This window comes from Poeciliopsis prolifica, unplaced genomic scaffold, assembly GCF_027474105.1.
Source record: "Poeciliopsis prolifica strain line A6 unplaced genomic scaffold, Auburn_PproV2 SCAFFOLD017, whole genome shotgun sequence".
Classification (NCBI taxonomy): Eukaryota; Metazoa; Chordata; class Actinopteri; order Cyprinodontiformes; family Poeciliidae; genus Poeciliopsis; species Poeciliopsis prolifica.
The window spans coordinates 4,612,007-4,900,364 of NW_026562392.1; the positions used below are offsets into that span (position 1 = coordinate 4,612,007).

Here is a 288,358-nt window from a genome sequence, read left to right on the forward strand (position 1 = left end):
GTAGGACACATGTCAGTCTGGAAATCTCCCATGTCCATTTAGAGCGCTAACATTTTTCACAGGTGGCTTGGCTACTCATTTGTAGAAGTTCACAATTTAACCGAGAGACGTTATGGCAACAGAGCTAAAAACCCGACAAACTGAAATCCCAGAGTGAACTCGGACCACAGTGCTCTGCCAAAAAATACTAATTTTATTTACAACTGAAGCATAAAGGACTCGTCTCTCAAGAATTAAATATTTCTCAACACACACAGTCGTTTTAGGCCATACGAAGCGGAGGAATGTCCCTTGGAGCACATTGGGCGGAATAACCAGCGAATTATGCGTAACGCGACAAATACGAAACACATTTACCGGGGAAGGTTGGAATTTTGTGATGCAAGAAAATACAACGGAAGATGCAAATCGGAAAGCAGTCGCCCCCGAAACTAAACAAATGGCATCTGGTCAGCAACATTATTGTTGTGCACCGCTTTCCTGGTTTGTGTTAACGAGCACGAAGCCCATCGAGACGAGCAAAACACACTGTTGGTCAGAGAAGGACGCAAGAAATCCTGGCACAGAGATCCACATGTCCAGTTGGAGATTGCCGTATGTTGACAAATATTAGTATTGAAATTCACAAATCGGACCTTTATGTGCTCCCAACTATTTGCCGTTGAATCTTCTGACCTTTTTTGAGGCTCTTCTGTGTGACGCAATTCCAACTCATTGGTAGAGAATTTGCAGAGGACTGTTCATACATTGTCTTCATAAATCGTATCTAAAATATTCAAAACAAAATACAGCTTCATATATATCGAGGCATAATGGTACTTGAGATGCTATTATGTCTGCCATTGGCTGGTATTTGAAAAGCGATCAATCCTTGAGCATTAATTGGCTGAATCCCCAAAAGGAGAAACAATGATTAGCATCAAGGTTAGCTTCTGCTAATATGAATTCCACTGTCCATATTAATGCATATTAAGGTACATTTGGTGTTTGAACCATTGAATTAGGCAGTCGCACGTGATTTTAAAGTGGGTTTGGGTTTTCATTAATTTTAGCTATTTGCATGTGGTTGGGTTGCCTAAAGCCAACGAAGGCCAGAGTTCACTGTAATAGTGGCAAAAGAAAGCCATAAGAATTCAATTCAACTCGATACAAGTTTATTTATTCAAGTATAGCACAGGAACTCAGGTTACATGATAAAAACAAGCAACAGTTGTTAACTAGCCATAGGCTGACTTACAAACACAGACCCTGGTTGGACATTAAAAGAAGCAAAAATTAGAAATTAGAAAGCGAGGTGCACCCACACACACACACACACACACACACACACATGTTGAACTACTGGAACTATTAACTGTCAGGTTCTGGATTGTTTTAAGCTGTTTTGGGATTTGATTTATTGAGTCTAGTTTCATTATTATTATTCTGTGTTCTTTAGTCTTTTTCTTGGATTAGATCAGCCTGTTTCTGTTTTACCTTAGTTCGGTTCTTCTTAGTGACCTTCTTGTCTCTAGATGCTCTTAGATACACATCATGATGTTAACTGCAAATAAATGAAAACTCATATTAGAGAAAATACCTTGTGCACACACTATGTGGCATCATCTCCATGGTTACAACAAGGTAGGGGCAGAATCATGCTGTGTGGAGTCTTTTCCTTTGATCAATGGTTAGTGGTCACGTCTGTAATCCGATTCAGCCTCCAAAGCGTAGAAGGCGGCTGAGAGGCGCAGATGTTCACAAAACTCAGATTTAAGCCAACAGGTGAACAAACCTTAAATTTCCAACGTTCATTATTCCCGCAACATTCCAAAGCCGGATTTACAAGCGCAATTCTGGCTGAAACTAGAGGCCATAAAAAAAGAAGAAGAAAAAAATCACAAATTTGGCAAAACGAGTCAAAGAAACCAGCCCCGAGCTGCCCGTTTAGTTCCAAGCTTGACAAGAATCGACGAGCTGAAGCGACGCTTACGTCTGTGTGCCAGTCTTAAAATTCCAACACATTCAGTCTGTCGAAAAAGATAAAAGAGACGCATGTGTTTGAGCGAAAGGACTCGGGAAGCGAATCCTTCTGCCAAATCCATTTTCACTTCCAACTTGTTAAAATTCCGATGTTTGGTCAAGAGGCCTTTGCTAGCTTACATCTTTAGAGCGCTGGGCGCCCGCTTTACTGCGTCTTTCCAGCGCTCTGCAGCTGCGTATTCCCAGTTATCCTGTAAGCGGCGGGCTGTAAGTGCCACGCCGACTTTGCCGATAGTAAACTCCGACAGGAAACGTCCCTCTGCAGCGCTCATTTGAAATAAAAGTAATGTGGCAGCTTAATGATCTCAGAGGGGCCAACGGGGAGAGGCACACGACCTGTTTTTGTCCCAATAATGGAACTAATGATCTTGTTTTTGTTTCTTCTTCTTCTTGTGATATTTACTAAATCACCTCAGCTTGGTCCAAGCGACGTTTGCTGTACATCCAAGCTGAGTCTGGCATCGTGTCAATCAGATGGAGTGGCAGAGAGATTGTTTTTTCTGTTTGTTTGTTTGTCTTTTTTTTTTTTGTGGACATCTGCTGCTGATTACGAGTTAATGAACGATTCACAGATGTCATCCTCTGGGGCCAGACTGTCACTGCTCCAGACAGGAGGGGGATTAGACCTAAAGTCTCACCGAGAGGAACACTAAAACTTAGTTTTATTAAGCAGGCGGCCACCAAGGCACACATTAAAGCATCCAGAAAGAGGGAAGGAAAAAAAAAAAAAAAGAAAAAAGCTAAGAAAAGCCAGATTTATTCTGCACATTCAGGTGAACAGACATCCACGTCTTGATTCGCCTTTTTTCTTTTCATTTTTACTTCCACCTTGATTGCTTGTTTGGGTCTTTTTTGCTGTTGTTTTTTTCTCGCCATCGCGCGACGGCGTGATGAACGGAGTCGACCCCGTGTCACGCGCACATCACAAGGAGCGGTGGTGAAACCACGTCTGTGCCTGCCGCCTCCGAGCGCGCTCCCGATGTGTTTGTGCTGAAATGCGGTCGGGTGGCTGAGACTGAAGCTCCCTTTTAATCTGACAAGAGAGCATTTTCATTAGTTCTGTTGGGTCCTATTATTAAAGCCGGCTTCAAAGGCCCGACAAGTGAAACCACCAACAGGAAATGGCCCAGTGGGCTTCAAACTGTATAGATCAGTCAGTGATAGCAACGTGTGCGTTTTTTTGTTGTTTTTTTTTTTGTATTTATTTATTTTTAAAGCGGTCTGGTACAAAATTGCCTGTATTGCAAGTTCTGTATTTTGCACAAAATTCATGCACAGTACCTTGCAAAACTACATCTACCCCTTAAATGTTTTTGCACCACAGACTTCATCATATTTTAAAGAGGTTTTATAAGATAGACCAACACAAACTAATGCATAATTGAGAAGCAGAACTGAATTTAAATGTTGCTTGAAAATAAGAAATCAACAGGTGCAGCAGCGCCTTTACTTTTATAAACCCAAGAGGAAATTTAGTGCAATCACTTTGGAAGTCAGTAATCATTGTTGATTCAGTTATTTTTGGTACAAATCTGTTCTGTGAAGACCTCAGAGGTTCATTAGAGAACGACAGGGAACAAACAGCATCACAAAGAATTTAAAAAATACCGCGTACATTACAGGTCAACTAGAGAACAGAGTAGAATGGAATAGAAACAACCTTTGTTGTCCCGCAAAAAGGGACAGTTAGGTGGAACAGCAGCAACACATACAGTTCTGGAAAAAGCTAAAATTTGTATTTATTTGGAGAAAATGAGAAATGGTCAAAATCGTAAAAATAAATAAATAAATAAAAGATGCAGTGCTTTCAGACCTCAAATAATGCCAAAAATCCCCCAAACCCCAGTTCATATTCATTTAGATGTTTTAACATCAGGAAGAGTTCAGAAATTAATATTTGGGGGAATAACCAGGAGGTTTTCAACAGGGTTCAGTGCAGTGGGTTCTTCATTTTTTCCAGAACTTAAAAAAATTTATAAAAAGTGCTGTGCATATATATATATATATATATATATATATATATATATATATATATATATATATATATATATATATATATATATATGATAAGAAATAAGACTAACAACAGCAATACTAAAAAGAAAATCCTATACCAGACTATAACAGATGTGTGCATGCGTATCAAACATGGAATAACACCGACTATTTACAAAACAGAACATCAGTGCAGCTAAAAAAAATTCTGCAAAAATAGCAGAAATGTTATTTAATTAGTTTTATGTATATGTATACATACACATGACAACTATATTGATGTGGAAATTATAGATTTGAAATGTATATCACAAATGTTGGACATCTCAGGGAGCAACGTTCAAGCCGATGTCTGAAGATGAAAAGACAGAGACGCCCCTGGAACTGTACCGGGACATTCCCCAAAACATATTGGCTGGGTGTGAGAAGAACATTGACTGGAGGAGCAGCCAAGAGGCCCATGATGAGAGCTGCAGATATCCACAGCTGAGCTGGGAGATGCTGTTGACAGGAAAACATTTAGTCATGCTCTCCAAGAACCTGGCTTTTATGGAAGAGTGGCAAGAAGAAAGCAGTTGTTAAAAGAATGGCTTTAAGACGTCCATGTAGCTTCCTGGAAGCCATGCAAACTGACCAAAGGAAACGTGGAAAAGGTGGCTAACAATGTACCAGCGAGAACAGCATTGAGAAGAGAGGCTGCTCAAAGTCGAGGAGAAGTTCGATGGAACGTAAAATTGGGCAATAGAGGAAGAAGATCTGTTGGAGGAGGCAATTGATTTGAGACTGGGGTGCAGGATTATCATCCAGAACGACAACCAGAGCTAGAATGGAGTAATTGGGATCAAACCAAAGACCAAACTGAGTATCTGTGGCAAAACTGGTGTTCGCTGATGCTCATCGATCAAACTGGAGCTATCTGGAAAAGAAGGATCGGTAAAACTTTCCTGTCTCTGGATGTGGAACGCCGGTAGACGTTCCCTCTATGTCCAAGCGGCAGCAAAACGGTGGTTCTGGATTCGAGTCAGGTAGAGTCGGACACAAAGAGATAGAGAACCTTCCCTCCCAGTTCCCGTTTATGTGCTACTTTGTGTCGGTCTGCCGCATAAAACTTCCAATAAAACACACTAAAATTTGTGGCTTTAACATGACATAAAAGTTAACAAGTTGAAGGAATACTTCTGTATGGCTGCATACGGCGGCCCTAAAAACGGCGCGCATATGTGGGACTTATGACACATAAGTTCCGACGCAGAGCGGCAGAAATGGAACTTATGACACTGGGCTGGGCAAGCCACGACTGCCGTGGATAAAAACTATTGTAATAATGTTATTTTTTAATAACTGTATAATAAGCCATCACTTGCCCTTAGAGTTGATGGAAATGTGGAATCAATAACTTTTTATATGGCTCAGACATCGCATTTTGCCATGACAGCTACAAGAAGTGGTGTCAGCAGAGTCGTGGATCTGAACATTTCCAACTGCTTTGCCATATGTTAGAAATCATGGTGTGTACAACCTTGCTAAATGGTGGCAATAATGAGTGGCTGTTATTGCCAGAGTCGTTCCTAATTGCAAGTATGCGATCCGACTGCCAGTGCAGGATTTGGGAGTTGCATTTGGAGTTGCTATGTAACAAGCGTAATCCCTTAAACAAACACGGCCTTCAATAAACGTTGATTGCGTGTGACAGTTATTTGCGTTGCTGCAGAACTATTCGAAAAAGGAAATTGTAAAAACAAGCGGCGAGCTGCTAAGCCTGTTAAGTTGCTAATTTGATGCTTGCAGCCCGGGCACCTCCTGCCACACCTGCGGGACAGAGGATGCGGATTTTGGACACTTTGCACGTTAATGCCAGCAGACGGCTTTTTGACACATACGAAGTGCATGTGCACAATTACTTTTGTTGTAAATCCGGAACGAGAACTGGGGGAATAATGAAAGATCCGTAATGAGTCAGTGTATACAATCCAGTTGGGATCCATTTGAACAGGTGCAGAGGTGGGTTGTGGAAACTTTTTAATTTTTTTCCATTTTATTCTATTTTCGTTACCGTCAAGCCTCGGAACAGACGGCTCCTTCTATACCGGCCTTGTGCGACGTTTCCTAAGGGCGTAGTTTGAACTTTAATTTTTTTTTTTCTGCAGAGCTTATTTAACTCCACGTTCCACCGGAATACCTGGCTTTTTCTCCCGCTCTGGGATCCAAACACAACACAAGGCCATTGTCCCTGTTTGCTTGAGGGGGAATACAACGGAGGGGCAGCTCGGTTATTCCACTCAGGATGTGATACGAACGGGGGGCTTTACGACGCGCATGAACCGAATCACACTGCCTACCTTGAACACATTACGGAAACGGGCAAATATTTCCTCTTACTGCTGCTTTGAGAGCCATACACGCGGCCGTTATATTGGCCCGGTGTGCCAGCTGGTGAGGACAAATCCACAAGGATTCCTGTTTCCCTCTCCTGACTCTCTGGCAGCCCCGCTCCATTCATTCTGTTTTTATATATGTGCCCACTGCCTGGTAGCTGTGCTACTTACTACCGGTTTCAGGGGAGAATTAATCAAAAGCAGGTCTTATTAAAGTATATTAAGGCCGGTCGAATTAGATGTTATGTGCTCCATAAGGGCCCAGAAGGATTGTACGCGAGCCATGGTTGACACTTGTGGCTTCTACGAGTCAGGATATTGTTGCTGTGTAGTGGAGCAGTGTTGGTTCCAGGGGGGCCAATTCACTTGAGCCAAATGTTGCATTGTGGGTAAGTAGATTTTAAGTGGGTATGAATACAGTAGGGGGTAAAAGGAGGGCTTCATAGTCCAGGAATGTTTATCCCCCAACCAGGCCTTCATTCAGGGCGAGATTATGCAGCAGCATGCCTCCTGTGCAACCTTTGCCTCCATGTGGAGGGTCTGTTGGAGAAACATACGTCCGTACATATCCACATGTACGTAAACAGTCGTTACCTTCGTAATGAGAAGCCAGGTCTTATTGCCCCCTCAAGGCACGGCGAGGAGGAGGGAGAGCAGCCACTGCAGAGGGCTGTTGTACCTAAGTATCTCAGAGGAGCTAGGAGGAAGCGGCGGATGCATCATAGACATCATCTTCCTCCACACCGCACATTTAATTGTATCGTCCGTGGGTTGTGGAAAAGCGTCGGATCGGCCCGGTCGAATGGAATGGCTTGTTGCCGTTTGCTGCGGAACTCTGGTTTCTGCTGTTGCCGGTCCTAAGTGTAGAAAACGATGACTAAGCTGTAAAAATATTGCAAATAAACCTTTCTTTTCTTTCATCGATCAAGGAGTCTATAGGGCGAGTGCTCGATCTCTAAATCTTGACTTCCTCGGTCTTAGTTCATCTTTCAAATAAAATAATTCTCCAGTTGGGCGAGGGAAGAACGGTGAGTTCGTCTCTGTCAAAAACCAAGTATGAGAAAACTATCAGAAAGTTTCCTTTTTACCAACCAAAACATCAAGAAGGAGTGGACCTCTGCAAGTGCACCTGGCCCCCCTGCGGTCAGCTGTTGTATGGGTTAAACTTACCTCTATGCAAAGCCAGACTGGACCAGGTTGTAGTGTCATATTTTGATTGAATGTAAACGAGTCTGGGTAACGCTAACAGATTTTTGATCCTATTTAGAATTAATTGGAACAAACTGTTGTCTTTTTCATTTGAAAATGGCAAACTTAAACAAACCAATTTAAGTAATTGGTAATCGGCCAAATGGTTACAAGCATTTTGGGGGGCTGCAGTGGCCCCGGGCGTAAGCACAATACACATAACAAGGCCTTAGCTATGTATCCTATGAGGTAGGCTGATTTCTTTTAACATATGAGCTTAATCTGTCTAAGTATTCATTTTAATTTATTAAAATAATACGCAATCAGTTCAAACAACAACAAAAAAAAAGAAAAACTTGGGACTTGCTCCTGTGTCATCCTCCTCCAGTTCAGACAGTCACCAGCTTTCCAACCGGAGAGGACAAACTGTCGTGCAGACGAACGCGTCACACTTCATCTCCACAGAGGTTTCCACAAAAACACCCAGTCGCTTTTTCCTCTCTTCTTTTCTTCTACTTGTTTGCCCTTCTGCCTCTGTAAAATTCCTGTTTACCACGAAGGTATTTTAGTTTGTTCTTTAAAACACCAGCCGGAGCATTTATGGAGCTACTGTAGTGCAGCGCGCTGATGAACAGGCCCCTAATTGCTGCCTGCTCTGCTCTGCATCTCCTCCGCGTGTATGTGGGTATGAATGAGAAGACAAAACCGCACAGTCTGTGTGTGTGTGAGGGAGAGAGAGGAAGCCGACCAAGAACCCTCTGCATTCATTTACTATCTCCTTGTGTGGTTTGGCAGCAGGCGCTTGCTGGTAAAGAGGGGGGGGGGCATGGCGGGGTGTGTGCAACGGGCATCTGTCTGGACGCGAGGCAGGCCTGGCACGCCACGCCGCTCCCCCGCGAGGCCCGGCATGAGGGTGGGATCAGAGCAGAAAGCCTCGCTCGGCTCCAGACAGCCAGTCTGTGCACGTGCGCGGATGCTAGCAAATGCGCATTTTTGCATGCATGTGCACTTCTGCGAGCGCAGGGGCAATTAAAGTAAAAACCACACAAGCTTAACCAGCAACCAAAGGTTGGCTATTGTTCCGCCTGTCACTTCAAAACGCGTTGACCTCTCCGTACGGAGTCTCACCATTCATCACTCTGTCACACGGCTTGTCCGAGTCTGTGTGTTCCCTAATCATGTCCTTTTTTTTTTTTTCTGTGTGTGTGCAAATTTTACACCAGGCTGTTTATTTGACCTCTGTGGTTGTTAGAGCTGTGAGGAGCGATCAAGCCAAGCTGAAAGCAACACAATAATATCCACACCGCCGTGGCAGCTCGCCATACCTCCCTGTTCTCTGCTGGATAATAAGTGAACCGCCACGAAGCCGAGCTCGGTTTGCACTTGGACAGCACAACTCCCTTGGAAGATAATATTTTTGCTGGAAGTATTGTTTGTTGGACGCCAACACAGGATATTATCTCCTAAACAGCACCAGCAATGGAAATCGTGCGACTGGGCTGAAGTTCTGAGGCCTTCCGCGCTCAAATCCGCTCGTGAAAGTTAAGACATTCAAGGCAAATGATTAACAAAAGCACACAATGTATAGAGAGTTTAGCTTTTTATTTTTTCGCCGTTTTCCACGGCAATTTCTTTCTCCGCACTCGACGGCGAGCGGAAAGCGACGTGGCGTCCGAACCCACGGACGTGTTCGCTGACGTCGCCGGTTTAATTGAAGACAACAGGAATAAATATCAGTGGCAACAGCTGCAAAAAAATCTGAGCGCAGCGGAATTTCAGTCGCAGCACAACCCACAGACATCAGCGAGGCAGCAGCCGCAGCAGAACCGGCATCTGACGGGACCGGGGTAGTGGTTTCCCCTTATGTCGTACGGCATCTGCGTGAAGACACAGGAGAGATGAGTCCAGGTGTTTGCCAATGGCGGATCCTTGAACGCAGCACAATGCGTAAAACGCAGGCGAAAAAGAACAGAGTTTGGGTTGAAACGAGCCGTCAGATCGGGAGCTCTCACAATTATGAAATTATAGATTTTTCATCAGTATGAGGTTTAGTTATTCAGTAACTTTCTCTACACCAAACCAAGTATCTTTGGTCTAGTGGTCTAGTATCCTAGTACATTTGAAATAAGCCACCACTGGCTAATGGTTAGCTTTTCAGCAAGAAGGAGAAGCTTGTTTTAAGTCAGTAGTTTCTTAACAATGATGAAAAAGTACTTGTTCCCATTGGCTGATTATTTCACTCATAGCAAGGGGAAAATATCTTGTACTTTTTCATCAATATTAAGGATTTACTGACTTATGACGAGCTTCCATTTCTTGCTGAAAAATTTCTTCTGACTCAGGTTTGTTTTATTTCAAGTGTACTTAGAAATTTGCACCAGAAACTAGACTAAAAACATTTGGTGAAAGTTAATGGGTCGCAAAGTTTTTTTTAGATTTTAAACAAAATAATGAAAATAAGCTTAATTTAGAAAGGGACGATGTTCAGCTCAAACATAACAGTCACTGTTTGATGCACTCTACTGGATTCTAACACAAGCTAACTCGCATCAGATGGGAAAACTGCTGGGTTTTTAAAATGTATTTTAGTATTATTATTAATAATATCATTAATGAGAATTTAAACAGGGCTTTTCTGATGCATATTGTGCTGCCGTGTGTGTCAGTGGCCCAGTGCAGGGAACACAGATTTGATCTAGTTATTTCACATCTGGGTACTTTTTAATTTTATTTTTAAATCTTCATTAGTATCCACACCATCGCCTCCATTTGGCTTTACTGCAGGTTTAAGAATAAAAACTGAACACCTGCCAAAGCCATCAAAACAATTTGATGAGAAGAACGAGTTTGTTCACGGGTGGGAAACAAGTTGAGGAAAAATTCATGCATTTTACTGACGGAATTAAAATTGTGCTTTGATTTGGATTTTATGAAACAGAATCACATTTTCAAAATTTGTACAAACCAACTGTATTTTTTTTTATTATATGCATAGCTATGGAAAAAAATAAGAGGCCACTTAAAATGATCAGTTTCTTTGATTTTACTCTCCATAGGTATAGTAAGAACAAAGTGAATATTGTTATTTAATTCTATGAACTACTGACAACATGTCTGAAATTCCAAGCAAAAATTTAGCAAATGAGAAATGGTTAAAATAATGCAAAGGAAACAAATTCATATTCATTTAGAAACAACAACACTTCTCATGGCTATTTCAGTGTTTTGGATGATAGTGTAGATGCTGACTTTTGGGGAAATAAGAAAAAATGAAAACGAGAGAAAAACACTACTGGTACTCTAAAAAATGTTTTGGAGTACTGCAGCGTGGATCTTAGTTCTTTCCCAAACATTTTCTTAAAATCTCCATCTTGTCTTGTTCTTTTACACCCAAACAGCTCAACATACCATCCACATTTCTGTTGACTCTTGTGTTTCGCTAGTGACGCTCAACTCCTCCTCCAGCAGCTCATTGTGAAGCACGCTTAACAGCACAAAATTACTCTGGGAAAAAAAAATTAACAACAACAACAACAACAGAAAAATAGAACAAAGGAAACGCAGAAATGTGCAAAATGCATTATGGTTCTTGGCTCTTACTGTCAAAAACAGCAGGGCAGAGATCTTCTGAAAGTAAATGAAGGCGAGTAAAATCACAGCGAGTCTGACACCGAATGTCCTCATTCTCTGAACAGGTTACCTATTAACTGTCATCCACACAGTCAGACTGTTTGGACAGTCTTTTTTTTTTTCCTTCTCGTCACGATGCGTCGATTTGAGTTGCCAGTAGAGAGTGGCCGTATTTATACTCAGGTGGGGGAAACGTTGCATCGCGACTGGAACGGCAATTTGAAATAGGAGTGCGTGTCATTCCAGTCACAGTGGCTGGAAAGTCCTGTCGCTGTGTTTTCACTCTAAACAAGAACAAGATATCTCCCAGGATGCTATGCTTTGTGCATCTGAAGAATGCAGAAAAAATATATTCTTAAAAATGTAACATTTTTTATTTTTAGATTACCCTGAAGAAGGCAGGACAAAAGCACTTTTCGAAAGCTTTGATTTACTACAAAATGGATTTGATTCTTGAGAGCTTAGCTCTGTTCAATTTTGACTCTGTGCACCGTGATTACGTTTGAGTGACCAACTTGCGTAGCAGCAGCCAGCTGACTGAGTGAGCATCCACAGGATGCGGTTTGCTCTGAGGTGGACTGGCAACATAAAACCAGTAGCAACACCATGTGCCATGTTTTAAGATCTGATACATACATTGTTTGCGTCCTCTGTGTGGAATTAAGCTTATAAGAAAAGCAGGATGCTGTTAATAAATGTAGAAATCTGTTGTGGTATCAGTAGGTTATTTGAAGCACTTTCTGTTACTCACAGGTAACATTTCTGATCTTATGCAACAAGCAAAACTGTTTTGGTCACTGGGTTCGGTGTAGTGACCCGATGCCACCTCTGAACTTTGTACGATCAACAAACCGCCCAGAAATCGGCTCTGTGGCTTTCTGTCTGCAAAAAAAGGGGATTGTAGTAATGTCTCCATCAAGTAAAATAAAAAATGACCCCGGGTTTGGCTCTTTGTGAAAGGTTTGCTTTTATTTTTCACAGTTCTTACAAAATTTCTGATGGTCTTCGATTATCTTTCAGTACTTACCTGGTTTCTCTTTAGCTCCTCCTTCTCTGTATAGTTATTTACAGAAGATATTTTAAATCAGAGCTCATGATGCACCGAAAAGGTTACAGTCATGATGTTAATTTGTGTGTGTGTGTGTGTGTGTGTGTGTGTCCGTACTACATGCAGATGATCATTTTCACAATATTTACTAATAGCACTTTTTTTTGGCAGTCCTCCTGTTACCTTTTAGAGTAGGAGTGTTTTAATTTGGGTAACATCAAAAATCAGAATATCTTTAAAGATCCGGTTGTGCCAGAATGTATTGGTAAAACCTATTAAACTGTTAAAATATGTATAAATAGCTGTCCCTTCAGAATTTTGTGATTGTTTTTGTGGCTTAATGTATGATGTTAAGTGTATATTTTTTATTACTTGCTGTGTCAATATACTATAAATTGACATCAAGTGATTCCTGTAAAATCAAAAAATCTGGGGATTTTGTGTGAATTTTGGGGACTTGTGAAAAACTGGTGGACTTGATGATGTAATTTGGAGTATTGATGGCCACATAAAAAGCTTGTGGGGAGCCAGATTTGACACATGTGTTTCACAGGTGTGAATAAAGCTTTGGTTAGGTTTGGGAATAGACAAGTAATGGTCAGGGAACATTTCTAAATTAGGCAGAATTACAGTTACTAAAATGAATGGAAGTCAATGCAAAGTTCTAATTTTGCATAAAAGTACAAGGGTGTGTGTGTGTGTGTGTGCGTGCGTGCGTGCATGTGTGTGTGTGTGTGTGTGTGTGTGTGTACACTTATTTAGCTATTCTCTTTCTGGCATTGTAAAATCCAAAAAAAGATTCAAATAGGTGTAACGGTAACTATAGGTAGGCGACTGACTTAGTTTTTGGTGAATCTGGGAATTTTCCAAAACAAAAATAATTTATACAAACTTGAAGGCAACCATTCCCGTTACATGTTCCTGTGCCTCACATTTACCACACTGTAACTGTGGAAATTGTATCAAACTTCTACGCTATTCTGTTGTATTGTAGATTATTTGAACGCTACAGTTTTGAAGTCAGCTTTCAGCTGCTCACACCACATGAAGATTAGTTATATTTTTTAATTTTCACCTTCTAGTTTAGTCATGACTTTCATTATGCTCAAAATGTTTCCCCACTAAGCTTCTATGCACACTTAGTACACAAATAGATCAGATTCCATAATGAATTCAGAAAAAAATGAGCCTGTGTGTGTAAAATCTGTATGCATATAAGCTAATGCATGTTATGTTATATATGTCATAAACCCATCTCTGCTTATAAACCTATTAATTGTCCAGATTTTCCTTCAACATACAAGATTGGTGAGAACCAAATTCATTTGCTCTAGTCAGTCACTAAATCTGTTCATATTTAACAAAGAATTTGGACAAAAATATAAAGAAATGTATCATCACACTTGAAACAGAACAGAAAGTGCTGAATGAAAACGTGTTCAGTTCAATACAGTTTATTTATGCAGCTTCAGTTCACAACACATTTAATCTTGAGGCACTTTGCAGAGAGAGAGGGAGAAAAAAACAGAAGTAAGTTATGTGAGGGCTGACGCCAGACTCCTCAGAACTTGCAGCAGGTGCCGCAGCCGCTCTCGTTGGGGCAGCAGTCGCAGCAGAAACGGCAGCGACGGTGGCGTCTGCGGCGGCGCATGTGGACCGAGTTGTACGGCATCTGAGGGGGAACGCGAGTAAGATGTTCATTCATCTACCTCCTTATTAGTTTGTGTGTGTGTGTGTACTATATATATACATGTATATATATATATAAAGTAACGATCGGTAGGTTTTTTCATCCCGGTGGTTACCACATACCCTATGCCCCAGCCGAGGGGGATTAACATGGGAACAAGTCCAAGCATGATTTTCCTGTGCAACTCTCACTCTATAAAAAACGGTCTTGATCTGGCTGATCCTTTCAGATTCAGTCATTTAAGCATCAGAACCTCTTTTGATCTATTGTGATGTAAATAATGTCATCTATGACCTCATCACTGGACTTCTGGCGCAACATCTTGCTTCTGATCGTTTCCATAGCAACGATCAGATCAGTTCTGCATAACTCAAGCTGACATAAATACTTCAATAAAAAGTAATACATTTTAATTTATTTAACATGAGGTTAATATATTTGTATTTGATTAAATTTGTGCATTTGGTCTTATGCTATTTATCCACCATTATTTTTAATTATTATTCATTTATCATGATTAGTCATGTATTATTCATTACACAGTGCTAGGAACACTGTGTAATGAATACAACTTTAAAACGATGACACGTCAGTTTACATTTTAATACTGCGGCGAGCCGCCGACATGATTCAGGTTAGAACCGGGTCAAACAAATGAAACTCATTTTGACACTTTAAATGCACTTTATATATATATAAATATATATACAGTTTTATATATTTATTTTTATATAAATATATATATCTGTATATGTGTGTGTGTGTGTGTGTGTGTGATGTCACTCTGTCATTTCCAAATCAGACATGCTTTTATTTTGAAATATCTCATCGAGTCAGACAGCTTACGTTCCAGGATTCCTCCGGTGTGTCGTGATCTGCCACGAGTGAGCCGTCATCAGTCGGCACCTCGAGACCCTGTCGAGATGCTTCATTTTAATAACCCCATGAAGGCGAATAAATGGATAAATGTACCTGTAGATGAAGCTCTCACCTCATTGACAGGGACAGCATTGTTCTCATGAACACAGAGAAAAGTGAGCAGGAGGGAAACGATGGCCGCAACAGCGATCGTCTTCATGATGCAGAGAGTGGGACGGATGCAGATGTAATAGATTTGCTTCTGATCTTGAATTCTCTCTATTGATGGAGTGTGAGGAAAGTGCTCCTATTTATATTCACAGGGATGCAGCTGTAACCCGGGAATTCCCCACAGTGGGATATTTGGGATAGAAATGGGACATTTTGAAATATTTGCAGATTTAGTTTGTGAAATCTGTCAGTTTTTGTCATTTTTCCAGTCTTAAGCAACACACAGCAACAAGCCTGCAGCTCAGTCTGCACTGATAATATATGTATTAGTGTCCACCTACTTAAAATAAGCCATGGCTTTCCTCCACAAACCTTTCAGTTTCTCATTTTCCTTTGACTGGACAGGAGAGAAAAGTCAGAAATTGAACAATCCCAAACATCCTGACCCGCTGAGAAACTCCCTCACAGAAGCCAAGTCAGGTGTGTGATGTTGCTCCAGCTCAATAAACAGCAGAGTCAGCAGCTTTGATGCTTTATGATAAAAGATTTGCTTCACTGATAAAATGTATTATTTTTCTGCTTAAACATCGTCTCTACTGCCTTCTCGCGCATGCGTTCGTCATCATCAAGGTAGGCGTTATTGTCCACAGACGTTGGCACAAAAACAAACAATGAGAAAGACTTAATGACTGGAAATGATAGATGTTACTTTTGATGAGAGCTGCAGAAAATTATAGCCTGATTAAACTGGCTTTAATTGGTGCAGGTCTTTGTGGGTAAGTGTCTTCTGTTTCAGATTTTTTTAGACTACCATACAAACTTACGTAACATTTAAGTCCAGAGTTTGACTAGGCCGCTCTAGCACCTTTGTTTTAATCTACGTTTTGAGTCGGACTCTTTGCAGTTGGGCTGTGCTTGAGCTGAAGATTTTCAGGAACAAACTGCCTACATATTTGCTACTGAGAATTCATTTCCATTTGAAGTTGAGTTGTGGTCTATGAGTATTTGTACATTTGAATCGAACAGACTCACTCTGGCCTTTATGTCAGTCTGATGATTGAATGTGAGAAATCAGCTGGTATTTATACTGGAGCGGCTGTTGCGCAACCACTGACAGTATTTACTGCAGCAACTTTGTGGGTTTTTTCCCCCCCAGCGTTCAATGACAGGAAGTGGGCAGAAGGCAGGAAAATGTTTTCTGGATGTTCTTACCTGTAAACCGAGTTTTTTCCTTTTTTCTTTTTTACACATTTCTTCAAAAAGCGGAAGTAAGAAAATAAAACGCCTGTGATTTGTTATCTTTGAAAATGACACGATAAATACGACCCGTTTCCCGCTAAGCGTCCATTTCCAGCCCAGAAGTTTTCATTTGTCCATGGTGGTTGTTGTTTTGGAGGATGAAAGTGGTGCGACTGAGAACGTTCTAATCCGAGGGAGAACAGCCTGTTCGCTTAGCCGCATGGCGTTCAGGGAGGGAGTCAGTTTCTCTATTTCTGATGATGACTGACAGCTTCAAAACATTTGTGAGCTTAAGGCGCATGATTGGACCTGTTTTTGTTTTTTTTTTGTGGCCAAAGTGAAATTGGTCCACAATGTTCTGATGATATTGCGGTGTTGAAGTGCAGACTGAGAAAACCCAAACATCAGTCAAAGTATTTAGGCTACACGATAAATATTTAACCAGATTTAGCAAATACTAATGTGTGAAATGTGCATGAAAATCCATTCTATGTTGAATATTATATAATATTATACATAAGTCATATATATATATATATATATATATATATATATATATATATATATATAAATATATATATATATATATATATATTTTTTTTCCAACAAGGAAAAATAAAAAAATAAAACAACCTCCCTGTAAATACTGTCACTAACAATGTAGCAAAAAATATGTTAAAAATTAAAATTTAAACCATACAAAAACCAATGTCAAGATTTCAGTATTCCTGGACCTCAAAAATAAAATAAAATAAAATAAAATAATAAAAGATTTTCCAGGTTTTATGAAATCTATTTTCAGAGCCCCTCATCACGTAAAAGTGATGGTAGTTTCATGAATTTGTCTTGAAATTTTACAAACAAGTAAATCAGCAATTTTTTAAAATGATGTAAAGTTACAAATTTTGGTATTTAATTATTGTTTTTAAGCTCTGCTTGTTGGTGGTGTTTCAGTATAAAGATATCAAATTAAACTAATTATTTATGAAAGATTTTCTGTTTTTTCTGTACCGCATTGGAACAGTATGTATTCATTTCTGTAGGTTTTCTTTTTGGCAACCGCAAAGACTCCCCCTTATTCAAACTTCATGTTCTTAGTGTGAAAGACACAATTATCTTCTCTTTTAATTATGTTGTATCATTAATCCTTATAAATAGCATAGGACTTATTATACTACCTTTGGGAGTACCATTTTCAACTTGATATTTTGAACTTATTTCCCCACCTATTTTTACTCTAATATTTCTTTCAGTTAAAAATGTTTTTGACTCTATCTTTTATATATTTTACTCCTTATACATATTTGTTTTATTTTAATCAACAGTCATTCTTTCCATAACGTGTCATGGAGTAATGTTTAAAATGCTAGGTTCATTTAAATGTAGCGCACAGTAATGGTTTGAAGGATACTATGCCAAATATTTTTTATAACAGGTTTCATGATTAGACTTGATTATGGGCAAGAAATTGCTAGGAAATAGAGAAAGAAAAAGTAATGCTCATAACGGTTATGAGACAGTATATTTTACCTGTCTGGCAGCGACTGGAGGTTCATCAGTGAAATTAACTCTTCTTCCCACAGAAAGTCAACTTCCCAAGAAACTGGACTTAAAAAACATCATCAATGAATTTGCTATAAGTACGATTAGGCACACATGCCATGCCATGTTGATATCGCAGGTCACTTCCCGTTCAGACTTGTTGGAATAATGTATTTAGTTCCCATGGATTCTTTTTTTTTTTTTTCAGACTACAGGAAAAGAAGCTTTCTCAGTGAACTTCTATGGAAATTAATCGAGAAAGCGGCAGATGAGCCAACTGCATCTCGTCAGAGAAATCTTCAGAGAAGGAGACCGGAAAGTTTTACTTTTGCTTTCAAGAAACACAGGAGACTTAAACGTGGCTGTCCTGTCAGAGATGATTGTAGAGGTGAGTGAAAGGATTTTCCGAAGTATCACTCGAGATGAATTCCACGTTGCTTTTGGACTGAATTTAACTGAATTACTGCATGTCCTTCTGGATTACCCAGAAGGACATGCAGTAACTGTGAAAAAATTGAAGCATCATCTGGAGAATCCTGTTCCTCCAAAGAAAATGTTTGTATCTACAAAAATAAAGATTAGAAAGACTCTGAACCTGAGTCGGGATCAGCCTCCGACGCGGAACTGAACTCTGACTCGGGGCCGACGTCTGGGACAGCACCGACCTGAGTCTGGACCGTCCTCCGAGTCGGAAGTGTATTCGGAATTGGTACCTGGACCGGCTTCTGAGTCTCTCAGAGTCGGGACCAGCCTCCAACGAGGGAGTGGCCTCTGACTCAGGACCGACGTCTGAGACTGCACCGACCTTTGAGACAGGAACGTCCTGTGAGTCGGAATCGTATTGAGAGTTGGTACCTATATTTGAGTGAGGACCGGCCTCTGAGTCCCTCCGAGTCGAGACTGGCCTAGTCGGGAACGGCCTCTGAGTCGGGAACAGCCTCTGAGTCAAGACCTGCCTCTAGGTCAGCACAGGCCTGCAGGTCACTCAGAGTCGGGACCGGCCTCTGAATCAGGACTGGCCCCAACTCCCTCTGAGTCGGGACTGCCTTCCGAGACGGCACCGTCCGCCGAGTCAGGACCGGCCTCCGACTCGGGACCGGCCGACTCGGGATGACCTCCAAGTCCCTCTGACTTGGGACCAACGTCTGAGACGAGTCAGGACCAACGTTTGAGTGGTCCTGACCTCTGAGCCGGACTCAGACCTCTGAGCCGGACTCAGACCTCTGAGCCGGACTCAGACCTCTGAGCCGGACTCAGAGGTCAGGATCCTCAGAGTCGGAATCGTATTCAGAGTTGGTGCCTGTGTCCGAGTGGGGACCGGCTTCTGATTCCCTCAGAGTCGGGACCGTCCAAGTCCCTCTGACTCAGGACCAGCCTCCGACTCGGGACCAGCCTCCGACTCGGGATGATGTCCAAGTCCCTCTGACTTGGGACAGACATCTGAGACGGCACTGACCGCTGAATCAGGACCGACATCTGAGTGGTCCTGACCTCTGAGCCGGACTCAGAGGTCAGGGTCCTCAGAGTCGGAATCGTATTCAGAGTTGGTGCCTGTGTCCGAGTGGGGACCGGCTTCTGATTCCCTCAGAGTCGGGACCGTCCTCAGAGTCGGGACCGACCTCAGAGTCGGGACCGTCCTCAGAGTCGGGACCGACCTCAGAGTCGGGACCGTCCTCAGAGTCGGGACCGACCTCAGAGTCGGGACCGTCCTCAGAGTCAGGACCGTCCTCAGAGTCGGGACCGGCCTCCGACGAAGGACTGGGCTCTGACTCGGGACCGACGTCTGAGACAGCACCGACCTTTGAGTCGGGACCGTCCTCTGAGTCGGAATTGTATTCGGAGTTGGTACCTTTATCCGAAAGAGGACCGGCCTCTGAGTCCCTCCGAGTCGAGATCAGCCTCTGAGTCGGGACGGCCTCCAAGTCCCTCTGAGTCGGGACCTGTCCCTGAGTAAGGGGCAGAGTGACCACAAAGCTGATTTGTTGGATTCTGCGAAAAATTCCACAAGTCTAAAAAGGATATCCCACCCAATTCAAAAAGAATGTATCTATGTGGTCCCAGCATGCATCTTCCAACATGGACATTGACCCAGGCATGATCTGGACAACCCAAAGATCCAACATGAGAACCAGTTGGACTGACAGGAAGCCGGAGGAGAGAGATGGGGGAGGATTTCACTGCAGCGACGCCGACACCAGGAAGAGGAAAAGAGGAGCGAAAAGAGACGTTCAAGATAAGTGACATACAGATTGCCTCTGCAACAAAGACTGCTTGCTACTAACCCTGTTCACATTTAGAAATTCTTTCAAGAGAAAAATTTAGTTTTGTGCTCCTGTTATCTCTGAGTCCTGAACAGAAAGACCAATATTAAAGATCTTTTCAGGGTCCATGAGCCATACATTGAGAAACTGTGAAGGGAAACTGCAATCACTTTAGTTCTGCAAGGAATTAACAAAATTATGCCATTGAAATATAACAAGTAAAATGATAGAGAACATTTTAAGCAAAACTATGGTTTTGAAATAAAAGTAAAAAAAATAAAAAATCAAAAATGTGAACCGTTGCAGACACAGACAGTAAATACAATGTTATCAATGAGAGTTACAAAGTGATACAATATAAAATACCAGCGTCCCTTGACTCAACATTTTTAAAGATTTTGTTTTCTCTTTCCTTCCAAATATTTTTTAGTGTTGAGAATTAAAGATCCTTGCTACTGCAGTGTTTATTATATTTTGGTGTGCTATATAATATTTAGTTGCATTTAAATTGAACAGAAGAAAATTTCTATAAAATACAGCTGTGATAAATTTGAATTTAGAGAGGTCAAAAGACCTTTTGTTGTCCAGGATCTATTATTTATAAAAAAAATTAATGAAGCGCTTAAGCAGAAACTCCATCAATTGGTTGCTGTAATTATAAATTACATTGAGATCTCTTTTGTATTACACATAGTTTAAACCTTAAAACAGGATTCTGTTCATTAGAGTTGGAGTCAAACATTAATACATGTTGGTAAAAGAAAATGTAAACTATTTGAAGCTTCAGTAAATTTGTGTATATCTTACATAAAATGAGGACTGACAGTAAATGTTTGACTTCAACATCTGCTTTGTTTTGGAACACACACGGCGGGTTGGGCTGTCTCTCTCTCAGCTCAGCTGAACTGTCATGTGTGAGACCGAAAGATGGAGAAAGAATTCTATCTTTGTGAGACACCCAGTTAGTTTTTATGAAAAAAAGCAGTCCGAACAACTCCTTCCCATTCGGGAACCGTGTTACGTATCGGAAAACCGTCTAATGCATATGAGAGGGCTATTTCCGATGGTATGGCAATTCATATATGTAGCTCACTCACAGTAATAGCAGGGCTGAGAGAAAAATGGTGTGCGTTGAGCTCTCAAATCTTTCAGAAAAGTATGAAAATGAATGGCTCAGAGCGTCAGTTACCCTGGTGCATGATTTCTCTCTGAAGTACCTTGAGAAAAAACTGTAAACCCTAGCAAAATTTTGAAAACATTTTACCGGAGCAGGCATGCGTATCAATGTCATATCCGTGTTTGATACCGATAGGGTGATATTTGTGGGCGTGACGGCAATTCCAAAATGGTTTCGGGGTCAAAAATCTACTTCATTCCTCACTCTGAGTGAGGAATTTCCGTCGTTTTTCACTTTTTACGTCACCATGATAACTCCGAATCCCACTAAAAGTAATAGCTCCCTTCTTGGCATCGAGCCGAACGTTTGATACCATGTGGGTGTGCCGCAGCAGTACGAGCCGCATTAACGGTGATGGAAGAAAAATAAAGATATAAATAAAGAGACATCCTATTGTGTGTAGGATAGATGCCTGCCATGCATTGCTATGGGCGGGCACCTATTAATACCTTAACTGATTAATATTAACACATAATTTGATGACTATATCCTCACTAATTTACTGTAGTTCTTGTATACTCTATTTACCCAAAATTCTGCTAAGGGTGAAATAGTCTTTTTTTTTTTTTGCGTTTTTTAATGTGTGTCTGTGATTTCTGTCATTCAAAAACTTGGCACTCTAAAATGTTTCCAAATGGGAATCGATTCCATGGATAAAAACATGACAAAAACATGTTGAATCCACCACCATCTTTAAAGACACACAGAAGATTGGGGAAGTTTGATAACATTTATTGTGAGGAAAAAAACATTCAACCCATTAGACAAATTAACTAAGCAGAACTAATATCCATTTCTGCCCAAGCCTATTTTTTTTCTACACATCTCTGCTCAGTTATAATATCATTTGTTTTCAGATAAAATTGTAATATCAGCTCCTGTCAAACACCTTGTAAAAATGTTCTATCAGGTTGAAAACTTGTGCAATAAGTATGCTGTGCTGCTTTTGATCTTTTCCATGTTTTGCTCCGGCGGCAGCAGGACGGCTTCAGAACTTGCAGCAGGTTCCACAGCCAACCATGTTGGGGCAGCAGCCGCAGCAGAAACGGCAGCGACGAGGACGGCGCCGACGACTGCGCAGCAGGACTGATTCATACGGCGTCTGCAGGACACAAGGAAAGGGCTTTATTAACATCCTCACATCTCCCTTCCTTGGGCCACAAATGAATTAATAAGAAAAATCCCTTCATAAATACTCCATTCATTCATTCGTCCATTCATCCAGTTGACCCTTACATCTATTGAGTCCTCTGGCATATCTTGATCCAAATCGAGTACGCCATAGTCAGTCGGCAGCTCCACCACATCAGAGCTCTGTTAAACAGTTCATTCAGTACATTTAGAATCAACATGGTAACATTTCAACGGCATAAGGTTCAGATGAAGCTCTCACCTCAGCAGCTGGAACAGTGTCGCTCTCCTGGACACAGATGAACGCGACAACGAGGGCCACGGTGACGACGGCGATGGGAAACGTCTTCATCTTGACTGGGTGAAGGGCTTAAAATCTGAAGGATTTGTTCTGAGCTTGATATCAGCTCTTTATTCCTCCTGCCTGATAACAGGACGTAGGAAAGTTGCTGGTATTTCTACCCACCAGAGCAGCTGTTGCATCACAACCAGGAACACGTTATGGGATCAGCTCGGCATTTCCCACTGCGGGGGAGAGATAAGCACCATGCAGAAAGTCTGAATGTTACATTTCAACTTTGAATTAGCTCAAAATAACAGAATGTTATTCCTTCGTTGTTTTATAGATTTAGCATAAAGAGTTCTTTATATGACTTACTTCTAAAAGGCAGAAGTGGATCCGCTAAATGTTGAGAAATCTGAGCCACAGTTGAGACAGTTTGTACGTTTAGACTCTGCTTACAGTAAATGAGTCAGTTCACAGGTTCTGTAGGTCAGAAAAGCATTCTTCTAGATGTTGCATAAATTTTATTCTGCATGAGACGCAGCGTACCGCGTCTGCTGATGATGTAACCTTCAGGGTTTTTGTCTGACTGACACACACACACACAAATGTAATGAAAGTTCTTGCATAGGCAATACTATGGAATGTGCAGGTGTTTGCTAAAGCGATTTATTATTAATGGGATTAACAGCTTATCACGTTAACCTGGAATAGTAACAATAAAACAAGAAACAGATCTGATAGGGAACGGGTCAGGTAAGCTGAGCTGACATTGAACAGAAACTGGGATCAATAGGAGAAACAGTGATCTAAGAACACTAAGAAACCAAACACAAGGACAAAAACAACTAAATGAGTAGTACTAAGTAATGAGTCAGGAAGAAAATCAAGTTCTAGATACTAACACTAGAACTTGACAGGAGTGACGAAGAGAAACATAAAAACAGTTGAATCTTAAGAATAAACTACAAAACTAGACAGAAGGAAAAACAAACTTGCATGTCTAAACTTATGACTCCAATTGAAATAAAGCAGAAATGAGAATAATCAAAACAAACACACTAAACGAAATAAGCTATTCAGAAAAGGGAACTCCCTTACAAACTGGCAACATAGACCCAACAAGAAGATCTACTATGGCAGAAGCTGTAAAACCAATGAAAATGTATTTTTTTAAATCACAAGCCAAAAAACCTCCACAAACACTCACGAGTCACTTTGGTAATTCATCTTCCTTTTACTTGTGTCAAAAGGGTACAATGAGACACATTTTGCTTGTGTGATAAATATGTTTTCTTGTCTGAGAGTAGTGGAACAGAAAAAAAAGAAAAAAGAAAGGAGAGAGATATTGCGCAACTGCAGAAAACCCAGCATCGTCTGTTTCAGTGCAGCCGCTGCGCTGCAAAATAGATACGTTATTATCAGCACACAGTGTTCTATGTGATGACATTTGCTGGGATTCACCTTGTTTTTCTTAAGAAATGAAGAAATCTGTTCTACAAGTAGCTAATTATGCTATTTGTTAGAAAAAGAATAATTTACCCGTCTTTTGTAGACTTGCTTTTCTGTGTTTTCTCCATGTTTAGAAAACAAACTCCAGTCCTTTCACATTTTCATATGTGAGTTATACATTCACTCATTTAGGGTGACAATTCTTCCAAGCGAGAGCTGGCTGCTTTTAAAAATGTCTAAATCCAAGGCAACAAAATCAAAGATGTGATTGTGTCATTTTGTGCTTTTCAAAATTTTGTTGAATGGAAATATTGTGAAATCTCAATTCGTTAAGAGTTGAACACTTTGTACAGTTCGACCCATCCACACAGAGCATCTTATCAGGCTTACACATTTTGTCTCAGCTGGAGTCGGTTCAGCGCTTTGAAATGCTGACTTTACTTCCTGCATAAACATAATCTTTTCTGCCGGGTTTCAATGTCCTTCTGATTTTAACAATGCAAGTTTTGACACCCTCTACAATTGCAGTTAGAGAAAAGATATAATTAGTTATTAGTTCAGTGTAACCAAAAGTTTCTCAAATAATGTTTCTGCTACCTTGTTGAATCAGTCGGACAAAGAATCGTCCAGGTTCGGGGCCGGTTTGGCTGATTGTTTCAGCATTCTTTACAGACACATCTTCCGCAACATCTGAAAATCCTGACTTCGTGTCATGCTGTTGCTTGACTCTTGCAAAAACAACTTAAGGATGTGAATGAGCAAACAACAGGAGATTCCTACCAGAGAAGTTGCGGGCACCGAAGCTGTTTATGGAACCAGTTAATTGTCGAGTATCAGTGGCGTTCAGGTGGAATGAATGTGACGTGGACTTTAGGTCGCATTTGAATGGGATACGTATCGGATATGTAAGTTGCCTTGTATTGGATTCTATTTAGAGGCACCTGAGTGAAGGAAAATAATTACTTGTGCACAACTCTCCATTTAAAATATTTTTTTAAAACCTGCTTCATAGCTATGTGTTGTTCTGCATCTGTCTTTTTGCGCAGGGCAGTTGCACAAACGCTTTGTGACGTCTCTTATCAATCTCCCACCGATTTAGCGGTCCATAAGAGGAGCTGAAAAGAGAAAAGTCTACCCTCCTTGGAAGACCTCTGAACTTTGAGGATATCAAGTTGACGACCTTTAGTTTTGTTTAAAAAGTACTGAAAAATCTAATTGAGCATGACTATAAGATAAATAACATTTTGTTAATTTGCAAAAAGACAGTCATAAATTTTACTAAATAGATGCAAAATGTTATGGGAATTACAGCTACAGTGGAATGCAATAGACAGCAGTAAATATGCAGATATGTAGTTTGGGTAAAAACACACTTAGGTTTCTATAGGTTTAAGTATTAATAATTGAATTACGTTCAAAAGCAACCACTAAACTCCTGATGGTGTGCTGCAGTATCTGGTATAAAAGCATATTTTCAAGAGGTTTTATTTTTGCACCTTAGCAACAACTTAGCAAAGCCAAACATGAAGAAACACACAAGACAAAATGTATCGAGGGGCAACATTTATTATGACAAAAAAATATCACACCTCTGCTCAAATTATCACCGTCTGCAGCGATTTTTATTTTGCAGGACATGTCTGCATGTTTTCTCAAGCAAAATGGATGAAAAGATGAAATCCACTCACATCCTTCAAAAAGTAATGCAATATTCAACTACATATAAATAAGCAAATGTAGAGAAGTGATTTTTTTTGTTTGTTTGTTTTTTTTTTTTATGTAGTTGAAGTTTTCTTCTGGCTTCTCAGAATCTGCAGCAGATGCCACAGCCTCTCATCCCGGGGCAGCAGCCGCAGCAGAAACGGCAGCGGCGGCGGCGGCGCATTTGGAGTGAGTTGTATGGCATCTGTGTAGGGACATAAAAGAAATGTCATTTAAAAGAATAAATCAGTTTAAAATCCGATGCCATTTCAAATATGGCATACTTTTTTGTCTCTGTTTGCTCGGTAACCCGACATTCCACGACCTATTCAACAACGCACCTCCCAACTACTATCGTTACAAATGAGAAATTCACAAACAAAGCTATGTCTATATATAAAATGCAGCTGTAAGGCCAATAAATGCAAATTTTAAAATATATATATTTATAAGATGTTTATAGACCTCATTTTCAGCATGTTCAACATGTTTAAAATGAAGAAAAAAATCATACTTCGAAAAACAAAAAACAGAACCTTTGCAATAATTTGGCTTCTAGATCTGTTGAGGGTTTATATATCTATAGTCAGACTGATGGTAATTTCTTCAGCTTACCTTCCAGGAGTCCTCTGGGTTGTCTTCACCAGCAGCAACTGGGCTGCCATTGGTCAATCCGTCCATCAGTTCAGCTCCCTGTAAGAGTTTTGTTAATGTACACCAAACGTCATCAGTAATACAAACTATAAATCAGTGTCAATTTATAGTTTGCATTACTATAAATACAAACTATAAATCTGACCTCAATCACCAGGTCAGCAGAGCTCTCCTGGACCCCAATGACTGTCACCAAGACAGCCACAGCAATGGCAAGAGTGAAAGCATTCATTTTCAGAGAGTCGTTTTCCGGCTGGAGCTTCAGAAAGCCAAGTTGAGTTGCTTCGATCTCGATGTCTGAATGTGAGCAGAGTGCTGGTATTTATACTAACTCAGGTATCTGTTGCAACGTAGGTTGGCAGAGCAGAAGGGAAGTATTTCAAAAACATTTGCGAAGGTGAATAGTTCAAAAGTTTCAATTCATTTAAAAAAACAAGAAAAAAAACAGAGCAGTGAGTTTGGAAATGTTGCTGTTTTCTTCCATCTTTAAAGCAACGTGCAGCAGAAGTAACAACTGAGCAGAAATCTTTTGAACTCTGGACCTGCTGTGAAAAGTTTGTAGTTGAGGATTTGTGGTTTAGTTAAAATGAGGATAAAAACAAGTGTAATTCCACCTTAAGTTTTGCACTTTCCTCCCCCCCGCAAATATGTGAACTTCACTGAAGTTGTCTGAAGTCAAAAATGATGAAACCAACCAAAACCATACTTCAGCAAAGAGCTGTGTTGGCTCAGGATGTTTGCTTTTATGGAACCGGTAATTTCACTTTTTATTTTAATGTTTTACTTTTTGCCCTACGCAAATTTGTTTCCTCTGAATAATTCCATTTCAAATATAAAGTACCTTCTTGTCTTAATTTGCTCAGTAACTGTACTTTCCACGGCCTATTTTCAGCCATTTCACAGATGGCTGAAAAAAAAAAAAAAAAAAATTTAAATTATGATTTGCCACCTTCTCATAAACAGATGCATCCGCCATGCACTAACACTTTGAGTGAGGTTTACGTTCCTCATTTTTAACTGCGCTGCAAAATAGTTAAAGCTCAGGTGACTTGATGAAGAGAATCGGTGAACATTAGTTTTCTAGTCTTACCCAACTGACTAGTTTTGCTGCATACGCAGCAAAACTAGTCAGAACAATACTTTTGTTCATGATCTGAAGAGCTGTTTCATAAGCTAAATTCAGCATTTTAAAAAATTTTAATATCCTGGATCTTCATGATGCTGATGGTTCATTAATGTTCTGCAATTAAATACAAGCCTTTTCAGATTTGCATTTTTAAATGCTAACCATGTTAGCATATTTTTTTTTTCGCCTCTTTATTTTTGTCTGTCATATGCAACATATTGCAGCTTGTACTGTGACAAAAAGTGTGAAAAATGTCAAGGGGTGCATTTATATTGAACAGATCAACTTAATAATTAGCGGCTTTCAGTTTTACAGCGATTTAACTGCAAACGCAAACCAAATAAAAACATAAGTGCATATATAAATTTAAAGAGATGATAAAAAACAAGAAACTTGTGTGTACATTGTTATATAACTCCGCTCGTTTTATTGTTAGAGGAATAAAAACCTCTAAGTTTGAAGAGAAACGCTGTTGAAAAACGTAACCGTTCTTTTGACACATTTCTGTTGTTGCTGTCACGTAGAAAGAAATATCAAGTTGCCTCAGCAAACCATGTTAGTGATGAAATAACAGACACTCAGCTCAGTTTAAACGTTTTTAACATTGAGCAATAAAACAGCCAAAAACAAACTGACATCAAAATCACATTTTGACCTCTGACTCCACCTGTCCAAATCCCCCGAAACGCAGATGTTTCTTATTCTCATATTTATTCATAATTTATATATAAACCAAACTGGCAACTTAGTTGTGCGGTTTATTTTATAACATGTTAGAGGTAAGGACTCAGGTCTCCTTATTGTGATTGGCCGCTGCACCACAGGGCCCCCTGCAAACTTTAAGGTCTCTAGTAGGAATCCATCACTTAGTTTAGCACGGTTCTGCTAATCAAGTGGAGTATGATCAGGCATGTGGACATTTAAAACTTCCCCCCAACATGATTTAGAGATTTAGAGAAGTTTAGAGTGTAAATATGCTGATTGTTTTTTAAATTGAACTGCGTCTGGATATGGATTATTAGATGAACAACGCCATGTCAGCAAAACCATCCTACTTTCCATTAAAGCAAGATGAGATAGCTTAATGTTGCCTGAATAAAATCCTACTATTGCAATAGCAGGATCTTTGTTATCCTGCAACATTATCTACTTCTGAAGTTCTGCATGGTGGCGTAGGGTCAAAACTTTGACTAGACAGTTCGGTCACATCTAAATTTCCAGGAGCTTTTGAAAACTTTCAAACTGCAAAGGCACTTTTTGGTAAAACAACAGCCGTGTATCTGCAGCAGAGCAGCGCTTAAATCCTCTTGAGACTTTCAGTTTCCTTCTAGACATGAGAAAATCGCGTGCCCATATGCCGCACCAAGTCATAATTGGTTTATTCTGTATTCCTGGTTTCCCCCCCCCCCCCCCCCCCCCGCCTGGCACTTAACACGGCAGTCACATTGACACAATGCTGGGAACTCTGCCAAAACATGTGTAACGCAGGAAGAAAATCTAATGCAGGGGCAATGTAATTAGTCCAATAAATGTTTTTTTTTCCTTGGATGTATTAGAAACAAAGCGGGGTTTATCATGACGTGCGGAGGTTTTTAATGGGAGCGGATCGTGTCCTCGGCGTGGAGTCAGAGGGCACCTTTTCGGTGGCAATTAAATAATTTAACAAGGGCGAATGCAGCACTCACGATGTGTTTACAGTTATTAGAACAGACAATCAGACCGGTGCTAGATTCGGCTACGGGAATAGAAAAATGTGTAACTGTATTAATGACCACAGACCAGAAAATGACTTTAAACTGCCGGCTTATTATTTGTTGAAAAGAAAAGAAACAACAATATTACAAACAGTTGACATACACACTGTCTCCTTCAGAATATTTCATTTAATCCCTATTTGAAATTTAAGCCTAATGTTAGGTGTTTTTAGAGTTGTATTTCTTCCAGCTTTGCATATTTAAGAACCAGCAAAATAACTCAAAATCAGTCAGAAATGGATTTAAAAACGTGAATACAAATCTCGCGACAAATACTCAATCGGAATTGGGAGCGGGCTTTGGCTGGGCCATTCCGACAAACATTTGCTCATATGCAGTCGCAGCTCTTTTCCAGCCTGTACACATGATGCTGCCACCGCCATGTTTCATCAAGGGAATGGTGCGTTCAGGGTGATATGCGGGGCTGGTTTTTCGCCAATACGTAGAGTTTCACTTGTAAGCCAAAAAAGTTCTGCCTTGGCCTCATCTGAATGGAACTGCCGTCTCTTGCAAACACATCTTCTGTTTGCAAAATGTATTTGCAAACAAACAAAAAATAATAAATTATTTGTCTTTCTGCTATCAAGTAATTTCCACAACAGTTGACAATTTGAATACGCATCATTGATTTGGGTCTTCAGTTTGTTTGTCTTTCACAAGTCGGCAAAAATTAGGCAGAAACTGCAGCCGTTCGGCGACAAGTGGCTTCAGATACGATTTTTGGTATGCGTGGATCAATGTGTTAACTGGGATCGCTGGGATGGATGCATTAAGACTGGAAGTGAATTGAAGTAAATTCAGGACAGTAGTCTACAGGGTGGTTCAAGAATGTTCCCTTCTTAATATTCTGCCATCAGGCCAGAACTGTCAACCTGTGAATAATAGTTATGTCCTATCAACAGATTGTCTCACCTTGGCTGTGGATTTCTGTAGCTCCTTCAATTTTTGGATGGTGGATTTAGCATTGCCTTGTAAAAAAAAAAGAAAAAAGCATTGGTGATTATTTTATGTAGGGATATTAGAGGTGAGGGAGTAGACGAAAAATCACACCACGGTTTTCAACTTGTCATTTGTAAAAATTATACTGGGTCAAAATGAAGCAAAAGCTAAAAAGTTACAGACCAAACGTCACAAGACGCCACAACCTCAGCTAGCTCAATTCAGCCGTAAAGTCGTGTCCCTGTTTTATGGGGCTCTTCAAGAGATGCGATGAACATATATGACGGCAATTCCATGTCAGTTTTCTTTTATGGTCAGCTATATAAAATTATTGTTGATAACTTTCATGGAATCTGCAGAGCAGCTCTGCTGCTTGCGAGGAGCATCCAAAAAACTGCTCAGCATGGCCGGTTAAAGAGATTTAGAGGACCCTTGAAACTGTTTAAGTGTTTCTCACAGAACAGAAAATTGGCATCCTTTGAGAAAATATATATTTTTTTAAATCTGTAATTCCTCCACCAGTAGATGCACACACACAGACACACACACACAGTGAGTCCTCGTTGGGCTGTGTGTTTTAATGGGCTCTCCCAGTCAGCGCTCCAGTGATAGATGTGGCTTTCCAGACGCTACAGAAAGAAGACTTGAAGGGTGCAGAAAGAGTGCCGGGCACATTTGCCTCTGGGTGTCGGCCGAGTCAAAGTGTTGCCACATGAATGACACTGTACGCTCTTCATTAAGAATAAAACTGGGTGTACAGTAGCTTGCAAAAGGACGCGTAGCTTTTGAACCCAAACTACAATGTGTTTTATTGGGATTTTGTGTTGTTTTTGTGGATAGTTGTGAAGTGGAAGGAAACCGGCACTTGGCTTGTTGTATTTTTGTTGTTGTATTATTTTTTTTTACAAATAACAAATCACATAAAAAGGTTGCCATGCATCTTTAGCTTGCTGTTTACTTAAAAATATTTTCCCTGCACAAATTATAACCTTTTGGTTTTTTTTTTAGTTTTTATTGGCTCTACTGCCCTTTAATGGATAGTGAATTGACAGCAAAGTGGGTAATGAGTGGGGGAAGACATGGTTGCCAGGTTGGGAATCGAACTTGCCGTCATATATGTACATGTATGACAGCCATATGTGAGTCACACTTAACCCCTGCGCCACCACGGCACCCAATTATCACCGTTTTTAGGAGAATGAGATAATTGGCAGCATCACAAAGCCAAAGGAGCAAAGAAGTAGGAAGGGAAGTCGTGATGAATGTAACTTTAAATCCACAGATGCCATGATTTTTAATGACTTTTTGTGTAAACGAGCATATTCACGCGCAATTTTAATTTTGTTTTTTGATTTGTATGAAAACATGGTGTGAAGTTGTGCTTTTTCAACCTTAGCACAAGAAAGACAAAGACTTGTGCACATTTGCAATGGAAATGTAGCTTGTGACTACAGTTTACGTTGGATACTTTCTGTGGGATAGCAGGCCATGATAGCAGGCCATGAAGCTGGATTCACTGCTGAATCAAACTCCGCTGCAGTGGCCTAAGAAAACACCTGATCTGAATCCTATGGAGCAACTCAGTCCACTCTGTGGCACAATCCAACAAATCTTCAGCAGGTGTCTGTGCCTACCAAACTCTCTGTGGAACATCAAACCCATTTTAAGAAGACGCCAGGCGGCTGGGAAGTCGAAAAAAGTGGCAAGTGAGCGCCTATCGATAAATGGCGGCATGCCATTTTGTGTCAGAGCTGCGACGCATGGAACATGCTTCGAAACATCAAATCAAAGCGCTCCCAGCGGCCTCTAATTTGCTTCAGCCAAACTCCCGCGTTTGTTAATTAAACCACAAGGTGAAGCCGGTCACAGACTCAACAGTTGGCCCCCGGCTGCTTCCTGGGAGGCGGTATATTTAGGCGTCTCGTGTGGCCCTGTGGGGTTGGTTGTACTGAGGTAACAGGGCTGTCTGTTGCGGCCAGCTCGGTCGCAGCCTGTCACGCCTGTAAAAATGTTTGTGAAGTGAAAAACCGAGAAAACTGCGGTCCCCCGTGCCAAAAAAAGGCTCCTCGGTCCCAGTGCCCCCCCCCTCTCTGCGCCTAATGACAGAGGCTCTCAGGGAGTCGCGAATGTCAGCCATCTCTGTGAAGTCACTTCGGCCCGAAACTGGAAGTAAACAGTTTCTTTTTCTCGTTCCGTCAAGACTTGTTGCAGAAAGTAAACATCAACGAGGCTGTGAATGTACTCGTGAATAACCCATCTTTCATGCAGATCTCCATAAAATTACCAAGACTGTAATCAGCATGGAATCTTAATTTCCCTGGAAAGTTAATTAATCCATATAACTTTCAAGGAAGGCTCGTAAAGCTCTCCGCTCATATGGCTGTAATACGTTACTGGAGGCATTCGCAGTGGAAATGCTTAGTCTTCCAGCCACCCAGGAGCATTTAGTAAGCAAAATGGCCTTTTCAGCACCCCATCTTGTCCGCCCCCCCTCACCCCTCCTCCCCTTTTATTTTTTTTTTGCAGGATTCTCAACGCCCACTACATATTCCATGCAGCCGCTCGAAATGAGGCACCCTGGAAATTGCTTCTGTTTTATCCATGTCGTTTTTTTTTTTTTTTTTATAACGTAACGTGGCAAGCATTACACGATGAGGGACTAATGATATATTTTCTCAGCTGGAACGTGGGAATTGCACTGTGGACCTGAAACAGTGTTGAGTCTCAGTAAATTAGCGTGCGCCGCAAAAGCGAGCACTTTGCCAACTCCGTGCTGGCTTGGAGCCCCCTTCCACCCAACAGCCACCCCCTCCCCTCCCCCCTCCCCCCCCCCCTACCCCCAGACGTGAACCAGCTACACTGTGGTGGGCAGAGGGCGAGCTGAAGGAGATAGTGAATGGGAGTCGGAGTCTTTGCAGGCCCAGACGTCACCAATTGACAGCTTGGAAATATCCGTTTTAATAAGGGGGGAAAAGTGGATTTGGCCAGACGTCTTCATTCCTCCCATGGAAACTCATGCGTCCTGGAGTAAGACAACGACCTCAGCTACTTCTAAGTGAAGTGTAGTTACTGCAGACTTCAGCAGACCCACAGAATCTATCTCTGGTTTCTTATAAATTAACCTCGCGCCTCCCCCCTCCTCCGCCTTACATCTGGCGCAGCCGCTCACATTAAGGCTTAACTTGTTTTTCATGACATTATTATGACCTTTCATGTTGTTTCTAACTGCTTCCCTGAGAACGCTGTAAACGTGGAAGCAACATCTTCCAGCTACTAAACGTCTTCTCCTACTTGCATCAGCTGAGATGGGCGATAGCTCCCTCGACTCTCGTAGGACATAGAAGACGGATTGCTTCGTCAACCTTGCCAGTTTTAACTTCCCTCGATGTAAATTTTTTTCAACTCAGCAACTTAAGCTTCTCCAAGGATCATAACACATACCTGAGGAGAGACGAAGGGAAGAACAGGGGAGCACTTTCTATGAGGCTTCCACTCGGTGTGTTCTGCCTCACACCCTAATAAATACATTTCCTACCTGGTTTGGGACCAACACATTGGACTTTAAAGCCTATAAGGAACTTGGAACCTGCCTTGGTAGTAAATAAAGCTTGCAAAAGCAAGGCTTTTATTTTTAAAAGAGTGTGAGCTCTTTGAAATGCCAATTTTTTCACCACTAGCTAAGGACAATTTGGGAATGGAAGGCCTTTCCTTAAAGAGAATCTGTCATCCTTAGTTTAGTTTACATTCGTGGTTGCTGTGGTGATTTCTGACTTTTCTGCATAATATATGTGAAAGAGAGAGCACAGGATCTCATTTTCTCAAATGAAGACAGACTAATTCAAATGAAGATTTGAGGTTTGCACAGATTGCCAGCTGCTGGTGCCTCTGGAGCCTCAAGGTGGAAGATCCTCCAGAGGCTTGCGGTGCATCAACCTTCTATTCAGCCCTCCTAACCAGAGCTCACAAGCAGAAATGGTCGCAGTGGGCCCAGCCGTACGTGAAAATTGATTTTCAAATAGACTTGTTCACTGATGCCTGCTGTGCAACCCTGGATGGTCCAGATGGACACAGTAGTGGATGGTGGTGGACGGCCACCACCATCCCAACATGGCTGTGACATCAGCAAGCAGGTGGTGGAGTCATGCTCTGGGCCGAAATCATGGGGAGACAGACAGAGAGAGAGCTGGTCGGCCCCTTCAGAGTATAAATAGAAATATACAAATTAAGCAAAACTAAATCAAGTTCTTTCTCTTCCTCACCCCAACATTTTAAACAGTCCCAGTTTTTCTGATGAAAACAACACATTTGGAAACTACAGCATACCATGGTTGACAAGGAAAGACAATTGTGATGATTTTCGACCTAATTTTCCCTTTCCGACAATCTTACAAACGCTCCAATAATAGAGAAGCTCTAAAGATAATGTTAAGACATATTCCTGCTGTGTGTGGTGTAGTGAGAGTGACCTGGTCCACTCCAAACTGAAATCAGGAATACCGAACAGCTTGGATTGTCTCAGCTCTTTGTCAGGACAAATGAACAGACAGACTGTTGAATGAGACTTGCTGCTAATCAGAAAGAGGCGTGACGGAAACACCGATGGGGAAGACCAACCAAATGCCATCGTGCACGAAACAGACCAGAGAAAAACGACGAAAAAAGTTTTTTGTTGTTTCTTCCTCTTAGTCTGCAAACTATCGCCTTTGCAAGTCAGCCATGTTGGTTTGCTCTGAGCTCAACGTCGTGGTCTCAAGAGGTTTTGCGAGATTTCCTGTCTCACGTTTGAATGTTGGTGAGTGAAACCTGTTTGTGTGGTGCGTTGACTTTACGGGACCAAAACTGTCATTTTTTAAAAAAAATTTATTGACATATTTTGGTGTCAATTGCTGTTTTTCTTTCTTTCTTCTTTTTTTTAACTCAACCAACAATTTTAATATCTGGAACCAGATGTCAGCTGTCCAAGATCTGAAATTTAAACTGCACATCTGGGTGACTTCAAACCTTCATTCATTTTTTATTTATTTATTTTTTGGCTCTCTCCATTTTTATTTGTGTGGCGTTTTTGTGTGTGCTTCCGACAGAAAACGACATCATCACAGTAATTCAAAATGGCGCCAAAAGCAATAGCGCGCATCGCTGTTCCGAGCTTCACGTTTGAATAAATTAAATAACCTTTACGAGAAAATGCATTTTAAAACGCGGTTCTGACGCGTGGTCACCGTCCGCCGTAACCACACTTTATTCGTCAGTCAGAATCCTAATGTCTGTAAAAACATACAATTTTCTTCTACTGTTCTATTTTTATTGTCAAGTTTGCAGGAGAAAGAAACAGTCACTTTTTATATTTTTTTTAATTTAGTCAAAATCTCCTAAATATTTATTTAACAAAACGCCGTATGATAGCTCACAAAGGCCATAACCGAAGATTTGCTACATTTAAATGTTTAAGAGAGCCACATTAGCTTTTTTATGATTTTGATTATAATGGGGTCTTATTTAAAACACATGGATGTTGTAATATTCAGCAGCTGCACAGCTCTGCCTCAGGGGCACTCTTTGTTCGGCTAGGAGGAAGAGGGAGGCGTGTAGGGTGGTGGTGGCAGTGGGGGGGAAAGGGAAAAGGAAAACTTCCACATGCTAACATTTACAAAGTGATTTCTTTTAATTGCACTCCGCTTTTTAATTTGGCCTGGACTAATGCTTTTAAAAGTGGGACTGGAGGTATTTTATTGAAGTCATGCCTCGCGCCGGACTTTTTTTTCCCCCTCCCCTGATTGCCCTAGCTTTGCCGCAGGCTGGCTCCTTCTTACCTGACAACCTGTGTTATTCCTTGCGTTTGCTATGTCAAACATGCCACGCTGCATTTGTACTTGGAGGGGAGAAGCTGGACCTCGCTGGCTGGGTCAGCTTACAAACAGGTCCGCTGTTCAGAGGACGGGGATAAATTAGCGGGCCCTCGCGCCGGTTGCAAGGTTTAAAAAGCGAGGCTGGAGATGCAGATGGCCCTGATAAATATAAGTTGCTTTTTTTGAAGTGAAAGAAGAAGAAGAAGAACGTAAAACCGACCTCGACCTGAGCAGCCAGAAGGGAAAGCCTAATATTTAGTCATACACGTCCAATCATAACAAAACATCTGTCAAAGCAGAGAAAATACATCCTGAGCTGATGAGCGGGCTTGTGTGTTTTGGGCTCTCTCACGTCTTGCATCCTCTGATGCTGCAGACGCAGGACACGTCTCATTAAAACACTGATAAACCGCAACCACCTCGGATTCAGCCAAACATCTCCGAGTTTAATGTCCTCATCCAACACCCTCAGACTTTTTTTTTTTCCTCCTTCAACAGCAAAAAAAAAATAAAAAAATAAAAAAAGCCTTTACCCTGATGAGAAAAGCAATAGTGAAAATTCCGTCCTGAAATTTACGATTATGAGCTGTCAGTTGCTTTGGGTTTTATATCTCTACTGTCTGGCTCCGTGCAGTACGGCAGCCGCCACCAGGGTGTGTGGAGAGTCTGGCAGGCCCTGGACAGTAAAACAAGTCTGCATCTGGTGACAGCTCTTTCCTTTTGCGTGTTGTGATTTTAATTTTTTCAAATAATATTCACACACCACCGGTTAAGGACAGACGCAAACACACAGATAGGGACAACTGGGGAAAGAAGACAGTTTTTTGTTGTTGTTAATGCTTTTGCCACACCTAAATGTTTCCAGCTGTCAAACACAATTTAAAGTCAGACGTTTACGGAAACTGATTTCTGTAAATAAAGAAATCAGTTTTAAAATGCTCCTTTTGTTTATTAAGAAGAAAAAAAAACACATCCAAACAAAACCAGGTCTGTGTGAAAATGGAGTCATAGCTGGTTTTATTTCATCATGCCATAATCCACATGATTCGGTCCAGTTTCTGAAACTTGGAACCTTGGAAACTGAAGGTCTGAGGAGGAGCTTCATCCTTAAGAGGCGGGGCTAAGCCCACACGGGCGTTTTGCAAAGCCGAACGGTTGCCACGGGAGATTGAAGGATTCCTCAAACATGCATGAAAGAATCAAGGCAACAATCCAGGTAAGTTTTTGTTGAGGAAATAAGATTATTACTAGGTTTGATCATTAATCACAGTTTGCAGTAATATAACTTGGGCCTCAGTGGTTGCCGGTTGTGTCCAAGACATGCATTCGGCAGTTCAGGCTTGACCATTCATAGTAAGGCTTCTGGATTTCTTCTGCTCTTACTTTCTTGTACATGGCCTGACTATTCAATCTGACATCTACATTTAAAATAAAAAGTGGAAAGACAGCGGCTGAACTGTAAGTCCGCCGACACGCGGCGGTCCACCCAAACTTGACAGGTAGAGTGAAGGCAGCAGTGCCTGTGGCAGATTGTGTCCTGGTCAGTTGAGACCAAAATTGTACTTTTTGACCACAATGAGACACAGTGGTGTCAGCAACGCGCTTTGATCGTGCTTTTCTTTAGCAGGTTTAGGAGTAGACATACTCGTCAAACTTGATAGGGGGAAGTTAAACGGAGTTAAATACAAGGCAACCTTTAGGATAACTTTTTAGCCGGGCCACAAATCTAACCATACTGCCAAAATCACAGTGTTGCAATTGAGATCAAACCCTAATTGTGTGATAGCATTACCTAGTCAAGCTCCACACCTAAATTCAAACTATAATTGATGGCAATACTTGGGTAAAAGTGGAGCTTCAGCAACTCGAATCTCATTGATCTGAGTTCTTTTGTGAATGATGGGCAAAAACGAAAGTCTCTACGCTATATGGAGACATACTGCATCACGGGAGACTTGTAATTGTCACAAAGTGTGGTTTGACTTACAGGGGCTGAATACCAATGCAGCGTATGCATTAAAAAAAAAATAAAAACCTTAACTGCAACATTTTAAAAAACCATTTCTCATTTTCCATCCACTAACCCAACTATGCGTTGCTTCGTATTGGTCTTTCAAATAAAAATCCCAATAAATCCCACTAAAGTTCGTGTAATGCGACAAAATGTGAAAACGATTAAGGGGTATGAATACTTCTGCGAAGCCCTGTATGTGTGCATTATACAAAAAAAAAAAAAAAAGAAGAGGTATTTCTTTACATCCAATTACTTTTAGAGGCCCACTAGTTGAGATTGACTGTTTCCAGCTGTCACACTTGGGTTGTAATATTTCTACAACTGTGGGGAAGAAAAACATGAATTTATTTAACTTTTTTTCCTCCTTCTCTCTTTGGAGACGACAAGAAACTCGCCACAGCCTTCGGTGTACGTTGCGCACGGAGAAATTGTGTTTTGCTGACATCTTTCCTCATCGCATCAGAATATTTCAAGATGGCTAAACGCTTGGCTCGGTGTGGACGCCTTGCCCGTCTGACACGGCGGTTGCTTGGAAAAACATACGAACGCTTCATTAGAGGGGTGAATGGAACTGCGAGTGTTTATGATCCCAATTACCACCTTTGCTTTAGTGCCTGCTTTAATCACGGCCATATCCCTCTTCCTCTGTCGAGATTGGGAAGCCTCCAGTGCAACACACACTGTCGCGGCATCGACAAACAGTCGAGATAGAGCTAAACAACGGTTGGCGGGGCAAAACAAACAAAAAAAAATCTAAACCTGAGATCCACTTTGAAAGCTTGGTTTATGACTTGCTGCCGTTTGCGGATTAGGTTTCCTGAATGGATGCAACATTTGTCAAGTCTACCTCTCTCAACCAACCCCCCCGTTTCCCCTCCTAAAGAAATCCTTAAGGGGTTTCTAGCTTGTAGATCCAGCATACGTAGACAGTTCACACAGTCAAACAACCTGTGGCACAAAATGTTTCCCCACCACGGTCATCATTATAGTTAATCACCATTCATTTCCAGTTTCACAACTACCCACAAGATCAAACATGGAGTATTTTGAGCATTTTCCTAGGCACTGGCTGGAACAACATTTTGGGAGTAATTGAAACAATATGCAGCATATCAACACTCCCAGTTACTGAACCATCACCACAGGCAACAGTTATTGTGAAAATGATGTGAGCGTGTTTTTTTTTGTGTGTTTTTTCTTCCTTTCTTTCTTTGTTGCTGCCACAATGGCAGGCACCACATCTGCCCCAGTTATACCGTACACCGGCAGCACCATCTGGTGGGCGCAGCGGGGAAACTCAGCCACCATAAATCAGACACAGTCAGTCCCAGAACACAAGAGCCTCCATTTGTTTAAGAGGCTGCATTTTCTGGGTTTGACACGTCCTTGTTTTTTTGGGGTGGGGGGGTTTGTTTTACCATGTTTCTCTGGGTTTTCCTCCTCGTGCCGGGCACTGTGCGCGTCGTGAGACGCGAAAGCTCAAATGCACTGTGGTTCATTAAAGACATCCTGTTGGGCTGCCCTCTGAACCAACGCTGGCCAGACCACATCAACGCCCGAAGCTGGAAGTCAAAAGACAAGCGTGGCCAACCATACATATTATACCATTTCCAGTCATAATTTCTCTTTCTTTTTCTACATGTTTTCTTGATAGCTTTGTTTGTTTTCTCCACTTGTGCAGATCGTTGCAGACGGCGCTCTGTGACGTTCTAACGTCGCGTTTGTAGTGGCTCGGCTGTCACAGCACCTTCAGACACAAATGAGCTGTTCCATAATGTCGCCGTACTTCAAATAATACTGTGTGTTATTTATTTATTTATTTTTTTCATTTAACGAGGAGACATGTTCTGCTCGGAGTTAGTATAATGAAAGCAAGAAACTTGCTGGCGGTTACTGATGCTGTTGGGTTGCATCTCAGGAAGCTGAAAGGGAGTTTTGGTTTGAGTAAGACATGTTGCAAGAGTCACAAGTGCATGCGAATCAGATGCATGTGCTAGCTGGGGTCAGGTATAGAACTATCTAAATCTTTTTAGCTACGCTTGTATGGAAAATGCAAAAAAAAAGAAAAATGGATCTGTGATCAACAGGTATCATATTGTGGAAAGCTGACATTGAGGGAAAAGAAGGGAAGAAGGTTATAGAGTGGAAATTGTTTCATTGGTCCCTGTTTGTTTCTATATTAAAATAAAAACTTTAAGGAAGGACTTTACTGCTTTCTAGATCATAAACATATTCACCACTGACTGTTTGAACACACAGTTAGTCGAAACTGTCTTCTCATTTTCTGATTTTGCAACCAAAAAGTTCAAGTTATTTCAAATAACTTGATGAAATAACAGATTTACAATTAGATTAATTACAGTCTGGACTTTGAATGCCCCGTTCTAACACCCCAACCATTGTCAACGATGATCCTGTGCGGGTTGCTGGTTCCCTTTTCCTCAGCAAGTCACTGGATGAGAGGCGGATTGCGTCCCGGACTAGTCACAGGACAAATTATCGTGCTCAGATACACAAACACAACAATAGCTAATGGCAAAAGTATCCACAAGGACAGAGAGAACATCCAAACAAGTCAGACAGACTCTGGCCAGGACTATTTCTAGAGAGGAGGAACAGTCTTTTCTTCTCCAGATAATGGATTTAACAGTGCTCTGTATTTACAAAGTGTGGGAAATTGTTTCATAACCAAACCCCGTTTAAATCTTTTATGAAAGTGACCTCTGAAGGCAGTTTGTTACTGTGAGTTTATTTAGGCACAGCACAATAAAAGGAGCCCACTGTGAGTTTGTGTACTTTTCAAATTCTTCTTTTTCTCTTTTTTTTTGCAAAACATTTTGAAACTGGTGTATAGTCTTTGTCCACCTCACCTACATGCACTGCTTCGCGTCGGCCTGTCATGTATAATCCCAGTGCACATCGCTGCAGTTTGTGGTTGTAACTTGACAGATTGAGAAAACTTGAAGTTGTATTTTGGCAAGCCGGTGATCTAGATTACATCCGAACATCTCTCCACAGATATCTCTGACTCCTTAATGCAAAGAAAAGTGAAATGTCCCTTTGACTCATTGCTGGCGCAACATAAATACGTGTTGTCACGGGATTGTATTCCCAACCAGTGTTGTTTGCTCAACCCCGACATTGCAGACGAGGCCATTTTGGCCAGTATGACTCCCATTGTTGCAACAACTTTAATGCCAGTCATGTTATCTTTCATTTCTTCACGTGGATCAACTAATAAGAAAGCCTCTTGTTTCCGTCTTGCGGCGACTTCGTGCTCCTTTTAAGCTGAGGTCGGTCTGAGGCAATCTGAGCAAACACACACACTGAAGGTCATGTAAATGCCAAAGGGTGTCAACACAAGTTGCTTCGTGATTTCAAAGCTGAGTAACACCTTCGATGTTACAAAGGTTGGAAAAGCTCAGCGGTTCGGTGCACTTCTTCAAAACTGTCAATACACTTCCCTTTCTTTACTGGCACTTTCTAAATGCACAATCACAGCAACCCAGGAGTGTGCGTACACTACCCATACACCCAGATTTTTTTATTTTTTTTAATTCCAGCATAACAGCCATACAGGCGCAGCTCTGCGGACGCAAAAACAGGAAGTCTCCGATTTCGGCGCAAACCCGAGCCAAAGTTCTCAAACGTGTTCAGCGGCACAAACAAATGCTGTGTGAATAAACCCTCCACAAGCAGCTACGTGTCTTCGATTAGCGGCCATGCATGTGTTTGCGCGTGTGTCTCTGCGAGTGTGCGCGCGGCGCAAATACAGTAGCTGGGTACACGCGGGGCGCTCGTCCAAACAGCTGCTTCCCATCTGTTTCTTCTTCTCCTCTTGCGGCCTGTGGCTCAGAGAGCGAGGTGCGCTGGCATGCGGTGTCTGGGTTCCGACCAGCAGTTGGAGGGGAGCGGAGGGGGGGTATGCGTTACAGGAGTGTGCCGTGGCGTATGAACGCGGTTGGTGTGGAATAAGCGTACCGCGTGTACACGTGGACGCACGGAGCGGGTATATGTGTTTGTGTGCGCCTCTAGCCATTGCAGCTTTCTACTGTGCCCATGTGGTCAGACCGAATGAGCGCATTTAGCGGTTGACAATAAGTAAATTAGGCTCTGTACATATAGCCTATATATATTTACTTAATGTTTTTGGTTGGGCAGCCGTACCTTACAGAAAGCATTTGTCTGGGTTTCGCCATGCCTGAGCAAACCCCCCCGCACCCACCCTCTCCAAAAGTGACTCACGGCGGCGAAGCCGTTCAGTCTTTCCGATTGGCGATAATGTACAATCATGCAAACCGAACCCAATATCTGTGCGATCGCGCGCCAAATTTCCAATCATTATAATGTTTTTATTAGTGTGATTGCGCCCCGAAACTATGCGCTTTCCATTGCGCGCGCGCGCGCACACACACACACACACACACACACACACACACACACACACACACACACACACACACACACACACACACACACACACACACACACACACACACACACACACAATTCAGGAATCTTCTTGATACCTTGAAAAAGAAAAGCAGCTCTTAGTGGTTTACAGCGGTGTTTCCGTTGGTGAGTGGAAGAGCTCGAGGGAAAAGATCGTCCTCATTGATGTGGCAAATGTTACGTCTGAGAGCTTTGCGGATGAGACGGCCTTCCTTCCAACTGGTTCAAGGAGATTGTGCGAAACGTGGGACTGTTAAAATGATCCACCAATTCAACTGCGACTCGGTGCTGCAGAGTAAGCAGCATTTTAAGCAGTTCCGTTAAATCTCCACCAGAGGGCAGTGTCGGACTACGTCAGTCAAAATTCGTTTTGCTATATATGCTTGAGTCCAGTTACGTTGAGTGAAAGTGTTTGGCAATTTACACAAAAGCAGCAAGTGTCCATTTCAATTAGTGACATCAAAATAAACTGCATAGTGGATATGAATCGGGAGAGTCACCAGGTCATCTGTCCTAAAACAGACAGGATGTCAGTCAGACATGACTGATGCAAAAAAAAAAAAAAAAAAAAAAAAAAAAAAAAAAAAAAGAACAAATGCAAAGCACTCATCACAGTGACGTAAATGCTGGAGTGTTTTCATAACTTGTACCTTATGCTCTGAAGTGGATCAGTGCAACTCATTTAAATGCTTCTTTATGGGTTTAGAAATGGTAAATTGCTGTCATTTATTTGTATGGCATATAAATAGTGTACAGAGTAACATGAGATGACACTTCGGGATCATTTTGCAATTTTTTTTACAAAATAGAAATAACACAATTGAAACTCAATATTTACTTTATGCAAATGAGTGCAGTTGTCCATTTTCCATCACCGATGTTAAACATGAGTGAACATTTAATGTTAAATCGCTTTTTATTTGAAAACAGTATTTTCTCATCGAGGGACGTTTACATTGTTTCGTACGATTGTATTCCGTATTTTAGGTGTATACGTCCACAGGCTTCTCGTCATTGTTTTCTTTGATTTTTGCATCAACCATTGTCTCTTAGAATACCCAGTTGTGGTCCGATTTTACTTCCTGGTTTATACTTTGATATGCTGCTTGTATAATTCCACCTAATTTGCCAAAGGTTGTGAATTGGCTTTTTCCCTGAAACGTTTGACACGATGGCTCCTTCCTCCTTTAATGACGCTTCAGCCCGTGTTGGTGCAGGACTTCCTTTTGCAGAATGGCACTCTCTTCCCAGTTTGTGGAATTCTGCTTCCTAAACGGTACGACGGAATCAACATTCTCGATAAAGCTTTTAGAAAACTTGGGCGTAAAACTGTAGCACCCTCAAGATATGAAAAGTTTTCTCAAGGATAATTCAGACTTGTGTAACTATAATTACCCTTGATACGTTGTAATTTTCTTTGTTTGTTAACTAATTTCCCTGTCATTTGGTTGCATCATAAGATTTTTTTAATTTAAGATATTTTTTGTGTGTAGAGCACTTTGCAGCACTTGTTTAAAAATCTGCTATACAAATAAAACACTAAATATTATTATTATTATTAACCATCTTAAATTTATGAAAGAAGCTTGTATTCGTGCAGTGTGGCGTATCAGTTCCAGATCATTCTTATATAAGCAAGATTTCAAATGAGAAATTCTCTTTACAGTCCATATACAATTTTTACGTCAATCTTCACCAAAATATGTTTTCATAAAACAGCCATTAGTTCACTTAATTCTGTCCCCCCGCCCCTCAAAAAAATGCCTTCATTTCAACCTCCTGCAATAAATAATCTAGTTGTGTAGTTTGTTGCTGATATTTATGTATTTTTGCTTAATTTCAGAGTTTGAAAGCCGTAAACTGAATAACCTGGGGAGGAAAATGGCAAAACTTTGTAATATCTGCACCATCCATACATATATATGCACCTACTACAAAAAAGAAAGCAAAAAAAAAAAAAAAACCAAAAACAAAACAAAAAACAGATGCTTTGCTGACTCTACTATTTTTGTTGACATCCGCATTAGAGATTTTTTGCTGTGTCACATTGATTGGCTGGTTCAGTCCAGTCGTGACCTCTCGGCTCAGGTTCAGCGTCGCCTGGTTTTCCGAGCGTCTCCCACGCAGACGCAAAAAAAAGCTCCGTCTTCCCGGTAGTTCCCAGGCGGACTAATCGAGCAGGGGAGTCGTGCAGCTCTCCGCCGCAGCGACCAGACCCAGCTGGTGGAGCCGCGCAGTCTTCTCGCCCCTCCACGAACCCCCCAAACAGCGGCATCGATCGCCTTGGAGAAAAGGACGCAGGTCTGCTTCCTGTTGTTTTTCTGCTGCAGTCAAACGGAGACGCTGCGTGCAGCAGCATCTCTGCGCTGAGGGGAGGGATGCTGTCCGGCCAGGACGGTCTGAGCGAAGCGGAGGCGGAACATCCCTGATGGTTGTGGACTCGTTCCTGCAGCCTCCTCCTTCTCCTCCTCCTCCCTCACCACCAGCAGCGGCGCTGCGTTCCCTAAAAGGAGCGGCTGCTTCACCTGACACCGGCAAACACATGCAGCGGGCTGTCCGTCACGGGCGGCGGCCTCCACACGTCCTGCTCGTTTCGGGCGACAGCGCGCCGGACTCGGGAGTGATCGGCACCGGCACGTTTATGGCTGTTTGACTCGCTTTTCACGCGCTCATCCAGCTCCGCGGAAAAGGTAAGGGCGAGACCATTTTTCACTTGGTCCCGTTTTTTTTTTTTTTTTTTTTTTTAAATATACTATTTTTTAAAAGCTTGTTATTCAAGGATTAGACTCAGCAGATGTGTAGCGTGTGTTTTTAAATTGCAGAGGCACATTTGCAGTTTGGGGGGAGGAGGGGTTGTTGGATGCGCATCGGGCCAGCAGGACCTTTCTCAAGAAAGCGGGTAAAAATAGGCACCTGATCCCGGGATGAACGTCCCAACAGCAGCGTGACTGGCTCTCAGTGCTTCTTGTCTTCAAAAAAAAAAAAAAAAAAAAAAAAAACAACAACAACAACAAAAAAGAAACAACAACCAAAAAACACGACACTTTAGCTGTTAAGTCAGATACAGAAACCATATTCACATATCCTAACCATATGCACACGTCAGAAATAAACATTCAGTTAGCACAAGAATTATGTGCAATCACAAAAAAAAAAAAAAAAAATAAAAAAATGAACAAAACCACTGGGGCCAAAAATAACATGACTTGGTTTAAATGTTAACTCAGTTTTTGGGTTAATCATGCATTGATCCAGTTCTGGGTTTGCTGCAGATTATTGGAGAAAGTTTTCAAACCTCATATGAGATGAGGAGTGTAACCCAGGCAACAACAGAAGCAACACTTGGTCTTAAATGGACGTGGGAATCTTTGATTGGAACAAGTGATGGCACTGCATGATAATAAACAGCACTATCACTGCATCATGAACCGTGAAGGCATAGGTCGCTTCCTAATGTACACAGGCTTTATGGGTACTGAGGAAACATTCACTTTGAGCTGACTGAGCACTTTGGAAAACTTAGGCGTTTCTTCCTTATGTGGTGGTTTTGGACTGCAGGGCACTCTGCCTTCTGCATGCAGTCAGAAGCATCTGCACAAATCAAAAAACTGAAGAGGAGCTGAGCTCATGACTTCACAAAAGCTTCTTAGAAACACCTCGTCTTTGCATGAGCGGGTTCATGTCAGCGAACTGATGTTATCTCATCGCCATGAAGTCTCTCTTCACATGTGACTGATAATATTCCATAAAGCTGCACTGTGCGCCGGTGCAGTTTATGGCACCTCGCAATCATGTGTTTTGTGTTTTATCTTGCCCCGCTTTGCGACTACTGTCAAACATTTAAAAGCTGCGGTTACCTGAAGCATGCTGTAGATCCTGGATGGGTGCAGTAGGATCTTTTCTCTTTTTTTTGCCACCTTGGTTCCTGGCAGTCAGCTGGAGGATTAATAATTAGCTTGAGGCTTGTTTGAGGAATTTGAAGTGAGGAAGTAATGATGCTTTCAAAGCGTAAACGTCTTTCTTTATGACACATTGCCTGGGGCTGAAGCAGGAATGTAATGTCTCACTTTTCCTTTCTGTCTTTGGCTCTTGTCTGCAGTTAACCCATTTACTTTCTAGCCACAAAACACTTAGAAAAAAAAAAACCTGTGAAAACTTAAATTAGATGCAGTTCTTGAACCCTTTGGAAAACATACAAAAGCTTGATTTTACAGCTGTAAGTGTGTATAGCATGACGTGAAAACAAAACACCCCCGGAAATTCAACAATTTCCCCCCCAGGCAGCATGTCTGCGGGTCTCACTCTCTGCTCTCTGATCTTTTCATTCGGCAGGTGATGGCAACTCGAAAGGACAGGCGCAGGGATCGAACCCCGCTGGAGGAAACCCGTGACGAGACATGCAGCGTCCCGTCTCCTGGAGACACCCTGCCCTGGAACCTGTCCAAACTCCAGAGGGTCAAACGCTCCAAGTCGGCCTCGGGAGAGGTCCTGGATCCAGCCGACAGGGCTGTAATTCGCATCGCAGGTAGGAGGGCCGTTAAACAAATGTGTTCTCACCAGAGATAAGCAACTAGCTTATGGAAAACTTCAGCTGGTCAGCTGGCTTGTGTCTTGTCGTAGCACACAAAGCACATTCTTTAGCCTACTGTATTCCTTTCCACGGAGCTCACTCTATTGTTCATCCCTTCTAATTTATTATTTTCTCACTGTACCTCATTCAAGCCATAATCAAACCAGAGCAAAAAAATCACTTGAGCTTGTTAGCCAGCAGCTGTTCAGCTTTGTTGAAAAAATATAAAGGCTAAGTAAACAGATAAAATTCAGATAAGGCTTTAGCGTTTCTTTTTTTCGCTGGATAATTTGAAAATGATCAAATAAATAAATAAACTGCTTCTGCTGTCAAGGCTTCGCAGTTTCATACATTTTGCTTCTCGCTGAGCTCATATTGAGTAGATGGCAAAGGATGTCAAAAACATTTTACCCTGAAAACTGCGTACCAAAGACGTTAACGCCTTTGGGGAAAATGGCGGTGGTATCATTTTTGAGAACGGCGACCTTTCTTCTCTGATTATATGGACTATAGCCATAGTTCAGGGTTATGTCCTTGTTCTTGGTGCCATGGCTGCAAAGACAAGAAAAAGAGTTCTTCCCTGCCTGCATATTTCATATTTCACAATAACTCAAATGCAGAACACCCAGGAAAATCTTTCATGGTCTCTCCCACTGTGGGACACGAGAATATGGGAGAAAGAACGAATGGATCTGTTCTTATAGATACACTTGTTGTCTTTTTGTATTCCAAAGTGCAAAATCATACTTATTAATTGACTTGGTTTATACTCGATTTATGAACTGTTTGGTTTGAACAGATGTTCATGTCCATGTTCGTTTGACACCCTTTTCAGTGATTTTGTGCTTTAACAAAAATGGCTAAAAGAAGGTAGACATAGCGAAACATTCAAACGAACTTAAATGGAACACGTCGTGTCTAACTTTGGCACGTTGAACAGATGAATGCATTTGGGATTATTTGTGATGTGTTGCATCCATTTATAAACTCCTTGGCCAGAGAGAGCCTCATTTAAGATGCTTTAAAATGCTTTCATGTGATTATTCCACTGTATTTCTGGCTGTATATTTTGGACCGTTGTCCTGCTCAAGACTTTAGCCTCCATCCCCATCCCTTCAGGACACTTTACTGAGGAAATCTAGGTTAAAATAAAATAAGAGTGAAAATAATTATTCTGAAAAGAAAGCTGCAGTTGTTTTTTTCCATTAGTAATTTGGCCTTGGAGGCATTTCTGATTGATTTGAATTGTGCTTTCCCTTAGTTCATAAAATTATCATCTGAAAGCAAATGATTAAGTAAAAGACAAAAAAAAAAAAAAAAAAAGAAGCAGAGATCAATAAACCCCCCTGCGGGCAAATACTTTTTCACTGCAATGTAAGAATTTGTCTTTAGTTGCTGCCACCACCGTCTGTTTTGCCAAAGCAAATTGTAATTTCATACAATCACAAGTACTTGTACAGCTCTGATGACACTCTCATTCATCATCTTAACTATTTATTTAAAAAACTAAACTAAAATAAAAAACAATAACTTGGTTACATGAAGCCAAAGGACGTAGGTTGTTGCTTACTGTCAAGGCTTTGTAGTGGATCTATGAAGGATACCCAACTAGTTTAGCATCATGGCGTAATCTTACAGAGCTACTACCCATAATGCAATGTGTCTGTCAATGTAAGTTATGTCTGCGTAATTGAATTGTGTTTTCTGGGAGCAGACTTCGCGGTGTGTCTGCTCGGGTGTTGGCTGCTAGGCGGCTGGCAGCAGACATCTCCACACAGCGCTGCTCAATAATTCACGACCAACAGGCGATGATCTGATCCTAGGAGAATGCCGCACACAGACGCTCCCTCGCTCACACACACCTACAATATGCTGGCATGAATCAATGTTTATGAACGGAGCCCTGAATATTTCAGCAGTACGATGTCGCAGGGTGCCGCACGTCAGGCAGCGAATTGCAAAACATCTTTCTGGGGTGTGATGGGAAGGAAAGAAGAGCGCGAGCCTTTGCTCACTTTTTATTCGTCGTGACTGTGAAGTGAAATGACTGAGTTTTATGCGTTAGACTCGGGAAAGTGTGTTGTGCGTTTGTATTGAGCGCCTCCGAGGCAATGCTTCCACGCTCTTCACGTCTAGAGGCAGAAACTTTCAGCTGTCTGTCAGTTTGGACAGAGAGAGTCTGTAAACATCAGTTGACTCAAATTTCCTGTTCGCTGACACCCGCTTGAGTGTCTGCCGTTTGGTGAAGCTTAAAATGTTACATTTTTGCCTCATCTGACCAGAGAACCTTCTTCTTCTCCTGTTTTTGCTGCGTCCTCTACGTTGCTCCTGTGAAACTGCAAAATGGAACATCTCACAGCTCGTGTATTGTGAGGTGTTCAAAGCTTGGGATGCTGTTTTCCCTGCCTTAAATTTCTCTTCCAAACCTTTGAGGCCTTCACTGAACAGCTGGATTTACCCTGGGATCAAATTACACAAAGGTCCACTAAGTTTCTTCTTAAAGCAGCCATTAGTTCACTTATATGTGTGGATTCTGTCAAAAAAAAAATATTTGTACAATATTTGTGCTAATATATGATGTTAAATGTGACTTTCTTTTAATCGCCATCTCAATCGCAGACTATTACGTAACTTCACATCAAGTATCTCTGAGGCAGGAGTCACTTAAACCCAGTGTTTTTGAGTAATTTTGAGAAAAAATTTGCAGTAAAATAAAAAAAAGAAATGTCGGGATTTATTGATTTTGTGTGAATTTTGCAGATTTCTGAAGAACTGGAGGGACTCATCGATGTACTTGGGTTAAAAAGCTACGGTGGGCCTTAAGGCATTTGGGTACACTGGATTTCATTCAAATCAAATTAAAAGGAAGATGAATACAATATACCATTTGAAAGCCACAGTCCGTACAACGAATAATTATGCACTGCTTTGCTCACTTATTGCATAAAATCTAAATAAAACAAATTGAAGCTTGCTATATATTTAAGAAAGGGGGGATCAATACTTTTGAAAATCATCACTACAAGCAGCCTTCATAATAAAGCATATTGTTGTTTTTTTTTTAAAAGAACAAAAATCTGCCTTTCTGCTGATATGAGCCAATTTGGCTTATGGACTTTTCTCAAGAAGCAGTTTACATGTTTGTCCAGCAGGTGGCGATTCATGCTAGAAGAGGCAGGTCGGCCGGCAGCATTCATTCTGAAAAACCATCACTGCGTCTGGAAAATATGTCACATTTTCCATCCTGTTCTCAAATAGCACTCACTGCACAGTGAGCCGCTTGTGTCTGAGCTCTGCTGTATTTCAGCAGACAATGGGTTGCATGCCGTCTTGGGGAAGCCTTTCAGACTGACCGGCTTTATTGCTTCAGTTTAACAGACTTGTCTCTTTTGTAGCTTTCTCAAAAAAGAAAGAGAGGAAATTGGAAAATGGAATGCTGACACTTGTAAGTTTTGCCTTCTGGAAATGAGTCACGGCACAGTGTGGTGAATCTGGACGGATTGTAGGATCAGCGGCAGTTTTTGTTTGGGTTATCCAGAAGGGGGAGCCAGGCCTGTGTTCGCTGTGGTCTTCCACGCCTTCTTTGGCTGTCCATGGGAAAATATTACCACCCGATTGCACCATTCAAACACTTTTTATAGATGTGACAGCAGTGGTGTTGAGAAAAGTCAGAGGATAGATCACGGCTTGGTTTGGAGGCGATCAATCTGAAAACTTGACATTTGTACAGCTGTAGTTTTTAGATACTTCAAGTTGTTTAAAAAAATGTAATCTATCAGCTGGACTTACAGTGAATGTTCTTAGGGTTTTCAATCACCCATACGACTTACGTAATGTGTTTGAAGAACATCAAAACTGCATAAACCACTTTAGTTTATTAAAAGGCGCCTGACGGTAAGCTGGGATAGAGCAGGACATTCGTTCCTCGACTAAAACCGAACTATCAGTCGGTCGGCTGTCCTTGTTTCGTGAGTCTGGCCAAGTAGATTACCTAACAAAAGGAGACATGGCTGAAGGAAACAACAGGGAAATTGGGATCAGAGTTTACAGGGAACCCGTGGGGACTGTGACCAGAGTCGGTGAATAATCTCCACGTTGCAAAATGTTGAACACGGAAGGTACTCCAGAGGTAAACTATATACACATTTAAAAGACTGTTTAAAAGGAACAACTTGGAAAGAAAGAAATCTTTTAAAAATGCAGTTTTCCATTTGGAGAAACAGATAATGCAGTCTACTATGCATTTTTAGAAGTTTTGTAAATCCTCTCTGCTAAATGTAAGCTATTTTAAACCTTAACTAACTGTTTACCCAGAAATGTGTCCTGGTTTTCTTGTTTCCAGCGCCTTCCTTAAGGCCCTCTCTAAGTAACATTTACAAATGCGGCTGGAATGCCGTCATTAAATACTTGTCTAACCAGAGGTAGCACTTTCAGACTGTATGCTGCATTGGGAGACGCAAACTCCGTGTCAGATCGTCAAACGACAAAGCTTGGGTGTGTGCCTTAAAGAATGTACACATGTGCCACTCGCGACCATGCCCGCACCTGTTGGGTATTGTCGAAAGAGCGATGTGGAAAGCAAAACACTCTTCCTCTTCTTTGCAACTTTACTGAACTTTAAACCCTTTCAGCCAGCTTCACAGATCGTAGAGTTTCAATTCAGCTAAACAAACCAGCCTCAGGCTGGGATTGGCTTCATGTAACATCATAGGAAGCTGGTTTTATAAGGCTTGCAAAACTGTTAAGTGTCTTCAAATTGAAAGTGATCTTGTAGGAGCCTGTGCCAGGGACTGTTTACAGCATGTGATGTGTTAAAGGTTTACTCCGCGCAGTTGACTCTCACTATTTAGGACAGCTGCTAGATTGATGTCACACAGTGAACATGGTAACTTTGCCTTTGGCGTCCTTCGTGTGGACAGGCATGGGATCATGCTGCGATAACCTCTGGTCAAATACCAGTTTTGCAGTGTCACGGTACCGACATAGAGATGCGAAACAAAAATGTCAGACATGTGACGGCTGATTTATTTAACACAGAAAGGCAGTGAATATCCCTTTGCATGTTAAAGTGTAATTGCTCTTTTTTTTTTTTTACTCAGTAGTGGGTTTCAATTAAAGTTGCTTAATGTTCAAAACACGACACATTATGATATATCAGCACTAATATCAGTATCAGTATTTTATAATTTGTCGGTATCGATCCGATGAATAAAACTGGGCTGAAATAAACAATCAAGATTTATTTTTCATCATAATACCATCTATTTCTGATCGTTTCCATCCCCTAAGATAGTAAAGCGGTAGTAAAATATATATATTATTGCAGATTAGCAATACTAAGATCCATTATTGATATCAGACCAAATTTTCCTATCACCGCATCCTTATTTGGGAGTCTATCAAGCTCGTTAATTAGTTAGTTAGTTCAGCTTTTGGCTCAGATAGCTAGCCTGCAGTCTGCTGCTTTATAGCATAGTTGTCCAAATTCACTTCTAAAATGGTGTTACCTTTAATAAGAGTAATAAGTGGTGTGGTGGTACTTTTGTTTGTTTTGTTCTTATATTTTTACAGGGTGCCCCCAACTAAATGATACTTTGCGGCAGATTATTTATGCAATGTATTAATAACTGTCTGTGTTTTTGCTCATTTAAATATTTCCCCAACAATTAAAGGTGTCGCTCTTGCTAGAGAAATGTTTCCGGGAGTCCTGCCAGCCAACTGACCGTCGTTGCGTGGCCAACAAGTTTACATTGTGGTTGCCAACGCTTTCCTGTGAGAAATGATTATAAGGTTTTGGGTTCAGATGAACTGAACGATACGGAGTTTGTGGTTTTGAAACTGTAGCAGCAAACAAATTTAAACGGTAAGTGCAGTCTGGAATCGCATGCCCTTTAATTGTGTAATATAAACAACACGGTGAAGGTCTGCAAAGTCTAAAAATGCTGCAGAAAATGACAAACCCGTGTGTATGCGGTGGAGAACTTCCCCTTCGGATTTAGTTGGAAAACAGAGAGGCAGCAGCACTAACAACGGGGAGTTTAGAGAGTACTTATCGTGTTTCCTGTCAGGAAGGTCTCCTGACTGATGTCATTTTGGCCTCGGCCAAAGAAATGACTGATAGTGACGCTTCGCAGAGACTTTCCTTTTCCTACATCAGATCTCTTCTGTTGTGCCAAGAACATCAAGAAAATCCCCTAACAAGACATCGCTGGATATCTCTGTTAGCTCAGACGATTTGCTGTTTGCAGACATCATGTTCTTATGCATATCTAATGCTGCTGGTATTAATTCAGCATCTTGTTTGGAGCGAACGTGTTTTTTTGTTTGTTTGTTTTTTTTTCCAACTGTGACTTTGTTTTTATTCTTTTACTGACTTGACAGGTTGAACCCCGTACTAAATATTCAGTGGTTACCCCAAAGCCTTGATCTCTGTGGTGGGTGTCAAGGCCCGTATCTGTTAAAGGTAAAGCGGGCACCAGATTTTCTTTTCAGAAAGACGACTCAGGCAGGAACCCAGCGGCAGGAAGGATGTTCTCCGACGCCTGAGGCCTGAAATAAAATAGAATTGCTCTTATAAGTTACTTTAGAATCCAGAACTCAAATCTTCTGGTCCTTAAACAACATTTTTACAATAATTAGAAAGCGTTTTACGGGATAGCTCCAAAGCGTTAACTGTATTTTGTAGCTCTTTCAGACCAATTTTTACATATTATCACATTTTACTATTTGGGTCCATTGTCATAACTACCAGAATTTGGTGGGAAAAAAATCCTTAATAAGTATGTTTTTACAAGAATGTATCGGAGTTGTTAATATGTACAAAATAAATTTTTTATGTTTTTTTTTTTTTTTCTGGGTAGACCTGAAATCTTAGTGCCATAATCTAGTGTATATGTACAAGGTGACCAAAACATTTTCTACCTGCTAATCTAAATGGAGGTACCATAATAGATCAGCGGGAAACTAGCTGACATGAAAGCTAAAAAACAGGATGCAGAAATTTCTTAAATTCTTTACAGTAATAGTGAGTATTAAGATGTATAGGAACTTGTTCCGTTTTGTATTGCTTTGGAGCTTTCAGGATTTAAATGGATTGTGAATCAGCTTTGTGGATAAAAAAAAAGTGTTTCAATGTACAGATGGTTTGTGTTTTGTTGCAACCTGAAGTGTGTTGTAAACTTAAGTGGAGTTTGAAAACAAAATATGTTAATGTCTGGTTGAATGATGTGTGTGCCCAGTTGTTTTTTTTTTGTGTGTTTTTTTTTTCTTTTTCGGGGGGGATTTTATTGTAATCCATAGAGCGGCCCAGAAAATCTTTGGGCACCACTGCATTTCTCAAAAATCCAGCTAATGTAATCTAGCCTACTCTCAGATTGATGTCTACAGTAGACACCCATTTATTTGTGATTCGTTATTCACACGTTCACCTATTGACATTTTTCTTTGAGGAATGTTACTTATTTGGTGGAAATCTTCTTATTTGTGGATTTACTTTGTAGACCATGTCTAAAAAATTTGATTAAATAAATTTGGAGGCTGAATTACCTTGGCTCAATGCCAACTGACTGGAGCAGCCAATAGAGGAGCTCTATTTGTTTTCCTTGGCACTGATTGGTTGTACCCCCAAGAACTGAGACAAAGAAGTCTGTCGATGCTTGTGAGGTAGTGAAACGATTCAGGTCCATTCGGTATGCAGTTCTGTTTTTAAAGGGGGCGCTCTGCATGTCCAATGTAACTTTGTTTCAGTAGGAATTCAAAGTCAAATCAGGTCAAGCTTATTTGTATGTCCATTTCAGCAACAAGGCAGTTCAAAGTGCTTTTAGACATTTAGTCAACTTTTTTCATTCTTGTTGTAATTAATAATGTTATTATTATTGTCATTTTTATATAGTTTTCACATAAATTTGAGACTTTGGATCTTCTGTCTAATCTAATCTAAATTTACACAGCCGGAGTTTCATTGGACAGCGTTCTGCTGCTGTCTCATTTCCTCTGCTGCAGTGTGTGTGAGTGTGACTGAGCCGCCTGCGTGTGTATCTTTAAAAGGTGGGGCTTCACATTTCTATTCGTACTTCTGACTCCTCTACACCACGGGAGGGTGTAGAAGAGTCAGAAGGGTGGGGCCACAGTGAGGGGTTGCGTTTAGGGGGGAGTGGCGTTGGGCTGCTGAGTGAAGTTGGGAGCCGTGGAGATTTCACTCAGCTGAGAGAGCAGGCAAAAGGACAGCACGGGCTGTCTCACACTCCATTTTAAAACACACACACACACACAAACTAGAGGAAGGATAGAGGAGGAGGAGAAGGAGAAGAAGAAGAAGAAGAAGGCGGAGGTGTAAACGGCTCGATGGCTATGTACGAACCTGCCTACCTGCCTCCCAACGCTGAGGAGCAGGACTTCATTCAAGCTTATGAAAATGTCAGAGAGAAATACAAAGGTGGGAGCCTATTGGCACTTCTATCAGAGTGATGACAGCTAGAGCATGAAGCCATGTGGAAGATGGAAAGGATGTCTTAGCATTTGTTGTCGTTCTGGGAAGGCGGGGGGGTCAAATTCATCTGTCTATTTTTGGTGTTTCGGACTCCACACAGGTGCAAACATGCGACCGCAGACACACCTTTCTCACACTATTGTGTGTGTGAGAAGGGGTGTGTGTGTGTGTGTGTGTGTGTGCGCGCGCGCATGTGTGTGTGTGGAACAAAGCAGCAGTCACGCATGCTGCATCTCTTTGCTGCTGAGTGTTTTATTGATCGTCGCACATGTTTGCTGTCACTCTTCCACTCTCGCGCCCATCATTGCCGAAGTCTAGTGGGTTTGCGGGAGTGCCTCGCTTTGAAGTGCGAATGTAACGGCCAGCTCAGTGTGCTGACCTCTGACCTCGGCAGTGGAGGAGGATTGGGGGGGTGGGGAGCGGGGAGCTTAGTTGATGTCTGAGCGCCATCGATGCGGCGAGGACATTAACAGGTGCTGCTGAGCGACAGGGAAATTCATTAATTCCCCCGCAGGCGGGGTTTTTTGCTTTTCGCCTTCAGTTTTAAGCCCTGTTTTATACCAAAGTTAGCTGCTGGGCGTTGCTTCACTGAATTACTTTACATAGTTTGCTTTTTATGGAAATCCTCATGCACTTCAGCAAATAAAACAAGAAAAAACTAGAAAGTAAACCAGGAGGAGATGAAGATGAATTAGTGGGAATCTACCGCCACACATGGCTCATCTTTCCTTTTTTCACTTTCTTCTTTTGCGATGATGCGAGCGTCATCTTTTATTCTAGAGCCAATAGCTGCCTATCTTTCCCTCGAATGTTAGCGGTTCTTCACTTTCTCTTTTGCCCAAGTGTCCCCCCCCCCCTGCTGTGTATTCAAATATTTAAAAGAAGAAAAAGCTTCTTTCAAGGACTGGGCCAGATTTTCTCCTTCCCATCCTGCTTTTAAAAGATTTTACCTGTGACTGTGTGGCGTATTGTCTGCAAAATGCTGGCCGGTGTGACTCAACCAGTGGGATTTGTAATGTTGAAGTTTCTCTTTTTGCTACTAGACGATAACGAGAAGCAGGAGCTGTCTTTGTGGCAGGTGTTTATGTTCCATGTTCCTCCGTGTTCCCTGTTTTGATGGTGTCTGTGCGCCGCAGTGGTCCACCTCTCCTTATTAAGACACACAGATGACACAGCCAGTTGGAGAGTGGCCTCGTACCTGCCATGTCTCATCTCCTCTCTCTATTCAGAGTATGTTTCATTCGTATGTGGCTGTTGTCAAGGAACAACGTTTGTCGGTGTTCATTTGTGACACGTAAATGTGCAAAATAATGGGTTTTCAAGGCCGTGCTATCAGCGTGTCCGGAATGGCTGCTTTGACTTGCAAAAGGCAACTTTTTCACATTTTGGCACATCTCAACAAACGCCAAATTATTCTATTGGGATTTTATTGGACGAGGCCAATTTGAAGTAGTGCTGAATTGCTGTAGGGAAATTGTACGTGATTTTCAATTTAAAGAGCATCTGTGAGCAGCAGTTTACAAACCGTGGCAACAGGGACTCAGTTGAGTTTGCTCTGGACCGGGCCGCTCTGACATGTTCGTATAAACTATCCCTGGGTCTCGCCCAGTGACCCCACAAGGATGAGGAAGAGGCATACCAAATATCACCACTTGCTTTTGGTTTATTACATACAATCCCAACAAAATAAATCGAACACTGTGGCTCTATGTAATGTGCCGTGCAAAAAAACCGAAGGGTTATAAATACTTTTGCGTGGCGCTACAAATTACGCCTGTTCTGCAAACTCCATCTTCAAATCAGATGAAGTTGAACCGCTCTCATTTACGCCTGACACGTTGTCATGCTTAATTTCGAACGTTTGAGAAGATTTCCCCCGCCCCCAATCTAAAAACCGAGGTGCTTCAACGCAAAACGTTTTATCTAACTGCTTAATGTTTAAACCTTCGGATGACTCAACTGTCCGCTGCTTACAACTCCGAGCCGATATCATGTAAAACCTATACTGGTTGTTAGAAAGTTGCTTCTCGCTATCTTCTCCATGCTACCATGCAAAGAGCTGATTTGACTATGTAATTCACAAGTCCCTCTCGCCGCATCTGACAGGTGTGTGGGTTTGTGTGTGCGTGTGCCCGCTCGTGCTGTGAGTGTATGCTTTGTTGCAGACTAATCCTCACATATTTGTGTTTGTATGTTTCCCATTAAATCCCACGGCAGAACCGCTGCAGGAGAGATTTTCCTCCCTCTCTTTGTCTGACGACACCGAGTGTGTGGGCTCCGTGTTTTCATAGTAAAATGATAAATGGTATTTAATGTACTTTCTTTCAACTCCGAGCAGTAAACTTTGTCCCATGCTGCTGGTAAAAAGGCTTTCTAACTCACTTTTGTATCGAGGAGAGGGTAACTACGTCCGCCTGCGGAAAAATTCATGCGCCTTTAAGAAAAAATTTCCACAAACTGTGTTGCGGTACAACCATGCCTTAGATGTATTTTGTTGGAATTTTACATGATAAATCAACACAAAGTATCAGAAGAGGAGGCAAAAGAAGAAGACAAAAAAAACTCACTTTCAAAATGTCTTACAAGTACAGATCTAGAAAATCCAGTGTGACTTTGTATCACTCAGAAAAGGTTTTGATATCATTTGCAGCTGCTCTGCGAAATTCTCAGAGGTTTATTGTTGACTAGCAGCACCATGAGGACCAAGCAACACAACTGACAGGTCAGCAATAACACTTCTGTGAAAAGTTGGAGTGGTTAAGCCATACAGTGGATCCCTGGTATTCGTTGTGGTTAGGGACCATGACCACACCCCAATATCTAAAGTCTGCAAATTCTTGAGCTGCCCTCTAAAAATGCTTATAACAGCCTATTTTAATAGTTAAAACAACAAATAGATCTTAATATTCATGGATACACTCATTGGAAACCGTCTTAGCACTACTGTGAAAGCTAACATCTGTAGTCTTCCTGATCTATTCATATGGGGGGTACAGCCAATCAGCGGCGAGGAAAAGAAAATGTTCTTGATTGGGTTCTTTGTCAATATTAGCAAATGGTAAGAATCTGAAGGTACATTGAACAGAAAAATCCTCGAATAATGAACTGTGTAGTTCACTGACTGTACCCCAAACTTTACACCTTCAGTGCAGTGCTGGCTAGTTCATTATCCCAAAATGCAAAGAGTGTGGGATAAGTGCAGTCCTACCAGAACATGGCCGCCCACTGACCGTCCTCTGACAGGCTGAGTGATGAGCTCATTAATCGGAGAAGCTGCAGAGATCTGCAGCTAAGGTGGAAGAATCTGAGTCTGTGGGACAACTACTAATCATGCAGTTCACCCATTTGAGCCAGGAATAAAGAATCTTCGTCAGACTTAACCAAATTTTAGGCCTGATGGAAAAATACTATGAGTACTATTATATATTCCAACTCTAAACATCTGATCATAGCCTTGCAGTGATACATGGTGACGGTAAGCACCATCTTCTAAATACTGGGCAAACTTTGCGACAGGCTGTGAAGAGCATAATACTTGGGCAAAGAGTCGCCTTCCAACATGGCAACATCTCCAAAACACACACCTAGCACTTTGACGGAAAAAATAGTCAAAAGCACATTTGCGTGTTAGAATGATCCAGTCTGGCATCTAAATATAAATCCAACTTTTTGGATTCAGAGATGTTGACTCACAGGTGTTCATGACCTGTTCTGCAAAAGCTGCAGTTTCTATAATGCACAAATCTGGTAAAGAAATCAAATGATTTGTTGTTGCAGCAAAACTTGCTCCTGCGTAGGAACATGCTGGATATGAAATCGTGTCAAACCTTTTTGATTTCCATTTGTCACATTGAAACCCCAGCTGGCATTGTTTCAGTTAACAGTTACTTTCTAGCTCCCGCACAACAACCACTTAGGACAATATTATCTCTGCTGAATTGAAGTCATGTGTGTCTGCAGTCTTTCCAGGCCTTGTTCTGTTTTTGCTCTTTCGTTTGGCGTCTTGATAAGTGAATTTCATGCTTCTGGTCCTCAGTGGCAAGGCACTGAGCTCCAGCTGTCCCTGGAGTTCATTGAATAGTCAACGGTTTATGTGTCTAAAACGACTTTTTAGATCAGACCATCAGTTATCAGCAGCCACCTTTCAAGAACACAATCCAATTATTACTGGAAATCCGACTTGATTTGACATCACAAATGCTTTCCAAATGAATTGGGGTCCAGTTATAGTTGATCAGTCAGTCTTGTCTAAGATTACTCACCGCTGTCTCATTGCCTTCTCCGAATTGTAGACGGCTGGACGGTCAAGGCTTGGCTGTCATCCCGTTGTCCTCCCGACTCAATTTGTCCCGGCAGCTGATGCTGATGTTACTGGGCTTCTTTAGCCGGGAATTGCCCCGATCACAGTGGCGGTGGGGGCTTTTGATAGGGCACAGCCACAGCTAACCTCCATAGTCTGTCTAAATATAGCTGCAGTCATGTTCAGTTTAGCTATGAGATATGAAGTTTCCAGAATGTTCTTGGGTAAAGAAATCAGACTCTTTTGAAGGATGAATAATTTGATTTCGTCATAGAATATAATTTTGACTTATCTCTGTAGCTTATAGAGACAATTTTCTCTTTGTAAATGTTGTTTACTCTGCTTCAGTTGTAAAACATTTTTACATTTGATTTACTATGGAAACATGGGCTGCAAAGTTGTTCAGAAAGTAGTTTTTCACACTTTCAAAGCTAAGAGAAAGTAGAAACATTGTGTGTGTGTATTTATATACATATAAAAGCAAACATTTCTAACCTCAATGATCCACATGTACCTTATTAGTTTATTCTTATCTATAGAGAGGTTATTTTTACTAATACAAATAAGAAATATTTTCTGAATATGTGGAAACATTCTGAAATTAGGAACATGCTACCTGACATGCTGTGTGTTATCTTTCAGTCAGTCAAGTTGTGTTGCACATTTCAGCAGCAAGGCAGTTCAAAGTGAGTTACGTCACAAAAACACAAAACATGATCAATTGGAACACGCACTTTTTCCAAATGCCGTCATGTTGATGTGTAATTTTTTTTTTTATGGTGCAAAAGTAGCTCTAAATAGTTGGGTTTTTGTGTGGATTTATGACCTTTTTTTCATTGCATATTTTACCTAAAGTTCTTATAATAAGGCAAAAACTCACATAGGATTTTGAAACAATGCTGTAAGTGACAGAACAATGGAAATCTGACACATTGGCTGAACTCATGGGATGCCGTATGATGTAAACAAACTGACCAATGCAAACAAACCTTAAGGGCAGCGCCTTGCCAGCTGTTTTTGCTAAGGGGAAGAATAAGAAAACTCTTATTTACTCTTGTTTAAAAGCTGGAAAAAAAAGAACAGACTTGTTTTCAGAATAAAAGCAATCTGACCTGTGTCCCATCTGAACCTGATGCTTTTCCTCCAGTTCTTCTGCTGCTGCTGGGACAGTAAAACTGTAAGAAAATGTTTTCTGAATCATTAATATTTTCTTCTTTCTTGGTCTTTTCCATGTATTCATAGTCTTGGGCTGGTTGATTGCCAGAGACTGGGAAGAGTTGTCAGGCCTAACCATATTTCACCAGAAGAGCACTTTACTGAGGAATTATGCTATGTTATGTATGACGTTTTTATCTACCTCCATTTGTATTAGTTCTCCTGTTTTTGGCTTCTCTTTGAGTCAAACGACTAAAACATGTTTTCACTTTGCAAACCGACTTTTCTTCTAATAATGGCTCAGATCTGGCCTTTATTGAGCTGACTTGTCCTGCAATGAGATTTTAACCAACCTTTCACTTCTCTGTAAATAATCTGAATAACATACACGCCTCGGTTTTTTTCAAATGTTTTTTTTAACTTTCCTCAGTGTTCGCATCAGTCTGTGACGGTTTTGAACTGACACATGCCACTGGACTACAAAACCCAGCTATTGTGCAGCATTTATTCATAAGTGAAGTGGTGACTTTCTGCTTGTCAGGTTGTTGCTTTATTTCCATTTGTTTTGATGTTTTACAGCATAGAAAGCGATTATCTCAGCCTGTCCGGTTTTTGGACTCGCACCAACCTGTCGGGTTTGATTCATCTCCGCAGCTGCAGTGCAGTTGACAGCGGACGAAAGCTGTTTGTCAGGTTCGACTTTTAGAATGAGTTGGCAGATTTAAGGCAGTTTAATGACTTCAGCTGGTTATGTAGAGTCAGTACTTTATCACAAACGTGGCATTTGACTTTATAGGAAATTCAACTTACATGGATATTACCAGATGTTTCTTAGGTTATTTAAATCCACAAACAAGACGCAATCCCCAAAATGTGTCCATCATTCAGTCATTCATTCATTATTTTACTTTATTTTATTTTTTTGTCCACTGTAACTCCACTATTTCCATCTGTCTTGATTTCATATAACAAACTAACAGATTCATAACAGATTCATAAAGTTTGACTTTCCTATTTGGCCAAATTCATACGTTTCTCATAAGGAATTGGTACTTTTTCATCAATATTAAGGAATTATTGACTAAAACCAAGCTCATATATATTGCTGGAAAGTTACCTATAAGCTAGTTTTGTTTAGTTTTTATTGTATTAATATATGTATAGCTAGTCCATAACCATTTGGCCAGACTTTGTGTTTCTTGCAGTGCACATGGGATTTTTGGTAGCGTTTTCTCTCATCTGCAGTCCAAACGAGGTCAATTTTTGAAAAAGTTTTTAACTACTCTCTGGTACCTTTTAATGCAAACTAGACGCGAACAGCCTTGGAAATGGAACTTTCCAGCGGCCGTGTTTCTGTCAAATATGAATTAAGATAAAGCGCAGCAGTCGGTGCCTGTCGGGCATAGCTCGATAAATCAGCTGGGAAGAGCATTGTTGCGCTGGGACAGCTGATAAAGAAGGAAAGGAAAAAAAAACAAAAAAACATTTTGATTTACTTTATTTTACTTAGTTTAGTTTTTTTTTTCTTTTCATTTTCACCCACGCCTCCCCTTTCAGCCTGGAACAGATCAATGTTGACACACAGCTGAGGGCGGAGGTCACGCCCGGGCAGGATGTCGTCAGTACGAAGATGCCGGGATTCCTTCAGGCCCTTTTAAGGGAGAGAAAGAAGCAGCGCTGCAATCTTCAGCCAATCTGTTGACCTTTGTGTCAGACAGCTAATGATTTTGCAGAACAGAGGCTCCTCAGTCTTTAGACGCCCGATGTTCTGGTGTTTATGCCTGTTGGCATGCGAGAGAGACGGATGCCGTAAAAATAGCAAAACAGTGCAGACCGGACGACGTTTGATCCAGAGGTGCGTTGCGCTGCAGCGACAGAATATTTCCATGCGCGCATCATTTTAATTTACACTCGTGAATACTAACGGCGTAACGGTGTGGACAAACTTGGACGTGCGAGATTAACAACACTGAGGCATTTTGTTCTCCTTTTGCTTCCAGCTTGAACTGCTCTGAAACTCGGAAATCCAATCTTTATCCACTCAGTGAACGTGTCACACTTGAGTGCCAAGAGAACGAGCTAACAGCAACACTTTGGTGTGATTTCTGTTTCATCGTCAGCTCAGTCAGAGAAAAACACGGCAGGTGCTGAAAACCATTTGAGACACTGTATCTTTAAGGGACCGATGCCGAGACAAAGCCAGAGTTGTGTGTGCTGGAAATGTTTGCTACTTTGCCGCGTCGTGTTGATGCAGTTTTAGTTGTTTCTCGGATCGAGCATATATGGAGGACTTTCTGTAAATATCGTTCCTGGAAGCTTTCTCAGTGAATCAACTTGTTCACTTCAGTTATTTACACTTTGATATTGACGTGTTGCTTTAGATAGACGAATTTCATGAAAGAAGATCTCTCTCTTTAGACTTTAGTTTCTTGTATATAAATGAAAAAATAACAAGAAAAAAACATCTTTGTAGTGTTGCAACACTCTGCTGAATCAATATAGTTCATCGTACTTTGAAAGGATATTATGTTTCATTGTATTCTGAAAGATTTGCACCAAAAATTTGTTACATAAACTTCATGAAAGTAATTCAAGTCTAATTGACAATAAGAAAAATGAGTTTAAAACTCAATAAAAAACAGAGAAGATTAGAACATACCTACTATCCACTGATTGATTCTTATGTAGTTTTTTTTTTAAAACCAATTTGGTTCCATTGGTTGTTTTAGCTTGTATTTCTGTACACCCAGATTCTTATGTTTTCCTCTCACATGCAAGGGTTTCATAGAAAGTTCATGTTTCATTCGTCTTTACAAAGTAATGCTGATGAATTCATTTGTTGTGTATTTAGGCTGAGCCTTCAAGCCTTCGCTCTGCCTGAACATTTGCTGAGTCGAGCCGTTCCAGTCACTCCCGGCGATTTTGTAGATGACAATGTTTGCGTTTTGTGAAATCTGACATGGAGTTCGCCCTCACGTGACGCGCAGCGCGCATCCCAACCAGCAGCCTCAGCGGAGTGGCAGCTGTCATGCTGTCGTCAGGCCGGGCTCCCAGCTTTGACGTGAGCGAGAAACCCGGTGGTTTTCCACTCCGGCTTCTCCCTGATTTTCACAAGAGCTGTAGCACACGGCTTCCCGGTTTTTTCTCGGAGGAAAAACAAAAGGCGGGTGGGAAAACACATTTGTGTGGAAACTATTTAGGCTCCCAACACCTGTGTTTTGTCTGATACAAAGACTCTTTGTGTCTTCGCTTTGTGCGCGGGGCGGGGCCGTGACACTGTATTCAGGTCGTTATTAGTCTGGGTTTGTTGCTCCAAGGGCTGTCTGTGGCTGGGCTGTGAAAAAGTTACAGGGGAAAACAAGAAGCATCCTTAAGAGAAGCAGGAGGGTTTACTGCATGCGTGCACAAGAGTCTGTGTGTGTGGTGCTGCTCCAACACACCACTAAACATGGACAGGTCGAGTTAAAAAGCTCCACCTCCGAAACAAGCCAGCGAATCCCTCCACTTTGTTTCCTGGCCCCTCATACCAACGTAATTGGTCCGCATGACGAAGGAGACGTGTACTTACTGTGCGTGGCTGTAGAAAAACCTGTCTGGATGTACATATTTCCAACAACATGCTAGTAAAACTAGTAACAAACATGTAATCTGGGTTTCTTGGTGGGAAAACACCTGCTCTCACACAGAAGACGTAGTTTTCCAGCAGTAAGCTCAGATGAGAGTTTCTGATTGATGTCAAGTTTTTACTAATCAGGAGGAAGAAAATGTTTGATCAATCTCAACTGTTTGGCATCATAAATTTTGTCAAGGAAAAGCCAGTTGTGATTTAAAAACAAAAATAAAACAAATAGGAGAGCACTTAAAATGATCGGTTTCTATGCCTTTATGATCTATAGGTATGTGTTGGAGTAAAGTGAACATTGCTATCCATCCATCCATCCATCCATCCATCCATCCATCCATCCATCCATCCATCCATCCATCCATCCATCCATCCATCCATCCATCCATCCATCCATCCATCCATCCATCCATCCATCCATCCATCCATCCATCCATCCATCCATCCATCCATCCATCCATGCATGCATGCATGCATGCATGCATGCATGCATGCTGAAAGTAGCAAACCTCGAGTCTAACAGCAGGAACTACTAAAACCACAGAGTGTTGTTTTTAGCAAAGACCCGGTAGTTTTCTGGCACGTTCAGTGATCGTTAAAAAAAAAAAAAAAGCTTTATTATTGAAGCTTGCGACCGGCCGGTCAAAGTAAAAAAAAAAAGTTTAATATTTCTCTCCTCATCTCCAAATGGGCGTCATCTGTTTCACGGCAGCGGGAATAATTAGAAGTCTCTGTTTCCACTTCAAAAGGAGCGCATTGTTGTTCAAAGACGGGAGCTTTTTATGTAGACCCTGAAATTTTACGCACACTCACTCTTGCCCAGATTCCACCTGGGAAGCTTTATTGCCAACTGGGCCTCTGGGTGATTTCCTCAACACATGACCTGAGAAGTCGGTGACGACGTGTGGGTGAGGAGGCTGACCAGCACGTCTCCGTCGGTCCCGTCGCTTCCCAAACACAGAACGGCTATGAGTTTATTGCAGGCCACTGGTATTTGGAGCAACTGGAGCCGCTCGGCACGACGGCCTCCATGCGGGCCAGGAATGCCCCGGCAGGTCACCCCACACAGCTGACGGCTACACTGTTATGACATTGCATGCTGGGTTTTCACATGGGACAGCGGATTGGCCACAAGGAGTAACTTGTTACATTCTTCTCTGTTAGCGGAGCGATAATTCTGTTTTGGTCTGAGACACCGACGATGAGGAAGAGGAATGAATGGAGCTTGTTTGCTTTTTTGCCGATGACAGAAATGTGTTTTTTTTTTAAACTACCCTAAATGGTAAGGATGCCTTTGAAGGTGGTTGTGGGGGGTGAGGGGTAGTGTCATCTCGGAAAAATGCTTCCGAGATGACAAGTTAGTGCAAAAGTAAACAAGGCCTCCCACGCTGTTGCGCCGGGTCTCCGAAGGGCGTTTCTGTTCTCTACCGAGATCAGAGGTCAAACGACAGCACCCGGGGGGAGGAGGGGTAGTGCGGGGAAACGGCTGCTGTTTGTTTTCTTATCGCAAAGTTCAAATCACTGGCAATTCTGTGTTTCCTGCAGAGCTACACTTTGACACAGCTGAACTCTGCCGTGTTGCACTCGGCTGTTCTCAGGGAGCGTTTGCTGTGCTCCTCGTAGTGATTTCACAGATTTGACCGGTGTGATGTCTTTACCTCTTGACTTAGAAGTGATGACACTGTGTGACATCACTTCTAATGTAAGTAATGAAAATATTGCATGCAAGAGAAAAGGCCAGAAAAAAAAAAAACAACGTACTCCTCCTGTATTCTACTGTATTGTACTTATTAAAGATGAATAATTGCCATCTGAGCTAAAATCGGAATTCGCGGGTCAAAATTGTCATCTGGAAATTGGCCAAGAATTTCACACGTGTGCATTTAGACTGCCTTCTCTTTGGAAATGAGAACAGAAAAATTTAATAGGTTAAGAAAAGGTCCACTTTTTTTTCTTTTTTTTTTAAACGTCACTCAGATAAAGTTTCTTAATGATCAATAGGTTTAATAAATTTCAGCCAGTTTATCCATGAGGACACCAATGCCCTCCTGACTGTTCAGGGGTCAAAACATTCCCTTGCAGTGGAAACAGACTGCGTGTGTTTCAGGTGACTTCCACTAGGAGTCAGTGTGCAGCTGAGGGCAGACGCAGAATGAGTCACCGGTGTCGATTCTAGGAAGGCTGAAGGATCTCGGCAGGAATCGACATAAGTCACTCACACACGCCGGACGAGTCTCATCACCTTTTTCTGGGAGCAGAGCGTTGGGGTCAGCAGCCAGAGTGGCGCCGCAGGCAGAAAACCCCCCGTCTCGCGGAGCACAGACAGAAAACAGATGACGAGGCACTGAGAGTGCGGGAGTGGAGAAAAACAGGAAGCAGAGATACTGACAGCGGGAATGAAGCTGAAATAAATAATAGCTGGTATTTTTTTTATTTATTTATTTTGCATTTTTTTGGGAGGAAGAGGAGGATGTAGCAGAGGGAGCAAGCGCCCTTTAACTTCGCTCTAATCGTGTCTCTGGTTGTTTCATGCTGAGCAGTAAATTATCAATAAACAAGAAAGGACAACAAAGGCTTAAAATAGCTATATTTAAAAAGTATGGATCTAAAAACTAAATGCACCTTTTAATTTACCGAATTCCGTCCCAACATTTAATCAGTTTGCGGTTCGGACTTTAAATCGATTGCTGTGTTTCTGATCATTTTCCAGTTCATGACCCGGTTTTAATCAAGTCAAGTTTATTTGTTTATCACATGATGCAGCAACCAGTTATGACCGCCATCATAATCATCAGCATTAGTCAAAAATATTCATCAATTTTCCAGTTGTGATGAGTCAAAGGCAACTCTAAGTAGATTGGCTTGAAGTCTAGATTTAAAGGAACTCAGTGTTTCAGCTGTTGTGCAGTTTTCTGGACGTTTATTACAGATTTGTGGTGCATAGAAGCTGAACGCTGCTTGACCGTGTTTGGTTCTGGTTCTGGGGATGCAGAGCAGAACCAGAACCAGAAGACGTGAGAGGTTCTGGAAGGTTGATGCTACCACAGCAGATGTTTTGGTCGTAAGAAGAAGGACTTTAGAACTGGGTGATGTGTTTTTAGGCAGACACTGGTGCAGTAATAAATGCAACAGAAACACACATGGACACTTTTCTCCAGCCATTTCTAGAGTTTAGTCCTAGAAATGTTCTTCAGGTGACAGAAGGCTGACTTTGTAAGTGACTTTATATGACTCTGAGGGTTCAGGCCCAAGCCCTTCACTACACTCAAATTTGGGACCTGATGAGGAGTTGAGAAAAGTATGACGAGGCGTGAAGGGTGAGATGTTTGTGGTGACATACTGTGAGTGGTTTTCTTCTTCCATCGAGGTGACTCAGCATCTCTGATTTAGTTTTCTTCCAGCTTCTCAAACTTATTCTCCGGAGCTCTCTTCTTTTTTTTTTTTTCTTTTTTTTGTACAATGTCTCTGATCTCTGGACAGGCTGACCTTGGAATGAATTTGGTTCCTTTCCCTCCGGGGAAAAGCGTCAGCGGCTTTAAATATTTCCCGCTTCCGGATGATCTTTCTCATGTAGGACGATGGTGTCCAACTCCCGTCCTGCATGTTTCACAGGTGCCGCCACTACGAAACAGCTGATTCAGAGGGACAGACTGCCTCTTCCGCACCAGTTTCTATAGAGGCATTAAAAATGAACCATGCATTTGATTCAGGTGCTCTGGATATAGGAAACATGCAGGACACACAGCGTTCGACACCTGAGAGCGGAGTCCTATCGATTGTCTTCGTTGCTGAACACCTTTGAGGTGTTTAAGGTTTGGATTTTCACCATGTGTGGATTAGTTAATGATTGTTAAGCGTCATTTTTAATGCACAAGTTTGTGGAAGACAAAATTTGATCATTAGCCTCATTATTGCCAAGCACTAGGAGTTATCCTCGTGCTCTGCTGTGGCCTCATTTTCCCGTGGCCGACCTGATTCAGACATTACAGGGAAAGCACAGCCCCTAGTGGACCACTGTCCTCACAACAACAGACCTGACTGCAACAGAAAGGATCCCAGGAAGGATTGAAAGTTTTGCCTCGACTGCATCAGCAGCCGAGAGAGACGGTTATTTACCGTACCTCTGAGCTTTGTGTGCAGATCAGTCAGGGACATGATCACATCAATGATTAGCCTGTTTGCTCCCACCAGCTGAGTCTAAGTAAGACAGAAATGACAGCAGTCTCCAGTGGGCCTGGTTCAGCTTCTGGGAAATGAAGTCTGTGAACGCTGGCGTGGGTGGGAGGGTGGGGAGCCGTGTGGGTCGGTGGCATTTTACTCCCTTGCCACTCGTCAAACTTTGTTTTCTTGATTTGTGCTTTTCTTCCCCTCTTTTTTTAAAATTTTTATTTCATTCCCCCCCCCCACCCTCGACTCTTGAGACAGACGGAACCCCTCGTTTGGGTTTTTGATGGTCGGAGCGGGGTTCAGTCACTGCGCTTCGTCTCCCTTATTCCCCGGTACTCTGCATTAATTAATTGTCACAGAAAGGCTGAAGGAAAGTCCCTCCCTTCAGAGGTTTTTAACAGCTGGCTCTTTGCCTGTTTCGGATGGAAAGCAAAACAAACGTCATCTTTCTAATCTTCCGCTTTTCTGCACAAATACAACAAATCAGTCACAGTCCAGCAAGTAAAAAAAACAACAACCAAACAAACAAAACAAAAAACTATGTTGGCTGTTATGCAACACTGAACCAAAATGTAAACTGTGCTTTGTGAATTTCTTCCCTCTGAACGAAATATTTTGATCTGCAGCGTTCACACTTTTTCTCCCTCCGCCGCCTCTGGAAATGTTTTATCCCAGGCTGACTGGGGAGTTTGCTCTCCTGCTGCCTGCTGCCTGGAGCTTTAAGCCCCTGCATTGGGCTGGATATTTGACTGGCTGAGTGACCTCAGCCAGGAGGAATGTTTTGTCTGGACGTCCGCAGCAGGACTACCAGCCTGATGCGCACAAAGCACAGAAGCCGCTGAGCCGAGAGCCGGCAGCTCTGTACTTTGTGTGGAGATTGTTTTTTTTTTTTCTTTTTGGATTGGTTACAAGTTTTCTACAGAAGAGAAAAAAAAATGCCTGCATAGACAATGAGACTGTGATGTGGAAACAGAGTTGATAAAATCACTGATTACCACAGAAGATAAGGGAAACAATGAAGAAAAAATGTTTAAGTTTCAGATTTGGTGACAACAAGATCAATGAATAATTTATGAAAAAAGGAATAAGTTAACAAAAAAAGGTGCATGAAATGTAAAATATCAAGAATATTGTAGTGGCTGATTGTTTTTTTTCTTTCTTTCTTGTTTTCAGTCCACTGTGGATTTGTGTAAAATCAACATTTTAGAGCTGTACATCATGTTATAATGTTATTTCTTCATCAAAAACATACTTTGAGTGCTGCTTTGATTGTTTAAGCACATTTGAAAAATCCTTTCGACCACACAGCTCCTCCCAGGAGCTGCAGTTTCCAGGCGTCTGAGCAACTCTTCCCCACTCAGCTCCTTCAGACTAGCCAGCAGCAATTAGCAAACACCTCATGTTTGCTGACCTGGTGCTCATTGGTTTGCAATTATTATATGAACTACTTCTCAGTGCAACCCTGGTAAAAATGTTGCTAAAGGACTGACAGAGGAGCGATGTTGAGATGACATGTTGTCATCATATTTCAAATGTACAGCACAACTGAAGCCAACACAGCTGCTAACATAGTGCTGTGTGCCTGAAAAGCACACAATATGGCTTCTTTAGTGGGTTATTTTTGGCTTTTTAATTCAGCAGTAATAAAGTAAACAAAATCAATCTAGGTTATATTTTTTTCCTCAAACAGTATGGGTGATTTTTAAGCAGCATGTTTCTTACTGCTGGTTCTTAGTGATTACTGCAACTCATTTTGGTCCGTGTAGAAATTGAAGATACTTCCATGTATTCCTGTGTTTGGTAAAAAAAGAAAAAAAAAACAGATCTTTACTTTATTCTCTTTGATTCTCCATCTCCCTCCTCATATCAGCCTCTCGGCATCAGCCCGTCGCTCTGATTAGCTTACCTGAGATACGAGGTACTTTTCTCACTGAGTGAATTTGCAAGGCAGTGAAGATAACGATCCTGTCGTATTTGAAAAAGGAAAGGGAGGAGCTTTGGATTCTGCACAGAAAATTCTTCAGAGCGTGCATATGACCGAAAATGAATGAGCGTGAGTGTTTGGCACCTCACATTGTTTATGACAGGAACCACAACAGAGAAGAGAGTCCCGGTCAGCCGACCTGCTGAGCAGGAAAGTGACCAAAGAGAGAGAGAGAGCGAAAAGACGCAGGAATCTGCTCAGACAGGGAGACGTTTCTGTCATCCCGTCAGAAGAAGAACGCCAGACGACTGACACGTTCATTTTTTCATCATTCTTTGGGTAAAAAGAGGCTTGGAGCCCCAAATGGAGCTTCCCATCTCCATCCAGAAGGAGATCAGTTTACTAAAAGGTATTGTTTTGTTTAAACTCTGATCTTAATTTACAGAAAAAAACATGCAGTTTTTTTTTTTTTTTTTTTTTAATAATATACGACTTGTAATGGAAACAAAACAGCTAAGAGTAGAGAATGGAGAGACTCTGGGCTGCGGTATTGTTGATGCATCGGAAGGGAGGGGCGGCTGACAGTCATTGTTTGAAAGGCTGGAGAAATACTGAGCTTACGCCGTGTGAGAAAACTCAACTCGGCTCCTCATTGTTGTTTTCAAATGGTCCGGCAAAACTCCACCAGGCCGCGTTTGACCAGACTGCTGCTGCAGGGAAAAGCACAAACTAACCCTGTGGAGCTGTGACCATCGTCTTGTCAACTCACTTTCGTGATCACGCTGAGCAGATGTTCCTAGTTTAGTTCTGCTCGTTTGTGCCTCTGCATCAGCATCAAGATCACAGTGATGATGTGACTATGGTTACCGTCACGTTGCTCGTCAGGTTTCCGTGTCGCCTCAGAACCAGTTCTGCGTGTGCTGCTTTGAGTTTCTGTCGTCAGCGGTGCTATGGTGGTGTTCTGGGAAGCGTCAGCTCGAGAAAGGAGTCATGACTCATCCGTTGTTACTTTAGCAATTGATCTGTAGATTTGACAGAAGTGTGAGAATCCAAAGGGCTTAGATGGATAACTGCCATTTTCATACTTAAAAAAAAAAACAACAAAAAGGAAGTCCACGTAAAGCTGCCAGGTGAGGTGTGGTTTATTTACTTCCTGTCGGTATTACGACAGCTGTTCCTGTCACCGTGCAGGAACACCTGCAACGGACATGATGTCCAAAACAATAAGAAACAAAATGCTTGCATGTCTTCAGTTCTGCGTGATTCATAAAACAAACTTCTTTTCATATTTCTCACACAAGTTTTCTTCTGAGAAAATGTGATCTTTGTCGGCAGTGGATCAATGCCGGAATTAAACATGATTGCAGAAGAACATGTTTTCTTTTTTGTTTTGCCTGCGGAAGTCATGCAGCAGATAAAGCAGAAAAACTATGATTTTTCTCCATTTATCCCAAATAGCTCCAAAAACTATTTAGGATGAATGCAGCTCCATGTTTTCTACCAATATGAGCTTCCAATTTCTTATTTGTCTTTGTAACGGCTACTGTTTTGGCATCAAGCAACGTATAAATGGATTTACACAAACGCCCCCCCAAAAAAGCCCTGATCCTCATCCTTACTTATCCACCGATGATCCTTAAGGAAATCCAAACATTTTGGTTCCGCTGGATTGCGCGTGAACTTGCCGGGCTATGCATTCGTTGACGATTCCTGAGAAGGAAGTACGTTTGCGAAACTGCCAGCAGTGTCTACTGTTGAGCCCGAGATGTGGATGATTTAATCAAACGGGTCGGGTATTTGCTGTACTCTGACATGCATTACTCCCTTTCAAAAGAGTTTTAAGCACCGAGGTCAGGTTTTTGGATTCGAAACACCTGGCACCAGCAGCCGAGACTGCTAAACGTAAAAATTGTGAGGAAGTGAAGAGTTTTAGCTTTCTGTTGCAGCAGCTTGAATGAATGGCCGACATTCCTCTGCAGATCGTCTAGTTTCACTTTAAATGCCATCTTACACCTTTTGTGGCTTCGTCTGCCTGCCTTTGTAAACATCTCACTGATACTGGAGTTTTCTTGCTGCAGCTGCAGCTTCCAAAGGTGGGAGTTTTGTTGGTTAGCGGCAGCTAGCGCGCCATCAGAAAAAGATTTAATCATTTCTACTTCTTTTATTGTTCCACGGAAAGATCTGTGTCTGCTACAGCATCTCTTCAGTTTGATCAGACCCTAATTATTCTCGGAAAATTCGCCTGTTTGAGGAAACTTCCATGGGGAATGCTTGGAATATTTGAAAGAAAATGGAAGGCTGAAATATCTTGGCGCGGTGCAACTTGACACACTTTTGACTGGTGTTTGCAAAGCATCCAATCCAGGTGCTCAATTTGTTCCCCCTTGGAGCTGATTGGCTGTACCCCCAAAGAGTGGAAATGAGGAAGACTGTGAATGTCAGCTTCTGCGGTAGCGCTTAGATTGTCGCTTTTATAAATATGTGGTGTTTGGCCTATTAAAGCAGGCAATTATAAACTTTTTTGAGGGGGTCAGATTTGTGGAAAGCTGGAGCCCCTGATCCCTGGACGCAGCAGTCGTCCACCGTACGCCACATCGCACTAGAAAGTGAAATCACTTTGGTCTTGGCGTTTCTTCTCATCACGTCACGAATGTAGGGGAAAAAAAAAAATCAAGGTTCATTGTCCGTTCATGTTAATCAAACATCACAGTTTTTTTTACTTTCAATCAGTAGAAAGCATTGAAGACAGTGGAGTAAGAGACTGAGTGTGGTTCACAAGTACAAACTATAACTAACCTCTGACATCTGAAGGAAACAGCTGATAAGAGCTTTCAACTATGGCTGATTACATTCTAGTTCACTTCGCTTCTATTATATAGAGATATATATTTGTATTTCAAACCTATGTAAAATTTTGACACGCTTTTGTGTTTTTTTGGGGTTTTTTTTTTTTGCTCTGTGGATCTTCAGCTTACGATTTCATTTCAGTTTTTGTTTTTTTTGATCCGTTCACCACGTCTATGTGAAAAGAAGAATTTCTCAACACCACACTGTTATTTCTACTAACACATTTTTGGGGTACGACTTTCCCATAGTAACAAACGGCAGAGCGAGGGCTTACGGGCGTGGGTGGACATTCTTTACACCGGCGGCAGCAGTAAATCCCCAGGTGATGCTGTCAGCGGTTTGCAGGAAGTGGAGAACGCCGTTTGCGTCTGGGAGAGTTTCAGGCTCGTGTTTGTTGCCCGGCAGGAGGAGATGCCACAGCGCGACCTCTTGATGGATCTGCTGTCGGTCTCAACCGAGTGAGAAGTAGGAGAAACTCTTCCCAACAATGCAGCACTTCATACTGACATGAAAAGGTCACATGTGGGAGACGGGTGCATGAACACCGCTGACGACGAAGCTAATGGGGAAAACAGAGAAGCTCAGAAGCTAATTGTGCTGAGCGTGATCCTAGTCAAAGTCTTCAGTCCTTTTGATTTGATTGGACCGAGACCTCTCTCTTCGCCCTCAGTTGTTTGATCCTACGTCTTGAAGTCTGGAAAGTCAGGAACAAAAAAAACAGAACAGCTTTCTCCAAAACAGAAACTACAAAGACGGGAAGGAAAACTGCAAGCGCTTTCTGAAGTTTCAGGAAGTCACATCTCCTTAAATAGAGGTCGTTCCCTTTCCATTTTTTTTATTTATTTAATTTTTTTTGTTGCATGAGAAGCGTTGAAATGGATCTTGTTCGGGGTTTCAGAAGCCTGGAACAAATCGGTGTAATCTCTGTTGGCTGCGGTTTCAAAGTCTGGGTTGGTGCTCATCTGTCCACGTCTATTTAGTCTTTTGATTCCAGCCGACTTCCAAAAATTCCCCCCAAAAAAGGGAATGCACGGCTAAAAAGAAGCCACAATAGTTTGCTGGCACGTAATGAACACATTCATTAAGAAACTAACACTTACAGTTAAACTATCCAGAGAATAAATATCAATCTGGAAAAAGGTGTTGCCGTCTTTCTTTTTTTATTCTACATAATTTGACGCTAAAGGCGACACAAACATTTTAATGGTCTATTATTCTGTATCATTAAAAATTAATGAAGGTTTTGAGGGTAACTGTCATAATTTTGTCAACAATAGTGAAATTGTTATTCTTTTCTTTTAAGGTCAGATTCTATTAGCTTTCAATGGCCCAATATTTTGGTAAAAATCACTGAAATAATATTAACAGAACAACTCCTTTTGCCACACTTTCATTTTTGCCACTATAATAAGCCAAAGCTAAATATATAATGAACATTCACTCGGTTTCTTTGATCAAATTGGCTTAAAATGTTAAGTTGCAGGCATGAGTTGCATTGACTCTTTTGGAAAGTTTTTAATGGTACGATAACCAAAATGAACTTTACTTTGCTTTACAGTACAAAGACACATGTCTGCCGTTATCTATTTAATTTTATTTAAAACAAAAAGTAACAATTGTTGCTGTTGCAGCTACAGGAATATGACATATGGATCCTCACAACTGCATCAATGGGGTCTGTGCTCTTTTTTTTAAAACATTTTAATTCATATATGTTCACAACAATTTGAAATGAAACACAAATTTAGTAGATTTCAAATAGCTTTCGGAGAGAATGTCGCTCCTTTTTGTTTTGCTGCTGGTACTTTTAACAGTCTTGCCTTAATGATAAGAGTCATTTCACTTTTCCTTTTTTATTATTTGAATGAAACTGTTTCACTTGAGAAGTTTGAGTTATTTTTGTCAGCAACGCAACGACACACAAGGACACTGTGAGCATCAACCACCTGGCAGGGTGTCGGCCTCAGTGCGGCCTACTTACAAGAAAAAAACGACAGAACAATGGACATTCAGATTCTAATTGTTGACATGCCTTCCATCCTTTCCTCTCATTATTCCAGCAATCCACATGGGAATCTTGAAATGCATGAACTGGAATCAGTGTCAGAGTTTCAAATTGGACTGCAGTCAGTTTTTATTCCAAAGGTTAGTTGGCGTTCAAACCCGAGAGACTTTTAGTCACCCCTCTTGTCTCGTACGTCGGCACTTTGCGGACTTTCCTTCTCGCGGTTTTTAAATCGCGTCCCTCTTTGAACATGACTTAAGACATCACTGCGACACACTTTTCCTGCGCTCCAGCAGGAAGTGCGTCACCAGCAGTTTCCCTTCTGTTTCACTGGACTATTTAAGTGACTGATGAGGCTCGGGGGGATATCCTCAGCTTATAGTAAGGCTACTCCACAGCTGGGACTTGTCCTATTGTCTTCCTCATAGTAAATAAAACAAAACAGATGTTCATGTAAACACGGCATTCCTTCATTATCCACTTTTTTCTTCACTGGACTATACCTTTTCCTTTGAAATGCATTGAAAGAAGAAGAAATTCGATTGATGATTTTTTTTTAATGGTCTATAACTTGCACAGCAATATTCAGTTCTATCCTTTGAGAAACTATCCCACTGTTTATGTGCTAAATGCTTCTGTAACATAATACTCTGGTATGTTCCAGATAGTCATTGGATCTACTGTATACCTCAAAAAAAAAAAAAAAAACTTTAGTTTTGAGTTGGACTCTTTCTTGTGTTTACTTGACACCTTAAACCTGGGTTAATGTTTCTGAGACTGTACTGTTAATCAGTAGCCATTGCTTGCACCGCCTCCACTACTTCAGTGCAACGGCTCGAGAAAGCTGCAGCAGCTTTACCAAATCCATCGCTGGAAGTCTGTTTGCTGTTAATCTGATCAATGAATGCTCACGTTTTTGTGCTTCTAGGTTCTTGACGTTGTCGTCGTCACATATGTCTCTGTTAAGTCTCTATTGGCTTTGATCTGAAAAGATAAACCTGTTTTCAAGTCCCTCTGTGTGCCCAGTACAATGCTCTGAATGGTGCAACTAACTAGAACCAGTTATGCAATTTTACTGGTAATGAATGATCCGAGGATTGTGTGAACAATTCAGCACAATCCTTTAAGTCTGACCCTAGTTTATCTTTTTTTTTTCCCGTTGTCTTGCTTTTTCCCTATTCTCTTTATTGCCCAAATGCCAATGAACACTCAGGCTCCTCGCAGAGCCATGTTTGTGCATTTACGTGATCAGAGGTATTATCATAGAGGGCGGCTCTGACCCGTGTAAGAGGAAGAGGTGGGAGACTCCTTTTTTTTTCTTCTGTTGTTCTGCACAACGTGACGTGTTTGACAGAAAGCGCAGAGAAAGTACATAGAGGCACCAAGATCAAAAAGAAGAAGGGAGTTGTGGGGGAACGCCGTCAGGGGGAGAAAAGATGGCTTCGGTTCCTAAGGTTCCAAAGGTTTCTGCTCAGGAAATCTGCAGCATGGAGTCGTTCTATTCGAGCAAAGGTAAGCCTCAGGAATGAACGAAAACACGGCTGAAACGAGAGAAAGGAGGCAGGAAACAAAGCCAGGTGGTAAGCTGATCCAGGTGGAGAGCAGATGAAGAGAGAGTCTCTGGATGGGAATGCACATGTGGTAAAATCAAAGGCATGAAGGAGATGACTTCTGATAATTATTAGAATTGCTCAGTGAGGATATTGAACAGCAGTTGGTAAGGGTTTGATGATTGGGAGACTTCGTTTGTCATTGGTATATTTTCTGGAAATTCAGAGACATTTTATCTGACCTGTAGAGTCGGGAGCACATTTTACAACTCTTCTTTAACATGAACCGAAGTGAGAAAGTTAATTAAGATATATCCAACTCAACACATACAGCCAGAGTCTTTAATAAAGTCATATTTTGCCCTCGCTGTCAAAGTTTTTATGTGGAGCAATTTGCCAAACTTTAGCATGTATGATCTTTTTTATTTTTTTTTCATATGACCTGTTCATAATTCAGCTCGTAACACATGAGCTGAATCTCACTAGATTTACAGCTGACCCTCATTTTAGTTGTGCTCTGCAAAGCACTCTGGGATGTCTGAACATAGCATTAAGTAGGTGAACTGACAAGAAAAAGCAGTGAGTACTTCTGGGTACATAAATAAGATAACAGTATTAAACAAGCAAAACAACAAAGATATGGTTTAAAATAGTAACTGAACCACATTGCTGTCGCAAATCTGCATGTATGGTAACAGAATATGTGAGCCGAGAGGAAGTAAACATAATCCCTGGAATATTTCTGCTTCTTGGTCTGATAAATGACATATGGATATTGTCATTTATTTTGAATTTTTTTCAGCACCGTTCTGTTTAAAAAGGACTCACCACAAAGATTACACTATCTTGACCTTTAAACCGTCTTTGTCCACATGGGTGTGTTTTTAAGGTTCGGTGTGTCGGTACTAATCCAGGATGCATCACTTTCTTTTCCTTTCAGAAACAACTACTACTGCTACCACTTGAAACTAGTAACAGTTTTTCCAGGCTATTTTCATTACTCCTCAAGAATGGTAACGATCTCAGCGTACCCATTATACATTATGTTGTGTCCTCTCTTTTTATTACCTAGTTGTGTGGTTTGCTTTGAACTCAGTTTTAAATCATGTTAGAACAAAAATATGTGACTTTTGTTAAGTCTGAAATACGTCAGTACATCTGGTTCATCTGGTCAAATGTTAAACCCTGTTGCAGCCCGTAAAGGTCTCCGAGTTATTGGTTTGTTGCGTTTTGTAGGGGGTGCAGAATGTTGTGGGGCTCTCTGGGCCTTGCACGACAAAACCTCTCTTTTCTTTGTTGACTTTGTTCCTCGCTGGCTGAACACCAGGACTGGCCTTTGTCACCAGTACTGCTTATGGTTTTCATGAACGAGCTTCTCAAGGTGTAATTGTGGCTTGGAAGGTGTCAGGAACCTTAGAGTCTAACCTTTGCCTTTTTAATTCTTGGTATGGGTCTGTTGATTTCTTCGGGCTATGACCTCCAGCAGACTAATCAGTTGGAGGTCTGATCAGGATGCCTGCCGGGGACTTCCTTTTGTAGTTTTTCTGGACATGCTCCCCCATGGGGAGGAGACCCCATCCAGGCCTAGAACTCACTGGAGAGGTTATAAGTCCGTGGTCTCAAACTGCGTCCTTGAGGGCCAGAGACTACAACTTTAACACGTGTCCCCCCGTCTTACACACTGGAGTTAAACAACAGAACTGCCTCACTAGCATGCAGTCAAGCTCTGCAGAGTAATGCCAATGAGCTAATATCAGAGCCAAGAAGAGAGAGCCCCGGCCCTTGAGTAGTTTGAGACTACTGCTGCAAATCCTTTCCGAACTTGGAACCTTTGAAGCCCAAGGAACAGACTGCGGGGTACATCTGGTTAGAAGGATGACCGGGTTCCCCGTCTGGACCGGATACCTTCCCGAATCAACATTGGATTATGAGAAAATGAATGAAGGGATGGGTGGATGAGTGGGAGGGTGGGTGGATGTTGTAATACCTAACACCACAATCATGGCAGTCTAGTCAAGCAACAGGTCTTTGGTGAATACGGGTTCTCTGTAGAACAGACTAGTACTTACACTAACCTGCTTCACAGATGTTGCAGAGACATTCCAGTATAAACTGGACCGCCCTGTGGCTGTGTGGCCCTGTTCAGATTTACTGCTGCCTCCTCTTCAACAGCAGCTACCTAATATCCCAGTGTCTATCGGGGATGGAAGCTGGAAGACGATATACTTCAAGCAGTATATCGTCCTCTGCGTGTTCTGCTGAGTGCTGCTCACTCTCAGTCCAAAACCCACAGAGGAGGAATTTTGCTCTCGTTCAAAGGTCTTTTCGCTGTCACCCTCTGTGGAATTAACCATGAAGAAGTTTCCACTGAGCCTCCATCAGGCTGTCTGGGTGCAGAGACCTCCCACAGAGTGAGAAGAAGTGCTGTAGTGTTGGGCTGCGTCTTGAGTGTTTTGCTGGCAGAGGGTCCTTCTGTCTGGCAGGACCCGCTGTTCCACAGAGAAGGGGGAAGAAAAAAGAAAAACCGACTGCAGGTTTCTAAGGTGGTGTTTATCGTTGGAAAGACTTGTTGGCTCTTGATGTCACGGGACAAGTTCAGATAGCAACGACCATAGTTACTCTGGGGGGAGTTCAGTTTCTTTTGAATTTAGAGAGCAATAAAACGACTGAATAAATAATCTTTTTATGTTTAGCAATGACATGCCACAGATTTTTTTTTTTCTCAAGCCGCAACGACCGCTTCAGACTACTTGATATCTCATGATGCATTCCTGGCTCTCCACTCTGCCACCTAAACTTATCTGCCCACTAGGGTGCGCTAGGATGCTGCTGCCAACTCCGACAATAAGACCGCCAATCGAAAAGTAAATAGTAAAAGACGAAAAAAAAAATCAAGGCTGCACTTTTTTTTAAACAACGCAAACATTGAAATCATTTACTTTTCTAAAGCGATTTTTAGTGACGTGGTTATATTTCTTTCAACCTGGCTTATTTTTACATTTACCTTACCACGTCACGTCCAGACCTCCAGGATCGTAGACTTTACTTTCATGAATCTGAATCTAGAGTAGAATATTCAAGTCTAGACTGAATATCCAAACTTGAATATTAGATTAGAAATTGGCTCTAATGTTGAATTTCTTATTGGAAAAACACACAGTAACCCTCTGGCAGAATTAGTTGTTTACTTACTCTAGAAAACTTTTTGAGAAAATTTGTACCATTTGTAATGAAATTGTAATCCCTTTTTTTTTTTTTTTGCTTTAAGTTCTGACAATGATATCTAAAATGATCCAAATTAAATGCTTCAACGTATCCAACCTTAATCTCGCCCTTCTCACCACAACGTGATGACTAATTCATGCAACGTAAAGGATCAGAGCTGCTATAAATACTCTCCATAAACACATGGACAGTGACAGTCAGCTGGCGAAACACAAACCGTTCATCGGATCCTATCTCAGAATGGTGATGCAGACGATTCAACGCAGAGCCGGCTGTCGGTGGGCCGCCGCCGCTGGTGTTCTGCTCTTACACACAGAAGCCTTCACCGCTTCTGTGGGGAGGTCCGGCACGGTTTGCGGTGCCATGTGGGTGCCAAAGGTCGGGTTCAGGGGCCGTGACCTCAAAATAGGGAACAGCTGTAAGTCCTTTTATCTGCAACGGTCACGTTGCTGTGGAGGTCTGCGGAGCTGTACAGAGTTAGACAAGTCATCCCCAGACGCCTCGCACGACAAATGATTGAAGCATCTTCTGTCACGCACTTCCATTAAATTGCAATAGCGACAGTGTTGACAGAGCAGCATCACTTCATTAAATTTTCCTTGCAGGAAGGTGGGAAGAAAAACAAAAACAGAAACAGAGACAAATGCCACGAAATATTAGAACAAATATCAATGAAACAGGCTGAATGACAAACTCAGACCCGATTATGTTTTTGAATTTACCCGACTAACGGCCTGGCTAACGAACGTTTTTCCATCTTTTGGTTCTTGATTTGAGCTTCTCCCAAGACAGAAGAAATAACACAAATGGATAGTCCAAGATTTTTAAATTGAGGTTCAGGTCAGACTTTGTATGGTAATAAAATATTCAGCTTGTTGGATAGTTTGATCACTCGTGTAGTAAAAAAAAACAAAAAACAAAGGAATGCAGAGAGTTAATAATCACACACTCTGCCCACAAAATGAGTAATGAAAATGTGAATTAAAAAATACAATTGGAATAAATTACATGTTATGGGACATGTAATTTCCTTGAGTAATGTCAGTTTCCTCCAATTTTTCTGTAATTTACTCATTTTAATCCACAGAAAAAGCTAAAAAAACAAAAAAAAACTGCCTTCAACGCATTATTTTTATTTATTAGATTAAGGTCAGCTTACTAAAATCCGTTTTACTGAGAGCCGTCTTAACTTACTGAGAGTCATTAAAGAGACAAAAAAAAAAAAAAAGATTTTTTATATTTGATGCATAAAATCATCAAACATAAAACTCTAGTGATTTAGAGTTTGCCCAAAATTCTGAATCATTCCCAGCTAAACAATTCAGAAATATTTGTCACCTTGCCGTCTCTCCAGTAGATGGCGACGTTAATCTGTGAAGTGGAGCTTCGTTCTCCTCCTGCCTTCTGCATTTTTCACCCCCCAACTCTTCATTCGACATGATTTACTGGGCGGCTGAACAATAATTTTATCGTTCGGCAGTTGTTTATTTTTTGTCTGCAAAAGGACGACGTGCCAAACTTACCATCATTAGCGACTCGTTGGACTCATTTATTTATTATTTATTTATTTTAATTAAGCCTTAAGGTTTAGCCTCAAGTTGTTCTGCTGCTGTGATGCTCATCATCTCACTGCTGCTCATCGCTCCTGTTAGATATCATGTTGTCATATAAAGCACAGCAGTTAATATTTTCATCGACTCTTCTGTGTGTTCTGCTTTGTGTTTTTCAGGTGAGTGCCCCGTCCTCTCTTTTCCTAGTCATCATTGGAGCCGTTGTTGTGGAAACTGCTGACGAACAAGTCTTCCAATCAAGTCAGCCGAATGCCACAATGCACACACACACACACGCATACACACACACGCATACACACACACACACACACACACACACACACACACACACACACACACACACACACACACACACACACGCATACACACACACGCATACACACACACACACACACACACACACACACACACACACACACACACACACACACACACACACACAGACACCCACACACACACACACACACACACACACACACACACACACACACACACACGTCTTAACGCTTCAATGTTAAGACAAGCAAAAAAAACAACAAAATGACGCACACCTGAAGCATGGATTTGATGGCGTCGCTGTGAGTTTTGGACAGGTTTTAAGCTGCAACACATAAATGAGGAATCAGGTGAAGATTTTCCCTCACAGGCAATCGCTCTCGTCTGAGGTACATCTGGAATGTTTTTACACCCGGCGCGGTGGAGCCGTGGTGAGAGCCTGAGGGGGGTGCGAATCGCTGGCCTCAGTCGCACCGCATCCTGTGATTCGTTGCCTCTTTGGTTGGCGCGCCTCGAGGCATGTCGCCGGGTTGCAGCCTGACAGAGAAACACCACCTGCTCCGGGATGTTTTATTTGCTTCCACGCTCAGTGGATGCAAGATTGCTCGACACGGTTTGTTGATCGGGTGAATACTTGCGTGGACAAGTTGGGCGAAAATGCGTGCTTACTTCCTCTGATGTTTTACCCACTGAGGGGAGGGGGGGGAGAAAAAGTCTAGCGTGGGCATAATGTGCGTTTCAGTAATCGTCATGTTCTGCTGCAGAACAGATCTTGGTCTCCTCTGACCTCGCAACAGGTCACAATGTACCGGGTCATGTTTCTTTACCGGAGGGAGGGAGAGAGGGAGATGTTGAACAGTTAGACTCGACACACCCTGAACGAAGGCCTTGGCAAAGCTACAGTGGGAAGCAGCTGAACACCAACAGGTGATTCAACTAGTTTTTGTTTTCAGGGAGCTGCTGGCGTTACATTTCTTTGATACCTGAGTGTGACGAATCCATCTGCAGTCCACAGAGTTCTGGGAGGCTACGTTTACTGACCACCTTTCACATATTCATTTACTATATAGACTGCGCTATCGTCGAAGAGAAAACAAACGTTTGATTCGTTGTCCTTCCAGCGAATCAAACACAAATGAAATATGTCAACGAAGCATAAATGAAGCTTCTACTTTTCTCTTTTGTCTGAACTGAACACACTTTTAGCATACACAGTGACTGTCAATTTCTCCAACATTTATGAATTTCTTCAATAATAAAAAAAAATACTTTAAGTGAACTTACAGCTTATCAAAACTTCATCATACCCTCTACAGATTTAGATTTAGAAGTAATCAACCTAGAAGATTATTTCTGATTAGTTACTAGTCAGCAATATATTTATATATAAAATTTAAAATATTATATATGAATTTAAAAAAAGGAGCAAAAAGCCTAGGTGGAATTAAAAAATTACTTTAAGCAAGGAGCTTCCAAACCCTTTGCCACATGGGCCTAAAGTTATGTGTTGCAGGCCAAAAATATGTCAATAATTTTATCCAATTTTTGTTAGTTGTTCTTTTTTCGTTTGCTTTTTTTTTTTGAAGAAAAGAAATGTAATTCACTGCCAATATAAAGTTTAATACATAAATGTTTACATATTTGTAGTAATAAAGAAAGTTCATCCAGTTTTCAAATTCTTTTTGGCTTGATTGAACGATTTTTTCTGTTTATAAGAAACAGATTTTGGTCATTTTCTTATTAACACTTTCTTTATGGAGCGAAGTTTAATAAATTAAATAAAAGCTAATTGAGGGGCAGCAATGCAGACGTGGTTCTGGTTAAAAATATAAAAATTTACTTTGACGATCTGGGATCATTTTTGGTGCCATTTTTTGAATTTTTCAGGGGCAGCACAAAAATCACTCCAAAGTTGGGTTGACTTCCCTTGTGTTTGTCAAAACTGTCCATATAAATAATTCCCTCAAACAGAAAACGTTTTATTTATCTTTCTATGTCTGAGTTGGTTTCAGGCATTTGTTCCCAGAAATTTCAAGGAACGATTGAGGTTTGGTTTCTCTTCTACCTGAATCTAACAACGGCATGATGATGAATCTTGGCGCTGAATTATTTCAAATAAATATTTGATCGAATAAAATAAATCAATCAGTCAATATATTGTGGCTTTTAGGCTTGTCTGATTCCAAAGCAGCCTAGAAACGTTCACGTTCATAAGGAGAAGAACGTTTTCATGAATCCTAAGTTGTGCTGTCGAGAATCAGATCTCAGTCTGGCTGCACCAAAAACTTTGAGATGTTTACTTGATGCTTTTGCTGGTTGTGCTATGCACTCTACTCTGTTGTCCCAGCATGGGTTATATGTCCGGAAAGACAAATCATTAGCGGAAAAACTTTTCTTGATGTTGTAAAAGCCTGGGGCTTTGGGACTTGGACATGCTGTTGGCAGCAGCTGAGCTCACCACGTTGCTCCCAGTTGGAGAACAACGTTTGTTCCAACAGCGAAGGAAAAAACAGAAACGTGGGTTTTGTTTTTGCTGCTGTTCTGCCTTTAAACACTGAACCTTCAGCTTTAGCTGTAACAACAAAAAAGACAGGAAATGCTGCCACGCAGAAGGAAAGCGGAATGGCATCGCCTGCAGGAACGACGACACACGAACTGTGGGAGGGGTTGGGATCCTCGTCCTAAGCTGCTTTTATCCAATAAAAGTGGTTGTTTACTTTGCAGGTTTAACAATGTGGGGTTTGGTTTAGGAGGGTATTATTGCTTCCAGTGTATTGTACTTTGAACATGTGTTTAAACGATCATTACGTGCGCGAGCTTTGTTTCTTGGACCTTTGCATTAGAGAGATTCTCATGAAAGAAAAAAAACAAAACAATTATATCATAAAATCAATTTTTACATTTAATAAGTAAAGATGCACCAATAATAGATTTTGTAGATTGAGTTGATTGTGGGTTTTTCTACAGTCTGGACCTACTGATGCTTAGTAATGTAACTTTCTGAGTGATACAATATTGTCATAATAACATAATAAAAATAACAGAGCAGTTTTTTTTTTTTTTTTGACCTTGCCGTGCACACAGCTTTGTAAAGCCAGCTAGTTCTGAACAATTTCTTTTTTATTATTATTTACATTCGGACCAGAGGTGATCTGTGGGAACGTGCAGGGATTGTTGGATCACAATTCAATAAAGCAGAACAAAACAAATATCTCAAAACAAAGAAGAAGAAAAAAAAGGATCAAAGCTACTGAAGTGACATTTAAATAGCTCCCAGTGTATCATTTGGTAATGTATATTGCTAAAACGGCCTGAAACATTGCCTAACTCTGGTCATAATTATTGCTCTTTTGTAAAGTTCCTGTTTTATTGTGTAATGTAGTTCCACCATCACACTGATAGGGGGCAGTAGCGCTCCATAGGATGCGAGAAAAGTGTGAGAAAACACACCTGTCCGCCAATAGCTAAAATCCTCAAGCACAAATAGTTAAGTTCCAATCAAAAGACACGGCTATGTTTTAGCTATTTTCATAAACTATATCTTAATATCAATAGAGAATCAAGTAGCGCTGTGCCTAAGAGTTTTAGTTTTCCAAACTACATGTTCTTTCTGATATTTTCTATATGCCTTACCAAGAATTTTCCCACAAAAACGTAACTTGGGAGTTCTGCTCCACAGAAAAATTGGTGAATTGAATTGAATTAGCAAAAAGTGCAACCTAAGTAGGCACTGTATAAGTAGAAAAGGTCACCCATAAAGAGTAGACTTTATGTATCAGATACATAAACTCAGGGTTACATAAGAAAATATAAAAAAATACAGTGACTTGCATGGTTAGCTTGACTTAGCCCATGTTCTCTGATGAATTAGCATCACCCACCTCTAAACGCAAGACGTTTCATGACGGAAGTTGGTTTATCTGCTGGTTTTTCAAAGATGTGTTCAGCTTTCTTTTATTTGCCTAAACCTCCTCTACTGCAGCAACCTTGACAAAATGTTTGTGTCCTTCTGTATAGGAGCGTTTATGTCACATCGGATGCATTCACTGTTCGGGGAAAAAAGAAATAAAAAATCACCGATCAAGTCAGGCGTCAAATCATCCATCCATCATTTTATGTGCATTCCATCGCTGCTCCTTGTGTCTCCACCCCGTTTTTTATTTGGGCACCAGGCCATAAAATATCTTCTCCTCAGCATCCGCTACATGAAACGGCATGTCGGATCCGTTTCCTACAAATTATACAGTCCTGGTGCTAAATAAGTGCAACATTCCCGAAGCCTCCTTTGAAAACATCTTGCGAAAGCGAGCAAAGCCTTTGCGCAAGCAGTCGCACCGTCATCACTCACTTCTGCACATGGCCTGCCGCATCGGTTTCTCTCGGCAGATTGAAAAGCTGTGAATTGAAAGCTGTCTGCTCTTGGTGACTTCACCCCCGATTTCAAGGAGCGATCGTTCCCCGCTTGTCTTCTTCAAATAACCTGAAAACCTAACCCTCACCTCCTGCTTTTCTTGGTCTTTGTCGGTTTTTTTTCTCCAAATACATCGATTAGAGATTGGACTTAAGAAGTTAATTGACCCTTGGAGGGGGGGTTTTCCCCTCTGCTGCAGTTTTTTTCTTTTTTCGCTAAAGAGTCACAAGAACCCTGTCATGGTTGGTTTAACACAGAAACAGCTCATTTGTGGAAGACACAGATGATGGCGGGGAGCCGCTGCTGTCTGTAACTCGACTCCAGAGGCCCTTTCCTCTGCTTACTCATTCAGTTACTTTACTGAGCGACTTTTCTCTTTGGACAGCAGTTTTCGGTCAGTTTTTCTGTTGTGCTCCGAGGGCAGGAAGAATGCATCTGGGAGGGTTCTCTGGGTTCGAGGACAGTAAATCCATCCTCCTGGCACGTGTGGGAACTTTACTTTGAGGGAGGAACGCACCTGCGTTCTCTCTGCCAACGCTTAATTAGCTGCTCATCAGGATCTCGGACTAAAATTAAAGCCTCTTCGGGTTACAATACAAAAAGTCCAGGGACGTGGCACGGCGTCTCGTAGCCGGCAGTCTGGGTCTTGTATCAGGTTTTTGTTGTTTGATCGCCGGTTGCCCCTGGCAGCAGCAGCAGCAGCGGCGCACATGCTCTGCTCGGCCCTCAGTCGTCGACGGCGGGGCATATTATTTGCCTAACCTGCGGGCTGCGTCGCTACAGCAACCAAAGTTTGACCGCTCCCAAGTGCAATCGCAGAGGATGACTCATAGAGACAACTATTTAAGTACTTCCTTTTACACACACACAACACACACACAAAAAGGAGGAGAAAAAAGAAGAAGAATGGTTTGAATGTGCTTTAGTTGCACAGATGTGTTGGTTTGTGTGTTTCTGACTGGCACAGAGGGGCCGGCCCCTGTTGGCAGCGGCTGGCAGAGCAGGCACACCCTGCAGCCATTTTACACCTTCCTCACTACCCGGAGTGAAGCTCCATTTTGTAAGGGCCAGCCTCTATTTCTATTTAAATATGATTTACATGGAATTATCCTTCGGTAAGGTGTCATATCCTTATTTTTTCTAAGTACAATTGTTTTCAATAAACTAGAAACTACGCCCCGACGAGCCACGTTTTTCCAGATGACTTCAGCGTAACGCGCTTCACTTTGGGCAGAAAGGCATCGCGACCTGGAGAGTCACTTTTAGACAAATAAAACTCATTTAGAGCCGCATATGGGCAAAGAAGAATACTGACTAAAACCGGCGTATTCAGATGAGTGATTTTAGAGGAAAAAAGTGTGCAAGAGTTTCTAGTTGGTGTATTACGTAAAATGCATTTAGGTGTGAGGTTGCAACACGGAGCTATAAATGTTATCTGAAGGCCCTGGGACTCACTCTGCTGTGGGTTGTTTGCAAAGTGAGGACAACTACCAAAGATCTGCCACTGGAGTTTTCATTAGTATTGTTTATACCTGACTCCAATTTTAAACGAACTCAGTGTTTTTACTCAGCAAAATGCTTCATTACGCCCCATAAACCTGAAGAATGAGAAAACAACAAACAAGGCTCAGAGCTGCTGATGGGTGTATACTCCAGTTCCTTTGCTTCTTTGTTTTACGTTCTCTCTATCTCTATTGGGTTCCTTTGTTCCACTTCTCCTCCATTGTACACTCTTCCTCTTAATCTCCTGGTCTGAAATCTTGCTCCGTCTGCCGTGAACAAAGGGTCCAGTGTGTGGCGTCCAGTGGCCGGTGCCAGAGCGAAGCGTGGGTTCCTTCAGATGCATTGGGAACGCGGAGCGGCGTATCCAGGGCACCAGAAAGGACGCGTCCGGCCCGGCATGGGCCTCAGATTTATGGCATGGATGTTCCTCTGTGTTTCTGGGGACAGAGATGAAAAGATTCCCTTGTTCTCTCTCTCTCTCTTCAAAAACACTCTTTCTCCCTCAACACCCTACTTCTGCACTTTTTTTTTTTAATCCCATTTTTGCGCCGTCCGTGTGCGCATGCAGTGGACGGGCGTGTCGGGTCTCACTGGGGGGAACAGAAGCAGCAGTTAGCAGTGTGGTGAAAAAGTTGCAGAGGCGCTTTTTTTTTGTTGTTGTCTTTTTTGCAGAAAATGTCAGTTCAGAGCTGGTGGGAGAGCGGAGATCCACTTGGAGATCGGTTCTGGCTCAGTCCTAAGAAAGGTAAGCGGATGGAAGCGAGCAATTCTCAGGATTGGTCACACAGAGGGGCTTTGGTCTTTTCATTTATTTATTCATTTTTCATTTTGCAGGCGACAATTTTCATTTCTTCCACAATTTGCTCTCTAAGGAACTAAATATGAATTTGGCAGAACTGTGACTCATCTTGTGCAACCGCACTGCAATCCTCCAGACTTCCAAATGGCGCAAGGCGTCTCGCTCTCTCTCTCACTGTTTCTCTCTCTCTATCTTTTTCTTTTTCCCTCGCCAAGCCCTGGTCCCTCAGAAAAGAGCAGGAAAGAGAGAACGCGAGAGCTGGTTCGGATTTTCTGCCCGGATCCAACTGCTGGAACTTGTTTACAGCACAAAGTGTTATTGTATTCACCAGTTGTTTGTGGAATTTACCACCGAAGTCTGACTTCAATTACGTTCATGTTAAAATGGAAGGGGAGAAAAAAAAAAAAGATATTTGGCTTTTGTGCAATATTCCAGGGGAAAGACTGTAAGTGCGGGATAAGGGCTTTAAATAGTCGAGGGGTGGAAGATTTCCGTTTGCGCTGACTCAGCCTTCACTCTTAACTCCCAGCAGGTGGGCTGCAAGTCCAGCTGCTGGGGGTCTCGCACGGTTGAATACACCTGGACACTAAGTGACACTAAGTAAGAATGAACGAGACTTGGCAAACCTTGAGATGATGAATCTGTGGTGGAATTTCTTTCCACTCTAGAAAAGGAGAGCCATCTTGATCCACGTCTTGTAGCGCCAGGAGTTAACAGAGCAGTGAAGAAAGCGTTCTGTCGGGTCGTTTCTGCTTCCTCGCTCTTCAAAATGTCCAATTAAGTTTGATATCGAATAACGATTTCCTTCATTAAAAGCATCTAAACCAACTCGCTTTCAAAACCTAACCTGGCCAAAATATGTGGTTTTACCTTTCAAGGCCTCGACGGCGTTTTTCTTTTTCTTTTTAAAGGCTCTGGTGTGTTTCTAAGATCTGGTCTGTTGGCTATTCCAAGTGTGCTTGAGCTAAATCGAGCTGCGGCGTGATCTCCTTCGGGATTTTCTCCTACAGGTCTGATTTAGTGGCTCTCCGTCAAACATTTTCCCAAGGTTTTGTTTTTGCCTATGATTTTTTTATTTGCCGTTGAAACATTAAAATGTGGACCTTCGCTGAGGAAAATGACACCTGCACCACAGATGCTTTTCTTCTTTCTTTTTTTTTTGCCTCCTGGATGACCGCGCATGTCGCAGGGTTGTTCCGTTTCTTGTGATTCTTTGCCGTAACTGTGCAGTACAGATGTCAGTGACTTCACCGACTCCTGCAATTCTTTTGAGTTTTTAAAATCTGCTTTATGTTGTCCAATTGGTTCAGCTTAGTGACTTTTTTAGGTCTGAGTTAGCAGACATTAAACATCGGGAACACAAATAAAAAAAATAAAGGCAGAAAGTTGAACTTGCTTTTATTCTCCGCTCGTACAGCAATCACTTCTTCTTCTGACGTCAATTTCAGCTTCATGTTACAAAAGCTGAAGATTAATCCTTTCCTTCCAACGCCACCTTGCCATTTTTTCCCCCCTTTTCTCAGTAGTAACAGTTACATGAACGTTTCTTCGGGAGAAAACGCTTGATTTGCTCCAAAGGTGCACAGAAAACATCCAAGTAACTCTAAAGGTATTTATGAGACAAGTAAAGCTTCACTTGGCAGAACCACAAGAGCAGTTCCTTCAGTGGTCTGATTGATTTCAGAATGTTTAGCGGCGGAGCAAAGCCTCCTCCAGCGTTTTCGGCTCTCTGTTTTCATTTTCAGCCAGTCCAAGAGTTGATTATTTCTTCTTGCAGCAGAGTGAGAAATGCCAAAGACACCTCTTTCACCGCCTCCTGTCAGACAGCGCTGCTTTGTTTGGAGCCGTACCACGGTTAACCCCCTCTCTAACGATTTACAGTTGCATTTAGAGAGCTTTTTTTTCTCCTCTGGTCATAATTCTTCTGCCTGTTCATAGTGCCTAAACATCTCTAAAGCCAAAATTTATGCTAGCAGCATCTGGGTCTTCTGCCAACCATGTGCTGCCCAAATGGTTGCGACTATGCAGGCTCTTGCTTGCCAACCGACAGACTATAGAGAGATGGTATTAGTTTTTAGGCAAACTGGACGGATCAGTGCAATTAACCCAAGTGTATAAGAGTCAAGCTATAGCAGAAGCTAATGCTTTACTCTTCTTGTGTTTCAAAGGATAACATCTCTCCCTGTTTTGGCGCCATGTTCAGGTTAATGTTGTTTTGAAGTTGGGATGAATGCTTTCTGTTGACCGTGTAACGGTCAAAGTTTAGTAATAGTGTTGTGCAAAAGTAGCCATGTCCCTGTTTTGTAAAAAAAGAAAGAAAAAAAAAGATTTTTGAACATCACAATCTTGTGTTGTTTAGTTTTTCTGGTAAGCTGCAGCTGGCGTAGCCTGCTCTGAATGCTAATGCTAGTTAGCATAGCCACAATAACAGCAGATAAATGGTTTTCCTGTAATGGTAAGTGGTTTCTCCCCCATTATCACATTTAGCAATGAGTACACCAGGATGATTGACAGCGCTGAGACCCTCCTCCCAGCTCTGATTGATTATTATGGAGCGGGAGCGGTGCTTTTCTTCAGACAGCAATAGCAGCTCAGGGAGGAGAATTGACTCTAGGGTGAAGAACACGTGTGGCTGTTTTATGCTGATCAATTTTAAAGAATAGAAGCATTTTTGGACATTCGTCAAACGTCTCCGTACCACGTCGCAGGAAAACCCTCTGCAAAACGTTTCACAGCCGCTGTCATAGCCACAAGTTATTCACCCAAATCAGATACTTTTTAAATGTTGTGAAAATGATTCCGACTACTGCTGGGTTGTTTTTGGCCCGTTATCTCGTAGAAATGCCTCATAGTGATTTTCAACTGACTTTTTTTGTCTGGGCACCCGTTAAAAAAATGCCTCAAAATGTCACTTCCTGTGTCAGCTTACGTGAATTTTTACCCAAATATAAGTGACCATCCTGACCTAACATAAATTTCCTTACAGGGATCCCCGAGTTTAGCACATCCACGCGTCAGTTCTGTCTGGGGCAACACCTGTCCCGTCGGGGGAGGGGTCACGTGCCTCAGCAGTCCCACTCTCAGGACGGGCTCCTTAAATTAGAATAGGCTTTTCATCTGAATGAAAAGTGAGCGCTGGCACATTGCAGAAGCATTCAACAGAAGTACAAGTCATGATTTTTAAGACATCTGTCCATGTTCAAGTCTTGACCAACTCAGTGAGAACCAAATGTTGATGATTGAACTATCCTAGGCGACTTATAAATAGCCAGCTGATGGCGGTAGAACAGAAAAGTAAGAGATAAAAAAAAGGAAAAAAAAGAAGTTATCATCTCTAATTATAAGTTCTAAATATGTTTTGAGTTTTGAGAAAGTTCTTTGATATTGATAACATTCCTGTGAAAATGGTTATATGTGCTGAAGTCGTCATCTTCCTTCTGGCTAAACATAACCATAAATGTGTTAGGTTGGTGTTGTTGGGTAAACAACATTACTGAAAGTAGATCAATGAAGGGTTTTTTTTGCTGTAAGGCGTATCTGCTGAACTTTTTTTTTTTTTTGTGGAGTGTCTTTGGTTCGATATCAGGGGGAGGACACACCACTGAACACCCCAAGCAGCGGGTCTTTACTTTGGGCAATTTGCCATCTTCAAGAAGGTGGTGGTGACAAGTCTATTCTGGGACGTGGGGAGGTCTGACACAGCGGAGGCTGAGTCCTAACTAGGAAGTTGTTCAGATAATCCATTGTCCTGTCATCTATTCAGTCAGTTACGTCATATTTCTTCCAGTTTTGCGTTTGTTGCTGTGACACTTGTTTATGATGTAATAATAACGTGATAGCCGAGCCACCCTGAACAGATCGAAACAGATGTAGGAAAGAAGTGGACCTGTATTCAACCTAGATTTTACTGACTCACTTCCCGCAATTATTAGTGAACATGATCATCAACATGATCAGCCAGTATTCTGTCTGAATACTGGCTGATAGCAGTAGACTGTATACAACAGTAAACAGCAGATAATCGAGTAAAGTTTGTTAGTTCACAAAATGTGGGCATGGCAATATGGAGCCCTTAAAGGGACACTGTAGGAAAAAATCAATTATCTTTCCTGTGCGCACCAAATAGCTTCACGTGCAAATCTGACAGCATCTTGTGTGCAACAGATGCTATCTGCTACGCAGGAGAAAGTTTTTTTTATCTTCCCTAAACGTCCCTTTAGATACTCCTTATGAGGATGTACAAAATTACTAGCAAAACAGCATCTTCACTATCTTGCCACCGGAATGAGAGTGGGTAAATGACACAAACCGGTTATAAGTTGCATGCATGATCAGTTTTCTGTTACACAGAATACCAACATTGATTTCTTTCCAGATTAGTCCATCTATTAAGTCTTTTTTTTAATTGATTTTTTTATAGAAACCGGAGAGCTTAGCCCCTGGAGACATCAGGGTTTACAATGGATCCCAGTGTATCATTAAAATATGAAAGCATCAAAGTCCACACATCATCTGGTTTTGCATTAACAACCAAGTAAGCAGTTCTGTGTGCAGCAGTGAACAAGCCTGTCTATAATGAAACTGAATGTCAGCCTGTCACCTGCTCGACCTCTTTGTCATCGTCAGGCAATCTCTGTCTCACAAGTCGGTGAGGAAATTCTTGTTTCGCAATGTCAGAATAACTCTCTGGTCCAATTCGTACGCCTGAGAATTCCTGTCTTCATCTACTCCTCCCATTCTTTTGTAGTTTTGCCTTGACATGCATATTATGAAAAGATAAATCATATCTGCTGTCGGTGGATTGCTTTTTGATGTGGCCTGAAGCATCAACTCTGAGTCTCTGCATGGACAAAAGCAACCAAGTAGCATAGAGTAGATTGTTTTAATAAGAAAAAGCTTGATGAGGAGCTTGAAGGAGTCAAGCTAACTCATGATAACTAAAAGTGTGTTCAGCTGGTTCTGTGCTGCAGACTGGAGAGAGCGAGGAAAACGTGTCTCCCTCAGCCTTGGCTCACTTTATTTGACTGTTGCCATGGTAAGCAAAAGGCAAAACAGTGTTTGGATGTGTAATGGAGGGGTTTCCAAAAAAACAGCAGGAGGAACTGCGTGATTGCTTTGCCTCTCATTCACCACCACTATAATTTCACTACCAGATCACTGTGTTGGTGTCCAGTGCCGTCTGCTTACAGTAAATCCCGTCTCCTCCATGCGAATGAACACGAGCTGCTGGCTCCGCTCCGAGCCAGCAGCTGTCGACCTCCCTTCCAGTTTTTCTGGTCGGGGTGACGGGACACTTTCTCTGACAGACAGAGAGACAAACAGGAGACAGATGTACAGAGGAGAAACGGGACACTGAGGATGGAAATCGGATATCTGGTCCCAGGCGGAGCGAGAGAAGGCATCGCTATAATGCGCAGCTCTTTATTTGGTTTCGAGGAAGAAAAAAATAACCTGGTTTACAAGTAGATGCTCTAAAGTTAGCGGTTTGAAGCAGCGACACAACTTCAGGCTGCTTTACAAGCTGTTGCATCAGTTTAATGCTTAGCTTTAGGAAATGCCATGTGGTGCTTCTTACGGGCTCCTGGACACCCTCAACACAGACGTGTAAATAGAAGCACACTGTTACTCATCTAGGCAAACGTAGTTTGTGAATCATTGCGCACCTCGTCCTTATGAAACACACATTTACAGATGTATGTCTCGTTTGTCTGTTTATTTAAAGAAGCCACACCTCAAACTTTGTGTGTGGAAACCATTTAGTGATACCTGACGCAGAAATGTGTAAAACTCGACCCCTTTCAGTAGTGCGGACTCGTGTGTGTGTGTGAACCCAATCGACCCAGGAGGGTCATCTCGTTTTCTCCTCACTACTATCTCTGACACATTCGCTGGACTGATGAGACAGTGTGTGGGTGTGGGTGTGTGAGTGTGTGTGTGTGTGTGTGTGTGTGTGTGTGTGTGTGTGTGTGTGTGTGTGTGTGTCAGCTGGCTAGAGGTGTGCATGTGTGTGCTGAATCGGAGGCGTGTTTTCCTCTGTGGGTGGGTTTCTCTCTGAAAGTCGGAACAGCAGAACATGTGCTTGTGCACACTTTTGTAGACGTGCTTTGCTGCACTCGTTTGACTCTAAATAGTTCTTGATTTATTTGGAGGCAACTCTTTTTGTTTTGTTTGTTTTAGTGGGAATTTTTTTGTCCATGCCCATGTTTTTTTTTTTTCCCTTCTAAGAATAAGAAGGTAGGTGGAGTCAGACTGCGAAGTGCGCTTTCACTCCCTCCCTCGCTCACACGCGCTGCCTTTCTTCCATTCTGTCATTGCCGTCTCGACAGAACTGAGAGTGTCCATGCCCGGCCATTCTAAGTGAAGAGGGGACAGAACACTTTTTGACTTTTTGTTTTTAAAAAGAGGAATTTTTTTTTTCTTCACAAATAAACTAAAGGATCAACCGCGAGGAAGAGACAGTAAGAAAACTAATGCTTTCATCTTTCAACTTACTTTAAATTGAATTGAGAAGCACATGACAACTGGTTTTTCCACTGGATTCTTTACTACCAGTGGTTGACCTTTTTTCTTTCTGTCATTATATTTCAACTGACTTAAAGCACAATGGTTGCCGGAATGCTGATGCCGATGCATGAACTGAAAGCCATCTATGAAGTATTATTTCGAGATGGCGTTATGGTGGCCAAGAAGGACAAGAGGCCTCAGATCAAGCACCCGGAAGTACGAGATGTGACCAATCTCCAAGTAATCCGTGCTATGGGCTCTCTGAAATCTAGAGGCTATGTACGGGAAACATTTGCTTGGAGACATTTCTACTGGTACCTGACCAACGATGGCATTGTTTACCTGCGCGACTACCTCCACTTGCCTGCTGAGATTATTCCAGCCTCTTTGCAGAGGGTTAGGAGACCAGCTGCTACCCTGGCCCTTGCTCATCGCGCTGCGCAGGTCCAGTCTGTGCAAGGCCCTACGTCTTACGTTCCCAAGCCAGGTCGCAGGGACGAGTCCGAGAGCCAAGAAGCGCTAGCTGAACGCCGAGGCTATCGCTACAAAACGATGGGTCCAGGAGAACGGGGGAATTACAACGATAGGACCCCTAGGTTCAGGGGCCGTCCACTTACTGAGGAACCAGTGAGGCCAAAGCTGTCATTGGAGGCTAGGGACCAGCATCAGCCTCTCTACCGGAGAGGTGCCAGCTTCAACAGCGAATCAGTCAAAGAGGTGGAAAGCACAAAACGATTCACTCATCAAGGGCCTAGCGTGAGAAATGAAAGGCAGGTAGAGTCACAGGAGAGAAGGATGTTGGGTACTCAGAAGATGAACTCCAGTTCTGCTCCGCTTCAAACAGCAGCTTTGACGCAGGATGAGTCCCAGGCCTCCCTGATCTCCTCCTCAGTGGCCTTACCATTATCTGTGGCTGCAGCCGGTGTGGCTGCAGGTGCATCAAAGATGGCAGTTAGCTCGTCTGCTGCTCAGACAAGTGTCAAAATTACAAATGTCGCAAAACGGGAGGTTTCTTCTGTGAAATTCACTCAGGAGATCAGTCCGACAGCAGCCGAGCTTCCGAGTGGGGATGCTACAGAAGACAAAACAAAACCAGATGAAGTCACGGTACATGAAATGCCAATGCCCAAACCGGTTCTTACAATGGAATGCACTCATAAAACTTCCAAAGTTTATTCTGGCTCTGTCACCTCTGGAAAGATTAGACTGGTTGATGCTGATCCTAAAAAGCAAAAGAAAGAGGAAGTTATTGATGAGTCAGTTAAGGCAACTGATAAAAAGCCCCAAGCCCTGGTGAAACTTGAAGTTGGCAGTGATATCAAAGAGAAGACTGCCAAAGTTAACAAGAAGAGCGCCAAAACCAATAAGGCTAACCAGACCAGCAGCCCAATATGGACCACTGAGGAAACAGACGGCATCTCCAACATCACAGTGACTCAAGAACCCGTCCAGCCAGAAGTACGCTCACCAGTTCTTACTGCAAAGCCTGATGCTCAGGCCTTCCCTCCTAAAGTGGCACAAGCAGCAGGACCCTCATCACAGGGAGTTAACACCACTCCCAAAACTCAGGCAAAACAGGAAGATCCACAACTGATCCAAAAGAACTATACTGCAACAGAGATGATCATTAAACTGGAGGAAACTGATCTAACAGAGATGCCAAAAGCCAAGAAGGATGAAACAGTGTCGCCACGAGAGGCTTCTAAAGTTTTAGGGCAGGACCTTAAAGTGCAACAGGTCATCCGTTCATCTCTCTCCACTCAGAAGGATGCTGCAACAGAGGAGGGTAAAGATGCTAAACAAGCAGGTGACGGGACCCCCAAGTCCAAGAAAAAGAAAAAGAAGCCTCCAGGTGAGAGTTCCAAGATCACTGTGGAACAGGATCATCCTCAGTCAAAGACAAAGGAGAAAATGTCAGAAGACGACTCCCAGGAAGTGAAGGTAGAAACCTTCCACCAGAAAACAGTAATTACTTCTGAGCTCCTAACTGTGTCTACCTCTGTCAAGACGGAAAGGGAAGCCAAAGTGGACAGTGACCGTAAAAAAACTGACAATCAGCTAAAGAAGGAGACATTTACAAAAGCTAAGATGAAGCCAGATGAAGTCCCACCTTCTCCTGCAGCTGTTCTAGCAAAAGATAAAACTGAGGAAATCACCGTCACTGCCGCCACTCAGGAACAAATGACTCCCAAGTTACAGGCTGCAGCCCCTGACATGGACCCAGAAAAATCTCAGGAAATCACTGTTTCCAATGTGGAAACAGTGACTGTGCAGAAAGTGAGTCAGGTTGAGCTCATGCGAGAGAGTGCGAAACCTGAGAAAAAAATACGAGCGGCCCAGTCAGACTCTGAGAAAGTAACTGCTGAGGCTATGTCTCTGCAGAGCACAGAGAAAGTTGCAGACAAGCAGCCAAAGGGGAAGAAAAGAGAGAAAAAACAGGTTAAGGTGTCACAAGAGGAAAAAACCATAAACACAAAGTTTGTCCCTGCGACTGAAGGAGAAACACTGTCATCCATAACAACACTGCCTATGGCTGCAGGCAGGGATAGCCCAGCTGTGGCCTTTGAAATGACAAGAACTAACGTTTCTTCAAAGATGACTCCTGAAAGAATGTGCAGTGAGGAAGTCGGGCAGGCAGCAGCTGTGCTCTCTGAGGCCCCGACAGACAAAGGGGAGGTGGAGCTAACGCAGCCCTCTGCAGAAAAAACCAAGCGGGAGGTTCCAAAAGCAAAAACATCTTCCAGTGCGAGGAAAGCACCCGCACCCGAAGATTTAGCGTCAGCTGAGGCACAGGCCAGCCCTCTCTCCAGGCAAGAAGAGCCTCCCAGAGTTGCACAACATTCAGCCAGGCAGGCAGCAGAGTGCAGCACACAGGAAAGGCTCTCGGTCTCGGAGGCCTCAGTACACGAAGAAGACAAGAAGAGGGACTTGTCGGAGGACACACCCTCTGCCACTGCCACACCCGCAGCCCAGCCTGACCAGCCTCACCTGGGGGACACCAACAGCGCCGACACAGACGAGGCCAACATGAGGAAGAAAATAGTAGTGGTGGAGGAGATAGTTGAGGTGAAGCAAATCGTCAGCCCTCAGGCAACCGGGCAGCAGTCACCTCCCCCACCTGTGAAGACAGCAGAGGGGGATGAAGACGAGGAGCTGGACCTAGATGTTCTGGAGGCAATCGCCATAGAGCGAGCTCTCTTGGCCGGTGCTACAAGGGTCAAGGTGCAAGGGGCTTCACCTGACACTGACTGGGACCACTCATTGGCAGAGCCAGAGGAGAAGACATGGCCTAACTTCATTGAAGGTTTGTTCGAATGCATGTGAACTGACCCACTTCCTGCACTGTCCTAATCTGTCTGCGCACGTGATGGAGTTTTTTTCCCCTTCTTCTTGAAGTTAGGATCCCACCTTTCTTTTTGAAGTGTGGGAGGTCTTAGCTAAGGTTTTTTTGATGACGGCTCTGTTGCTGCTTCAAGAAAACATAATTTACAGTTTTCTTTCCTCGCTTATAGTAGGGAGAACCCCACCCCCCTACGTTTCAGTCTTTGTTATTTGCATAGGGTTAGGGTTAGGGTTAGGGTAGTTTTGTGTTGCGGAGGCTTATCCTAGATGTGGAGACGGTCTCCTTTTAGGAATTGTTTCAGCATGTGGGTGTGAGGAGACCGTTGACATGTGGCTGTGATTTGGCCATGTGTGCTGAGACAGATCAGGCAGTAGCTGCTCTGCGCTTGCTGTCGTGTTGAAGCTGTCAGTTGCAAGACAACTTTTAGACATGGACGTAACGCACAACATTTTATGTGTATTGCTTCATTTGCTAATTCTGCAGGTAATATCTCCCTGCACAGAACTGGAGAACGCTACGCTGCTAAAACCATTACACACTTTTGGGTGGGGACTCCCAGTCTGATAAATACTGTCAAGGCATGTTTACGCTTAAGATGCATAATCTCCGGGGACATCTCTGGGCATTTGCCAAATGGATTATGCAGAAGTGTCGTCAGTCCGACAAGGTGGGGCTGTTTGCTGAGATTCAGCCTCACCACTGCTCTGCAGACTTTGGTGTGTGTGAGTTAAAACCCATCTGAACTCCAGGAAGGTGTGGCTCTCTTCTGTAATACTGTGCTTTTGGCAGCTTCTTGTGTTTTTTTTTTCTTCGTCTCTTTCTTTATCCGGAGATAAGTGCATTACCTGAATACCATTCTGTAACGGTATAGCAGGGGTATGGGAGTTATCTAAGTAACGTGATAAGACCATTGTGTGCTTTCTGCCCTTGGTGTGGAAACGAAAGTTGCAGAAACTCCCCAATCAGGTGCCACACAGTGCTGACATTTGCAGAACCGAAACATATGTTATGAAATAACCTATTAAACACGAACATGTAACATAATAAACATAATAAATTTAATAATAATAATAAATTTATATTCTACACAGTTTAGAAGTGGAAAAAACTAGTGTTTTCCATCATTTGTGGGTTTTTTTTTCCTTAAACTTTTACACGAGATAAAGGGAGGAGCTGCATGGGCGTTGTCTGCTATGGGTGTGAAAGACTGAGGAAGCTGGAAAAGGTTTGTTCGCAGCTCCATGGGTGTGTTTGTTTGGATCCACACGTGACGGCATATCTGCTTTCAATTAGCTGCCTGGCTTCTTGATTTGATCTGGTTACTCATGAGGAAACCAAGTTCAAGAGACGTTACGGCTCACACACAAACGTACATCTCATCTTAAGCACATTATGCCACTTCAGCCACGACAAATGCCTCTGGTGCACACTGACGACTGATACCAAACATTTAATTTCACCTTTGACTTTGAGGTTTGTTTGTGATGTGAGCACAGTAGTGCAGTGCTGACATCTGCTGTCCATGCATCGTCTGCACTGACCAAATGCTCTGACTGCAGTCAATCTTTTAAAGGAAAACTTCAATCAACAAAACGTCGGTTTCTCTCATTGAGATGTATTTATGAGCATTCATCAGGGTTTATTGCTACCTTTTAGTTTTATTAATGTTTTAGCAATGACCTGAAGTCATATATTTATGTGCAGCACTAGCTATAGCTTTAACTTCCAGAGAAATTCACTGCTGTGAATTGAATGGCCGACCCAATGGAGCTGACAAAAGCCCTACATCTAACCCCTGCATTTTACTCCCCGTTTAATTTATTTATTTATTTTTTTCAGGCATCTTCACTTTGGAAATGTTCGTCTTTCCTTTTCTGTTTCTTTGTGTCAGTGAAGTGAACACAGAGGAAAGTGAAACATAATTTTAACAAGCATGACTTATGGTGGAAAGGAATTTGTTGAGTTGAAACACTTGAAGCTTCATTTCCAGGGAAGTCTTTGATATCTGCTTGTGGTTCCTTCCATTCTTCTGCAGAATGCAAAAGCTGGAGTGTGTGATCAAATGAAAATGTAACAGTTTTGGTCTGACTGGACATGCTTCGGTGGTGGGAGGGCTGTGTGTGTGTGTGGGGCGGGGGAGTGAGCAGCTTGAACTTCACCCACACATAGCACCAGAGGCAATTAAACTAAATCACATCCCAGACATGCCTCTGAGGTCCTCCCGTGTTTTTGTCCGGGACGTTCTGCCCACTGCGTACGTTACGTGATTGAAATGAACAGCCACAGTGTGCTGCAGCTCTGTGCCTCTCATTATAGTGCCTTGCCATTTTTTTTTTTTTATGGTGTGACTCACGCTGGCCGGAGCTGGGAGTTTGACCTTTTTCAGCAAAATGGTTAAAACCGAAGGACACAATGAAGGCGTTAACCCTTCGTGTCTGAAGGAGGACTTTGTTGGGATTAAGTTGCCTGAAATCTCCCGTTGCTGCTCCTGCCACAGGCCAGCAGTGATGTTTTGCCCAAACACACCAAGCGACCTTAAGGGACCTGCCATATCTTTTACTGTCGACTCTTGCTGTTAAATCACTCCCAGTATTTCGTTATGAGGAGGGGAACGTTGCGCTCCACATCTCATGAACTTGTGACACACTTGCGCAGACATTTTTACACTGAAATGGTAACATGAGTCGCAGGTCGAAACAAAAAACAGTGAATTGTGAAAATAGAAGCACAGCCACTTCATGGATTCTTTGGGGGTGGGGGGTTTTTAGTGCATTTGTTTCCAATTCCAATTTTTCTACAAATCTGCCGAAGCGGCGTAACAGTTAACCTGCTCTAGGCCCACCCTCTGAAACAGAGTGATCGATAACATGTGGAATATATTAAGGGTTTGGCCTGGATAGTTGTGGCATTAGTCATTTCCCAGGGAACTTGTCGGGCCTTATAGAAGAGGATGACTAATAGTATTTCAGATCTGTGAGAAATCTTAGAGGCTGCTTCAGCATGCATTGCAAAAGTATTTATAAGCAAAGCTGCTTTATTTAGGATGTGAAGACGATCTTAGGTGTGTCTCTAAAGTGTTTCATTTTGTTCACGTGCATCTGCCGTTTTGGAGAAATTATCATTTTTTTAAACCAATTCCCAGAGTAGGTGCATTTCACAACGGTGCTTTCATGTTTCCGCATGTACATACTATACTATGCAAGTTTTTTTTTTTTTAGAAACGATGATGACGAAGCTCCCTCACTCTTTTTCTCTCTTTGTTCCACGCGCACGATTAACTAAGATGACGGCGTTCTGTGCTTGGTGTTTTTCCAGTCGCTCTGCAGCGCCGCCGACTGGCCTGGAGAACCCACTACTGCGTTGTCAGCGGTGCTGTGTCCCGTCGCAACCAATTCTTTTTTAGAATTGTTCCCAAAATTATCATGTTTTGAACATGCCGTTTCAAGATGGAAAGAGATTTACTTAGACATGTCCACCAATCCGAAACTGAGAGGCTGAAAGGCAGAGCAAGGATCGTATTTCTGACTGACAGGCAGCCAGGAGGCCCCACTGGAACTCTGGAGGAGCTGCAGGGATCCGCAGCTCCCCGAAAGAGAACCTGTCGACAGGGAAGCGATTAGTTAGTGTATCTGTATGTTCATGTGTCACAGAAGGAGGATCATGCCATGCTCTTCTAACCGCTTCCTGTGGTATAGATTCTTTTCATTTCACCGTAGGACGGCTATCTTTAGTAGCTTCAAATCGGTGACTCTCTCTAATCTCCTGCACGGTTTGTGTCTCACACAACTGGAGCAGATTGTCAGCAAAACAATCGACAGAGCTTTGTGTACATTGGAGTTCTCTATATTTAGAGAATGCTGAGCATTAGCTTAATCCCAGCAGCAGCGGGTGATTTACTCTGAATGCCTCAGCCATGATTTCATGGACTGTCTCTGTGAAGCAGGTCGCATGTCGTTAAATCCCTTCTCTGTTTGCTACCACTTTTCTTATTTATGCCTGCGGTTTCTATTTATGGGTTCTCCAACCTTTCCTCTGTTTGCACCCATTCACTTAAACAGTATCTGGTCAAATATCTCCCAAACAAGCTAAAAGAACAATTCAGTCTTAAGTCACTGAAGATATGCGGTCGTGTCTTCAGTCTTTAATCAGGCTGATAACATTACCAGACGACTGCTGCGTTTAATATTCACGTCACAGTTAAGAGAGTTTCTGGCTGAGATCTGACACTTGGCATCATCCCAGCATCTTCAAAGAGGCAAGCTAAGAGTCAGAGTGCCTGGGTGGAGGGGTGGAGGGCCGGGGGTCCTGCTTGTTGCTCTGTCCCGATGGAGTCCTTCCATCAACTTCTAACTGTGACACTGTGCGATCATCTGGTTCTGGAGGATATTTATAGGCCTCTGCCAGCCCTGGCCCTCCATCCCCTGCACCCCACCTACCCGCTGCCCCCTAACTAAGGCTCACCGTGTCGTCCCTCCTCCCCCGGCCATGGGAGAGCGAGGCTGACGGATCCGAGCAGCAGGGGCAGCCTGTCAAAACCTGAGACTAGGAGAGGAAGGCAAGGCAGCAGAGAGCAAACAAACAGGAATCTCTCTGGTGCTTCTCATTCCCCTCCATCCAGCTCTGGCTTTTCTTCACCTTTGTCCTTCTCTTCTTCCTCCTCTGCACTGTCTCTTAGATGAAGATCATACCTGGTAGGTAATCAGTGCGTGTGTGTGTGTGGGTGTGTGTGGGTGTGTGTGTGTGTGGTCTGCGTCCATGGGTGTTTTAGCTGAGTTCGTCTGCCTGGTTTCTGGCAGTCAGCGTGTTCTTGGCGAGGACAGAGTGTGAAGTCTTGTTGTGATCTGAACGAACACACACACACACACACACACACACACCCATATACTCCAACACCAGCAGTACAGAAGCAAACACAGTGTTACTTCATAACATCAGCAACCTTTCGCGTTGTCGTCCTCACACCGTAGTCGACGTGAGTTATGAGCGTCATTAGTGCGAGTTTCAGTCGAAGCCATTTTCGAGGAATCCGACTCATATTTTGATGTTTTTGCTTTGCTGATCTCAAGATTTTAAATCAACAAGTCGTTCATTAGCCATTTCCTGATCTGTTGGTGGATTTTTCTCACCACATTTAAGCGTCACTTTCAATATAACTTGGAATTACGTTATTAGTTGTGATGTCAGAGTTTACTTATTAGTCAAGAGGCTTTGTAATGAGTCACAGATGCACATTTAATGATCAGTGCAATCAGTATATGGTTCTTTATGTTGTCATTTAGGCAAAGATAACATCTTACTTTAGATCAGAACCTGATCTGGACTCTGAATCTCCATCATTTAAATGTAATTTGCTTCCACTTATAGTCGGTGTGATTAACTTTTACTACATTAGATTCTCTGGAGCGCTTGGCCTACGGATGAGCCAAGTTTTTATTTTCTGTTGGCACTGACATCAACTTGTCCTTTTAACTCCTTCATTTAAAACATGTTGATTGGTTGTGGGGTTTCTTTTTCTAAAAATGCGTATAGGCTTATTTTGGGTGGCTCACTCTCGTCTGATTTTCCACTGCATTATAAAACTGTGTTTTAAAAAGTAAAACTGTGGGAGTTCTTGGTTTTGAAGTGTTTTCAGTATTCATTTTTAAGCATTCGACCTGAAAACCAATGAGAGGCAGTTCAGGAAGAAATGATTGATTCTGATGTCTGGCTGATTGATTGCTGCATCGCAGATTTGTTTCTCAGAAGAACAAAAGTTGCCATTTGCCTTGTAAGTCAACAAACCTCAAAAGTTGACTGTTCTTTGTAAGGGTTTCGTTTTAATACCAAATTGTTTATTCACCAAAGGGAAAAGGCTTGAAACCCTAAACTAAATCTGCAGACCAGACACATTGATGATACTTTTAGCATTTTAAGCAAGCGCGATCATAGCTGTGGTTTCCATGGAATTCCAAAAATGAAATTAATTTTCTAAGGAACAACACGCAGGCCTCGACTTCATCATCTGAACTTCTCCAGAATGGTTTCCATGCTAAAAAATGTAAGTTATTTGTTCACAAGAATAGCCTTTCTCTCCACATTTGAGAGGATTTAGGCTTGTAGAAAAAGTTATGAACCACTTTTTGTTTTTATTTTGGGTTTTAGATGTGAATAGGAATCTTGAACGTTCATCTCTGAACTTAGCCATCGCACTCCTACTAAAGACTTTCTCTTCAGTGTAATATCAGTGAGAAAATAACTCTGAGAAGAAGCACATTTCTCGGTGTGGAGAAACGTCAGGAATGTCCCCGTGGGGTCCCAGTGGTCCCTGCCCCTCCCAGTGAGTCCCCACCTGTTACAACAGCCTGAACTCGCCTCATCTGCCTCTTACCTTCCCATCAAATACCCTGTCAAGAGACATTCCCCCCTAGAATGGAGGTTTTGGATCAGTGCTTGAAAGAAATACAAAAATAAAGGTAGCCCATCTAAGAATGGAGTCGAAAGTCGAATGCTGGAAAAGTGAGATAAACATGAAATATTAATCTCAAAACTCTGATCAGCTCTTTAACAGAGCTGATCTGAAGCTCTCAACAAGACTTCAGATCAGATCACATCAGCTCTGATCAGCTCTTTAACAGAGCTGATCAGAGCTGATCTTAGAGCTGATCAGAGTTTTGTCCTCTACCTACTTCTGCTCCGATGACAAAGGGGGGAAAACGAGGGCGAACGTTTCCAAAGACCACGCTGTTGCTGCAACTTCTCTGTAGTCTGAGAACACATTCTTGGACAGTCATCGAACATGATGGTCAGTGAACCTAATGAGGCGCCGATCAGAGATTCACGACTGATTTTTGAGCTCCAGTTTGTGTAATGCTTCAGTGCTTGCACATGTGTTCTAACTTAAACTTAATTTTCGAGCACCTCATTTTCCAAAAATACCAAATTCTAGAAATAGCTAGCTTTAGCTTTCACACAGAAGGAAGATGTGGTTAGTGCGATCCGGTAGCATTTAGAAATAGTCGCATTAAATAAATGTAAAAGATTTTTGAGTTTCCAGGAAAGTTAAAGCTGAAAAGCATTTCATTCTGGTCCTCATTTCTAAAATATGTGTAGTAATTATGTACTGATATCCTAATGCGTGTTGATACTTACTAAGATGCTTAGATTTAGCACTTAAAAACATTATTGTTTTTGGTTGTACGGTGAGTGTCGTGAGGTGTTTTTCTTTGGATCAGACAGCAAGTTGCCTGGCCAAAAAGATGGCAGCAAGCTTTCACGAGCTTGCCGAACTAAAAACGAACAAAACCAGAAGGTTAAACATGCAGCAGTCAGCCCAAAGCAGAGCAGCTGAATAAAGAAGTAACGCCTCCTCCTCGCTGAGGATTACCCAAAATACTTTGTAATGGCTTTTTAATTCACCGACACATTTTTGTCGCAGCAGGTGCGAGACCTTTTGTTTAGAAGGATTTCAATCCGAGCCACTTTAGCTCGGCTGAATAAGCAGCGAGATTAAAGCAAATTGCTCTCAGCAAAGCGCTGGGATTTCAGCAGCTAGTCTAGGTCTAGTATCTGTAATCTTTATATTTCTGCTGTTAATTCACCCAATCAGAAGTGACTTTGTCAAACCTTGACTTTTGCCATCTGTGTGTTTGATGTGTAACCTTTACTCAATATTATGTGAGAGTTGCAGACAGTCACATTGCTCCGCCTGTGAAGTGACTCAGCTTCTCATGGGACATCATGACCCTGTTCTTTAGTCATGAGCTGCCATGAAGTGTTTTCGGCCGTGTCCGCTGTGTGACCAATTCAGCGTAGGGTTGTCCCTCTGCTGTGTTGCTGCCTTTAATTGAAGCTTCTGATTGGCTTGCAGTGCAATGATCGCTTAAATTTATTCACATTTGCCTGTTGGGTGTAGTCTTTAGTTTATTACATCAGAACTGTGTATAGGTGCGCATGTGGGCTTGTGTGTGTGGGCGTGTGTGTGCGTGTGTGTGTAAGGCTGAATTCTTTCATGACACCTTGTCTCACAGTTGCTGCCTCTCCCTGAGAAGGCTGCCAACCTTTGGGCTTTCTCATTCCTCACATTTTTTTCCCTCTCGTCTAAACGTTACGAGAGACTCGCTGCTTAGAATGTTTAATTTTTGTACAGCGTTGACAGGCAGACACCTTTGTTGATAACAACTTGTGTTTATGAACCACTTTTAAAATTTTCACTGCCTTCACTCCTGTATGTTTTACTTTAAAAGCCGACGCCGAATCAGCATGAGAGAGCAGTCACTGTCAAACAGTTTTATGATAAAAATAAAAGACCCTATATGTGGCATGATGTAAACATCATGCAAGCTGAAGTATATGAGAGACTTAACTGATTACCGTTTTGATTTGTTAGCATTATAAATGGTAAACCTTGAGATGCACCTTAATGTTAGGATTTCCAGGAAGGCTGTTCTCCATTCAGCCTTCCTGTTATCTGCTGAAGTCTCACTTTATCCTGAGTGAACCTACAATGTCTTGACATGTAGGAAATAAAGTTCCCTTTAGTTCCCTCCTACAACAGAAGTGAGAAGAGACGTAGCTTCTTACTTCTCTTTGCTTCCTCTGACTTTTTCTCCAAACACCTCGCCGGTACAAAAACCAGCTAGCATTGTAACGTCTCTGTTCAGTAATGGCACCCGCATCGAAGAGCATGGTGTACTCGATGCTAGTTGGTATTGTCTCACCAAACACTTGAAATTATCACTGAAATGTCAGCTAACATGCAGCTGCATTCACCCCTCTGTGGTGGTCTTCTGGTGGTCTTCATTTTAGTACTTTGGGCTTTCTGGACTTCGTGATCATGTTGTCTTTCCTGGCCATCATTGTGCACCAGGACAGCTTTGTTCTCTCCATCGTCACCATCTTCTTGTGTTGATTAGTTTCTAATCTGATGCTGTAGAAGGTGAGAATAGAGGCTGGAATAGGAAGGAAAACATTGGCTTCTGACTACGTGGCAGTGGTGTCAACTGGAAGGTCACGACTTGGGGCCTTAGCTGAGTGAAACTGGAAATACTCTGACTACATGCATCCCTCTGCATTCCTTTGCTGATCTTTGACCTTTTGTTTTTGTGCGTTCTGCATCTCGTCGCCAACCTCGGAGACAAGCGGTGCCTCACGCTGCTGTAGGTTGTTTATTTCCATTGAGATTTTTGCCTGGACCCACATCGTGGCAACTGATTGTAGACATGCAGAGAGGTTTGATGTGAAGAACGCCAGTGCGGCGCTGAAGCGCTAAGAAACAGGTCGAACTTTTGTCTCTTTGAGCAGGAGGAGATCTCAGACAGAAATTTAAGTTTTGTATATGGGAAAGTGACGTGAAGTTGCCTTGAAATACTAACAGCAACCAAAGGAAAGTGAGGGTTCTCAGAGAGTTGTCGTCCTCTGCCTTGGCCTGGTGGCTGGAAAAGCCCACATTCCTCTGGAAACACCGCAAAATCCCACTGTGGAACAAACTAGCTGCACTTACTGATTCCTAGAACTGATTCCTGGATTTAAGCTGGATGGTTTACCCACCCTGTGGTTCCTGCTCTGGAACCAGGAATCATCAGTCACTCAGCAAACAGAATGTATCACCGAGGGGCATCATGGAAATCCAGAGGCACACTTCTAAAGTCTGTTGGGAATGACAAATTAGCCAGGAGAATGGAGCTCCCTTAGGGGAAGTTCATGTTGAGCTGATTTATTTATAAGCTGCAGAGGCTCCATGGAAACACATCGGGTCCTTCGGTTTATATATACCACTGCGGCTTCACCCGTCCGCTGTGTCAGACGGTAGCTTCCCCGGATCCTGTTCAAATTTCAGGAGTCGACACAGGATACGTCACTTTTGTGTTGACTTTTATTCATCTGTCACTCGTTTTTCTTTTCTTTTTCTTGGGGGAGCGAAAAGATCCTGATGTCAGAAACCAGTTCTCAAGTCCACCAGTCTCAACTGGTTAATGTTGCATTTTTAGAGTTAAGGAAAGCTAGCAGGGAGATTTCCTTCAAGTTTCTTTTATTGTATTCAGTTTTTGGAACCGAATACTGTAACACTTCACATTTATAAATCTATCCAAATAGCCCCTTCCAAAAAATTTGAGGTATGAGGAGTGTGAAAGTGTGGCTTTCAAAATATTACACCCTACCAAATTTTGCATCAAAGCAGCCTTTTCCACTCATAATATTATTCCACAAATTAATATCACTGAGATGATTCATATGACGGATTTATGCTCCATTTGGGAGCATGAATCCCAATTATATGAACATGTGTGAGAATTAAAAGGGATTTTTCAACTATTTTGAAATACAATGCCGCCACTGAACGCAATTCAGTTTCACATCTTGGTGAATAAGAAACACTAGTTTTACAAAGTCAGAAAATTCCACTGCTATTTGTCAAATTGGATGAAATAGTTAGTTTTTTGCTAAAAAATAAATAAATAAATAAACAAACAAAACAAAAAATGTTGGTGCTGTTGGTAACTTACTGGCTTTGTTCCTATACTTAAGGACTTTTCATAAAGTAAATCCGTATCGGCCGAGTTCGGAGTCGATCGGCGATTGGACCAGAAGACCGCAGTCGGTTACATCCCTGTTTACCGCAGTATCTCCTTCAGTTCTGTTGTCAAATGACTCAGCTGTGCCTGTCATCAACATTTCCCTACGGTCAGTTCAAGTGTCAAAGTGTGCCGTTTCATTTGGGCCCGACATCCACATCATAACTCTGTCTGTAATTTTATTGTACCTAAACATCTAAATTACTCCTACGAGCCACAGGGCAAAGATCAGATTTAAAGCAGGTGTTCAGCTTCTGAATTTTCATATTAAGACTGATAGAGCCCTGAGGCAAACTGCAAATACTTACACACAGAGAGAGAATAATGCTGTCGAAGATTTGCTTTGTAAAAGGCCTTGCCCTGTTGATTGCAAAATTAACCTCTGACACACGCCTCGCATCTTAGGGGGCTGTAAAACACAAAGAGTTCCAGGTAAAACGGGACAGTCAGAAATCGGATCACGCTGCGCACAATCATATGACTGGATTACATGACTCCAGGGGGAGATTTGGCACTTTTTAAATTCCATTTTCCACATGGATCACCTGGTTCTCCTGCTGACTGAGCGGAAAAGCTGAAACAATAATCGTCACGCAAAAGAGAAATATGTTGAACTACCTGTCTGTTATCTTTCGTTTTGTCCGTAATGAAAGGGGCAGGGCACGAGAGTTTCATTTCACCGGTTGAAAAGTTGTTCCTGTTTACACATCACACACCGTCTGGCTCTGGCTGTCGGAAACACAGAGGGATTGTGCGCGGGGTTTCTTTAATGCCTGGATCATGGATCTCATTGGGATGGATAAGTGGGCGATCTATTTGCATGACATGCATTCATACACAGATCGACTCAGACACCTGTCCTCTATGTTGACCTTCGCAGGTGAGTGGCGATCACAATCTGCTTGGGGAGGAGTTTCTTTGTTGATCTGTGGTGCTTTCAGTGTCGTCATGCAGCGTGGGACGCTGACTTGAGATTAAAAAAGAAAGAGCTAAACCAGTGGTCACCAACCTTTTTATTACTGCGGACCGGTCAAGACTCGGTTGCTGGGCGGGGTGGAGGAGGGAGGGGACTGAGAGGGCGTCAGATAATGTTTCTGCAGGTTGGTGTTCCCGCTAAAACCTTTTTTTTTTGTCCCTTTTTTTTTACAATGTCCTGCAGTGTGTGGTGTCCCATATCATTCTCCTGTCTCTTCTCTGGGCCTTTTCTCCTTCGCAAAGAAACTTTCCAAAGACATCTGATCTGTTTCTGACTCATTTTGCTGCTTCTGGGCTCAATGTTGGCGCGCAAGACGTAACCGAGAGAATCCGGTGAAAGGATTTTCAAACTAAAAGATCCTCCAGACGCAAAAAATATAGAAAACTGAAATATTTAATAATTTTTTGCGTGGCCCTGGTATTGGGGGCCTCTGATCCAAACAATGAATAAGGTTTCTTCTGACTGTTTTTGTACTTGTTCTACTTTCTTGTGAAAAAACCCCCTCACTGATTTAAAGTTTTATGTAAATATTACAAATTAGTATAAAAGCAATCTCTCTGTAAAGGTTTCATTCACCCAAAAGTAAGCACAGCTGCCCTCTGCAAAGCCGGCGTTTAATTTCATTTCATAAATGAAAATTTAAATATTTTTTGTATATAGGTGCATCATATTTCAGAGATATGAGTCACCGCACCTCATGCGACCCGCCTGCTTTGACTACACACACATTTTGTAGAACACCTGTCAGAAAGGGTTGGGCTTCCTCACAGCGGAAAATCTCTCCCAGATCAAAAGCACTGAAGTATGCCAATGTCATTTCTGCAGGGCCTGAAAATCCTACATTTAAACATTCCAACATCAGAACTGAAGAAGATTTAAATACCTGCAAAAGTTTCCAATAAATAAGTTCAATTGATATCAAAAATTTGTGCTCACTTTTTTCAGAACGACCTTCTTTGGGTGAATCATTAACAATTTCTAAGCGTTGAAAGCGTTAAGTACTCACTGCAAAATTGAGACCACAAAACATCCCAAAGACACCAAGATCATTTAAAAAAAAATCATCTTTGGTTCCAGATACAGACATGGATGAATAGTTTGAGTATAGGAGTCGGGCAAACGGCTCCAACCTGGATACAGAGCAACTCAGGTGGCTATATGATGCTGTGGGGACGCCTGTCTTTAGCAGAGGAGAAGATAGATGGAGGTAAATACCGGGTGAACCCTACTGATTGAGGTGAACATTTATCCTGCAGTAGGAAAGCGGCCCTAAATATATCCAACTTATAATGAATAATTCAGGTCAAATATAGCCCATTTCTTCAAATGGTACAGTCAAAGTCCAGAATGACTGGCAACTAATGATCACAGACACTCGTTACTCGACTTGACTTAGCACACGCCAAAAGACTTACAGTAGTAAATGAAGTGAAAAGTGGCTCATCTTGGGTGTAGTTTCTGTGGAGAAAATACATGCCACACTTTTCAGATTCTCAGTCATATAAATACCTAAAGCAACACATCTTATTTTAAATGAATAAATAATACAAAACACGTCAACTCCACAAAAGAAGGTGCCAGCTGGCTTTTGTGTTTGGCCCTAGAGTTCCTTTCCCCCCGCAGGGAAAAACTCCTGGCAGAATATAAATAGAAGCCTTGTTGGTTTAAACCACAGCGTTCTTCTTCTTTTCATCGACATATTTCAGTTTCTCGCTCTCAAAGTTCAAACTTTCATTTCTCTCGGAAGACGCAGGCTGTACCGGGGCGTTGGTTGCGTTTGTGCTCTGTCGCCACCTAGTGGTGAAGCCTTTTCTCCAAGCAGCAGGAAACAGTGTTGTAATGTTCAAAGGACTCCTGTGTCAGACCGGTCAGCTGCTGGACCTCCTCCCCGGTCGTGGCTAAAAATACCGCCGTGAGTAAGAGTCACTCACCGTTACCCACTGAGGCGCTTGTAGACTTTGTCATAGAAACACATCCTCAAGTTCCAGTTTGTTTTCCAAACGTCACGTGGCGTGGAGATGGATTAAGACGCCGCATGAGGAATGAGGAACCTTTAGATTTTCATCTAAAGGCTGGAACTAAACAGCCTCACTCATAAATCACTTGTCTGGAACAGATGGTGGGCTGTTTAACACGCACACCACATCAGGCTTTTCCTCCGTGTTCTCCATGCTCAGCTTTTTTTCCTCACCTGATGGAGAAAATAATCTTGACCATGATTGTTTTCCAGATTACATGAGCAAACCAATTCCTTGACCTCACCTGCAGAGGGAGACACAGGCCCTTTTTAATCAGTTGCGTCGTCACAAAACTGCAGCTCATTTTTTCCCCCTCTCCATCCATCTTTTCTTCTTTAAGTCCCCGCAAATTAAACACAACTCACACACACACGCACGTGGTGTGTGTGTGCGGACTCCTTCACAGACTCTCCTGCAGCTGGTCTATTTTAAAAGCACTCAGCTGCTCTGGCTAATCTGAAGGCTTGTTGAGTCTGTGATGAACTAGGTTTTCATATTCATCATCAGATCTATTTCTGACAGCACGGCGATCCGGGATAAATGGACGTCGCTTCATGCCCCGGCCACGGCAAACATGCCTGCGATTAGCGTACGAAGCAGCAACGTCGTGTCCGCTTTCAACTTCTGCTTCTGCTGAGATAACAGCATCACATCCAACCATATTAGAAATATTAAGAAAACATACTTTAAAAAACAGGAAGTAGTTGTGAACTTAGGAAAAGTGTGATGGGGATTTGTTTTCTGAAGTCAAATTTTGCAGTACGGATGGGCTGTATCGTATCGTTTATCATCTATTGTGTTGCTCATCATCTATCATATCGTTTATCATTTATTGTATTGTTTATCATTTATCACAAAATCATTTTTATTATGCTAGGTACTTTGATTTAGCATTGTCATGAATCAGTTATTGATAGTAAATATAAAAAAACTGATAGTCTTACCCAGAAATGTTATTTTTTTGCCATTTTGTTTGCACAGTTTGCTCCACAAACTCATCAAAAAATATTAGCAAATTAAAAAAATAATACAATGCAATCACCATGTGCAGTCCACTAAATAGTACCTCAAAACACTCCCATGAAATTCTAAGTCCGTGTCGTCCACCACTAATTTGTACAACCAACATTCACAGCAATTATAACTGAACTCTGGACATGCCATGCCTTTTCTTCCAGCTGTGACGTATCCTCTATGTGGAGTCCATGCATAGTAGCAGTTCAGTCAGTTATGTCATATTATTATAATAATTATTATAATTATAACAATAATTATTATAATTACTATAATGGCTTTTCAATGTTTTCATTAAAAAGCCATGTAGAGGCTTTTTGGAATTAAATCTAGAAAGAAATAATATGAAGTTTGCATTTATACCTTGAAGAAAATGTAGGAAAACGCAAGATGGTGAATGCAGACAGTAGATATATCACTGCTTTAGATCTTCACGAACCCTGACTTGTAGGCGGGGCCATCATACTGTCAGGGATGGCTCTCAGCGAAGCGTTCCTCTGGTTCTCCGACAGAAATATGATCCATCACGCTCCAAGCCGCCGCCAACCTTCCCCTCCTCTTTTCTTCTTTTTTTTTTGTTTCTCTCATCCTGCTCCTTCATCCCTTATCCTCTTCAAACAATGTATGAGATAATCCCGGGGCTGTCGAGATAATCCTGCCCCGGAGTTTTATCAGCTCCCTCAATGTCGTCTGCGAGACGTGTTTCCGCTCACACTTTCACCTGAATTCGCCCACAGAACAGTTGAGGTCAGCGATGAGGGTGGATACGTGAGATAGTGGATTTAAGCAACCTTATATGGGAGGAAAATAAATCAGTGCAGCCTTTTTTTTCTTCTTTTTTACGGTTCTGCTATGAAAGGTGTCGTCTTCCCTCTCTTTGAACCCTTGTATTTTCTTTGCAGCTCAGCTCTTTCAGAAACCATAATGACACATTCTTAGAATTCCTCTGTCCGCTAATTTGCTCGGGTTCTTGTTTCCAAAAGCATAAATACAGGTCGCTCTAGTCTGCAGTGGCTGCAAGCTCAGCTGTGCTTTTTTCCCCCCCTGTAGATTAGAAGCATTTAAATACTTCTACAAAAAATAAATAGAATAATAGAAATATATCTGCTTATTTAATTGTTTAATGCGAAAAATTAGAGGTAAAAACAAAAACTGCCGACAACAGAGAAGGTAGAATCCACATAGGTCTACACATGTAGCATTTCTGATGTGCTACCAGAAGTAAAATAAATAAATAATAATGATAATAAAAAACTAGAGATTCATTCTTTAAAACCATAAATGCTTCTAAAACGGTCTCTAAACTCTGAGCAGGTCAACCCAGACATGCTCTGATCAGACGACTTTAAAAACCATTTGGCCCTGAAGTGGCCCCAAGGCTGACTGCATCAAATCGTTTACCAGATAATGACATCGCAAAGTGAGAAAAGGAAGAACAAACATGGCAGTCCATCATAAACAATCATCCAGCCACAAACTGATCATTTAGGGAGAAAGGGGAAAGAAAAACTTTCTCTCTATTTTTTTCATTCGTCTCATAAAGAGCCAGATTGTTCCATCTGGTTTTGATGAAGCCAGATGAGGGACCAAAGTAATAAGCATGTTGAGAACTTAATGATATGTCTCCATTTAGGAGGGAAGATCTCATGACTAAGACGTTCCCTGCTTTTTTTTTTTTTTTTTTTTTTTTTGTGCCGCATTCCCATTTGTGTCCTCCTGGTGCAGCTTTTTTTCCCTGTGGGGCTCTGAAAGATTTGATATTTGGGGCAAGTTCCGATGTCAGAGAATCACTGAGAATACCTGTTGGCAAATGAACCAACAGGTATTTTTTTCAATAAAATCTGTAAGTTAAACTAAAACTGTGACCTTTTTTTTTTCTTTTTTTTAGATTTTCCATCTTACAGAAACGATTTTATTGGAACTCACTAATAGATCAACACAAAATAGTGTGTAATCGTGAAGGAGAAACGCTTTAAAATGTTTTCACCAATGCAAATCTGAAAAATGCAATTCATTTGTATTTAGAGCCCCGACAATCTGACGCTACAAAATAAAAACTCTGCATAACCGCACTATGGTAAAGCATGGCGTTGGCGTCATTATGGTGTGCATGGGTCGCTGAAATCGGGTGGGGTTGATGTGAAATGACAGGCAAGACTTGACACTTGTACGGAGATTTTTCTTCTGAAATTATTTTGCAAAGGTGAATGAAATGAGAAATTAAAATGTGCAAAATGTGATTGAGAAATGTGCCAAAAGTTTAGAGCTGCGTTTGCCACCAAAAAGTGGTTTTCCCTTTCAGTAGACTCGATACAAATTCGGAGCCACTTTTTCCCTTTTATCCTCCCACTTCAATGCCGCACACTACTTTGTATTGATCTATCACAAAAACTTTTTTTTAAATAAATAATAAAGTGAGTCTTAAACAGGCATGAAAAAAAAGTCTGAAAGGCACTAAAAAAAACTTTTTTCACAATCAAAAGTTGACAGATCTTGGAGAAATTTCCTCCCTCACCTCAGATTTAATTGCCTCCCTGTGCGCCTCACCCTAATTCCACTGCTTGCCTAGACATTGTAGAACTACAAAGGTGTGTCTCCAAATTTGCGAGCATGGCTTAAGGTGAGTCAACACACCGCGCCGCTCCACACATGCAGGTCAGCACAGATCCCCCGGCGCTGACACATTCGCCGTCTTCGTGTTTGTACAAGTAGTGCAGAAAATTGCTGCGCTCAGGAGAAGAAAAAGGCTCCATAATGCCCCTTAAAGCAAGAGGAGGCAGGGTGGAATATGTATGTACGCCCAGAAGGACAAAGTGTAGCAAACAATGATTATTCTCTGACTTTGGCACACATAGTAACTGTCTGCATGAAAATATTTTCTGTTTACAACAGGAATTTATTTATTTTTGTCATTTAATTAATAAAGAGTTAGTCATTAGATATTTAAGACACCCAAGAATGTATAGATGTTCACAGAATCTGTAAACACAACAGAAACCTTTTCCACAGTTGCTTCTTTTAAATATAAAAGGCTTTTCATAAATCCGATTTCTCACAAGTACGCCATGTAATCGTTTTTCTTATTTTTTGCGTATTCTATTGATTTTGCTTTCCCAGGAGAAGACTTCATCTCCACGTCAGACTCTAATCCAGAAGATCCACGGTGCTTTGCGAAAGCTTTCATGCTCCTTTAGCATTTGCTCGTTTTTGCTACGTCAACAACAGAACTCGGATTGTTTTTACTGGGATCTTGGTTATGGACCAGCGCAGCCACCAACATGGCGTAAAGCCCACTCTTCACTGCAATCACAGCTCCAAGCCAAACCGTATTAGATGGTCAGCATCACTTTTTTTTTTTTTTTCAAAGTCTTGTCACAAATTCTCAATCGGAATCAGGACTGGACTTTGCCTAGGAAGTTCTGACACGAGTGTGTTTTGACGTAAACCATTAAACTGCAGCTCTTGACTGCGTCTTTAACCCCGTTGTTCATGGTTAAGGTGACAAACAATAAATCTCAAACCTTTCGCAGCCTCTTTTAGGTTTTCCTTCCCGTATAACCCATTTTTAGCTCAGACATCTGCCTATCAACTTGTCTTTGGTGAAGCACTACGATTTAACATAGGGATGGTTGCACCAAGGGCCAAAGGTCAGCGTTCATCTCATATGAACCAGAGCGTCAACAAGATTTAACAATTAATAACGAACTCGCACTTCTGATTGGTGTTTTGTTTACACCCGCTCGAGGAAGTGCAGCCAAATCACAAGCAAAGGGAATAAAAACTCCCATCAGAAGCTCTTTTACTTGCATGTCGGGGCTGATTTCATGCATCACAGTCTACAAAAAATGTAACAGTCACTCCCAAAACGAGCTCAGCCCTCCACTCTTCCCTTCTTCCTTGCGGTAGCGAGCTTCTTATCGGAAATGCCTGAGGAATGCCAGAATAAGAGATGAGTAACCAGAGATCAGTGTGTGTCTCTGTCGTCAGCTTGTGATTCTTTTCACTTTTTCGTCGACTCTATTTCTCTGCTTTCTTCATTCATCTGTCGTTTAATGTGTTCAAAGCCATAACAAACCCATCACCGGCGTGACTTTATCACCTTCTTAGTTTTCTTGCGCAAGCCATAAAGCCATAGGACACTTAGGTTGCCACACCTCAGCCTCGCCCATGGATCTCTCCGTGTTCGGCGCAGCGCAACAGGAAGGGGTGTGTCCAGAGTCCGACCCGCCGCAGGCCAACGTCACTGAGCACACAGTACTTCACTCATCAGGGCAGGCCCGGACTCCGTAGCCTGCAGGCACAACACAGTGGAAGAAAGGGGAGACAAAAAAAGAGAGAGAGAGAGAGAGAAAAAAAACAGGAAGGAAAAAAGAAGGGCAGACCAATGAGGGAGTGAGGAGGTTAGCAGAGGATAGAAAGGCAGAGAAATCATAGGTTTGCGAAGAGCTTAGTGGATTCTGGCCACAGGACTTGCGCGCTCTGGAGCAAACCGACAGGGCCAAAGATAGAAGCAAGAATCGCAGAGGTTCCCGTCGAGAGGAGGCTCGCCGCTTACCTTTTCGTCATTAGGAATATTATTTTGCAAGCCGACAGACAATGACAATGAACTCTCAGCAGCAGAAGTACAGGAATTTCTCCACTGACAGCCTGGGGAGAGACAGGATGCCCTCAGATGATGGATATTACCAAGGAATGCTGAAGGCTACGGACGGGAGGAAAGGTACCAGTTCGGCTCCACTCAATCGCAAGCCTTGATCTCGATCCGTTGCTTCAGAAGTATGTGAGGAGCTGCCGGGCAGGAAGGAAGTTTTGGGTTGTTTTAATGGGAAGAAGGAAAAGCAGAGCTCAGGTTGGAGAACTTCATATCAGGCGTGACTGTTTCACTTGTCGTTTTTCAGAAACTCTTTCACAGACAGTGGATATGAATACATTAGAGGATTCTATTTTATGAACTGTGGCAGAGTGACTTGCATTTTTAAAAACGAACAGGATACCCCCTCCTTGTTGCACCAGCAGCTTCCTGTCTTGTCACCAAAGCAAAGGTTAATCACAAATTCCCTTGTGCTTCATGAGCCTGTTTGGAAGTCAGTCACTACAGCAACAGTCTATTTATCTCTATTGTAGTCAAAATGATTAATAAGCTATATTTACATTCAGATGCTTCCTCTTTTTTTCTGTTTACAAAAGTTGTGACTGCCTACTGTAAAACAGTAAAAAAAAATACCTATATTATCTCCAATCATGTTACCTTTTCGTACTTAATGACCTTCCTCCAAGTGTTGACTCCTTCACCTTAGTGATTCACGTTTATATATTGCATCTTGCATGTGATGCATGAAGGTCACTCAGCCTCTAAAAGCTTTTCTAATACAGTTTATTTAAAGGCAGAAACGCACCGATTGGGCTTTTACTGGACCGATACCGATGTCCAGTTTTCTGGCACATCCAATGAATATGATAAATTAAGAGGGGAAGAAAAAACGATGGAGGTTCTTCTGATAGATCTGAACGTATCGGATCAGATCCAGCTTAAAAATTTATCAAGCTCAGAAAAGTACATTTAACGCCAAACTGATGTGTTTGTTGATTAAAAATGATCAGTTTTATAGTCACCTGCAATTATTTTTCATGTTATTAAAAAATATCTGATTTTTCAGCATTTGAACTGACATTGAGCAATGATATTGTGGTAGGGTTGAGAGGGGTTTTGCCCTCACATTTCCTTTGGAGATGACATTCCCCCCCCCTCTTTGACAGGAAGTTGAACCACTGAGGTCACATACCTTTCCTCAGTGCATATTGCTTTGGAAATAAAAGAAGCTCTAATTGGGAATGGACAAGGTTTTCCTGGTAGACCGTTTCATAAAACATGCATATTTGCTGTCTTGGGAAGTTAATGTAGCCGGTGGGTGTGAATTTTTCTGTTTGTGTTGAATCAGTGTTCTTCGCTTTGATTGCTGGGTGTGTTGGTGTGTGAAGGCACTCGGGTCACACCCTTACACTGATAACACTGAGTGAACTTTGTGTGGTGACGTCATTGGAATGAAATTGACTTAAACCTCGCTAAAGGAGATGTCCCTGTGAGAGACATGGAGTGGTAGCTGGTTTGTGCTTTTTGGCTGTCAAAGATGATTAAATCCGCTTGGTTAAAAAATTTGGACAGCTCTGTCAGAGAGCCAGAAACAGACGCATTCCCATAATTGAAAGTTGCAGAAACACACCTTGTGGTTTTCTGCGTTTTCTTTTTTTTTTCCTCCTCCCTCTTGAACATCACAAAACCACATTAAAAATGTACGCTTGTTGTGTTAATGGGTGTGTTCGGCACCTACGTCTTGTTCTTTCTTGTCGGGGGGGAAAAAACTGCTCCTGCTAATAGTTTTCATGCCAAGTTCCAACCTCACAGAGAGTCCTTGCGCTCACCTGAACACTTCGTCTTCCAAATCTTTTCATCCTGGGGTTTGTTTTGTTTTCTTGCACTGATGTCATTCGGTGAAACATGAGCTTGCGCCGGACAAATGGGGGGCGAAGGTGCTGTGATGTAGCCTGAGTCAGACGGCGGCGTACGCCGAAGTACTTTTTCCGCCCAGCGAGGGAGTTCTGTGTCTCTGGCATTGTTGTTGTGTAATAATAGTGTTATGGTAAATCTGGTGGGATGATACTTGCAATATGCCTGCTACCGCCAGGAGGCACAAAAATAAAGGGATTTGTGTACACACCTGAACTTTCGCATGCAGAATGGAAATTATGCATCACCTTCACTACTTATGTCAGCGTTGACATAAGTAGTGAAGGCAAAATCAGAACAAAAGGGCCCATACCGGAAATCTTCAGTATGAATACATTTAGCTTTCCAGATTTGTGTTGTTTGTTTCTGATGCATGAACCACGGTGTCTCTGTGTTCCAGATGAACGAGATCGGGTACAGAAGAAAACCTTCACAAAATGGGTTAACAAGCATTTGATTAAGGTAAGACCGTCCTCTCCTTTCAGGGACGAAACACACATTAAATGGCACATTTTTGCACACACCTGCATTCAATCAGGTTCATTAAGGAGGAATGTGGCCTCGCTATAAACTGTGGCCATTCAGGATTTGTGAAAGATGTGGTCCTGCTGTAGCTTTAAATATAGGTAAATATCTCGATACAGCGTTTACTGTACATCCACCAGCATTGCGATGTGTGATGTAGATGGGTTGATCAGAGTTTTGTGGCCAGTTTCTGATTTTCGCCCAGCTCCATTTTTTCCCCAGCCGTCAAGTGACTCTCTCACAAAATGTACTTTTAATTTTAAAATATTTGGGGATTAGCATCTTGTGTTAGCGTTTAGCATGGCTAGCATGACTAAGGCAGCAGCTGATGTAGGATTAGGCTCATTCAGAAAAATTAGAGCAACTGTGATGTCATGTCTGTCTGTCTGTCTGTCATTACTTCTCCCTGACTTCCTTTTTTGAGGCTCATTGATTCAGAAAATATCCGTCTTGTTTTTCTTTTTCACCAAGCAACCGCTCTTACACTGATGAGTGTTGTAGTTATGGAGACTTATGTTTGCTGGTCAGAAGAAGATAATAGTATCTGACTGGCTAGTTGCTACGGTGACGGCTGATGACTCCTGAAAATCGACCAGTTTCACTCACATTCCAGTTGTGTAAAATGACAATCAAACGAGGATTTCAAGTCCATTACTTGGCCAGATTCACATCCAATTGATCATTTTTACGAGCGACTCACTCAGTCGTCTCATCAGGTCTCCGTTGAGCAGTGGAGAGCGGTCTTACATTTCGTCTGCTTCATCTCTGTAAACCGCTGTATCCCCTGGCAGCATTGTTTACATCCCCTGTAAACAATGCTGCCAACCTGCTTCCTCCTGCTTGTATAAACACGGGCTGACTGGTCGGCCTTTGTCTCACACTCAGACACTCGCATTTCAGAGTGATGGCGAGGCTCACTAGGAGTCCAGCCTGTCATCAGCCGAGGAGCCGTGCAAACCTCCGATCAATCACCTCCCTCATTCTAATCCCAGCCTGTGGCCTGCAAGCCCACCAGAGAGCCATTCATTCACAGAAAGAGAACGGTTCAAAAGAGGAATGGAGGGAGACCCCACGCCGTACCATGGAACCCGTCATTAGGGTTGAAACTCGAGCCTTTTTGACTCACAGGCCTTCCCTCAGGGCAGTTAAAATATTGCTTGGTTCACCTTCATTTCAGGGAACTCCCACTGGCAGCAGCACATTCACAGCTTTGTGTCTCCACGCTGTGTTCGGCTCATAGACACTGGGCCATTCATTTGTTCAAAATGAAATCGAAGGAAAGCAGGAGGCTTTTTTCCATGAATGAGCACCTCTGGCACGGTCGGCGATGACTGTAAGAGAGCTAATTTTGGACAATTTCTTTGTTTCTCTTGACTTTCTCTGTGAATGTTGGATGGCGGGTCGAACACATCTGGTCTCAGTTAGCTGCCGCTGCAAAGGCGGATTCTGTTCTCACCCTAAAGCTCATGATTGAAGCTCACAGTAGCACATGTGCTGCCCAGACTCCTGGGTCTGGTTTCCTAGTTACCATCATACCCAGTTTAAGCTCAATGGCACGTACTGAGAGTTTTGTAAGTATTCATATAGGCAGGTCAAAAAAAAAAATAAGTAAAACATCTGTTCTTAACATACTTTTGATGAGATACCAGTGAGAGGATTAAAGTTGCAGGATGGACACGATGACAACATCATAGTTGTTTAGTCCCTGCACACTGTCAGTCATTTGGGTGAGAGAGAGAGCTAATATGCATTTAGCTGTTTGTTAAAAAATGCTTTCAATCACAAAAAAAAGCAAACCAGAAAGTCATGACCAGAAAGTCATGATTTGGAAAGGCGGGGGACCCCTCGGTCCTGCTCGGGTGACGCTTCTTTAAATCAACAAATTCAAACAGTTCCTTCTCCGTTTTGAAAAAGAGCAGCGACAAGAAGGCAGACGATTTTCTAGATCTTCCTGTGTAAAGACAGTGATGCCGAAAAACACACAAACTCTTTCCTCAGTGTCGTCGTACCAGGGGATTCTCACAACCTCACAAGTCGCCATGTGCAGAAAATGGAAGGTCAAACACGAACAAAAAAAACAAAAAAAAGAACGTGGTGGAATGTGATATGGAAAGAGTTAACTTTAAAGGCCCCTTGCTGAGGTTAAACTGATTTAATGACTTAATAGTCTGCTTGAACGGCAGCAGACTGGAACCTACCTGGTTAGTGAAAAGTTGTAAAAGGCCACGGGGTGTTGGTCCCGACTCACTAAGTCTCTTCAACTTGCACCAGGGAAGCCTGGAATGTCGGCGCAGCTGCAGATCGCGAAAATGTTTCTGTGCAGAGACTCCTCCTGGGCTTTTCAGGTCCAAACAGAACATAAACGTAATAGAAAGCTATGTTGGAGTGAACAAAGCTGGAGTTTTCATCTTAGGAAAAAAACAATAAAAAAAACAACACATATGAAACAAGGTGAATCAGACCATAAAGAGATACAAAGGCTTTCTAACTGAGAGGATTTACAGATAAGTTCTGACAAACAGTGCAGTTTGTACAACAGTCTGTTATCTTTCAGCACTAAATGTTCAGGTAATCTCCTGCATATACATTTACAGATGCGTCAGAACAGAGTGCTGTAATTACCAGGTGTTGATAGAAGACTCTTTTATACAGTCATACACAAAAAAGCAAGTGTGTTTTTTGGCATCTGATCTCATATTCAGTTATAGTTTTATAAGATATTTCTGTTTGGTTGGATTATTTTTAAAAAGCAGCAAAAAATATATATATATTGCATATATATTTCACTGTCGTGTATACTCTGAGTGTGTAAACAGTGACTCCTCGTGGCCATATGGCGTATAGCAGGGATTATCTATACAGATTGTTCTTCTCTAACTTATAACTTTCTTTGCATTTCATGGTCTGTCTTCACTAAGCCTGGGAGGGCAGAGGTAGGTGATAGCATGTTGAAATAAGACTGTGTGTTTCCTCAGTGTCTGTCTGGCATGGAAGGTCACCCCTCCCCCCAGCTTTCACCCCCCCAGGTTCCTAAGATAAATTTTCCTGGCACAGTCACATTTTTTTTTTTTTTTTTTTTTGCTGTGTTGGCTCACTTCCCGTTTGCAGCTGCACCACAAACCGTTAGTGACTGTTAGTAGCAGTGAGAGACGCCTACTGTTAATTTCTTCTAAATGTTGCCAAAAACCGTTTCTTTTGGTTGCGACTCACCTTTTTGCCACTTAAGGTGGACTTCTGTTTCTGCTTTGAAACATGTCTGCAACCTTTTTTGGAGATCTGGAGCTGCAGTCAGGCTTGGCTCCTCGAGGCTGTGCATTCCTAACCTGTGTAGAGGTGTGATAGTCACAAAGCACTGCTGCACACTGTTTCTGCTGCTTTACTGTTCTTTTTGTTGTTTCTTTGATCCTAAAATGGTATCAAGTGTCAGACACACTGAGCAGAATTGAACTCATAAAGCTGGTGTAAAAGAAATCATAAAGCGTATTCCGAACAACTGAAAGTGGACAATGCTCTATGCAACTCATGCGGTATGTGACCTCCAGGTAAACCAGAATCCAGAAGGTTTTGTAGGAGGTGTGGAAAAAATTCCACTCATGCAAAAATGCAGCATTGACTTGTTCACAACACCATCTGATGAGTGCAGGCAGAATGTATGCCGACTATTTGGAAGTGGCTTTCAAGTCACAATAAATGTTGCACATATTTTGTAGAGGAGATAGGCTGTTTCTCTGTGTCTGCGTAACCCTAACTCTAACCCTTGTGACGCGTTCTCTTTTTCTCTCCACCCCTTTTTGCCCCCGGTAGGCGCAGCGTCAAGTGGCAGATCTGTACGAAGATCTGCGGGATGGACATAACCTGATCTCGTTGTTGGAGGTCCTCTCCGGAGAAACTCTGGTAAGTTGTCAGTGTTTGCGTTGAGACGATGCCAAAAAGAAAATTGTGCTTGAGCGCGGCATCTTTTTTTTTTTTTTTTTAGCTCAGCAATGCTTCACAATTTAGCTTAATCCTGATTTATTACAATAAGAGGCAATTATTTAATGTGGGATTTGCGTCCTCTGGGAACAAAGCACAACGAATCCCTCATATATTTGATGCTGAAGAACTATTTGTAGATTTGCCAACGCCTCTTATTTTCTCTATTTTGCCCATTTTGTTTCAGTTGATCTTTTTTGATATATTTTTGGGTTAAATCCAGCAACAGGCAGTTTTTTTTAACCTTTATTTTAGTATTTTTTGCCTTGAGCTTCAGATCCGTGCAGTTTCTCTGCTTACAGCTGCTGTACTTCATCGCTACTAACATCTGCTCCAGCTCTGCACATCTTCTGAATGCCTTTGAAACTGTGACATATTAATGGCACCGTTCTGGTCCGTGTGTACATCTGTGAAAAGTTCTCCAATATGATCCACAGTTCTATTCTGCACCCCTTCCACCTATTCCTCTCTCTTCTCCTTCTTCTTCCATTGCCCTTCCCTTTAACCTCTGTTCTGATCTTTGCTGTGCGGCCTTTGCCTGCTTTCCGTCACATTTCGCTTGCTAGCCGAGGGAGAAAGACATGGTCAGGAGCGTTCGTCTGGTGAGTGGCTTTGGAACTTATGGTTTGTCCCCCCTGTCATGTTTCCACCTGCCCTGTGTCACTGAGTTGGCTGTTGCATGGCATCCATAGAACTCCACTGTGGAAACTTGTCCTCCTGTGGATCTCTTTAAGTTTCTTTCATTGGCTTTTCCGTGTGTCGCTGACAGGGAGGGGTTGAAAAGGCATTGATGGTAAATGAACCGCACCCTGATTTTTGTAAAGCAGTGGCCTTCTACAAGTTGTTTTTTTTTCCCCAATTCGTCAACATGACAATGCTGTGTGAGTCGCATTATAAACAGGTTTGGAGAGTAGACAATAATCTGGCTAATCAATAATAATTTTGTACAACCTCAATCTTACATTGATAGATCGGCCCAAATTCCATTAATTTTTGATGATCGATTAAATAATCGCTAGATAAGATAAAACCCATCTGATCTAGCGACGTTATCTACCTCTGCAAAGGCATGAAAATCAGCCGCTGTTTCTTTTCGCTCTGCTTTGGCTGATTGACAGATACACTGTCAGATACACCCACCAGGACACTGGTGCACTTGACAATAGTCACCCCACTGTTGTCACCGATGCTAAATTTGACGAATTTCCAGACAAACAAAAATCAGCCTTGTCCAAATTCGGAATCGTCAGGTCAGTATTTTCAGGGATCCGTAATCAGGTAGAAAACTGCAATCGGTGCAGTTTTTCAACAGTCTCTGTACATCTTCCAGTCAGCCATGCTGCAAAGCTTTCTGCCTGCCTGCTACTGTCTGAAAGTCTCCTTCACTTAACACAGCCTAATTGAACTGTGGCACTGGAAATTGTCCAGTTTCAATACATGATGCATAGACTGGTGCTTTAAACTAATTTACCAAAAGTAGGTATAACCCATGGATTATGTGGCATGAGCCACTATTCTGGGGTAGCTAAATCCATTCATCCACTTTGTTGCTTACTGATGGAAAAACAAAAAAAATAACAGTAATTACAGTAAGGACAAGGAATCTGTGCCTACCTCCTTATTTTTATTTGCCATTTTATTTAACTTTGCATTACCTCATCATTTTCTGTCGATTACACTCATCTCACCACTAATCTGACTTATGTTGCTGATGTAACTCATTTCTTCTTTCTGTGCTTTCCTGTTCCCTTCCAGCCCAGAGAGAAAGGCCGGATGCGCTTCCACAAACTCCAGAATGTACAGATAGCGCTGGACTTCCTGAAACACCGGCAGGTACGATGTTTAAACGAGCCGGTCCGCTGTGCCCGACGTCACTGCCGCCGGTCGCTCCGGTGACCGCGTCCTTTGTGTTTCGGCAGGTCAAGCTGGTGAACATCAGAAATGACGACATCGCCGACGGGAACCCCAAGCTGACACTGGGGTTGATATGGACCATCATCCTCCACTTCCAGGTCTCCTCATCTGTCAGTGTTGTGTTCCATTTTTATTATTACTCTTATCCTGTCTCTCTGGGATCTGAGCTGCTGCTGCTTCTCCATCTCCTTGGAACCAATCAGTGGGAGACTTTGCCTTCTCATCAGGACACATTCACTCTTCCCATATTCCATGAAGTAACAGACTAACTTTGCTGAATCGCAACTGTTGAAGGAAACAGCGCACCATTAGGGCGTGCCGGCATTAGTCACTCTCCCTTTCCCCCACCAAAGGGAGGGTGTGTCACGTGGAGTATCCTAATTGTTGGCTTACTTCTCTGCCAGTCCACACCCCAAATGTCCAGGAGCTATTGTAGCTTTTCCTACAAGAGCTGCCAGGCAGAAATCCCTGGGCTTCAACCTCACAGAGTCCCACCACCCGCTAAAGCCCAGTTTGGGTTTAGATTTCACAAAATAAAGGCCAGGTGATAGACAAGCCGATGTGATTGTTTAGTAATTCCATCAGCTGTGCCCCGTTGATATGGCGTCTTTATGCTTTTATACAATAGTGAATAACAGGAGGCAGGCGGGATGTGGTTTCTGGTGAGTCATAGAAAAATGAAACCACCCTGGAAAGAAAAAAATAAAAATAATTGCAGTATTTAATCCAGTCATTTTTTAAATGCAGAACAAAAGATGAACAGTAGCAAATTAGACGGGCGGCTTCGCCAAATCAGATTAAAACGACCTTCTGTGAAGAATTTTCCCTTTTTTCTTTTCTTTGTAAATATGTCTGATGGACTTGGAGCCTCGCTGGCAGCTGTGAGTCATCTTTTCTGTGCCCAAAGTCCCCAAATGTAAACTAACCTGGATCCCAGAGACAGAGTCACACCAGACCAAGCAGGAATCCTCAAAAGTTCTGCAAACAAATAGTTTCAACCTCATTTTGTTTCAGGTCATGGAAAAAATAATCTCTAAAGTAATTTCAGATTTCAGAACATATTTATCTCAGGCTTTTTGTTGTTGTAAATCTTCTGATTCTAATAAAACCAATAAATCCATAAATTGCCAGAAGAGGAACAATAACAATCCTGAACCAAATCAACTCTGGTGGTGGTCGGTAGTTTCATGTAATTGAATCTTTTGGTTTCCACTAATTACTATATTTATTCCTTTACACACGTTATCCCAAGTCTCTCCCTTTTCTATAGACTTAAAACCGTTTTTTCTTTTCCTGCGTGCCTGGCATCAGATCTCAGACATTCAGGTCAACGGCCAGTCGGAAGACATGACCGCCAAGGAGAAGCTGCTGCTCTGGTCCCAGAGGATGACAGACGGCTACCAGGGCATCCGCTGCGACAACTTCACCACCAGCTGGAGGGACGGCAAGCTCTTCAACGCCGTCATCCATAAGCACTAGTGAGTGTGGAAAGCTGATCCCTGCATCAATGCCAACCATCTCGTTCGGGTGAGAGCTGGTGCAAGCACGGACAGGAAAGTCTGCTGCGGATCGCTGCACCAGCACGCTCCCTCTTGGTTTATGCTTAATAAATGTACCCTGTGGCAATAGAAAACCAACAAATCAACAGGAGTATCTCATCGCAATTTAGTTTAATTTAATACCGAGGGCAGTTCGGCAGGAGGGAGTGCTTGGAACACTTTCAGATGTCAGATTAGCCTTCCTTTTGCCGGTTAAAACCTGCTCCCTGCTTCAATCTCAACAAGAGCTCTACTCCTTCAATAAGTCATGCATAATGACGGTGACCTGGCTGCTTTATGGCGCCGAGGTCAGCGCACGGTTAGGACTGTGGTGCATCTTTAGCAATAGATGGTCTGCATTATGTTGTGCGCTCCTGCAGAAATGGAAATGGCGAGCTGTAAAATAGGTGTTCTGGTTTCACTTTCCAAATGTCTCCCTCAGATCCATCTCTCATTACTGCATTGAGACTACTCAGTCTCCTGCTGCCTTAATGAAATATGGGTTCAAGTGTTTAAGCCTTAAGGGCTTAGGTAATAGCAGAGGATCTTGGCAGTGAGTGATTCTCCACCGCCTTTGGTGTTCTGTTAATAACCCCTAATTTAAAAAAAGTAAAACACAGAAGGTTTTACTAAAAATCCCGAGTTCTTAATGTACCTTAAATAAGGTGGCTCATGTCTAGGTGTTGTTGACTCTTTGTCAGACTTAAATGGAGGTTGCGTGTTTACATCCTGGGAGGTGAAGGTGCATCTATTTTTCTCAGGAGGATTTTCTCCCCGTGCGCAAACAGGGAGAAAAGCGGGATTATATGAGATGGATGTTTTTGTTTCTGCCAAGCGTTCACAATTTGAACGGAGAGCATACCTGCAGGGGCAAGTTTTCTGAAGATTAAACCAACCTTCAGGGTTTTCTTTTCTGTATTAGACGCTCTTTGTTGCTTTTCATGAAGGCCAGGGGTGTGGCGTATGGGCGTAACTGTAGAGGGCTCTGAAACCCGTGCCGCTGATTTGATCCGAGGCAGAAGTCAGGAATACCGCTGCGGCACTGAAGATTCTCTTGACTTTATGTCCAAGATTTCAACCTGGAGATCTGCTGATGAGGTCAAGGTTCACAGTGTTGACTTGAAACTTAGGAGCAGTGACTTGATTGGGCCTCCAGGAGCCTTTTTCAAAAGATACAAGAGGACATTCAGAAGACCAAGCACTCCTGGGACAGCACAGGATGGATCTTTGAGCAGTGACCAAACCTATTGTAGGGTTGTTTTTCTTTCACGGAGTACATGCAGCTGCAACTAGATCCTCTTCTCTAGAGTCTTTTTGATTACAGACCAGCCTGCAGATTATTAACATGCTCAGTCTGAGAAAGAAGTCTAAGCAGAGGAAGGGGAGCGCTGGATTATTCCGAGGGGTGTCAGGATCCGTCGGCGATGTGGACAATACTCGGGTGGTCATGTTGTGCGAGGACATCCCGTCGGAGGAGTCCTCCTGGGACTCCGGACGGGGTTCCCACAGCTCGGGGGCCCGGTCCGGCAACGAAGAACACAGCCAAAGTTGGAGGAGTCAGAGCTTTCAAGAAAAAGGACGGATGGCCTCGAGCTTGAGCTGCTCCTCCAGGCCTACCAAACAGCATTCTGTCAGGGAAGTGCGGCACATGGATCCGGCCGCTGCTGTGTACGGACAAATTGCTGGCCACTCCACACTGTGCATCAGAGAACCGTATGAGTTTCAGCCTGCTTTGGTTTCCAGTAGATATGTGTTTGAAAATGTAACATTGGAGGTCTTTTTTTTTTTTTTAAAGAAAACGATGTAGGTATATGTCATTTAAAGCTGCGGGATTGTTACCTGGGGACGCGTAACGGTAAGGGTGAGGTTATGCGATGCATTCAATCATCCTCCTCTGCACTCCAGAGTCTTGAACTTTTGTCTCCCGGTGCAGTCAAGCCGTGGCTGGTCGCTGACTTCGAAATGTGTCAGCTCTGATTCTGCTTTCTGCTTTCTAAATTACATTCCATCTATAGATGCTCTGACATGTGCCAGGAAGAGTCTAACAGCCAGAGGACAAAAAAAGGCAGGTGCTCATGTAGAAAGAGAACAGGTGGGGTGTTTTTACAGCATTTAGCCATGGGCACAAAGTCTTAAACAACTCCGATGCCAAAAGATTCGCAAATGCATTTAAAGCACAATCGTATAGCAATCGATGTGCAGTTGCCATGTTCCCCAGAATGCTTCTGAAGCAATAGTTAGATAAATAATGGATTTTGCATTTGTTACAAGGCTTAGTTCTCTCAATGAAGTTACACCACCATGGGGCGGTGTGTAATAAATCAAAATGTGGTATTTCTCGAGATTTTTCAGCGATAGAAAAATCTCTTTTTGTTTTCTGTTCACCAGCCCCAGGCTCATCGACATGGGCAAAGTGTACCGACAGACCAACCTGGAAAACCTGGAGCAGGCCTTCCACGTGGCAGAAAGAGACCTGGGTGTGACCCGCCTCCTGGACCCCGAAGGTACGACCGGCCGGCTTCCGTTTTAACCCAGAGAGGAGCGTCTGCTGTCGAATGCCATCAAACATAGTGTTACTCCTAACGTTTCAGATGTCGACGTCCCGCATCCCGACGAGAAGTCCATCATCACTTACGTTTCATCTCTGTATGACGTCATGCCTCGAGTCGACGTCCACGATGGCGCCAGAGCGAATGTAAGCAGAACTTGAACCTCAGCGACCATTTTGAAAAATGCTTTCCATGGAACTATCATTTTTCTTTTACAGTACCTCGCGAAAGCTTTTTATACCTTTTCAAAATTTTCACATTTTGTCTTTCTTATAACTTACAATCCTCATTATATTTTATTAGGACTTGATGTAAAACATAAAAAAGTTTTTTTTTGCTTCATCTAATATGCATGATGCTGATGTGCCTCACAAACTTTTTGCATGTAGGCCAGAACATTTAGATGTGGTTTTATCTTACTGCAGCACCCTCTACTAGACGTTTGCTTCCGCTTGCCTCTTCTCCATGAAAACAGACATGTGCAGTGCAGGGCCAGTAGTTGTCCTTTCAACTGATTTTCCCACCTGACCTTTGAAATCCTGTGGTTTTTCTAGAGTTACCTCTTGGCTGCTTCTCTGATTAATCCTTCCCTTGTATGGCCTGTAAGTTTAGGTTGGTGGTGGCCATCTCTTAGTTTGGATTAATCTCTTTCCATTTACAGATAAAAGATTGACCATTGTTTTCAATTTTCCTTTTGACCTGTGCTGTTTTCCTGGTGTTTTTGATAATGCTTGATCACTTCTGTTCTCTAAAAAACTCTGAGGCATTCACTGAGCAACACCTACGCACAAACTTGTATCAGTCAATAACAATTTTTTTAAAAAGTCATGTAAATTACATACACAATGTCATAGATTCAAGTTTGTGTTTGTAATGTGTAAAAATGAAAACGCCAAAATGCTTTTAAGAGGTTTTGAGCGTTTTAGGGGTGAACAGAAAAGTTTACCTTAATTTCTGGAAATCGGCCAAACCCTAACCCTAACCCTATCTGCCAATGCCTACCAGTGAAGCCGATCGTATCCACCGATCTCATGTACTTCTAGTGTTCATGTAAAAAAAAAAAAATCTGCATCGACCTAAATGGGACTCTGTTGGTCAGGCATTTTAAAAATCATCAGAATACTTCAGTCGGTGCACAACCCTTTTACTAGTTCAAATAGAAATCCAGCTCTAAGATGCTTTTAGCTAAAGGACAATTTTGACAGCGTAAAAATAAATAAATAAATAAATAAATAAATAAATCATCTCATCTGAGAAAGTTTTAAAAAAATTTGCTGCCTTGAGACTCTTCCCATTGTCTCTCCCTTCGCCGGCCTCCTCCCCTCAACACAAGACGTGGATTGTTGCCACCTAATTGAATTCAGGGTGGTGCGTTAGCGACCCAAAATGGACCCTCAGCAGCATAAGAGCCCTCCTGTTCACTGTTGTCAAACTCTCACATGCCTCCTTTCTGCTGCGCTGGCCGCAGGACCTGGAGCTACGCTGGCAGGAGTATTACGAGCGGGTGACCCTGCTGCTCCAGTGGATCCGCCACCATGTCACCGTCTTCGAGGAGAGGAAATTCCCCAGCAGCTACGAGGAGATAGAGGTGAGTCCCAGACCCAGCCGACCGCTCACGTTTAGACAACTTTGAAGAACTTGTGCGTAATAATCGAGAATGGGGATGAGAGTCGTTTTGGCGTTGAGCCAAAGAACGCACATGAATGATGTTTGCATAAAGACAGCTGTGGTTGAGGTATTGTGTCGTGGGTGTGGCAGAACGAGTGTTGAGTAAATACAGCTAAAATCTTTAATTTCATCCCCCACCCTGCCGCTCCCTTGTCGGCACGGCTGAGCAAAAGGATTATTTTGTGTCAGAAATTCATTTATTGCCAGGATTCATTAAAAGCAATAGATTTTTATTAGTGGAAGCGCTCTTTAAAGACAGCCCACAAAGTTACTGGGCAGGGTGTTTTCTGGCTCCTCTTTAAAGGTTGTGAATTGACACGATTCAGTTCCAGGTTTGATTGAATTTACACCAGTCATGGGAACACGTCCTTTCAGAAGAGGCCAGGAGCTGCATGTGATGTAGTTTGATTTGTTCATCTGTTGAAGGCATTCAGCCGCTTTCATTAGAGAATGGAGGAACAATTTAACAACACAGCTAGCATGTAATTAGGGAAAGCTACCTCTGTAAAAAAATAAAAAGCAGGGGTGTGGATTTAAACGGCATCTGAAGCACGGATTCTATAATTGAAGTTCAAAAGTTGAAATCTAGATAAGGTCAAAGGTCAGAAAGTACTTCTTTTCATTTAGCTTGTCTGGCCAACGGTTGTTTGTGACTCCATCTCTGCAAAATAAAAAAATCCCCCGATTGACTAAAACATAAAAGTCTCATTCTTTGAATATGGTTTCCTTGGATAAAACCTTTTAAAGCTACTTTTTAAAAAATAAATAGTTGAGCGTACTGTACCGTTTGATTGAACTGAAAATATTTTTTGCAAAGTGCTTTGAGACGACATTTGATGTGAATTGGCGCCATATAATCACAATTGAAAACATAAATGACTTTAAGGGAAAAAGAACAAAAACGTAATAAACGGAGGAAAAAATGTGGCAGTTTCTAATTGTTCTCATTTTCTTCAGCTTCTTTGGCGCCAGTTCTTGAAGTTCAAGGAGGCGGAGCTGCCGGTGAAGGAGTCCGACAAGAGCCACTCCAAACACATCTACCAGACCTTTGAGGTAACCCAGTTAACATTAGTTTCTTCCACTCGTGTTTGTTCCACACACAGCGTTTCACCCATGAATATGACAATATAACGTCTACTTTTCCACAGAGTGCAGTTCACGCCGGTCAGGTTAAGGTACCGCCCGGCTACCACCCCATCGACGTGGAGAAGGAGTGGGGGCGACTTCATGTGGCCATACTAGAGAGAGAACGACTGCTCAGGATTGAGTTTGAGAGGTTAGAGATTCGCGTTGTACGTCGGTAGGAGAGAGAATAGAAATCAGAGCGGTATGGAAGGATACACCGATACCACACCAAAAACAAAATACAACAAAATATTTAGGTATTTTTAAGTTTTCTGTTGCCGAGATACTTAAAAATGGTGATTGTGACACACCGACAACCGAGTCTGTGAGTTAATGTTTTAAAATAGCCCTGCACCAAAAGTTTTCTGATTTTATATGTTGGTAAAGGATGCGGAGGGGACGAAAGGACCTTCAAGTTTATAAAGTTGACCTCTGCCCTCATTAGTCCCCCCACATCCCGCTAGATTGGAGAACAAACAGCGAACCTAACTGGATAAGCAGAGTTCAGAAAAGGTCTTCGCTACGCCATTTGATTTGGAAACAGCGATAAGACGTCTGGGAGAACGACTGAAAGACCTAAATTAACTTTGATTTATAACTTCGCTGTTACTAAATTAGCTTGTTTGCACCGACGATTATCGTCTCAAACGGATGTTGTTGCCGTTTACTTCGCGGCATCAGGTATTTTAATGAAAGACCTGCTTTTCTCATGTTGTTGTTTGGCTGCTGCGACTAAAAAAAGAAATGGATTTAACTCAGTCTAATCATAGAGGAGGTCAGATGATAATTTATAATCAGGCATGGTTAGCTTTATTGTAACTTCATGACTTCCGAACACCATAGAATGTTGTTTCACAGTTTGTTTGTTTTTTGTTGTTTTTTTTTTAAATATTGTACTATTGTGATCTTATCCAGACTGGAGAGGCTGCAGAGGATTTTTGGTAAAGTCCAGATGGAGTCCGGGTTGTGTGACGAGCAGCTCAGTCATCTGGACGGCCTCCTGCAGAAGGTTTGTGTATTTTACAACTTAGTGGGGGGGGAAAAACAGTAGACAAAAAATAGTTGGACCACATGACGATAGGATCATGCCGAAGTCATTTTGCTGTTGCCAAATACTTCAAGCAGTTAATTCATTGTTTAGAACCAATAGAGCGTTGGAAAACAGAATATGTTTGTTTATGAGAAGAAATTAAAAAAATGTTTAAAAAACTTATGTTGAAGGGCTGATGACTCACGTTTCCGTTTTCTCTCTTCCCGTTCAGGACATCGCTCTGCTGAACGCAGGGAAACCAGCTCAGCACACGGCGGAGGTGGACAGGGAGCTGGACAAGGCGGAAAGCACCATCCGCCTGCTCTTCAACGACGTCCAGATGCTCAAGGATGGGCGCCACCCTCAGGCGGAACAGATGTACCGCAGGTGACTTACATCGCCCCTCTCCTTTGAAGAAAAGTGATTTTGAGTCAAGAATTTTGAGTTGATCAAGCTCGGTTCAATAACAGCTGACCCCGTTTCTTCCAACTTTCTTAGAGTCTACCGTATTCACGAGCGGCTGGTGAACCTGCGCAGCGACTACAACCTCCGCCTGAAGGCACCGGCGGGTAAGGTCCAGGCCATGCAGACCCAGCAGACCCAGCAGCAGAGCAGCGCCAAGGTGCGGCCAGAGCTGGACGACGTGACGTTGCGCTACGTCCAAGATCTTCTGGCCTGGGTGGAGGAGAACCAGCGGCGCATTGATAAGTCGGAGTGGGGATCGGATCTACCCTCTGTGGAGTCTCAGCTGGGCAGCCACAGAGGTCTGCATCAGACCGTGGAGGACTTCAAGTCCAAGATCGAACGGGCCAAGTCCGACGAGGTACTGAATGCTTGAGGTGGCCTTCATCGGTTTTTATACATACCCCGTCTCTCATCTTATTTTTTTTTTCATTTTCCTGAACTACAGAGCCAGTTATCACCGGTCAGCAAAGGGACGTACAGAGAATACCTGGGGAAACTGGACCTCCAGTACGGCAAACTGCTGGTGAATAGCTTATTTTAAACTTTTTTTTTTGTATAATAGCATCCAGATTTATTTCCAAACTTACTCAAACCCACCGGATGTTTTTTTTGTTGTTGTTTTTTTTTGTCCCAGAACTCCTCCAAGTCCCGCCTGAGGAACCTGGACTCCCTGCACGCCTTCGTCGTCGCAGCAACCAAAGAGCTAATGTGGCTGAACGACAAAGAAGAGGAAGAGGTCAACTACGACTGGAGCGACAGAAACACCAACATGACGGTGAAGAAAGAAAACTACTCCGTAAGTGGAAACCTTAAAAAAACCAAACAAACAAACAAAAAAAAAAAAAACGCCACTAGTCGTGAATCTAATTCGACGTAGAAGTAAATCCTTCTCACTGCGTGCTTTTGGACATTTGCAAGGGCCTGATGCGAGAGCTGGAGCAAAGAGAGAAGAAGGTCAACGACATCCAGGCCATGGGAGACAAGCTGGTCAGAGACGGACATCCCGGGAAGAAGACAGTGGAGGTGCTGACGACATGCTGGGAAACGTTTTCTACTGCTTACACTTAGCCAGTCAGAGGCTTGCAACAAGCAAGATGAAAATACCTACAACCTCAGTCACTGGCCTAGAGAAAAAAAAGGACAAAACTAATTAACGACAAGTAACTTATCAGCAATATTTTTTCCTTTTAAAAGTCAATTGCTCCTTAATGTTGATGAACAACACTAGTTTGAGTACTATTTTTTTTCACTTGTAACATGTTTTATATGAAGTGAAACCTGAACATTATTATGATTACAAAGTAATAACTTACTCTTAATTCGTTAGTTTTGTCTCATTTGAAGTGCACCAAGACATTTGCACCAGAAACTCAACAAAAATGCTCGATAAGATGTTGTGATTTTTGTCCAAGCTAACAAGCTGTCATCACAATGTCGTGCCAGGCCTTCACAGCCGCCCTGCAGACTCAGTGGAGCTGGATCCTGCAGCTGTGCTGCTGCGTCGAAGCTCACCTTAAGGAAAACATGGCTTACTACCAGGTGGGGAGGAAACTGAATCACTCACCCCAGTCTTAAATCAGACTCCAGCTGTGTTCTCGTGAAGTGTGTGACCGTCTCCTGTCGCCGCAGTTCTTCGCCGATGTAAAGGAAGCACAGGACAAAATGAAGAAGATGCAAGAGAGCATGAAGAAGAAGTACAGCTGCGACCGCTCGACCACCGCCACGCGCCTGGAGGATCTGCTGCAGGACGCCGTGGTGGGAGCACGCTAATGCTCATGAGTCATGGATACTTCACATAATGATTGACGGTGGGAGAAAGACTCACAGAGCCTTTGATTTTGTATTTTTCTGCTCCAAACAGGAAGAAAAGGAACAGCTGAATGAATTTAAGACTTTGCTCAACGGACTGAACAAGAGGTCCAGGTCCGTCATCCAGTTGAAACCCCGTAATCCCACCACCCCCATCAAGGGAAAGACTCCTATTCAAGCTGTCTGTGACTTCAAGCAGCAGGAGGTGAGATTCTTCAACCCAGATACGAGCCTCAGGTTCAGACAGCAGAACTTTAATCTGCCTGATTCGATGTGGTTCAGATCACGGTCCATAAAGGAGAAGAGTGTGCTCTGCTCAACAACTCGCAGCCCTTCAAGTGGAAGGTGTTGAACCGCTCTGGAAACGAAGCGGTGGTTCCTTCTGTCTGCTTCCTTGTGCCTCCTGTCAATAAGGAGGCGGTGGACAGCGTGTCGAGGTAAAAAAAAACCAAAACAAAAAAAAAAAAAAATAAGACCAGAAACAGACGAAAGAAATTTTTCAAAGGATGCTTCTTATGTTTAACCTCATTTGTATGTCCACCCCTGCTCCAGTCTGGATTCAAATCTTCAGCAGATGACCTCCATGTGGCAGATGCTTCACATTAACTTGAAGAGCCTGCTGTCATGGCAGTACCTGACCAGAGACTTCACACAGATACGCTCCTGGAACATCGCCATGGTCGGTTTTAGCGTTTTTTGATAGTTTTTTTTTTTGATTGAATCAACTCAGAAATGTTGAGATCATGTTATATTTCGAAAAAGGGCATTGAGCCATAGTTCATAATAAATGGAATATTTCATTTATTTACAGTTTAAAAATAACATGTCACATGTCTCTCAAAAGTTCACTGTATCACAAGCAAATAAACATTAATCAACCATCCAAATAGATGCATCTTTACACACAAAACAGGAAAACGAGGCTGTCAGAACTCATGTCTCTGTTTTTTTTTTTATATATATATATATATATATCCGCAGTTAAAAACCATGAAACCAGAAGAATACCGGCTGGTCATGAGAAACCTGGAGGCCCACTATCAAGACTTCATGCGGGACAGCCAGGACTCCCAGCTTTTCAGGCCCGACGATCGCATGCAGGTGGAGGACGACTACAACAAAGTCAGCCAGCATTTTGACAACCTGCTTCGCTCCATGGAGAAAGGTAAAACCAGCTTTGCTTTCAGAGAAACGAGACACTCTGTAGATTTTGTGCAACACTTCTGCAGTGGAAAAAAACAAAAACACCAACAAACAAGATTGTCAATTCGCCTTTCAGGAGAATTTCAGGTTGTTAGGCCGAAAGGTGAGTGGTGCAAGGCGAGACACGGCTGATTGAAACGCTTTCCACTTTTGGATGGATGACCAGGCAGAAGCCTTAGCATGTAGACTAGTGTTGGATTTGACAGCATGCTGTTTTGGCTCCCGGGCTGCCACACCAAGTGCATTTCACATGCTGTGAACACTATTTAGTGCTTTTTCTCACGCGGGCATGCAATGCCTTCTAGAAGTGCTCATACCTCTTAAACGTTTTTCCAGTTATCTGGAAGAAAACACTTTCTTGCTAGAAGAAAGTGTTAGTGAGGGTGGCGTCGCTGGCCAGCCTGTGCACATCTTCATGCATGAGCTTGAAGTTTCACATGCACGAATTACGCGGAGCGCTCTGCCGGGGGAGGCTGAGCGACCGTTGCCTCGTCGCAATAAAGTGGCACGCGACATCAATAGAACGTTTTTAAATTAACGTTTAAAACAAAATGGCTTCCTTTAGACCTTCTTGAATATAAAAATCTGGAAATCTAAGAATCTTCAGACATGTTTGGCTTCAGACAGGGAAACATTTTCTTTTTGAAAACTTGCACACATTGTTGGTTTTCTATTTGGGCGGTTGTCCTGGGCGGCATCAGAAAGGGGTGGCGCTCCTATGAACTAGAAAATAAAATATAACTTCCTACTGATTAGCTTTAAGGTAGGCTAGACGTTAACTTTAAACAAACAGGCAGCACTACAACAATTTAGATAATTTAGATAATAATAAGCGTAATAACCATGTATTTTTTGCCTTTTTTAACAATTATGTGACCATTTGTGTTCTTCAATCACTTAAAAGCACAATAAAATGCATTGAGCCTTGTGGTACTAATTTTACATACATATAAAAAACGTAGAGGTATGAATATTTCACAGTCGTAAGGTACTGTATGTACGGTTTTTGATACATGCAACATAGCGTGTGTGACATAGATAAGTGTGTTTTTGAGACTTAACACTCAAAAACCTCGTGAATTGTTGGCTAACATGCGAAAATGCAGCGCAATAAGAAGATGGCTTGACGAAATTAACCGAATCTCTCAGAACATATCGACATGCTTCGTAAAATACATTTTTGTTTTTTTTTTCCTGGCTAAATCTGTTCTCCGTCTACTTTCTGGCCTCGCCGAATTCAAATGTGTCCTCGCAGGCCAACAGGACGAGACCCTGTGCAAGAACTACATCTCCGAGATCAAGGATCTGCGTCTGCGCATCGAGAACTGCGAGTCTCAGACTGTGAGTCGCATCCGCAAACCGCTGGACAAGGAGCCGCTGAAGGAATGCAGCCAGAAGTGGGGAGAGCAGCAGGTAAACCCACAGAAAAGCCACGGCGCTCAAACAAAGTTGGAAGAAGCACGTGTTAGAAATGTGCGGTTGGCAAAAAGCCAAGCAGGAATGATAAATAAATAGGAAAGAGGATGGATGGATGGATGGATGGATGGATGGATGGATGGATGGATGGATGGATGGATGGATGGATGGATGGTGGATGGATGGATGGATGATTGGATGGATGGATGGATGGATGGATGGATGGATGGAGGAGGGAGGGAAGGAGGGAGGGATGGATGGATGATTGGATGGATGGATGGATGGATGGATGGATGGATGGAGGGAGGGAGGAAGGAGGGAGGGATGGATGGATGATTGGATGGATGGATGGATGGATGGATGGATGGATGGATGATTGGATGGATGGATGGATGGATGGAGGGAGGGAGGGAGGGAGGGAGGAGGGAGGGAGGGAGGGAGGGAGGGAGGGAGGGAGGGAGGGAGGGAGGGAGGGATGATTGGATGGATGGTTGGATGGATGGATGGAGGGATGTTCTAATTTCCACTGAAAACTGTGTTAAAATGGAGGAAACAAAGAAAAACATAGAAAAATAAACAAATATTTTTCATTTTTTAATGAAGTGAAAGTTGCAGAGATTATGGAGTCGCTGGCTGCAGTTCCACCACAGATGTTTTCATCTCTTCTCATACACAATATTTAATGACCAAGCATCTGGCTGATTCCAAGCACCAAATCTCAGCACTTATTACTTTAATGCTCCTTTACATCGCCATAAATCACAATAGTGTTGATTATTGTGCACTGTCCTGATCAAAGGACAATAATATGTTTTGTTCCTTTTTTATTTTATTCTTTCGTTTAGATAATAGGCATAGAGAAAATATAAAAGCTGACTTTAGTCTCTTGATTTCCTGCATGTCTGTTTTAATATTGTTACCTCTGGTCTTCCTTCGGTCCACAGAAAGTCCAGGGAGAGCTTGAGGGACTTAAGAAGGACCTGGATAAGGTGTCTGTGAAAACCCAGCAGGTGTTGGCGTCCCCTCAGCAGCCGGCCTCGGCTCCTGTGCTGCGGTCCGAACTGGACGTCACCGTGCAGAAGATGGACCACGTCTACATGCTCTCCTCTGTCTATCTTGAGAAGTACGTTTTTCCTTGTTCTTTACCCACATTTTGCCCTCTGCTCTTCACCGACTGATGTTGCGCTTCTCGTCTCTTCAGGCTGAAGACCGTGGACATGGTGATCCGGAACACCCAGGGAGCGGAGGGAGTGCTGAAGCAGTATGAGGACTGCCTGCGGGAGGTCCAGGCTGTTCCCAGTGACGTCAAGGAGGTGGAGGCACAACGATCCAAGCTGAAGGTGAATAAATGATTCTGATTTTTATTGGTATTTTCAACGGCTCAAACAAAATTATATTCTTGAACTGTCTAAAACGAAGAAGTGGTTTTTATCGTTTCATTAGTCTGAGTAGTTATGCAAAACAAATAAATAGACCCTTCTTGTTTTATTACCGAACAGAACGGTGTTTATTTTGACGTTTTTTAACTAACAACCCCGAAACTGTCACTTTTTCTAACATTTGCTTCAGTATCATGTTCAATAATGATTCTCAGAACAAACTTTTATTGAGAACTAAAACATTTGTGCTCACACTTCCCTAGTTTTAGAAAAACTACCCGACAAATGGAGGAATTTGAGTCTGGAAAAGCATCAAATTTTTAAATGTAGATTTGTTGGAACCCTAACTTTAACACTTCCTAAAAAAGATTCCGTTTAATATTTTACAACACATCGCACTGCAGCAGAAACTTCTAACCAACCTACCGTAATCTCCCACTTCTGCCTTTTGAACCGAATGGATGGTTTTGCTACGATTGACAGAAAATGCGAGGCGAGGCTGAGAGCGAGCAGCCGGTGTTCGACTCGATGGACGAGGAGCTGAAGAAGGCCTCCGCCGTCAGCGACAAGATGTCCCGCGTTCACACCGAGCGGGACATCGAGCTGGACCACTACCGCCAGCTGACCGGCAGCCTCCAGGACCGCTGGAAAGCCGTGTTCACCCAGATCGACCTTCGCCAGAGAGAGCTGGAGCAACTCGGCCGGCAGCTGGGCTACTACCGCGAGAGCTACGACTGGCTCATGCACTGGATCGCCGACGCCAAGCAAAGGCAGGAGAAGATCCAGGCCATGCCCATCACCGACACCAAAACTCTCAAAGACCAGCTGGCACAGGAGAAGGTATGACGGAAACATTTTAATGCCATCGACTTTCTCTAAGAGATCATTTAGCCAAACTCTTTACTCGAACCTTTTTTTTGTTTTAACAGAAACTCCTGAGTGAAATTGAGCAGAATCAAGGCAAAGTGGATGAGTGTCAAAAGTACGCTAAAGCATACATTGATACAATCAAGGTGAGCCTCGAACAAAATAATAGCAGCACACATCTTGCATTGACATACCGAGGATAACTAATGTTTTCATGCGAACAGGACTATGAACTGCAGCTGGTTGCCTACAGAGCTCAGGTGGAGCCTCTTGCTTCTCCTCTGAAGAAATCCAAACTGGATTCTGCTTCTGACAACATCATTCAAGAGGTGCGCCCTTCAAACTGCCGCCGTTTCTGGAGCGCAAGACAAAAAAGAATTTTTAGCTTTTCTGACTATCTTAGTTGTTGGCACTGTCCGGATAGTGACCAGGCTTTTGCTGTTACTTTGAAAAGAGAAAATGATTACGTCGCCGAAACTTGAAATTGCCTTTAACATTTCAATGCTAGCTTTGTTTTAGGCCAGACTATTTGTGGTGTGTATAACCAAAAAACAAAGGGAAAGAGAAAGAGGCCAGGAAAATGTACACCGACATGTCGATGTTAAAACCAGACATTTGACAATTTTAACTGTTCTTACCATGTTAGATTTTAGCACTGTTAGCGCAATTAGCACCGTTACCATTGCTAACAGTAATCGCGTTCTTACTATCACTTCAAAAAGAGAAAACTAATGCGCGGTTAACATTTTAACCTCGTCATTTTAATACCAGTTTTGTCACTAACCAAACCTGTTTGTGGCGTTAAAAGACAGAAAAACATTAAATATGCACCAATAGGTCATCGTAAAACACAATTGACATTTTTAAATGGTGCTATCTTAATTGTTACCTGTACCAAAGTCTGAATAGTACTTTAAAAAGACAATTATTGTGGGGTTAACCTTTTAACCTGTCACCGATACTGAAAGTGGCCAGCTGTTAGCCATCTTCACCAAGTGACGGTATGGAATGGTATTCAGTGACTGGAAAAAGGATTATTTTTGTTTTTTATAGATTATTCCCTCAAGTTGCTAAACCTCAGCAAAATACAGATCGTTGTTCAGAAGTTCATTCATCTCCTTGTGCTGTTTGTTTCTCCCACATCAGTATGTGACTCTGAAGACTAAGTACAGCGAGCTGATGACGCTTACTAATCAGTACATCAAGTTCATCATCGACATGCAGCAACGCTTGGAGGACGAGGAGGTACGTGGCAGCTGGCTGAGGGTCCCAAACAAACTAATCTCTTAACGCTGACTAAACCAACCGACTGACCGAGCAAATGTTCACCGAAACAGCAAACAAACAGCACCAACACAGTTCCCACTGATCACCAAAATGCATGCAGACACACACACATGCACACATGCACAGTCACTTCCAGTTTCTCCACTCCACTCACCCACGATTTACATTTAATGTATGGGAGACAAATTCCTTTGCACCGGTCAAGCATGGAACAATGGCGTCTTGTAGCTGATTGGTTTGTGAGAAAGGCAAATGTTTTGGAAAATGTCACATCCTTAAATATATATATATATATATAAGAAACTCTGTTCAAATTATTGCAGGTAAATGCAACGCATGTATTTTGAGTGTGTTTAAATGGTGTGTGAAATAACCAGATGTTTACTAGTTTTGAGCCACCTCTCATTTCTTTATACTGTTCACCATTTAGAGTTTCCAAGACAACCTACCTAGGTTTCTTTGGCTTGTCTATCAAATTTAAGTAGCTTTTTTTTTTTTTTAAGATTAATAGATTATTTTTATGTAATCTAACAAAAATATGTTTCTGTGTTTGCAAAATTCCTTCAAAAAGCCTGAAGAAATTGTTTCTTTCTAAGACATGACATTTGTTGACTTGGAAGCAGAATATAAAGAAAAACAGGGGCGACTCAACGTCACATTACCGTAGTTTATTTAAAGTTCAAAATGACATCGAGTGGTACAGTGCCATTCATACACACATAATGTACATATTCACCTCCATTCATTGTATATATTTTCCCATTACAGATTTAAAATAAGGGGTTCTTTCTTTCACTTCTCTCGGTTTTTCTCTTGTTTTTTTTATTCCACAAGTCACTTTAAGTCTTTTACGTCATACTCTATTTCCCACCTCTCTTATTCCTACATTAACACAACTTTCAAGACACACATTCTTTCCTAACCCAATGTTTTGTTTGTGTCCTTGCCTCCAATAACTGCTTGCCAGTGCTTTGCCATGTTTGAGCATTTAAGAGGTAAACCTTTCACTGTCTCAGGTACCTGTCTAGTTTGTACTCCTCATTCCTTCTCGTCATTTGTGTTTCTTTTAAAACGCATTTTGGCTTTCGAGTGCATCATTTTTTGCATTTTTGTTGGAGATGCATTGATTAGAATTTTGTGGCTGATCCTCTGCCTTTGTTTAATATGGTTTTACTATTTTCAAGTGCAGACAAATTGATCACAGAATTGACATTATAAACTTTCTTTTGCTTATATTAGGCATTATGTTTCGAGTATCTAAACCAGCAGGATCATTGTGTTGTATCTAGAGACTATAAATCCTTTGCTTTTAAGATTTCTAAAAAGGCAGCCAACATGTCAAAAACATGACAAGTGTCCTGAAAGCTTGAAAAAGTCAAATTGAGTAACTTTGAAGTGCACAGATCAGCCTTTCTGTTAAAATCCTAGTTCACTCCTTCACTCTCTAGTGGCAGGAATGAACTGCAGACCTTTTTCAAAGCCTTATAAAAAAATGTAGTTTCTTCCCAAGTAGCCTTTTCCTCATCTGTGCCTTTTCTGCTATTTAAAAACTCACTGGTTCCAAAACTGACTAAGTCTTTTCATCTTAGAAAGCGTGGAAAAAGATTGTTTTTTTTCCTCCAGCCAATTTCTCAGTGCATCTCTACGTTTTGTTGAAGTCTTCGGTAGAAATCCAGCTTACAGTTCAAACGGCCTCCTTGCCCTTAACATCCATTCCTGCAGGCTTTGCTCTAAATGTTCAGCTTTTTACCGTCAGCGTCTCTGGAGCCTTTTCCGGTGTCCTCACAAACAGAGTTCAACTAACTTGAATGTTTCATCTTTGACTTTGCTGTACCCTTTAATTCTATCAAGTTACAAATAGTGATTTAAAGAACCCCAGCGTTTCTTGACGTGATCACAATAGTCTGAGAGAATGGTGTCTTTAACTTAAATATTGAAAGGATAGGAACATTTAAGCAAATGCTTTAGACTCTTTACGCAGAAAGGTAAATATATATGGAAAACTGTCCATTGGGATTATGTATGTATAACTGGTGAAACAATTTGAGATATAAACACTATAAAATATACGTACGTTGAATGTTTAAAACCATCACGCCAACAATTTCTCAAAGCTACATCCATATTTGCATGCCACGATTTTCTTGCTGTGTTGTGAAGTGACATTTTGTTCCCTTACATTAATTGAATCATCCACATCTTTCCGTTTTTCCTGAATTGTCTTGTCATGATTAATTTTTTGATTTGCATCGTGATTTTTTAACATCACCTTCATGAATGTGCACCTAATTTGCATCAAATGATTGAACTTTTCTTTGAGCTAATTTTAACCTTAACACTGCCATGGTAATGCATCACATTAGCCTGCTCTTAAACAAGTGTGTTTTGGCCCTGATAGAGAATGTCAAGACAATTGTAACCCACACTGTTTTGAGCCGGTCAATGTAAAGTATTACCTTTAACCTGTCATGCTTGATTATAATCCTTTCTTTACCGTTTGCTTCCACTAATGCAGAAAGCTGCACAGAAACTCAAAGCGGAAGAACAAAAAAAGATGGCAGAGATGCAGGCTGAGTTAGACAAACAGAGGCAGTTAGCTGAAGCTCAAGCGAAGGCCATGGCTGAAGCTGAAAAAGAGGCCCGTGAGCTGAAGCTGAAAATGCGGGATGAAGTAAACAGGAGAGAGATCGCTGCGGTTGATGCAGAAAAGCAAAAGCAAAACATCCAGCTGCAGCTGTGTGAGCTTAAAAACCTCTCAGAGCAACAGATCCAAGACAAAAGCCAGCAGGTGGATGAAGCTCTGCAAAGCAGAGTCAAGATTGAAGAGGAGATTCGCTTCGTGAGACTCCAGCTTGAGACCACCGAGAAACAAAAGGCTACCGCAGAATCGGAGCTCAAGCAGCTTCGCAACAGAGCCGATGAAGCAGAGAAACTCAGAAAGGCAGCGCAGGAAGAGGCAGAGAAGCTCCGTAAACAAGTCAGCGAAGAGACACAGAAAAAGCGCCTGGCCGAGGAGGAACTTAAGCGCAAGTCTGAGGCGGAGAAGGAGGCGGCGAAACAGAAACAAAAGGCTCTGGAAGACCTTGAGAACCTCAGAAGGCAGGCCGAGGAAGCCGAGAGGCAAGTCAAGCAAGCCGAGGTTGAGAAAGAACGACAAATCAAAGTGGCTCATGAGGCAGCCCAGAAAAGCGCTGCTGCTGAACTCCAGAGCAAACACACTTCGTTTGCAGAGAAGACCTCCAAGTTGGAGGAATCACTCAAGCAAGAGCACGGCACCGTCCTCCAGCTGCAACAGGAAGCAGCTCTCCTCAAGAAGCAACAGGAGGATGCAGAAAATGCCAGAGAAGAAGCTGAGAAGGAGCTGGAGAAATGGAGACAGAAAGCCAACGAAGCCCTTCGTCTGAGACTGCAAGCCGAAGAAGAAGCGCACAAGAAGACGCTGGCCCAGGAAGAAGCTGAGAAACAAAAAGAGGATGCAGAGCGCGAGGCCAAGAAGCGAGCCAAAGCTGAGGATTCGGCTCTGAAGCAGAAGGACATGGCGGAGAAAGAACTGGAGAGGCAGAGGAAGGTCGCCGAGAGCACGGCTCAGCAGAAGCTCACTGCAGAACAGGAACTCATTCGACTCAGGGCAGATTTCGACAATGCAGAGCAGCAGAGGTCCTTGCTTGAGGACGAACTCTACCGTCTCAAGAACGAAGTCCTTGCTGCCCAGCAACAAAGGAAACAACTGGAAGATGAACTGGCCAAAGTTAGGAGTGAGATGGATTTACTTATCCAGTTGAAATCCAAAGCAGAAAAGGAATCCATGTCCAACACAGAGAAGAGTAAACAGCTTCTTGAAGCAGAAGCCTCCAAGATGAGGGACCTGGCTGAGGAAGCAAGCCGACTCAGAGCCATTGCTGAGGAAGCCAAGCATCAGCGGCAGATTGCAGAGGAAGAGGCGGCGCGACAGAGAGTGGAGGCTGAGAGGATTCTCAAAGAGAAGCTCTCTGCGATCAGTGATGCTACTCGCCTTAAAACAGAGGCTGAGATTGCCCTGAAAGAGAAGGAGGCTGAAAACGAGAGACTGAGGAGACAAGCAGAGGATGAGGCTTACCAGAGGAAAGCCCTGGAGGACCAGGCAAACCAACACAAGCAAGACATTGAGGAAAAGATAGTTCAGCTCAAAAAGTCGTCTGAGGATGAAATGAACAGACAAAGGGCATTGGTGGATGACACCCTCAAACAGAAGCGGATCGTTGAAGAGGAAATCCGAATCCTTAAGCTTAACTTTGAAAAGGCTTCGTCTGGAAAACTTGATCTGGAGCTGGAACTTAATAAGCTGAAGAACATTGCGGAGGAAACTCAACAAAGCAAGCTCAGAGCAGAGGAGGAGGCTGAGAAGCTAAGGAGGCTTGCGCTTGAGGAAGAAAGGAGGAGAAGAGAAGCAGAAGAAAAGGTCAAGAAAATTGCGGCAGCGGAGGAAGAGGCAGCCAGACAACGCAAGGTGGCCCAAGACGAGCTCGAGCGTCTGAAAAAGAAAGCAGAGGAAGCCAGAAAGCAGAAAGATGAAGCTGACAAAGAAGCTGAAAAACAGATTGTTGTCGCCCAACAAGCCGCCCTCAAATGCAACGCAGCGGAGCAGCAAGTGCAAAGTGTCCTTGCTCAACAGAAAGAGGACAGCTTAATGCAGAAGAAACTCAAGGAGGAGTACGAGAAAGCCAAGAAGCTCGCCAAGGAGGCGGAAGCCGCCAAGGAGAAGGCAGAAAGGGAGGCGGCTCTCCTTCGCCAGCAAGCAGAGGACGCAGAGAGACAAAAGGCCACTGCTGAGCAGGAAGCTGCCATCCAAGCCCAAGCTCAAGAAGACGCTGAGAGATTGAGGAAGGAGGCTGAATTCGAAGCTGCCAAGCGAGCTCAGGCAGAAGCCGCAGCCCTCAAGCAGAAACAACAAGCCGATGCTGAGATGGCGAAGCACAAAAACCTGGCCGAGCAAACGCTGAAGCAAAAGTTCCAAGTGGAGCAAGAGCTCACAAAAGTCAAACTTCAGCTTGACGAAACAGATAAGCAGAAATCTGTCCTGGACGAGGAGCTCCAGCGCCTGAAGGACGAAGTCGATGATGCCGTCAAACAGAAGGCCCAGGTGGAGGACGAACTGTTCAAAGTTAAGGTTCAGATGGAGGAACTACTCAAGCTGAAGATGAAAATTGAGGAGGAAAATCAACGGCTTATCAAAAAAGACAAGGACAACACACAACAATTCCTTGCCGAGGAGGCCGAGAAGATGAAGAAGCTTGCGGAAGATGCCGCCAGGCTCAGTGTCGAGGCCCAAGAGGCTGCTCGCTTGAGGCAGATTGCAGAAGACGATCTCAACCAGCAGCGAGCACTTGCAGACAAAATGCTCAAGGAGAAAATGCAAGCCATACAAGAGGCATCCAGACTCAAAGCTGAGGCTGAGATGCTCCAGAAGCAGAAAGATCTGGCTCAGGAGCAGGCGCAAAAGCTCATGGAGGACAAACAGCTAATGCAGCAGCGTCTGGAGGAGGAAACTGAGGAGTACCAGCGATCGCTTGAAGCGGAAAGGCAAAAGCAACTGGGAATCCTGGCAGAAGCCGAAAAACTCAAACTTCAGGTCTCTCAGCTCAGCGATGCCCAGGCCAAAGCGGAAGAAGAGGCTAAAAAGTTCAAGAAACAGGCAGACTCGATTGCAGCCCGCCTTCACGAGACAGAAATTGCCACACAGCAAAAAATGACGGCTGTCGAAAAACTGGAGTATGAGAGACAAAGTACCAGCAAAGAGGCTGACCATTTACGCAAAGCAATCGCAGACCTAGAGAATGAGAAGGCTAGACTGAAAAAGGAGGCTGAGGACCTTCAAAATAAGTCAAAAGAGGTATTGTGTCAAAAATGACATAGCAGAGCAGCTTATGTCATTGTCAATACTGTCTAAATACTAACCCATTTCTTCCTTAAAATTTACTTTGTTCTTCCTTTGATAATACTAATCACAAATCAATATCTTTATTTACATCATGACTTTCATTTTAATTTTCTTACAGTGCACTGTGCTCATGCGGATCATATCCCGAATGCTTTCTGACGTCCTGGAATAATTTTTCATTTTATACCATGTCTCCTTCTCTTTTAATTTCACATTTAGGTTAAATCTGTGAAACCAACAAAAGTATGTTTAAAACCAGACAAAAAAAAAAACCCAATAACTACTAATGGGTAATTTTATAAGCATGTTTAATAGCAGAGATCCACCAAATTTCATGAATTGGACCAAACCAGAGGAACGATTTGACAAAATTCAATTAATCCTTATTTAGGTATATTATTATAACACATTGCAGTGTAAGTAATACATAAACTAAAACAGTGTTATTTATGGATCACAGAAGTCAAAATACTAAAGTGTGTGCAAGCGTGCTTGCTTAATGACACACATTGAAAGTGTATGCAAAACATTTTTAGCTCATTTATATTTGGCTTTATTGCTAATTTATTAATGTCTGATAGATTTTCCCTGTCCCACATTATCCCACTTACATAGTGTTTAACGTAATTAAAAATCTTTATTTTCACATATCATGCGCACGTGTATGTTTAGTCATAGATGTTTTGCAAATGAAGATTTATATCCGTCTGAAAGGCACAGAAAAAATGATATAAGATATGTATGAAACAATAAATAAAACAGCCTGAAATAAAAAAGAAATTGAGAAAATAAATGACCTTGAAGTATGTAAAGTGGCATTTACAAAATAAATGTCGCAAAGTAAAACCCTATTATGAAATTAATAAACAATGAAATGCATACACAAGTCCTTAAATAAATAAATTGACAAATTATGCCCCCCATTAAAAAATTTTCTAATTTTTTTTGTCTTTATTTCATAGGGACATGAGGGTTTATTTATTTATTTGTTTATTTATTTATTAAACAGCATCCTAACAGCACCAAATGGTCAATTCTATTATTCTTAAACAAGCTTGAGTACAACCAATTGCCTTTAGGAATGTATTATACATGATGTATCAATCATGAATTATCATGTGGATAATACTTATGAATTAAACCCAACAATTTACAAAATGATATTTTTCCTATTTTTCAGGTTATATGTATTCTTACTTGCTGACTTAAAGTAGTTACTATATTCTTAAGTCTTCAGAGTCACGGTTGGATTTTTTCCAATTTATAAAAATGAAAGAATAAACTTCACTGTACCAACTATACAGAGAACACATTGTATGTTTTTGTAAAATTATGAAATGGGGATAGGTAATAATATTTAATAACAATACTTTATTTTTTACAATTTATCGTAATAACAATAAGCCAACAATAGAGTTTTAACCTCTTTCCAGACTTTTTTAGGCAACTGTAGGTCAATGCATTCATTGACATTTTTCATGATAGCAATAAACAATCCTGTTATGAAACTATTTCATTTTGGGGAAATGGGCAAATCTAAACCAAGAGCAAAGCCTCATGCATGTGAAATCCTCACAACCTCATCCTCACTTTCAAAGTGCCTCAAGCTTTTCTTCTCCATGTTGCCATTTAGTGTTAGACGTGGTCTGTATTAGTAAAAATGTAGCCTGGTCCTTTGATGCATAAGCAGAGTGCATTGTTCGTTACGGATCTATCAACAAAAGTGTTTTCAAAGCAAATGTATGAGCTATAAACCTGTTCTAACTTACTTTTTTCTGCTCTTCCATTAGATGGCTGATGCACAACAGAAACAAATTGAGCATGAGAAGACCGTGCTTCAACAGACATTCTTGACGGAAAAGGAGATGCTCCTGAGGAAGGAGAAGCTAATTGAAGAAGAGAAAAAGAGGCTGGAAAGTCAGTTTGAAGAAGAAGTGAGGAAGGCAAAAGCACTCAAGGATGAACAAGAACGCCAAAAACAGCAGATGGAGGAGGAGAAGAAGAACCTTCTGGCTACCATGGATGCAGCACTCAGTAAACAGAAAGAGGCAGAGCAAGAAATGCTAAATAAGCAGAAAGAAATGCAAGAACTAGAGAGAAAGAAGTTAGAGCAGGAAAGAATTCTCGCAGAAGAAAACCAGAAGCTGCGTGAGAAATTACAACAGCTTGAAGCCCAGAAAGATCAGCATCCAGGGGGCACTGACGTTGACGCCAACAAAGAACATGTACATTTGAAAACCATTGAGATAACAAAGACGGTTTACAATGGTCAATCTCCTGCTGATATGGTAGATGGTGTAGAAAAGAGACCAGATCCTCTAGCTTTTGATGGTATCCGTGATAAGGTGCCAGCAAGCAGACTCCATGACCTTGGTCTTTTACCCAAGAAGGACTTTGACAAGCTTAAAGATGGCAAAACTACAGTTCAGGAGCTTAGTAAAGCTGACAATCTAAAGCAAATTCTTCAAGGAAAGCATGCCATCGCTGGTGTTTTAACACCAAAAAATCAAAAGATGTCTGTTTACCAAGCTTCAAAGGAAAAAATGATTACCCCTGGCACAGCCATGATACTTCTTGAAGCACAGGCGGCCACAGGTTACATTTTAGACCCCATAAAGAATCAGAAGCTTTCTGTTAATGAGGCAGTGAAGGAAGGTTTGATTGGCCCTGAACTACATGACAAAATGCTTTCAGCTGAAAGGGCTGTTGTTGGCTACAAAGATCCTTACACTGGTGGGAAGATCTCTGCTTTCGAAGCGATGAAGAAAGGTCTGATAGAACGTGACCATGCAATAAGAATCCTTGAAGCCCAACTTGCCACTGGTGGCATTGTTGACCCTGTCAACAGTCACCGTGTACCCAATGAAACGGCCTATAAACAGGGACAGTATGATGCAGAAATGAATAAGGTTATGGAAAAACCATCAGATGACACAAAGGGATATTTTGACCCGAGCACTCAGGAACCACTGACATATTCTGAACTTATGGCAAGATGCTCTGCTGACCCAGAAACCAGCCTGTTACTCCTGCCAATCACAGAAAAAGCTGCTCAGTGCTCTAGCATGTACACAGAAGAGGAGACTAAAGATGTTTTCAACAAAACAACTGTGTCTGTGCCATTCGGAAGATTCCAGGGTAAAACTGTCACCATCTGGGAGATCATCAACTCAGAGTACTTCACTGAAGACCAGAAAAAAGACCTTCTCCGCCAGTACAGAACTGGAAAAATAACCATTGAGAAGATAATTAAGATAGTTATCACTGTGGCTGAGGAGAAGGAGAAGAAGAAGGAAATAACCTTTGATGGTTTAAGAACATCTGTTCCTGCCAGTGAACTCCTGGAATCCAAAGTCATCGATAATGATCTTTACAACAAATTGCTGAAAGGAAATGTATCAGTCAAGGATGTCTCTGCAATGAAACCAGTTCACAAAGCACTCCAGGATACAAACTGCATAGCCGGGGTACTTATTGATTCATCCAAAGAGACGATGTCCTTCTATCAAGCTATGAAGAGGGACATGATGAGGACAGGGCTTGCTTTGAAAATGCTTGAAGCTCAAGCAGGATCAGGCTATGTGGTCGACCCTGTTCAAAATCAAAAGTACACTGTTGATGAGGCTGTCAAAGCTGGGGTTGTTGGTCCTGAGCTCCATGAAAAGCTCCTGTCTGCAGAGAGAGCTGTTACTGGTTACAAAGATCCTTACACTGGAAAGACAGTCTCTCTTTTCCAAGCAATGAAGAAAGATCTCATTCCTAAAGAACAAGGTATCAGACTGCTTGATGCCCAAATGACCAGTGGTGGCATCATTGATCCAGTGAAGAGCCATCGTATACCTGATGATGTTGCTTTCAAGAGAAATTATTTAGATAATGAAATGAAACAGCGACTAAGCAGTCCAACTGATGAAACTAAATGTTTCTTTGATCCAAACACAAAAGAAAATGTCACATACTCCCAGCTGTTTGACAGGTGTGTTACAGACAAAAAAACTGGTCTTAAGCTTCTTCCACTTAGTGATAAAGCAATTAACGATAAAGAAGAAGCGACGTACACCGAAGCCCAAACAAAAGACACTATGACACAAGCAACTGTGGAGCTTGACTATGGACCATTCAAGGGCAGAAAAATGACACTATGGGAGATTATTCACTCTGACTATCTCACTGAAGAACAAAGACTCGAACTGATTAGACAGTTTAGATCAGGAAAAGTTACAATTGAAAAGCTTCTGAAGATCATTATCACAATTGTGGAAGAGAAGGAGGCTAAGAAAAAGGAGCAGTCCAGCTTTAAGGGACTCAGAGATCATGTTCCAGCAGACACCTTGTTTGATTCCAAAATAATTGACAAAACAACCTTTGACCTTCTTCAGCAAGGCAAAACAACACCTAAAAAAGTCAGTGAGAATCCAAATGTCAGTAAATACCTTCAGGGCACTGAGAGTATTGCTGGGATATACTTGGAGCCTACCAAGGAGAAAATGAGTATCTATCAGGCTATGAAGAAAAAGCTCCTAAGGCACAACACTGGGCTTTCGCTTCTTGAGGCGCAGGCTGCAACTGGGTTCATTGTAGATCCAGTGAAAAACCAATGTCTCTCAGTAGACGAGGCAGTGAAGGCAGGACTCGTTGGTCCAGAACTCCATGAAAAACTCCTCTCAGCAGAAAAAGCAGTCACTGGCTACAAGGATCCATTTACCGGGAAGAAAATCTCCCTATATGAAGCAATGCAAAAGGATCTTATACTCAAAGAACATGCCATCCCCCTGTTGCAAGCTCAGATGTTCAGTGGTGGAATCATTGATCCTGTAAAGAGCCACCGGGTCCCAACTGATGTGGCGTACCAGAAGAACATTTTCAGCAAGGAAGTTGCCAAGACCTTGTCTGAATCTTCAGATGACAACAAGCCTTTCTCAGATCCAGAAACTGATGAAAATGCAACCTACAAGCAACTTAAAGACAAATGCCAAAAAGATAAAGACACAGGCCTGTATATTTTGCCACTCTCCAAACCTCAGTCTCCAACCATCGTGGAAAAAACATACCTTTATACAGAAGAACAAACCCAGAGTGATCTTACCAACACCCAAATTGACATTCCAATTGAGGGGCTTGCTGATAAACCAATGAACCTGTGGGATGTCATGAACTCAAACTTGCTTCCAGAGCATGAGAGGCAGAAACTCTTGGAAGAGTACCGTTCTGGTAAAATCACTAAAGAACGGATGATTATCATTATAATTGAGATAATGGAGCAGAGAGAAGTTGTCATACATGACAGTCCATTGTCATATAAGACTATAAGAAGAAGGATAACTATTGAGGAGCTCTACAACGCCCGCATCATTGATCTCGAGACATACAACCTTCTGAAACAGGGGAAGAGAGACATTCGTGATATAATGGAGATGACCAGTGTAAAACAGTATCTCTATGGCACAGGCTGCGTCGCTGGTGTCACAACAGACTCGAGTGCCAAGATTAGCATATATCAAGCAATGAAAAGAGGTTTTCTCAAACCAGAAACAGGCCTTACTCTCTTAGAGGCACAAGCTGCAACAGGCTTTATTATTGATCCAGTAAAGAACGAGACACTCACTGTTGATGAAGCTGTTCGTAAGGGAGTTGTTGGACCAGAGATCCATGACAAACTACTTTCAGCTGAAAGAGCTGTCACTGGATATAAGGATCCATACAGTGGGAAGGTCATATCTCTTTTCCAGGCCATGAAAAAGGATCTTGTTCCAGAGGATTATGCCCTGAAAATGCTGGAGGCTCAAACTGCTACTGGGGGTATCATTGATCCAGAATTCCAGTTCCATCTTCCAGCTGACATTGCCTTGCAAAGAGGTTATATCAACAAGGAGACCAACGAGAAACTCACAGACAGTGTCAAGGGGTTCATCGATCCTGTTAATGAAGATCAACTGTCATATGCAGACCTTCTCAAGAGATGCAAGCTTGAGGGTGGATTGCGACTACTCTCCCTGGGAGATAAGAGGTTAACATTCAAGGGTTTGAGAAAACAGATCACAATGGAGGAGCTGATTCGCTCACAAATTATCGATCAGCAGACTGTCACTGAATTGAATGAAGGCATTCTTTCAGTTGAGGAAGTTAGCAATAGACTCTCAAGATACCTTGAGGGCACAAGTTGTATTGCTGGAGTGTTCTTGGAGTCGAGCAAAGAACGCCTATCAATTTACCAGGCCATGAAGAAAAACATGATTAGACCAGGCACTGCATTTGAACTTCTTGAGGCTCAGGCAGCCACAGGATATGTCATTGATCCAATCAAGAACCTTAAACTTACAGTAAATGAGTCTGTAAAGATGGGAATTGTAGGTCCAGAATTCAAAGACAAGCTTCTCTCTGCTGAGCGTGCAGTGACAGGGTATAGAGATCCTTATTCAGGCAAGACAATCTCTTTGTTCCAGGCCATGAAAAAGGGACTCATCTTGAAAGATCATGGCATCCGTCTCCTAGAAGCCCAAATTGCCACTGGGGGAATTATTGACCCAGAAGAAAGTCATCGCTTACCAGTTGAGGTGGCCTACAAGCGTGGTTTATTTGATGAAGAAATGAATGAAATTCTGACTGACCCATCTGATGACACCAAAGGCTTCTTTGATCCCAATACTGAAGAAAATCTGACCTACCTCCAACTTATGGAGAGGTGTATTACTGATCCTGACACTGGCCTAGTTCTTCTGCTACTAAAAGAAAAGAACCGAGAAAGAAAGACCTCCTCCAAATCATCTGTCCGTAAACGCAGAATAGTCATTGTAGACCCAGAGACAGGCAAAGAAATGTCTGTATATGAGGCCTACCGCAAAGGACTCATTGACCACCAAACTTACATGGAGCTTTCGGAACAGGAGTGTGAATGGGAGGAAATCACAATGACCTCCTCTGATGGCTCTGTCAAATCTGTAATTATTGATAGAAGGTCAGGCAGGCAGTATGACATTGATGATGCTATTTCACGTGGATACATTGACCAGAATTCTCTAGATACATACAGAGCTGGGAACCTGTCCATTACAGAATTTGCTGACATGCTTTCTGGAGGTATGGGAGGCTTCCGTTCACGCTCATCCTCATTTGGCTCCACCACTGGTTCCAGTTACTCCACTTCCATGAGCCCCATACCATCCACTAAACCACCTGCAGTGATATGGAATGACCCATCTGAAGAGACAGGACCTGTAGCAGGAATATTGGACATAGACACATTGGAGAAAGTGTCTATCACTGAAGCAATCCATAGAAACTTGGTGGACAACATAACGGGCCAAAGGCTACTTGAGGCCCAAGCCTGCACAGGAGGAATTATTGACCCTGCAAGTGGGGAAAAGTTGTCAGTTACCGAAGCTACAGACAAAGGCTTGGTTGATAAGGTTATGGTTGATCGTCTCAACCTGGCACAGAAAGCTTTTAATGGATTTGAAGACCCCAGAACTAAGGTGAAGATGTCAGCTTCCCAAGCTCTGAAGAAAGGCTGGCTGTATTATGAGGCTGGTCAGCGTTTCCTTGAGGTTCAATATTTGACAGGTGGACTTATTGAGCCTGATGTCACAGGCCGAGTGTCTCTGGATGAGTCCATCAGAAAAGGAACAATTGATGCTCGTACTGCCCAAAAACTGAGAGATGTCAGTGCCTATTCAAAATATCTGACGTGCCCAAAAACCAAGTTGAAAATCTCATTCAAAGATGCCATGGACAGAAGCATGGTGGAGGAGGGAAGTGGCTTAAGGCTTTTGGAGGCCTCCTCGCAATCAAGCAAAGGCCTCTACAGTCCCTACAATGCCAGTGGCTCTGGATCTGCATATGGCTCTCGGACAGGGTCAAGAACCGGATCCCGATCCGGATCCAGGAGAGGCAGCTTTGATGCTGGCTCAGGGTTCGGCAGCATGAACTTCTCATCCTCCTCCTTCACATCTACATCCAGCTACAGCCGCAGATATTGATTAGCTACTGCTGTTCCTAACACCTTTTGATTAAGAACCAATATTACTAATGCACTTTATAGATGCATTTCTCACAGGAAAAAATAGTTACACTAGTAAACCAAAAGTATAATTTATTTATTCATAATTGCATGTGGTCAAATTAACATTGCCTCAGTTATGGATCTTTCTTTTTCTATATATATAATTTTTTTTTAACAGTAACAGTATCAACAGGTGCCTTTCTTATGAAGGTGTAGTCATGCATCACCAAAAATCCAGAAAATCAAAATCATTTAATACAGATTAACAAGTCAAAATTTTCTAAGACAAAATTCAAAGCATGACATTTCTGCTGCTTTTAAGTGACTATGCTTTGTTTTTGTTTTTGTTTTTGGTTTTGTTTTTTTTTTTTTACAAGTGTTCAATAGATGTACACTAGTGCTTTCTAAGACTAATATATATTGTATGCATACCAAACAAAACTATTTTTCCAATATTCTTTTTTTTCTTCTCTTTTTAAAGCTGTTAGTCATTTAGTGATTTTTTTGTTTGTTTGTTTTATAACTTTATGACTGGTAGTAATGACAAATTGAATGTCAACACAGTTTTAATGGATTTTATCTAAAAATGTATGGATGCCTTTGAAACATTGAAATGTTTGTATAGAGTGTGTAATGATATTCGTATCGTCCTTTTCTCTCTCCATGTGTACACTGTACCCAGTAAATGAAACCAATTATAGCAGTAAAACACTACAAAATGAGACACTATTAGAATACATTACTGAAAAAGACTGTTGTAATCATTCATTGTGACATGAGTTCCACGTTGTCATTACGTTTGGCATTTTGTAATAAGTGGATGAGTGCATTTCTTTGTTGTTGTGCAAACTCTAAATTGTGGGTATCTCAAATTGAACATCAGTCAAGTGTTCCAGCTAAATCCCAAGATGATGTCACACTCAATCCTGCACCCCTTCACAGAGCTGCCTGATTTTGACTTTTGTAAGTTGATTTTATTTTATTTTTTTTGTTCATTGTTCTTTATTTTCATGACTTTGTTTCCCTTCATTGATTTGGAACGCATCTCAAAGCCTTCTTCTCTTGTTTGCCATCCCGTCTCATGTGCTACAACTGTAAATTGCACCTACTCAACTTTTTAGACTCCTGACAGAACGCTTTGTTCTTCGACCTCTTCTGTTTCGATAGATGGATCAATCAGTCAGATTCCAAAGCGTTAGTATGGATACTCAGTTGACCAGAGTGCGCACCTCGCCTGTCTTTGACGGAAATGTGCGTCAGTGTCACCCTCGCACAGACAAACAGGTAAAACGCTCAGCAGTTTCACAAGACATCAATAGCATTCATGCTTGGAAAAACGAAAACTTGTTTTCTATTTCTTTTTTTTTCTTTTTTATTATTATTTTATTTGCTGCATGGTTTGGTTTATTTTGCTCGTCTTTCATAGTGATTTTATTTGTTCCCAGATCCACTTCCTTCCACCATCATGTGTCACATTCGAGGGAAACTGAGACTGAGCGAGCTTCATCTTGGGATGCCATTTTTCCACAAACATTCTCTAGTTGTGTGCCTTTGGCAGGTTATTCTTACTTGAATGATAATAGTGATTTTTTTTTTTCTAGAATATGTTGAAATAAATACCCCCTCCCATAACACAATCTGCACCAACAGACTTGAAATTGAGACACTTCAGCAAAATAAAAGCACATTTTTGGCTTTGGTCATACTTATGTTGATTGATTTATTATAAATCCAGTTAAACCAAAGTGTCAATAATTTCACTAGCATGAATGTAGGCATTTCTTTCAGATTCACTCCTATTATCTGACGTTTTTACAACAGCAACCTGAAAAGACTGCTTCTTGTTTTTGTTTTGTGGTGGGGGTTTTTTCCATACCATGCATTTCTGTTTTGCATCATTTTACATTGTTTTAAACATGTTTTTGTTGTCATAAAGTGCCTTGCACGTTTTATTAACTTTGCTGAGATTAAGAGGAAACATTTTGTCAAACGTAAACTTCTTTTTCTTTTTAAATCCACTTAACTTTAGCATCACAGGCCGATTCTGCTTTTTGGGGGCAAATGCTGCTTTAACGAAAACGATGAATTTTTGATGTATTTGATGATAACATGCTGTAAATAAATATGCGAACAGGACCTCTCGTCATTCATGCATCAGAAGGAAAATATTTGCAGGTATTTCCCACTGATTATCTCCTAAATTTAAATGTAAAGAAAGCTTGAAAACCATCAGTGTTAGCGGATTTCATTTGAGTGAACATCAATTCTATTGGATACAAAAACATACCATTTGAAATATAGTTCAATATAAATAATTAAGCCTTCTCTATGGACCTTTCAGTAAAGTATATTTAATGTTTTAAGACCTGTGAAGGTCTTAAAACATTATGAAATGAAGTGAAGACTGAAAAATGAAAAATTGAATGAAATGAAGACTGAAAAATAGACTCCACCACTTAAGCAGTTTAAATATAACATGCAAGTAGCCGACATAAACCAGTGTTTTTCAGCATTGGTTTCGGTTGCCTTGATGTAAAACTTTCACTATAAGCAGATATGCACATATTTCTAATAATCTGGAATAATCCAAACCAGAGCTGCACTTCTTGGAGCCCGTCTGTCCCACCATCACCTTCCTCAAACAAAGAAAAATGGAAGAAGCGAGCTCTGAAGGAACATGAAAAACATGGACATTTTTAAAACTTCCCTACATTCGTTGTGGTAAATGAAAGATATTTTAAGGTTCTCTTTTTTTTCAATTGTGGACCATCTCTTTACTTGTCAGCATGAAAATAATATGCAGCTGCTAAGGGCCCCCCACCAGCCGGGCGACTTCCAGACCACATGCATGAAATCTCACTGCAACACTTGACTCATGTTCAAATTCTAAACATATATAATCTCTCATTTTAATAAGAAATTTCTAATGTAATAAGCCAGGTTTGCATTCCATTCAGTAATTATCTCAATGGCTCACCAGTGACTTAAACTGGTTGAACTGGAAAATCAGCTAATGGCCACAAGAGGGCAGCATGAGGCTCCTTTTAAAAGAAGTAACAGCGTCTTTACTGTGATCCCTTCTCTACTGTTAATATAGACATGACCCAACAAAAAAGTGTACCTGCATTTTTATTATATAAAAAAAAAATATTTGCCTTAAAACAGTGTAATTTTGACAGTTTAACAATTAGCTAAGAAATATTTAGAAACACATAAGCCAGCATCAGTGGTGGAAACATTTTCTGGTCTCTTTGCCAACATTAGCCCCCTGGTTTGATGGAGGAGCCTGTCGCCAGAAGCAACAGGGAATTTGCCTCACTGAATTCTTCTCTCAGCTCCCTTGACTACTCCGATGCAGCCGCTTTCCTCCCAGCAGCTGCCAGGGAGGTAAGAGCAAGGAGAAGCATGACCCCACCCCCAAAGTTTGGCATGAAACAAAGTTCGACACAGTGTCGAACAGTTGTGCCGACACAAACGGAGCGCAATTAACACCGGCGTTTAAGATATACCCATTTCAGCCAAAAGCTATCAATCTGTTTAATTGAGACTTTATGCAATAGTAAAACACAAGTCTATCCATCAGTACAGCCGTTGACCATACCGGCTCATTCTTGCATGGTTACAGAGGGTTGATGCTCATCTCCAGCAGTCTTTGGGCAACAGGTGAGGTATATACCCTGCAGGAAATACATGCTTGCTTTACATTTCAAATAAACATCTGAATTGTAGAGTGTCTTTTACTCGTGGACCTAAATAAAAATGCGCCTTCTTTGGAAGTCGCTTTGTTCTGTGAACAGAGTCCATCTGTGATTTCAATATAAATGCAACTGTTCAGAGAAGGCCTCTGAGATTTAATAAAGAGTAGTACTAGAAAGCCGGGTCATTAGTAGACCAGCGTGTTTCGGTTTGTGGCCCTCATCGGGGTCGTCCGGTTGTTGTTGTAGTCTTCACCTCTTCAGGTCTTAATCCTTCTTCGTGAACATTGAGAGTCGGTCACTTTGTGCCGGAATAGTTTGTATTGCAGCTTCCTGATGAGAGGCTGAGAAAAGAGAGTGTTAGAGAAGACGCCAAGAGGCCTGTGGTGACTCTGGAGGAGCTGCTGGGACCCACAGCTCCAGTGAAAGAGTGTCAACAGGGCTTGGTGTGCTTCACCAGTCTAGTCTTGACGAAACGGTGTCGAAAACAAAACGTATGCAACGTTCAAGATGGTGCACAGCATGTGGAGAAAATAAATCCTGTTATAGGTTGCGATAGACTCAAGACTGCACCTTCCAGCAGGACAACAACCCTAACTGTGCAGCAAGAGCTCCAGTGGGATGGTTTATATGTATGCAGATTAATGTGTTAAAAAGTTCAGGCCTAATTTCATTTGCAAGCCTTTAGGAAAACTTAGAAACCAGTTTACAAGTTGGTTTATAAGTTCTCTATACTCTGACAGGGGTTGAGCAATCTCGCAAGGAAGAACAGGTAAAAAAAAAAAAAAATTAAAATCGGTGTCTAGATTTACAAGAGGTGCACTCTAAAGACTCAAAAAAAAAAAGAGATGCAACAAAAAGTGTTTCTACAAAGTCCTGGCTGGGAAGTGGTGGTGCGGTGTGAGCGAATACAAATGCAGGTTCGAATTCCCAATGAATAAAAGAAAAATTGCATCAGCTTTCTTCCAGTTCACTATTATCCACTACTTTGTGTCAGTCTAGCACATAAAATCCCAATAGGAACAGTTTCTGGTTATTGTGTGACCTTTGCACTGCACTGTACTTTCCATATTGTTTGTTTCAGGACGAGGGGATTGCTTTGACTGGATCGCCAACATCCCAGGACCAGAAAACCTGGTACACTCCTCTGAAAAAGTTGTTCTGTCATCTTCTCAACTCGAAACAGTGAAAACGTCCGTCGACTTCGAACAGACACGTCGGATGAAACATTTTGGTTCATCAGACGCCTGTGGAAAGCGCTTCTCCACCAGAGCGAATCAGTCTGTTGGTGGCCTCCAGCGGACGGATTCAGCAGAACCCAACAGCCTGTGACGACTGCTGAACGTTTCAGTTTTGTAGATCGTCGTGTCGGCATTTGCTAGAGGCAAAGGAGTGAAAGGAGAGAGTTCAGCAATCCATCAACCAGAGAGAACAAATTCCTACCAAATGAAGGCTTTTAGCTGATTTGACTACAAATGTTTAAATTTCTTTGTTTACCCTGCGTCTTCTCTACCCTGTTTCAGGATGGAGTCTGAGGATTTGAGCCAGTGGCAGTGTGAGTTCAGGGGTCAGATCAGAGCAGTGAGGCAGTGGCTCAACAGTATGGAGAAGATGCTGCCAACTCTGGACTCAAGGGTCAGTTGCGCCTACATTAGTTATGGTAGACCTCTCTTTCACCACACAGCGAGTTGTCAAAAGCCAGCTATTGTGTCCAGTCCTTCCATATTTTCTTTTTTTTTTTAATTTACGTATTTCATACCGTACTTTATGTTAGTTTTTGTTCATTTTACTACCATTTTATGCGATTCGTTTGGAATGAAACATTTCTGGGAAGCAAAGTCACTGGCCTACAGCGGCGTTGCCCCCGGCGACAACATTTTTCATTTTCGACTGTGCTGAAACAACGGCGAAGAGAATGTGAAAATTTACGCTCATGAGTGCTCTATGGTGTTCCTCCTCCGCTCCTGCAGGGAGACTTCTTTAGCCCAGAGGGGGCTGGAGGGGGGGGGAGGAAAGGGACGGAGGAATCGGGCTCCATTGTGCCTGGCCTGGACAGCCAGGCCGGAGAAGCGCCTGGCACTGGAGGGCCTCTGCACACATGATCGAGCACACTGAAAAGACATCAGACACAGAGGAGAGAAAGAGGCTAGAGGGCAAAAAAAAAAAAAAAGAGCTGGATCTTTTCAGTGAAACTTCTCGGATTTGACTGCGTAGGTATTTATTGGTCGCAAACGCATTTCGGTATCAGTCGTTTATGGCTGCTGTTTGTGGAGACTCGTCACAGCCGGGGGCGGCCATTATGCTGTCGGCCTCGGTAAAAACACCTCAGTGGCATTCTGAGCGAGCAGCCATGGTGGCAACGGCAACATTATATTTTTCGCTGCAGCGAGCGGTGTTACCGTAGTTACCAGAAACTGAGTTAATCCTGCTGACTCAAAAAAAAAAAAAAAGAAAAAGAAACAGGATTTCAGATCTCTTAAGATTTATGACCAGGATTGTGATTAATCCTGGTTTGACATTGTGTCCCACACCTGACGTCCGATGCTGCTCAGTATCTACTGTGTTGAACGCCGACTCCACCACCTCCTTGCTGACGTCACAGCCGTGTTGGGACGTGGTGGCCGTCCACCACCAACCCACTGCTGCGTCCATCTGGACCATCCAGGGTTGCACAGCAGTCATCAGTGAACAAGTCTGTTTGAAAATTAATTTACACGACCTTATGATTTTTGTCAGCAGAGATTCTTTCTCTATTCCTTGTTGCTTGAAACCTGTGGCCTGCTTAATAATGTGGAACATCCTTCTTAAGTATATTTCCTTTAATTGAGCTGACCAGAAAAATTAAGAAAAAAAAAAGGAAAATTTCCTGGGATCTAAATCCTCTTCCAAGGCTCTGCTACAGGATGAGACCGATGAAAAGTAAAAATAAAATTTTCTGACAAGTTCATTCTGTTTTCTTCCCCTCCGGGTGAAGAGGTTCCTCATAAAGACCCCTTTTGTGATTCTATGGTACATTCTGCGCCCTTAATCGGCTGTGCAAACATAAATCACCAAGCAGATCCTGGGTGTGGACCGACGTATCGCACGCTTTAATCCTGCTGCCTCCATCTTTGACAGCTAACAAGCAGTGGCCCTGTTCCCTGACTGTTCGCTGACTGTTCCCCAACGGATCAGGGAACTGTTTTTGAAACTATAGAAATGACCAACAAATTCCATTGAGGTGACGCAAATTTATGGGGAAAATAAATTTGCATTTTGTGGTTAAATTCTCAGGATTTGTTTTATTCACTCATTTTGTTGGAATGGGGCCCTCCTGTTTTCCCCCCCCCCATGCCTGTCCCGTTCTCTGGACAACACAGATTTGCGGCTTTAAATCCTTCTTTTCTGGGACGGGTTGAATAAAAAAATGCAGAGCCGACGATGTAGGTTAAACTCTTTCTGTCCCCCTCCTTTCATCAGCGGCCAGGATTTCCAGTATCCGGGCAGCGAAGGGGGTACAGAGGAGCCCAGTGGGGAAGCCCCATCAGCCTTTCACTGGCTCTTCACGGAGGCAGCCTCTCCCGGTGATAAATGACGGTGTGCCTGCTGAATGGTGCCTCTGGTTTGACCCTAAAAAAAGGGAGGACTCCTCTTCTTTCATTACTCCTGAAGAGGGCTAATTATCATGTTCAGTGTCGGAGCTGCTGAGGTCTTATTCATGCAGAAGGCAGCAGAGAGATGGAGAGTGAGGTGGGGGATCCTGTGGGGTAAAATGAATCATTTGTGATCAGATTTTGGGTCCCAGCGGACACTACTTTGAATTAATTCGGAAGCCCACTTTCAATTTTCAGACCGACTGCGTGAAGCTGAGATGAGATTTTTGGCAACAAATTCAATTAGAGCAGAGGAGGCCTGTAGGACGCTTAAAACAGAGACCATGTGTCATGGCTGCACAGCAATGTTTTCCTGGCAGAGCGTTGCCTCACCGCTGCCAGCTTCCCTCACATGAAGAATGGGCAAACAGAAAATGTTGGCCTATTTTTTTTTTATTTGTACTTTTTCTCATTAAGTGGCTGCATACATGAGCCTTTCAAGTTACCCGAAAGCAACTCCACTGATTCGAGGGGCCTGTATCGTTCGGAGCTCATGTGAGGACTAAAAGGGATTCACTTTCATTCATTTTCCTTCACACTGATTGGCTGAGATCAGGTGTAATGTTGACTTTAGCATCTGCTAAGGAGGTTTCCACTGCTAATACATATTACAACATGTGTCGTGTTTGGACAATTAAGATAAGCAGTTTAAAGAGAGTTTAATGTGGTAAGCTAGTGAAAGCAGCACAAAGTTGAAATTGACTTAAAATAAGGCATGTTTTTAAAAGTTTTTTGCTACATAAAAAACCCTCCCAGAAAAATATGTCATTGATTTTTCTCTATGCCACTTTATTGTGGTAGCCTAATTTAAAGATCAGTGCCATCTTTCATGTTTAGTATTTTCATATTTAGTAAATGGAGTTCAGCTGTTTAGATTCTCAACACATAGTGGGCCTGAACAAACCATTAGCAGAGTGAAACATGGTGGTGGTGGTATTATGTCGTGGGGGTTCTAACTTTTTTACTGTTACTGCTCACTTTAATAAATTAAAATACTGATATAGCCTTAAATCTGCTAATATTATTTTGGGCTAATATATCTTAAAATCTAAGCTATATCAGCTTATTAGCTATACATAGCTAATATATATATATATATATATATATATTATATATATATATATATATATATATATATATATATATATATATATATATACAAGCTTATGTTTTTTAACTGTATTAATTCAAATGTAAATATAATAAGTGTATTTTTTTATTTTAAAAATCTAATACTTAGTATTAGATTAACTAATACTTAGCTTTTTAAGCTAAGTATTAGGTTCAAATGCTAAAATATTAGCTTTTTAAGCTAATATTCAGCAATTACCTTGTGACTTTGGAAAAATAGAAGGTAGAAAATGTTGGAAGAAGCAGTTTTTGCTCAAATGTCTCTATTGTCCTACTTCTGGTAGGAGGACTGTAGACGTTTTTCGGTCGCAAACAACAACAACAAAAAAAGACGAGCCTCACAGAAAATAATTCATTGGAGCACACTGTTTGGTTCTTGTTACACGCGCATCATGCTGTAGGAGATTATATGTTAACAGTGCTGCACTATATAAGATCATGTGACCCAAACCAAGTAAACCGGGACTCTGCATCCATGTCTGGCTGACACAAACGACGTTAGCATCGACATGCCGAAAGCACATCTCCCATTCACATGTAACATGGCAGGCACTTTACACTAAAGGAAGCGGTGTTGACTGGGAATTGCATGACGTCATGCATAGACATGGAGAGAGGCCTACATGCAGGGAGGGAGGCGCAGTCTGCTAAAATATAAAAATTTAAAACGCACTGTCTGGTCACCCAGGCTGGGAATCAAAACCAAAACTGAGATTTATTTTATAAATCTTTGTTTCTGCATATCGGCGCCTGTTTCATGGACAGAAAGATTGGGGGGAAAAAAAACCCCAACTAGTGTTCACTGTTTGAGTGTAGGCAGTTGGTGGGTGTGTCAATAGGTGAATTAAATGGTTGACTGGAGAAAGACAGAAGAAGGAATAAAGCGGATAAGACGAGAAATCCGTATATATCGGGGTGCCGAGCTCTGCAAACGTCCTGCAGAGATATTTCATCTGAATCCTACAAATTGATGATGGAGAAAACTGAAAATAATTCGACACAAATGTTACAAGCTGTGACGTTAAGGTTGTTTGAAAGTGTTGGTACCCACTCTGCTTTGGGCATGACATCTATCAGGCAAATATTGTTACTCTTTTAACTGGCATGATAGAGATTCACCCCAGGGGTCCTGCCTTTGGTTCGCGATGCCAACTCCATAGAAAGTACTGAATTATTGTCTCATTCTCTCTGGTCGGTGCTTGCTCCCAGCCTTTCTTTATCCTGTTCTTTTGAAGGCTTGGGTTGCAACGGCTAGCAGTGAGTTGAAAAGTAATCTGAGATGTTTTACAGTAATTAGTCGCCGCTTGTTGCTGCTGTGGAGACTGGCTGTTGAACTGGCTCTGAATGGGAGACGACAAGGTGGCAAAGGGGGGAGTGACGAAGAGGGGAGGGGGTGAATTCATGACTGGGTATTTGCAGGGTGGGTGTGGGTCCATTTTTTATTTTTTATTTATTTTCTGGTAGCCTGCATCTCTCGCCCTCGCCATCAAGAGAAGGAAAGGGCTGAAGCAGCTGTCACTTAACGTGAAGGTTTTGAGGACGACCTCGGGGGTCTTTAGAAAACTCTCCCTGCACCCCACCCCACCCCATCCATCCATCCACCCAATCCCATTTTTCAAGCAAAAAGCAGCGTGGAGTTTCTGAGTCTCAGTCAGACACATTGGAGGGGCTTTTGTTGGATGGGAACCAGGGGTAGAGGGGGGTAGATTTTGGGAGGGGAAAAAAAAAAAAACCTTGAGAAGGTAAAAAGGTTCACTTTGCTGCGTCGCAGGCTGGTGCAGGAGCAACCTGAGCAGCAGCTCTGGGTGAGAATGGCACCAGGTCCAATCTAACCTCTTTGTAAAAAGAAGAAAAAACAAAAAAACAACAACAAACTTCTCTTTGGCCAGGAGCTGTGGGAGTTCAGCCGTGCATTGTCTCCTTCTGGGTGCCCTGTCCCAACGGCGGCTCTAACAGGGGAAGGAATTCCTCTATCGCGGCTCCCACAACAAAGAAGAAAGGGAGAGGAGCAGGGAGAGCTGGTGGGAGGAGAAGTGAAGTGAAAGGAGGGGAGGGGAGCACGGAGCGGGGTTTGGTGGGGGCAAAGAGAGAGAGAAAGAGAGCAAGAGGACATTGTTTGTCCGTGACTGTGGGCAACGGGAAAAGCAGGAGTTTATCGGGGCAAGTGCGATGTGTGTTTGGAACGTGTGTTTGTACGTCGAGCGTGGTTTACCGAGTGGGACCTGACTGAGGGGAGCATGCGCGCGGACGTGTTTGAGGAAGCTTCGGTTTGGGATGTTGGGGCTCGGAGGTCGTTCAAAGGATGCTCAAACAAAGACGTTTTCTTTTCTTTCTCTCTCTCTCTGTCTCTCTGAGTCTCTCTCACCCTTTTGAATGGTGACTGAGGGCCGGCCGGATTCCTCGACTCGTGGGGTCTGCTCTGCGTTTTGTGTGAAGTGTAATTTCACGTGGGTTGTCCTAACCGCCCAAAATGCACCCAGGTCCGACACAGAGAGAGATTTCTGCTCCAGGCTTTACCGGTCTGTTAAATTAAGGAAAGTAAGTCTTGACTTCAACACTTGATCTCAACTGCATAAAGTATTTCACCTGAAGACTCACTTCTCCATTTGTAGCCACATATGTGTGAATGGGACATCCAAGTTGTGAGTATTTTGAAATCATTTGCTGCTTCATGTTCAACAGTTTGTGTTGCCAATTGTGTTATTAGGTTCCATTCCTTTAATGAGGTTTTCATTTTGCCAACAAACCTGTAAAAAACAAATAAACCAAGAAAAACACAGTAATTTCTTTGAGGCAATCTAAGATGTGATTTTTTACGGTGCTCTTTGAATGGAGCACCTGACCTTCCTCTTTACGTCCACCTTTAATGTTATGAGTCTCATGGGAAAATGCACAGCTGCCATCTTTGATTAGGGACCACTCCAGTGATTACTACTTCAAGACCTCCCTTAAGAGAAAATCAACAGGCAGCTGCATGACAACATTACGGGCCTTTCTACTGTCATTGTTCTGTGTCTGGCTGTAAATCCAACAATTTATGTTTTTGCGCCGTTAGACTGACTCAATTGGAAACACGCAAGACATTAGAACTACACAGAACCCAAACGATCTACTCTGGGTGAAATGAACGTAAAACTGAAACACGCTGTTTATTTAATCTGCATTTACAACTAACATTGTTTTCAATTTTATCTTGTTATGCTTTTGGAGAAACCCCTCATAATGTTGGCCTTAACCTGGTTAATTCCTTAATGGACTGCAGTCATAAATCAAAGCTGAAAGCAGAGAAACCTAATAGACCTCTGCAGGTTAAGTGATGGAATGGTTTGGTCATGTATTATATGATGGAACCACTGAAATGGGTTCCTTCATTCGCTTTCTAAGGTTGTCTAGAAGGTGATGAACATTTCGGAATCAGGCTCGAGACTTAATGAGGGTGTTTGTCTTGTTTTCATTGAACAAATGTAGGTCATACAGTTGTTACTGGATATGCCATATTGTGATTGAACAAGCCTTCCTTTTTACCGCCTCTGAGGTCCTTTCATTGTACGGGATAGTGGAAGTAAGCATAGTTACAACAGCATCCCAGCGTTCCTCGCACAATTAAACAGTCAGCACATCTTAATACGAATTGTGTTCTCACCAAAGACTAAATGGGTAATTTAGCAGACGGCCACACGTGTGGCGCAGTAACCAGACGTTGCACACCCTCTCTGATGAGCTGGTGACCCATGTGGGACACAGCCTGACATCCGCTGCTCTCCTCAGGAGACTGCTGGGTGGGGATCTGAGCTAACTAAGTAATCATTGATCTTGAGGCTGAGGCTTTTGTCTGGGCATCACTCTGATCCGACTGCGTTGCTCCCCTGTGCACCCCGGGACGGCATCATCTGCTCAGCAGAGACGGGCGTAATGCAGGCAATTACCAATGCACATCGAGTCATCGTATCAAAGTGGGTCATCTTGAAATTCTCGCCTCACAACAACAACAAAAGCACTTTAATGTGTTTGACTGATTGAAAACGGTCAGGTTTAAATGTTCTTTGGTGAGAATTTCTCAGCATAATTTCTTTGTTGCTGTTGTTGTTGTTTTGCAGATTCAGCACGATTTCATTTCCCCGCGAGGCGAGGCAAGGCGGGCAAGACGAGTTTATTTGTAGCACTTTAGTACAGAAAGAAATTCCGGTGCTTTACTGGGAAAATATGAAAAAAGGTTACGTAAACGACAATGAAAACAAGATGTGAGGAATAACTCAAATAAAAGCCTCACTTTAGCAAATGGGTTGATAAAATAATATTTTGACTTTGCAGGAAAGGTTCAATAAACTTGTTTCTGCAAAACAACTGTTTCTGCCCATCGAGTTTCTTTTTGCCATATATTCTTTTGCTAGCAAGGAGCTATTTCAGTGACTTAAGGACCTGCTTGATATGGTCCATTTTCCTGGTGGTGGTCAGTGCTCTGGCAGCTGCATTTTGGATGAGCTGCAGGTGCCTGATTGGATTTTTACAGAAGACTGAAAAGACACCTTTACAATCATTCATTCTACTAAAAACGAAACCATAAGCTCCCAATCTGGTGTCTTGTTTTGGTTATTTATTCAAGAAGTGTCAAGAAGTCAGCTTATTGGTTTTATAACCACACCTAATTTTCTTGAATGCTTTCATTCTTTAGCCCCACTGAGCCTTGCTAATCAAACCGAGCATATTTTGGGACCCAAAGATCTAAAACATAAGTTGGCACATCACAGGATTCCAACCCACATTTCCAGTTTATCAATCAGCATGTTATTATCAACTGTATAAATCTCGTTAGACCAAAACATCAGTTCTAGATGGACGTCAAGACATAGGTTGTTGCATTAACGGTGTCAGCACTGAAGAGCTGAGATTCTTTAAATCAAGCTTGCCTTTTCAAAGGTCTTTGCCAAAAATGGTAAGTCAGGTATCGGCCTGCAATTACTTATTGTTGAGGCATACACCATGACCGTCTCACAGCAAAAAATAGGAGTCTAAGGACGTCTTGAAAGCTAATATTCTAATTTCCTTTTAGACGACCCCCTCTCATCAACCCCCAACCAGATCATTAGTCACCAGTCATGTCTTCAGCTGACCTATATAGTTCTGAATTGAGCAGTGTAACCTCGTCTCAGAGGGAGGACCTTGCTTAAGCAGAAACCCTCCCTGTGATCTCCTGATGGGCCCACCTCAGACGGTCTTTGTCAGGATAATTGCACTAACCTTTAACCTCTGTCAAAACAATGAAGGCACAAAGGTGTCTTCAGCAGAGTGTTTGCAGAATCATACAAATATTAGCCAAATAAGAAGCTGGCGGCCAAAGCACCCATCCACTTGTCGTCCCATAAAGAAAGGATGTTTTTATGGCTGTCATATTTCACCCGATCCCGACGGGGTTTCCCAGTCTCGATCCAAGTTGAGTTACAGAAAGCGTTGGCTGGTTGCCATTGCTTTGTCTGTGCCAGCTTCAACACTGCGATCCTCCGCAAGGCAGTCACAGCCAATCTCAAGCGCAGGATTTTTTTCAGTTGTTGATGCGAGATAGCTGGGAGAATCAAGGCCACGAAGCGTTTTTAGTTCTCTTTTGTCTTTCAGTGCTTAGATCCTGGGAGCAAACTTTATTACATGAAAGCTTTGAGATTTTGTAAGCAGTTTTTTAAAGGTGTGGATTATAGTGATAAAAATGCATTTTATTACAGGAGGGTATATTATAAACATTACATTGCAAAAGTACTCTGACATCTTAAGCTTTTTCATATTTTGCCACGTTGCAACCGCAGACTTCAGTTTTAATTTGATTTTATTTGATGGAGCACTACATAGGTATATTTGGGTGGGTATCATGCTGTAAAGTTCTTTAAGACAATATGTGTTGCAATTTGGTCTGATTCTAAATAAACTGACTGGCTGGATTCCAGCTTCCTCCCTTTGCATATCGACTTCCCCCTGGACAAGATACTTATCCCCAAGTTACCAACCGAATTGCTTATTAGTGTTTGACTGTGTGCTTGTTTGTGAGTGTGACTGCGTGAACGTGGCTCTGGCATAAAAAGCAGTTGAAGTGGTCAGTATTATTAGAAAACCAATATATATTCAGTCCATCATGTGTCAAGAAGACAGTTTTGAAAGGAAGGCATGCAAGTCCAGTTTGCCACAAGCGAATCGTGGACATAACAAACATATACATAAAGGCACGATAGGCAGACAAAACTACATTACATTTCTGGCCTACCGAAAAGACGGTGGAGCCTAAAACCCAGAAAACGTCCTACTCACGTTGACTCCTGGATTGTGAATTTTTGTCAGAGTTCATGTATATGTGGATGAAGCTAAATACAAGACAATCTTGAAGGAAAAACTTTTAAAATTCAGGGAGGACGTTCACATTCCCGTATGCCATGCTTTAAGAATGTTTGTTTGTAAACAAAAATAATAAAAAAGAAGTTAAAACCATGATTTCTTTTCCCACAATTGTTGAAGAAAACTTTGTATTGTAACATGTTCAAATATGCAAATGTTTCATGGGGTATGAATGCTTTTGCAAAGCATTGTACGTACAGAATGACCAATGCTGAGCACCTTGTTTTATTGTAGGTAGCTGAAGGATCATCTGCATGAATGGCCAAGGGGCCTGACTTCACCTATTGCCTCAATAGCCTGTGGGCTGAAGGATTATGGGTAATCTCATCAGCAGGCCCAGTTGTCTGGGCCAGAAATCCAAGCATGTTAGGACTGATGAAGGCTTCCTGAAGGAGTGCTACCAACGACGAAAGGAGTGGCCGCCCCCCGAACAAGATGGGGTGGTCAAAAGGGACGAGGGCTCCAGGAATAAACTCGGAGAGAATGGAAACAAGGAAAAAGTGGTGGAAAAAGAAAGCGAGGTTGATAAATTTGACCAAAGGAGGGAGGAGGGTGCTCAAACGCCTATCTCAGACAAACCCCTCCAGAGTTCCCCTGCCTCCACAATCAGAAGTAGCAGTACACTGGAAAATGCCTGGCATAGCAGCCCGTCTTCGATCAAAACATCCCGAAATGGGACACTAACGAGGAGGACGTTGCCTCCGGACTTCGCTCGATCTCCCCTTGCTCACAACGACTTGACGGCTGCAGAACGGAGGGCCAGCTTCCAGAGGAGAGACTCCAGAGAAGGAAGCCCCTGGTCATGGAAGACTCTCGCATCACGGGAGGTGACCGAAGTCACCGAGGTGACAGAGACGACCGTGACTGAGATCGTGGAGGTGACGGAGTATCCGACAGGAGATAAAGGAGGCAACCCCATAGTCACCAGAACCGTTAGAGTCCTAAACGGTGTGGCAGAGGAGCTTGCTGAGGTTGAGACGCTGCTTTTCAAACTTGACAATTTGTACCTGTCTGTCATTTCAGCCTTTCCTTTCTTTCCATCAACCTTTCAGCTTTGATTTCCTGCTGTCATCTCTCTATTTAGAGCAGTAGCTTTTGGCTGTGTGATTCTGTTTCAGTGGTAATGTTTTATAAACTGAAACATCAAGTGGACTTGCTTTACTTTGCAGCTCCAGAGCGATGGACAGTCAAGTTCAGACCAAGATTTTAGTGTGGACAGGTGGCGGGTAAGTCTTAAATTCTTGGATTGTCAATAATTAAACTCATGACCTACTTGGTTTGACATCTACCTAAACTATGATTATTTGCATTCTAATAGGGAACTAAGTCTCTGTTATTTGCTTCCACAAATTTTGAAATGTTTCTTCAGAATCTGGATGCTTTGGTTACCTGGGTCGCTGAGATAGGGGAGCTCACAGCCAATCAGAAACCTCCATCCTCAGAGGTCAAAGTGGTGAAGGCGCAACTTCAAGAACAGAAGGTTTGGCATTCAGAGCACTACTTTGCCTACTTTCTTTGTCAAGAAATGTTTCTGATATTCTAAAACAAGTAGAATAAAAATGAACGATTAAAGTATGGAAGGGTTTCCTTTGTGAGATAACCCCTGATCTGTTTAGCGATGAAACAGTGAGCTTCTACGCAACAATGAGCTGCAGTTAGTCTTTGTAAAATGTCTGTGGGCTATGAGAAACATGTCCACTTTAGAGGGGATGAAACCAGTCCAGACAATGCAAGCTTGAAACATGAGAGAAATTTCAGTGTATCTAACGGAAAAGAGGCAGAAAGTGTAGGGTTTTAATAGGTGTGAATCCCTGGTGTTTCTTCTTAGGCATCAAAGTGTAAATGTAACTTCTGCACGATAATATTGGTAAGCTTTTAATGTGAATAAAGACGTTTGTTTAAAACCGGAGATATTTTATGGTTTCACAGCTCCTGCTGCGCCTCCTGACAGACCGAAGGCGTAGCGTGGACTCCGTGATGGTTGAGGGTCCTCGGCTGGCAGAGGCCCACCCGGGAGAAGAGGGGGAGCGGGCAAAGGTCAAGCTCGCCACTCTTCAACAGAAGTGGGAGGCCCTGCAGCTGGAGGCAGAGAAAAGGTCCGACACTTTTATTGATAATGCGTCACTTCATTTGTGCCGCATCATTCTACGGACACCTCACTGATTAATTGTCAAACCATTGGAAGGAGAGAATGTCTGGAGTTCATCCTGCCCAAAGCCCAGCAGTTCCAGGAAGAAGTGGACAGCTTGCAGCAGTGGTTCATTTCTGTAGAACAGACGCTGGCTGAGCTGAGAAACGCTGAGAGAGTGATGCTGCATCTGTCGGATGCCACAGAGAAGGCCAAGGTGAGTGAGCCACCATGTGAACTCATTAGCCATAATGCTGTGGTTTAATCAACTGTCAGTGGTCATAGGTGTATGTCTGAAAACAGTAAAATAGATGTTCAACTTTATAATTATGTGTTTTCAGTACAGCAGTAAAGCTAACTCGGAAATACTAATCGTTTTTTAGGCTGTTTTTGAAGAGATTCAAGTCCAAATGGCTGAACTTGGAAAAGTAAAGATGTCAGGTCAAATTTTAAAGGAAGCAGTTTCAGGTAAGATGTGCTGTGCACCGTGATATTATTTCATGTCTGGGAACTTGTTAAAGTCCATCCATCTATCTGTCCGCCGTCCGTTCATCCATTCAACCATTCATCTTCCAGAAAATGTTTTAAAAATAGGTGCTTAAGGGGGATTCTGATCGTTTGGATGCAGAAGAGCATTTCCCCTCCTTTAAGCTACTCCCAGATAAATGCTTTAGCCCCCAAATCTCCAAGGCTTTAGTATTGTTTACACTAAATTATATTCCATTTAGAACTGTACAATGGAAGTTGCTGCTGAAACAAGATCCACTGGATCGGGCAAGGTTTTCCCAGTCTATTATTGTCTAAATTTGTGCAAATCGTAGCTCAAGTTTCTGAAGTTTCAAGAGTGGAATCCACTGCTGCAGCACGTCTGTCACAAGGGTTGAGATATCATTCATACATAGATGTTCTTCAGCATACCTTGAGTGTAAGGAGTGGTTCTTAGAATTAGCATTGCCTTTAAGTCGCCTCAGACCAGTTTGCTCATATTTTCTGGCCTCTGACGAAATTTTCATTCTTACAGCTGCCACGCCACGTCTATTTCCTGAAACATTTTACCAAAGCTGATAAATGACTATGCGTAAAAACCCATTAATTAAATTTCTCAAATATTACACCACCTCCTCTTGTACCGACAACAATTACACATTCTCATCAGTTCCCTTTCTTTCCCATTTTGATGTTTGCCTTGAATTTAAGCAAGTTCTCTGTGTAATCCCTAAATGTGCTGAGCTGTTATCACATGTGAGGCTATTATGCAGTTAACCACAAACATTAGGTAAGCCACGTAATTAATTATTCGCCCATGTTCTGTGATTTTACTGTCATTTCAGTGGAGGAAGCCCAGCAGGTGCAGGAGAAGATGGATGTATTGCGTATCCGTTGCTCTGTGCTAAACCTGAGCAGCATGGATGTGCTGCAGAGGCTGGAGCAGGCCCTGGAAGCCTCCAGCCGCTGCACTTCAAGCCAGGAGGACCTCCACCTGTGGCTGGGCCGCATCGAGAGGGAGCTGTTGGCGGCAGCAGGAGCACAGACGCACGTAGGAGATGCAGTACTGTGTGCGGCTGAGAAACAGAGGGTGAGTTCTCCATTGACAAGTACTGGAATCTACACAAGAAGTATTTGGATACAGGTGCGCCGCTGTTTTCAATCAGTGAGTGTCTGTACACGATATGCGGAACAACAAAGGCGTGATGAAATAATTTAAGGGCATAATAATTTAACCCAGGAATTCAGCAGGCTATCCTTTTCACGTACTTCTTGAATTTCTCATTGCTTTAGAACCCGGCACCATCGATCTGGTGGAAATCATTTCTTCTAAATGATTTCTTAACCATAATCAATCACTTCTATAATAATTGAAATAGGTATTGATGTCTACGTTATTGTGGGATTCTGTAATTCCATTTTTTTGTGTATATTTGAACTAATTCCAGAAAAAGCTCTTCTACATTTTTAAAGTCAATGATGCGACTGATACGCCAACATCTGGTTGTGTTTTCCAGTTGGAACAGGCTGTGGTGAAGGAGATGGCGTGGTTCAAAGACACCGCACACAATCTCGAAAAGCTGAAAACAATTAACCTGGACCCAAAGATCATAGCAGAACAACTGAACGAACAGAAGGTCGGGACAACAAGCAACACATCGAATAAATGCATTTGGGCAACCGAGTACACAGGGAATGTTTAAGAATTGTGTTTAAAATAAAACAAAACATGTCATTTGATTTAGATTTTAGCAGTAGAAATCCTTCAGCACAAATTCAACATTGAGAAGATGGTCAAGATCGCTGAAATCTTGATGACTTACAGTGACGAAGGAGCAGCTGGAGATCTTCAGGTAAAACTGTGACTTTATTTCATGATGATATATATATATGAACATGAACATGACTGTTTCATTAGAAGATGTTGATAAACATCGTTCAATCTCCATTCAGACGCCTCTGGAAGCCTTACAGGAACACTGCAACACCACCTCAGCCACCAACGCCCACGTGGTCCTGCAGCTGGAGCATGCCCAGTCGCTTCTGGCCCAGTTCTCCGAGGGCTTGGCCGAGGTGTCGCCATGGCTGGATGAAACTCGGGAGCTTATTGGCCAGCTCTCCCTGAGCACAATTAACTATGAAGCATTCCGGGAAAAACAGGACCTCTTACAGGTAGAAGAGACCTGCACATTTGAATAGTCCTGGTCAACAAAGAAGTCCTTTAATGCCTAGGATGCCGACACCTTTCATTGGTCAAATGAGCTGATTTACCAAAGCCCAATTCATTGATGTAATCTACTTAATTACAGGGTATCGGTTACCCTGATGTACAACAATCGCAGTTTTGCTCTGACTGAAAATGAGGCCAAATGTGTTTTCTCCTCATTTTCTTCCTATTTTAGAGATTTGTTTAAATCCGTTTATTCTATGTGCAAAAAAAATAAGGTTGCCGAACTGTTATCAAACCTTTTTTTTCTTGCTTTGCAAAGGGTCTCAGAGAGTCGATAGCTGAACACCGACCTCTGATTGTGCGCCTGTGCGTCCTAGCCAAGCGCTTGTCAGAGCTGAACCCCGTTCAGGGTGAGCGGTTCTCTCTGAAGGCGACAGCGGCCGAGGAGCAACACAATGCCATCAGAGAACGCGTCCGAGAAACGGCCAGCCTCCTCGAGGAGTCCTTACCCCGATTCACACAAGTAAGTAGGCTTTTTGTCTGACACTTTGTGAGTTTTTCACAAGGACTCAGCTTCACGTCTGCTTTCAATCGTGCAGCTGAATGAGAGGATGACCCTTATCAGAGAGAGTCTCGACCGTCTGCGCAGTCGCATCCAGACACCCAACTCTCTGCAAGGTCTCACCCCAAGGATCCAGGAACAGCTCCAAGATAACAAGCAAACCCTTACTGAGCTGTCCAAGCTGGAGCTGGGTCTCAACAGTGTCAAAGGCCAGGCAGACGAACTGCTGGCCAACACTCAGGCGGCAGGGGACAATTCAATTGGCACAAGTAACTCTCTTCTCAGACACTACAATCCCAGAGCGCTTTATTGCTGTGCAACGAGTAACACCTTAGCGGTATCTGTGCTTTTTAGCAATTCAGGATCAAGTATCCAGCCTGTCCCAGATGTGGGATGAGACTTACAAGCAGGCTCAGGAGAGGGAGAGCTGGTTGCTGAAGCTTCTGGATCTCGCCTTGAAGTACTGGAGCGACGTCAGCGATATGACGAGTGCCCTTAACGATACGCAGCAGGCCATTTTGGATCTCAACGCCTCTCTGACAGACTCTGAAAGAATCAGGCAAAGCCTCGGAAGCGTGCAGGTCTGCCACGAAACCATTGAAATGATAAAAGCTTCACTGTTAGAGAATATAAGGTGACAATTTTCTCGCCTTTTAGATGCTTAGGGAGGATATAGACAGCTTGCAAGGAGACCTGGACACTCTTGGTGTTCTTGGAATGGACCTGATGGTAGCGTGTGGCGATACAGAGAAACCACACATCACAAAGAGCATGGATGAAGTAAGAAGACTTTATTCAGTAGAATCCTTTCCTAACCCTGTTTAAGAGTTAAATGAAATCCTTTATTTATTTTGTCTAAAAGCTTTATTGCACATGGAACAATTTAAGCAAACTTTGGAGTGACTCTCACAAGAAGTTAGAGGACTCCTTGCAGATGGCGCTTCATTATCAGGATACAATGCAGGTCAGTGTTGGAACACAATACACAGAGCTTTTCTGTCAAATATGGTCTTCCATCTTCAAGTGCAGGTGAATGAACTTGTTTAAAGTTTTGAAGTAACATAAGTCAAAGGCTGTATCACTAACAGGGCCTGTTTGAGTGGTTAAAGTCAGCGGAGTTAAGATGTACAGAGGCGTTTGCAGTGGGAACTGACCTGGAAGCTGTCAAAGAGCAGCTATGCGATCTGAAGGTGAGTTCACACATGAACCAAACATGAAACAACTGAATGTTCTTCCCACGTTTTAACCTTTGTCATCCATCCCAGGAATTTAAGCGAGAGCTGTACCAGAAGAAGATTGAGATGGAGAGCCTGAACCACCGCTTTGTGTGCCGGTTGTCTCCGGGCTCGGAGCGTCCAGGCTCATTCTCTCCGCTGTGCGACTTCAGACAGAGATGGGACAGTCTAGAGTCTGAGACAGTGAACAGACAGGTGGGAACTGTTTAATTGAGAAATGTTCATTTTCATTATTGACTAAAATATTACTTGATTATATATATATTTTCCCAATAATGGGATTTTGCAGTAGATAGCTGACTTTTCTGTGAAACTCATACACCTTCAAGCGACTTTATCGGGGATGCCTTGTTCAATTGCTTGTTGACACAAATACTGACTCAACTAATCACATAACAGCAACTTAATGCTTTCAGCACTACATAATAATATAACCATTCACTGTTGTTATTGCTGCTGTTCAAACAGAGCATGAGGAGCTTTAGGTTACGATTAAGTTTACACATAACACATAAAACGAAAAAAAAATATTGGCTGCTATTTGGTCAAAAATACCTATTTAATGTCATGCTTTTGTTTTTATTTTTATGTTGTTGGTATTGTTGTTTTTTGTTGGTTTCTTTTCATCTATGAAGGCGCTGTATGAATATTCTGCAGTTGACATAATTGCATTACAACCATCTCTGAATGTACGACACGTCAAATCTTGATGTGTCTACAAAACCTGAAACTGAGGCTACAATTAAGACAGAATCCTCCAAATTGGATAACGTCTTTGGAAAAATGTCGCCTGATCCAATGAGTCTCGATTTCAGTGATGAGACTCAGAATTAAGGGTCAGAGTTTGACGCAATCTTCACAAAACACAGATTTTTTCTGTGCTAAATGTTAAAATGAATAAAAATCTCTGAGGGATGTTTCTGACATCTTGCAGAACAACGCCTACCACGAGCCCCTAAGGCTTTCATAACGAGATCCAGCCCTGTGCTAGCAAGCTGTAACTAGTGAGGCACTTTGTGAATGTATGTTTGGTTTAATGTCATAATGATCAATAATTGCGTGAACATTTTCTGTCCATGTTCTGTTTTCAGCATCAGTTGGAGTGTGCTCTGCTGGGTCTGGGCCAGTTTCAAAACACGCTGGACGAGCTGCAAACGTGGCTTTCCAGAACCGCCGAGCAACTGCATGGCAACCAGCCAGTCAGCATGGACCTGCAGACCTGTGAAATAGAGCTGGCAAAGCATAAGGTCTGTGATAGACTTTTGAATACAAAAAAACAAAAACAACATCTTGAGATCAAGATTCTCATCTCTTTTGGACTTCTTTTTGTTTTGCTTTTCAAAGGTGTTGCGTAATGATGTCATGTCTCACGTTCGCACCATTGAGTCTCTCAACCAGGCTGGCAGGAAGCTGCTGGAGGCCGGGTCTGGGGACAACACGCACGGGCTGCAGTCTCAGTTGGAGGAAGTGAATGAAAGTTGGGAGTTTGTCCGCTGTGAGACTGAGCGCAGGCAGCTGGAACTGGAAAACAGACTGAGTCAGGTAACGACAGTCTGATTCCCTCTGGTGGTCATTGTCGGTAATGCAACATTAAATAAAAAATTTAAAAAATAATTTTTTAAAAAATACTCCCATAAAGGATCTGTTGAGTATTTCAAATGAAAAGATTTGGGAGGGAGGGGGAAGTGCAGACGAACTGAATGCCATTATTAAACCAACTTTCTGCAATTTTGTAAATTTATTTATATATACAATATAATTTTCACTTCATGAACGGAACTACAATCACAGACAATCACAAGTTTGTGGACATAAACTGAATGAATAAAAATTGTTTTCTCCTTTAAAGTATAACCTGTTTTATTACAGGTGCAAGATGTTACCATGGAGATCCAGGATCTCATTCAGTGGCTGGAAAACACAGACCTGAGGCTGTCCTCTTCTAAAACCACCTGGGGCATGCCAGACTCTGCAAGTGAAAGGCTTAATGCGCATTTGGTAATGTTCATTACAGTATATATAAATGCCAGGGGGGCAGGAGAGTGGTCACTCTTGTCAATGCAAAGATTTTTTTCTTGGATTTTTAAAATTGTTTCCCGTCCAACAGGAGTTGTGTAATGAGATGGAGTCTAAAGTTCAAGCCTACACAAATGTGAGGAATGCCATTCACGGGATGCTGGAGCGAGGGGACCTTGTGCGGGGGTCCAGCACCGAGCACAGCTTATCTATACTCGAACAAAAGTGGACATCTGTTTACAACAAAGTCCAGGAGCGGAAAGTAATTAATCCAATTAAATGTCATGTCAAGGAAAATTATTTTTCGAAGCTGTTTTATCAGGCACATTGGTGCTTGACTATGCTTTCACTGAAGAGCAATTCTTTGCATGCAGGCTAAGCTTACGGAGGGACTGAGTCTGGCCAAAGAGTTTCACAGCAGCGTCCAAGAACTGCTAAAAAAGATGAGCGAGTGTGAAGAGTCTCTTAAGGATCTCCCTGCTCCAAGTTTCATTCTGGACACAATTTCCACACAGCTTCAAGAGCATAAGGTCGCTTTTATCAAATACGTCGCGCTTAGGTTTTTTGTTGCTCTTTTCAAGGACGTGTGTTTGGACTAAAAGCGTGTGCTTTGCGGGGACAGATCCTGCTGGATGAGGTCAACGGCTACAGCGAGAAGAAGACGTCGGTGGAGAACACGGGATGCAGGTTGACGGAGCTGAGCAGGAAGGAAGACTGCGACGTCATCCATAATTTGATACTGACGGTTCAGGATCGGCACAAGAAGCTCCTGCAGCGAACGTCAGAGAGAGGCAGGACGCTGGAGGACGTTAAGAAACACATCAAGCAGGTAACAGAAGACGTGAAAACAACACAAACGCATGTAAGAAATAAAAGACACTTAAAAAAAGACTGGGATGCATTCTTCCCTTTTTTTCTGTTATTTTCAGTTTACTGAATCGTGGCGCCTCCTTGTGGACTGGATGGCCGAGGTCGAACAAACGTTGGACACGCATAAGGAGATCGGAGCGTCCCATGAGGAGATAAAGCAGCAACTCGTAGAGCAGAAGGTATGAGCAGAGGGTAACAAATAAATATAAAACAGGAACTAAACAACTTAATTGAAAGCCAAAAACAACTATTGCTCCAACTGTGACTTAAGTTACATATTGAATAACTTGAGGAAGCACATGATTTGATAATAAATCTCACAAGAAAATAGTAAACACAAGCAGGCCTGTCGCAATAAGTAGTAAATCAATCAATCAATCACATGCTAACACTTCCAGTTCCAGTGTTAAATGCTCTTTATAATTTAAAGTTTATTTATCTTTGAGAATGTTTTCTTGCATTATTATGCCACTGCATTACTTGAAAATGGTCTCAAAACAACAACATTGTTGTTTATTGCAATAACGTCTGGGGCAATTTTTGTCCAGCAAAAACCTAAAACACAAGTCACAACGTCTGCTATTCAGGTGCTTCATAGGTTATTGTTCATTTTTGCGGTTCTACACTTTATAGAGTAGAAGTGGGCCTCTAAAAAGATAATATGTGCTGCGGTATAACTTGTTAACAACTTGGCAAATTGTGTAAAAAGCGTTACAAAAGAGCTCAGTTGGCCGTCTTTCAGCCAGCTGACCAGATGTACACAGCAACAGGTGGGGGAGGGGCGGTGCTGTGCACTCTTAGATCCATACAACTGAAGAAAGTTCCCTGACATCTCATAAAAAGAGTTCATGTCTCAATCCGAAGGAAATAAAATGGTTGTAGTTTAAAAGAAATACTTCACGTGAACATATCTGATCATTTGTTTTCCTTTCCGTCGATACGCAGGAGTTTCAGAAACTGCTGAGATCAAAAAGGCCCATCTACGACGCCACGTTGAAGAGCGGCCGCGGCCTGCACGAAAAAGCACAAAGTGGCCACGACAGGCAGCATCTGGAAAACCTGCTGGCTGAACTCAGGGACACATGGGACACCATTGGCGGCAAGTCTATCGAGAGGTCTGAAAACCGAAAAAGGACAGCATCATACTTCTACCTGCTGATACGTCTAGTAAAACAAAAACAAACAAACAAACAAAACTCTTATTGTGATTTCTGTCTTTAAGACAACATAAACTGGAGGAAGCCCTGCTGTTCTCGGGAAGATTCACTGATGCTCTGCACGCGCTCAGTGACTGGTTGTACAGAGCAGAGCCCCAACTGGCTGAGGATGTCCCTGTTGGTGGAGACAAAGACATAGTCACCAATCTCATAGACAAACATAAGGTACTTACTAATTCTGCTAAAAAAAATAATAAAATTAAGATTTTCTTTTTTCTTAGAATATTTAAGTCAGTCTACAATTTAAATACAAGCTGGAAATCAATTGCATTTCCATATTTGCCACATGATATTCACTAATCTGGTCTTCTGGGGAATCAAGTCGGAGGTTGTTTCTTTCTGTCTGTCAGGCCTTCCAGAAGGAGTTGGGAAAGCGAGCCGGCTGCATACGGACCCTGAAGCGCTCTGTGAGGGACCTGACCCGGAGCAGCACCGCTGACGCTCACTGGCTGCAGGAGCAGATGGAGGAGCTGGAGGGCCGCTGGGACGCCGTGTGCAGACTGTCAGTGAGCAAACAGGACAGGCTGGAGGCGGCCCTGCAGCAGGTACAAACTGCTTTGGCTTCGCTCTGCTTGGTGACACGTCAGATTCACTCTCGTATTGGGATTTCTGTCATGGCAAAAGCGAACTACGTTTTGGAAACTTATTTGAAAACAGTATTTGGAAGCGAAGGTTTCTAAAAATAAAATCCCTTCTCTTTTTTCGCATTTCGCAACACTAAAAGCAACAACTTCGGTAGGTTTTGTTGGAACTTTGTACGGTTCAGCGACACAAAAGGCAAAAAGTAAAATAAGTAAGGAAATAAAAATCTTAAAAACATGGCAAACATTTATATTAGCTCCTTTAACTTAGATGACTCTAATTAAAGGCCAGTTCGTCAGCGGCCAAAATAATGCAGCATTTAATTTACTATGGAAGTCAGAGCTGAGATTGACCCAATTTAACAGCATTAATATAGTCAATATAGTTGAAGTTGGAATCCCATCACAGTGATGGAGTAGCCATTGTTCATAGTAGCTCTTGTTACCATATTATTGAGCATATTACTATGTCTGAATGGCCAGGTCAAAGGTCAAACCTTTACATAAATTAGAATTAGTAACAAGACTTGAAGAACAATTACCAATTATTTCGTTCATGACGTATGAAACTGGAAGTGACTCAACTCAAATGTATTGTCCGAGTCATTAGAAATGATAGTCACAAATTACATTAATTTTTTACTTCACAATTATCCACATTGCGTTAATGTGCCACATGGCATCAAAGTAAAACACCCTGAAGTTTATTGTCTCAACAGGACAAAATGCAGGTAACAAAGACGTGGCGTGAACATTTCTGGGCGGCACTAAACCGCCCAGAAATGGGCAATATATGGGCAATATAATGAGGCAATAAACGTGCCTCATTATTGCTTATCACACTTATGATTAGCAATAACTGTGCCTGGAGATTTCAGTATGACAGTCTGAATGTGTGTGTTCCTTTTGTCTCCAAAAGGCTGAGAAGTTTGATGGTCTCGTTCACTCTTTCATGGAGAGGCTCACAGAAGCAGAGAGGATCCTGAAATACGGCGTCATACCAGAGGAGGAGAGTAGTTTGCTTGCCTTCCAGAAGCAACACGAGGTCAGTGTAACGAGATATCGTAGCCTTCCCGGGAGGAAACATTTCGCTTCCCATTTCATTTGCTCCAGGGAGTCTGCTGCTGAATACGCAATTGCTGATAAGCTCGAGGTCAGAGAAGCCAGAGCGGACTTTTTTTCTCCACATTAATGCGTGAGAATAGCTAGTAGCAGCTTGTGTTTGACATTTTATCATAAAAGCTTTTGGTGTTGGAAAAACTAGTGAAATGAATCAATTCTCTTTTCCCGCACAGGAGTCATTACGTATCTTGCACGCTCAAGCGGTGGAACTGGAGAATATCCAGAATCTGGGTGAGGAGATCCTGGCCTCTTGTCACCCAGACTCCATAATAACCCTCAAATCTTGGATCAGTGTCACTAAGACTCGCTATGAGGAGGTGAGTGTCTTCATGCCACAATAAAAACTACAGATCCACCGACGAGAGGTTAATTGTTTTAAGACAGTTATTTCTCCAAAAAGTCAGTCACGGTAAATGTAAGCTAACCTTTAGGAAATGCTGTCGTTACCTGTTTTGGGAGGCAGGTTCAGACATGGGCCCAGCAGCAAGGTCAGAAGATCCAGGCCAGCTTGGCAGCACTGGAAGAAGAGAAAGAAGAAGTCCAGAGACTTTTGGATTGGATCTCATCAGCGGAGGAGTCTCTCATCCTCAGAGAGGAAGAGCCTCTGTCTGAGACAACAGAGCAGAACCAAGAACTTATTGAGCAGCACATGGTACAACCCGTCTCTCCTCTGCCCTCTGCCCAGGACGCAAACTCACTCAGTATCGCATCACGACATGCATGCGCCACTATGTGACGAGATTTTTACTTGCTCTCTGCAGGTGTTCATGGGGGAAATGAAGAAAAAGCTCCCAGAGATCGAACATGCCACGAAGTCTTGCAAACACAAAAGCCTTCCTAAGCATCGAGGTTCCCCCATCAAGCGGCCGTTTGCGAGTAAGAGAGCTCTAGAGATTACGTGCAGTCAGTGAACACACGCAAGCATCAAGTGCAAACGCATGTATCATACGTTTTGATGTACAGAGAGGAGAAGCACTATGAAGCTGCCGCCTGCCATACCGGTCCCCTTAGAGCACCTCGACCCTCAGACTCCCCAGCTCATTCAGCTGGTCCGGCAGTGGCAGAAACTTTGGCAAGTGGCCGTGGCGAGACAGAACCGCTTGGAACAACACCAGCAGATGCTCAGAGAGGTCCTTTCACTTTCTTTTGAAAACACGGATAAAAGATATTTGCTCGAATGGCAGCTGTTTTCTCAGGAACAATTGGCGTAAAGGTCGCTTTGTGCTTTGTTTATCTCTGCAGATGGAGGAATTTGCCAACTTTGACTTCAACGTCTGGCGAAAGCGTTACATTCAGTGGATCAGTCATCTGAAGTCCCGGATCCTAGACGTGTTCCGAAGCATCGACCGGGACCAGGACGGGCGGATCAGCCAGAAGGAGTTCACTGATTATGTCCTTGCCTCCAGTAAATTCTCATGCTTGTTTTTTTTTTATTTTTTTTGATCTTGCTCAACCTCCAATTGGTGACTTCAGCACTGATTCTTAAAGGTGCACATATCTTTCTGTGTCCTACGTCTTAACTGTAGAATTTCCGACCAACTCTCTAGAGATGAACGCAGTGGCAAACATTTTCGACTTGAACAACGACGGTTTCATCGACTACTATGAGTTTGTGAGCGCGCTCCATCCTAGCAGAGACCCCTACAGGAAAACACTGGATGCAGATCAAATTAATGAAGAGGTAAACGCAGAAGTCGCATCATAGCTCCAGTGTGAAGCTGGGTATTTTCTGTCACTAACATGGGTTTTCTTTGTCCCTCCATAGGTGAGTCGCCAGGTATCACAGTGCAACTGCCCCAAGAAATTCCAGGTGGAACAAATAAGTGCCAACAGATACAGGGTGAGTTCTTTTTGTTGACGCACAGCAATTGATTGATATGGACCAATCACAGCTTTTCTAAGACAATTTCCATAAGACATGAAGTTTGAAGGTTCCCTTGCTGTACAATATGATTTACCGAAAGTATTCACACCCCCTGGACCTTTTCATATTTTTTGTCTGGTTACAGTAACAAACTTCACTGTATTTATGTGATGTTCATGTAAGAAAAGGTGATCAGTATCATTTTCTACGCAAATTTATGTATGCATTCAACCAATGACAAAATGAAAAAAAATATTTATTTTATCTTCTGTTTATTATTATTACTATTATTATTATCATTATCATTATTATTATTTTATATGTTAAAATAAATAGGCATTCGTTTATTTTGGCACTAATAAAATAGGCATAAATGTGCAAAATAAAGTAATAATTTGTATTTTGCATACAGATCATCAAAATACTAATAAAAGTGAAAAGAAAATATTATTTTGCCTTACACTGCTCAAGACAAAGTTAAACGCATAAAAAACCTAATAAAAATACAATAAATAACAATTTGGTTGTAAATGAAAAAAAAAAAAAGCAGCGTAAGCTTTTAAAATGACTGGGTTGTATTATCTGCCCTGCTTTGTGTCACTATGTGAAATGTTATGTGCCGCATGTTCCCTGTGCGTCTTGTTGCAGTTTGGAGACTCTCAGCAGCTGCGGATGGTCCGGATCCTGCGGAGCACGTTGATGGTTCGGGTCGGAGGAGGCTGGACGGCGCTCGATGAGTTCCTGGTTAAGAATGACCCGTGCAGAGGTCTGCCTGCCTGGAAACAAAATGCAATACTAAATCCATCTAATGATGACTGAACTTATGCAGAAATGTTTTTTTTAATGTTTAGAAGTTATAGTTAGAAATGTGTTGCTTTGGCATTTTCTTCACAGCTTTTTTTAAGTTAACATAAATGGATTATTACACCACATATCAATCTATCTTCCTACCACATTGATTAGTTAAATAAATAATGTTATGTTTTATATTTGGAAACTAACCCTGTTCTGTCATCAAATCATGCACTGCTTACTATTTTAACTATTTAAATCTCAGTCATAGTGACTATAATAAACCACTGTCTATGTCGCAAATATTTTATAATGACAAGCAAATAAATGATATGATCCTAATTAGCTCATATGAAGTCAGTTTGAACACTGGAACAATTTTAATGGACGTTATGAATACGAAGTAATGGAGGTTACAGAATTTAGTGAAATTCTCCTTTTCTCTCATCAACAGTCAAAGGTCGGACCAACCTGAAGATCAAAGAGAAGTATTTGTCACCGACAGGAAGCACCGCAAAGGGTCTGACTGTGAGCCGGTCCAACTCCAGCCTCAGCCTCTACAGCAGCGCCTCGGCGCCCACCAGCCCCATGACACGCAAGGCAAGCTTCCAGCCCCATCGCTGCGGTTCTGTACCCAGTGACGACAAAAAACAAAACAAACAAACAAACAAATCATTACGGCTTCTACCGGCTCTGTTTCTAGATCGGGGCTGGACAACATATTAATAGATAGACTCTAGATAATACATCTGGCAGAATATTCAATTAAAGTTAAAAAAAACAACTTTCCCTGACTTCTGCAATTACTGCCACAGCTTTGCTAACCTGTTTACCATTTCTGGCCTTCAGGCATTACTCCGCCGGAGTTTCTCAGGTGACCGGTGTATCCGTCCTCGGAGCTCCATAGCAGCTCTGGGGTCAGAGCTGCAGTTTGTCGCAGCGGGGGAAGACAACTCCCCCTCACCCTCAGGTTAGGAAATCAGGAGTTTTTTTTTGTTGTTGTTGTTGTTGTTGTTTTTGTGCCTCTTCTGAAGTTTCTCCATTCTCTTTTGTAACATAACAAGGTGAGGTAACTGTCTCTGCCTTTCGTTTTCAGATGAAGCCGAGAGATTACCCACATGACAACCTTCTCGTTCCCGCCGCAGCACTCCACCAAAGCAGAGCTATCGGAGCATCGAGTCGCCATCTTGAGCAAAAGAACAAAGCGACAAAACAAAATGCCATCTTGAAAAGGCGATCCTGAAAAGTGATGATGGACTGCACAGTCGACCGCGACTGTACGGGATCTGCATGGAGACGATGCAGATGACGGAGGGGGGAGTACGTCCAGGGACAAGCGAAAACTTTTTATCCACTTTGCCATTTTATACATTAACCTGATTACGTAGACAGTAGAAAGTTCTGCATGAGCAATAACTGCATGGTAGCCAGAGCCGTCCTCATTTCAGAGCTGATTTTGCTCAGCTTCACTCTTTCATGCTTGTGAATGTAAGCTTCGGCACGCTGTACCTGATCATCGCAGCGATTTGCCAAATCGACAAAAAGAGTGAAACTACAGAGGTCAACGTGGGAAGCCTGTTTTGCTGTCTGATCCTCTCGAGTGTCCAAAAAACTAATTATGAAACGTAAACATACCAAAACCACTGCGTAACTGCACTGCTGTGAAAAATGAATTGGCCCTGACACACGTCTGATGTTTATTGTCATGTTAGAATATTTCAGAGCATTAAACTCATCGCAGATCCTCGGATTTACTAAATCAGACCAAATACAGTTAAAATGAGTGTTTCATTTATTTGGAAAAGAAACTACTGGGGAAAAAGCTACTGAAACCAACTTGGTCCTTTATGAAAAAAATAATTATACACTAATTACTATCCGTGCCACCCTGTAAAACAACAACAGCCGCCTCAAGTATGCAAGAACCAGTGATGAGTCTTTTTGATATTAATGTGAACGGATTTTTGCCCGCTCTTTCGGACGATGGCTGTCACTGTGATTCCAACGTACGGAGGTTTTCAGCTGCCAGAACTCTGAAAAATACGCAGGAGCGGAATCTCGTGAAAACATCCTCATTAAGGCATAAAATAAACTTGTTAAGGTCTATTTAGTCTCGCAAAGTTTATTTTGCGAGACGCTTTCTTGTTTCTCACAACAGAAAAGCTTCTTGTTGCGGGAAGATGTAAAATTGTGTTCAGTTGTCATGTTACAATTACGTCCCCTCTACGTCTCGGGTCTTCTAAATGTGTTTTCTTTCTGAAATATTCTGCAATGTGTCGTGAAGGAGAATGAAATGTGCTTAACTCTTAATTATACAGGTAAACAAACAACGCTCGGAGACGTAATTAAATGTCTGCCGGCCACGACGGGTTCAGGAGATTTATTACACTCCATGGATTTGTCTTACAGACAAAACCAAAAATCCCCCGAAATCTCACTGTATTCTAAAATCAACCTTTTTTATACAATCTCACCATCACTGATGTCTGTTGGAAAGTTTTGACCAATTAGATTGCTGCCCTTGATTTTAGGTAAGGATCCTGGCAGCGCTTAGACTGAGTGCGTGTTGGACTTTCTGCTGCACTTCAGAACAAATTGTTGTTCTTATCTGTCCAATCAGCATACTTTGTGCTTCGTACGCAAGGATAGGGAGGGTTTGAAGTCAGTTTGACCCAGCCAGGTGGCAAAAAAAACAACTCCTAAAATCGTTTTTCCTCTCTTACAGTGGCTGTTTCACCATTACGACCTTTCTTGTTTAAATGAAAACCTATTTTGGTTTGATTGCAGTGTAACTGTAGATAAAGTCGAAATCTCACTAGAACAAAGATATAGCAGGCATCATAATGAGAAACTTTGTCATTTTAAAAATGATAAACCACAAAGTTTATCATTTTGATGGGAAATAAAACTCAATTTAACGGATCTTTACAATTTTATATCTCGTTGCAACAAGAACTTTTCTCGCTATGTTGACGTTTATATTTTATAGTGCGAAAGTTTCACGTTTTCGCAATATGCTGCCGCTGTACTTATTTCCAGCTAAATGTTTCCCTACCAACCTTTAGAAATGCCTGCGTGATTGGTTTTATTTAAGTGAGCTACTGATTCTGACAGCAATCACTAGTGGAAAATGATTCAATAAAATGGGGTTAATTGCTTTTTCACATACGGCCAGTTACATTTGGGTAGCTTTTTACTCTTCGTACATGAAATTGTCCTTTGGAAGCAGAACTTTGTGTTTTTCAATCTTTGTGTGTCTTAGATCTGACTTTGCTTGATGTGAAACGTTTTAAGAGTGACATAAAAGTTAAAAAAAAGAAGAAAAAAAAAAGGATCAGTACGGGAAAAGCACTTATTCACAGCACTCGACGTGACAGTCCTTAAGTTTTGTAATAATTTTCATAAAATAAGGAAGATGTTTGTTGGCAGGGCCGTGTTGTAATTTTGTCTTCTACCTTTTTTACGTGTCTTCCAATGGTTTTACATTTTGTGCTTTATACACTGGAAATAGCGTGATGAGCGGTGCACTGAAATAGATCTGTAGAGATTACTTTCTCAGGAATGTTTCTGCCTGTGGATGGAAGTGTTTCTTTTTAACATTACTGTGAACATTTAAAGCTACTGCTTTCTGAATAACCCTGAATGCTTTTCTAGAAGAGTTTCTGTTTTAGCACATTGTTTGTACGATTATGCACTTTTCTGTGTCTGTCTGCTGTGTATATATAGATATATATATATGTATGTATATATGTTGGGTTTTTTTTCTTTTCCGAATCAAATTTGGCATTTGGTACTAAGATGAAGAAATGAAGATGTTTTACAGCTGTGTTTGATGAGAAGTGGACAGAAACAGGCTGTAGACCATTTCCTTTAGTAAAAGTACAGGCTTTTTTTTTTTTAAGCAAAAATAATAGTTAAAATATTTCATTTGACTTGTCTAACCTAACGTCCATTTAGAAATGCTCAGCCCAGCTCTGTGTTGTTAATCGTGTTCAGGAAACGTGTAACAAGCTCTCTACAAGATCACTAATAATCCCGGAGGAAGACTGGTGTGTGTCATTTGGGTAGAAATTGTGAGTTACGTGACGTGTTGTGCCTGTTTTATACTCTGACCTTCCATTGGAGGGCAATTACTACTTCATAACGTTATCAACAACGGATGTGCTTTATTTGTAAGGATTGCTTTCTACTTAATCTACCTGAGATTTGCAACAGTTGCTCCTTTTACTTCTAGTCTATGCAGTTGTCCAGAAAAAGAAAAGAAAGAAAATCTTTTTAAGGTTTAAGCGTTTTTACATGATGATCGGGTCTGGACTTCAGAATACTCTGTTAGGTACAAAAACAAAAAGCCAGCTTCCTGTCCTGTTGCTATGCAGCCAAATCTTCCTGTACTGTAACGGTTTCCACATCCAGCACCCAGTCGGGCTACACATCTAGGGACTATTATGTCGATGATACTCACTAATCATTTTACATCCACTTGTACAGAAACATGTTTTTGTAATAAAATCAAGAGTTTTTGTGACAGCTTTTAATATCGTGTCGTGTTGTTTCCTAATTGAGAATGAACCAAACAATGACAGGAAAATAATTTCTGCTCAGTCAGGACAGATTCTTTGAATTTATCCCACAGGAAATTGCCAAAAGCCATATTCAAGTAACTTCAGAGGGGTGTTGTTGATGTTGATGGTGTGGACAGGGAGGATCCAGCAGCAGTCAATCCTGCAGCAAATCTGTAAAGGCTTCTGACTGAAGAATGTTATGATAGTCTCTTGATTGACATGACATCCTGACGACTCAATTTCCAGGCAGCAGAATGGAAATGTAAAGCCTATCTCAATGAGGTCGAGATCTGAACTTTGACTATTCCTTTCCAGGACTCTCCGTTTATTAATTATCAGTATCTCCTTGGTGGATTTACTGGAATCCCACAACCATGACTGGAATGCTCTCTTCAGTTAGTATGAGCTTCCTGTGAAGCTAAGACATGTCCAAACGTGACGACCTGTTGGTTTATTTGTTGATGCAACTGCAATCAGACAAATGTTGACATGTAGCTATGGTACAGTATTGAAACTTAAAGCCTAACACCAAACTATCCTACTTATTTCTTATTGGACACTTTGAAACCTTGATATGCTCTCCACCACATTGTAGAGCAAAACAGAAAGATTGTGTCCTCCAACCCCAATGGTCTCTTTAAGTAGAAAATGAGGCTGAAGGTCAAATGTGTTGCATATCTTTTTCAGTGTTGAAAATCCCGATGGGAGAAATTTAATCTGTGAATTCCCAGCTCGAGCTGCCCTCCTGCTGACATGCTGACCTTGCAGATGCACCCATAGAGAACAAACAGTGCCAAAAAAACACCTACTTATTTGTTTAAGCGGTTTGGAGAAAGAAAGCAGAGCATTGCAGTCCTGGATAAATATTCACTTTGACTCTCAGCCCACTTTGAGATGCCTATACAGGTGCTGAGAGTTACATAAAACCCACTGGCCTATCTTTTTTTGTTTTTTCTTTTCTCTTTTTTTTTAACCCAGATGCCGAACTAAAAGAAACAACTGATCAAACTTTACTGAAACTGATAAGATGGTAAAACAGACGCTGTACAACAATTTTTATGCAAACTAGAGAACAATTTTATTCACAGACAATAATAACATTAGCCTTAGCCTAGTGTTAGCGACATTAACTCATTTATAAGTGCTAAACAACCTATTTTTTTTTAGATCATATCAAATTAATGAAACCATGGTCAGGATAAATAACTTGACCCAATTTAGGTTGTTTTCGACCCCGATAGTTTTTGAAGCGTAATTAAAAAGTGTTTCTGCATTCTTCAGCAGTCATGGGTCAACTAAGAATTCAGTGGTTTTTCCATCAGGAAGGGGACATGGAGTTCCAGCCAGCACAAAGGTGGGAGCAATGGCACTGATCACATGAAATCCAGTGACATTATGACCCCACAGGGGTCAATCATCTGAGGTGGAATGTGTGTTGAACAAATGCCAGAGTGACCCCGCCATGACACCCACTCAGAGGGCACGGAGAGCCGTCCAGAGCTGACTTCTGCTTGGCTGTCCACTCACACGTCCCAAAGCTGAAGTGAAGTCAAATCCGTTCAGAAATCCAACAAGGCGTTTATTTTTCCTTTTGTCGATTTCGCCGATAATTCAGTGTCTGAACTCACTATTCCACAAACGTGCTGTCTCCCACTTATTCCTCCCTCCGTGGGAAACAAACTTCACGAACCTCCAGCTCAGCCTTCAGTGGTCACATGACAGAGATTTAGACTGGCAAAGTTCAGCACCTACAACTCTGAGTGCATTCTTCACAGACAGCAACATTACAAGGATGCAGCCGTGTTAAACTTTGCAGCGGTGCAGGAGTTGTGTAACCAGGACTGACTGTATCTTTGCATTCACTCAGCCAGGTAGGTGCTGTCTATTTTGATCAATCATATGTTTTATTGCATTCCCTGATAGTTAGCAGCGAGCTCATTTAAAATGCAGATTGTTCTTTAAGATTTTGTCTTTTTTTCTTAATGCAACCTCTGTGCAATTTTAGAACCGTAGTGAATGTTTGGAAAAACTAGTTGTGCTGGGGTTTTATTGTCAGTTTAAGATTGTTTTTTTTCCTGTTGAATAATATAAGTTCAGAGGCATTTTCACCTACTTTGGTGAAGGTAAATTCCAACAAAATAACTCAAAAGTACAAATACTTTTTAGACTCACTTGCATATTCAATTTTGACTTAAAATTCATCTTCTGTAGCCATTTGTCTACAACATGGCTTTAAATCTTCACAATGTGCAGATTTGCACCACATATTCCACCTTATGCAAGCGGATCCGTGTCTCATAACTTGGACCAAGTTGTTTTTGTACTGTGTGAGTTGATGAAGGAAATTCAACCTGATTTCACAAGAGTATCATAACATTTTGCAGCAATTTTTTTTCCTGCAGTGTTTTCAATCTAAATACATCAAACTGTGTTTAAAATGATGCCAAGACAATGCGACACACCTTTTGACTGTTGTGGCAGAAAAGAGGTGCGGAGGACTGGGCGTTGTGGGGGAGGCATTCTGAGGAACATTTCTGTTTAAGGTGAATTTCGAGGGAAATCCAAACTAGATGATCACGTTTGGTCATTTTGGTGGAGTAACTTTAATCGTTATTGTGAAACTCAGGCAGTCTCACAATAACGAAGGAGCAGCTGACACACAGACGTCGCGATTTATTCACTTTTTTAAAGGAACGATAAGTTCTCGAAATGTTGAAGTTCGGCTCTTCTGTTTCGCTTGGACTCTACAGTCAGGAAGGGCGGAGCTTCTTTACGTCACTGCCTCTCCTCCTATCACAGAGCTCCATGAAACACACGGTTGCCCGGTTTCGAAACCGCTCTCGAACGGAGAAATGACGCAAGCGTCAGGGCGGTAGAGCGCATGCGCGCGCGGTTAGCCACGCCTCCCCGGCAGTCGAGACGCGGAAGCTGAGCGTGCGAGTCCGAGTGTGTGTTGGGGTGAGAAAGAGAGCGGGAGGGGGGGGTCTTGCGCACACACACGCGGGTGGAAAATATAAGAAAAAATACCCCAGTGAAACTAGAGGAGTGAAGACTTTGAGGAGGAGAGAGTTCTGATAGGAGCTGATACTCATGTTCTGAACCAGGTAAGGGAATGGCTTTAGCTTCCTATTGGTTACATTCACCTGAACAAAGAGCTGAAGGTTATTGGATGGTCGCAGTGTTTTCACTAAAGCGTGACGCCTCTGACTCCATCTGTCCCATTCAGGGATACAGATAGTAATGTTAGAATAAATATTTCAATCCAAAAGTCCAGGAAGTAAAACCTGCTTTTCCACCCATATAGCATTGTGTAACATCATTGTCTTGACTAATCTAAGCTTTCTGAGTTCTATCATTTCCTTTTACCACATTTTCTTTTTATTTGTTTACTGACATACAGTAAACCTCTTTTGCTAACATATTGCTTTTAAAGGCACAGAGCCGCAATCTTTCAGTCGTTCAATGATTTTTCTGAAACATTAGCTGTTTCTGTGTTTTGTTCCTGACACAAGAAAGCAACATGCCTCGAATGACACGCCACTGCCCTCTATTGTGTGAGTTTGTGTCCCCAATAGCTTTGGTGCTTTTTATGGGAGCGCACAGTGTGTCAGTGTGTGAAAGGTCACACACACACATCCATAGTTAGAAAGCACATGGATGGGAGAAGAGGCAGGGGAAGGCATTCAGAAGGGCAGTCATGCAGACTCTGAAGAGCATGCACTTTCGCGCTAACATTTCACTACTTTTGGACCGAGTCGGGAATAGGGGAAAGGTACAGGTTTCAAATTTCAGTCTAAAACTTGTTAAATTGTTCACACAAATATTATTCTATTACTCCAACATGGATCAAACTACAAAGTGTCGGTAATTGACCAAGTAGTTTGCCAAAATGGCTTTTAATAAAATGAAGACTCTTACAACATGTGACCCCAGTTACGTTTTGTAGTTTGAATTACAATGGAATCCAACTTAGCCTCGTCCATCTTTTTCTACCGTGCTTTTTCCTTCCACTCAACTTTAGGCTAATATTTTTAGTTGAAGTACTCCCTGCACAACCTTTGGCAAAAAAAAAAAAAAAAAAAAAAAAAAAAACACCAACCAGATCCTACAATAAAACAAGGAGGTGGCAGCATCACACTGCAAAAACAGTCGTGTTTTTTCAAGGTGGATTAGGTCATGAATAGACAAAAACACCAGTCAAATTACCACTGGCATCGTAAATCTTATATTTACCACCCCAGTGAGTCCAAGTATATACACATCACCAAAAGATTGACTTCAACAGAAGAAGAGTAAAGGTTTGTTACGGCTTAGCCAGAGTTCAGGGCTAAATCTGTTCAACACTGAGGCGGAAAAATAACACTCGATTTGGAGAACAATAGCAAGGTAGGAAGGGTAAATATTACTGTTGAGGTGTGGCATCCTGATGCATCCCAAACACGACTGAGTTCAAAGTTGCTTTGACAATTTATTGCTATGTATTGGTCTTTAAGGCTATGCACACTTGTCCAAACATCTTTTCATGTATTTATTTTTCCCTTTGCCATTTTTTTTTCAATTGAATTGCTCAAGACAAATGTTACATTAAAGTGGAAAAAGTTTGTGAATTATTTTTTATATTATAGGACTTCTTATTTGCTTTCTTATTTATCACCCTGTTAATAATTGATTGCTGGAACTCAGTAGTTTATACACATATAAAATATGCAAGTTAATAGGTTCAACATTTGTTTTTATGTGATAAATTCTCACTGTAAGAGAAACTACCTGTTTCAAAAATGCAGAATTTGAAATTTTAAAAAGTCCCATTTTTAAACGGAATTCCTTCAACTTTCATAAACAAAATCTTTTTCTGTTGTTGTTTTCTTTCAGGTTGCACTCATCTTTATTGCTCAGGCCCACCTTCGTCATGTCGCTGCTGACCCATGTGCTGGCCTGCCTTTTCGGCATGGGCTCCTGGGTGGCCATTAACGGGATGTGGGTAGAGCTTCCCCTGGTCGTCCAGGAGAAGGCCCCCGAGGGCTGGCTGCTGCCCTCCTACCTCACCGTTCTCATCCAGATGGCAAACGTAGGTCCTCTCTTCATCACTCTGATGCACCGCTTCCGGCCCGGCGCGCTGGACGAGCGGCCCGTCATCTACTCCATCGTGGGTTTGGGGATCGTGGCCACCTTCCTGCTCGCGTTCTTCTGGAGGCACACGGTGATGATCGGTGGCTCCCTGCGCAGCGTACCCCTGCTGGTTTTGAGCTTCCTGCTGTCTGTGGTGGACTGCACATCGTCCGTCACCTTCCTGCCTTTCATGATGCGTCTGCGTCCGGAGTATCTCACTACATACTTTGCGGGCGAGGGCCTCAGCGGCCTGGTGCCTGCCGTGGTGGCGTTGATTCAGGGTGTGGGAGTAGCCCACTGTGAAAACACCACTTCAACCGCAAACTCGTCAGCTCCCAACTCCAGCTGGGTGAGCGGCGGCGGGCTGCAGTCCGTCTACCAGCCGGCTAAATTCTCCGTCGAGGTTTTCTTCGTTTTTCTCAGCGCCATGATGGTTGTGTGCCTGATAGCCTTCATCCTGCTCAACCTTCACCCGGCCGTGGCTCGCGAGAGGAAGAGCGACCGATACTTTAGTCCAGATCTGGAAACGGAGAAGAGGGATCCAGGCTTCTCTCTGCATGCCCAAACACCAGAGCAGAAGCCAATGATCAGCCCTAGAGAGGCCGCCGGGAAAGAATCAAGGGGTTCGTTTGGAAAGGGGACATACAGCAACTTGGAAGTGGTGTTCATCTTTGTTGTCCTCGCGTGGGTCAACGCTCTGACCAATGCGGTTTTGCCCTCCGTGCAGACATACTCCTGTCTGCCTTACGGGAACAAAGCCTACCATCTGGCTGCCACCATGGGCGCTGTTGCTAACCCTGTAGCCTGCTTCATTGCCATGTTTGCACCAGTGAGGTAAGAAAAACACACATTCAACATTCTCTGGCAAGACATTTCCATATTCCTATTGTACGTCTTATGTTGTTTACTTTTTCATTTTAATTTATTTGTGAACTTTTTCCAGGTCTCTTATCTTTATGGGGTTCCTGACAGTTTTCGGGACTGGCTTTGGAGCCTACATCATGGCCATGGCAGCTATGAGTCCCTGTCCTCTACTGGTCCACTACGCCTCTGGAACCGTTGTCATTGTAAGACATGTTTTATATTTTTTTAACCGCTTAGTACCTTCTGGACGCAAACCACAGTTAACAAATGGAGTAAGACTCGGGATGAATCTGGTTTCACCAGATTAACCTTAGAACTGTGACACCATAATTACCCACCTGCCGGTCTCAGAGGTTTGTAGGAGAGCATCAGTAAACAAACAACATCATGAAGACCAAAGAACGAAGCAGATATATAGTTCAAAGAAGGGTTAAGTTATAAAAACAAAACCATTATGATAAGAAAGCCATAAGACGTTCTGCTTAAGGTTTGCCAAAAGCTAAAGACACAAACATGTTGAAGAAGGTGCTCTACCCAGATAAGCAAAAAAAAAGAAAATTGCAGTTTTAAGCAAACATGGACAACACTGAGGTGAAAAAATAACGCTCTACTTAAGCCTAAACAGACTGTAAGTACTGTAAAACATGGTGGAGGTTCCTGTTATTCAATAGAAGGAGAAGAGGAGTAGGTTAATGCTGGATAATGTCTGAACAAACCTGAAACACTGTTGGAAGTTCAGCTTCCAGCAGGACACCGACCTGAAATATTCAACACGAGCTACAATAGAGTGACATAGATCAAAGCCTTGTCATGTGCAAGGATGGCCCACTCAATTTTTTATTTTTTTTTGCAAAATGTGCTCTAATCCTATTTTTCTTGTAGTCTGTAAGAAGGCTGCAGTGGTATCCACTTGTATTCAGCAAATACAAATACACAAAAACCATAAATCCTGTGCCGTTCTGTGAATATGCACCAATATGTTCTATTCCTCCACAAGGTGCATTGAAACCCATTATTGTAAAATCTATGACTGCAGCCATAGGGTCTTGAGTCTACAACTTACTTGAATAAGACTCAAGTAAACAACTGGAGTCTTTGTTGTCAGTATCACTGATTTAACTTTTAAATCTGACATATTCATCTGGGACATTAGGGAGTTATGAAAAATATTCAAACAGAAAAGAAATGTCTCCATAATTTATGCCAAATAGTTACTGAAGACAAACAAGACATTCTGACTTCAATCCCAGAATTCTCCTCTTTTTTTTTTTTTAAGGAAAAAAAGATGGGAAATAAGTCAAGATTGTTTTTCTCCAGTGATCCTTATCCTCTCCTGTATTTCTAAGGATTTCGCTTTTTCACAGTTTGGACTAATTTTACACAAGCATTTAAAAAAAAGAAAAAAAAAAGGATTTCTGCTATTAGTAAAGAATTTAAAATGTATGTCAGCTCATCTATCCAAATTTCTCAATATTCCTGTACTATTACTCTTTTCCTAAGGTTGAACTCGGCACTCTATCTTAGGTTCAAATAAATCCGATGTCTTGTTTTGTTTCATTTACTTCACGTTACAAAGTCACAGAGGATTGTGTGACATGACAAAAAATCAAAAAGTGAAAGGAAGAGTTGACTCCAGGCTGCCTTGAAAAGAAAAAGGGAAATGATAATGAATTTACCAAGATATAAAACCACAGTTTTCACTTTTTCTTAATTCTACACTACAGAGAGCTGATGTGATTTCAGATTTGTTTTTGACTTCCTCTCTGCCACAGGTGCTGGCCTGGATCCTGTTCGTCCTCTCCCTCTCTTACGTGAAGGTCATCATTGGGGTCACACTGAGAGACGAGGGGCACAGTGCCCTCGTGTGGTGCGGTGCCGTAGTGCAGCTGGGCTCCATGCTAGGCGCCGTGTCCATGTTTCCGCAGGTCAGCGTCTACGGACTTTTCACCTCCGGCGATCCCTGCAACACTAAGTGTCCGATGTAGACGATAAACAGGTTTGCGTTAAACACTGATGCACGACCTTTGGGATAGATTGCACTTAATTTCGTAGCACTGAGCTCAGTTCACTCATGAGTTTTGACATTTTCCAACTAGCTTTGGGAGAGCTGAGAGGTTGCAGGTGACCTTTCCCACTCCTCTGTTTATATCTGTTGATTTATTTCTATTTATTGAAGTACGGAGTCAGCGTTTCAAAATGCTCAAGTTACAGCCACATGGTCAGCGCTCATCAGACCAAAGAAGACCAAATCGCAGAGTATTTTTTAAACATGTTTGCAATTCCTCATCAATAGAAAGATTGTTTTACTTGAACTTTTAGTGTGATGTGAAAGTGTTGTCACTGCTTCTGTAAGAACATATGAAACTTTTAGCTTTAAAATGTGCCTTAATGCTAGGTGATGAAAGAATCGAGCTGGTTGTTTTGTGTAAAAAGTACAAAGTTGTTTGACTAAACCGATTTTATGTTACTGAGATGTAGATGCTGTTTGACTTTAAAAAGTAAAATCTGTCGCTATATTACCAAAGAATACGTCTTTCTTGCCTCTCATTACGCATGTCATAATCTTCATGGAAAGTGGTTTATCTTAAAAGCTCAAAAGTCACAGTTTGTCGCTGCCTTTATGAATCTATTCACATTCTGTCCTCACTTCCCGACCGGAATCGACTTTATTTTCCAATCTTCCTGGACTTTGGTTTTCAAAGTCAAGGAATTCCTTTGACTTTGGTCAAATTTCTTGACCTCAGCATGTACTAGGTATAGACATTGAATATAAACGTTAGATAAACTTAAATAAGAATAAAGGAGCAGTACATGAAGTTGAGCTGTGGAGCTCCTCCAAAGATGTTAAGAAGCAACAATTAACCCAGATTTCAAAGTCCTATTTTTGACATAACAGAGTTAAAAATTGATGTTTTAATTCTTCTACTTTCTTAAGAAATCAAACACAATCAAGTAAAAGACAGGAAAACAGTTTTCTGAAAACATTTTAAATGTCTGGTGAAACAAAAGAAAACCTTGGTATTTTATCTACCTGGAAGTGTTTTAAACAACTTAACATGTAGTTGTTAAATGTTAAATAAACCCAATAAACAACCTGTTTATTAGGTTCTTTTACATGATGTGGCCACAAGGGGGCACAAGAGGCAAGTTAATTTTTTTTGTCTTTGTTTTTTGTTTTGCTTTTTTTTCAAAGACTGTATTTGGTGTCATTCTCATTCATCAACATCTCTAATAATGAAAGCTTTCCATGCAGTAAATTGACAAAGTTATGAACAACAACGACACTCGACAAAACGTGATGTCTGTTAACGGTTTTCACAACTGTTGAACGTATAAGTTTTTGCATTCTGAAGACTTGAAAACATCTTTCGTTCATAAAAAAATTTAGCTGTCATAGAGCTAAATTTGTTTTAAATTTATGAAATGCGTACAGGTTCACGGTGTTGGCATGAAAAAAATCAGGAAAAGTTGAGATTGCATGGAGACTTCGGAAGGGCAATGTGGATGCCTCATTTTACTGTTTGTGAGACCTGCACATCTCTAAATATACCAGCAGGGGTCACTGTGTGATTTATGATACTGTTAAGTTATATTCGTCACCAAGTTCTGAGGCCTACTCAGCAATCCTGTCTTATGATTGAAGGCTGAAGTGTAGCAAGAAGTATTTGACTTGAGGTACAATAATAGCTACATTATTATTATTATCTCTTTTTTTTTATTTTTTTTTTCAAAAATAGTATCAAGATGATATATCTTGACTCACGATCCCTGATCACAAGTGTCACTCACAAATCAGGTTTAGGTAATGACTAAATTTACAATGTGCCCTTTTTATCCCGCTTTTATTTGGGGGTTTTCCAAAGATTTGTAGAAACAGCTCAGCTTTATTTATAGCGATGGCGTGACGCGTTCCTCTGAGGTGTTAGCCTGGGTCACCAGAGCAGTGTGTGCATCATATCCTCTGCACACTAAATCAGAAAGTATCTTACTCCGTTTACGTGTGCGCGTCTCTTAGCAGCCCGTGAAGATAAACAGGAATGAGAATCTCGTGGCCAGTCAGCATCTGATTCACGTCCCAATAGCTCCACAGACGAAAATCTGGGGTCATTGTCTCCGGGTGTCTCACTCTTGACCTATTCTTTTGATCACCACCTGTGGTTTTCGAGGAGGCTTACGGTGTGCCGAGTGACAGAGTGGCATATCTGTTTGAAAGGTTTGAGAATCGAGACAGGGTTTCAAAAAATAGAACTTTTTAATGAGATTTAGAAAGATGGAGTCTGCTCATTTTGAAAGCCTCATCGATTTGGGTCACTTCTGCGAGACGGAGGGAGAAAAATAGCCGTGCGGTTTCTCCTTATCTTTCTGGCTCGGCCTCTCCTGCAGCTAGTATGACATCTCCTTTTCCGCCGAGCTCCTTGTCTTCCTCTATTCAAGCATATGGCAGACTTAGCGACCGTAATTTGAATTCAAAACACATGGGGGGGAAATCCTAGCCCGTGCTGCTCTTTAATGGGCCGTCATGGGATTGGAGAATGTGGGGAATGATTGAATTTTGCGAGAAGGCCAAGAACGATCAAGTCTCGCCTGCTGTTATGCAATCGACCATTCCCCTCTTCCAATGCGACGTCTGGTAAAACCTAGTGGAGTAAGAGGAGGAGGAGTGGGAGGAAGAGGGGGGTTAATGCTGGAAATCTCAACGTCTGGACCAAAAGAGAGAAAAACAGTTTTTTTTTCTCTTTTTTTTTGTCTACTAAATGACTCAAGGCCTCATAAAAAGAAAGTCAGCTATCATGTGCAAAAAAGCTAAATAAGATCTGATCCACCACATGAAACAGAAAGATTTTCAACTACATTGATTTTAATGGTACTAAATGAGTCTTTTTACACTGAACTGCATGACATCCAATATTTTCTTACAAACAGAAACATATGGATGACATAGAAAGCTTGCCATTCTCGTCTCTTTCTTTGATTGAGTCATGTCTACTTTTGTCCTGTTACTCTCCACTGGCTTGACTCATGACAGCTTGAAGAACAATGTTTAGTTTAATAAAGGTTTATTAGGATATTTTCTTCCCCTCAAGTCAAGTGTTTGACACGGACGGGTTCAAGTCGAGGCTAAAATTTTGACGGGATGAGCCCAATTCAGATGCAAAGTATTCAAGGAACGAGTTCAAGTAAAGTCTTAACTCGTCGCTGGCCAGCTCAAATATTAACATATTTGCACAAGGTGAAAGTCGAAGTTGGCTTCCAAGTTTTAGAGGACTAAGTGTGGCAATTCTCAGCTTTTAGAAAAGCAAAACCAAGCAAATTTGAAGGTTTTTCGAGGGTCAGGTCGAATTTATGTCTCGAGCCAGTACGAGTCTAGCCCCACCCGAGTCTCAAGTGGGGTAAGAAGCAAGTTCAAGTTGAGGCTCAAGTCTGTGAGGGTCCAAGTCCAATGAAAGTCCCTAAATCTTAGTGGAGAAATTCGATTCAGTTCTGTTCATTTGATTCAATTCAGTTTATTCTTACAGCCCCAAATCACAGCACATCATATCAAGGCATTTTACAAAAAAGTACATTATCCACATTCATTCCAATTGATACTCATTATCAAACAATGGCATCAAGTTCAGTTTATTAATCAAATTAATTTGTTTTCTGCTTAGGGAAATTAAGCATCAACTGATTGACTTGCAGCATTCACTGCTCCTACATGAGCATCTAGCTCCAGTAGACAATCACTTGCACTGTGTTGTTGACTTTGCAGTAATCCCTCATGTGTGTAGCAACAGCAGAAAGGAAAATGCCCCTTTAACATTCATAAAGCTCAAGGAGAACCAGAACCTGGTGTGAACCTCAACGTCAATGGACATCTGCCATGACTGAGTGGGGGGTTGGGGATACCCAGAAAAAAGAAATATAGTGGCTTAACATTGAAAAAATAAGAGGTAAAGTAGGTAGCTATTCTTCTAAAATGACCCAAAGTCATGTAATACATCACTAATTTTTGTAAGAGATTTTTGTGGTCAATTATATAAAGCTACAACTACAATTATCAGATTTGTGTGAACCATTAATGGCCCCAAATCTCTGGTTCACTGGCTAACTGCCTAACAAATCAAGCACACTTTTCACTGAGACAAAAAATGCTTGTGAAGCACCGGAGCCGTGGTTTGCAGCTCACGCATTGACTTGTTCAAACTCTCATTACCCGAGATTGAAAATGGTTCTTAAGACTCAAGTGAGACACCGCGAGTCCAAGTCAAGTCTTGAGGTGATAGCCTGCGAGTCTCGGTCAAGAATGAAATCTTCATGTTTGTGACTGAAGACAGCTGCTGCTCAAGTCCGAGTGTTCAGTCATGATTTCTGCCACATCGTCGAAGCTTTCTCGCTCTTCGTGTCTGACTCCACATTGGTTATGGACCCTGTCAGTTAAGCAAAAGAGATTATGTTTCCCGTTAAGTCCATTATATTCAAATGGACCGGGCCCCTTTTTTTTTTTTTTTTTCTTAGCAACAAGACATAAAGTAATCAAAAGTTAAAAGCAAACACTCAAGGAGGCACTTAGCAAAAAAGAAAAGCTTTTATGATAAAACATTCATATACTGTACAGTGTAGGAGACAGGTAATCTTTGAGAATGATAGGGTTGTCTTGTGGTCAGTTTTGCGTAGTGTTATTCAGGGAGCCTTGTAGATGAATTCTCCTAAAGACCAACCCTTCCTCCCTTACATCCACCCTTACATCCACCCATCAGACATAAGACAATCCAGCCAGAACAACTGATACCTGAGTGTATTTCTTCAATGGCGTGAAGTATGCCTCGAAAAGCTGTTTGGTGCTACAGTACAGCAGTGTTCATTACTTTGACAGGCTGATGACAACGCAGACTGGCTGAGTTGCACTTCCACACACACATTCGATCGCAGTACAATATGACTTAGATGCGGCTCATTGACATTGACGAGCTAGTCACGGATGTTGATATGGTATCATATTGTCGAGTATTGACTATTGATAAATCCGTTTAATGGTTAAGCTACAATCAACAGGTACTGTGACGGCGTTGCCCAGAGACGCATCAGCCAATGAGTGCCGGGACACGTTCCAGGCCTCTGCTGTCTTGAACAGAGTTCAATGAGTTTGAACAAAATGCAAATAGTGAATTAGCCAATCAATTGGTAAGTTAGTGCATTCAGGCATAATGTTGCCCTGAGGCAACAAAAACAACAACACAGTTTTAGCATCTAAATGAAATAAAAAATGTCTTATCTACGATGCTTCTTTACACACTCACATACATGAAAATATTTTCAGTTAGAGTTACCAAAAATTTAAACATGAAGAAAAATCTATAACTTACAAGTAAAAGGCGAGGTGCACGCACCATGCAACTCTGCCCCCCTTCCGAGAAAATGGTCACATCAACCTCAACACCTCTTTTATTTGGACAAAAATGTGTCTGGTGATACTTTAAATCATGCCCCCCAAAAATAAAATAAAGGATAAATTGTGTTGGGATATTGTCTTGGCTAACTTTGAGGGTTTCACTATTGTTGACCATGGTTTGCCTGCGCTCCATGTTGAGAAACTCAAATCATCTCATGCACATTTCTTAAGCACGGCAGTCTGTAAAGATTCTGAAGTCAACAGTGATTGTGCAGACAGCTAAATTGTGACAAAGAATTCAGGTAAACCTGGTACCAAGAAAGCGTGCTCAATATAGAAGTTGGGAGATTTTACAGTTGACATTTTCATCATTTGTGCAATTGTAACAAATTGTTTTGGTTTTCATTATTTACTTGAGCTGTTGTTTTCAAGGATGGAGTTACTATGAGACATGCATTGTTAAAAAAAAGAACTGACTGGACCTTTATACACAAACTCATAAGAAGTTGGTAATATTTTCTTCGCAAATTGCACAATAACCACATGTCTTCATCCATTAACAAGCCGCTGTTGATGGATGGTTTTGACTGGATTTTTGCCATTTCTTTGCAGAGATTTCAGAAGTAATTTCCATTAGCGGATTCCTTGGCATCGAGCTTTGAAACGTGGTCCACAAACTTTTAGGAGTGTCAGGGTCAGGGCTTGTACTGCCATTCCAAAACGTTTAGATGTTTGTTTCAGTCAAAAATGTTCCAGTGATGTAGTTATTGATTAGCGGTGAAGCGGAAGAACTTAGATGTAGCAAATTGGCAATGAAACAGACTCGCAGCTGGTACAATGTTTGATTTGGGCTAATTATTTCAATTTATGTTTTCATAAAAGCAGCTTTGGATTTCAACGGTGCTGCAGGGCTTGTCATGACCTGTAAGTTTGCAGTGTAATTCATCAGCGTTACTGATAAGAAACTGATTTAGTGAGCTGAACGTCACATATATGACATAGACATTAGATGTATAATTACTTTATATTTTACTGCTGTTGTGTTTTGAATACTAAACCCCTTGGTTATGTAACTTCTGATATCAAGGACCCAGATCCCGTCACGCCCCACATGCTCCTCTCTTCCCCAAGTGACCGATGCACCTGACTCACTCACCAAACGGCGATGGGGACATAGCCAAGTAATGGCTGACTTTAGTTGGAAGCAGTTCATCAGACATTATCTACTTACTATGCAAATTCATCATAAGTGGACTCGACCTACTGAAGATATAAGTCTGGATATTACCATCATGATTGTTGACCCCCAACTACCTCATGCACACTGGCCTATTGGGAAAGTCATCAAGCTACACCACAGTGCAGATGGATTTGTTAGGTCAGTTGACATAAAGGTGAAAGGACGAGTTTATGTCCAATGTGTCACCAAGTTGGTCGGGTAACCTGGAATACCTGATGATGACAATGAGACATCTCCAGAATGTGGGAATTCCTCGGAGTTACATAATAGCTGAAACTGTTATGGCGGCTGTTCTGCGTCTCCGCTAGAGCGCATGGTTGGTCTGATAATTGCATATTGGGGTTCTCAACTTGTGCTATTTCGTGCAGAGTTTAATTTCTTCATTGAAGCCCAGCAAGCAAGGAACTTTGTATGCGTGACTGAAAACGTGAGTTTGTACTGTTTCATATGGTGTTGATATGTGGTTCATAGTCATGTTAGGATGTAATTCCTGCAGATGTGCTTGTCATGACTGTTTGTTTTCTGCAGTGGTTCCCAGAGGTTTTCTTCTGGGACCCCCGATAGATTACGATAAAATCCCCCCAAAAAAGAAATAAAGAATCATCTGGGCACACACATCATTCAACCAGACGTAAACCTATGCACATATTATGTTTTCAAACTCCACTGAAGTTTATTTCGCACTTCAGGTAGCAACAAACCATCTTTACAGTGAAACACTTTTGTGTTTCACTGTAAAGATGAAACATTATTCAGCGTGTTGTTGCCTCTATTAAATTTGTATTGCCTTTTGAGATGACATGTCTGTTCTTGGTATTGGATTTGATCAAATAAATTTCCCTCAAAATGCAACTGATACTCTGGTTCAACTTATAGTCTGGAAAATATGGTAACTACTCACCACTTTTTGCTCCACTACGTTCTTCACCTTTTCTCCTATTATGGATTTGACACAATTTTAATAAATCGTGTTGAACTGAATTTCAATTTTTTTTTTTTACTAGTCAAACAAAAGTAGGCAAGGAGCCATGTTTGCTTTTCCTTACAATTAATATTAGCAGACCAAGCAGGTTTTGTGGTTAAATGTTTATGCTTACCATTTGAACAAATACCCAGTCAGTAAAATAAATAAATAAAAAAAGAAGTGAAAAAAGTATTTCGTTTCGGGAAGCCTGCACTTAGGGGCTGGGTATGGGGTCACCCTAAGGTCACGCTGGGCATCCATTAGTGGCCTTATTTAGAGACTCATCCCTTTAAAAGGGGCGATTGGCTAGCAAAGACAAAGAATCATTACCTTTTGCCCGCCCCCTCCCTGCCAGCAGTCAATAATGAGGGATCATTAAAATGAATAGATGGACATTCCCCTTTTCTCCGGATCCTTATTGTAAAATCAGTGTCAGGGGAAATGAAGATTGAGCTCGGAGAAGGCGTCTAAAAGCCTCACAGTGATTGTTGTGAACTCATCTCCAGTGCCAGGCTCCTTTATCTACTGTAAGAGTCTGCACCTGTCTGAACTCTTGACTAGCAAGAGCTTTTACTGCCGCAGCCCATTTGGAGCATTCCTAATGCATGCTACCTTCAACATAAACATTCTGCATATATATATATATATATATATATATATATATATATATATATATATATATATATATATATATATATATATATATATATATATATATATGTGTGTGTGTGTGTGTGTGTGTGGGTGTGTGTGTGTGTGCACATATATATACACATATATATATATGTGTGTGTGTGTATATATATATGTGTGTGCGTATGCCCAAACATTTACAGCAAACAAATGGAGGGAAACTGATTGCCTTATGCGTTATTTTACTCCGGTATGCAAAACGAAGCTGATTTGTGGAAATCAGCTCGAAAATTTTAAGATTCATTTGCACAAACATTCACGTCTCTTCCCACCCCCACACACATTCTCCCTGCTATGGGAACCACGGACGCAAATCGTATTTTGAGGAGTTCTGCGCCTTCGAACCTTCTCGCAAAAAGTGAGCTGTTCTTGCACCCTACGACGCGATTAGAAATCAGGCCGTAGAAGCAAAATCCCAACCTTTAAACGTCTCTTGGCGGATTCTTCCAACCACCATTTAAAAGCGGAAAGAGCACGACGTGTCTCCAAACAGCAAGATATTGCCCTAAAGCTGAACTGACGGGGCAAGCAGCGAAAAGGCCCACGGTGACTCGAGATGACTCGAAGAGGGATCTAAGCGCAAATTTAAGTCACAAACTTCAGACTTTAACTCACTAAAATCTAACTGGGTACCACAGAATTTCCTCCCGTCCTTCTGCTTTATAATTGTGTGGGAGTTAGTTTTGTTTCACCTCTCAAATAACCCAATAAAACACAGACCAACCTCCCCCTCACCCAAAAAAGTTAAAGGAGTATAAAATGTTTTTATTTGTTTGGGTTTTTTTTCTGCTGTGAACGTAGGCCGCACTCCCGTCCGATCTGTGACTCATATAAATCCTTGCTTAATATTTTCATGCGGAAAAAGAAGAAAAAAAAAGTGACTCAAGCCGAATAACTGCGGATGAGAAAATAAAAGTCGGCACGGCATTTTCCGGGGCGCCATCTGGTTGCCGTTTCTGATTCGACTCTTAAACTGTCTGTATAGAAAAAAAAACCCAAAAAACGACGTGACACTGTCAGCACGTCGTCGTCGGCTCAACTTGTCGCGCGCGGGAATTGGCCCAATAAAAGTGGCGCGCGCGGACACCTGCTCTGCTAAGCTCCCGCCTCGGTTCGGTTCGGCTGTAGCCGAACAGATGAAAGAAACGCGTGAGCACGCGCTCGGGCAACCTCCCGACACATATGGTCCTCGTCTACTTCTCAAAGGTAAGCTGATAAGAAGGTCTGTTTATGGCCGTCTGACATATGTTTCTGTAGAATAAAGAAATCACCAAAAAAAAAAAAAAAAACAGCCGGCGCGAGGGACCCACATAGATCACTTATGAGGCAGAACTATCACAGGTTCTCCGGTATGGTCAAGCAATTATCTCTTAAAAGGTCTCTTTAATAAAAAAATAAAATAAAATAAAAACACCGCCGTGAGTTTTCTCCCCATGCCCTTCGTAACAGAGCCGGATTTACTGGCTGCAGATGACCGATCAGAGGGGGCCGTACCTAACCCGCTGCCTTTATACAAGCCCAAATCCAGGCCGCTGTGGGAACACAATGGAGGAAGTGAGACAGTAAAGACTCTATAAATGTGTACAATTAAAGTGTTAAGTCATGCCCTCTGCCAGGTGGGTTTGTACTGTAGACCTCTGGGAGGAAAAGCCACAGTCTGTGGTAGTTACCAAAGATAAGATGTTGTGAGTAGCTGATTAGCAGCGAATAATGATCAGATTTTAATTATTTTTTTAAAGGAATAAAGTACAAGTCTTGCATAAATAATCCCAAATGCTTGATTTTTGGTTTTAGGACAAATGTTGAAGAGTTTCAGCCAAGTCGACCCTCGACAAACTGGGGTCAACATTGTGCCCCAGTTTGTCAGGTTGAGTCTTCACTGAACCTAATGAAGAAATGGTAGTTCTAAAACGCAGCAAGGTGTTTGAAGCATTTCGACTGTATCGATACGGTGTCGTCACTCAATACTGACACCTGCTGGGCATTAAAAATCCCTACAGGCAACGGTGTTTGCAGACTGATATGATGACCTGGTCTGTACAATACGAATTAAGTCATTGTATGTTATGTATTGTTTCATATCTTCAGTTAAATTCAAAATGTATTTGATATTCTTAGATACAGTCGATAAATAATGTGAACGTGTGTCATAAAGTGAGAATTTAAGTGAACGTGTGTGGAATGAGGATGCTTGTGGACTGGAGGTTGTTTTTCTCACAAATTTTCATTTGAAAAAATATGTTATTTTTCCAACATTTTGAAATGCAGTCAAACTTTTAAACTTCAGATAAGAAGTGTTTGGAAGTGCTTGTTGTTGGCTGTTTCCCTGAGATGAATTTTCTACACAGGAACCAAGAGATCCAAAAACATCCAGACATAAATAACTTTTTCTTTTTTTTAAGTAGATGAAATTCGGCTTCAAAATCTTATTACAGCAAAATTCATTGAGTGTTTCACAAAAAAATTATTTGTATTGCTGTATCTGAAAAAGGGACAGAGGCATTATTTAAAAAAAATATGCTAAGAATCAGTCATTTAAAATGAGGAAAGAAGTGATGATAAAGCAGGGCATTGTGTTTGTGAAAAGTCTCAGATGGGTAATCTACTTTAGAGTGTAAAGTTTTATTTAGATCAAGCATTAAAATGCTCAGAATCCACAAGTTGTGTTTTTTAGAAATTTCCCAAATAAATGGTGGACTATTCTGTAATCCGCTGAAGACCTGGAGCCTTTTCTTGTCGGCTGCCATTTGATGGGGAAAACCGTCGCCCTTAGCCATTTCCTCTTCACCAGTGGTGACCCTGCGATAGGCAGCCTGAGGTGAAGAAATAGGAAAAAAAAAAGGACCATGTGCCAGGAAAAAGGGGCGTGTCCGCATTTGTAAATAGTGGGTCTATTTTTGGGAACGCAGAGATCATGTACAGACGTACTGCCTAGGCCTGCCTTCTGTCGCCATGGGAGCCTCATAACTTTGCTGGATGGAAAAAGTCTGTAAGACTGGCAGGTGGTACACAGGAGCATGGCAGCTCCCATGGCGAGGAGCCGCTTCATACGCAGCCACCGCCTGGTAGAGATCCTCACCGCAAAACAAGCATGCCTTGTGTTATGGGGCGCAGTGACGCTAGCAGAGGCAAATTAACATATGAAGCTATGAACCAAATGTTTTAAGGTCAGAAAGATATAACGAAATAAGTTTGAATAAAGAGCCTTGGTTTTGGGCTCTTTTCGTATAGCCAAAAAACTTAATTTCACATCCCGTTGTAGAGACGCTATTAGGAGCCTGACCATTCTTTACAAACTAGCCAGCTAGTTAGCTTGCTGTACTGATCAAACAGGTTCCAATTAATGTCTTTCGCAGGTGGTAATGAGACGATGATATTATGATGGGCAATAATCTTCATGTTACTGGGTTGTGAACAGTTTTAAAAACTGTTTGGTTTGCTTGGCATCAGCCTCTTTCTTGCTGAGTTCACACTTTGACCAAAGAAAGTAATTTCTGTCCTTATAGACAGAGTAGTCATCTTGCAATAGGAAATATGTGGGTTTTATAGCTTGCGCATGACTAATGTCAGAGACGAGCTGGAGGTGTGACATTTGAGGTGAAATGAGTCCACTAAAAATTCACTAGATACTGGCATGACTGTGCCTTGTTTTGTTGTTGTTGACATTTCTTTTTTGTGTTTTAGTTGCTCCAACTAAAACACATGTTTAAAGTTGTAATAATTAAAGTCCTTTAAATTTTCTATTTAAGATTTTGTTGCTGTACCATAAGAGGCATAATCTGTTCGTCCATTTCAATCAAGTCATACTGACTTGTGTAACTATAAGCTGAGCGGTTCTACACATTTAACTCTGTTTACAGAAGAGTTCATTTCAAGGAAAAGGGGGCAGCAATCTCCTCGCCTGCCTGTTTTTCTCCTGTGCCATACAGTAGATACAATATTGCTGCGTGATTCCTATTCTGGATTGAAAACCAAAACCAGTATACCTGTGACCCAACTTTTGTCAGGACTTTGGGGTTGAAGACTTTTTTTTTTTGCAATGCACCCCACAAATATGACTACATGCTTGCCGAAGTATTAAAGACACCAGAGCATTGTCTTTTTGGTCACCATTGTGTGATTTATTCATTAATTTTTAGAGAACATATTCATTAAAATCACTTTAAACAAATTCCATTTTTTCTTTCATAAATATGTCATATTAAAGAGAAATGTTTCACCTTGTGCCTTTAGAGGGGAGCTTTACACAGATGCAACCTTTTTTTTTTAAGCCATGGAAGAGCGTAAGGCACGAAATAGAAACCTTATCCTTACAGTTTAGTCATGCTAATACATAGTATGTCCACAAATGCGTAGGGGAAAGCTATTCTGGAAGCTACGATCAGCTAAATGATTCCCAGCAACATCATGGAGTGCATGCGCCGTGAGACGGATAACGCGAGGGGGAAAAGGGCTACAGACGAGAGTTGATATGTGACGCAGCAGAGGGAATCACTCACAATATTTGGTCTGAAGGAAAGAAAGTCTGCTGCAAAGTGCATAATATTTGATGTACGAGAATCATACAGAGAGAAAAAAAAATAAAAGAATTTGGTCAATAACTTCACCAAAGATAAAATCCTTTGGTTGACAAAGATCAATTATTGCCACCTTCTAAAATAAGTAACAGTCCAGCCAACTCCTCTCTAAGATGATGAACAGAACTGAGCCTGTGGTTCACTTATCAAAACAAAAACAATATCCCTTAGTCTATTTACAGGCACGCCTGCAGTGCAAGAAGTCTTCTAATTTCGCAGGTAAGCATACCGTTGTTCAGCTAACTCGTTGCTCGAAAAAAGGTCAATTCCTACATATAAGCTCCTGCTAATCGGGAACTTTGGTCGTTGGGAGATTTGCACTTTGTGTTCTCTGATTGTCTTCACATCGGTATGACGTGATCTGGGGACGAGGGCTGGAAGACGGAGGAACGTTGCGTTTGAAAAACATAAAGGCACTAAGGTGAAAAGCAAAATGAGAAACTGAAAATAAAAAAAAGGGAGAAATGTTCATGATACACGGATAAGGCATACATTTTAGTTAGTTTTTTTTTTTTAACCAGATATGTTTATACAAAAGAATTATAATACATAACATTCAGCGTACATGGAAAAGAAGATATTAGGAATAATAATAATAATAATAACAGGAAAGCAAGTAAAAAGTGATTACCATGTATTCACATACGCCCGAAGTGTTTCAGAACATTTTGCTCTGTTCCTCTGTAAACAAATCATTGAAATGAGATATATATGTATAAAAAAATGACATATAAAAACTTCTGCTTTGGGCTTTGGTGAACCATCTGCACATGACTGCGGCTGCTGTTTTGACAGGACTGTAAGGCACCAGTTTGGTTGTTGCTGAATGAGTCAAAGTAACGGGGCCGACACCGCCCAGCTCTCCTGTCTGTGCATTAACGCCAACTTGAGATGAAGATTGTCATTTTAAGAGGAGCGATTCAGTCTTCTTGAACCGCTTGGTCCACTAATAGAACATCTGCTGTGAATTAAGGCAAGTGTAGTCACATACTTTGCCCCTGATATCACTTCCCTTGCTTTTCTTCGTTTTTAAATTTTTTTTTTTAAACTTTTAAATTTTTTCTTCTTCGATACGACATTCACCTTGTTTATTCAAACAGAGCTCGCCGGTGATTGTTGGTTTGAGTCTGCAGCCGCTTTCTGAGTTTAAACACCCAGGCAGGAGATCTTCGTCAAAGCTTCTTTTCTTCATTTTTCTGGACCTCTGGCTTTCTTTTTTTGTGTGTGTGTCCATGTGTGTGTCATCCCTCGGCTGATGTTGCTCCTGCAGTGTGTGTGTGTCTGTGTGTGTGCGGAGATGTGCTACAGCAGAAGACATGTGGACGTCTACGCGTGAGTGTGCACAGAAATGCTGGAGAGGTCGTTCCTGATGATCTCGTTCACTGTCGAGACAAAAGAGAAACAAAAGGATCGTTAAAAATCACAGTTAATGAGAACTCGCACTGTTGTGTCATTTTTAAAATGCTGGCCAGGTTTCTGGTTTTTAGTGCCTCAAGCAACCCCTGAAAGTTGAGGTTAGCTGAATAAATAACTCTTCCATCCTTTTGTTTATCTGTTCTTAATGGAATGAGTACTTTTAATAAATCTATTAGACTATGCAATTGTAGCTAAAAGGATAATACAAGAAATAAACTTTTTTTTGGTAAGTTAATAGAAATTAACTGAAATGAAATGAAATGCGTAATGCAGAGAGCACTGACTAAATCTGTAACAGGATGAGGACTGTCTGCAGACTGTGGTCAAATTTGAAAGCAAAAATCCTCATGTGATGTGCATGAAGAAAAGACAGACTATATCTTGTTTTTCTGAGTCATTATAGTCTTCTGTTGCAGCTTTATTCACAGATATGAAAAGTACAAGATGAGACAGGAGAAGCCAAAGTTTTTTTTAGATTCCTCAAGACAAGACAGACATTATAATCCTATATGACTTTTAGTAGGTCTTTAAAACATCTTAATGCCTCTTTCTACTATTATTTTCCATCTATGATGTGAATGAATGGTTGTATAAAGACAGATTTCAAAAGTATAGCATTTGCATAGCAGATTAATTTATCAAAGAGTAGACTTTTTTGCCAGAAACTTTATTACATCTAAAATTCCCCAAACTGACCTTGGTTTCAGACGTGTTTCAATGTGAAGATTAAGGGAAGATGCAAAGCAAAATATTTGTATAATTTGTTATGATAAAGTTGCCACAATATAGATCTGCACTGTGGCTTTTTGAACAAATCTTTGTTTCAGTTCATCTGACAACCAGTCTGCAAATTCTGCTATTCAAACATGAGATAAAATAATTAGGATACTGTGCATACAAAACACGTCACATTGTCCACACAGAAAATGTTTTATTGACATACAAGCTAAAGAAAAGTGGTGCAGACATCAAGCCCTGTGGAACGCCAAGAATGATAGGCTAACACATCTGTCATCTTTTATTAAACTGACACATGAAATTAGTTTATTTGTTCAGGTCAACTTCTAAAAGTGTAAAGATTATGATAAAGACTGCCGTTATGTCGATCATTGATTGTTGAGAATGGTACAAGTGACTTTAAATGAAATTGAAATCAAAACATTTTTGGTTGAAACAAGTTAATCCAGCCATTGGAATTGGACAAAGGATTTCTTCCCAACAGCATTAACAGTAAATGTTACTACGCAATGCCATTCATTTTGACTGGGTGTGTTTACATAATGTGTAACAGTGACACCGCGCCGCAATGGCACAGTCACCACCAAGCAGACAAATACACTGATATCAGTAGCTGCAGTCCAAACATATCGAACGCGTATCGGCCTCGCACACACATCTGTGTTTTCACGCCGCCGTCTTGTCTTTCCTGCCACCGGTTCCTGTATCCGCGCTTTTCCCACGGTCGGGGCGGCGCAGGGATCAGTGCCCTCCCTCCCCGGTTTATCTGCTGTCTTCTTTGGCAAAACAGAGGGAAGTGACTGGAGAAAGATGGCGAGGACCCCGAGACCCTGCAAACAGGGGAGCTCCGTACAGCCTCTGGGGCGATAACTGCGACTGAAGCGGACTCCGAGAGAGAAAAACGAGACGGGCGAGACCAGCGACAGGAAGTCCGCCCACCTCGATGTTCAAAGGAGGCCTGGCAGTTTATCAACAGATAGGGTTGGGAGAACGGCGAGGCCTCAGCGCATTTCTAGACGAAAACAACACAAACCCAGCCTGAGGCTCCGTGGGTTCAGCCTGAACACACAAAAATGTACTGCAGCTTGTTGTACTCCGGCGATTTGTATGTAAAAACTTATTTCAAGTGTAATGACTTGAAATAAGCGTTTCATCTGCAAAAAATTTCACTTCTAGATATTTTTCCGACATTTTAAGTGAAATCATCTGCCAATGGATATAGCACTTTTTCATCAGCATTGAGAAATTATTGACTTAAAACTAGTTCCTGTATCTTACTGAAAGGTTATCTATTAGTTTTTGTCTTGTTTCTAAATGCACTAAGAAATGTGCACTAGAAACTAGACCAGAAACACTTGGTAAGATTTTGTGTTTTTGCGGTGCGAGGTACATAGCTCCAAACGAAGCCTGCTAGGAGGGATGGATGGACGCAATCTGAAACATCTAAAAGAAAGGTCACAAACTTTCAATCTCATGCCCTGCGCTTTGAATGCAAACACCATCCTGCTCACACGCTCTCACACACACGCATACACTCAGGTTGGTCGGGGCTCACCTCCCTCAACAGAGGAACTCCCTTCGGAAAAATCCAACCTGTGCCAACACCGCTGGCTGTTTTCAACCCTGTTCCACTCCGAGGCTAAGCAGGCATTTACACGCGGAGGTTATTTTTAGCTCCACCATTACAGGACATAAAGGATGTAACAAGCACATGCAACAATGAAATGATCCAGCGTTAATGCCGCTGCTGCTCGGCTCTGTTTGCAGAGGTGAGAAAACAGCTCCAGGTAATTCTGCACGAGGGCTGGGAAAACCCAACAACTTGGCAGCATAAAAAAATAAAATAAAATAAAAGACATAAATGTTCCCTTTCATTTTCTTCGCTGCAAATATTGTTGCTCTCTTTCAAATTTTTTTTTAAGTGACGTCCTGTCCACCCACGTATTAACTGTGGCGCTATTTTAAAGCTTTCTCAACTAATATTTTCCGTCGACATGCAGGGCAATGTTCCGTTCTGAGAAAAAAAACAACAAAAAAAAAACACAAGGTGTCACAAAGAGCTGCTGAAGGTAAAACACTGGCCTCTGTGTTGTCATCTTCGTACTCTGTCACCAATGTGAGAATTTTAGAAACAGGATGTGGCCAACTGTCGCACCACAAGACAACACCGCCGAGCTATTTATAGCCGCTTAATGATGCATCGTGCGTATACTATTCAGTTGCCACAATTTCTGGGAAACTGAGAAGTTTTTGAAGAACCCGAATGAGTGATCAACCAAGTTATTACCTCTGTGAAGGGTCATGAATGAAAAGGACTCGACAAGTGTTATGTTTCTAAAAAGCTACTGCACTTTTTCATTTCTGAATTTCGACTGAACTGAAACTTTCTGCATCAACATGTCACATCTTCAGGATTTCATCGTAAAGAAAATGCCACTAGGATTCAGAGCGTTGTTGTGCAGCTCTGAAAACATGTTTTTTTTTTTTGTTAACTTTCTGCTCCAGGTTAATAATGGAAACCTGTAACTGGGAGGATACGCTTTCGCGGATAAACAAAAACAGTGGAAAACTAAGCTCCAAATATTCCCCTGCTGAAAAAAAAGGACGAAAAAAACAGAAAGAAACACGTGTCCTGCAAAGCACAAGTTACACAGAACGTCGTCCTTTTATTAGCTGCACCCCCAGAGCACTCGGTTAAACGCATCCCGGACCTGTCAGGACCCATACGTACGGTGTGGTGGGTTATTTTGTGTATGAGACTAAGACTGAGATGCAATCTAAGCCTAACAGATGAATCGGCAATCCAGCTCCTTTGTGTGTCCCTGCTGGTGTTTTTTTATTTATTTGGGAACTGCAGCTCTGTCAACACTGGGTGTGACGGGAGGCTGGGTAAATGTCGACTTCGTTACAATTACCTTCATCCAATGTGATGGAGGACGATTTGCTTCACCCTGCTGACAAGGAAAGCAGTTTGCATGTCAGTCACTCTGCTTCAGGTTAACGGGTGGCAGAAATGGAAGAGCAAAAATGTACTCAATAGAAATAACGGCGACATATAAATGTCCAATATGAATGTAGATATGAAATACACATCTACTTGTTGGCTGGATGACTTGGAGATCTGAACTGACATTCTGAAGACAAATAGTTCTTTTTTTTTAATACCCTGCAAAAGTGTTTATTGGGAATTTATATGACAGATTAACATTGATTATGGCAAATACAGGAAGGTGAACCTTGAGCCTCTACATTGTCTTGCATGTTACTGCTTCAGCTTTTACATCAACTCTCACCAGCTTCCCTCTTCCACTGCAGCATGACACTGTCACCTCCGTGTTTTAAGGTGGGGCTGGTGTGTTCAGTTATTTTTCCTGTCAGCAAATTACCAGATTTAGAGGTGTAGGTGTATATTTACTGAGATTAAATTACATAAATGTGAAGTCTGGATTTTATTTTGGGTTTTCACGGCTCAATACAATTATATGCCACACTTTATTTTTATTTCTATAAACGCACTGAAAGCTATTTATGATCTTCCTTCCAATGCTGTGTTTATCTACGTAAACTCATCCATGCGTTCATCTTCAGTGGCATTGATTACTGCAGCAGCGTCTTCACAGGCCTGTCCAACAAATCAGTCAAACAGCTGCAGCTGATCCAGAAGCTGCTGCTCGCGTTCTCACTAAAACCAGAAAGATGGAGAACATAGCACCAGTTTTAAAGTCCCTACACTGGTTGTCATAGAATAGCCTTTAAAATACTGTTAGTTTATAAATCACTGAACGGTTTAGCATCACGATACATTAAAGATCTGCTGTTGCCTCATCAATCTTCCAGACCCCTCAGGTCTTCTGGTTCTGCTCTGCAACCCCAGAACCAAACGAGGAGAAGCAGCTTTCAGCTTCTATGCACCACAAATTTGGATCAAACTTCCAGAAAACTGTGAAACAGCTGAAACACTGACTTCCTTTAAATCTCGACTAAAAACACACCCGTTGAGAGTTGGATTTGAAATGTAATCAATTATAAATTTAATGACGGAAATTGACTTAATGTCATGTTTTGATGGTTGATTCTACGTTTCATGACTGTGTTTATGTTTATCATGTAAAGCACTTTGAAATGCCTTGCTGCTGAAATGTGCTATACAAATAAAATTTGATTGACTCGTCTATCAATTTCTAATGAGAAAATACGTTAAATATTTTTCTTAAATCTTAGTTACTAGTAAATTTAGCTGCAAAAACACAAAAAAGCAAAAATAGATCTAAATTTTACTTTTTTTTTTGAAGAAGAAGTTTAATATTTTTGATAACGTACTACTTAGTGAAGCATCCACATTTATTTAGCAGCATTCAAACCAGGTAAGTGCCTTCAACTTTTGCCATAATGAGTTTTGAAGTGCACTTCACAGGATAACGGCAAGGAATTTCAATTAGAGTCGCATATCTCTATTTTAATACAGGATGTTCATATTTTGATCCAAAGGCTATTGAATCGGCCTTCCCAGACGTTAAACTGAAATACATTCCAAACATGTCCAGCATACGGGATGTTTTCTTCCACATTCATTATCCGCAATGCAGGTAAGAGCATTACAACTTAGTTACTCTCAGCGTAAACCTGACCTGCACTGGGGATTCAGTTAGGACTGTCGGAGGCGGGCGCTGGGCACTGGGGTTCGATAACAACCGGGCTTCCTCAGAGAACCAAGGATGCTCTGTGGTCTAAGATGCAGAGTCCGGTGGGCCTCAGAGCCACGCTGTCGTAACACAATCCCCCCTTCCCCCTAGGAGTCGAACGAGTCCTGACCGGCACACACTCCCAGCCTCCACTCAGGCCTTCCTCAAGCTGACGACCTATAACGCGACCCCAGACCTCAAAGTTGTAACGGTAGCTTCCTGCCAAGCAATGTCTGTTCTCGGTTGGGGTCTCCTGATGCTGGAGAAGAGAAGGGCGTCTTCCTGGTTCTCCTCTTGCTCCATTGACACGTATTGACTGCAGCCGTCTTCGGGGTCAAGGACTTCCACAATGAAGCAGAGAGAAATATTTCCTATGCTCGCATGCACCGCATCAGCTCTGTGAGAAATTGGAGACGGCTTCCTTCTATTGTGGCAATCAGAGTTTCGGCAGCGCGAGGAAGTTCATCTGAGTCACTGAAGCTCTGTCTTGTAAACACAACCCGCTCGCAGAGACCGGCCGCGAAGTGGACCCGGTGGCAAACCTAATCAGAACTTGGGCTTTCATGTGAAATTGATTTGGATGGGAAGGCAAAGCTGCAACTTGCTGGAGAGAGAGACAATTGAATTTCCGGCTACATATTACTTTTGTTTCCCCCACTATATCAAATCTTCGCTCGGCCTCTGCTCAAACACTTAATGGACAATTTGCTGCCTCCCACGCGCGGCTCAAGTGGCTCAGACTGCGTCACTTATCTTCTGCTCGCAACCACTGGCGTCAAAAAATCAGGAGGGGTCAGAGGTCAGCAAGGCTTATAACAGCTTAGTTTAATTTCGTTGTCACTTTTTTATCTAAGTTTTAGGAGTGTTTTGTTAGTCATTCCGAATTAAATATTGTTTAATTTTACCTTAGTTTTTATTAGTCAATGTAGTAGTTTTAGTTTTTTTATACATTGGTTCATAGATTTCAAGAAGGTGGAAGTTTGTTGAAATGGTGGCCCATATCAACAAATCAGTAAACACAACTACACACCAAAAAAACTCAACAAGAAGTCATTGTGTTTTCTTAATCTGTAGTTGTGCATAATGAATGTGGTTGTTTTTTGAATATGTTGTGGTTTTCTATTTGTTGTTGTGTTTAGTCATTTGTTGATGTGGTTTGCACTTCAGGGCCACCACAGTTTTTTGATCATCTATACACCGACTGGGTAATGAATACTCAACAGTAGATGCCATTTTCAAAGAATGTGTTCAGTTATTATTGAACGACCGGCTGACTGGAGTTTTCTTCCAACTTTTTCTGTCGCCATTTTGCAGACTAGCGTTAAGTGCTGTAATTTGCCAACAGCCGACGCAAAATGCTTTTGTGGAGGAAAAACGAATTCAAAAGGCTTATAAACGGATTCATTAATATGAAAACGGAGGATTTCGTTCCATAATTTCAGTATGTTTTGGTTTATATTATAAATCTATCGCATTGTTCCAATTGGTTATAGTTTTACCCCATTAATAACCATTTTTATTCGGTTAACTTAAAAAGGTTTTCTCAATCTCAGCTTTCGTTGTTTCGTTGGTTTCAGTTGACTGCAACAACCTGGGGGGTCAGAGCACACGTGCGTGCACAAAACGGCGCAACGCGGCCAAGGGCAATCAAGGCAGAGTGGCTGAAAGGAGGCGAGTGGAACGGAAGGGCGACGGGGTCATTATTCCCACAGATAAACGCGAATGGAAGGAGACGAAGCGTTCCGCTCATTCTTCATGCTGATAAAGTGCTTCATAAATTCATCTGTGCCTCACAGGTCGACAGCTTCTAATCCATAGCAGGGCTCCCTTTGGGCCTAATGATGTGATGATATGTGCAGACAGTATATTTCATCTGCGTAGCTAGACTGAAGCGTGAAGCCTCGGGCTTTTCCCAGGTGGAAACATCTAGGATTCAAAACTGACAGAGTGGATTAAGAAAAGAAAAAATATGGCAGCAGAGCTGGAGTTTGTTTTAAGACGAGGTGGGTCTATCTTGAAAAATTAGGTATCACAACAACCTGCAGCAGGACAGTGAGGCTGCCAGTCGACTTTTACCATCGCTGCAACGAATGGTAACACTTTGAAACTTGTGAATAAAGAGTCACTGAGTGATGTGTGGCATGGTAGGTGAGAATCGTCGCTCAAAATCGATATTGCTCAATATGAAGTTTTTCTTAAGGAGTCAACAACTAACCAGCAGCTGAAGGAGAGGTGAGAAAAGATCATTTTTCAGCTCCTTATAGCTAACATTTGAATTAATTAGAGGCACACCTAAAGGATGGACTCCAAGGCAACAGCTTAAACAAATTACATCCCTGTGACACATCATGGCAAAACAGGACGACACCAGGCAAGTTATCAAGCCAAACATCTGACTCATGTTGTGTACATTTTCCAGGTGCCTGAAGGAATCTCTTATATGGAAGTATAAAAAACAGACACACTGAGAAAGGAGATGGGTTATGTGTTCCAGAGATGAACGATTGTAGTGCAGATTATGAAGACCTTGCATAGATTCAGGCTGGTAAGAGAGAATGATTACCAACAGTGAAACTAGCATCAACTGTACCCACAGGACTGGAAAGGCCCTTCAGAGAGGAAAGAGATGTGACTTCAAAAGAAACAACAAAAAAACTGTTTGTGGTTTTCACTCACGCACAAATACCTTATTTTCTGGAGACATGGACCTGAAAGGATGAAAGTAAAAATAAAAAGTTTGGCCAATGTTACATTCGAAGGATAAAAGGGTGAGATTTCTAACCTTGAAGACTATCCCAACGGTGATGTAGGAAGCAGCAGGAGGGACTGGTGTGCTTCACAAAGTAGATTATGTCCTGAGAAAATATTTTTGTAATAGCTAAAGACATCAGCGCAAATGTTAAAATCTTGGACACAATGGCGTCTTCAAAGAGGACAATGACCGACTACAAAGTCAGTGTTTTTTAGTGACCATCATAAAGCCCAAACGAGAAACGTGTGAAAAAACAAGGTTGACCTACAAACCTGACCTGGTTCTCTCAGCTTAACGGGTCAAAATTTCAGTACGTTTTTGTAGAAGTCATGTGGTTTAAAGGGCAATTCTAAACCTGAAGCAGGAAAAATAAAATGTTTTGCCATGTACTGCAATGTGTGTAAATAACTACCTTAATGGAGCAGATTTAGCAACTATTCATGTTTCGTAAGAAAAAGCTTTGAACAATTGTTTATTTCTACATCAACACTACTGGTTTTTACCTGGATGACAAATCGCCTCTACAAAAGAATCAATCTAAGACTAAAGATCAGTCAAACCTGTCAATTTTATGTTAATGCCAGTAATTGGGACACACCCAACGTGTGGTGAGTATTGTGTAGTGCCAAATTGTTGTACAGGCTATCTGTCGACACTACTTTGGACCCTGGAGCTGCAAAGCCAACCAAGTCTTGCATAAATCAGTGGTTAGGAAGCAGTCACTACGACTCTTTACCCGCCACTTGAAACTTTTCAGAAATCAACTAGATTGTTGTTTCTGAACGTTGATTTAATGGCTGACATGAGAGACGCTTGGTACGCTTTTTTCTTTCAGATAGCTGATGAAACTGAGGAAACTGCCAATTTGTATCTGTCTTGATTAGCTTTTGGTATCAACTTCAGCAAATAATTTAAAGCAATCCTCGAAAATCCCCTCATATTCTGTTGTATGGATATGACTCCGATAAATTATTTGGGCATGAAGGAGTTTGATCAGTCATTTCAATTTAACTGTGGATCATAATGTGTCATTTATCAAAATAGTCAATTGCCCCAGCTGGTGATCAGAACCACAATCGGTGGAAATGGAGCAAAGCGCAAAGCCTTCTGAATAACTTGAAATTTAACTCAATTAATCTCTACACTTGATTAAAATACTAGACTACAAAGATGTTTTCCAAGCCTTTTTAGATGAATCAGGTCTGTTGCCAAACAAAATAGCACCACCTATGAGTTTCATTGTGTGCCTCACCTGTTCCCTTTAAGCATAGCCAGACTTTCTAGAAAGGCTCGAGAACAGTAAAACAGTGGTATCCCAAATTAGGACCATAAAGAAAACAACTTTTACTGAAAGCCCCACCACTGATGAGCTTACATTGGCGCACAACCGCTGCCTTTGATCTTAGGTGGTATGTTCCACCTCTCCCTATCACTCCACAGTCTGTCTCTCTTTGTGGGCCTGCCACACTTCCCTCTTCTTCACCTCCTCCTCCTCTCATTTCCTCCCAGGGCCCAGGAGGCCGCGGGTGTGTGCGCTTGAGGTCGGTCTCTGGGGAGGATGAAGGGAGGGAGGTGTTTACGTGGAAGGCAATCTCCAGTGCCCTTAACAATGACTCCTCTGAATTCATTGTGCGGTCGTTGGAGAGTGGATAACTAACGGTGTTTCAGACAAATAAAATCAAATGAAAATATTTGCTGGGCATACACGGCGTATAGGGAGGATTTCACAGATTTGTGCGATTGGTACCCACAACGCGAACCGTACCGGCAAGAAAATTCACCTAACGTGTTGCAGATGTTTGAAATGTTGCTCTGAAAATCTGTGCGTCAAATTTTCCAGTTTGTACAGTTCAGCCTGATTGGGTTAAGTTGTGCTCTTGCAGCTACGAGAGCAAGAATACCACAACAGAGCTCGACAATCAAAGTGTTTATCAAAAGCACACTCAGAAGTTCGAAGTGCGAGAGCTTCTGTGTGCACGTGATGATGACTTGAAAACAAAAGCTCAGTTTCACACAACCAATGAAGCGTAACACAAACACGAGGCCATTAAAAAGCATCAAACCGAGGCGAACGCACTACATCTCTGTGATTGAGATATGAAAGGAGACGTTAAAACTCTTTGCACGGCTCATTACTGGTGGCTTTATGGTAAAATAACTCAGCCATCTGATAAAAGCTGCAGCGAAGGAGTCTGGACTATTGAGAGCTCCTACGCAGGCTGATTTAGACAGCTCGAGATTTTACTAGTTTGGAAATCTGCACATTGTAAAAAAAAAAAAAGAAAAAAAAAACATACTGAAGCAATCATAATGCAGTAGGTTGCGGTCATTTGGTTGAAATCTGGCTGTGCACCTGTACAGAACACAATTTACTACTGCACAAGTAGCGTGGAGCTCTAAATCAACTGTTGCCTGTCTTAAATTACTGTCCTTTATTTTTACAAAGTGAAGCGATTTTGTGTCCGTCCAAAAAGGGGGTTACATCAGTTTGTGCTTTATTGTTCACAATCCATCATGCAGAGATGTGCTCAGAGAGACTCTTTCCTGTTGTTTTAGTGTTTTGCAGCTGATGATGTGTGAGAGTAAGGAGCATGTCACAGCCTCTGGTTAACCCCTCTGTTTTGGCATCCATGAAAAACTGAAAACGCCCCTCACTGTCATCTGCAGGATACCCATGCATGTTATTTTTTTTTGTTGTTGTTGTTGATGCTAAAAATACAAATGAGCCACAGCTACTAGCGACTAAAAGCCACTTCTGGCTGCAAGATACTTTTCCCTCTCAAAAAACTGAAAAATCTGAATGTGTAAGGGTGAGTTCTGATTTTCTTACTTTATACGATCGTTGATAAGTAATAGTAATATCGATATGAGTTTGTATAAAAGTGAGGAAATCTGATTTGTAGCAGGCTAACATCCAGCTAGCCTGTTTTAGCTGATTTATTAGCTTCAGCAACTCTGACGTAAACTGTCCACATCTGTGCAAAGATTTCTTTCTTTTTTTTTAGCAAATATTCCAGACATTTGGAAGAGACAGAAAAGTTTAACTTTGTTCTAAAGTAGACAACGTCCACGTCACTATGCTAAAGGATGTGCCTAAATTCATCCTGCGAAGGCCACATTTGAGGCCACAGCGAAGGCGGTCCAAATTTGAAGAGTCCTCCAAATGTGTCCTTCTTCTCGCCAATTTGAAGGATATTGGGGAAAATATCCTTCAAATTGAAGGATGTTCAATTTAGTTTATCGTTTGTAGCCCAAGAAGTAAAATTTTTGTTCTTGTGACACTAAGGGACAAAGCGAGAAAGGAGTACAATTTTAAATATAAGTTCACTTTAATTCAGATTTGCCAGTAGAAATTTCGATAATGAGAAAGCTGTTAACTTTCCATTGCTGTGGAGATTTATTAATTTTCCTACCACAGATATGGGTAGCCAACACCTTTTCTTTAGTTTAGGTCTTCTAAACTAAACTGCTAACCTCACTTCCTCAGCTGTCATGCTGCAGCGTGGGCGGCTGCATGATAAGTTCAAAGTCAAATGTAACCTAATGTCAAAAAAGACTCTAAAGAGGAAAGAAGACGTCACTAAATAAGAACATGTTCTCTTATTCATGTTTCCCTTCAGCGCTCCAACGCCACGCCGAAGCCAGGAACCATCAGATAAACTCTCGTTTTGTTGACCCCGAGAGAATGGTCTGCAGCTTTAAATCCTCAGACTCTGCTGGGACTCAAAAACACAGAGGAGAGGGTCTCCTCAAGGCACATCGTCAGACTTCTTCACACACATGAGGAAAGGAGGTGGAGGGAGGCCACTTATCTTCCTCTCCAACGTGTTCGCCCTCGCCTCGATTTCCACAGAGAGCCAGAGCTGCAGAACCTGCATCTGGACTCTGTGCAGTTCCAGACTGACTGAGTCAGGGGTGAAGAAAGAGACAGCAGGTGAGACGGCGATGCTTTCTGCCAACTGTAAATCATGGGATCAGGTTTTCACCTGCCTTTTGTTCATGCTGTTACAAATCCCAGAGACTTAGCGGATAGCGTAGCTCAGGAGGCAAACCTGCTGTGTGTGTACTTTCACAGAAAAGGAGCTCTGCTACTCCAGGTCAGAATGCATTAGACATTTTTCCTACATGGCGTTTGGACCTGGCTCTAGGTCCAGTACATTTAAACGGCCCAAGACAAGCATACGTCGTAATAGAATCCAGATTTAAATCAACAACAACACTGTCTGCCGGGAGCCTATCCAGGAAGTGTTGATAAATTATTAACTAATGTCTTCTGATCAATTATAAGCAATCAATACCAGACAAACGGGTTACTTACATATCCCAAAAGCTGTCCTTATTAATAGGTATAAACCTATAAAATTTTTGTAAATTGGAATAAATTTCACATTTATTGCAGTAGTTGTGCTAATTTGTATTTTTATTTGCATTTCTGAATTCATTTAAATCACTTTAAAATAGATAAATGAGGAATGAGGCGTGAGTGTAGACCCTATATGGTCCAAAACCCACTTTTTAAAAGGTTGTTTTGTTTAGTCACTAAAAAAAAAAAAAAAAAAAAAAAGAAAATAATAATAGTTTTTATTTCCATTGAATGTCAGAGGAAGGAAATGATAATTTTCAAGTTGGAAAAAGTATGCAAGAAGGCAAAATTCAAACCATAATCATCACTCCAAAATCCAACATGGCTGCCGAATATTCAAAACAAAGCATGTTTGAACGCAAAACATGTAGAAACATACGATGCTACTGGCAGCTACAGCGAACAATAATAACAATGATTAGTCATGTAGGATTTTGTAATTGAGCAAAACAATTACAAAATCTTACACATTGATTGACTTCAATTAGGGCTGAACAATATGGCTGAAAATAAACAATTATATAATCAGACATTTTGCAGTAAACATTTAATGTAAACAATTAAACCAGATGAAAGAGCCCATCTTTAAACATTTAATGTGTAATTAAACACTTCGCTGTATTAAACATATTTCAGGTTCATGACATGAAGTAGATCCTGCCCTAGAATTTTCTGTAATTGAACATTACAGGTAACAAATGTGATGATCATCTGAGGTAATGCATTTCATGAAGATTTAAAAAAAATATTTGTTAAATACAAAATTAGTTAAAAAATAAAAAAGGGGTCAAAATGTAATAAAGATGAGTGTGCTTCATCTATACAAGAAGAACAACTTCAAACTGATTTTGAGTTAAAGGGTCATGATTTGGAAGCTATTGAAGAGAAGATATTTAGTATTAAAGTTATTTAAAATATTGAAAATGACTAAAAAATTTCATAGAGGATGATAGTGCGTCTCTTGTAATAGCACGATTTACCACTTTTTTGTGTCAGTTGGTCACAAGGTAAGGCATTTATTTACAAGAGTGTTTGGTTCGGAAATGGACGGTCCCTATGTGAACCTCCGAGTGTTGAGGAGGCAGCGGTAGAGAACAGCTGGCTGGAATTAGGATTCATAAATCGGATCAACCTTGAGCCAATATCCAACTTGAGAACAACTTCACTGCGGTGGGTAACAATGAAAACACCAGAATACCGTTTGTTTTGGTCTGTGGCCTTTAAAGATGGCGCCGAGTGACGTAAACATCACATGCAGAGACGTTGGTTCCAAAGCTCTATTGCATTATATGTTATGGATTTATCATCCAGTCGTAACTTGCGTGCAGCACGAGGTTCAGTTGTGTTAGATGTCATTCCTAGATTTACAATGGAAATGGAGCTGCATAAATAAAAATTTATCCAGTTATTTCACTTAAATATCATTATATTTTCATGGACAGTAACTCAGAAAGCATGAGTAGGTCAACAACATAATATATATGTATACGTCAAAAGTACTTTTTGTTTTCTATCCTAAATAAAGAGTTGGAAGGTAAATTTTTAAGTTTTTTTTTTCTTTTTTAAATCTGCTAAAGTGTTTGTAGCTTTATGTTGCTGCAGTTTCTGTGGAACATCTCCTTTAATTTCAGGATACCTCGTAAAAAGCTCTTTCCCCTTTTTTGATAGCATGCTGCCCCGGGCAAATCTGAGCTCAGCTGAGTGCAATCAGAGAGTCGGGGGACCGGTTGAAGTTTATTCTTGCCATGGGTCATATGTCGACAGTAGGACACTTACAGTTCAGCGGTTATGTGCATTCCCTCTCCTAACGTAAACCTGTTCACCCACCGCTCGGTAAGTCTCGGCGCTGCAAGTGGCCACTGGTGGGAAAGGAAGAAAACGTGATGTTTAACTTTGGCAGTGTTTTTCTTTCTTTGACTTTTACCGTTTTGGTTTTAGCAAATTCAGTTGAGGAAGAAGCACGTAGGGTCTGTGTGTGTGTGTGTGTGTGTGTGTGTGTGTGTGTGTGTGTGTGTGTGTGTGTGTGTGTGTGTGTGTGTGTGTGTGTGTGTGCGCGTGTGTGTGTGTGTATGTGGGTGTGTGGGGAGAGAGAAAGAGAGACGGAGGTAAAGAAGCACATTTGCAGTTCTAAAAGCTGCCAGGGAAAATCACGATTGTATGCTACTTTCTTCCACCTCAGATTTTCCCCTCTTCTCTTCTTAGCCTGTCTGCGTCTCTGTCTCCTTTATTTCTATGGCCGACCTGTTTCTGCTCATGCTCGCTGAAAATTCCTGGATGTGAGGAAAGAATGAGAGTCTTCTGACCCTCAAATTTATATAAAAAGCTTTGAAACACATCTTGAGGCCTTTGGGTATTGTTCTACTTTAGTCTCACCAGATAGTCAGAAAAACAGACGTCCTTTGGCTAAAGGTCATAAACCCATCCCTATTTTGGTGGCCTACTTTTTCTTTTTCTTTCGTTACTTTTACCGTTGACCTCCATGGAAAAAATCTGTAAGGTCGCGTCAACGCAAAAACAGGTACGTTTTACTTTTTGTGACTGATTCTACTTTCACTGCTCCAGAGTTTTTATTTCACTCACTTACACTTTCCATCTCCACAGCCCCTCTCTCTCTCTCGTTCTCCCCCACCCACCTTCTATTTTCCGGGGTATTTTGTGTACTGAGCAGAGGGTGAGCTCTGCCAATAGCTCCAAGACCCGCCGGCTTCCCCCATCCAGGCAAGCTGGACCAGACCTCTATGTTGACATCCGTCGCTGCAGGATACTGTTTCACTGGGCTAACAAATTTCATATGGGGAGCTGTTATTAAGCGGTCTGGGATGGAGACCTGCTCCTGTTTACAGATGCCGCAGGTATTTTTATACGTTGTAAAGACAACAGCTAGAAACAAGAACCTCGGCACGTTACCGCGTTCTAATAGAGACTCGCCTCTCTTTACCACATTTGACTGCTACAACTGCTTTGGTGTCCATGTTTTTGGACACTTCATGAGGAAAAAATACTAATCTTGCCCCCCTCCAGGCCCCTCTGTGAAACGTTCGATTTATTAAAATGAGTGTGCTTATTTTGTGTTTTACTGCAAGACTTTTCCAAAGTGCCTTTGCAAAAGTATTCACCCCACTTTTTATGACAGCACAACCACCACTTTAATATATTTTTGTGGGATTTTATAAGTGGGGAAGAAGAAGAAAAATGATACACGGTTTTCATTTTTATTTCTACTATTGTAAAATTTGAAAGGTGTGGGCTTGCCAGTCTTTCCAGGATTTCCTCTGACAACCTTCACCCATGATGCTGGCCCTAACCAGATGTGATAGTTGGGATGTGTTCAAGGGTTTATTATCTCCAGTTAACCCTGAGAAAGCTCCAAAGAAATATCCATAGATTTTAGAAAAAGCCAATCCTCCTGCACAACTTATATCGACAATGAACTTATCACGACAAACATCTGTAATTTTTAAGTTGTTTAACGTTGATGCCAAGATTCTTCATGCGTTTTATTGTGCTTTTATTGAAAGTGCTTTAGCCTTTTGCATCATCTGCTGCTGGGGGGTCAGAAATGCGTCTGCGGCCCAGAAAAAAAATGCTCCCAGTTAAACGGTGACAACAGCGAGTAAATTGTCATGAATTGCAAAACACTCCATGCAGTGTATTTACGTGGAGTGGGTGGTCAACAAGGCAAACAAAATTATGATTGACAAAACCGATCCACTGACGAAAAACTTTCATTCGTTCCACAAGCTATTAAGCTGCTAAATATGTAACATAGATGTTGTGTATTTGCAGGAATGCCATGTTGGTCTGGATGTATTTGTGATTTATTTTGTGTTATAGATTGAGTGACTGTAAGGCTATCTATCTCTTTAATGCTATCTGCAGAAATCGTGATTGACATCCAGCCACATGCCTGGATGTACAAATAAAGTAAGATAAAGAACTAAAAGCAGAAAGATAAAAGCCAAACTCAAGTGAAAAGCAACAATCACTTAAATGGTAAACTTGTATAGCGCGTTTCCAGTCATTTTGGCCACTCAAAGCGCTTTACATTAAAATCAAATTCACCCATTCGCACACACCGATACGCAGACATTATGACATTTGTCATTATGTGATATGCAGACCGGTGGGCAATTTGGGGTGAAGTGCCTTGCCCAGAGGCACATCGACATATGACAGGAGGAAGCTGGAATCAAACCTACAACCTTCCGATTGTAAGACGACAACTCTGCCACACAGCCACAGTCGCCCGCTGCCTTCTGCTTGGAAGAAAGCTCAGGTCATTTTGTCAGAGCAGCTCGTCCCGTTGACATTTGTCATAATGTGATTCAGTAATGAGAGCGTCTGGAATGATGAGGTAACTCCATGATCACAGATATACAGAGGAAGCCCCCGGCCAAGCCGCAGGCCGTGTTTTAGTCCTGACCCTCTGTGATCCATGCGGCTTGGTGGCTTTTCAACGCGTGTCTCCCAAACCTCAGAATGTGAGCCACATAAACCGAGCCTCTAAACGGCTGCGTCAGGAGAAACTATCAGACAAACATTATATATGACGAGGCAGCAGTTAGAGTTTAAATGAAGTCTCAAAAATGTGCCAGTTGAGTTTTATATTCAAGTTCATTTTTGCACTTTTTAAGCATCTTAAGATCACTGGAAGAAAAGAAAAAAAAAGTATCTGCATGGCAATTCTCCTTCATACTTTTAGTGGCTATTCGGCGATACCAGCCCCATTTAAAACCCAATTCAAAGTCTCTCATCTAAGTGTCTCCGTGTGTGGACCCCAGACACAAATGAAACTCAATTTGTTTAGATAATCTCACGGCAGCTTTTCAGCAGACGCATTCTTTCACAGTGACTGTGGATATTATGACGGAGCGACTGAAACCAGACCAGATCTCCTGGCTGAGCCGCCAAGACCTTCGGTGTGCAGACACACGCATGAATAAAGAAAGAAGAAGAAGAAGAAAAAAAGAATCAACCTGCCAAAATGAATGAATCTAATTTTTACAGATTCATGGTGCTAAACGATTTAAAACCAACAATGTTCCAAATGGTTGTTACAAAGCTCTAAAAGTTAAAGACACAGACTCCCTTCGCCCCCCGAATGCTAGCGCTGTTTCTAACTACAAAATCTGATTAGCTGCTAAACTGCAAGCAATTTGAGGCAACGCTGTCAATAATTGCGTGGACTTTCGAATATGTAACAGAAAGCTCTGATAAGAACCAGAACCTTAGAGGCTCTTATGTTCAGCCAGGGGACCGAGAGACAGGATTTGTAAAAGGAAACAGAGTGTGCTAAGGTAATTCAGAGGACTTCCGCAAAACAGCAAAGGTATTTCTCCTCTAATGTGAAGACATCACGTAATCTCTTGGTTCCATTAATGTACTTCAGCTGCATCATCTATCCTTTATATTGCAAGTGAATATTGTTTTAAACCACACTGATACTCACTTTATGGGAATGTTTCCCAACTGAGAGCTTTTAAGTTGTACAAAGATTTTTTTTCTCTCTCTCTGTAGGAAGGTAATGATCTTGATCTCCCTCGGTACCTGACAACAATTAAGTTTTGGACGATCAAGGAAAGAAAGCGCTGGGTGTCTGAAATTTTATAAGCTAATCATTTTTTGCGCAAATACCACCGTAATATCTGCATTGATCTGCATGTTGAATACCTAGCTTCACCACTTCAAGTGCACAGCGAAGTCTGTGGAACTGGATAATGGGCAATAAGAGGCCAAAGCTGCTCAATTCGCACAGAAGGAGTAATGGTTTTTAATCTCAATGAGAGAAAATTGAATCAAATCTATTGCCAATCCCCAAAGTATAGTTGTTCTTCTATATTGTTGGCAGTCAATGACTCTCAAAGGCGAACACGCGAGTGCACCTACCAATTAATTCTTCCTCTGGCTATAAAACTTCTTCAAGAAGCTCAAACTTTTACTTATATGTCTCCGCGAGACGTGCTGCCAGGAAAACGGATTCCTAATATGAGAAGGCAGCAATAACAACAACAGCAAATATCCACATCCTGCCTGAAGTCATAAATAATAAAGAAGCCATCACGGTTTTTTCTTGTACCTGTCAATACGTCTACATGTGGAAGGAGACTATGTTCTAGGCATTGCACTTAACCACAAGACAGCCTCTCTTTCTCAACACTATTAGTCAGACCTTGACCTGCTCCCTAAAGGCTAGGGTTCAGAGGTTGAGTGGACTGAAAGCGCGCTGCCCTTTTCAGTGCTTCTGCATTGAGCTGACCATACCATCTTAAAATGAGAGAGAGAGACGCACACCACCTATGCATCCAGGAGCAGTCCTTCCTTGCCTAATCCCCATTAGACACTTTAAGCTCCTCTCTAATGAACACCCTTTACCCAAAAATCCTCTCATTCCACTGCCCCCCGCTCCTCTGCGACCCTGCCTTGCGGCACTCTCCAATGTTAGCTACTCAGCATGTTTTTCAGCATGGTGTGGATGCGCTTTCAATCATCATTAGGGGGTTTTGCGGAGTCCTGGGGTCTGGGCAACGTGCCAGAGTGTGTAAAAGTTTCCATGAGGAATGCCTCGAGTTGCCCTCGGAAGCGTCAGAGCCGAGTGGAGGTTTTCAAGAAAGTCAGAATCCTTACTTTGTTGTTGGGAGGAAGGAAAGAGGAAAGGAGGAACTGACAATATTGCTTCCAGTTTGAGAAAACAACCCTCACAGTAGTTGTTTTTTCTTTTTTTTTTTTTTTGTTTAAATGCACCGCCTCTGAATTTAACAGGAAACAATCACAAGGAAAACGACAGCGCAACATGGAGCAATCGCAGCACATATGTCAAATGTCAAAAAAGTCAGCAGAGGCTGCATTGTGCTTTGTGTTTGTCTTATTTTGGGGAATAAGGGCCCTCTGTTTCTCTGAGAGGCAGCTGGTAGAAATCTAGCTCCCTGATTAGTCCAAGTTCCTTTGCTGTCTGCTGCTTTTAGCTGCTTTTCATGACATCACCCTTTGCCAAAGCAGCTAATGAGACAGGACAAATGGCATAAGCCTCAAACATCTAGAATAGGTAGCCACTGTTTCTGTTCCTTCCACACCCACTTGTCCACTGCAGAACACCTAATGCTAACAGAAACCATCTTACAAGAGAAAGACTGATTGTTTTCAAAGGAAATAAGACTGTATATATATATATATATATATAAATATATATAGTTGCAAAAGTGTCACGTGTGTATGAATGAGCAGGGTACAGTTTTAGACATGTGGGGAAGGTGAAGTCATTCGAACCAGCCTTGAGAATGATTAAAGAAAATGTGCAAATGCTTAAACTTTTCTTTTTTTAGACTTAATTAGTGCAACTCAAATGTTAATAGCGCATGTACTCATGTACGGTGATGTCATTTGTCTGCCCTCTTCCAAGTCATGTGCCTTATAAAACACAGATAGTGGGGTGTGAGTAAATATGCAATGTCTAAAAATCGGTTTTATGTGAGCCTGACCATAAGCTGTTTGCGACGTTGAGTCAACAATGCAACCAGGCATAGTCTTCGCTCAGCGGGTGTTTCACCCTCTGCTGCTTCCACCCACTGAACCATGCGGGTCTGTGAGTATATCTCCAGCTAGGAGCAGCAAAACTGTGGCGGGTGAGAGCCAAGATGCCACTGAGTCGAAATGTTTAAGCCTACTGCCAATAGGAATCTTCCTCTAGCTCCCCCCATCCTGACTCCACTGCACGAGAATAATCACCTTCTGCTTTATGCTGCCTCCATCGCAGAGCAGGGAAGACTTTAACAGTTTATGACAGGGAGAGTGTATGGCAGTCTGGGGGCTTTACACCTCCCTGCACACTAACCCAGGTCCTTGCGGTACAGTAGCTCACTGTTGATAACTTGAGGGATTTCTCGGGGGCTGCGTAAAATCTGGACCTGGCCAGAGAGACACATTTCCTCTGGATGATGGGAGCCGGAGGCCTCCGCGCTCAAGCGTGGGTGGTGCGCCACTCTTGGGGAAGATCAAGTTTGCTCCCGCAGACTCCAAATCACCGGCCTCCCGATTGCTAAGGAGGAGAGCTATTCCACACGGCTGGCGTTAAATCACCGCTACTGTGGTGAGGTCATCCGCCTGTCTTGCTTCTCTAATGGAGCACTGCCTCGCTAATATAGGGCGGTAATGCGTGTGAACAGGGAGCGGGGCGCCCTGCAAGCTGCCTTCCGATCTTATTTATTTTAGCTTAGGGCTCATTTAAGGGGTTTGGGATGGGGCCAGGGCTTGCGAGCAGCAGATGCCTTGGCAGTGTGCTGTTACCACCGCACACTTACCGGGACTCCAGCAGCTCACCGCAGATGCTCGCTCAGACATTAGGTGATGCGAAAAGGCAGCTCGCTGAGGTTTTCAAGGAGCTGCCTCGCAGTCCTTGTTCAATCGAAGCACATTCCTGCGCGTCGCTAATGCAACTGTAATCACTAGCTGAATATATCTGGCCACCGTTCTTTGAGGAGGATTGCTAAAGTGATTGAGTACTTTACTAGAAATAGGACTGCTTGATAAATTTTGCTTAAGTTCATCCGTTTGCCTGGTCTGACAGTGCTGGACAGATGTTTCCACATGCTCATCGTTGGCACAAAGGTTTTATTGTAATTTTAATGTTGTTTTTTTTTGTCAAAGTGAACTGAGGATTTCATAAACATCTGCAAGGATTTTCTAAAAGACAAAAATTCAGTTCAAATGTTTTTGGTAAAAATAAACTTTTTAATAAAATATTCACAGGGGAAAATAATTTACCATTCTGCATAAAGAGAAACTAAATTTAACTTGATGGTATCAGATTTGGACACTTTTTCTCATAGCGTATGTTGAACTATGTTTTTCTTTAACTGTTTGTTTAGATAAAGGGTGGCCTTTCACTAGTGGCCTAGTGAAAGCTCAGATCCAATTGAGATGCTATGACATGAGTGCCATCAAGCGTTTGTTTGAAAAATCAGTAGCTGTGGAGACCTAGTTGCTGTCAAGGGTAACACAATTAGCTTTTAGGTTTCGGACTATTACTTTTTCACATCATGCCAATTTAGTTTGAACATCAATGTTTACATTGACAAGTGAAATTATTATATGAAAATTACATTTTGTGTTTACCCAGGTTGACTCTGCCTGATATCAAATGTGATTGACAGTCTAAAACATTTAGGCGTGACAATTTAAAAAGAAAAAATTTTTAGGGGGAATCTCTAACAAAGTATCTTCATTTTATCAATATGCAGTAATGCTGTAATTAAGATGTATGTAAACACAGAGGACAAATTTAAACTGAAGGTTACACTTCAGTGTTACTAAGAACTCATCCGAATGAGGCACAAAAATAAAACAAGGCACAGGGGGAAGAAGGAAAAGTTTAGCATGAGACAACAGACTCGTCTCCTTATAGTTTGTTGATGAACTGTGGACTAAAGGGACTCATCAGTGCCGACAGAAGTGCTGAGAGCTGAATTTCATCTCAATTACAGTCCTACAGCAACACGCCCCTGGTCCCCTCATGCCTATCACCCCTTTAGTCCCAGAGCGGCTGAGTGGGGAGCAGATAAAGTGGACAAGCGTGCACAAATAACCACATACACATCGTAGGCAAGAGCAGATCGCTTAACAAAATGTGCGCAGGAAAAGCGATATTCCTGAGTTTAGTGTGGAGGTGTCTTTGGCCAACCTCCACAAGGTCACAGACAGATTTTATTTACTATCTTAGGCTGGCAGGATGCCAGTATTGTGATATATGAATGTATATCAAAACAACAAGTGCTACTTCTGTTAGCATAGATAACAGGTTGCTGACCTGAGAGACCTAACGTGAAATGGACACAGGAGGCAATAGAGCCAGCCACATGGTCCCATGGGTGTGACTGGTTTCTCTGCCAGAGGGAGAGTAGTGACCCCACAGTCTCCCTTGATGACGACAGTCACACTGTGTCGACTCCATGGAGAAAACGACGGGAAAACAAAGCCTCTGTCTTCCGCCCCTCGGCATCGCTCCCAGAAATATGAAGGGGGGGATTTCGGGGAGGGGGAACTGCGGTTTGGTTCAGGAAGCCCCTACCCATTGTTTTGCTTCCTTCATTAGTCGTCGTGTCAACAGGTTGGCTCGTTATGCGTGTGCCACTGTTTTTGTTCTGCTGCACCCCGGCTGACCTTGGTGCTCTGATGTTTTGACAGATTGTTTCAAAATCCCATCAAGGCAGTTTAGCGTTTTGAAGCAAAGCAGCCGATACGATGCTGGGGCCGAACGTTCCACCAAAAGCAAATAAATCAGAAGGGTCTAAAATTAAACAAGCGTGACGCAAATCTGCTGCTAGCATTTCATCAGGAAATACTAAGAGGTGCAGCAGGGTGTGGTTTTCTGTGAAGAGCTGTAGATAAGCAGTCATGTATGGCAGGCTTATTAGCCTCATTAAGATAAGGTTTTATTGGAAAAAACATCAACTACATCTAGCTGTCCATCCATTGTCTTCAACTTATTCAACATAAGCTCAAAAGGTAGGAGCCTCTGGGGGGAAACCCAGGGAACATTTTCATGGGATTCCTTGGTACTCACATTCCAGAGGGTAACTATTAGCCCCCAAATGGTAAATGGTACTTGTATAGAACTTTATCGAGTCTGGAGGACACCAAAGAGCATCACATTACATTCAATCATTCACCCATTCACATGCTGATGGTGGCAAGCTACTGGATAATAGCCATAGTTGCCCTGGGGCAGTCTGAAAAAATGCTCCAAGTCTGACCTTTGGTCTCCACCCACTGTGATGTGTCTCAAGTGAAGTCATCCATGAGACATCTTGATCAGATGTTTGAACCATCTCAGCTGCTTACTCTCTGAGATATACCTGGATGATGGAGCTTCTCACCCCGTCTCTAAGGCCAAGTCCAGCCCCCTTGTAGAGGATGCTTGTTTTGGGTGATTGTAAGCAGAATCTCATTTTTCTGGCCATGATCCATATCTCACAACCATAGAAGAGCAACAGAGCAGAGACTGGTAAATTGAGAGTTTTGCCAAAACATACCAAACCCAAACATACCAATACCGAACCCACATTATGGCATATGTACAAGAGACATATTTACCCCATTCCGTTCCACCACCACTTGTGCAAAAGACTCCAAGATGCTTGACCTCCTTTGTTTGAGCCAGACACTTACCCCAGAGATTCACCCATTTCATTGATTGTGTTACTAACAGTTTCAGTTCGTCAGAATGAGTAACTTTGCAGTAACTCACCATCATCGAGATACATCTGATCCAGTTCCTGGGGCTCTTGCTTGATGGTAATGTCCATTGATGCTGGAGTGGTGTCTTCATCTAGCAGGCTGGGCGGACTTCCTGCAGCCTGGGCTGAGCTGCCTGAAGCCTCTGCCTGGCTGGGGCTGTACGCTTGAAAAAACGGTGTCTCCGCTGGCCCACCAGGAGTGGAAGGGTGAGACACTGGGGATGATGAGGAACTGCTGTTGGCATAGACCGAATGGTGGTAACCAAGGGAACCTGGGCTACCCTGGGAGTGGAGCACCGCTAGGGAAGAGTTGTGATCTGGCGACGTCGGGTGCGGAAGGCTTGGACAGGAAGGGGTCTCCTGAATGGGGGACGCTACAGTGCCTGGTGCGGCAAGAGTTGGGCTGTTGGGGAGGCATTTGTTGTATGCAACAGGGGACAGATCGTGCAGGGTGGGGCTTGAGCTGGGTGATGACGGTGGCATGGCAGCATGGCGGGGCGGGCAAGGAGGGTAGCCACCAACCAGGCAGGGGTCAGGTTCAGCAACAGGCATGATGGACGTCAGCCTGGGCTGGCCGTAGTAGGGCTTTGAATGCATAGACAGCCCGACACTCCCAAGAGAATCATACTCATCAGTGGGCTCGGTTTTTATTATTGGTACTGGAAAGAAAGAGCAGAGAGAAAGTGGAGATGTTAAAAAAAAATAAAAGGAAATAAAAAGTCAACGTGAAAAGAAGCCACGTGGCGCAGTGAGTCCATGGATAATAACTGTGAGCAAATACAGTTTTGGCCACAATATCCTCCCTAATACCAAACAACCAGTGGATTTAGGCTCGGCATGAACTTGGCTGTATCTTTTAACGGAGAAACCCCTCACCCGTCGCACCCCTCTCCCCCATCACCACCACTATCCTTACCACAGCATGAAAAAGTAGCAAAACAGGGGGAAAGAAAAATGGATGAGTCATCAGTGTGGAAAGCCACAGCTGGCTCTAATAATGAGTAAGACCTATTTTCTTTGGAATCTCCTCCAACTCTGATATCCAATAAAAGTCCTTTAAAGCACTGGACCGCTGCTGCCGCTGCTGCTCTAGGAGCCCAGGACCCCCAGGTTTCCTCCACACACTCTGGAAGTAATTGATTCTCTCAGGACCAAAAAGATAGACGGGGAGCGAAAAAAACCCCGAAGTTGATTTGATTTTGATTAGACTGCCTGAGCAGCATAAGAGGTTGCAGAGCTGAGCCTGTGGTTTTGAGAGCTTCAGACTTCAGCTAATGCAGGAGAGTGCTGTGACCCCCCCCACACTTGATCGTCCTGCCTTCTCTCTTCAAATTTCTTATCCAATGCAGCCAGTCTGCATTACTTCCTGAGAGCGCTTCTTGAGTGACAGGTATCAGGTGCTTCCACTGCACTGTTACGGTTTTGTTGTCTAAAACGGAACCAAAAAAAAAAAAAAAAAGATGGAATGATATCTGCATTTATGGGCTTTTTGCCGAGTTATTACAAAAGTACGTAATCACAAACTGTGCCAGGACAAAACTAATTGGCTGGTGTTAAGATACCCTAAAGTATAACAAAGTCTTCAGAGTCACAATGGACATTCTGTTTCTATTCCTGCACATTGTTGAAACATATTAATGGGTGTGGTGCCAGCCTTTAAAAGTTTCTGGCTATGCTTGCTGCAAGTGACATTTACTCAGAGGCATGGAGTTTTCACTATGAATAGAGTGTCTGTTTTCAGTGCGTGAGATTGTAAACAGCAGAGTGTATGAGTGGTAGTAGCAAGTAAAGGTGCAAATGAAGCGTCGGTCTGTCACGTGACACGCGGCCTGTTTTTCACTGCGTTATAATTTATGTTTTTTTTTTCTTTTCGACTGGATTTGAAAAGACACTAATCACACATGTAGCCTCTGGGGTGATGAGTGATAACGCAGGAGGGAACACATTTACGTCAGCTCTCTGAGTTTTAAAAGCCAAGGGACCAGGCTTTGGTGTGTTGGGGAGCGTCGTAAGGCACGTCCCGTGATGCACACGCCTCCTCTCCACAGCCTGGGGAGTAACAAATAAGTCACATGGTCACACTGCATCCAAGCCTTTCACTTCTCTGCCATTTCTTAGTTTAAATGGATACCAGATTGCCATAAAACCATGTCAGTGATGTCAAGTGGAAACCATAAAGTATTTATTTATTTTTTTTAAATTTAGCTTCACCAAATCAGACCATTGGTTATTAATGGAAATTTGATCTCATGACGACTTAAAATCCTGTTTAGTACGAGTTGTGACGTTAAAAAAGTTTGACAGAGCCTGACAACAGTCGTTTCCATTTGGCTAAATAGGAACAAAAACAAGCGATTTTTCAAATCAACAACATAATCCTGAGGTTCCAACACTGAAATGCAGTACATTCTGCCCTTCCAGTTAAGGAGAATTTATGAGAGAAAACTAAGTTCACGAATAAAAAGTTTATTCAATATTCAATAGATAGTTTTTTTTTCTTCCATTGCAGCAGACACAAATAAAATTTTCTTCCCCCTGAATTATCTGAATTTCCTTTCCATTGAGAAAAAAATTTACTATTTCACCACACAATAGAAAAGTTGCCAGACAGTTGGCAACTGCGCTCATCAACAAAAACAGCCAAGCACCCAGATGACATGGTTCAGGTTGAATTTAATTTGGTACACATCCAGACGAGTAATAGGTCTGTATATTATTAAAATGATAAACCGGGACATCTAGAAAGGGCTTTTAGACAAACTTTAGCTGACTTAAGTACTAGCATCACAAGTGGAGTGTTATAAGGCAGTGGTTAGAGTTGGCATTGTTAGAAGTTGAGTAGAAGTTGCATTTTGGTTTGCTTGAAGTCGGAGTGTTGAAATGTAGAGCCATATGATTCTACAGTGACAGGATGTTGGAACCGCTGGGCATCCACCTGTCGAAAAGGTTCTGGTTTTATAAGAAAGACCACAGTAACACAGAGTGGTTGACTTGGTTGTCAAGCATTGAATAACTTCATAATATCAGCATCTTCTATACCGACCCAAGTACTTAAACCCTTAAAACTGCTTGTGAAGTTTCACAAAATGTCTGGAATCATAAGACAACAGGTTCAGCAACCAGTCACTACCACTAGAGTGGCTGAACTCTGAATGGTCCCGTAACCACGGGTTTTGAAAACTTAATTGATGGAATTTTCCACCAATTAATTTAGCCATTCATTGTTGGAATGGCTAAATCCCATCCACATATGAAATTCAGTACGGTCTGATATTAGGGATCCTGACAGGATAGGGCTTCACGAGTGGCAACCTGCGACCACATAGTTTAACTAGCCTAAGTGGCAAAGAGTATTTTTTTCAACAAGATAAAGCCAACACATATTCTGATGGACTATAAAGTGTCATCTTGAAATCCTTCCATTGCCAACCGGCCTGTGCTTAATTTCTCCAATCTAACATGTTGGATAACCCATGACTTCGACTCAGATCCAGGGCTATCTAGACTTTTCAGAAGGCCTGAAGGGATATGCTATCCAAGACAACTGGTACTTCCAAACTTCATTCTCAGGATCAACACAAATATTTGACTTCTCAACACCTGCTGTTTCATTTTATGTGCAACACTCAATTTGGGTGCAGAAAGTTTTTTGGCAACGAGCGTATTTCCTCCTAACCAGTGTGTTACGGCTTGAAGACAATAACGCTCTGCAATTTTCTCTTCTTCCCCAGTAGTTAACTCTGCTGTCTGCTTGCATTAAACTCATTAGCTGTGCACTTGTAGCTTTAAAGAGCACTTGTTAATTTGAAAATAAAATGGAATAAGGTAAGCAAACATGTAGATATTTGATTCCTTAATAGTGGTTTGTCTTTTAAAACTATTGCAATTGCAGTTACAGCACTGCTGTGCAGCAAAAATTATTTATTTTGGGGTAAAGATCTGCAATAACATTGGTAGTGGAACTGGTGGTAGTTTAACTCGAAGGTACCTGGTGCAGTGCGTCCTGATGAGACGCAATCTGGTCACCAAACATACTCTGGTCGTTAGAATAAGGTATGTGGGTTTCATAAAACTTAGCACAGGAGAAATGACTGAAACAGCTATGTCCTTGTGCACATTTTGGAAAACCATAACTCGACAAATACTTATAAAAAAGAACAACGTGTGGTTCAGAAAGTCTTCCCGTGTGTGTGTGTGTGTGTATGTGTATGTCTGTGTAACAGAACATGACTGTGGCAGTCTTCTCCCAAACTCCAGCCACAAAGAAATGGGGTGTGGAGCAACGTTAAGAATAGAACTTGATATTTTAGAGGAATCTCCAAATGGCCTGTAAAAATAAAGGGGTTCCGAGAAGTTCTTTGTCCAAGCAACGGTTGTTGCCAGCATGTTTCTGGCATTTGTTGTTTAATGTGGTTGGTGAAAACTGTTTCTTATTTGAAGAGCACCACGTCACATCGCTGCTCATGTAACAATGATTGGAAGGGTGCTTGGAAAAGCCAGTCTCACTGCAGAAGTCAGACAAGGGCAGTTGCACGGACCTCCTAGCATCATGGACAAACATGCAGGCTTGACTCCAAATGCAGCTGATGGCATATAAAAACTGAAAATGTCTTTTTGAATCAGTGAAAGATTCCAGTTATGCAAAAGAAAGGCACATTTTTACTGTAGTATGCATTTGTGTATTAATATAGACATTAATATGTTGTGTTTTCCATCTTGCTATGTAGATTGGAATATAAAAAAATGTCTCTAAATGCTTAGAAATGATATTCGTTTGAAAAAAAAAAGTTCTACATTTATGAAGTATATATGACACTTTTGATGCAAAAGTGTTTTGACTAGTGTATGTATGAACTGGGATCCACTGAGCCAGAACAACATATCTGTGTTCCACTGTGACATTGCCTTCTAGTTTTTATCTGTACTTAAAAATCTGAAAACAAAAGATCAATGTTTCTATACACAGTCTATAAGCAGCACTACATTGTCAAATAATAACTGATTTGATCACAAAATAGGTGGGGTGTCGTTTGCTTATGCATAATGTCATTTGACATTCTGAATGAGAGGATCTTCATTGGCACTGACCGAGAACCTGCACAGTGTAGCATGAGGTAAACATTATATTATTAGGTGGTTACGGCAACATTTGAGAAGCACTTGTGGCAGTTCTATAGCAGTAGAGCAAATGTGTGCTATAGATCATAGCAGAATACCCACTGTGCAACATTTTTTGTCACATCAGTCACATTAAGTTGAATTTGCTCCAGTATCACAGTGTAGTTTTAATGCCTGTTTTAATTTTCAGTCAACTTTTTAATCAAGAGATAAGTACAGTTTTTTTTAAGAGAGACATTGTTTTTATCTGGAGAATTACATTCAAATTCGGTTGTACAATGTTCCATTGTTACAATGAGTTTCTAATCCGTTCTGTTCACATGTGAAGAGGATGATGGTGCGACACCATTTTTTACTGTACCTAGAGCAGAAACTCTTCCCGCAGAATTGAAATGGGGGGCAAAGCATGATCCTGTGGAGGTTTTTCTGTTTCTGTCAGACTACAACAGGAAAAGGACTATGTTTTTATGATGCACTCCTGATGCTACCACTTCACTATACAGGCAGCAACAAGCAGTGTGAGGCTGATAAAATCTGCTGACATGTCTTGAGCAATGTGCTCTACTGAAGCACCATGTGTCAGCAGACACGCTAAACCATCCATTTCTTTTTTCCTGTGTTTTCTCAGTGCGTTAAGCTGTTTGAAAGCAGTGGCTGCTGATAGCATTTTCATTAGCGTCAAAGAATAACAAGTGGTCACATGATCTGAATGGAAAATAAAGGCGGTTTTCAGCATCTGTGGCCCCGAGAGTGTTAGCTCCATCCTTCCGCTGTTTCAAACAAGTGGGTCTATTTTAAGGCTTGGGCTCGCCTTTTTATAGCAGAACAGACACCAGAGTGTGAAAGAAATGTTCTCTCCCTACAACGTCACTGACCACAACTGAGCTTGAAGTGGGACCATGGGCCGGAAGACTCTTTTCATACGAGCGAGCAAAAAGTGTTGACAAATGTTTGTGTGTGCGATTGCGTGAATGTGTGGGTGTCTTCCCTTCCCCAGCCCACCCCGAGTACCTTGCCGCAACGTCGCTCGTTTTACTCACTGTTGACACACAAGCACATACTGAAACCCTCAAAAGCAAAGAGCTTCACTCGGATTTCCTCTTTCAGTGTAGCTGTATTGAAACTCTTACAGTCATCAGGACTACAAAGGGTCTCTTTAAGCTGATTATGACCTTTATGCAGCATTACTTTAAATTGCACATCCATGGTTTTAGTGTTTGTCTGAGGGGGAGTCTAGAGTTGAGTGATCTCAAAAATATTTCAGTTTCAGCAGTAAGGCAACATCAAATAAGCTATTGAGTGCTATTGGGCTTGTGACATTTATTTACTCATTTCTTTATTTTTAAGAATAGGCATTTTTTTCCCCCTTTTTTTCATTATGAAGTAGGACTACGAAACAGTGGCCAAAGTCTAAATCGAATTTGAGGCTCACCGTTTCTTGCTCTGACTCCTGTGGCTTAATTATGCATCTTTAAGAAGGTACTTGCTCTTCTTGTGTGGTCCACAGTGTGTTTGTGGTTTACTTGGCAGCAAAAGGGCGACCACGAGTCATCTTTTAATAAGAGTTGTGTTTGTGCACAAAAAAATGGATCAGTGAAGGAGCCTCGTAGCATTTTCTTTGTGTCTGCCTGGGCCCTCTGTCAACGGCGCTCGTTCATACCACGACCAGCCTCTGCAAAATCGCTGGCATTTGCAACGTTTGTGTAATTCAGTTACATTTTATGTAATGTGACGGCACAAAGCAGCGTATAGTTATGAAAGGAAAAGCGTACATTGTTTACTAAAGTTTTTGAGAAATCTTTATTTTAAGCCTCCTATTACTCTGATACTCCTAAATGAAATTAAATTGAATCAATTACGGCTCTTGGATAACATTCCATTTTATAATATTATAAATTTTGGGGGGGGGACACCAGTTACATGAAGAAGTGTGATTTATTAAACTGCACATAGTATGTGCGTTCAATCATATTTTCAAATGTATTGATAATTATTGATACTTTCATTGAACACAGAGGAGAAAATAGCAAAAATAACAATCCTGACAATACGAACAGTTCTGGCTTTCATTAACTGGAATTTATTTTAAAAAATAAACAGATAAAAATTATCACAATTAATGAAAAAACAATGCTATAAATGCTCACACCAACAGGCAGGGCTTAAATATACACCATTTTGATGTTTATGGTAAAAAAAAAAAGAAAACTGTTTATAGTTTGAGCTATTTATCTTTATCAATCTGTTTGTAATCTCCGAACCGGAACATTCTACATTTTATGAGGTCTCTATTCTCGTGTGCTTGTCTCCTGTGCCCATCAAATATCTGCTGATGATGTAAATGTCACATCTTATTAACAGCTCTGGACCTAAAACAAGCTGCCCACTATCTCAGAGGCTCTGGATCCATTAAGCGCCAATCAATGAAAATGAGATATCAGGTTTGGGGATCTAATGGATTCCTCTGGTGATCACGATGTGGATGCACGTCTAACGCAGCCATCATCACCCTTGTCTGCATATACGCAAGGAGAAGATTTCTAGTAAAAACCTGGAGCACATTTTTTTAACCCGTTTTCTTGACTAAAGCTTAGTTGTGTCATTCTGAGAATTCCATTATGAAAGCTCCTGACGCCTATTTCACACTATATCACAAACCTTTCATAAATGACAGTTTGTGCGTGCGTGTGTTTTTATGTGCATCGTCATTCCTTTGTTGGGGAACCATGGGTTCATTGTGTGAGGCAGGGTGTAAAAGGCAGGTCCCCGGGAGGTCAAGTCAACTACACACTCGATTACTGACAGCACTTGTAGTTTCTGTCACTCAGCGGGTCAACCTCACAGCTGCGGAACGCCGCACCACTACTGCATAAACACCCCGTCTCATCTTCTGCTCTTTTTCAATGGCTCAAGCTTACTGTTTCCAGCCAGGATGTCAAAGACACCCGACAAGAGCAGGCTACAAATCCCTTGTGGCATGTCGACAGTTGAAGGCAAACTACAGATTATAGATGTCAAGAAGCATGCCTGCGTGTCTTAAAGAAGATCAGGCTGAGGATTACCGCTTGCAGGCACATAGGTGAAGCGCTGGTACTGGCTCCTCTTCCTCTTGCCGTTGCAGACGTAGAAGTTGACTTGCACAGGACTCGATATTCTCTGGTTCCTGTAGGGTGGGATCTCCACAACGAGAGTATTCTAAAGTGCAAACAAAACACAGCAAGGTCACTCAAATGTACCACCTGTACACCACACTGTCACACTGTTGCACATCAATCTTTCAATTCACTGGTTTAGGAAGGCATGATAATATTTCTTGGTAATCCTAAAACTTTCTACTGTACATGTGCACCACTGCAACAGAATCAATGCAAACGTGACTCATTTTGCTGCAAAAATCCAATAATGTCTATTTTTGTTTAAAGCTAAACCATCCTAACGCTTGACTCACCTCAGGATGCTGCACCGTTGAAACTAAAAGGAAAACTAATAGTATGACTTACTTAATATTTCACCTAATACATATTTGACAACAATTTCAGTGTTATTCCACTATTCCTTAATAAATAAAAAAATATATAAAAAAAAAGAAAACATAACTGCAAAAGGAACGTTTCCTTTTGCATCAGGGTGTTTATGTGAGGACAATTCATTTGTCCTCACACAAATGAATTGTGGGAATTCTAGATTCTTGATGCTAATAAATGAGCTATTCAAAACTGGAGTAAATCAAAAATGACAAATTCTTCAAAGGCATGACAGATCTTGATGTTTACATTTCAAATTCAGTTCCACATTTAACAATATATATATATATATATATATATATATATATATATATATATATATATATATATATATATATATATATATATATTTGTGTATGTATCATATAAGCAAGACTTTATAGATGTTTAATGATGTTTTAATGTGGTCACGAAGCATGAGCTTTCAGTACTATACAGTAAACCCTTGAAGGTTTCAGAGATTAATCAACAAGTATGTTTATGTTTTATTGCTGGTCTGCATTTAGGGTAGTGTTTCCATGAGACTGGACTGGGAGCTGGTCTAAATGAGCTCGTCTGGACTGTGCAGAAGCAGTAGTTGGGCCCCTGAGGCTCGTCCAGGCCCGGTGTTTTTCTCTGAGGAAAACCCTTGGGCTTTTAGCTTTTTTTTTCCCCCCACATGGCACAGCAAAGCAAAGCAGAAATGCCGGCTTATTTGTTTGCACAGCCGCTCCATGTGCAGGAGGGGTCACCTGTAACCCCTTCAATTACCTGCTCTGCTGGACTGCAGCAGGTCTGGACGGATATGAACTTTTGACTGCTTTAATTCTGACAGGGAAACATGGAGGAATCTGTTAAGGTGTTTATGTGCAATTCCTGGGATAGTTGTCGCTCTCTTGTTCTTTTTTTACAGTCCGCAAGCAGGGCAAAAATGACAGGAAGCAGGTTTTTGTCGGTCATCACAGTGCATGCGGGGAGGGCGGGGGGTGAGGAGGGGGTAGTTGAAGGTGAGATCAAACCCAGTCTGCCTTTCCATATGATGACAGAGAAGGCATGCAGGTTGCTGATTGTGTGTGTTAGATGCGTGCATGCACACTGCGTTCCCTCTCGATCACAAACAACCAGTTAGCACGCTCTGGACAGCAATAAAAACACAGTCAGTCAGGCAGACTAGGGCACTTAAAAGTAGTCTGGTTGCAACACATATAAACAGAAGGCCTGAGCTCTCAGTTCGCCTCTCTCTTTTTGTAAAGACGATGGCATCTTGCAAAGGCTTTCATAGTCCTCTAACTTTTTAAACTTTTGGCAAATAACTATTATGGATTTTACTTGATAGGCCAACACAATTAAGCACATAATTAAGAGAATATGTACTGTTTCAGTTTTTTATTTTTGTTTATATATCATCAATACTGGATTTGTGGAATTGGTAGGAATACTTTAGTGAGGCAGTCTGCAATTAAACACATTGGTGCATGCTGTTATCAATCCCATCTTCTTCCAACATCACCTCCAGCATGTCCTTGAGCACCCACTTTTTGTCCAGCATCTGCAACTCCGGCCGACAAACACCAACCGGATTTAAGACACAATTAGCTACAGGAGTCCACATTTACCCTGCTGATGCAACCACATCATTTACCTGAGTGAAATCGCAGCAGCAAGTGAAACTAAATCCTCCAACGGCACCATTTAGAGGCAAGTGTGTTATTCTAGAGCCTTTTGCCAGTATAAACTCCCTCTGTTGGTTTGCAAAGGCAGGCGGAGGATGCAGCGCCGCAGATCAAAGGTATCAGAGGTTAAAAACATACTATCATCACGCCAGAGCAAACAAGTTTTCCACTACCCACCACTTGGCTCTGAAAGCAGACCTAACTAACCCGATGAAATCTTAATGAACTCCAGAGCACAAGAAGCTCTCTGTGACACGGAGAACAACATTTACTTCATTCCCCTCTGTTGACAATTCCCTTTTGGTGAGTTTTATATTAACACAATCTGGACGTGTGACTGTGCGTCAGTGAAAATGAGTGCGCTGGTTTATTTTCTCATTAAAGCCTTCGTGAAAAGCAGCAGGTAAAAACAGGGGTGTGATCCGCTTCTGGCTGCACGCTCACGAGCACAGATGAGGTGTTTAAGCCCAGCTCACCACAACTCTTCGCTGTGAACTAAACGTCTGGCTATGTGCAGAGGGCTGAAGCGATTTGGGTGTGTGTGTGCGTGCATTTCAGCATGTTTCTGCCCGTGTTGTTTTCAAGCAACACCACAGGTGAAAGTGTTTGTCTCCAGGACGGTACGGTGACTTTGTGAAAATTCCATTCAGGATTGCATCGACTAATCAGCTTCGCCTGCGTTTTTCAACACGTCTGTGTTTTTCAATTTGTAATGCCTTAGTGAAGGTTACATCATATTTGAGGGACAAATGAGGAGGAGACCGAAGAAAGGAGAAAGTCTCAAGGGGGAGAAAGACTGAAGAGACAGAAGGGTACTTACAGTTTTGACAGAGTCCTTGTCAACCTTGGCTTCTGTCTCCCACAGATGATGGCCGTCTGTTGACACAATAAAAACAATATGAAGACATCTTAAACTTCTAGATTGTACAATCCAATAGACAATAACTAGTGGATGGCAGACCCTAACCCTACTCCCTAACCTCTGACCCTTCCCTAAATGTGCAGAAGATTGTTCCACAAGAAAATAGTTTTCTTGGACATAAGAAGTTTTAGCTTGTGCCTTAAGATGTGAATTTGCCTCTAGTCTTAATCCTAGAGGCAAAGGATTAAGACAAGAAGTAGAAAAGAAGGACTTTGCTCTCCTATGACTATTATATTTTGTTGGGTTTATCCAGTTATGGATAAGTTTAAGCCAAAATCAACAAAGTTGCAAATCAGTCAAGGAATCTTAAATCATAGGGAGAGTTGTTTCACCATCCATCCATCCATCCATACATACTTGCATCCAGATAAGTCTCCAGAAGTAAGATCTCATCCATTCATTCATTCATCCTGACAATGACAGTTTATGCTTGACCCAGAGATCTGTCTCCACGGCAGCATTCTCCAGCTTGTCTTGACCATCCCAAGACACTCCCAGTGAGGATAGCTCACCCCTTGTTGGCAAGTAATGCGCACCAGATCTGTCTTCAGGAATATAACCTGGCCTACATAATCCTGACAAAGTTTGCCATTTTCTGTAGTTGTCAAATCCTTGAAGTTTTCACTGCTTCTTGCCTGACCCCTCTACATTCTATTTGAGACCCTATTAGATCCAAAAGCCGCAGACATAGGAAGTGCTTAAGAATACAAACTGACACCATGTTGAGGTGTCAACTCTGTTGGGTGTGAGACAACCAGAACTGGCTTCTATTAAGTAAGAAATGAAACCAACAATAACTTGCTTCTGCAAGTCTGTGTCCCTAATGCATGCTCTCATATTTGGTGTTTCGTGTCAGTTTAGATCATGACAGTTTCTGTTTGCTGTTTTACTTTCCTGCAAAAAGCCAGAAGTCTTTTCTCCCTCCCCTCATTCCCACCCTGTTGATGTAAAGAGGTTTCCCTCACTGCTTTGAACTAAAATGTCCTTATGAGCTACTGCAGCTGCTGCTGGCCTGTAAAGGCTCTGCTCACATTCTTTAGTTTTCCTTGTGATTTCATGCCTCGCATTGTGCGAGCAGACATTCTGGGATCTGCTGGGGCAATCAGCGACAGTCCGCGGTGCAATTTCTTTTTTTATGTCCAGAACCCATGAGTCATCTGTCAAGAAGTGGCAGTGACACAGTCCGGCCTTTGTGTCAGTGACACACCATGTGAGGTAACAGCGTGGTTACTGCAGCGCGTCTGCTATGTGTTAGCGACAGAATGAACAGAGCCATGGTAGGAAATGCTGCACTTCGCATTAGGATCATAAAGACAGGAGGATCAGTGTCATTTTCCAAAGTACTGCAATCAAAGATACAGCAGATCCAACATCATCTAAAAAAAGGCGATTCTTTTTAAGTGGACTATGTTTTTCACATTAAACCATGAGTGTAAAAGCAAATGGACTGCAGTCAAACTTGGACCGTTATTGTTGAGATGTGGTAGTGGGGGACGGGTGGTCAGCTTTATTGTTCTGAGAGAGAAAATCAATTGATTGTTCCAAAACGGCCATATTAAACACGGCAGACGACAAAAACAGATGGTGCACAGATTAGATAAGAACTTCCTATTGCGGAACTTGGTGAAACTAGATCTGCATATGGAAAAGTGTGCCTCACTCTGATGAAGACGACAGGAAATAGCCACGGGGTATTGCCTGTCGGACAACTGTGTGGTGAACGAAAGACACGGCGCATGTGGCAGGTGAAAGAGAGGCACACATATATAATGTTGAGAAGCTGAAATGAGCAGAGCAGGGCAATTAGAAAGAGCACAGACACAGGGAAGGTCATAACAAGGGAGAGAGGCAGATAGAGATGAGCATTCCTCATGTTACGTCTAGAGGAACCAAGAGGGAATCTCGGCCGCCTACGCTCTGGGAGACTCTCCAAGAGGGAAACCTTAGACTACAACGTCAACGCGAAGCTCCAGTCGTAAACATGTTTTTCAAACTCTTCATCTCTCTACCTCCCTGTTCATATCTCAAATCCCCTCCGCCCCCGCATCTCCATTTGTACCTCAACGTCACTTCGCCCGAGCAACAGTTGTTCAATGCTTTCTCGATCAAACCTGGAGCATCAGAAATGCTGTGGTCGGACGGTCGGAGCGCGGCGTACGACCGATAACCACAGGTCTTTCCATTCGCTCCTTCTTCCCTTCAACATCTGCGAAATGCTTCTGTTCCCGACAACACCTCCTCCTGCAACCAACCTCCACCCACGCGCAGTGTGCACAAACAGATGCAGACACATGCAAATGTGCAACCACGATATCCTTCACCTTTGTTCTGGCTTTCAACTGAGATTACAGGAGGTGGCGAAGCACGAAACAATGGGGCGCCGAATGCAGAACGGTAGCTTTGTCCAGCTTTGTCCCGGACCCATTTTAGAAGACAAATAAATGGACACACACACTCGTATTTTGAGGTTTGACACTTGAAAGGTAAGTTTTCTTATAAGTGATTTTGTTGGGTAAAGTAGGTCCACAAAGACTAAAACCAGGCATCTTTGACGACATTCTTCAAGCAATTAGACCTTCTAGGGCGGTGAGGCGTCTTTGACTCATCAGCTTCATCTCCTCACAACTCCTCACCCAGGATGTGAGCCTGGTGACAACCTGGCAACGCTGGTTGTTACAGCAACGCTCACTCAAACAAAATCTCATTTGTCCTGTTTTCTTTGATTAGCCTGGAAAACGATCAAGAGGTGGGCGGGTTCTCCATCTGGTCGAAATGAATAAAAGATCATTATATTGCAGATAAATATTTCAGACACACGCTCTGACTCACTGCTTCAGCGGTCCCGACAGCTGACTGGTGATATATTTAACCTCACACTGAACTTACAGTTTTCGACAGCCAGAGGTAAAATTGCTTTCTAAAAAGCACAGTTTTTGTTCGTGGCAGTCTTCAGCGACCAAAAAGAGTTCAGTTCAGGATATTTTGAGGATGGAAAATATGATTCACATGCCTAATTAGGGAGGTTTTCTCGTGAAACAACCCAGATGTATTTTGCAGCCATATCCCCCCCCTTTCTTTTTTTTTCTTTCTTTTTTTCCAGATTGGATTTTAAGAAGTATTTCCCGCCCCCTTTCCTGTTTACATATCTTGAGTTTATTTTCCATTTTATTACCTTTCTACTGCTGCTGCCGCGCCTCCTGCTCCTGCCTTGAATTAAAATGCTTCAGTAATTTTACACACACGATCACTGCAAACACCTTGCTACCCATGGAGGAGCGAAACCAGGAGGCTGGAGGGATTCCCTGGTGACTGATTCCAGAGATACAGCTGCGATCTCCTCCTAAGCACCTGGCTTCTACCAGTCTGAAAAACTGGAGCAGTTGGATAAATAAGGGTCTGTTTTGGATCCAGAGGTATCTGTATAAATTAATTCCTGACAGTGGATTTATGATGGGTTTAGAGTCAGGACGTCAGTTGTTGTAAAGTGTTTAACGAGAAAGCTGTGAGGTGACTTGACCTTAGACCATAAAGGCTGAAAGACGGGGCTCAGTCTGGTTTATCTGGGTAGAATTGGACACAAAAATCATAAGACGCTTCGTATTGGCTAGCACTCACAATATGAGTGGAGAATATTTTCAGCTTGAAAGTGGTTTCCATTAGCCACAGATTGGCGCAAATTGAAATTATGAAAAATAAATTAGCTTGATGGAAACAGGATACTTTTGAAAAAACGTTTTTTTTTTTTTTAAAAAATTTTTGCTCTAGGATTAGGTGGTTTTTCAGCTGAATAGAAATACGTGTATTTCATAAATTGAGCCATGTGATCAAGAACTCCAGACATTACTGCTGGCAGAAATGACAAAGAAGGCATTAGGAAGTATTAGGAGGATGATGTTTTTTTTTTTATGTGCTTGGGAAAGTGGCTCCACAACTGTGTCATTTAAACATGTTGATTCCATAGCTCTTATGCAAAATTGCAGACTACAATTCTCCCAAAACTCTGCAAACATAGCCGTTCCCAAGAACAAACAGCTAATCCAGAAGCACCAGCAAGAGCTAATTGGCTGTAGTCTGGAGATCAATAAAACTGTAGATGCTAGCTTCAGGATTGGCACTAAAACAGTTTCCACTCAGCGTACTCATGCATATTATGGTATATTTGGTGTTTGAACTATTAGATATAATCTTTTTTTAAGGAGTGGGAATATATCCAGAATCTAGCTATTCTTTAGCCTGTCAAAAACCAGCCCCTGTTCAAAGTTACTTGCTTTGTACAGAGGGTTTGCACTTTTGGCTATTGAGAAGCTGTTGCTGCTAAAGTTTTAAATTTTACCCGATCGGTGACATTTGCAACCGTGATATATGTACTGTGCTAGTTCGACACTATGAAGTCACCAGAAATCATCTGGGCTGCAAAGAACCATCCTGCGAAGAGAGCAGCACCTGATGGTTATTATTAGTAGGCCTTGAGAATGGCGTTATGACTGGCAGCCACATTGGTTTTGATACATAAAAAAAAGAAAAACTCAAGGTTTGCTGCTGTAAAATCTGCCATAAAAACGCATTGATGTTTCTTCACTTTAATTGAAAAAGTATTTTTAAAAGTCTGGCTTCTCATTCATGTGAAGCCACTATTACTTAGCAAGGTGGTTGCCCATGGCAACATTAGTCCAAGACCCACCACCATGTAGAGATGCACCCCACACAGCAGTGTTTACCAAGCATTACTCCAGAATTAGCATCGTAAATCATGCCCTGGTCAGTGCAGTCAGATGACGATGCCAAAGCCGAGTTTAGACACACCAGATGTACAACACCTCAACCAGCTTGTCTGGTGTTTAGACTTGCCCCGTGGTAGCTCTCTGAGTCGAATGTAAACAGCCTTTACATGAACTCTGAAAAGTTCTTCCAGCAGAAAATCACGATAACTGAATAATATTACAAAGATTACTGCTGTGCTAACGCTACATAGCAAACAGCCTGAAGGAGTCACGGAGGGGGACAGTCTTCACTCTGCTGTAGAACCAGGCCGTGTGGCGCTGCAGAGCTGCAGGCAACACTCCAATCCAACAGATTTAAAAACTATCCGGCTCACCAGGGAATTCCCTCCCCTCCCCTCTGAGTCAGAGAGCAGGCTTTCCCCGTCTCTCTCTTTCTCTCTCACTCCCTCTCCCTCGCTCTGTTTATATGTCTGTCTCTATTTTCCCTGCCTCTAGCGCTCATTCCAGCTGTGGAAAGCAGGGCAGGCCAGAACACACACAGCAGTAGGTGTGCCAGGTATGTCTTCCTTCACCTGTGCCAGGAGGGCGGTTTGGACAAAGCTGGCACAAAACAAATAGCAGCAACCGCCGCGAAAGCCGAATCCAGCTCCACACAGCACACGCTGATGGAAAGTTTAATAAATGCGCGAGCTGTGGCTCTGCAGAAGAATTTCTTTTTCATTCCATTAAAGGGGAAAGTGAGTGAGTGAGTGAGGGAGGGAGGGGGAGACGTCTTGATGAAAAAGCGACGACGTCTTTGTTTCTGCTCCTTTAAGAGCGATCCCTGTTTCAAGTCTGGACTTCTTTAGTTTGCGGTGATCTGCCTGTTATATTCATCTTATCTCAGTTTTAAGCGTCGTCAAAAAAATGAGTGTGAATAAGTTTGACGGGAAAACTCAAAATTCGCAGCAGGATATAAGGCTCTTTCCTCACACACCTGGAAACAAACGGGCAGCCTTTCTAAAGAGGCCCTGCCTTTTTCTACCTTCTTTCCTTCCTTATTCTTTCTTTCAAAGAGCTCGGGATCCGCTTCTCCCCTCTGCAGGGAATCCTTCGGTGGATGACTCACTGACAACACTTCCTCCTGAACATCACAAACAGGCCCGCGGGCTAGCAGCTAGAGTGTGTGCAGGCGTACACACCGGCATCAGCAAAACAGATGCACATCCAGCAGAATCGGAGAGTTTGCATCAGTTATCCTGTGGGTGACGGAGGGAGAGGGGTTGGGGGAACGACGAGGACGAATGGGACGCTTAGAGAGAAAGTGATTATTTTTCAAGCCACATTGAAGGTTTTCCTGCAGCAGCAGTGGGAATAACTCAGTTCATTTGATACCGGGGGGATCTCACGAGGTTTGGAGGAGGACAGACAATAAAACCAAAAACAAAGAAGGAAGGGATGCTGTATCACCATGAATGGCTAATAAAGTTTTGATATTCCTTCATGTCACAATGTCTTACCAAACAATTTATGAAGCAAAAATAAATAAATAATTGAAAAGTGTGGAGTGCATTTGAACAGACCCCACTTGAGCAAACAGTATTTTCGCCTTTTGGGATATGCCTCTAATTAGTTCCCCCGTCCCCAGGATTCAACTGTGACCTTTGAGCAGTTTCACCACTATACAATAACCACTATATGATATTGGCACCACTTTGTTGCACGAAAGGGGTAACTGGTTACAGGAACTGGTGAAACTACGGGACACCTGATGGCAATTTGTTGCACTGGATTCTCTTCAGGTCGGCGTTTCACAATAAATAGAGATGAATCCAAATGCACACCACACTTTTAGGATTTTTTTTTGTAAAATCTAAAATAAATAAATGAACATAACATTCAATCAACAACAAAAATATCCTGGAGGTACAAGCAGCAGAAAAATAGGTGAAGAAGGTTGGGTATGTGATAAACTAAATTTGGTAGCAATTAGTTACTACTTACTTTTACTCAGTTACATTTACTGAAAAAAAAATTTCAGAATAATTTTACTATGCTGTAACTTTTTTTTACCTTTATGATGAAGTATTGCTTCTCTTCAGTGTCATTTCTGGATACTGAGTAACTTCAGTGAATGAAGAACAATCTTATTTTAACCAAAACTTCACCAGACACTGACACATTTTCTATTAAAGTTTCAAAAGCTTTTATATTGAACACAATTAATTTGGAAAACTTTTATTTTATTTGCCTGGTTTTGTTGTTTCTCAACAAAATCTGTAAATAATTTCAGTAAACAACGTTTTGAGAAATTCTTCCTGTTGATAGAAAGCCAGTTGTGTAATTATTCTCAAAAGACTCGTGTATATTTCAGACTGTTTTTTTCCTTCAACCACTAATTGTTAATGGGACAATTTCGTAAATGTTTCTGGTATTTTTAGAAAATCGGAGCATTTAAACAAAAATAAAATAAAAAAATAAAAAAATGAAAGCATTTATGATTCATAGATGGCCCATTAGCACTAACGAGCTTTTGAGCTGCCTGTGATCTTGCTCTGACTCAACTCAGATGACTTTAACTGCGAAGGATTATTCGCGCACGTTGGACCAGGACTCTCCCAAAAATCCGTCTGCTGCTTCGTAGGATCTGTGGAACATTCTGAAAGGTGTTTATTGGAGTCAATTTTGGAAAGTGAGCAGCCATTCTGACCTTCGATGGCAGCAGCAGTAAATGGCTGTCACCACTGTGGCAAAAACAGTGATTGGTTTCTGTGCCTTCCAAGGGGTTTGGCCGCGCTCGATTGCGTGTGTCTCTTTCTGTGTAATGGTAACTGTCTGAGAGAAATAATCGCTGTGGTGCGACGCTTTCAAGGGCTCATTTAGTCATGAACTTTTCCAGGAGAAAATAAAACCAAAAGTTACAGAGAGAAATGTGTAAACCAAGTCGATGGTGTTCTTTAAATCATTTTGATGGCGCTTCTCTGACGCAGAATGAAGAAAATCTTACTGTGAAAACTTAAAAATAGGATTTTTTTTCTTTAGGTAAAATGCCAAAATGGTGGAAAAAATTTAAGCCAAAAATCTACGTTTACTGAAGTGTTTGCGTGTGTGTGCATAAGTCTCTAATGGGCTTTTTAACTCAGAGCTGTAGGTCATAAAAGTTGACATAAAATGCGGCCTCAGTAGCAAACCGATAACCTTTCTTCTGATCTCTCTAGTCAACGCCAAGTCCAAAAACAAAACCACTGAACTGTCAACAGCAGACCAAAGCTTGGGGATCCCAGCGGAGACCAACTCCACACCGGCTAATGTGTTTAGCAGGTATCGAGGATAGAGGTAAGAAAAACTGAATATTGAGGAGGGAAAACAGAAGAACAGAAGGAAATGGGGCAGAAGTAAGAAGAGTGGGTGAAAGACAGGAAACAGAACCACAGAAGGGGGTCACAGGGCTCAGACAGCAGGGCATGTATGAAGAGTTTCCTCTCTAGGGACCCCCCATCCCTCCTTCCCACCCACTCCATGACTGAGTCAATCCAGGAAGAAGGAGACCCCACATTACCAACATCCAACCCCTTCCTCTCAACACATCACAACTTCCTTATTTTAACCCCAGATTCTCCAGAGTCGACCTTTCAAGCAGGAAAAAGCTACAAGAATCTTCAAATAACCAAGTTTTGCAAACTGTTTTCTATATGTAAAATCACTCTGAAGTGCTGAAATAACTTTACATATCAATTATATGTGTTTTATATACAAAATAAAGTATTATGTTGTATTTTTCTGAAGAGAGATGGTGTTGTGCTGCTGCTGCATGTTTGACACAAGTTGAAAAAGGTGTGTGTGTGTGTGTGTGTGTGTGTGTGTGTGTGTGTGTGTGTGTGGGTGGTGTGTGTGTGTGTGTGTGTGTGTGTGTGTGTGTGTGTGTGTGCGGGTCCGGAGGTGCAGCTAGCTAAGCGTCATCTGAGGTGTGTGCAGACACCTTTCTGCCCTACCCCCAAAAGCACAAATGGCTGTTAAAAACAGAAAATGACAACTGGAATAAATTTTCTGCCATCGCTGTGGCGCCCATTCTAGCATGGCGCCCAATATAGTTCATGCCCACTTTTTGTGCCACAGTTTAAAACAGTGAGTAAAACAAAAAAGTGTGCAATAGTCCATACTTTTGAGTTAATTGTCTTTTCTTTGTGTGTCTGTTTTTCCCAAAGAGAAAATGGTAAAAATCTTTCAAGTTTAATTTGATTTTCTTTTTGGGCACAATCAAAGCATTGTTCATGATCATCAGTCAGTCATACACAAACTTCGTTTCTAATCGTTCCCTCCACCCACAACGTTGAGGGGAAAAAAAAAAAAGAAAAAGAAAAAGCAGAAACAAAAAGGAGCAGGCGCTCTTTGCCAGACCCTCACCCCGGTTGCTCTTCGCCACAGCTGGCAGAGTGAGAGGAAGGGTTAACTGTCAGGAGCCGGGGCAGTAAGTGAAGACAGAACAGCACGGCAAAAAGGAAAAGTGAGAAAAAGAGATATTGCACATGCCCTGGTCGTGATTCATTCCTCTACTTGTGGCGAGGACCAAAGAACAGGCAATGGAAACTTCAGCAAATGTAAATACGCTTTGGTTAAAAATATAGTGGCCTAATGCGCACCACATGTTGCTTTCTGGCAAGTCCTGCTCTATTTTGACGGGAAGAAAGACTTGAAAAAACACAACTGAGAAGGAGAAGGGCAGAGGCATTTGAAAGAGATATTAGGGGGAGGAGTGAAATTAAAATGCAGGGAACACACAGTCTGGGGAAGGTTCTCGTCCAGTCTTACCCTGTGCCTTCTCCACGAACACCACCTTGGACTCGGGGAGGAAGTTGAGGCCGCCGAGGAGCATCATTTTGCCGCCGGTGGCGGGATAGCTCTCCACACTCTGCTTCTCCACCAAGGGAAGCTCCTGAGCTGAGCGCTGAGCTACAGAGACACACACACACACACGCACATACAGACACACACACACACACCTTTCAGGACTGCGTTCAAGTCCACGTGAACACATTTATAGATCACAATCAACTCTGAGAAGAGCATGACCAGGACACGGCCTGTAAAACAGCAGCTTTTCATTAAGAAAACCGACTTATCAAATTTATTACGATGATTTCATGACCTCTTGCGAAGAGGTTTTCAGCCAAATGCTGCTTTTTTTTTTCTTTCTTTTTTTCATAAGGCATAGAATAATTCAGAAGAATACGTTCACGGTCAGATCTTCGCTTCATTATTTCCATCCAGCAGCCCGTGGCCAACCACCTGTCTCTGCTTTCACTGAAATGAGGCGAGCCGCGGGGACCTCTGACCTCTGGAATACACCGACGGGAATCACAGCCAGCCGATTGAACCGAGTGCTAATTATCACGTAGATGTGGGTTTCGCTTAGGAATTTACTTTTTCCAATGATCTTAAGGCCCCAACCCTCAAACTGCTCAGGGATGAGATTTTGTAACGTCAGCGGCGTCTGTCGGCGTCTTGCTTCGATTAGTTTCTCGGGTGCCGATCGCATCACACGTACGCACAGGAGAGAATGACGAAGAAACAGAAGTTCCTCACAATGAAATTATTCAACCGCGCCACAACTGAGACTGGCAGGTGACTTATGAGGTATCTTCGCTAATTGGGAGCTTTTACCACAACGACTTAGGTATTCATAAAATGTTAATTTGATAAAGATAACATGTGTTTGGCATGATGAACAATGCTCCTCAGTAAATTTCTTTCATTGTATAAAACTTTTTGGGTCCAGAGGTGCTGAATTTGTTCCAGTAGGAAATAAAATAATGGCTTGTTTTATTGCATTGTAACAATAGATCCCACTTTTTTCTTAAGTGGAAAGCTATTGGTAGAGATTTCTTTGTTTGTTTCTGTTTATGCGTGCGTGTGTGTTAATGTCTCAGACTTACAGCATTCAATGGGGTTTGAGGCGACTTGTAGGGACACCGTCCTGCCGTTGGGCTGGTTGATGTGCACACGGAACACCAAACGCACGCGGGTGTTTTTCCGACCGATGTCCGTCTCCCCTTTGCGCAGTTCGATGTCGGAATTGCGCAGCTTCAGGATTCCTGCGCAGTCAATTCTAGAGGAGAGGGAAGAGGACGGAAAGCAAATCTGAGTATCAATTTATGTGCTTTGCTGTAGGTATGGAAGCTTGAGGTTCACTAGTTTTTATTTTTCTTCTCTTCGGGCTCTTATGGATGCATAATTTTGCATTTTTTAAATGATTTTACCGTGTTATGTCAACAAACCTCAGTGTGTTTTACAGGCATTTTATTTGACTGGCCAACTCAAAGTAGGACATAGAATAAAATAAAGCGACAAATGGTTTCCACGTTTTCACAAATAAAAATCTGAGAAGTGACACCTCAATTTGCACTTTGCTATCCTAAGCCAAAACTTTATTGAACTATTACAAAGTTTCACCTTTGTGGAGACTCAAATATTGGTTGTTCTTATTTTCAAAGGTCACAGAAATTGGACATTTTACATCAGTTTTCAAGTCTTGCCACAGACAAGACTGATTGGATAAACGTCTGGACTTTAACTGGGCCACTTCAAATCATAAAGTGCTTCGATGTAAACCATCCCATCGTAGTTCCGGCTTCAGGGTTTGTGTTGTGTTTCACTCAATCCCTCTTTCCATCAACTTTAAGCGTAGCTGCTGAACCCCGTGGAATGATGCTGCCACCGCCATGTTTCACAGTGAACAATGGCGTTGTACAGTGTTAGCTTTCCACCGCACTTAGCATTTTCTACATCTGGCCAACATACCCTAAAAACTTGTTCTTTTCTTTTCATTTTTGGTCTGCGATGGAATATCCCAATAAAACACACACAAGTTAATGCCTCTAATGTGACACAATGTGGAAAACGTACAGAGGGTGTGCCAAATTTTGAAGAGAAACTCTACGCAGCAGTTGAAATGTAATAAAATTGTTCATTTAGAGCAATTTTCATACTATAAGGTAATTTTGGCGGTAGTGTTTCAGTATATTTCAATGGTTTATCTAATGTTCTAAGCATTGATAGGGAGATTATCATCAGAAGCCAGCATAACTTTTGTCCTTTCAGGCCATCAAATTCATTCATTCTGCATATAAACTGTTGTTAATCATTTCCACATGCAGCAGCAGACCATTCCCTCAGCTGTCTATATTTATTTCATTTCACAATTTGGGAGGTAAAGGGCTAAAGTTTCTCCCCTTCTTTTTGGAAGGGGAAAAAGAAAAGTTTTCTTGCTGGCATTTATAAATTGAAATATAACTTATCCGGCTGGTAAAAAGGAAGGGAAAACAAATGGGATATGCTCTGGCATTTTACTTGTGTTAAGTGGTAGATTTTCGGGCAGTACTCCTGGAACATGGCAAATGTCAGGGTTTGCACCACTTTTTTTTTCCGTGCTTTTGGTTTGCACAACACGAACAGGGAAAAAAAAACCTGAAATGAGCAGTCTAGACAACCACTACTTATCAGATTTACACAATCTGGTGCTCGTTACCATATAACATCAGCCCCAGTGTTAAAATCAAGTGTCTTTTCCTTCGCTTATAGAAACTAATGAGAAAATTGCATCTTAACTAATCAAACAGAAATTACAAGAAAGCTTCAAAGCAACTACAAATTCTCACAAAAAAAGCCCCCAAAATAGTCAGACGATTTCTCCGGGTTTTGGGATTAAGTTGAAGCTGCCTCGGTCCGGTCAGCTTTTGTGCACCAAAAGACTTTTTTGGGTTTTTTTTCCCTAAGAGGAAAGGAGGAAAACCGAAGCTGTCTGAAATTGGTGCTCGCTACCTTCTCCATCCCACACAACAAGCAAATTATCGCCGGCAGATAGAAAAAAAAAATTGAAAAAAAAAAAAAAAAGCTGTCTGATCGAGGTGGCTGGTAAACATCTCAGTGGAAAAAGGCAGTTAAAGGCCTTTCTTTATGTCTGTCGGAGGAAAGCAGAGGAAACTTTCACTCCTCTGCTTTCGGCCTCAGTGTGAACGTCAAAGAGGAAAAGAAACTTCCTCTTCAGAAGCCCCCTTTTTTTTCTTTTTTTTTTTTTTTGTTCTTACTTTATTGTTAATCAAACCAGAGGAGACACATTAACTCAAACAAATAAGCAGTGCACGGAAGTGTGTGAGTTTAAGAAGGATATTGTGGTTCTGTTGGACACGACATGTGGAACTAATACCAGAAAATGCTTTAAGCATTAAACTACCTGTCCTCATTTTTTCCAACATGATTTTAGAAGACATAAAAAATAAATAAAATAACACACAATATGTAAGTGGCAAAGTACAAAAATAATGCTGAGTGGAGTAATGACCTTATTTAACGTCCGATCCAGTGGGTTATCCCTACCACAGGGTTCTGGGAACAAGTCCAAAAAATATTCCCTGCTGCCTTGTCTGAAAGGAGCCTCTGGAAAAGAGCTGCTTCCTGGACACAGCGTCGAGTTCTGCTTCGACTTCCTCCCACGTCCAAAAACGTGGACGTCTGACTCTAGGCTGTCCACAGAGGAGTGTCTGTCTCCAACAGGTTCTAACGTTCAGAAGGCCATTTTCACCAACACTTCAAGGTGAAAGTGGTAAGCAGTATCTCTATTTCTCTTCTTTTGGTTTGATTTTGAGCAAAGACCCTGTGAAATCAGTTGATGAGTCAAATCAGTTCACTTCACTCTTGATCCGTCCTGATCGGAAACTAACAACAAGAGTATCAGTGCAGTCAGTGGACGAAAATAAAAGATTTCAGAAGCACAGTGGTTTTCTTTATGACTGGAAACCTCTGAGTTGTTAGTGAATCACATATCATAAGCAGAAAGCTGAACGCATAATAATAAAGTGTGTTGTTTTTTCACAGTTCTGATAAATCACACCAGAAAATGCATATGGAGACTGGTGTCTATAACCAAGCTAATTTTCAGATCCATAACCTTGTGAGGAGCTTAAAGCATTAACCTTGTAATCAATGTGTGGTGTAAGATATATAAAATACAGTTAAACTGCAGAGTTGTGTAATTCTGACTGCTCTCTCTCACACGTAATAAAACTTTAGCTCTGCTTCATATTTGAATAATTAATGGGTACTACTAAAAGTTTCCCATAGGCTTCTGTAGAGTCAGAATAAACGAATGATTTAACAATAATGTAACTGATTTGACATAATGGCAAATCAGAGGTTTTTGCTCTCAAATATTAAGTTTTGACTGCTGTTTCATAAACAGGCGGATTTTACTATGTTGTAGATTTTAGGTTATGAGGATTTGCTTCACAACTTTCAACTGCTTTAGAGAACTGCTGATTTTATTGTGCTGTGAATATTCCATCTTTTTCAATGTTGTGAGAGAGTACATAAAAAAATAAGTAAATAAATGCGAGTTAGCTGAAATCTCATATTAGTTCTATAAAGTGGGTAAATGGAACCTGGCGTGGATATGTGTGCGTCAGAACTCAACAACACGTTTCTTCAGCTTTTTCTGAAACATCTTAAATATACCATTTTTGCAGCTGAATTTGCTCTCCCAGAAAATTCCACCAAATGTGAAAAAAAGAAGCCCAAGGCAATGAAAGTTGTCATGTACAGCCCACTTTATGATCTTTATGGTCATTGGCAATATTTGTGAATGTTTGATTTGTTTGACCAGAAGATGGTTTGATGTGGCAGCTACTGAGCAACTGTCATTTTATAACTGACTTTGATATCACTTAAAAAAACATTCAGATTATAAGTCTGTATGTGAGGATTTATCCAGTGAAATATATATTCACATAAATTCTTAACACTGTAGTGGTTTTGACAGGAATCGCATGTTAAATGGGCAGTATTTTTTTCCCAAAACACTTGTTACTTTGGTAAGAATGTTTTGGCACATTTATCTTGCTGTCATATATTAACACACTAGCTGACATTAATGTAGTTGAAGCACTTCATACGGGTGGAATGGTGACTGTATGTTGACCTTTGCAGTCCCTGCTTATACATGTCGGGCAGAGTTAGTCAACCGCGAACTGTCGGCCTTAAAAACAGCGCACCTCAAGGGGTTGAAAGGACAGAGGCCTATTTAGAAATATGTGCCGTAATGATAACGCGTTGTGTTTGCATGGCTAAGCCATAAAAGATGGCGCCAAAAGGCGAAGAAGAAAACTAAGCAAAACATTGAGTTTTAACGTAAGGACAACTTCAAAAAGAAATATGAAGAAAAGGTTGGTTAGCAACAGAGCGTCTCAAAGCACTCACATGGCTCTCATGTTGTTTTCTGGCAGCAGAGGGATCTCCAGGATCTTGGTGTTGGATTGCATGACTTCGTGGCTGGCAGTGGAGACGGTTTTGCCGGTGATCCGGTGGACCTGGTAGAAGGCGTGCGGTCGCAGGAGGCGGTCGTCTGCGGTCCCGATGAAAAGCTGCAGGGTGAGCGGCTCGCTTTCCATGTAGCCGTACAGCTGGCGGGAGAACAAAGAAGCCGAGGTGAGAGGAAAACGCCAGCTGTCACGACGGTCGCCTGAGGCGTATTCAAAGATGATGCAAACATCGCTGATGGACTCCAATGAACACCCTTTTCAATAATTCACATCTTTTGAACAAATCTTTGCCTCTGAAACAAATGGGGATTACGTTTTATTTATTTCTGATTCTCTGCAAAATCAGAGTCTACACATATGGACACATGTGAACAGCCTAAAGAGTTCCCCATCACTTCACTCCAAAAACCAAAAATAAAATCTTATAATGCTTTAAATGCTTCAAAGTGATGAAAAAAAACAAAAAAAAAACAAAGAAGGAAGCAGCCAACTCAGGTAAAGGTCATCTTCAGACGCAGGTGTACCCTAATGTGTGACGCTCCTGTTTCATTTAGTTTTTAACAACTCTTGACAAATTTAGAAGCAATTCTCCATTACACCCATTGGTTGAATCAAAACAATGCAACAGTATTTTGGATGCTGACAAATCATTCTTTAATCTTAGGAAAAACAACTTTGATAGAAACGTTGATTAAAACCTGCAACTAAGTTTGGACACAATAAAACTAAATCTGGACACACACACACACACACACACACACACACACACACACACACACACACACACACACACACACACACACACACACACACACACCCCCACACACACACACAACCCTGATGGTTTATTTTACAACCCAGATTCAATTTTGAACTGAACAACCAGACCTTTACCTGAGTTGGCTGCTTCCTTCATTGAAACTCTTCCAATGGAAAATAAAAGAAATAAGATGAGCTAAATATCACTACAGCATCATTGAAAACTTTAGTACAAAGATTTGGTTTATCATCTACTCATAGTTTGTTAGATTGTGCTAACAAACTATGTGTTATGGTGGACAATGAAGGACAACGAAGCAATCTGTCTGAGTGGTAGTTAGCACTAAAGCTAACAAGTATTTCTAACAGTAGTTAGTAGCAGTAATACTAAATGCTGCCTGAGTAGCTAATGTTTGCTAATGATTTGTTATATAGAGGCTAACAAGCTATATTCAAACCAAAGCTGGATCGCTTTTAACGTAGCACATTTTTCAAGTGAGGAAGGTGGCACTTAAACAACCCCTCGATGCACTACAACAATTCCTCGGCCCCTTTTGCCCTCGGGCAGTTATGAACTTGCATTATGATTTCCATTAAAGCTCAGAGACTGTGTCCCACTGTGATGAAAGAGACCTGTGCATCGGTATCACCACTTCAAACGACGACCGCTTCCTCTCGGTCGCCTCCATTTAGCTGCTACTGCTCAACTAATAAAAAGATCAAATATTTGTGAAAAGGTAGAGAGAACCTGCTCGGCCACGCGCCGATTGAAAATCCTTGTTAATGTCGGGGGTCCAGGGGTGAAAAACTTTTTTTTTCTTCACCATCTAGCAAATGTCAACGTAGTAAAACTGACAATTTAGTGTGACGACGATGTTTTAAAATAGAAATAGCGTTTCAAATTCTTTGGGGGTGGTTCAAAAACAAATAAAGTTTGTGAGTGATTTTTGACCGAGACAATTTACTAACCACATAATTTGGTGAAACTGGGGGTAAATGCCATAGACCTCCCAGCATTCACATTTTCACTGCAGTGCAATGTTCCCAGATGGTTAGAAGAGTGAAAGTTTTGTGTAGTTAGAGATCTCTCCCGCCTCAGAAGGGCAGCGAAGCTGTACAATCCAACAGGTATACAGTAGACCCAAAAACTACTGGGTCTACTGTAATACCCTGTCAACGTGGGAGCCCCCACGGATCCACCCGGGTAGCACTCTCAGCCGCTTGAAAATCTGCTGCGGGAGATCGACTACTCGAGACCGCGGCTTGCAAAAGCCGGGACGCTGACAGAATCCCACAAATTGGTCAATTACCAAGGCACACACCAGCGCTGCCACAGACAAATTTTCTCTGAGCTCCGTCCGAGTGAAAACAGCAGTAACGTCAAATGGAATAAAAAGACCCCAGTTGTTTATCTACTGGAATGACTCATAGAGCAAAATGCAGGCCACATGTAACCTATGACATAATCTGATTAATTGGTTTATAATTACCTTCTAACAGGGCAGCCAGACCAGTGGTTGTGAGGAAGAGTGATACGACTGGAGGGCTGTCGTATTTAGGTCTTTGAAAAATTAGGGCTACAATTCCCTGGACCTGTAATGCTTCTGGTTCAGAAAGAAATTTGTCTGAGAAGGGAAACTTACTCTGACGCTAAGAATAAATGTGCGCTGTCTAAAGTTAATGAGATAGCTTTTGGACAAACGGCAAGTTTGAGTCTGTACCTCTGTCTCTTACCAAGTTTCCGAATTAATCACCTTTAACAAAAATAGGGTATGAGCAGCCATTCGAGTCAAGTATATATCCATATGTGTCTGTGATCTAAGCACCAGTTCTTATCTGGCTTTTCTCTATGATTCACCTATCAAGGAATCATATAGCAAACAGTAAAGCTGTAGCTGTCAATCATCTCCGCTTCCAGCTTTTACTTCTCCAGTGTCAGTAGTGTCTCTAGCAGCTGTGTCGACCTGTGAGCTCGTCACACATGCTAGTCATCAGTGAGTTAGGCCGAGGTCAGGAGCTTCTTGAAGTCTTGGCATCCCAAGGGACCACTTCATCTGCGTGGTGATCTCACCGACAGGCCCTGCTCGCCTTGTTATATTTTACTTATAGTGTCACTGGCAGCAATTATGAATTCGCACACATGCTACCAGTTACCGCCGCGTTGACTCGCGTGGGGGCCGTGTCGACGCGCGAGATGCAAATCTGAAACGCGGCAGAGTTGAATGGCGTGACGTTGTGTTTTGGATTAATCAGACACGGTGCAGCTGGCCTGCAAATCCGTGCCGTCTGACACTTTTTTTATGTGTGGATTTTTTTCTTCGGGGTTTCTCAGTGACCTTCAGCCGTTAGCTTAGCCACCACGTGGCTGTAGGGTGGCGCAAAAGAGAGGCAAGACGGAAGGAGCAGTTTTGGCTGGGTAGGGAAGGGGGTCTTGTCTTCTCACTCGTCTTGTGGTAAGACACTGTGACTCCGGTATCAGGACTCAGAACCTCATGACCTCATGGGGGAGAGGAAGTGATTAATGAGGTCAGATAGTCCTCTTGGTGACGTTAGCCTACCCGGCAGCTAGAGAAAGCAAGTCTAGTCCCCCTGGGCGACCGCTTTCAATTCTTTTTCCATATGTGCTCCTGCTGACCCTCTACCTAAAGTCCTGTCCCTGCTTCTGCCGAACCCCTGTGATGCTCAGTCAACTGCACACCGCAAGTTGAGTACTTCTTCCTCTTATTTTGAGATAAATTTTTTGCATTTGTGTCCATTGGCAACTGTGAGGTTGACTTGAGAAGTACTAATTTCAACCAGATGAGATTCTTATGCTTTAATTGCAGCACTATCTGGCAGAGTTATTGCATAATTATTGTGAGAAAATCTAAACACTGTTTAAATAGCATTCATATTTGGACCAGTGTCTGAGAACTTTTTTTTTCGAGCTAGTGCTAGAATAAGATGTCCGATGAACGTTTTCACATTTTGTTCGTTACAAAAATAAACTTCACTGTCTTTTACCCCCAATTGCAAACCAAAACCCAAAGGTCAACCATAACCTCAGTCTGTTTTCCAACCTCTAACAGGTTCTCTCTTCCACAACAGTTCTATATGCCACTCCTCTCATCTTCCACTCAAATCCAATTTATTTGTGTTTAGAAAGGTCTGTTGTTCCCAGCTACCACCATGAATTATCATTGAGGATGGTGTGTTCAGATGATTTTTATTGTTGGTTTTGTACCACACACAATAACTTGTATCCATGCCAAAAGATTTCAGTTTTGGTTTCATTTCACAAAAACACCTACTGAATAGATTGCAATACCCCTCAAACGGCTTTTGGGAAACTGCAAAGGCGTGTTCATATAACTTTCTTTCAACAGTGACTTTCTTTTGGCTTTCTGTTTTCTGGATGGGTGAGATCAGAAGGCAGCTGGTTGAACTGAATTTCTTTCAGTGGTCTCGGATTAGGGATGGGCGAAATGTGGAAAAACATCCTCTAAAGACTTTTGAGAGGCACCGTGTACCTCTCGGTGATATCCGGTTTTAATTGCTTCGTTGTCATGCAAAACAGCTGGGGCTTGAGTTAAATATCACACGTTAGCAAATGGCACAATAAATTGACTAACAGTAAACACATGTATATGTCTATCTCAATCAAAAAGACATGCTAAGGCTTTTCGGGACAGGGCATCCTGTATTTTCTTTAGTAATAGTGGCATTTAAAACGCTGCCTGCACCTGGCCTCAGCAGTGAAGCTGAAGCATTTCAACATGTTAAATGTGATGACTCAGAGCTAAATTAGTTATGTCTGTCCTGGCTGGAAATTGATTGTGAATACACTGCACAGGCGTGCAATGCGCTGCCGTCTCTCCCTCTTTAGCGATTCCTTTCATCACCGCCTGGAGAAATGTCATGACTCGTAGAAGTCCACGTGGCACAGAGAATCGGGGGAAGAGGAGTACTGGAAGTAGAACGGGGCTGGGGAGTGGTAACTGGGGAGAAAAGCAGCGGTCGGTTTAAGCTTTTTCCTATTATCCCAGTCTCTCCTCTGTCAAGTGCTGACACACGCACGCTGCCAGCCTTCGCTGTACCCAATTAAATACACACTCATCCAAGTTGTCTCTCCTTCCAGACTTTACACCATCGCCCGCCTGGTCTAGTCACATCTCCCGTGCCCCATAATGAACACACAAAGCAACATATGCAATCCTTTAATGTGTTTCGTTTCCATGGAGGCCGACGCCACTCCGTTTATAAGCAACCGAGATTCTATAGCCATTAGAGTTTTTGTGGAGCCGAGTGCTTTAGTGTTATGTCATCAAGGGCACCGATTCAAGCAAAAGCCCACGTCTAGACTAGTGCGGGTCCAAATTCCCTATAAAAACAATGGCTTTGTTTCCAGAAAAACCTGCCACGAGAAACATCATCCAACCCTGCAGAGGTTTTTGTTTTTTATAATGGAGATGATGCATTGATGAGCACTGCTTCTCCTCTAACCACCCAATAACGCTACGCTCCTGGGCCATGCATCACGAATGTACGGCTTGTCTGGTTATCACTTCAAACCGGCGAAAACGACGCACAGCTTTCTGTACTTTTTCCACATGTTATTAACTGGTAATTAGTGGTAGCCCAACACTGCTGTGAGGGAAGGAGAACCACAGTTTGCGAGTGGCATAAATAGCCCTTTGGGCTACAAGTAATAGTCCTGACTAAGCTCTAACAGCACCACAGGGTAAACCCAAGCCTTTTGAATATCAAACAAGAAGCAGCAGTGGATTTAATGAGCAATTAGCTACTACAGTATGGTTTGCTGTAGATTGGGAGGGGTTTCTTTGAGACATTACATAGGCGCAAAGTACCGGATCCCAAGGTGAAACCACACATGCAAAAAAAAGAAAAGAAAAAAAAAAATCAGCATGTGCTTGATGAGGTCTTTCATGTCGCCATGGCGGAAGCCTTTGGCAAATTTCATATACATTAAAGCTGCAGACCAAAACAGAGATGGGCATTAAGTCATGCCTGTTATAGCTACATCCTGGAGAAATTACAGCACGTCTGTTTTTGCTTTAAGTTTAATGAAAGAGAGTGTGTATGTGCATAGGCCAGTGATTATCCCCTATGAAAAAGTCATAAGGATGACTGCAGGTGTTGTTGCTTGCCGTTGCCAAGCATGAGACGGGTGTCACTTATGCTCCACTGCAATACCACCAATTAGCACAGCCATATCAACAAGATCAAATTTTCAGCAGATTTACTGAGAATTCGTTCTCTTGTTTTCAAAATAATGTAACGGAATAACTTCTTTATGGAACTGTTTTTGACTGAAATATTTTTCAATTCACATGTGGTTTTGATCTGGGGGGGACGGCAGACCAGGACATAGGCTAGAACAGTTATTAGCACTGTTACCTTGCAGCAAGATTGACTTCGGTTCAAATACTTCTTGGCTTTCTTGTGTAGAGTTTGCAAGTTCTTCCTCTCCATATCTCCATGTCATATTCTGGAGACATAGTTAGGTTGATTGCTCACTCTAGAGTTGTACTCCTGTGCAAGGGGGTTGTTTGTCCTCTGGCTGTCCAGTGTGCACCCTAATTCTCACTCACTGACTGCTGGTGATAGACACCAGCGAGCAAAACTGCAAGAATTAAGTAGAAAAAAGAAATTATATGGGCGACAAACTACGGTTTTACTTTGGTACGGCTTCGAAAATGCCTCTAGCATGGCTGAAGTGAAAAAGAACAGCATCTGGAACATTCTGAGAGGAGCCAAAGGAATATCTAAGGTTTCCTTATGGGGCTGTGGTGTGCTGCCATTGAGCAAAGTACAGAGCTAGAGTTGTGAGGGCCAAAATGTCCACCCAACAGTGAGAGACATAGTTAACAACCTGCAGAAAGTACAGACAGATGGACGACGTAGTTTAAGTCTAAGGTAAATGATCAGCCACTGAACTGGTGAGGTGAGAGACCCTGTAGTCCCCAGAGACATCACTTGCTTTAACAAAAAGAAAATGCCAACTCCACACAGAAGAGTCCAAGTTGGATTTCAATCGCAGGATCTTCTTCCTGCCTGGCAACGGCAGCAGCGTGCAGGCCGCTGTAGAAACAGTGTATCCTTTCAGTCTGCTATGGCTACATGTTTTTTCACCTGGTGTTGCTTTCCAACACACGTGTCACCATCATTCATAGCACATGTGTCTGATCATGCATGAGCTAAGAAAACAATAGAGCTCTGCTTGACTGGGACCCAACATGAGGGAGGCCTGCTGCTGTGGGTTTGGGAAATCACTGAAGGATGAGAAGTTCACTGGGAGCGACATCCCCTGGTCCTCAGGAGGGAGGGAGTTGGGAGGAAGGGAAAGAGGCACGGGTGTGTGGAGGGGAGAGGTGGCATCTGAAGGGCCTTGGGAGCCTGACTCCTGCACATCCCCACCTCCCGTGCTCAGGCAACCTCAGGGCTACTTGGGTCCTAATCAGCAGGATACAGAACATCTCTAGGGGGCAGCCAAGGCAAGTTCCAGCTGCCTTGTGACTCCCTCTGCCCCTTGTCTCTCTCTTTCTCTCCCTACATCTTCCAGCCTTAAGCAGCAAAAACACACACGCATACACATACACTTCCTTGATCTGCCTCCTACACCCATGCCCCTGTGTCATTATTGACTCATTCTCCTTGACTGCGCCTCACCCATCCACTCATTACCACGGGGCATTTGGGACCGCTGGATGCCCTTCCTTCAATGTTAAGACCATAGTTCCTCTCGACACCTCAACATGGACAAAGAAAGGGTTAAAATAAACTATTGAAGTTAGATTTAAGAGAGATTTTGTATCTTGAACTGTGCAAAAAGAAAAAAAAAACCCTGAAGGCACCAAAAAATGTTCTTCGAGATATCATAAATTTAGCACGAACACATGATTGGCTCATCTTTATAGATATATCTTTCTGCTCACTGCCTTGCTTGGAGTGGTTTCCAAAGTTACAAAACCCTCAAGATACCCCAGCTGACTGCACAAGACATAAATCACAGGCATAATAAATCCCCACTTTCCAAGAAGTCTGAAATATATGTGAAAAGGTGCAAGAGTGAAGAGGCGTTGTGATGTTTGTATTACAGCTTTTACCTGGAGTCATCCCAAATTCACCTTTGAAATTTGAGCCTTTTAAAACATAGATTGAATTGATGAATTTTAATAGGGCAACATATCCTTTTTCTTTTTTTACAGCCGTTTTAAATTGGGTTTTTTTGCATCTTGTCTTTTTATAACCACAAGCTGGAGTTTATTTTGAATACACCCTTCTGGAGGAGCTAGAGATTCACTGCTCAGGTGGCAAAATCTGTTCACAGGGCAAATTTCAGTTGTACGCTCCTCAAATTTAGCATTTGTGGCAGATATTGCCTAAAAGAAAATCACTGTGGCAGCTATAGGAAGTTTCATCTAAGGTTTGAAAACCAATGAAGGGTTTTCAATGACACATCAAATTCTGTTGGTCAAAATCTAACATTGCACATCATCTTGAACATAACATATTTAGTTAATGGGAAGATGAATGGAGCTACACACAGACAAGGAAGGATCTCATACCCCATTAGAAACTGAGGTTGAGTTTCACCCTAAACACAGTTGGGTACATAATGGAATGGCTTAGGTCAAGGCATACCCATGTGTGTTAATGGTAGACTTAAAGTCCGTACCGAAAATCAGAATATGCCGGCTAAACGAGCTGCTGCTGCAATCACAGCCAAATATTTTTTACAAAGCATTGACTAGGCCTGTCACAATAATCAATAAATCAATTAATCGCATGATCCAAGTAAGTTAAAACAAGCTCAATAATTTCAATTTGCCTGACTTATCGTTTTTCTCTTCCTACCAAAAACTGGCTGATGAAAGTTTTCAGTTTGGTGTTTTGGTCTCAACCAGCCTCCCCCCCTGTTTTTGAAGGACCATTTTGTTTGTAGACTTTATAATGTATTTCATCTGTTGTTTTGTTTATTTTGGATATTTAAAATGTCTTCCAGTACCACTGTTAAATGTTCATTAGAATTGAAAATTAATTGATCTTTGCAGATTATGCCATTACCTCTACTTAAAAATTGTCTCTAAACAACATTATTATTTATCTTGACAACTTCTGGGACAATTTATCACTCAGAAAAATAATTATGGTAAAAGACCTAGAGTTGACTCAGGGAGACTGAATCCGAATATAAAACCACTTTTCAGATTTAGACAAATCGCCTAACCTTCTGATGGTTTGTCACATGAAGTCCCAATAAAATAATTCAAAGTTTGTGAGATGTGAATTTGCAGTTTGTATGCAATTCTTACGGTTAACTTATGGCGTTTTTTTTTACCCCCACTTGGGTTGGTGAAGAGTGAGCCAGACAACAGAGTAAGTTAAATCAAAGTTGGTCACACCTGCTGCAGCTGTGCATAGCAAGCCTACTGTGCTCCTCCGCCTCTCTCTGTGGCATAGGGAGGGCGCTGGGCTAAAATGTTGATTTATGCATGTTGATGTACAAAGGTTTTTAATGAAGGGGAATAATGACCTGTATTTACAGAGAAAACCTGCGGGTTGACAGGCCTGTTTATAACGCCGCACTGGCCAACAGCTGTCAAGTGCATTTGACACCGTGTAGACCAGGATGTGCTGACAACATCTGTTTACAAAACAGCTCCAGGACAGTGCTAAGTGTTTAACACCAACGGACTGGACTAAATACATGTTTTTTCAGAGTTTTATGTTCAAGAAATAGAGCGTGCATCAAGCTACGTTTTGCAAATAATACAATTAGTCTTTTTTTTTCTCCTTTTAATTAATGGCTTGAATGTCAAATTTACCGTCGGCTTTTGGGACGTGCACGCAGCACTAAATTCCCACCTTGTGTAAACTGAGATGCGAGCCCAGCATGATGACAGCGCAACATAGAAAGGAGTTCTGTGCTGCGCTGTTGGCGAGACTGACGTGTGCTCTTTAAGAGTTTGCCAAGTACAATAGTAAGAGGCGATGGTTCTCCTCTATACTAATTGAGTCAGCATGCACTGCAACTGGTCAAAGTGACCTTTTACTGGATTACAGTGCATTGACTCTGCGCTTCAGGGAGCATTAATAACACAGCAAGCAGAAATGTAGAAAAATGTAAAGCCTACAGTGTGTACACATTGTGTTAAGTTACTAGAAAGGCCTCTGTTGGATAAGCTGTGATAAATGGGAAATGGATGGTACACGTCACGCTAGAATAGAATAGAATAAATATTCTATAGTTCAGAATTTGTATGTTTCTTTTAAGTAATGTTTAGTTTTCTGTCCGATACCAATCCTTGGCGTGCCAAATTGGACTTTGGCCCATACCAATTTTTTGTCTGGTATGTTGCTAAATATAGCAACAATGTTCACTGGTGCTGTATCGTTGCTATATTTATCAAGTTGGTAACATTGGGGTGACTACTGTGAATGTGCAGATGTGAACTGACAGGTGGATCTGTCAGTATATAAATTCATAAATTTGTACTTGCTGAATTGTACAAGACACCATTGGATATCTGGGATTTTCCACAGACATCCATGTTCCCCCAGATTTTTGTGAACACACTGACAACAGGTCATATCACAAGCATGCATAAAACAAGACCTGTACAGCTGCACAGAAGTTATTTAAAAAGCAAAAACATTGTGGTTTATGGAATTGATATTGATTTTTACACTGCCTTTTCATTTTCACTGAAAATGAAATTACGCTTCATTTTCTACAAGTAGACAACAGTTGTTTAAATGACCATTGTTTAGAAATAACTACCCAATGTGACTGTGAAAATGGTTTAAAGCCTCATAAAGTAATAGAACATATTTAAGAATGTCATTGTCTTCACACAGTAAAAGTCCAATTTAGTCGGGGCCAATTATTCTTAAAGTCTGGGGCGCACCCCTTAGGAGTGGCACAGTGTCAAGATAATCAGCAGTAATCATTCAGCTCTGCAGAAGTCTAGTAATGAGCCATTTATGTGTATTGAAGATGGGATCAATCTAAAAGTTACAGGATGGTAGCTTCCAAGAAAGAACTCAACCTTGGCTTTATAATAAATCAAGACAACAAAAAAGACTTTGCTTGCAGAACTTTGACACAAATTCCCTTACAAACTAACCTTTATCGATAATGAATAACACAATGGTAACATTTCTAACACACTCGCATCTTCACCGCACTTCAGTTAGAAGTACCTGAACCACAGGGTGTCCCCCAGACAGCGCTTTCACGGCTCCCCGGCTTCCCTCCGTCTCATAATGGGCCCTGTGGTGGGACTTTGGCTGCACCTCGATCTGCAGGTTGTACGGGCCGGAGCAGGACGGCAGCTGCCAGTCAAGAGCCGGCAGTGAGGGGCTGCAAAGGACAGGACAAGTTGATTGCTCTTAGCTGAAAGTAACATAAGATTAAAATCACTGCTTTTATTTAATTGAATTTGCAGACATGAGCTTCTAGGCGCTCCACTGTTCTCTCCATGTCAGAAAAATCTGGATCTAATAATTCCAAGCTTGCTTTAAATTAGCCACAAATTGGGCCACTTTGGAGTAATCCAACTGGCTTGATCTTCCTCCATTTCATCATGGTCCTAAATCTAACCAACAGCACTATTACACTGACATGCATAATTCTCAAGGCCAGGTTAATAATTAGTTGTGTCTTTTATGTACAAAAGCAAATGAAAAGCAAATGTGGCCCAGTTTGAGAGCTGTGTGTTTTACATTATGGCATGACAGGTGGAAACAGCCGCGACGAGTTAAGAAAGTGACAGCGGGATGAAAGACATTTCTGAGGCACGCAAACAAAACCTGGTACAGACCGGGGTTTGAGCTGCTTTGTCGCAGGACTGGATAACACTGAGATTTGACGACACAAGCCCCGTCGGTTCTGAAGTGAGCGGTTCAAGACGCACGGCCCGTCTTGCCATGATATCTCTTTCTCCGAGCTGCGGCTGGCATCCCTCAACGTCATTGTTCTCCAGACAGAGAGTCAGAGATTCCCATGTGAACGACGCAGCGATATCTAAACCAAAACAAACATGTGCAAGACAATATTTCTCGGCCGGCCGGATGCCTGCTGAACGCAAACCCTCAAACCCTTGACCCGAGGGGCGGTTCGACTGAAACCAATCTCTGGCATCTCTGTGGAACTTGCGGGCTGTTTGTTGACCCAAAACAAACTGATTTCCCCCCACAAGGCTTTATCTGCCCAGACGGTGCATGACATCACGTTAGCTGCGGGGGAGAAAAGATGGTCGAATGGCGCGACAGGCCAGTGCAGCGAGCCAGCTGATTAACTCCCAGACTGCTTCCCCTTCAATCGAGCCTGTCACCGTTACTTCCTGTTCCTCACTATCTTAATCAAACACTTGATTTCCGACAGGAAAGTGTGCTATTGGCTTGGAAAGACATGCCACCAAGTGGGGCGGCGGGGGGGCTCACCTTGCGTGTTTGTTTGAACGTGTGTCCACACATCATATTTGTGTATGAGTTGTTATAGCAACAGCTGCATACACAAGCTGAGCAACTCCTCTGTGCGAAATATGATTTATGAAATAGCTCTGATCTTCAAAGGGAGCTTGTTTGGAAGTGAGGAGCGTGTATCTTTGATTCTTTGCCTTTTGATACGGCCTTTGAAGATTAAAAAGTGAAACAATCTTGTCCTCTCAGGAAAATAAGCAAAACTCAATATAGATGCAAAAAGACAATACATGAGTCAGATTGAGGTGATGGATTGTGCACTCAGTAAAACAGTGAGCTAAAGGCTCAAAGGTAAAGATCAGAGGCCCGTTTAAGGTAATAGAAGTGTGTGTGTCTCCGCTTCTAACGACAGTTTTGGGGAAAGTTGTATTTGGATGATTAATATAAGTTTTCCACTGGTGCCACTTTATTTAGAAAGGAGGATACAGCTTAATGTCTGTCATATATTATTTGTTTTACGGTAACCTTTGCAAATGTAACTCCCTGGTGGAACCCAGCTGCCTGTGACAAACTTTACAAAGAGATGCTTCCACCGTGAGCTGTGGGGTGGTGTGTAGATGAAGTTCTAGTCTGTGTGGGACTACAAATAATGCAATAAATATTGCGTGGACTAAGAGGGAGCAACAAATTTCCAAAGTGATATCAGAGATTGTAGTTGGCATTTACGATAGGGAGAATGAGACCTGATCAACCTGAAAAAACTTTCTTTTTTACTTAAAACCAAAATTCTTAAGCACAAATAAAACATTCAAACAAATCCAGGGCTTACATTGATAATTTATAACTGATCATTTATAAGCCCTGGATACTGTCATTATGTGACTGTGACAACAGTCACATAATGACATAATGTAACATTTCTTTGACAAGAAATGTTACAGTATTTTAATGCCATGAGATCTTGTCCTAGTAGATCTTGTTACACTCCTAATCCGAACAAATTCATGCCATTTTGTTACATCTTCTTCAAAGCTCTCGTTAAATAAAAGTAAGCAGAAGACCGAGCCAACCCATGGTCCAACACACGACTGGGCAGGTACAAAAAATATTAACAGATTTGTGAAACCTCAACACGCAATAGCAGGAGTGGCTTACCTGAGGTAAGGCTTGGGTTTAGACCAGGAGTATGGATGCTGGGGTACATCCAGAAACCCTCCACAGTAATTCTCCTTCTTGAGGCTAAGGCGGGAAGGGTACTCCTCATGTCGAAGCTCCCCTTCTGGACCCAGGTCCTCACCACCGGGTTCCACCTTCAGACTCATGGATGGTGAGAGGTCCAGCATGGTCTTCCGTGTCTTGATTGGAATTCCTTCCCCCATGTCAGCCATTCCATCTGTGGTGAGAGCATTAATAGCTGCTACAATGGCAAGGTTGGTGTACTGGTTGGTGTTGGTAAGCCAGTTCTCGTCTGTGACGCTGACCCTTGGGGAACCATGTGAAGAAGGGGTTGGTGATTGATTGGGTGAGAGCGATGTCTGCTGGTAAGAGGAGCCGCTGAAACTGTATTTTCTCTTGCCCATGCCACCGCTGTTGCCTACGCCAACTCCACTGCAAGAGGGCGAATTCGGCCGGGACCCACGTGGCTGCGCTGGCCATCCCTCCTCTGCCATTGCACCGATTTGAGGGGAGTTGGAGGGCGAATGGTGAGGAGAGGCTGCGGGACCAATGGCATGTGGACAAGACAGAAGTGAGGAAGACCCTCTGGGCGAAACGCTGGGTGACTGCCAGGGAGAGTTCTGCGGGGAATTGTCGTAGTTGTAAAAGCCGGATTCGTAGGACGAGGCCTCTGAGTTACAGCTGCGAGAGGATATGCTGCTCGCGGGGCTTAGACAGCTTGGATCGCGGTACCCATCTACGTTGGGCAGTGTCAGTGTGACAATGGAGTTGACGCCTCGTTTGATGATGTGATCTTCTCTGCCGCTGGCTTCTACTTCATCCTCCGGATATTGGCTATAGGCGGTGATCTCTATACGAGGACTTTCCAGAGCCGGAGCGCCGTTGGGTCTCAAGGCTTGAGGCAGGTAGTAACTTGACGCGGCATGATTGTCATTTTGGACATTGTAGCCAGTCTGGTGGCAAGAGGAGACCGGGATGACAGGACTGGACTGCAAGGTGTGGTACTGCGTAGACAGGCATGGGTTGCCCATTCCAATTGGAAGACTGACGTTTGGTGTGTAGTTGTATGCATCTGAGAAACAAAAATCAGAATTATTATTGACAACTAATTCAATAAAAATGTTCTTTTAAAACGTTAATTCAAGATGGTGTATCAATTATGTATTTCCCAACTTAGATAGAGCAACAAGGCATATCTTTGAAAACATGTGTAGAAGCTTTACTGCACATGAAGCATAGTCACATTTTGCACAGCTTCTCTGTTTGATCAATGCATCCATTGCTCTATTCGGCACACCCTGCTGTCATATGTACTCTACAAGAATTCCTCCTGCAGCTCTGATTGATGCTCCGTTTGATTGATTGCATCACTCACCGAGTGAATTAGGCCCTCCCCTGTGGACAGCTGACAGCACTCTCACATCGCTCCAACCTTGTAATTAAGTCAAAGAGAGTTGGCTGTAGCGCTGTACACACAGATGCACAGTGGTACATGCACAGCACATGCGAAACCGAGCATGTACTGTGCATAGAGAACATTGCAAGTGCAAGTCAACTACAAAGTCAGAGGAAGCACTTATATCCTAACGTTTGTTCCTGCACGGTAACACACCCGTCGAGGTTGGCCGCTTTGTCAAAACTCACACGTCGTTTTTTTTTTTTGTATCCAACAGCTTTAGTGATGCTGAAGGTGGTGAGACATAACATCACTGAGTCTGAAACCTGTTAAAGTGCACTCTCCTTAATGTGCTGTGTTATATTTGTCAACCACAACACCATTGTGCATCACATGAAATGACAAAGCCGTCACATGCCACATAACATGTGGCCAGGGGTTTTAAAATTAGTTCACGGACCTGCTTTTAGAAATATGCGACTCCAATAAAACAGTGATAGAAACAATGGACATTAAAATCAAATGCCTAAACTTTGAGAAACAGTACACCCAAAAGTTTTCACACAATTTAATGTCAATCCCCCAACAGCTATAAATTAGGATAGGCATTACTGCTTCTCACTACGCACCTCTTTCTGATTCATTCTGGACAGCTTGACTGTCCTCAAACAAATAGCTGAAGTCAAACTCTTGCTCTTCTTGCTGCGAACTCATCTCTGCTTCTGTCATCATCCACTCTTTCAGCATGAAAGCTGGTGTGACCCAGCTCAGTCCTCTCTGATGCCCTTTTCTCTCTTTTCTGGTCTGAACAGATGATGATCTCCCGCCCGCTCCACCTGTCGTGATACTCCTCCTTGAGTCAGGCCTGACTGACTTTAGCTTGAGCTGCGGCAGATTGTTTTTTCATTCTGCTACTCCTCTAAACGTGTGTTTGATCTGTGCACTGCGCTGCAAGCGCACTTGACTTCTTCTGACACCCACTCAAAACACATTGAGGCTTTCACTTTTACACACGGCATGATGTTGAAACTCGGGTTTTCCGGGTTCACACGCGTCATAGCTGCTGACAAAAGAAAACTTTCAAAAAGCTCAGAATTTATTTTTTTTTGGGGGGGGGGTGATGCAGGGAGAGGATTATAAGAACGCTCAAAGCCACACTTGAAGACAAAACAGTGCCTCCATGTTTGCTTGCGGCGTGATTTCAAAGTACTCTGACTATCACAGATTATAGCGTGTTCTCTCCGTGCACAGCAATTTTTCTCAATTACACTATCATGATCAAAACATTCTCTCACCACAACTAAACCAGTATGACTAAAGAACAGTGGAGCTTAGCCACAGGGATTGTGGTGGAAGCTGCACTCAGACCGACAGGACCTCGGAACGAGAGATACGTGTTCCCTCACAGAAGTCATCTGCAGCCTCTGAAACCGAGAACTTTGGGGCCACTTTTTGTTTGCGCATGGCTGGCAAAGAGCTTTGGCCAAACATCGGACGGGTCTATGTGTGTGTGTGTGTATACATCTGGGTTTATCTGTGATAGCTTAGCGGCTCATGGCGCATAGCTGAATCTCCATGTGGTTACGCATAGCTCCTTGTCAAGTCGGCTACCCGACATCCCACAACGCGCAGATCACAGCTCTTCGTCTTAGTTGCAAACACAGACACACGCACATGCCTGTTACCAATTATGAGGCTTAGTGCTCAGGGACTGAAATGAATAATAGGCCTGCACCCGTCTGTACGAAACCTCAAAGACTTAATGAAATTCCCAACATCCACAAAAAGCCAGTACCATCAGCACTGAAAATTGAGTCTAAACAGACCATAAAGAGCTTCAGATAAAAAAACTAAAGAAATCAAAGTTTTCTGCCTTGACTGTGAAACAGGATCTGATTTGCACGCCTTCCAGCAGAAAACGGGCACCACAGAATAGCACCCATGCTCAAATGTTGGTGCATTTTATTTAACTACAGCTCACAACTAAAAAGTAACATGAGATGGAAATTATATCACACTAACTGACAATGTACATATGAGGCATATATACATTGTTTGTTTTATGCATTAGTGTGAATTTTTATGAAAAAAAAAAGATTACTGAACTTATGATGAAATTGTCTACCAGCTGTGGAGGGAATGGTGTACTGATGTGAAGTAATGCAAAAATAATGTTTTACAAAAATAAAATAAAAAATACATTTAGTGAAAAGCTATTTTTTAGTCTTCATTTTGCCAGTTTGAAAGTGTTTCTATAGTGTAGAAAGCTGAAAATATAAAATTTCACGGAGAGAAAAGTGAATAACAAACATTTTTCACATTTAGGGAGTTTCGCTTTACAACTCATGCACCCAGAAACTATAACCCGATTTAGACCTTTTTCTGACCCCACACCCTGACTGCAGGGATGCAAAGCAGCCGCTTAGTTTGCTCATATCTTGGGCCGGCTACGCCTCTCCCTCTCTCAAACTTTTATACCCTAACCCTAAAAAAAAGGCAAACCACTGCCTCAGCTTCTGCACAGAAGCCTAAAAAGAACCAGAATCTCCAGTGACTCCTGGGATGAAGCTCTCTGGGTGTTCCCTCCTCATCCCCAGATCTCTAACATGACACTTTTGCAGCAGTCAGGGTTTATGAATCCGTCCCATCATCCTTAAGAAGAGGTGCACCTGCAAGCACGGCTGGTAATGATGTGCATGTAACGCATTTGAATAAGTTTGTGTTATTTTTTTGGGATGAGTTCAGCCATAACAAAGTGTTGTGGAACTGACAAAATGAGAATTTAATGGTAAAATATATATATATATACATACATTTTTTTCCCCCCTCATTAAGAGAGTATTCTATATCAGTGCATTTCATATTAAAATCAAACATTAGGGGGGCTATGAAGCCGTATGTAAATGTTACCTTCCTCTGCAGACTTCATGTCGGCGGCGGCGGTAGATTTGAGACGCTGGAATCCCCGCTCCTGACCGGCTGCTGCTCCGAAGTTGAACTTGGCTTCGCCGCTCAGGCTGGAGGTGTCCTGCATTCAACAAGCGACGCCGCAACTTTCCGTCCGGCTGCGCTCGGCGTGCACCGACCGTCTTCGCCTACGGCAACTGTTCACGAGCGGCGACACTGCTTCGCTTCACGCGCCGAGAGGCATAACTCGCTTCGGAATCTTTCGGACAGACGAGCGAACTTTTCTTCGGAGCTCGAGCGAGGGGAGAAACAAAACAAAATAATAATAATAAAAAAAACGTATCGGAAAGGGGAAGGAAGAGCAGCAGCTTTCCGGACCGAGTTGAGGTGAGTTGTTTTGGTTTGATGTTTGGATCGTTTCTGAGCGGCGGAGGTTCTCTGAGAAGTCTCCACAGTTGGATGACGCTGCTCGTTTGTCAGAGGAGCCGGCTCCGGTGCTTTTAAAGCTGGAAAACACCCTCCGTCCGCGCGCCGCCCATTCCGCGGGATGACGCGGCCGGCTTCTGCAACCTCCTGGAGCGCCTGATGATGTCTTCCACCCAGGGAACCCTCCGGGGGAGGTGGAGGGAAGGAATGGTGTTTGTGCGCGTGCGCGCGCGGGCGTTTGGGATGGATACACGGGACGCCTTCCATATTAACAAATGATCAGTCCACATTATTCTGTTGATAACATTCCCCCCTCAGTGTAAAGTCAGCTTTCCTGCGCCCCCGAATAAATAAATACTTTTTTTTAAGTTTTATTTTTTCTATATTTTTATTTATTTTTTTTTCAAAATGCAAAAATAGGATTTTCTCATTTCTGAAGATGTCCATCATCTAATCATACGGAAAGCCGAGACACTCAAAGTTCAAATCTCATTCTTTTATACCACATACCGGACTGACAAAGTATGGGATTTCGCTTAGCTACTTTCAGGGGTCTGGAAAAGTATGGGAAAGAAGGCAGAGTAGAGAAAATGTTTGCTTTTTCTGAAATGTATTCCCTGTTCAATTCTCTCCTTTCTTCATTATTTTTTTTTCTGTGCCTTCCTTCTTCCATTCCTTCCTGATTTTTTTTTGTTTTGTTTATTCCCCTCTTTCTTCCTCATTTTTTTTATTGATTAAAAAAATAATTTAATTCATAAATCCTCTACGCAAATTCATTCATTCATTTATTTTATTTTGGTAAATTGTTCACATCACCAGAAACAACAAAGAAATAACAATAAATAACCCACAATTTACCAAAAAAGGAATAGGGTGAAGCAAATCTTGTCATAATTCACATCATCCAAGTATTGTTGTTTAAATAAATGTCAATTTGGACAGACGGGATCTCTGGTAGCAGTCAGTCTTGCAGTGAATCTGAAGAAGCCTCTGACAGAAGACTGATTCTCACGATTGACGTTGCATGCTAACAACTCGACAGCAGCGAAGATAATCCACAGGAACACATTGTGAGTTGTTGGCCAGCACTGATATTCCACCTCATTTGCTTTTTTTCATCTTTAAGTGTCTGTCTGGCCAGATGGCTCAATTGCCAGGCAAAGAGATGTTGGAGTAGGGGATTTGATGCTTGCCGTTTATTATCGAAGAAAGACATGTTTTGAAAATGTTCCTTCTGTTTTTGGGCTTTGTCCTGCTCTTCATCCAAGCATGTTTCTTTTTTAATGATGTTTTGCAATTTTGTTAAAATATGAATGGACGCTGAATAGATTGTAGCAAGCCGCAAGATGTTATTGTGGACACCTGTCTCAATGGTATCTTTTACACACGAAGCCGCCCGTCCGTCCCATGAATCCCTCTATCTTATCTCAGAAGCTGGCTTTTATGCCCTGTGTTGATAACAGCCTTGATGGTCTGGTTCCCGTGTTTGGCCTGTTTGAAGCTCATCTGGTTTTTCTTACGGAGAACTGGAATATTGACTCATTCTGCCACAGAAAACTTTTCCGTCGTAATTCTATCTCGTTCTGCTCATGCCAAGAGAACACGGTGAAGAGATAATATATTTTATTGTCCAGCTTCGTCTCGAACTTCTGGGCGTGGAGGTGAGTTGCGGCGTTAAATGACGAAAAATCTTTTCCCAAACACAAATAACGCACAATGTGGATGTGGAAAAAAAACAAAGACTCAAAGCCAGGGCAATGTGTGGTGTGGTGATAGAGCCTGTAACCAAGGCTAGTATTTCTCTAAGCAACCATACAGGGTTTTGACTCCAAACATATGAACTTTTGTTACACAACTTCTCCATTCTTTTATGATTATTGTAAGAACATGATATAAGCTCCACAGAATCTACTCGAAACACACGAAACCAAAGTTCCTTAAAATGCTACATTGATAAATTTGGGACATTGTGTTTTGGCTTTGGCTAAGCTGTAAGTCACCCTTAAAAGATGGTGAGTTATTAGCTATCTTTCTAAATAGCCAATATGTAACTTTAACGTTGCACCATCAATCTGGAACAAATTTCCAGAAAACTGAACAGAGCTGAAACACCGAGTTCTTTTAAATCAAGGCTAAAATCCCCACCTGTTTAGAGTTGCTTTCGACCCATTATCGCTGGAAGGTTTGATGTTTATTGATCATTTTGATGATGACACTTGACAAAATATAATGTTTGTCACTGGTGTCACAACCTGTGTCTTTGTCATAGGTTTTTTATGTTTTATTGACTTTGAACTGCCTTCATGCTGAAATGTGCTATACAAATAAACTTAACTGAAACTTGATTGATTATAATACATAACTTTCTATTGCTCAGTCAGGTTGCTCCATATGTTTTTTTGATTGTAAATATTGTAACTATTTATTGTCACATATGCCCCAGTGCTGCAAAACCTCCATAAGTGCTACACCAATATCAAAGCAATGACCCAATAATAATTCAGGTTAAACTATGCAGATGCTTTGTCTACACCGATGAAATATTCAGCCACATCTGTTTGCTGAATGCATGGAATGTTTGCGACAGAAAAATAACTGTGCCCAGGTTCTTATTATATTAGCAATTAAGGGTGTTTTTATACTTGAAAGTCTGGTAGACTCGGTTCGATTGCAACATTTGTTACATTTTTACGTGGTGCAGTTCTCTTTGCCACTGCACTGTGGCAAACGATCCAAACTATATGGTGGATCCTGGGGTGGTGCTGCACCAAGGACTGCTGAAGAAAACGTCACAAAAATCTCAAGAGGACACATAAGCGCAAGTTCCTTCTCCACAAAATGCAAACAAAACCTGGAGTAGCGTCAGATTTTAGTGTCTGCAGGATTTCTCTTTTATTTTTGCTGTACTCTATGTTCACTGCTAGACTTGAATGTTTTTTTTTTTTGGCCTGTATTTACCCAGAATGCCATGCACTATGGTCTACTTCATAAATTGCTGTTCATTTCTCCAAGCTTTGACTTTGTACAAAGTGTTTGTAGCAAGAAGAGAAGCAACATCTAAAAATGAAAGGTAAAGTGTTGGTGGATGTTAGTTTTAATCGCCAATCTTGCCATGCTCACCGGTTAACCCATGTGAAAATCAGTAGGAACAGTAAGAACATCCAACATACCTGCGCTGACGAATTTCAAATAGGTACAGCTCAATGTCACTGTAATACTCGCACGTTTTTATGTAAGAAAAATGATTTTAAAAACCATAAAGTCGCCACATCATTTGTTCCTGTCATCATAATTAACGATGGCTTTGACAAGCTACAATGACATTTACTTTGAATGCCTTCCAGGTTCCTTAAAAAAAAAAAAAAAAAAAGAAAGAAAAAGAAATGGAGCTGCTTGTGTCTGAAATGTTTCTGGCAAGCTCGAGGATGATCACACATAATCAGAAACAGATTGACTTCTCGGGGGGGGGGGGAGGCAGGCGAGGCGAGGCAGAGCTGTGGGGCAACACTGCCTGCACCAGAGGAAAGTAATGGGACGCGGTGTTTTCTTTGCCTACAGAAGCTCTTTGGCGTCAGCTGCGGCTTGGCCGACGAGCGTGTGTGAGCTCAAAGATAAAAAAGCGGGATCACGTAGTTTGGGAGATGAATTATCCTAAAACTTCGCGGTGGGAGAAAAGTAGCCGATGGGAACCAGCCAAGCGGCGCAACACGCTGAACAGCTTTAAGCTTATCATGATGGATTCTGTATGCTGAGGGAAGCAACAGTAGCTAACGTTGTGTCAACAGTTGCAGAGGCTTAGTTACAGGGACTGTGGCCACTGGATATTAAGCGGTGAAAAGGGTCATTCTTAAAAAGATTGATTAAAATATTACATATGTAAAAGTGTGACAGTAATGCTTGTTGCAACAAATGTAAAGAGGTGACTATTTTTCTTTTTTTGCCAGGAGAATTTTAGTATGTTATATTTCAACTATACTTCGCATTTTCTTGCCAGAAAATCCAGACACCTTTTTCATTCTTCAAACTCTTTCTCATTACTGCCACAAACTACAGTGGCCTGTGGTCAGACTATGGGCGATCAATCAACAGAAGGTATTGAACGGTCACTGGACAGCTTTTGAAATTGAATTTTTGCGAAAGCCATCAAGCTCAGTCAGACTGGATGCACAGTGTCTGTGCGCGTAAAATCTAAAGTCTTAGCACAAATTCTGAATTTGATTCAGGCCTGGACTTTGACTAAGTCATTCCGATACTTGAAGACCGATTCTTGTACCTTCCGCCGGAAGGTTAAACTTGCTTTTAGCGTTGTTCAATTTTCCTTTAATACCCACCGATTCACCATCCTCGATCGACAACAGCATGATGCCACCACCACCATGTTTTCATGTAAGTACGTCTTGATGCAAAGGCAATACTTAGGTCTCATCTGACCAGAGCAAACTACCCCACAAGTTGGCAGTATCACCTGCATGGCCTGTGAAAAATGACTGAGTACCGCACAGATATTCACAGAAAATAAAAGCAGCTCTGTCAAAGTGATGTCTATGAACACATTTTTATATATTTTTGTATTTTGTAAGTTATGCCATTGTGCTAGATTTTATTAGTTAAAAGGGATTAATAAAAAATTAACTTCCTTAATTGTGCAAAAAATGTGAAGTCTTCCTTCCACTTCACAATTAAAAGCTACTTTACGTGGCTGTTTTTACATACTGAGGTTTTCAGGCTGTGAATACTTTTGCAAGGCAGTGAAAGAGTATATAATTCACCTATACATACATATACATATGTGTGTATATATGTATACACACACACAAAGAGTCAGCTTACATCACTTAAAAAAAAGAAAAAAAGAAAACCTGCCAAATGCGATGGTTTGCAGGACTTGACGTCTGGTACTAACATCCTTCCTGGGAGCTTTGTTTATTTTTTATCATCGCACAAATCATTCAGTGAATCCCTAAACATTCTGTTCTAAACAAGAATTTGTCTTTATTATAAATCCTTCCTGGAAATACCTAATTTTGATTTATGATGTTGTTAAATCTGGCAATTTTACATCGCACGCTCCACGCAGCCACAACACGTCTGCTCAGAGCATTAGCCGTGTTAGGCTGTCTTTGTCCGAGATATACGAGCGGCCCGCTGCTTGCTCATTTGTCTGACGAGAACGCCCCCCCCCCACCCCAAAACCAATAATTTTGATGCACTTTTTCAGTTATTGCTCTGTTTTGCATCCTTCAGGAAAAAAATATATTTCTCCTATGCTAGTATGTCGTTATAAGCCAAAAAAACCAGATCAGAACGGACAAATAAAGAGCATAACTCTTCTCTTTTTTGTGGTCTTCTTGTTGTTTTCTTCTTTTGGTGGATTACTTCAGTGTGGAGCATCTTTCCCCAATCTAATTCTTTTTCAGCGGTCCTTATATATATATATATATATATATATATATATATATATATATATATATATATATATATATAAAAGAGAAAATGACAAGGGTGAGTTTTGCAGCATAAGTGCTGCGCTTAATGCCAGCAAATATAATATTTACAACCCGTGGTTTGGCACAGGAGTCGGTCTTCATCTTGGCATGGTCAGAGCACATTTCTTAGAACTCCCTGAAAGATTTACGCATAAAAGTCAGATGGAAAGTTGACAGGTTTAAATAATCAGATCTAACACTTCGCCAAGTTCTTAGCTTATTCCACGTTGTTATTTGTTTGTCTAGACATCAGGAACCATTAACAGGAGGGGAGAAAGAACTAAGAAATAAAGCGGCGCTGGGGGCAGATATTGACGTGACACAAACGAGACCCCTTTAACTCGTAGAAGAAGCGTGTCCCGGTCCAGGAGTAGTTTGGATTTTTTTTATTTTTACAACTCGAGGGATGCAAACCTCAAGCAAGTTCCCTCTTTCATGGCTGTGTAGTTAATCATCTCCTCTTACAACGTATAATTCCTGTTTGACATATCCGGAGAAACGTGCGCACTGACAATCCAAAGTTCCCCCAATGCTATAATTAACCATTTTCTGAGATTTTTTGGGGCTTTTTACCTCTGTGCCATGGTTCTTGAATCACAACTGTAAACATCCATCAAACACAACCTCTACCATTGTGACCAGCCCAGGGGAAAAGTAGTTAGCTACCTGAAAAATTATTTTGAACCTTCATTCACAGCGTGTCGTTCAATATGTCAACGGAATTGGGGAAAAAAGAAGAAGTTCCTCCGCCGGATGCCTCCTTTCGTCCTTTGGCAAGTGCGCGGCGTCCAAACTGTTTCCCCACTTCTCCTTTTTTTTTTTTTTTTTTTTTTTTTTGGCTCTTAGTCCCAACATACAGGCACATGTAAGGGCACACTTCAATGGAGAACTGCTGGGAGCTATCTTAGGCATGTCTGGACAGCGGCGTATGATTAGCAGCAGGCTTTTTTCGGAGATTCCTCTTCTGAACAGGAAGTAGCGTACATAAAAAAAAAAAAAAAGCGGGGAAGCAAGGGGGGCTCTCATTGTCACACGGGCCTTGACTAATTCTTTGTTACTAGAAAAATCAAGAAGAAGTGGTGCGTAGGATGTTTACGTGCTGCTCCAGTGACGATTGTGATTCAAACTCTTCAATGAGTTTGAATCACAAACAGAGCCCAGTGAGGGTATTCATATCCCTTCATTTGTACTTTAATTATAATTTCTGTAATACACGGACTTGACTGTGAAGTGGTGTAAAGGCGTAAAGTACATCTTTACTTGGAAGGTGTAAATCTTTGAAAAAAGTGCCTGTTTTAGGTCTTATATCATATGTACAATTTCAATTTTACACCTGGACTTTGACTTGGCCATTTTAACATGCATACGCTTTGATCTCAACAACTTTGCAGCGTAATGTGTGCTAGAAGCAGTCATTTTCATGATGTGCAGATCTCGTCATATTTATAGATTGCGTCGTGTAATCACATGATTTAAAAAAAAAAAAGAAAAAAAGTTGATCACAAAATCTCAATGAATGATGTTTAAATTTGTGGTTTTAATATAACCACAGATTTCAAAGCTGAAGAATTAGCTTAGCTCAAGT

The 288,358-nt window shown here is 42.0% G+C and overlaps 6 protein-coding genes across 44 annotated transcripts; 3 read left to right on the forward strand and 3 right to left on the reverse strand.

The window, feature by feature from the left end:
• Positions 1-9,188: 9,188 nt before the first annotated feature.
• On the reverse strand, positions 9,189-11,269 carry LOC129367721 (hepcidin-like). Its single transcript, XM_055042358.1, has 3 exons — positions 11,181-11,269; positions 10,989-11,084; positions 9,189-9,457 (listed from the first exon to the last, which is right to left on the reverse strand). Exons 1-3 carry the CDS (start codon positions 11,262-11,264, stop codon positions 9,356-9,358), a joined length of 282 nt encoding a protein of 93 aa, XP_054898333.1. The 5' UTR covers positions 11,265-11,269; the 3' UTR covers positions 9,189-9,355.
• Positions 11,270-25,610: 14,341 nt separating this feature from the next.
• Positions 25,611-26,730, reverse strand: LOC129367722 (hepcidin-like). The gene is made up of 3 exons (XM_055042359.1): positions 26,563-26,730; positions 26,379-26,456; positions 25,611-25,968 (listed from the first exon to the last, which is right to left on the reverse strand). Exons 1-3 carry the CDS (start codon positions 26,647-26,649, stop codon positions 25,867-25,869), a joined length of 267 nt encoding a protein of 88 aa, XP_054898334.1. The 5' UTR covers positions 26,650-26,730; the 3' UTR covers positions 25,611-25,866.
• A 17,878-nt stretch (positions 26,731-44,608) lies between these two features.
• On the forward strand, positions 44,609-158,670 carry LOC129367485 (plectin-like). Of its 37 annotated transcripts, none has more exons than XM_055041952.1 (38): positions 44,609-45,238; positions 46,881-47,073; positions 120,272-120,333; positions 123,315-123,329; positions 124,201-124,290; positions 124,935-124,970; positions 126,124-126,201; positions 126,288-126,392; positions 127,594-127,760; positions 130,209-130,324; positions 130,412-130,515; positions 131,838-131,957; positions 132,995-133,090; positions 133,186-133,313; positions 134,078-134,171; positions 134,425-134,579; positions 134,691-135,015; positions 135,103-135,180; positions 135,292-135,453; positions 135,576-135,680; positions 136,101-136,196; positions 136,287-136,412; positions 136,519-136,671; positions 136,749-136,903; positions 137,019-137,145; positions 137,448-137,631; positions 137,746-137,772; positions 138,925-139,082; positions 140,030-140,208; positions 140,287-140,425; positions 140,948-141,304; positions 141,394-141,477; positions 141,556-141,660; positions 142,478-142,576; positions 145,134-148,487; positions 150,326-157,497; positions 157,702-157,818; positions 157,980-158,670. In XM_055041952.1, exons 2-36 carry the CDS (start codon positions 46,884-46,886, stop codon positions 156,509-156,511), a joined length of 13,755 nt encoding a protein of 4,584 aa, XP_054897927.1. In that variant the 5' UTR covers positions 44,609-45,238; positions 46,881-46,883; the 3' UTR covers positions 156,512-157,497; positions 157,702-157,818; positions 157,980-158,670. The 37 variants fall into 37 exon arrangements, with proteins under 37 accessions (XP_054897927.1, XP_054897929.1, XP_054897932.1 ...); XM_055041954.1 differs by having other exon boundaries at positions 126,288-126,380; XM_055041939.1 differs by lacking the exons at positions 44,609-45,238; positions 46,881-47,073 and adding exons at positions 95,410-95,419; positions 95,561-98,769.
• A 1,221-nt stretch (positions 158,671-159,891) lies between these two features.
• On the forward strand, positions 159,892-190,945 carry macf1b (microtubule actin crosslinking factor 1b). Of its 2 annotated transcripts, XM_055041980.1 has the most exons (40): positions 159,892-159,921; positions 161,314-161,864; positions 172,537-172,593; positions 172,737-172,847; positions 173,297-173,463; positions 173,553-173,712; positions 173,879-173,963; positions 174,827-175,071; positions 175,499-175,618; positions 175,727-175,834; positions 175,935-176,153; positions 176,471-176,674; positions 176,751-176,982; positions 177,068-177,294; positions 177,371-177,493; positions 177,576-177,677; positions 177,802-177,903; positions 177,979-178,143; positions 179,040-179,195; positions 179,293-179,490; positions 179,818-179,946; positions 180,056-180,226; positions 180,339-180,494; positions 180,587-180,793; positions 180,894-181,013; positions 181,780-181,949; positions 182,057-182,216; positions 182,402-182,596; positions 183,552-183,677; positions 183,928-184,071; positions 184,218-184,406; positions 184,516-184,630; positions 184,718-184,884; positions 184,997-185,159; positions 185,281-185,435; positions 185,520-185,594; positions 186,267-186,384; positions 186,865-187,010; positions 187,260-187,380; positions 187,507-190,945. In XM_055041980.1, exons 2-40 carry the CDS (start codon positions 161,754-161,756, stop codon positions 187,530-187,532), a joined length of 5,745 nt encoding a protein of 1,914 aa, XP_054897955.1. In that variant the 5' UTR covers positions 159,892-159,921; positions 161,314-161,753; the 3' UTR covers positions 187,533-190,945. The 2 variants fall into 2 exon arrangements, with proteins under 2 accessions (XP_054897955.1, XP_054897954.1); XM_055041979.1 differs by lacking the exons at positions 159,892-159,921; positions 161,314-161,864 and adding an exon at positions 171,610-172,338.
• A 1,799-nt stretch (positions 190,946-192,744) lies between these two features.
• zgc:91890 (solute carrier family 52, riboflavin transporter, member 3-B) lies at positions 192,745-199,472 on the forward strand. Of its 2 annotated transcripts, none has more exons than XM_055042375.1 (4): positions 192,745-192,843; positions 195,845-196,915; positions 197,025-197,148; positions 198,718-199,472. In XM_055042375.1, the coding sequence occupies exons 2-4, from the start codon at positions 195,882-195,884 to the stop codon at positions 198,928-198,930; spliced, it is 1,371 nt and encodes a 456-aa protein (XP_054898350.1). In that variant the 5' UTR covers positions 192,745-192,843; positions 195,845-195,881; the 3' UTR covers positions 198,931-199,472. The 2 variants fall into 2 exon arrangements, with proteins under 2 accessions (XP_054898350.1, XP_054898349.1); XM_055042374.1 differs by lacking the exon at positions 192,745-192,843 and adding an exon at positions 193,884-194,076.
• Positions 199,473-213,016: 13,544 nt separating this feature from the next.
• LOC129367640 (nuclear factor of activated T-cells, cytoplasmic 1-like) lies at positions 213,017-281,322 on the reverse strand. The gene is made up of 10 exons (XM_055042223.1): positions 280,865-281,322; positions 276,538-277,630; positions 274,162-274,321; positions 263,135-263,337; positions 258,820-258,992; positions 257,696-257,836; positions 248,085-248,140; positions 245,151-245,283; positions 236,982-237,629; positions 213,017-213,173 (listed from the first exon to the last, which is right to left on the reverse strand). Exons 1-10 carry the CDS (start codon positions 280,986-280,988, stop codon positions 213,118-213,120), a joined length of 2,787 nt encoding a protein of 928 aa, XP_054898198.1. The 5' UTR covers positions 280,989-281,322; the 3' UTR covers positions 213,017-213,117.
• Positions 281,323-288,358: the final 7,036 nt, after the last annotated feature.

Excerpts from the sequence above, each read along its gene's own strand:
- LOC129367721 (XM_055042358.1), bottom strand. The coding sequence starts at position 11,264 with ATGAGGACATTCGGTGTCAGACTCGCTGTGATTTTACTCGCCTTCATT. Across the intron at positions 11,085-11,180 it reads CTGCCCTGCTGTTTTTGACA|AGTAATTTTGTGCTGTTAAG; the intron begins GTAAGAGCCAAG and ends TTTTTTTCCCAG. Across the intron at positions 9,458-10,988 it reads AGTCAACAGAAATGTGGATG|ATGCCGTACGACATAAGGGG; the intron begins GTATGTTGAGCT and ends GTCTTCACGCAG.
- LOC129367722 (XM_055042359.1), bottom strand. The coding sequence starts at position 26,649 with ATGAATGCTTTCACTCTTGCCATTGCTGTGGCTGTCTTGGTGACAGTC. Across the intron at positions 26,457-26,562 it reads CTGCTGACCTGGTGATTGAG|GGAGCTGAACTGATGGACGG; the intron begins GTCAGATTTATA and ends AAACTCTTACAG. Across the intron at positions 25,969-26,378 it reads ACCCAGAGGACTCCTGGAAG|ATGCCATACAACTCACTCCA; the intron begins GTAAGCTGAAGA and ends GTCCCTACACAG.
- LOC129367485 (XM_055041938.1), top strand. The coding sequence starts at position 95,565 with ATGGTTGCCGGAATGCTGATGCCGATGCATGAACTGAAAGCCATCTAT. Across the intron at positions 135,681-136,100 it reads CCGGGAAGAAGACAGTGGAG|GCCTTCACAGCCGCCCTGCA; the intron begins GTGCTGACGACA and ends ATGTCGTGCCAG. Across the intron at positions 142,577-145,133 it reads AACGCTTGGAGGACGAGGAG|AAAGCTGCACAGAAACTCAA; the intron begins GTACGTGGCAGC and ends CCACTAATGCAG.
- macf1b (XM_055041979.1), top strand. The coding sequence starts at position 171,682 with ATGGGTAATCTCATCAGCAGGCCCAGTTGTCTGGGCCAGAAATCCAAG. Across the intron at positions 180,495-180,586 it reads CACAGCTTCAAGAGCATAAG|ATCCTGCTGGATGAGGTCAA; the intron begins GTCGCTTTTATC and ends TTGCGGGGACAG. Across the intron at positions 182,597-183,551 it reads TGGAGGCGGCCCTGCAGCAG|GCTGAGAAGTTTGATGGTCT; the intron begins GTACAAACTGCT and ends TGTCTCCAAAAG.
- zgc:91890 (XM_055042375.1), top strand. The coding sequence starts at position 195,882 with ATGTCGCTGCTGACCCATGTGCTGGCCTGCCTTTTCGGCATGGGCTCC. Across the intron at positions 196,916-197,024 it reads GCCATGTTTGCACCAGTGAG|GTCTCTTATCTTTATGGGGT; the intron begins GTAAGAAAAACA and ends AACTTTTTCCAG. Across the intron at positions 197,149-198,717 it reads CCTCTGGAACCGTTGTCATT|GTGCTGGCCTGGATCCTGTT; the intron begins GTAAGACATGTT and ends TCTCTGCCACAG.
- LOC129367640 (XM_055042223.1), bottom strand. The coding sequence starts at position 280,988 with ATGCAGGACACCTCCAGCCTGAGCGGCGAAGCCAAGTTCAACTTCGGA. Across the intron at positions 258,993-263,134 it reads GAAAACAACATGAGAGCCAT|AATTGACTGCGCAGGAATCC; the intron begins GTGAGTGCTTTG and ends CCTCTCCTCTAG. Across the intron at positions 213,174-236,981 it reads TCAGATGTATCTCGATGATG|TGAACGAGATCATCAGGAAC; the intron begins GTGAGTTACTGC and ends TTGTCTCGACAG.